Source organism: Planococcus citri, chromosome 5 (genome assembly GCF_950023065.1).
Source record: "Planococcus citri chromosome 5, ihPlaCitr1.1, whole genome shotgun sequence".
NCBI lineage: Eukaryota > Metazoa > Arthropoda > Insecta > Hemiptera > Pseudococcidae > Planococcus > Planococcus citri.
The window spans coordinates 5843607-6104946 of NC_088681.1; the positions used below are offsets into that span (position 1 = coordinate 5843607).

The 261340-nt window shown below is 35.2% G+C and overlaps 8 protein-coding genes and 1 long non-coding RNA gene across 16 annotated transcripts in view; 2 read left to right on the plus strand and 7 right to left on the minus strand.

Annotated features, from left to right (window-relative positions):
• The window catches only part of LOC135846984 (tropomyosin-like), a 1544-nt gene extending 1028 nt beyond the window's left edge, over positions 1-516 (minus strand). Inside the window, exons 1-2 of the mRNA XM_065366362.1 lie at positions 174-516; positions 1-88 (exon numbers count right to left, since the gene is read on the minus strand). The exon at positions 1-88 is cut by the window's left edge and continues 6 nt beyond it. Coding sequence (XP_065222434.1) covers positions 1-74 — 74 coding nt within the window. The 5' untranslated portion in view covers positions 75-88; positions 174-516. The remainder of the gene's footprint in view (positions 89-173) is intronic.
• A 40155-nt stretch (positions 517-40671) lies between these two features.
• Positions 40672-63091, minus strand: LOC135848201 (uncharacterized). The gene is made up of 3 exons (XR_010559332.1): positions 62840-63091; positions 60327-60476; positions 40672-41870 (listed from the first exon to the last, which is right to left on the minus strand). It is a non-coding gene; the product is annotated as an uncharacterized LOC135848201 (long non-coding RNA).
• A 21736-nt stretch (positions 63092-84827) lies between these two features.
• On the minus strand, positions 84828-100235 carry LOC135849061 (uncharacterized). 3 transcript variants are annotated; one of them, XR_010559484.1, is made up of 8 exons: positions 100073-100235; positions 99900-100002; positions 99746-99825; positions 99523-99677; positions 99315-99447; positions 99014-99230; positions 85135-85214; positions 84828-84994 (listed from the first exon to the last, which is right to left on the minus strand). XR_010559484.1 is itself a non-coding variant. In XM_065369210.1 (7 exons), the coding sequence occupies exons 1-6, from the start codon at positions 100091-100093 to the stop codon at positions 99015-99017; spliced, it is 708 nt and encodes a 235-aa protein (XP_065225282.1). In that variant the 5' UTR covers positions 100094-100235; the 3' UTR covers positions 84828-85214; position 99014. The 3 variants fall into 3 exon arrangements, 1 of the variants encoding a protein (XP_065225282.1); XR_010559485.1 differs by having other exon boundaries at positions 85077-85214; XM_065369210.1 differs by having other exon boundaries at positions 84828-85214.
• A 670-nt stretch (positions 100236-100905) lies between these two features.
• Positions 100906-111593, minus strand: LOC135849059 (prolyl hydroxylase EGLN3-like). Its single transcript, XM_065369208.1, has 5 exons — positions 110478-111593; positions 110282-110401; positions 109657-109796; positions 101721-101800; positions 100906-101626 (listed from the first exon to the last, which is right to left on the minus strand). Exons 1-5 carry the CDS (start codon positions 110958-110960, stop codon positions 101574-101576), a joined length of 876 nt encoding a protein of 291 aa, XP_065225280.1. The 5' UTR covers positions 110961-111593; the 3' UTR covers positions 100906-101573.
• Positions 111594-117862: 6269 nt separating this feature from the next.
• Positions 117863-120937, plus strand: LOC135849060 (uncharacterized). Its single transcript, XM_065369209.1, has 4 exons — positions 117863-118223; positions 119905-119949; positions 120037-120216; positions 120333-120937. Exons 1-4 carry the CDS (start codon positions 118128-118130, stop codon positions 120846-120848), a joined length of 837 nt encoding a protein of 278 aa, XP_065225281.1. The 5' UTR covers positions 117863-118127; the 3' UTR covers positions 120849-120937.
• Positions 120938-122512: 1575 nt separating this feature from the next.
• Positions 122513-152624, minus strand: LOC135847867 (zinc finger protein 37-like). Its single transcript, XM_065367603.1, has 7 exons — positions 152338-152624; positions 151980-152234; positions 151725-151859; positions 151485-151622; positions 151149-151274; positions 150922-151043; positions 122513-123181 (listed from the first exon to the last, which is right to left on the minus strand). The coding sequence occupies exons 1-7, from the start codon at positions 152492-152494 to the stop codon at positions 122567-122569; spliced, it is 1548 nt and encodes a 515-aa protein (XP_065223675.1). The 5' UTR covers positions 152495-152624; the 3' UTR covers positions 122513-122566.
• Positions 152625-157378: 4754 nt separating this feature from the next.
• On the minus strand, positions 157379-203758 carry LOC135847865 (zinc finger protein 184-like). The gene is made up of 12 exons (XM_065367595.1): positions 203442-203758; positions 203262-203353; positions 202882-203022; positions 201748-201888; positions 201578-201637; positions 199568-199725; positions 175106-175690; positions 168713-169427; positions 159467-159518; positions 159146-159382; positions 158906-159060; positions 157379-158820 (listed from the first exon to the last, which is right to left on the minus strand). The coding sequence occupies exons 1-12, from the start codon at positions 203681-203683 to the stop codon at positions 158729-158731; spliced, it is 2670 nt and encodes an 889-aa protein (XP_065223667.1). The 5' UTR covers positions 203684-203758; the 3' UTR covers positions 157379-158728.
• Positions 203759-207103: 3345 nt separating this feature from the next.
• Positions 207104-231984, minus strand: LOC135847866 (zinc finger protein 567-like). 6 transcript variants are annotated; one of them, XM_065367601.1, is made up of 11 exons: positions 231500-231984; positions 231310-231411; positions 230946-231220; positions 230613-230867; positions 230352-230486; positions 229966-230097; positions 224441-224578; positions 224230-224355; positions 223767-223996; positions 218921-219050; positions 218656-218822 (listed from the first exon to the last, which is right to left on the minus strand). In XM_065367601.1, the coding sequence occupies exons 1-11, from the start codon at positions 231640-231642 to the stop codon at positions 218806-218808; spliced, it is 1683 nt and encodes a 560-aa protein (XP_065223673.1). In that variant the 5' UTR covers positions 231643-231984; the 3' UTR covers positions 218656-218805. The 6 variants fall into 6 exon arrangements, with proteins under 6 accessions (XP_065223670.1, XP_065223669.1, XP_065223668.1 ...); XM_065367598.1 differs by lacking the exons at positions 218656-218822; positions 218921-219050 and adding an exon at positions 207104-207730; XM_065367597.1 differs by lacking the exons at positions 218656-218822; positions 218921-219050 and adding an exon at positions 212187-212965 and having other exon boundaries at positions 224230-224352.
• A 19781-nt stretch (positions 231985-251765) lies between these two features.
• LOC135847625 (uncharacterized) lies at positions 251766-253809 on the plus strand. Its single transcript, XM_065367255.1, has one exon. The coding sequence runs from the start codon at positions 252028-252030 to the stop codon at positions 253660-253662; it is 1635 nt and encodes a 544-aa protein (XP_065223327.1). The 5' UTR covers positions 251766-252027; the 3' UTR covers positions 253663-253809.
• The last annotated feature ends 7531 nt before the right edge of the window (positions 253810-261340 follow it).

A 261340-nucleotide genomic window follows, 5' to 3' on the forward strand; every position in this document is an offset into this window, starting at 1 on the left:
GATGTGCTGCTGTTACTATCATCCCAAACAAACGCTCGTCTCGGTACGTCTTCTCTTTCGTTCGCGTCGTTCATCGTATCGTCAATAACTGTGAGAAAATCAACGAAAAAACCGGTAAGTTCAAATGCACTTTCGTGTTGCTACACTTAATCTACTCTATTTATCTTAATTACCTATGTCTAATTAGAAGATCACTTCTAGCTACTTGAATTTGCCAGTCACGATCCAATACGTCTTACTACTGTAAAACAACCGACAGGTAATTAATTTTCGAAACAATCTTGGTTTACTCGTAGGTACGTGCAAGCTACTCATAGGTGTTTCTAAATTCAGCTTACCTAATTTCAGCGTCGATATAATTCTCGTCAAACGAATATTTAACACACGAACGTCCAACTAATCAGCTGAAACAGGTAACAAACATCTCAATATGCTACTCGTAGTTCATTTTTTAATTACACGTACTTCCAATTAGCACTACGTTTAAATTTATGATAGTTTACTCTGTGCATTTCGCTTACCTTTTGTAATGAAACAAAATTTCGTCGGAAGATTTCATGCCACGACTTGACTACTATCGTTCTTCCAACTCGTTGAAATATGAGAAAAAACCACGTCGCTTCTCGTGTAGCCGGTATCTTCTTCGGCTGTGTGCAAAAAATACCACACTAAATTAATAATCTTTCACTAATCAAGCATGACGTATCGTGTAACACAATGAAATTAATTGCACACGAGGATAAACAAATTCAACTTACCCAGTCGAAATACACGAGGAGCTACTCTTTTACTGGAATTTTTCTTCTAATCAACACGTTTCGAATTTTTATTCACTTTTCTAACGGAAAAATACAACACGAGCGAATTAAAAACCATATTCAATAGACTTACGCCATTTTGATTTTAGGTTTCTTTGTTAGACCTTACCGAAACAAACATGCAGCAAACTGTTCACTTCTCAAATAAATTACCCGATTTTTTACTTTTTTACGCCAAATTATACGATTTCGCACATACACACGCGTACGTGAGCTTTTACGATCACCAATTAGCGCAAAATTTACCACAAAAGCATCAATATGCCGAACTCTACGAATACGCACTTCACTACCAACTTTCAACAAATATTCACGTTATTACATAACACGCATCAATAATACATCAAAACTGCAACGTCCTTGGCATTACTTTCCTCGTTCGTTGGTTCGTTTCAACCGATCTAGATTTATCAGCTGATGCGTGCGACTCTTTACCACCCCCCGCCTACTCGCTAACGTACAGACTACTCTCTGCTTCGTAACTACAGGTTGCGGGGAGCCGCTCGTTTTCGTTCTCGTTGCGTTCGTTCCATTCTACCCCCCGCCTACTCGCTAGTACTACTTCTCTTCATACAGCTCGTATGCTACTCGGATAGAACTTGCTTTTACTTTCGATGGCTTGCTCTTTTTGGTTTTTTAAAACTAGGTTAAAATATTGCTACGAGTAATTTGAATAAAATAAGATTTAAAACTAATAAAAAAAAATTATTTACAGATTAACATTCAGGCACCAACCAGTACCTCGAATTCCAGCTACTCTTTTTCTCTTTTTATTTCAGGACGTCCTCGTAATTCATGTACAACTCTACGAACATCACACGGTGATGAGATTCTAATTTTTCCAGAGCTATAAAATTTACTGTTTTCTTTTTTCTTCTTTTCGTGCTTGTAGGTGGTACATAATCCGGATCGTCTGACCCAGGTGCTTTTTCACCTGGCTTCAACTTTTTCGTTCTTTTTCTATCTCTATCTTTCTTTTCCGCGTTCGCAAGTATCTCTCCAGCCTTTGTTGTCAACCCAACGGCTTTTTTAATGCACGTAGCAATCTTCTCGTTTTCTTTATCATCTAACTTGCGTCTCGCATGCTTTTTGAGTTTCTGGAATTCTTGCAGTTTCTTTCCTCTCTTTTCCTCAGCTTGTTCTAGCTCTTTCTTTCGCAATTCTCTAGCCAATAGCCTAGCTGCTCTTTCTGCTGCTTGATCATGTATTTTAGAGTCAATGACCTCTTCTTCGACCTCCTCGTCAATTTCTGGCCTTTCTATCTCTTTCGGCGTTACTTTCTCTTTAATTTTTTCAATTAAGGGCCTTGAGTCTGTCTTTGACTTTAATTTCGGATCATTTTTGAGCTTCTCTTGTTGTTCTAAATTCAAATAAATTGTCATTTGCCTAGCATTGACAATTTGCTCATCAGACTCGTTAGCTATGCTTCTTACTCTGTATGCATTATCTCCGACATGCTTCATGACCATGTAAGGCCCAAAACGCTTAGGAAACAATTTTTTCGAGACTCCTTTATCATATGAGCTCTGTCTGTGTTCAGTAAGCATAACTAATTCCCCCTCTTCGTAACAGATAGGGTCTCCCTTAATTTTATAAAACGCTACTTCATCTCTTGATCTTTGTAGCTTTCTCTTTTCTCGAATAAATGAAATTAACGCCTGCTGCTCGGTCATCTCATCAACTCGCAGGTCTACCAACTCTTGTGTATACACCGCCTTACGCGTGAGCTTGTCAGCGGCATGGTTGTTGCGATCAAAGCTTCTCGCAGGTGTATGCTTTAACTCAAATTTCTCAAATTTTTCTTTCAATTCTAAAATTTCTTGAAAAATTTCTCGGTGCACAACTGGTTTTTTACTAGCATTCTTCCAGTTATTGATCTTCCATTTCTCTACATTATAATTTATTGCTGTCGTTAAATAGCATGAATCCGAAAATATTTTTCCTCTTTTTGCACCTAGTTTGAGCATCACTTTCATAGCTTTGCACAGAGCTATCGCCTCGGCCAAATTATTGGTATTCCGGTACCTAGGGTGGTCTACTCTTTCGGATATATTAAATTCTCCAGTAGGAGTCCAAGCCACCCCTATACCTGCTATGGCATCACTGGAACCGTTGTTTGAGCAAGCTCCATCAACGGCTGCCCAGTAATAACCATCTTCGTCACGTATCAGGTTTGAGAGCTCCATAGGCTTTTCCATGAGCGTCTCGGTAGTCACAGATTTAGGATTTTTCTCGATTTGGTCCTGCTGCAGCTTCTTGAGCAGGTACTTAGAATTTAACTTAGCCAATTTGGTTGGCATGTTGGCAGAAAACTCATCTTCGATGCCCCATACCTCATTCGGTTTTATGCCAAATTCAGTAGGGGTATTGTTTATTTCAGACTCTATTTTCTTAACATGCACGTGCCAACCGTGGTGAGTATACTCGTCATTCTCGGGCTCATCGTTCAACTTTGCTCTCAGCCTATCTCCAATTATGCGCATCGTGCGCTCAACCAGAGAAGACTGAGGGTTGTAAGTTGTAGTATGGCCTATTTTTATACCATTCGCGGTGAGCATCTCGTTCCACGCCTCACTCCTAAATTGGCTGCCATTGTCTGTAATTACTTTGCGAACTTTGTGGCCCAGCTTCTCTATATCATTGAGCACAGTTTCCATCGCATGCACTACTGTCTCAGCTGGAATTGACTCCAGTGGAATAATCCACACTTTCGACGTAAATACGCACTTTGCGACAAACATATACTTAGGCTCTCCGTACTCGTTCGCTATTGGTCCACACAGGTCCGCAGAAATGACATCCGCTATGTTAAACGCTTCTATTTGTGAAAATTGCAAGCGCTTCTTCTCGCTATAACCTTTGGTCTTTCTACAAGTGATGCACTCGCTCGTAATAATTCGTGTAGTTTTCACAATATTTGGTGAATAATATAATCGTTTAAAGACCGCTTCTAGTTTATGCGCTCCAATATGGCCATACATCTCGTGCAAGTAAAAAATGGTATCCCTGAACAACTCGTCAGGCATCACTGGAATTCTTGAGCCATCTTTGAATTTTCTGAATAGCAATTCTTTGTCTTTCTCTTTGATCACTGCATATTTAGCTTGCATTCTTCTCTTTGATTCTAACTGTTTTGCAGTCATGTCAAGCTCTGAGGCGTTCAGTTTGCGCACTATTTTAGTACACATCCTATCACGACTCTGGAAGATGTCCAAGCGTCTCAGGTGATCCAAGACTTCATCTTTTACCAATTCTACGAATGACACATCTAATGGCACCATGTTTGTCCAATTTGTATCGTAAACTGTCAACTCAGGCGCCTGAATTCCGTACCATTGACCTCTTACTTTATGTTTCAAATCATACACGAGGTCGTAACAATTCAACTCTGTGATCCAGCCAGCCGCTTTTCTATGCACCTTAGCCAGAGTTGTAAACTTGTGCACGACTGACTGGAGGTCACCTCTCACGTGTATCCGCCTACCATGGAGCCAAAGCTGGAGCTTATTTATTACTCTTACTAAAGCGAACATTTCGCGCTCAATTAACGTATAATTTTGCTGATGTTGTTTAAACGCGCTACTCACGAACATTACTACTTTGTCTTCACCTTTGATGTTTTGGTATAAGACTCCATTGAGCGAATGCTCAGTAGACACTGTATCTAGGTATAAATCTTCTCCGTCAACTGGTGACATAAGCTCAAACTCTTTCGTAAATTCCACTGTGAGCTTCTCTACTGCTTCCTCTTGAGCGGTGCCCCATACAAATGGCACGCCTTTCCGAGTTAAATCATAGAGTGGCTTCACAATATCTTGATAATTAGGGATGAAGCGACTATATATACCAGTTAACCCTATTAAGGTTAAAACATCTCTTACGTTACCTAATTTAACTTTACCAGTTCTCTTTAACGTCTTCTTTTGTATATACTCTAAATAACCCTCAATTTTCTTACTCTGTTTTTTTATGCTTCTAGTTGAAATATTGAAGCCAAGATGGTCGGTGGAACTGGCAAAGAATTTACACTTGTTCGGGTTAAGTTTGAGCCCATGCTCACGCAACAACTCAAGTACTTTTTTCAACAGCCTCAGCATCTCTGAGAAGGTGAGTGACCTTAGCAACAAATCATCCACGTATTTCGTAACTCCAGGCATATCCGGTATTACTTCATTAATTACTTTTACAAATTCCGCAGATGAAATTTTCAAGCCATACGGGAGTCTTATCATTTGGTAGACTCTACCATCGACCTTGAAACCAGTATACTTGCGCGACTCTGGATCCAGTACCAACTGCCAAAAGGCTGTCGTGAAATCTAACGTTGTGAAGAAACGGGCTTCTCCATCTGAGGTAATTATTCTATCTAAGAGGCCCGCCTCGTTGTAATTAGTTTGTAATATCGGGTTCAACTCTACTGGATTTAAACACAGTCTTACGCTTCCGTCTTTTTTCTCGTTGGGTACTAATGGATTTATGTAAGTCGTATCAGACGGCTCTGCTACCTCTTGCTCAACCATGTCAGCCAAAGCACGTCTAATTTTGTCAAGTTGCTTGTTTGACGGATTGTATTTAGGCCCTACGAAGTTCGGAATTTTGTTAGGATCTACAAACTTCAATTTCACCATAGCTCCTTTGTATTTACCCGGAAATCTACTAAACACATCTCTGAATTTGAGCAGCTCCTCGAGTGCCTCCTCAGACTCCGCTTTCGTAATCCTTCCTTCACGAACTGCTTCACCTAGGTACCTTCTCAGGTTTCTTTCAAAGATTTCAGGCCCATCATCTCTAGGCCTTCCATCCTTTCTAAAAAAACTATGTAAATCAGCTCGTGAAACTATTTCTACTGTCTCTTTTTGGTACTCTTCTTCAAGTTGTATTTGGTTGGTATACATGTCTTCAACTCGATATTCGCTTCTCTTTGCAAATACAACCTCTTCAGCTCTGTGAGTGCCAGGTGGCCTACACGTAGCAGTACCTTTCTTTACGTCTGTTTTTATGTCTAGCTTCTCGATCGATTTCGTGCCAATCAGTAACAACTTGTTGTCACCAGGCATCACAAAAAATGGCACTTTGATCTTATGCTTGCCAAATTTCAATGGCACTACTATTGCCTTTTTCCACGTTCTTACCACTTGGTTGTTAGCCAATCTACACTGAAGTACTCGTTTTAAATAAATAAATTCAATTTTCTCTTTATAATTATTTATTAGATTATTCGCACAAGTTTCTGACATGATATTAGGTGTAGCACCAGAATCTAACTGAGTAAATAAGGTTAAATCCGCGAACCGCAGGGGTACCACACAGGTCTTAGCCTGATCGAAGTTTTCTATCTGGCTTCTCACTAACGGTTCAACAGTGTTTGGATCGGTCCGCTTCTCATCAATGACGTCACTCTCTGGTGTGCTACTCTGATCTGCAGCTGCCTGATTGACTGCGACTTCATGATGATTGGCTGGTGCCCCATCGCTCGATTTCGTTGTTTCTTCATCGCTTGAGGTTTCTTCCATAGGCTGACCTTGCTTATTCTTCCACGCTTTACAGACCATTTTGACTTTTTTCTGCCAATCCGGAGACAGCTTCACTTCCATCTTGGTTAGGTCTTCAATAATTTGAGCTATCGGCCTGCTACTCTCTGGCATTTTCGCTTTTGTTTTTTCAATTGACTCTTTGGTGGTGACTAAATAATCGCCATCCGACTCGGTGACAACTTCAGCAGACAGGTTCGTACTCGTTTCTACGCATAAGTTTTGCGAATTGAACACTGAATTTTTTGGTTTAAACTTATGGTTGTAACATTTTTTCATCTCGAAAAGCAACTCTTTTTCGCCTGCTTCGTTTGGCACGTAGCCACTCGCTTTCTTTTGCAGCCTATTGTCTCTTGGAATGACCTTGCCGGATTTGTCAGGTTGAAACCTCAACCTTCCATCTTCCAACCTGATCAACCTGATAAATACTGCTGCTGGCGACCACCACAGAGTAACGGACTCGTTGTCACAGACTTCTTCAAAAATTCTCCTCCAAGCATAATATCTTTTAGCTGTAACTCCTCGGTCGTTTTTTCCAGCTGGAAAAATCATTGGAAACAAAATTTTAATGTCTTCGACACCTTTCTCTTTTAATGTGCCAACTATTTCACGTAGGAGGCGTCTCATATGGCTATCTCGAATATTGCCATAGTTCAACTCGTATGTGCCAAGAGAGAGAATGACTTTCTTTTTTTCAAATTCTCTTTTTCTAACATGTTCCCTAATGGTTGCCATGGAGCACTTCTTTGCGATTTTTTCAACGTCTTTTTTGCCTTCTTTTTTGGCATCATCTCCGCTACCGTTCTCTTTAGCTTTTGACTCGATAATTCTACTTAAAATTTGAGCGAAAGCGTCGCCAACTAAGTCATATTGCTCGTAGGGGAGATCTGGCTCGGGCGTGGGGGCTGTGGCTTGTTTTGTTAAGCCTGCGTCTGGTCGTCGTTTAAAGACGACGTATCAGACCTTACCGACCCTTCTTCCTCTGATTCCAACGACTCCCCAGGATCTATATCTCTATAATCCCCTTCAGCTTCGTTGGCTGTACCGCCATCTCTAGCCCTACGATCACGATCGCGTCTCTGATCATTATCGCCTTTGTTAGCGCCGCTCTTATTCGCATCAGTGTCACGTTTGCGCGAATCTCCTCTTTTATCGCGATTGTCTCTCGAATCTCGCGCATCTCTATCGTCACGATTGCGCGTATCTCTGGTGTCACGATTGCGCGTGTCTCTATCATCACGATTGCGCGTATCTCGGTCGCGGTTGGTATTGCGATTGTCTCGATTGTCGCGTGTGTCGCGATTGTTGCGCGTATCACGAGTGTCTCGGGTGTCAGACCTATTTCTATCATCTCTTCGATCATTAGATCTATAATTATCACGCCTGTTATTCGAATTCGTGCGCCTATCATCGAACGTTACTCTTCCACCATTGTTGTTGTTGGTGTTTCTTTGCCAGTTGTCATTGGCTTGATTCCTACGTCTCGTTTGGTTCTGACCCTGACTCTGATTTTGCGCATTATCCAAAAACTCCTCGTTTTTGGTCATTTCCAGCAAGCGTCTCGCAAACAGCACAATATCGTTGCGCTCCTCAGTTGACACTCTCACTCTCAATAACCTATCAAGTCTCGGATATATCGCGTTTATCATCTGCCACTCGTTAATTTGCACGTTCGAGACCACTCTTAACCAGCGCAACGCTGTATTAGCCATGTCCGTTGATGACGTGTTCGGAAGTGTCAATGTTCTGACATGATTTAAGGCATTCTCTTGGCGCTGCTCGTTCCACATAGTCTGCAAAAACGACTGTCTCAGGGCTGTGTACGATGTCTGCGTGCTGGTGTTTGCATTCCAGGTTTGCGCCGCAGGATGTTCAACCAACTGTTTGAACATGCTTATGTAAATTTCTTCAGTTGCGAACATGCTTTTCATCGCACTTTCAAATTGACGTACAAAAAGGTGCGGCTCGTACTCGTTCTCGGTCGTATACGTTACTTTCAATATTTGCAACGTGTTCAGTTTAGCCACGCTATTTCCTGCACCATAATTGATATTATCGTTCAGAGGCTCGTACGCGATTCTCAAGCCCAATTCAGCACACTCAGCAGCTCTAAGCAATTCAGCTTCGCTCCTCTGATTTTGCACTTGCACTTGAGGTCTCTCTTGAATGTTATTCATGCGTCCGAGTGACGCGCCTCTGCTTGCAGGTCTATCAAATCGTACATCTTGACTTAAACCCTGAGGTGGTCTAAAAGCAGGTCCTTGCTGCCATCTTTCCGGTACGTCCTGCCACTGAAAATGGTTGTCGAATCCGAATCTACGACCATCCGGTGGCACTGGGTCACTTTGGGGTATATTTGAGCTTTCTTGAGCTTGTGAGCGTGGCCTCCCGCCTCGCGACGCCTCAGCCTGACGCTCGTTCTCAAGATCAACTACTCTTTGATTTAACATACGAATTAAACCAGCATCTCTTTGGCGAGCTTCTCTTTCGACACGTATCTCATTTGCTAATTCCGTGACCGCATCCATTGTCTGTGTTACACGTAGGCCTTCATTGTTAATTTGGTCGCCAATTCTATTTATCAAACCAGTGTGGCAAGTACCCCACATTTCAGCCATTCGGCGCATTCTAGCGGTACTTGCTTCATCTCTTTCGGTGATATTCGCTTGAACTTCTCGGTAAATGCGTTCCAAATCGCCTCGCGTGCGAGATAGGCCACTTTCGATACATTCGGCTCTATGGTTTAAAATATCGCAATTATCACGCAAATTGGACACCTGCGCGTCGACGTACACGTCCAAAGAGGCTTCCGGCTGCCTATTTTCAATTCGTATGAGTTGGTGCTCAACACCAAGCTCAACCGATCTAAAATCGTACCTTCGCGCGGCCACGTTCACGCTTGGACGTGGCATCGTAGCTGCGCCTGTTGTCATGTTGTTTATTTCTCTAATAAATTCCGAGCTTGGGTTTTGAGGTTGCCTAGCAGTGCCTACCGGTTGTTGAGCATTCGCACGCGGGTCTCTGACTGAATAGGGAGGAGGTGCGTTGGGGTCTCTGGGCCTACGATCGGATGGCAAAAAACCACCAAACAACACCTCTTGAGGTCTAGCTCGAGTATTGTCCATTCTCAACTCGCTAAACCTCTGCGCCATTTGCTCTTGAGCTTCAGTTTCGATATCAACACTGACATCTTCGATCGTCACGTTGGAACGTGGTTCACTATTAGCTCTACTCGTTCGAGGGGGGAGGGGGCTAACACGTCTCGACATAGGCCTCGATCCTGCCCCCTGGCTACCGCCAGACACACGTCTTAGCTCGATTTCCTCAACTGTTGTCTCAACGCGAACAGTTTCTCTAGAACTCAAGCTTCTCGGATCACTTGACACGTTCGGTATTGCGCCACTTTGCACATTTTGACCAGTGGCTAAGTTTTCATTACTCGGGATTCGTCTTAAAATATTCGGGTTTGCCGCAATAGCATCTAGTTCGTCCAACAATTGCTGCATAGGGTTAGCATCGATATTCGCATTCGGCACTGGAGGTTCAGACTCGTTTTGCAAACTTTGAGCATGTTCGTTCGTGTTCAAAGCTGCCAGATTCGAGATGGCCTGCTGCATGTTTAGGCTTGCTTGCTCGCCTATTTCTACTCTGTTTTGGCCTACTTCCTCGCCGTCATTTAGCCTAGCCTGTTTCCTAGGGACCTCGGAACTCGTGTTACTGTTCTCGTTCCTGCGCCTCGGAAAGGTATCATGAATCCTTTGAGTGCAGGCAACCGCAGCATCTCTTGGCTGTCTTTGAGGTATCTGAGACGCCCTAGGACTACTCTGTTGACCATTAGCAGAATTGGACCCTATATTTCGCCTGTAGTCTTCTAACGACTCTAAATTATTCCCAGACCCAGAATTGCTCCTGTTCAAAGAACTCGAAGAGCCGCGACCACCTCGGCTACCGCGATTAGAACTCATTTTAAAACAACTCTTGTATATAAATCTAATTTATACACGAAAAATCCGGCCTAGCTTACGTCTGCTCGTTTGTGTTTCAGGTTCAAACGTGAACAGAAATCAAGCAGGAAAAATCTTAGACAGGTATGTGATTTTTACACACAATTTTTACACTCGCGGATACGATTCAACGCGAATAACGAGATAAAAATAACGAGATTAAAAGCGAGATAAATACACATACACTAACCTGTCTGCACGCTGGTTCTTGTCCGACCGTTGGTTGAGAGTTGCACGTTTACACAGAACTACTCTTTTAACTACTCGGAAGAAGACCACGCATAAGGCGCCAATGTAATGGTAAATCCTACACTTACTCGTTGTTAGTCCTCAGACTACTTATACCATCTGGCTCTGAGGCCTACTAACGACTAAGTCTCACGGTATCAAATACCTAACTCCGTTCTACCATATACCAAATACTCTCATAAATATAACAACGCAATAAATGACCAAAGTGATTTACTCTGAATATTTATTCAAGCACATGAACAAGGTTTATAGTACATGTTGCTACAATGTACAATTGCTACCATTCATATAACAACGAAAGATTCTGCTTAAAGGCATGAACGTTCTCCAAGCTAGCGTAAAAGCTCTATCTTGCTCGTTAGAAGAAGATTGGAAAACTGCGAAGCAACTCTGTAACTTACTCTCGGCCGTCAGCTTCCCTGAACCAGTCCACCAGATGGCGTTGCACCTGGTTCAGTGCAGCCTCCGACCTGGGCATCAAATTACCACTGTAGAGTGGTAACATGGAGTCCCAAGTACCCTCTACAGAAAAAAATCCCCCTCCCCCCAATTTGTCAACGAATTGACGAAAAATGCTATTTTTTGTGCTATAATTTTATTTTAAGATTGAAATACGCATAAAAATTCAAAAATTTTCATTTTTCAGGTTTCTGATGGTACTTTATTGCAACAATCTCGAAAATGAAAAAAAAATGCCAGTCCAATTTTTTGATATGTTATTCTACATAAAAAGGACTACGTACAACCGGAGCAATTTGCAACTGAAATTTTCCATTTTCGGTCATTTTAGAGAACTTTGAAGCGCCACAGCTCCGTCGAAAAAAATCGAAAAAATGTCCGGTTTATTGCTTCATTCGTCATCGCTTGATGGCCTCTACACATGATCTGATTTTGAAAAAAATCGAAGACCCCTCGTGCAAAAATCCGCCGATTTGGCATGCAATGACCCTAACACGTTTAAATAACCTATTTTGTTGATTCCAGAGGTGTAGCCAGGGGAGAAGGTTGGGGGTCTCGACCCCCCCTCCCCAAAGGCGTGGGGTCATTGCTAAAATTTGTCGATTGAAATTTCTCCACTGCACATGCATAATATTATGACAAACCATATAGGTAGGTACAGTAACGAATAAATAGGTAACAATAAGTCAATAACTATGTATATGAACTACGATCAATTCGCATCACATTCATCCTACTTAAATTCTCAAATGTTACGTTTTATGTTTATTTTAGTTATTCTTGGGTAGGGGGGATGAAGCATGTATTTGGGGGAGCCCTGCAATTGCGCCGGGTGTTCAAAAAAGTATACTGGCAATTGCGCCGAGTTGAAGAAATGCGAAACGAACAAGATATGAATGAATCGTTCAGTCGCAAAAGTTATATCTATGATTTATTCACCCACTCCAGAATCTTCCCCCATCTAATGTCGCAAAAAAATAGGTTCAACGAACAGGAACAAAATTAGAGGTTGTTCGAGAGGGGGTGGGGAGGGTCACTGAGAATTTTCCGATTGGTATGAAGAAAAAAAAAGGGAAAACTTTAATTGAACGACAGAATAAATGAATTGCACGACAGAACAACCCCACGACAACATAATGGTTTTTGAACGACAGGCGACTTAACGACTATTTTGGTTGTTAGAACGACAACATTGAACGACAGACCTTGGTCAACAAACATGAAAAATTCACGTCACGAAAAAGGGAATGCCTGACAAATGTTCGTTTCAATTCGTCTCATCTCATATCTTATCATTTTCATTTCATTCATGTCTTTATTTGAATGATTTGCAAATAGATTTTGCCAGACTGTAAGAATTGTTATATATTTTATTTTATTTTTGAAATCGATGAAACCCAACAAAAAATTGCAACCAAATGATTTCAACCAGATGTAGAAAAATGTCAAATTTTTGGTCAATGACCAACCCTTTACATCCATATTCTCAACTTTTGTCACGCCCAAAATTGGGTGGGGAGATGCCCATGTGCCCAAAATAAGCTTTTTAATGAATTGTTGCATTTTCTACAGTTTTTTAAGGTTCACGTGCAAAATTCAAGTTTTTGAAGATGACCCCTCCTGGAGATAAAATTGAGAAAATTTCCAAAAATAGTAGATACATAGACATACTACATACGTGCTCATCTAAACATATTTTTAAAAGGAAAACATTCATGTAGATAGACTCACGCTTCCTGTACATATTTTCGGTGAAATCAAAATTTTAATTTCATAATTTGTCGTTTTGATCTCAATTTTGTCGTTTCTTTAGCAAATCAGTCTGTGTATTTTATTTAATTCGTCGGGCATACTCCGGCGTGCACTTTTAATTTTTCTGTCGTGCAATGGATGACAACACTTTCTGTCGTTCAATACCGGGTTTTCAGGCGTTCACATCTGTCGTGCAAAATCCCTTTTTCTCGTCGTGCCGATAAATGGCACCCAAAAAAAAATACCAATTTTTCCGAATAAAATGATGCATTTCTAAATAGGTACTCACTCATCCATTAAAGCTTATTTAAAAATTGTAACTTTCCCTTTTGAATTTATGGAAGTTCCAAATATGTATGCATGAAATTTTTTTAGTTTGGTAAAGAGATAGGAATTGGTTCGAGCAAAATGAGGTCAAAAGTATTCAAAAATTTGTATTTCAAGAAGTGAAAAACAATGTATTTTTTAAAAACTTATTTCTTTTTCTGCTCAAGAATTTTAGAATTTGAATGTTGAGTTTTTGAAAATTTCAATTTTGAAAATGAAAATCAAACAGACGTGAACGAAGCGAGGACAAAACTTGTTTCGAGAAGTAAGAAAACGATGTTTTTAGATTGCAAAAATTTATGTCTATAAAAAGTAAAAATATAACAGCAACCTCATGCCCCTATACGTCTACAGTGTCTACACCTAATTATAAGAACGAATTATTCAACTACACCAAAATTACGATTCTGACAGTCCGCGATGTGAGCAAAAGGTCGGGAAGATTCGTTCTTTTGATTGGCGCAATTCCCCATGAACACATTTCCCTATCTAGCGCAATTGCAGGTATGCTTATTTTTTTACTCGGCGCAATTCAGGGTATATATATGGCGCAATTGCAAGGCAGCCATATTTGGAGGGGAGAGAAAAATTCACGTGTGTGAGTTTGGAGCGATTTTCATCAAAATTATGTATTTTTGAAAACTAAAAATATCATAAAAAACCTAGGGGCACCTGGGGGCACCCAAAAATCATGCATTCCTATTCTGCACATACTACTGAACCTGTCCAAGTCAAAAAGTACGCAGAACTCGACGGTATTCGATAATTTTCATAGAAACACGAAAATCAACGTCATGTAAAAAACGGTCACTTTGAAAAATTAATTTTGGAAAAAGCAATTTTCATTTCTCTCCCCTCTAACGCTTCACTCCTCCACCCCACCAAAAAAATATTACCAAATTTGGATTCTACGACCTCAAAAACATACATATCGATGTATCGAACGTTGATATGCTCAAATTTTTCATTTCTCCCCCTCCAACGCCTCATCCCCCCCTAAACGAAAAAAATATCATCAGATTCGGATTCTGCGACCTCAAAAACATACATATCGATGTATCGCACGTTGATATGCACAAATTTTTCATTTCTCCCCCCTCTAACGCCTCACCTCCCCCCCACCCCACTATTTTTTTGCCAAATTCGATTCTACGACCTCAAAAACATAAGGATCAATGACTTTTTCTTATATATATCTATATTGGGATAAAATATTGAATTACGCGCGTTTTAGGGGGTCTCCTGGCCCATAGTGTGACGTCACATTTTTTGATTGGACCTCATCCACGGCCCCCAGCATCTCCCTGAATGCGGTAAAAGTTCAAAATAGTGTTTTGTTCATGCAACACTTGATATAGTATGTTTTTGATGCCGTTGAACACGAATATGACGTCAGATTTTCGATTGGACTCTATCCACGCCCCCCAGTCGGACTTTTACCCATTTGGGGAGGTTCTGGGGGTCATGGGGTGAGATCAATTTGAAAAACTAAATCTATACTAGTGTGCAGCGATATCGACAACATAGGTACTACATATTTCATGTGTCACACGAATGAAACCATTTTTTTTTCAGTTTACCCCCTTGGGGAGGTGCTGGGGGCTGTGAATAGGTCCAATCAAAAATCTGACGTCACATTCGTAATCAGCCTCTAAAAAACATACTATTTCATGTGTCGCAAGAACAAAACACTTTTTTTGAACTTTTACCTCCTTTGGGGAGGTTCTGGGGGCCGTGGGTGGAATGTAATCTAAAATCTGACGTCATATTCGTGTTCAGCGTCACCAAAAACATACAATTCGATATATCACATGCCCCAGATTTTCTTTCGAAAGTTTCGCCCAAAATTGAGGGTGGAAATACTCCCTCTCCATTAAGAGATTCCATCTCGAAACTTGAATATTTCAAAAAAGCATCAAAAGGTACATCGATGGAAACTTTTTCAGAATTTTAAATGGTAGTTCTCACTTACAGCACTATTTTAAAATCTGAACTTTCAATTTGAAAATTCAACTTTCAACTTTTGAAAATTTCAAAGTACCATTTAAAAAGGTCTAAATTTAATGCCCTTTCGAACTGTGGAATCGGTTTTGATCAAAATATCTTAGCTTTGGAGGTATGCACTGGTGAAGTTGAGTACCTACCTCGAGACAATGTGAAAATAATTGAAGCTCCTCCACTCGCCCCCTGAGCAAGCTGGGAGCAAACTGATTGCGGGCTAATTACTTATTGGATGGGTAGACACTGTAAAAAAAAATTGAACGAAATCGGAAGACATGACTTTCTATATCACATATGTTTTGTGGTCGAGTTGCCATGGAATAACCCTAATGGGTAGGTACATACCTATACCAAGAAAAGCAACCTTGCTTCTTCACTTTTTTAGTGGTTCTTCAGTTACCTACCTACTATTTTAATTTTCAATTTCATGATTATACAATACATGTAGGTAAAGCAGATGATTGAATAAAAACATTAAATCAAGTTTCAAAACAGAATATTTTCAAAAATAAAATAGATGTACCTACTCAAATAACTAGGTTAATTGAAATAAACATGTTTAAAAACTACAGCGTGTTAAAAATGACTGAAAATTACATGCAAAACGTGATGAAATGTTGCCAAGAACAATCGGTTTGTTGTCAGAATTATCAGAATAATTGGTTCATTATCATAATGTAGGTATTATTATATAAATTGCCAAAAAAATGTCGTTTTTTTTTGACAAAAATTGGAGATTAAAAGTAGTAGAATTATTACGCGTGACAAGGCGAAATATTGAAAAAAAATATAACACATGTCGATTTTATTCACGCTATATTTCGATATTATCAAATAACCGTACGTTTCGGCACTCTCGTTGCCTTCTTCAGCGGTAGAAACAAGACTGAAAGTATTACACAATTATGCGAGTACAGAACAGAGATGAAACGCAGTACATAGATAAAATAGATGAATGAGACTAGAAAAGACAGGAAAATTCCACACAACCTTAACCTATAACCAGACGATAAATTTCGTTAAAATTAGACAAATCAGTCCTAATTGTGTAATACTTTCAGTCTTGTTTCTACCGCTGAAGAAGGCAACGAGAGTGCCGAAACGTACGGTTATTTGATAATATCGAAATATAGCATGAATAAAATCGACATGTGTTATATTTTTTTTCAAAAATTGGAGAAAAAAAATTCCTTTTCGGTCAAATTTTGAAGAAAGTTTTTGTTTTCGTCAAAACTGCAGAAAAAAATTACGTTTTCTATGAAAATTATTTAAAAATCTGACTGTTTCGTGAGAATCACAAAATATAAATTTGGAATTTTGTCAACTTATCTGTATACCCATGTGTCAAAATTTCAAAAAATAGGTGTTTTTCATCAAAATGGCCCAGAAATTTCACTTCTTTTTGTCAAACTCAAAATTGCTAAAGTGCGTGTTTTTATCAAGATTGAGGTAAGTTTTTTCTTTTTTGCAAAATTGCAGGAAAACCTTGGTTTTAGTCAAAATTACTCGTCAGCCTTTCGTCAAAATTGCAAAAAGAAATCAGTTTTTACTACAACTAGGCGCCAAAAAATTTCACTTCTCACAAGAAATGCGAAAAATATTACTTTTTGGCGCAAACTGAAAATGCTCACGTCTGGTTAAACATTATACCGAATGCTATTTCCCCGCAAAAATCGCGTTCGATTCGCAGTCGAATAGAATGTGGAAATGGCTTGAAAAATCATGCAAAAAATCGCACTGAAAAAATAGAAAAAAATCACTGCTAAATTCGCGATACCTAACATAATTACCTTTATTTCAAATAATGTCCAGAAAGGCTTTTACGATTCCATTACAGCAATATCGTATCAACTTATTTTCTCATAGAAAACTCCAAAGTCAAATCTTATTTTTCCCCCGTTTTATTAAAAAAAAAAAAAAAAAAAAAAAAAACAGAGTTCTACACGGTACACGGTTTATTCACGACGAACTTGTTGCCTTCTTCAGTGGAGACATAAAACTAAATATACAGATGGGTACATAGACATATGTACAACATGAATCGAAATACTATACTTTTGTACAATCGCGAAAAAGGATTACCCTACGAATCGAAACATTACATTAGAACAAAAATTAATTACAGTAAAAGCTCTTTATAACGCTTTTTAAGGGAAAACATCGTTGGCTAACCCAAGCTTTATGACGAAAAATTGTCAAGGGTGGTCCCCTGAATAATTCTTGAGAGCTACCACCTTACAAACACTTAGCTAAATGGGGAGGAGTGGATTTGGCACGTTATATCTCCAGGGTTTGATTTTGTACTTTTAAGTTTTGCTTTAAATTATCTACAACTTTTGTCTGAAGATTTTTTCATAGGACCAGGTAGTAGGAGAGTTCTAATGAAAAGATTTTTGAAAAATATGTCGTTACACGCAATAATATTACGATTTATATGAATTCTGCGGATGGAAATGTTATTGTTGTAGGCATTATTGATACTAGGGGGTCATCTACCCGCCCCCACCCCCTCACGTACCACCCCTTCACTCCCACCCTTCTTGCGAGTATCGTGTCTCCAATATTTTTTCATCTTTCTCCTGCCTAAACTAACATTGTTAGTCAACTAGGTATTTGAAATAAATACTTACCTACTTATGTACTATTTTGAGAAGAAAATAAAATTCGCTAGACTAGATCGTTATATTGATGGAAAATTATGAACGTACCTACTATTGAATGCCCAATGAGAAAGTTTGGGGTTCAAAATTTCGAAAAAAGAATTATAGATATTAAAATGTAGATTTTCGATGTTACTGATTCGAATTAAAACCCTTTCTTCCTGCTCTCCCCCCCCCTAAAAAACACACAATTAAGCTTTCAAAAAAGAGCTTGGGCTCGAAATCTTGAAAAATACCACATGGTTATCGAATTGCAGGTTTCTGAAGGTCCTGATTCTGATATCAATTTGAGGGCTTTCGGTCCAATATTTTGAAAAATGAAATATGAGCATCGAAATCTAGGTTTTAGCGGATACTGCTTCCGACTCTAAAACTGCGGAGTACACCCCACAACCCAAATCAACCCCTTTAGAGAAGAGCTTCAGACAAAACTAGACAGCTGCGCTATGCTGTAACAGTGTGCGTAGCCTATGTTGTTAGGGAAGCACAACATGATTTCGAAAAAAAACACAACGCGATTTTGAAAAAACGCGATTTTGATTTTGAAAGCACAACGTGATTTTTAAAAAGAACACAACGCGATTTTGAATAAAAAGCACACTGCAATATCAAAAAAAAAGCACAACACAATTTCAAAAAAAAGGCTCAATGCGATTTTGAAAAGAAGCACAACACAATTTCAAAAAAAATAAGCACAACGTAATTTTGAAAAAAAAAACGCGATAAGCACAACACAATTTTGAATAAAAAGCACAACGCGATATCCAAAAAAAGCACGACGCAATTTCAAAAAAATAAGCACAATGTAATTCCAAAAAAAACAACGCGATTTTGAATAAAAAACACAACGCGATTTCAAAAAAAATCACAACATAATTTTGAAAAAACACGATTGGATTTCAAAAGCACAATGCGATTTTGAAGAAATAAGCACAACACAATTTTGAAAAAAGCACAACGCAATATCAAAAAAAAGCACAATGTGATTTCAAAAAAATATCATAGCAAGATTTTGAAAAAAAGCACAGCATGATTTTGAGGAAAAGCACAACGCGATTCCGAATTTACTATGCTATTCTGAAAGCTGCAAAGCACAACACAATATATCTTGAAAGCATAATGCAACTCCAAATGTCCAAAAGCACTGCATTTCTGAATGAACCTCTTGGAGGCACTGCAAAATCACAAATGACTGGTGGGATTTGATTCAGAAAGGGTAACCACCCTATTGACAAAAATTGTGAGTACAACATGCTGAAATGCATGCTTTTTTGCGTAATATCACACACATGCGTGAATTTGGACTTTTTCAAAAAATCGCATGCTATTCAGCCAGTGAATAGCATGCTTAAAAGTAAACCAAAAGTATGTACAAAAAGTGCTGAAATTTTAGCAGAAAAATTGCTCAAACTCACAGGCAATACTATCTACCGATTAATTGTAAATTTTAAGACATTCTAATAGATAATTTTTTCAAAAAAGTTAAAAAATTTTTTTTAAATTTCCGGTGCATGTGGGGATTGATTCCAAGTTCCCGCGATGTGCGGCCAGCCGCTTAACTCGCTCAGCCACCTTGCAGCTTAATAGATTAGACATTATTTTTGCATAAATGTTATCAATTTTTGGACTTGGAAAAATTTTTACTCACTGGTGCATTTTAGCAATAGGGTGCCCAGAAATATCGATTACCCCTAAGAAAGTTTTTCATTAAAAATATAGGTTGGCAACGTGAAATAGATGCATATGATTGGTGGAATGTTATCTCTCCAGTCCAAAAACCAATCATGTGCTATCATTATTATCATTCACTGTGACCAACCAAAGTATTTTAGTAGAAAACTTTTTTAGGGGTACTCGATATTTCTGGCCACTCTGTAGATTGCTTCTGTTTAGCATGAGAAAATGTACATTTTTATTGTCTAGGTACTGCATTGAGTAAATGAAACACCTGCAGAAGTTCTAAAAACCTTTCTCAAAATTAAACAATGGAGAAAATTTTATAACCCCTGTGGTGTTACATTTAGGTATAAGTGAGACAGATAAGTGAATACAATGGATCATTGAAAATCAATAAGCGGCAAATCACTTTGATTTATAACTTTTAGAAAGTAACCAAATTTGAAATTTTTGTAAAAGGTTTCTATGGCCTATTGTGTTTGTCGATTGGCATCTTTCATAAATATAACACCACAGGGGTCATAAAGATTTTACAACCCCTGTGGTGTTACATAAATTTTGAAATTTAACTGAAGTCAGCTTCGCTTTTGATAAAATCTTTTCCATTGTTCAATTTTGAAAAATAAATTCGAAAATTGAACAATAGAAAAGATTTTACGACCCCTGTGGTGTTACATAAATTTTAAAATTTAACTGACGTCGGCTTCGTTTTTGATATGGCCCTTTTTCCTTTTTTATTGTTTTTTTTTTAGTAGGTACAAATTTTCGTAAATAATTGCAATTACTCAAGAAGCTACTTGAGTAATTATATTATAATTACAATATTCCCTGCTTCAAGTTAAGCCTCACCTACGTATGAAAGATTCAAAAAAATCGGCCCATTCCTCTAAGAGAACATTCAAGCCAAAGAATTTTTCAACTTTCAGAACGAAAGTAATAGTGTGCTACGCACACTAAAAATATGAAACAGATTTAACTTGGTCGCCTAATAAAATGTAGTTACCTATGTCATATATTCGTGAAAAAATCAAGCAAAGAATCGAATAATTAGTGTTTTGCAACAATTTGAATTTGATGAAAATTGATTATTATGTATGATGACATAATGAAAAATTTTTGCATTCTTAAATAGTTAACGATGTTGAAGTTTTCTTCCTGTCACCTTACATTTGGTTTCGGCTCACTTCTTTCCCCTCCTCATTTTTTTAAAAACCATTTTAACAGCAAAAAATTGACTTTTTTTAGATTTTTAATGGACTTTATTTTTCTACTCCTCAGTGTGAATTTAATTCAACCCTAAACTCATTTTTGAAAAAAAGTGACTTACCTGGTTCTTTCCATGGACTCTTCATTTATGCTAATATAACAACATTTTATTGACCATTTCGGCATAAAACAGAATTTTTTGGATAACTTGTCAAAAAAGGTCTTGTGTCTTTTATTTATTTTGGCAAAAAGCAGGTTTTTTTCAAAAACTATGAAAAAAATAAATTTTTACAATACTTACTTATATTACCTAATTTGGCAAAAAACAGGAAATCTCAAAGAATTTTTGCCAATTTTAACAACTAACAGGATTTTTTGAACATTTTGGCCAAAAGCAGGAGTTTTTAGTGTGCGTAGCACACTATTAGTTTCGGTCTGAAAGTGGAAAAATTCTTTGGAACGAATGTTCTCTTAGATGGATGGGCCGATTTTTTTGAAATTTTCGTACGTAGATGTGGTCTAACGTGAGGCATGGAACGCCGTAATTATAATTGCAATTACTCAATTAGCTTCTTGAGTAATTGCAATTAATTACGAAAATTTGTACCAAAAAAAGAATAAAAAGGGGAAAAGGGCCATATCAAAAGCAAAGCCGACCAAAGCAAAGCCGACGTCAGATAAATTTCGAAATTCATGTAACACCATGGGGGTTCTAAAAAAGATTTTATCAAAAGCGAGGCCGACACCCTTTGTGTTCGCATCTGCCGGCTTTTATTGAATTGAGCGAACACAATGGGTGGTAAAACTTTAATTTTGAAGAGCATGTTGGGGCTCCACCTGGAGCTAAATTTTAAACTTTCAAAATTGAACAATGAGAAAGGGTATCAAAAGCGGCGCCGACAGTCAGTTAAATTTCCAAATTTATGTAACTCCACAGGGGTTATAAAAAAGATTTTATCAAAACCGGGTATCAAAAGCGGCGCCGACAGTCAGTTAAATTTCCAAATTTATGTAACTCCACAGGGGTTATAAAAAAGATTTTATTAAAAGCTAGGCCGACACCCTTTGTGTTCGCTTATCTGCCGGTTTTTATTGAATTGAGCGAACACAACGGGTGGAAAAAATTTAATTTTGAAGAGCATGTTGGGGCTCCACCTGGAGCTAAATTTTAAATTTTCAAAATTGAACAATGAGAAAGGGTATCAAAAGCGGTGCCGACAGTCGGTTGAATTTCCAAATTTATGTAACACCGCATGGGGTTGTAAGAACATTTCCCATTGTTTAAATTTTGATTTTAGGAAACTTAAACAATGGCCGAAATGTTTTAGAACCCCTGCGGTGTTACATTTACACAAGTTTGATACCTAAACCTATACAACAAAAGCAGGTGGCTACCCTTAGTAATCAAATCTCCACAGTCATTTGAGCTTTGGCTGTGCTCCAGAGAAGTTCTATCCGTGTCGCCTTATACTTTCCAGCTTTAGTATTCGCATAGTGCTTTCAATATCGCGTAGTGCTTTTTTAATCGTGTTGTGCTGTTGAGCTTTTGAACTTTCAATATTGCATTGTGCTTTTTTTCAAAATCGCGTTTTTTTAAATCACGTTGTTTTTATTTATCATAATCGCGTTGTGCTTTTTTTTTCAAAATCGCGGTGCTTTTTTTTTGAAATTGCATGGTGCTTTTTTTTTTTGAAATTGCGTTGTCCTTTTTTTCAGAAATCGTGTTGTGCTTTTTTTTCAAAGTTGCAGTGTGCTTTTTTTTCAAAATCGTGGTGTGTTTTTTTTTTCAAAATCGTGTTGTGCTTTTTTTTTCAAAATCCCGGTGTGCTTTTTTTTGAAATCACCTTGTGCTTTTTTTTTCAAAATTGCATGGTGCTTTTTTTTCCAAAATCACGTTGTGCTTTTTTTTCAAAATTGTGTTGTGCTTTATTTTGCTTTTTTACCAAAATCGTGTTGTGCTTTTTCCCCCCAAAATTGTGTTGTGCTTTATTTTGCTTTTTTTACCAAAATCGCGTTGTGCTTCCCCCCCAAAAATCGCGTTGTGCTTTATTTTGATTTTTGTAGAAATCGCGTTGTGCTTTTTTTTCAGAAATCGCGTGGTGCTTTTTTTTGAAGTTGTGTTGTGCTTTTTTCCGAAATCGCGTTGTGCTTTTTTCCAAATTCACATTGTGCTTTTTTTCCAAATTTGCGTTCTTTTTTTTCGAAATCGCGTTTTAATTTCGAATTTGCGTTGTGCTTTTTTTAAAACAGGATGTGTTTTTTTTCCAAAATCGTGTTGTGCTTATTTTTTTGAAATTACGTTTTTATTTTCGAAATTGCTGTTTTTTTTTTGAAATTGCGCTGTGTGTGCTTTTTTTAAGAATCGTGTTGTGCTTTGTTTGGAAGTTGTGTTTTTTTAAAAATCGCGTTGTGCTTTCAAAATCAAAATCGTGTTCTGCTTCTGAAATCCCAATTGCGTTTTTTCAAAACCGCGTTGTGCTTTCAAAATCAAAATTGCGTTCTGCTTTCGAAATCCAAAATTGCGTTGTTCTTTTTGAAATTGGGTTGTACTTTCGTAACAAAATAAGCTACGCACACTGCTTGTCTAGTTTTTTGATAATTTTCACAAAAGTTGAAAGTTTTTTATGATTTTAACGAAATAGGAACTTACTTACCTATTTACTATTTTGACATAAACGAGTTTTTTTTTGACAATTTAGGCAAAAATAAGACATTTTGATAATTATTCTGGCGATAAAATTTTTTGAACATTTTGGCAAAAACATATGCTTTTTTGCAATTTTTACAAACAGTTAAAATTTTTTAATAGTTTTGATAAAAATAGGAATTTTTGAAATTTTGGCCCACAGCAGAGGTTTTTTGTTCAATTTTCACAAAAAAACATTAGGACTTTTTTGATAACGTCAGAAAAAAATGTATTTTTCGACAACTAGTATGACCAAAAACAGTTTTCTTTTGTCAGTTTACCCCACCACTATGATGAAATTTTTTTTTAAAAATCGTGTCGAAAGGCCCAGGCTTCCCCTACCCATTCCGCGTGGTACCAGAATTTTCTCCCCACTACTCATGAATATAGAATTTTTCTCGCAAAAAAAAACGCGTTTTTTGGCTGTACTGTCTACGGAGGTTGTGGTAGGAGTGGCGGAAATTCTGCTAAAATTTTTTTTTGGAAGTACCCAACAATAATCCTTTATAATTTTCCAAATCTGGGAAGAAGGCCATTTCATCTATCTTACCTGGGAGTACGAGTACCTACCTATCTGATTAAACCTTATTCCATTTCCCATAAACTTTCGACAATATTCGTAATGTAAATTATGATGTTATGCGCCAGTTTTCGAACTCTGGTCATGACAAGATTAATATAACGCTAGAATTGGCGACTTCGTTCTTTATTCAAATTGTCGCGTAAGAGTAATTTATTCGATCTAATTAACGGGTATTTAAAGACAAGTGCCATAAACAACACTGAGCTATCGACTTGAGAATACAATCTGTAATATACCTGTTGATTGGTGGTTGGTAGGTTCGTATACCTGCAAAGGAATATAATAACCTGCGCATAAGTGCCTGTATTTTTCAATTTTCACCCGTCATAATGCACCTCGGGAGTAATAAGGTCACATCTCAAAAAAGGGAATTTTTACAGGAGAGTGATTTTCTTCTATTTTGAGGAATAAATAGCACCTCATTTTAAAGATCTGGTATCCTACCTTCATTTAGCATAAGAACACTTTGAAAAATAAAATCTTAAAGAGGAAATATTTCAATGTTTGGAAAACATTTTGAGTTAGAACCTTTCATTAAAGTTGATGTGGAGACGAAAGGAAGCGTCCAAAAGAAATTTCATGTGAACGAAGTTGTAGAGAATTAAATTTCCAATCGACATAATGTCGTTAGTTTTTTTCTAGAGTGCTTAGTTTTTGAGTTTTTCTCAAAAAACTAAAATTTCATTATATGTGCAAATTCATTTTTCTGAAAAGTGATCAATTTAAAAAAAAATTTCCATTTGGTACAATAACCAATAAAAAATGCACTCCTTGTGACTATTTCTAACTAACAAACATTCAAAACAATCAAAATTGTTTGTCAACACTTTGTATGTACAAAATTCGCTCAAAAAAGGTGGAGTTTTTTCAGATGTCACCTTATAACTCCAAACAACTTCCAATGTTGTTGGGATTTTGAGTTAGGCCATTTGCGTTTTTTACAAGATCTAGATAATGTACCCAACTCAAAGTGTAATTTTTGGTTGAGGGGGGTCATACAAACCCCAAAAATGCAAAAACATCAAAATCAATTTTTTTTTGAGATGTGACCTTATTACTCCCAAGGTGCGATAATCTTCCACTTATAGGTCAGGGCTAGACATTCTTCGAAAGTGCTCGATGTTTAAGAAATATTTTCGTGAGGATATTTGTTGCAAAAAATGAGTATTTTAACGATAATGTTTTTCGATCAAATTGCGTTAAAACTTCGGCAGAAAATCAGAAATTTTTATTATTGAGCTGGATGTACTGGGAACGATAATTTGACGTTTTTACTTTGTTCTGGTTAATTTGATGTCTTTCATGTAAATTTGTCTTTTCTGTTCTTTCGTGAATTTATTCGTCGTCGAGCGGTGTCTTGTAAATCTTATACTTATAGCTTATTTGTAAATTTGATCGTTTTCTTATGTAGGTATTTAAATTGATACTTGTTCGTATAACGTCAAACACGCGTTTATAACACATAGGTATTAGGTACGCCTATTATGAATTTAATCGAAACCTCTTTGTAAGGCAAATAAGAAAAAATAAACTTTTTTTTTTACCTACTCAAGCAATAACGAAAAATTGTCAAGGATATTATGGTGCCCTGAATAATTCCATGAGAACTACCACCCTACAGATCTTTAGCTAATTGGGAAGGGTGTGAACCTTCATGGGGTTTTACACGCGTTATCTTCCCAGGGATTGATTTTATCGAAAAAATTTAGGACCAACGGGAAAGTATAGGTAGGAGAGTCCAGAGGAAAAGATTTCTGAGAAATATATTTATACCATACGAATTAAGCGGATGGAAATGTTAACGTTGTAGGCATTATTGATATTGATATACCTAACGGATCATCCACCCCCCCCCCCCCCATCTTGCATACTTCCTCCACCCCTCCCTTTTCATGCGAGAAGTTTATTAAAAGCTTGAAAGTTGGATGCTATTTTTTTTTAGAAATTTTAATTTTAAAAAAGAGAAGGGGGCAAAAGCATTCGAAAATTTGTGTTTTAAGACGTAAAAAACAGTTTTTTCTTTACCACAGGCCCCTCTTTTGTCGGGCACTTCAGACAGCGCTGGCCCCAGGCAAATTGAAAACTGCCCCCTCTGCCCCCCTCGATGGTTCTGCATAAAAAAGTCGTAATGTCTTTGAATAATGTCCTGCTGATGTTCTGCATTTTCATTTTTACATTTTGTTAGACACTTTGTCATAGCCATGATGTATTTCCAGTCATTACTTCGATGAAATTCAAATTCACTACAACATTGGAGCATTCTGATACTTCAAAACGCCGTAACACAAAAGTTTAAAAAAATGACTTACCTGGTTCTTTCCGTGCACTCTTCAAATAGTCTGAAAGTACAGCTTTTGCGAAAATTGTCAAAAAGTCCTAACGTTTGTCAGAATTTGTCTAAAAAGTGCTGATTTTTCCATTTTTAAAATCAATCTTCGTAATTTTATATTTTTGTTCTCGATTTCCTTTTCTATTCATTTTTTGTACTTAGTTCTCTTTAAAAATAGAAAAGTTCTGACTCGAAAAAAATGTTCAGTAAATAAAATGATACCTATGTTTCGTGGGTAAAGAACAGTCAAAAATTCTAAAAAATTGATTTTTCAAACCATGTGTCTTTCTTGATGAGACATTGATGAGTCAATTTTGGTTGAAAACTTTTCCCCTTTCACTGTCAAGCCAAAGGATTAAGTTGGTCAGTTTTTTTTATGGTTTGTAATTTCCATTGAAAAATATAAATTGTATAATTTATCATCCGACTATTTTTGGAATCACTTTTTTTTCATTCACTTTCATGAGACCTTGACCTGATTTCCCTATAATTGCGTAAATTACCTCTTGATTTTGGAACAATAATCTAATTTTGAACCAATCCGTGATCTAGAACGAATTTCAGATGATTTTTTGGTGTAATTTTGGGATTTTTTTCAAAGTTTTTGAATTCTGGTATGATTTGTTGAACACGCGTGTGTATGGTAGGTATTTCTTGGATATTGAAAAGATTTTGTTGAAATCTTTTAAAATTGAAATTGAAATCGAAATTTTTTGTATTTTCTGCAGTGATAAACCCTTCAATCCGGAGCTGTGGTAGTTCAATGTTTTCTTTTGTCAATTTTACCCCCACCACTATAATAAATTTTTTTGAAAAAAATCGTGAAGAAAGGCCCACGCCATTTTCTCAGGTGTAGCTACTTAATCGAATTTTTTAGAGAACTTTTGAAAATGAAATTTGATCCAATAACCTAGAAAAAATTGAAATTTCATCAAACTGACTTGGAAGGTTGAAAAGTATGAACCCTATTTTCCATCCCCTGAGTAGCTGGCGGCATTTACGTATAGTTTCGAACCCTTTTGAACAGTTCTACTCGTAGAACCTCCAGCAGATTTTTAAGAGTTGAAATTTCCACGAAATTTTACTCGATGAGTTTGAACGGCCGATACTAAAACTTACTTATGGGCGCAATGTAACGTTGACGTTTATAATAATTAATAATTTTTAAACTTTTAATTTTGTGAATCGTATCTGAATTTCGTCGTTTATTTCATTCGATTCGTCGGGCATACGCTGGCGTGCACATGATTTTTTGGCGTGCACTTGAATTTTAGTTGTCGTGCCATAGTCAAAAACTATTTCCGTCGATGGACCTAATGTCGTTAGGTCCATTTCTACAGTGCTTAGTTTTCGAGTTTTTCTCAAAAAACTAAAATTTCATTGTACGTGCAAATTCATTTTTCTGAAAAGTGATCAATTTGAATTTTTTCTTCGGATTTGGTACAAACCAATAAAAAATACCTATGTACACTTCTAGACTATATTCTAACCGGGTCATTCCATGTCAACTCAACCAAAAAAAGGCAATTTTGAAAGTCATGCCTTTCGATTTCGCTCAAATTTTTTTTACAATATCTACCCACCCAGTAAGTAAGAAAGCCGCAATCAGTTTGGTCCCAGCCCCCTCAGGGGGCGGGTGGGGGGGCTTCCATTATTTTCACATTGTCTCGAGGTACTCAAATTCAGCAGCCCATTTCTCCAAAACTATGATACTTTGATCAAAACTGATTTCACAGTTCGAAAGGGCATTCAATTTTGAACTTTTTAAGCATTTTGAAATTTTCAAAAGTTGAAAGTTGAACTTTCAATTTGAGAGTTCAAATTTCAAAATGGCACTGTAAGTGGGAGCTACCATTTAAAATTTTGAAAAAATTTCCATAGATGTACATTTTGATACTTTTTTGAAATATTTAGGTTTCGAGTTGGGACTCGTAGACGGAGGGGGAGCACCCCCACCCCCAATTTTGGGTGAAACTTTCGAAAGAAAATCTGGGGCATGTGATGTATCGAATTGTATGTTTTCGGCAACGCTGAACACGAATATGACGTTAGATTTTTGATAGGACCCCATCCACGCCCCCCAGCACCTCCCCAAAGGGGGTAAAAGTTCAAAAAAGTGTTTTGTTCGTGCGACACATAGAATAATATGTTTTTGGTGACGCTGAACACGAATATGATGTCAGATTTTTGATTGGACCTCATCCACGGCCCCCAACAATTTTTTTGGAATTTTACCTATTGGGGGAGGTTCTGGGGGCCATGGGTGAGGTCGATTTAAAAAACTATGGCTATATTCGTGTTCAGCGATATCGAAAACATACTATTTCATGTGTCACACGAATGTTACTATTTTTTTTTGGGTTACCCCCTTTGGGAAGGTGCAGGGGGGCGTGGATGAGGTCCAATCAAAAATCTGACGTCATATTCGTGTTCAGCGTCACCGAAAACATATTATTCCATGTGTCGCACGAACAAAACACTTTTTTGAACTTTTACCCCCTTTGGGGAGGTGCTGGGGGTCGTGAATGGGGTCCTATCAAAAATCTAACGTCATATTCGTGTTCAGCGTTGCCGAAAACATACAATTCGATATATCACATGCCCCAGATTTTCTTTCGAAAGTTTCACCCAAAATTGGGGGTGGGGGTGCTTCCCCTCCGTCTACGAGTCCCAACTCGAAACCTAAATATTTCAAAAAAGTATCAAAATGTACATCTATAGAAATTTTTTCAAAATTTTAAATGGTAGCTCCCACTTACAGTGCCATTTTGAAATTTGAACTCTCAAATTGAAAGTTCAACTTTCAACTTTTGAAAATTTCAAAATGCTTAAAAAGTTCAAAATTGAATGCCCTTTCGAACTGTGAAATCAGTTTTGATCAAAGTATCATAGTTTTGGAGAAATGGGCTGCTGAACTTGAGTACCTCGAGACAATGTGAAAATAATGGAAGCCCCCCCCCACCCGCCCCCTGAGGGGGCTGGGACCAAACTAATTGCGGCTTTCTTACTTACTGGGTGGGTAGATATTGTAAAAAAAATTTGAGCGAAATCGAAGGACATGACCCAAAAACGTTGGTTGAGTTGACATGGAATGACCCAACCCTCAAAAAAGCGATTCTGTAAATCAAATCGGGAATGTGAAATATTTTGGGCGGAAAATGGGCTTACGGACGAGCTCTTGCTAAAAATGCAATTTCCCCAGCGCTGGACCCGCTTATTTTCGAGATTGGGGCCCAAATGGGGCCAATTTTGGGTCCGTAAATCATTCGAGGAATGTGTGGGGAAATTGCATTTTTGGGTAGTGTTGGTATCGTAGATGAGAAATGTGCAATTTCCCCAATCCCCCAGACGCTTATGTTGGGCTCACCCCCCTTTCAAAATTTCGACTTTCCAATAAAAGTTCATTGAAATACGAGAAATTTACACTTTCGGATGAAATTTTGTATACTAACTAATGAAGGCATGAAGAAATCAAATCTGGCGAGTTTTGATTTTTCCAGGCCCCAATTGGGGTTGCAGGAGCACCCGCAACCCCAATTTTGAAGTTGGGGTAAAATGTCGATATTGGTGTCGTTTTCGTATGAAACGACCACGCCGATGACGAATATGAAGTCAGATTTGAGACTGCACCTCTCAGTACCCGCAATGAGTGGATATAATACTTGTGAAAATGTAATCGAGTCATTCGTCATTCCACATCAATTTGACCAAGAAGTTGAAGGGGGGGTCGGCGATTTTCTTGTAATTTTTCCTGATAATCGATTGTTTTTTCAAAAAGCAAAATGTTCAAAATTTCTGAAAAAAGAAACGTAAAAATGTCAATTAATTGAAAATGACAGAAATGTGATTATTTCGGAGAAAATTTTGAAGTTACAGGATGAGTCAGTCAATATTTCATTTTTTATATTTTTAAAAATCATCCTAATATTGAATTGAAATCTACACAATTTGACCTATACATAATAATATGTAAAAATAATTGATTATTCAAAAAAAAAACAATAATCGCCAAACGATTATGTTTCAGGCCGATTAATAATCGCCCATCACTAATACCTATACCAAAATGGAACTTTTTCCAATAGTTTGGGGTTTTGAAAGGCTTTTTAGTGTTCAGGTGATATCATAAAAATCAGTGTTGCCACTTTTTTTCATACGAAAAATTAGCTCGAAAAGTTTCAAAACGTAGTTTTCATATCGTTCCGACTCTCAAAAATTAAGAAAAAAATATATTATGGACAACTTTTCATGGTAAACAACATATCAAAAAATGAGACGGCATCATTTGAAGTTGACCTATTTGACCCCTATTTTTACGTATCTGCAAAAAAAAATTGAAAAAATCCTTTCACTCAATGAAATGAACTCATCACAAAAAAATCAAAATTCGAAAAAATTCAGTTTTCAATTCCAAACATCAAATAAAGTTTTTAAGTTAAAATTCATTTAGTTGTCTTATTTTGACCTCTTTCTGACGTATTTCATGAAAAATTTGATAAAAAGTACACTCATAGCAAAAATAATGATTTTTTTAAATGGATGTGTAAATAAAGGTCAAATGGGTCCACTTCACCAATCAAATTTTTTTTCATGTTTCAAATCAAAAAATTGATCGCATTTTTCACAAACTTTCAATTTTTTAAAATCGGCTTTACGAAATAATGCCATCCCAATTTCTTAATATGTTGTTCAGCATGAAAAGTTGTCCATAATATATTTTTTTCTTAATTTTTGAGAGTCAGAAAAATAAGAAAACTACGTTTTGAAACTTTTCGAGCTAATCTTTCAGAATTAAAAAATTGGCAACACTGATTTTTATGATATCACCTAAACACCAAAAAACCTTTCAAAACCTCTAAATATTTGAAAAAGTTCCATTTTAGTAGGTATCGTGGTTACCTAGTAATCCACTGCTGAAATGGATGATACATATTTCAAGTTCACTGAAATTTTTTACACCCCCCAGCAGCCATTGAACAAGGGGTAGAGGGCTGCAATTTGCGCCATTGGTCATCCCTTCGAAAGGTGGTATTTCCACATGAAAATTTTCAAAGAAATCGCCGACCCCCCCCCCTTTCAACTTCTTGGTCGAATTGATGTGGAATGACGAATGACTCGATTACATTTTCACAAGTATTATATCCACTCATTGCGGGTACTGAGAGGTGTAGTCTCAAATCTGACTTCATATTCGTCATCGGCGTGGTCGTTTCATACGAAAACGACACCAATATCGACATTTTACCCCAACTTCAAAATTGGGGTTGCGGGTGCTCCTGCAACCCCAATTGGGGCCTGGAAAAATCAAAACTCGCCAGATTTGATTTCTTCATGCCTTCATTAGTTAGTATACAAAATTTCATCCGAAAGTGTAAATTTCTCGTATTTCAATGAACTTTTATTGGAAAGTCGAAATTTTGAAAGGGGGGTGAGCCCAACATAAGCGCCTGGGGGGTTGGGGAAATTGCACATTTCTCATCTACGATACCAACACTACCCAAAAATGCAATTTCCCCACACATTCCTCGAATGATTTACGGACCCAAAGTTGGCCCCATTTGGGCCCCAATCTCGAAAATAAGCGGGTCCAGCGCTGGGGAGATTGCATTTTTAGCAAGAGCTCGTCCATAAGCCCATTTTCCGCCCAAAATATTTCACATTCCCGATTTGATTTACAGAATCGCTTTTTTGAGGGTTAGAATGTAATTCTTGTGACTACTTCAATCTGACAAACATTCAAAACAATCAAAACTGTTTTTTAACTTTTTGTATGTATGAAACTTACTCAAAAAAAGTGGAGTTTTTTTAGATGTACCCTTATAACTCCAAACAGGCTCAAGTTGTAAATAATATTTATTAATAAAATACCCCAACTGCCCATGTGCGGATTGGAAAAATAAACGTTATGAGTTAGCTGGTAATTCAAGAAAAACATTGAGATTGCCCTTTAGAATATTATATATTTATTTAAACACACAAACACTTATATTAATCTACTTATTATATGTAAATGAGTAACTAATTTATAACCAATAATCCCCTAATTTTGGACACTTTTTTGATACCTATTTTTCATTCTCAAAAATTGCTTCAAAGTAATCAATTCAATGGGATGGTTGTCAATGTCATTATGTTCTCTTGGAATATTTTCAGGAGAACCGATTTTGAGTATTAAGCTATAAATTTTAGAAAAAAAAAGACAAACAATTTTGTCTATTCTATGCGAATCAGAAAATGTCAGAAATAAGCTCCATTAGGTGCCATAATGTTGGACGCTTTCTTTTGGTACATGAAAATAAAATGTAACGACTTAATCAATCAGCGATTAGTATTTTCAATTTATTAATTTTTATTATTAGTAATTATAATTTATATTATTGCTGTGTGTATGTAAAATGCTCAAATTTATAAGAAATTGATCCGATATTTTAATAAAACTGGTGTAGGTACCCTATAACCAAAAAACTCAATGTCCAAAAATTGTATATTGATTTTTCAATTTTCATTTCATTTCAGTGTAGTGTAAATCAGAACAGAGAAATAGCCAGCTTAACATTGCTACAAAAATAATCAAGTTGAACAAAACCTCCTCATTCTGTTTATTATGTACTTGCTGCTGCCCAAACATTTTCAATTCTGTCCCCTCTACATATATTATCTAATCAATTTATCCATTATTGTTCACCTAATTGGTTTTCATCAGTTCTTCTAAATTAATTTTAATCCAAAAAAATTAATCACTTATTATAAAAAAATTTTGAAAAAAAAGGATATTTTATATTAAATTTGGGGAACCCTCCTGCCAGGTCCCGCGGACCGCGCTTGTTTTATAGTTATCAGAAAAATTGAAAAAGCTAGTGTCCGAAATTAGGGGGATGAACCATCGATAATACACTAAATCGAAACACAGCATGTAGAATTGTAGAGAAGCGGGTGGGAAAATCCAGGGACGACGAAGTTCACAGGGAAAAGGTGAGGTTATTACTGAGCATGTGTTTGGCGCAAGTGATGTCCATCAAAGCGTTTTGCTAGGGGCCAAGAGGCGAAGGAATTTTCAAATTTTTAAGCACCTACGAGGCCACCAAATTTTAATTCAAAATCAAAATTCACCAATCAGACCCTCTTAGAAAATCACTACTAGTGACTTCAAAAAATTACTAGCGTTTCTGAAAAAGTTAGTAGTGATACCAAAAACGTTACTAGCGCTTGTACTGACGCTACTAGCGACTGACTCGACGTTACTAGCAAATGATTCAATGCCACTAACGACCAAACCGACACTAGTAACCACTGTTGAGGAGCGGAACAGAACCGGAACCAAACCGCCTGAAAATTTGCGGTTTTACGGGAACAGAACCGAAAACCGGAGCAAAAAAAGGTGCGCTCCGGACCGGAACGATATTGGAACAAATAAAATAAATCTGATGGAACGAAACCGCTAAGAACCGGAACGAAACCATAGAAAGTCCGGAGTGAAATTTTTTATTTTTTGCTCAGTAATAATGTGTTCTGCTTGGCTCCACATGCAATTTTTTTCTGTATGTTTTGGTGTTTTGAAAGTCTATTTCATTATTTTGAAAAAAATGTGCCGTTATTTTGGTTTTTAACGGCGGATTTCGCTCTACTCAGCACTTTTACTGTCAAAATACAAAAAACACAGTGGGAGCGAAACCTCAGAGCGGAACAAAACTTTTTAGCGTTCCAGGAGTGGAGCAGAATCTGAACCGTTATTTTTTTCATAAGCGGAGCAGAACTGGAGCGAGGAACGAATTAATTTCAGAAGCTGGAGCCGGAGCCTAAACCAGAACAAAAACAATTTTGCTCACCAACACCGCTAGTAACAACTGAACTGATGCTACTAACAGCTATGGCAGGTACTTGGGTAGTTCTACCAATTTTACACTTCTTGTGTCCATGTAAAATTTCACTTACAGTATGCACATGAAAAGTAATGGTGAATGGTTTTGTCAATAAAAGTTGTCACCATCTAACATTTCCACGCACTACAATGAATTCAACCCCCTCCCCCTGGGCCACAGACCCCCTTATATGATCAAAAGTTCCATCGTCATGGCTGTCTCACATCTCGTATTTAAATAGTTACATAGCTGGTTAGCAAAGAGTGGTGATGTTCTGCAATTTTGACATTCGTTTTTTTATTCCTGAAAACTACACGCAAATTACAGTATGAACACAATTCACTTCAGTGACACCTATATGCTGTGGAGTGACCTCAAACCTCTGTCTTCAAGTTTTTGTTCCCACGGCGTGGTTAATTTTCAATGCATTCCCAACGGCTCACTATTTACAAATTTTGGTGTTTGAAAATGGCAAAACTGTTCAGGCAGTTCACCAAATCATGTCCACTGATAAAATACTGAATCCAAACACCGCTATCCAATATAGAAACGCGATTCCATGAAAATATGGTTATTTATCTTTTACCGTTTCTTTCGTCATGGTTTATTAGCTCTGCTGTACACAAACAGAGAAAAACTGAGAAATGTTTAAAAATTATTATGTGGTGAGTACTGATACTAATTACACTAAAAAACACGAATTTAAACAATTTTACATTTATGTTATCCCTACTTAATAGAGTTTTATCCACCGTCATGGGGAATGGCATTTTTTCCTTCGTCATGGAATTTATACTTTTTTGACCAAGCCCGAGAAAATTTCACCTAGAAATCCTTAAAATTCGTGATATATTCTTAATTTTAAAATTATTTGAATTACTGAAACACTTTTCTTAATTTTGCAGGTGATCAGTTCGCTCAAAAAAGACCAGTTTTGGTTCGAAATTTGCAGAAAAGTCGCACATTTTCAAATGGCTCTCCCCCCCTCCCCTGAGAGATATGAATTGGGCACAACACTATCAATGAAGTCTCGAGTGTATAACCATTCCAACCAAAAAAAAATTCTCAAAACAATTTTTTTTTTTGGCGAGGAAACATACTGCAAAATTGTGTAAAATTGATAGAACTACCCACCTACAATCAGTGAGAATTAAAGAATTACCAAAAACCGTGTTTTTTTTTTAAATTATGAATTTCGAAAAGTTTCTGCTCGGGCGAGATCATTTTCCTTTTCCTATCTCCGACCAAACTTAGATACTTAGTACCAAAGTTGACTTCTCACATCACAAATAATGCTGTTTTTTTACTTGAATTTTTTTTTAAAGGGTCTTCCTTTTTTTTGCCACATTATCTGCAAACAATCATTTAACATTTCAATTTTTGCCAAAATTGGTTGCTTGTAAAAAAAAAAAAAATAGAAATTATAAGTATCCTGAAAAAATTTGAAGAATTGTCAATTGTCAAGGAGCTTTTGTCGTGGCTTGCTCGGGCCCCATTTATATTTTTTTAAATCTGTATTGCAATTTCTGGAATAATGAAAATGCTAAAGGCATGAAAACCAATTTTTTCATCATTTTTAATTTGGATGAATTTCAAAAAAAAAATCACAAGTAAGGAAAGTTCATTTATTTTTATGTAGATATGGTATTAAATCCATTTAATTTTCATCTAGAACCTAGAAGTACTAAGTAGCAGGCACCTACCTATTAACATACCAAAACCGCAGCTATGTATCCGCAGTTTTAATTTTGTATAATTATCAATTTTAAAATTTTTCCAAGTCCAGAATGTTGAAAAGCACATTATAAATGTTTTAAACACCTATCTTTCATCTTCCACAATGGCCTATTTGGTTAGGCAGGAGACTATAGGGTGAGCGATTGCAGGTTCAAATCCCACCCCAGGTGGGAAACTTTTTTCGATTTTCAAAATTTTTTGGGGGAGAATTCGTTGTTGTAGGAGAGTCTATGAGTAAATAGCTGCCATTAACATGTTTTTAACATGATTTTCAGTGCAAAATGCGCAAATATGCACGCGTCACTATTGTTGACAAAACTTATCAACAAGTATACATAGTTAATAACGTCTGTCAGTACTAATGACGCTACTTGCCAAAAAAGTTACCAGTGTTTTTTTTTTTAGTAATGACGCTAGTAGTGATTTTCTATGAAGGGATACCATGCCCAGAAAAAATTGCAGTAATAACTAGATGAACCAATAAGCTATCGTTGTTGTTCTTTGTCATGGGGTAAATGGACTTGCTGGGTATCCATTTAGTGTAATATCAATGGGGTCGACAGTACTTATCAATAAAAACAGAATGCTGTAAAAAAAAAAAAAGGGTAACATGTACGTACAATGATTTAATTTGTCATTGTAACCCAAATCAAAACATCATTGCGATTTCCGCCTTCGAATAGCATTCTGATATCCCTGCGATTTCCACCGGCTATTCGCATTCGGATTCCGCTGCGGAAAAAGTGGACATTTTCACCGGCGAATAGAACGCGATTTCCGCTGGCAATTCGCCTGCTGCCAATACCACTATCGCCTTCCATTTGTTGGCGTATCACATACTGGGTGCTTACCAGGTGGGTAATGTATATTTGAAAAACTGAATCCAAAACAAATCGATGGTGTTGTGGAAGAAGGGCCAAACTGTATTTTTCAAGGTGTAGGGCCAATCTGTTTTGGTGAAAAATGCGAAAATTATAAAAGGGCCAAAGTTTCGATTTTATTTTTTAGGGCCAAACTGACTCCAAATAGTGAAAAAGGGCCAAACTGCGATTGAATTTTGTTGATATTTTTACATTCTGCATATCTGAACCAGTTTTAGCTAGTCCCATAGATAAAATATTAGTTTACATTTGGCTATAAGAGCAACACTGACTGAACGACCGATCTGATCTGAAAACTAATATCACCGTTGGAAAGAGCGTTAAATTGTGAATCACAATACGTAGTCAACAGTCCTTAATTTTAAAATTTTTCCATATTTTTGTGCTTTTCCCCTTTTCCCAGCTACTTACCCACAAAAATTCTCAATTTGAGGGAGACGGGGTGGTCGGAATTGTTTTGCAGCATTCGATCGGACGTGAAATTTTACATCCGATAGCAAAATAAGATTCATGGGTCACTGCTGAAAATTTTTCAGGGCGAGTGTTCAAAGTACACTCGATGGGTTATCTGTTTTAGGTTATGTGGTTGTAGTCTCTGGATTCCACACCTCTTACTATTTTGTACTAATAAATTAAGTTTACAAATTTATTGTTCCAATTTTGTTGTTGATTTTTTACATTTTTTTAGCTGATAAGAATTAATTTTGAATATTTATTTTCATTTAGAAAATTTTTATACTTTCTGGAATTCCAAAGAGAAAGTATCACGAAACATTCAGCTATTTCTCTATAATTACCCTACTAGAAAAAAAAACAATGCCTGTCGATTAATTTAGATTAATTTTGTACGTTTGGGAAGGGGTGAGTAAAATAGCAACAAAATTGATCTTTGATATATTATTTTTTTTGGCGTTAAACATTTTAATTCTTCACTTTTGAACTATTCAAAATAGATGAAACAATGCAGTTTGGCCTTTTTGACATACTGTGAAAATATAGTAGTAAGTAAGTGAGTTAAAGGGAAAAACTTCACTAAACATTTCTATTCTATTTTTATTTTCATTACAAATCAATTTATCCGAATAAATTGTTTTGGTACAGGAAAGTAAGTACTCATATCCTTAGTGCAGGTCCTGAAACTTCATCCTCACTCTTAAATGCTTAAATGCTTTCCAAATTGTATAATGGTGATTCCAGTTTTATTTTGTTGTTTTGAAAATACAGTTTGGCCCTTCTTCCACAACACCATCGGAATGAATTTGTGTTAAAAACGTTTTTAAAACACGTTTAAAACACATGAGAATCCAGCACTTTAAAACTCGGTTTTAAACAAAAAAACTGTTAGTTTTGCTTTAAAAAAAAAAAGTTTTTTCCAACAATGACCACAGCACCACAAGGCAGGACTACATACCAATAAACATGAATGGTATTGATATTGATATTTGGTATTGGTAGGTACTTTATTATTTTGTGAATTTTTTTTTGGTATCTGGTACATATTATGTATTGGTATTGTACCAATGTAATACCAAATTAAAAATTGTGTTTTTAGGCCAAAATTAACGAAATTTTTTTTCCAATTTTTTTTTTTTGGAAGTTAAGTACACTTATTTCTATTCAAACACCTCATGATCACATACAAGTTTTTCAATATGAGTAATTTTTTAGTTATTTTATTTATAATTTTATAATCAATCAAAAAATTCAAAATATCATCATCATTGTCATCGTTGCACTCCTTTACAGAAGATAGCATAATATAGTCCAGTAGAATTAGCATCGAATAGAGAATCTGTAGGTGGCAAGCTGATTTTTGGTACACTGGTCCATTTTGATGCCCTGAAAACGAATCTGAGGAGTCCCCTACTGTCCCGGGTGTGCTTTACCCCAAATTGTGGATCTTAGCCCCCCAAAATCGGTTTTTGACCAATTCATTGAAAAATATTGACTCTAGCGCAAAAATTGTTGATGGATGTTGTTCTACGTCAAATTTCCCATCAGATAAGCCATATGTCGATTTTCCAGCCCCAAGGGGGGTGGGGGACCTACTGTGCTTCAAACAGAAGAGGATTTGGATTAGCGCCTGCATCCATAACGATGATGGTTAAATTGATCGTAATATTTTTAATCGTTCAAAAATGGTATGGGGGTAGTTCTTTTTGTTTTTTTTTTTAGGTACAGAGCGGACTACAGCGTCACCCCCTCCCGTCCCCTTCACCATTCAGTTATCTGTCGATACAACGTACGTGAGGTGAATTGAAATGTACCTGCTATAAAATTTTAAAATGTCGAATGGAAATGTTAATACGAGTTTCAAACGCCAATTTTAATGTAGCGCGACCAATTCTCCCCCTTTGTGGATCCCAAGCCCCCAAAAACTTTTTTCAATCCATCTTCTTCAATATTGGTCAAATTGGAAAAATTCTGCAATTGTTATGTTCCAATTCATAAAATTTTCCATAAAATGAACCTTCATTCATATTTCTCGCCCCTGAGAGGGGGGTTGAACCTAAATCATTCAATAGGTACCTATCCACCTTCTCGTTCTCACAATGTGCAAATCTGTAGGTACGAAATTTCCAATTCAATCGCAATAGGAAACGTAAAAATTTGAAATTGAGTAGGTAGATAGGTAATTATAAATTTTTAGATAAATTTGAGAGGGTGTGAGCCCGAAGGGAAGGAGGGAGTCTTCACCAAAGTCAGAAAATCACATTCAGCGAAAAAAATTGATGGAAAGGGATACAGAAGGATTGAAGAGTCGTCGAAACACTTGGAAGATACATCTCGTAGCAGAAGTCAAATAATTTGTCTGATAAAACATGATGATGAAGACTCCCTCCTTCCCTCCCACCACCTTAAATTTATCTAAGAGGCCCTAATCCGTAACATTGAACTAAAAATTCCCTCTACATACCTCTTTTTAAGGGTGTTTCCTTCAAGTCTGCTAAAAAAATAATTCTCATCCAAAACATCCAAAAGTTTGGAGGAGAGGAGAGGGAAGGGAATGCTTGTTATCTTCACATTTCATATTTTCGGTTTTTTACGAAACAACCAAACCTTGCGGACTCGTTTCTCAAGACTGAGTGAACTTGAAGCAAAACTGATTGAAAAATTTCAGAAGAATTACATAAGGGATTTCAAAACAGTGATTAAAATTTAAAAAACTTCTTGCAATTAGATTTTCAGGCAAACATCTTGAAGTTGAAATCTAAACTTTAAAAAAAAAAAACATTGTGAAAACCTTTTTTTAGCTTTTATACATTTAATTTATAATTATCTATTATCTAATCTAAAATTTCAACATTTCCTATTGCGATTGAATTGGAAATTTCGTACCTACAGATTTGCACATTGTGAGAACGAGAAGGTGGATAGGTACCTATTGAATGATTTAGGTTCAACCCCCCTCTCAGGGGCGAGAAATATGAATGAAGGTTTATTTTATGGAAAATTTTATGAATTGGAACATAACAATTGCAGAATTTTTCCAATTTGACCAATATTGAAGAAGATGGAGTGAAAAAAGTTTTGGGGGGCTTGGGATCCAAAAAGGGGGAGAATTGGTCGCGCTACATTAAAATTGGCGTTTGAAACTCGTATTAACATTTCCATTCGACATTTTAAAATTTTATAGCTGGTACATTTCAATTCACCTCACGTACGTTGTACCGACAGATAACTGAATGGTGAGGGGGAGGGGAGGGGGTGACGCTGTAGTCCGCTCTGTACCTAAAAAAAAAAAAAACAAAAAGAACTACCCCCATACCATTTTTGAACGATTAAAAATATTACGATCAATTTAACCATCATCGTTATGGATGCAGGCGCTAATCCAAATCCTCTTCTGTTCGAAGCACAGTAGGTCCTCCACCCCCCTTGGGGCTGGAAAATTGACATATGGCTTATCTGATGGGAAATTTGACGTAGAACAACATCCATCAACAATTTTTGCGCTAGAGTCAATATTTTTCGATGAATTGGTCAAAAACCGATTTTGGGGGGCTAAGATCCACAATTTGGGGTAAAGCACACCCGGGACAGTAGGGGACTCCTCAGATTCGTTTTCAGGGCATCAAAATGGACCAGTATACCAAAAATCAGCTTGCCACCTACAGATTCACTATAGAGCCTGTTTTTTTGCTAATTCTACTGGACTAATATACTTCCATCTATATGTATTAGCCAGTTTTTAGTGTAACCAAAATATACCATTGAAAATTATTTTGGTATTAATACAGTTTCAAAAACTTTCATCAGTATTTTATATCAGTAGGTAGGTACATATGTACTTCGTTTGTCTGCGAATCGGTATTGGTAAAATGGTAGGTAGGCATTTCTAATTTTTTTTTTCAAAATTTGTAGGTAATGCCGGTATTGGTATGTATTTTGGTATTGATATCAGTGTGCGGCCCTGCCTCAAGGTACAGTACTGGAATCGCGATACGTAGTTCAATACATAAATAAAATATTTATAAAACACATACTTAGTTCATATCTTAATTTAACCGGTATTACACAGTGGTATGGGAGTGGGACCTACCTACTGGTACATACATACAATACCGGTATCATAAAAGGGAAACTTTTATTTTATAATTAAAACACAACTATACCTAAACTATTTTTAATACAGAAAAAATTCACATTGTGTTTGGTAATATTAGTTTGGGTAAATTTTCATAATAAAGTGGTTAAGGAACTCTAATAAATAAAGTAGGTACTTTTGAGTTCATTTTAATTTTTCAAGGCAAGTTATTACAGAAGTTGAAAGTAATGATGTTTCATTTTTAAAAATTGTTTGGATGGGACTGTGGTTTTTTTTTTTCAAGTCGAATTCACATTTTTGGGCACATTATTAATGATAAAGTTACGGTAGAAATGACCTCTGGAGGATCTAATCGAATAATAAGTGTAAGTTGCCTACTCATTGTGTGAGTAGTAGCAACGATGTTTTGTGGAATTGTAGCTAGTATGCACGACGTTCGTACTTTACCGCTACTCCGTCGCTAAACAATACATTGATGTCCGTTTCCGTAGATTCGGGGTTTAAACCTTCCATGTAGCCGTCACAAACTGCTTGCTTGTCTCTATCCCAGATAGTAAATCTGTAAAATAACACGTACAAGCTTAAATCAGTAATCAGTTGTCCAGTAAGAATTGAAAGTGTTATCGATCAGTTACTAGAGACCTTGATTTTTAGTTGAAAGTCAACTCAGAAAAAAAATTGATTCCGGAGATACCCTTGCAAGGCGGAAATGGGTCCTCAAAAGAGGGATATTTTTGAATCCGCTCCAGATCTTACCTAACCTGCTTTTAGAAAAACAGTCTCGATGCAAAAGATGTAATTTGATAGGGTGTCTAATAGTCCTTCAAGTCAGCTGCGGCTGTCCTGCTTTTTAATAATTTTACCTTTCAAAAAGTTCTGTTTTTTTTTTCAATTAGACTTTGAATTTTTAAATTTATTTCCCTTTTTTATGTAAACCTACATAGAAGTGTACGAATTGATTCCCACCTCAAATTTTCATGTGTACGAATTGATTCCCCTGCCATTTATGGAAGTGTATGAATTGATTCCCCTGTCGTTATTTTTTATTGCGTACCTAGACCTACGTACCCATATGGAATTTTCGTGTACTTTTGTACTCGGCATGAATGAATCGATTCTAATTTCGGAGAAAAATTCAGAAACTGGGCCCCACCAAAACCTACTAAAGCACCAATGACTATAATGGGAAATACCTATTTAAAGTACTTCTTTTTGGTCTTCTTCTCCTCCTCCTTGAAGACGTGTGTCTGAAATGTTTCAAAAACCTAACTGAGCTTTGTAAGAAGAAAAAGAAGGATGATAAAAACGACTAATTCGTATGAAAGCTTCCATTCAAAATTGAATTCCGATTTCTACTCTGCGCATCCAAGCATTTATAATTTCATTGACGTTCTCCTCGGAATACAGGTAGAAACATACATTAAGGGAATTTTATGACACATTTCATTTAACAAAATCAAAAATTCATACTTTCTCTCATCTCATTTTGTTGTTGTTTTTTTTTAATTAATAAGAAAATCATCAAAAATATTCCAAAGTTGATGAGAGAAATCAGAAATGGAGAAGATGACAATCTAGATACTGGCAATTTCCGTAATTTTCTCATAATTTTCCCCCTCATCATTCGTCTGTTTTGTAATTTTCAGTCACCACCGTTTTGATATTTTACCACTGGATATTAGAGCAGGCAAATAGCGGTTTTAAAAAGAAAAAAATTGGTATAATAATTTTTTCTTCGAGAATGTGTTCAGACGAACCCCCTAAACTACCAAAAAAAAACCGACCCACCTATAACCCTGGAGGTAATTTTTTTAGGTTAGGTATGTACGAGAAAAACTACCATGACTAAAAATGTTCCGCTTCAAATTTTCGACAATTTGATACTACACTCGATAGTCGATACCCATAAAATAGGGGAGGAAAGAGTAAGTATGATAGAGTGAGATCTGGCATAACTTGGTAAGAGAGAAATTACCTGAATTCCTACCTACGTGATTAAGTTAAGAAATATTCACTTACGTAGTGAATATTTGCCTTGCCTGGATAGCTCAATACATCGGAGAGATTTCAGTCATACCATCTACCCTTCACAGCAATAATCTCCAATCACCAATAAAACCCATATTATTTACACGAAAGTGATAATATGTTTATTGTTAATCAGAAATAATATTAAAAATACACATTAAAAAGGCCAAAGAATATAGAATAACTATAGGGTTGTTCTATAATAAGTACAAGCTCTGGCTTATACTTTACGACACACGTTAATGAATTAGACTATAATAAATATACTTTAATGGAAAATAAGCGGTAATTACATACCCTGTGAAACTGTACACAATTTCGGAATAAATGGTGACTTACTCACCAGGTACATACACTGTCTATGTTTTCTGCCTCTTTCAGGGGGGCTCACTCATACTAGGCCCGTCGGCAGAAATGTATTACACTAGGTACCTTTTCTGACGAGAAGTATTCCCGATGGCCGGCAGGATCGGAGAAATACCCAGAGTAGACGCGACAAAATATGATCATTATTTTAATCACGAAAGAAACGGAATTATCCACTTAATAAAGTGGGCGACGATGGAGTAAATAGGGGATGAGTATCCCTATAATGGGAACTCATCCGCTTCTAACATTCATAAATACACTTTGTGACCAAGAACCAACCTTCACGACGATCTAATTCGAGGCCTACTAAATTCAATTTATTAAGAAATGCGCTTCATGGGGAATACAACTTAATTGGTAATTCAACCCATTTTAAATACAACTACTCTGTAGTCTCGCGACTACATCGTAGGTATTATAAAAGTGCAACTTAATTGGAAATACAACTTGTCCGAAAATACAACTAGTTTGGCTCGTGGCCGTGTTGCTCTATTTATAGTCGTAGGTGCATCATTCAATGCGCTTGCCGCGGATATTGATGACATTGAATTGTCATCAAAAGGTAGTAGTGGGAATAACGATGTAGTAGGAGTTATCACATTACCATACTTGCAGTTTAAGGGAGTTATTATTTTAATCATCACTAAGGCGATGAAGGCATATTTCCTCATATCAAGTGTTTCAAACAAAAGTCAGTCCAATAAATTGATCAAAGTTACCACTTAATATCATTCGTTTTTGCTCAAATTTTTTTTACAAAGTTTACTCACCCAACTACATAGAGGAGAAGGTACAAATATGGACCCCCTCCAGCTTTTTGGCATTAAAGGGTAGAAAAAATTATCAATTTTTTTTTTTCGAATATACCATTTGAAAGGCCAAAGACTCTAGTATTATTGTGTAAAAAAACATTTTTTTTTGTTGAAAACTCACGGAGAAATTTGAAATTTGAAATTTAGAAAAGTGACATAAAGTGGTACAAATATGGACCCCCTCAAAAAATGAATAAAAATTTCAGAAAATTGTACAAAAATTCATTTAAAGATGTTTTTTGATGCTTTGGACTTGTCTTCTTTTCTTGGTACCTATTCTAAAAACCATTGAATCAAAATTACTTAAATGGAAAAAAAATTTAGGGGTCCATATTTATACCCATGCAAAAAATTGGCTAGGTTGATGAAAAATGAAAAAACCATGGTCTCATTTTTGACACTTCGGACTTGTCTTCTTTGTTAATAACACTTTTCTCGATATTCTAAAAAATATTGAATCAAAATTAGGTAAAAAAATTTAGGGGTCCATATTTATACCCATGAAAAACATCGGCGCAGTTCAAGTATGAAAAATGAAAAAAATTATGAAAATCAGTTGAAGTAAAGACAAATATGAAAGTAGGTATATTTTGAAAGTACTCATTGTAAGCTACTTACTTCGCTAATAATTTTTTTTCCAAACTTTATTTGAAGTTGATGAATTACCGAATGAAAAACTTGTAAAAAAAAAAAAAAACAATTGCTGATGAGAGACACCCAAGTATGCAATATACATGGATCCGAAATAAGTACTTGGATCATCGATACAACACTACTAGTATAATTTTTAGTACTCAGCATCGTAGTGCTAGTATAATTGTACACTAAACCATGGGGGGGGTCCGTATTTGTACCTGGGTCCATAATTGTACCTTCTAAACTATTAATCACACCACCATTGATATGGTCTTCAACCCTCCCAAGAGGTTGGTGGGAGATGCTTGATTTTTCAAGTAACACACAACTGAATCATATATTTAAAAAACGAATCTGGACATCGGGATCGCTATTCAAAAAGTTTGAACGCTAGCTCATTTTGCAAAGAAAACATTTTATATCTCAAGATTTTTCTTTAAAACGCTTACTCGCCTACCAGTTTTTGATTATTTTTCAATAGAAAATAAAATGGAACTAGGACTTTCACTGTGTTGTCGAATTTCACCGAAATAAAAAATGTATAATCATCCAACTAATTTCTATTTTTAAATTTTTCCTAGGTACGTGCCACTCGAATTATTTTTTTATGGGAAATTTAAATGAAATTGATGATTTATAATGTTTTTTTTTTTTTTTTTTTTTTTTTGGCTGGAAAAACTCATGAATTGATGAAATATTTCAAAATAGAATCCCGAAAACATACTTAAGTACCATTTGATATATCATCACTCGACTTTTCATGATTTTTCGAAATTTGGCCCCTTTCCGGGACTAAGAGGGACATTGTGAGGTGGGACCCGAAAAGTAAGTTCATATTCGTATTCAGCGACCTCAAAAACATACCATTCGATATATCACTCGACATTTACGATTTTTCAAAATTTGGCCCTTTCTTTGGAGCACAGAGGGACATTGTAGGGTGGGAGCCAAAAAATAAGTTCATATTATGTGCTTGGCGACTTCGAAAACATTCCATTTGATATATCACTCGACTTTTTGATGATTTTTTGAAATTTTGGCCCCCTTGTTAGTGCACAGAGGGACATTGGGAGATGGGACAAAAAAAGTTCATATTCGTGCTCAGCGACCTCGAAAACATACCTACCATTCGATATATCACTCGACTTTTCACGTTTTTTCAAAATTTCAATTCCCTTTTTGGGGCACAGAGGGGCTTTGAGGAGTTGGACCCAGAAAATAAGTTGGTATTCGTATTCAGCGACCTCGATAACATACTAATCGATATATCGCATGTCTAGATTATTTTTCAAATAGGTATTATGATTCAGTTGTGTGTTACTTGAAAAATCAAGCATCCCCCACTAACCTCTTGGGAGGGTTGAAGACCAATCAATAGTGGTGTGATTATTATGTAGTTGGGTGAGTAGACTTTGTAAAAAAAATTTGAGCAAAAACGAATGATATCAAGTTGTAACTTTGATCAATTTATTGGACTGACTTTTTTTTTGAAACACTTACTCTTCCCATCCCTATTTTTAGACACCCCTCTTGAGGGATGGGTATCGAGCATAGCATCAAATTGTCGATAGTTTGAAGGGGAACATTTTTCTACATTCTAGCCTTGATTTTGTAATAATGAGAGTGGGAAAGACAGCGATATGAGGTAATTTAGATAATAACTGGTTGTAGAAATTATCATTTTCACTGGTAAGAGAAGAAATCTTAGAATTATTCCATAGGAAGGGAATAATTCCTCGATACCTAACTAGCTCGGAGAGAAGGCTCTTGTCTAACCTACCACCACTAAGATTATAAGATTTGAGTTAAATAGGGTCGTAAATAAAACTCAAAAATGAACATGTATAGACCTCCTATATTAGGTTTATATTCCATACACGTTATATTTACAAATAATACATAAAATAATCCTATTTGTAATTTGTAAGAAAGAAACATAGATGAACAAAGGTCTATGTCCCTGTAAAACACACAACATTTGATAATAGGCATAAGCGCATTTATCAATTAAGGTAATGGTTAAGTTTTACGAGGATAGATATGTTAAAATTAATATCTATTCGTTGTTAATTAACTCGGAATGAACGGAATTAATCCAGGTGGAGGAACGCACTCCACTAGTAAGCTTTTGTCATTAATTACCACACTGTACACGTAAATTGTCTCTAAGGGGCTTACGTTATTTTTGCCAACGTCAATTATGATTTTCTCCATTGATAACACATTGAAACTAGGCCATACTCCCAAGTCCGGGTAATGGGAGGTGATCCAAGATACCATAATTTCGCGATGAACGATTCGTAACACTTCGCGAAACATGTTTAAAATAGACACATATATTCAACCGAACAAGCGGGTAATTTTGAGAATAATTATGAAAAATGCAAGGATGGACTCAAAGTCCATATGGTACGACATAAGTCGTATATGACGAGACGATCTACCTGACCAGACGTAAAAATCAAGTGAGAATCGAGTATATTTCGCATAGAGACGAGCCCTATGCGAATCTGGAAAGAACCTTGAAACCTCTCAAAGTCTCACATTAACGTAGGAAAATATAGTAATAAGCGCGGTATATGGTTTTTATGTGAAAAACCAGTATACGTGAAAGATACATTAATAACCGCGATGTTTTTGAGAACCAAAAAAATTTGGAAAAATTCATGAAAAATTTGTTGGAATTCGGCTTATGCAAATGACACAATTCAGCTCAAGCTATGTTAGACGGACAATATAGTGGATATGATAATACCCACTATACGCGGTTAGGGCATTCCTGCTCATCACAATTTTCATCGAAATTCATTTCACAGGAAATTTGTATGGGTAAAATTTTGATTTCATTTTGAAGTTCTCGGAGATATAGTTTTTGAAAAATTCCTTCTTTCAGTAGTCAGGCCAAAAGTTTCGAGAAATGTTGGCCTATCCAAATTTTATTAGAAAATTTGGATAGAAGTTTTTCTCCTTCATATTTTATATTATCCTTTTCTACTTACAACTTTTATTAGACATATTCAAGATTTTCAAGGATAGATATACGTAGGTACCTAATTTATTGATTTGAACCCCCAACTTTCAGCTTGTAGATTCATCCCTTAGATCTAGGTGGGTACCGCCCTGTCTATTATGCAGCGTGTTTTGAAAACTTCAGTCTTTTTACCTTTTTTGATTTTTTTTTTTTAAATTGACTGAAATTTGAAATTTATAAACCAAAGAGTGCAGCTGCAGGTCCTATGAGAGAAATAGACAGAAAACTCATTTTAAAAAATAGCATCGATAGTACAACTTTTTAAATTTTTAATGAAACACGCTGTGCTTTAAATTTTTTTAATTTCTTTGAATTTTTGAATTTAAAAAAATATTTTAAATTTTATTTTGAAGTACTTTTTTGGTAATTTTTTATTTTATAAAAGATTTTTCTTTGTAATTTGTCCAAATGTTTTCAATTTCTTGAAATCCTCGAATTTTGAAACTAACCAGCGAAAATTGTTCCTAATGATCCAAATGCCCTTTAATAAAATGTTTAGATGGACAGATCACCTGTAGGTATATTCATTTTCTTGGGAAACGGGGTTCCATTTTTTTTTTTTTTTTTTTGGTCAAATTATAAAACGGAAAAAAATTGACAAAAATGGTCAAAATTCGGAATGATCGGGTGTCGTTGGGCGTCTTGCATGATATTTTGCGATAAAAAAAATTTTCAGCCAAAATTGGCCAATTTAGTGGTGAGAAAAATCGTGAAAAATCGATTTTTCGCGTTTTTAAAGGTCTTCCGCCTATTCAAAAAATTCTGAAAAAATGTACCTATGCTGTGCATTTCATAATGGATATCTTTCAAATTTTTTGAAAAAACATTTAAAAAATGAAAGTATACCTATATTAAAAGAATAATATACATTGAAAAAATAAAATAAACTTGGTCCATTAGCACTCTGGCGTAAGCGATAATCTTTTTTTTACACGACCAACGCGGGTTCTTACTTCAAAGATACCTAATATACGAGCGATGTTATCCGATTACATCCAACGCTTTTCTTTTTCATAACGTACGAGACCTTCACATGTTCGTGCTAACTAAGCACTTAGCAGTCGTTTTGATTTTTTTTCGCGTCAGTTGCGTTGTGAAAAACGGAAGCTTTAATCCGATGACATCACCGCAACCTCATTCTACTAATAGACTCTGTCGCCGATCATCACGAGGGAGCACAACTTTCAAAAAATCATTAGGTAGGTACGCGAGTTGTTTCGGATCAATTTTCAATTTTTTCTTCTCATTTTCATGCTTTACCTTGTAGGTACTTTTAGTTTTTAATGAAACATTTTCAAAAAAGAAAATGCGCAACTTGTCTATTCCATTGCAGGTTCTCAATAAGAGATAGGAACATTTTACCCCTTCCCCGGCTACAGCTCAAGGTTTCAAGCATTTTGGAAAATTTTACGTGTCGAACAAAATTATTATTATTTTTTTTACTTTAGGTGGTCTGTTTTGGCCATAATTTTTTACTAGCTTCCATCAAAAACGACCCATCGCAAGTTTGAAAAAAAAATCGCTAAAAACTACCTTTTGGTACAAAATTTCAACTTGAATAGTAAGTAGGTAATTTCACTGCTGTTGAAAAGTACCTATACAGGTGATCTGGTCATTTAAACATTTTATTACACGGGTTGTGGATCATAAAGAATAACTTTCGCTGGTTAGTTTCAAAATTCGAGGGTTTCAAAAAATTGAAAACATTTAGACAAATTACTAAAAAATATTTTATAAAATGAAAAATTACCAAAAAAGTTTTTTAAAATGAAGCTGAAAATATTTTTTTTAATTTAAAAATTTTTAAGGAAATTGAAAATATTCAAAGCACAGCGTGTTTAATTAAAAGTTTAAAAAGTTGTATCATCGATGCAATTTTTTAAAATCAAGTTTTCTGTCTATTTCTCTAATAGGATCTGCACCCTTCGGTTTAAAAATTTCAAAATTCAGTCAATTTTAAAAAAAAAATCAAAAAAAAGGTAAAAAGACTGAAAAGTTTTCAAAACACGCTGCATAATAGACTGGGCGCCGGTACCTACCTAGACCTAAGGGGTGAATCTACATGCCGGAAATTGAAGGTTCAAATCAAATTTGGTAGGTACCTATCTATCCTTGAAAATTTTGAATACGTCTAATAAAAGTTGTAAGTAGAAAAAGATAACATAAAATATGAAGGAGAGAAATAAGGAATTTTTCAAAAACTATATCTCCGAGAACTTCAAAATGAAATCAAAATTTTACCCTTACAAATTTCCTGCGAAATGAATTTCGATGAAACTCAAGGTTGGAATTTAGAAGTATACAAGTTATATTCGCAATATAGAAAAAAAATAAAGAATAGTTACCAATACCTCTGAATTTAATTAAAAACAAATAGAATAGCAACCAATAAGATCTTTCTCTCTTCTATTCACACAGGTTAATGGTGGTGTACTCGATGTTAGGTATGCCTTTTTCGTTGTTACAATAATAAATTTCTCAAAGTAAAGCGACATTCTTCTCTCGCTCTCGTATGCTTTCGTTCGTGTGTGATAAAGACCAGTATTTTGATAGATATCTCGCCGACCGTTTATCGGATCAAAAATTTAATGAAACAATATTAATTTAAAATGTTATTCTCTGCAACTCCGTGAAATGGCAGTAAGGTCACGGATGGTCAGTTCACAACCATTGTTAGTTGTCAAATGGCGTTTTTAAAGAACTATAGGTAGGGTCACGGGTGGTTAGTTGTCAAAAAAAAATGTTTTTTGAAGTTTCTGAAGCCATTTATGAATATTTCTTTGCGGTTTTGGGCTTATTTGAAAGCTTGATTCTTTGCGCGTGTTTTCTTTTTTTAAAATTGAATTTTGGTTCATGTGATGAATAGTTAATGGTGGATTTAGTGAGGTACTTTTTTGTGACAACTAACAACCACCCCTGTTGTAAGTTGTCAAACACGCATTCACTATTGATAAAAAAAAAACTTACAGTTCAATTTTCAAAAATTTTCCAACAAGAAAACACGTGAGAAGGACTAAACTTTCAGATAAGACCAAAAACTTGGAAAAATATCCATAAACTACTTCAAAATCTTCAAAAAACTTTTTTTTTTGACTGGTCATTCTTTGAATTTTTTCTTGCATAGCTATAAATCGATCAATTCAACTTTTTTATTCGTTTTATAGAATGAAAAGCAGAAACAAAATTATTCAATAATGCAATAGATAATTTTCTGAAAATATTTTCCTACTTTGATGCATATATTGGTAAACTGTCTCATTGACAACTAACAATATTCCCTTTTTTGACAACTAGCAACTTCTCGTTTTTTCACTTTGTACCAAAAAATTTTATTCATTTCGAAATTTTTTGTAATTGAACATGTGATTACTGAATCCATGATGAAATTTCCTTTAAATTGATGTATAATTTATTTACCTTTGACAAATTTTTGATGTTTAAAAACAAAAAGTTCCAATCTAACATGTGTAACTTCACACCCGTAAAATCACTTTTTTCAAAACTGTATCCCCAAATAAAAAGCTATGTTGCCAATTTTGTATGTTGGAACATTAGTAGGTATAGCATGAAGTTATTATGAAGGTTTCGTTTGGATAGGGTTTGTGTATCTTCTTAAAAACGCAATTTGACAACTAACAATTATGGACAACTAACCACCCGTGACCCTACATAGTACATTTATAAAGGTTACGGATGTGAACCTTATTGAGGCCAATTTTCATCATATAGGCACCTACCAACACTGAGAAAAAAGAATAGTACTTTCTACCACAATTTCTAGGTGTTTTATGCCACAGAATGTAGTGTAGCACATCAAGATACACAACATATCATAACGTAACATACTGTGTAGATCATTTGACTACAAAGTGCTGCACATTGTTCTACACAATGTTGTGAGGTGATTTTTCTCATGACGTCCGTACATACTTAATCATTTTATTCGATCGCAAGAATTTTTAGTTAAGTATATCTATGTAATAGCTACCTACTTAAATCCTTTTATATTGCAAGTTGGTGTAACATTTATTGAATGTTTTGGCTAATAGGTATTAATTTACCATTCACCAACAAGTGTGACACTAATAATATTCACCTACATACAATAACAGGTACCTACCTACATTTCTGTCAAGTTTGTCATCGAAATACTTATCAACAAGTTTGTTTTTTGGTTAAGTGATTGTGAAATTAAAATTTTTAAAAGTAGATATTAGTTCCTGATTTTATTTTTGACATTGACAACATTATTTAATGCGATGTGACAGTGACATTGTATGCTTACACGTATTTTTTCTCGTTAGCTGGTGGTAAGTGTTTGAATACATGAATACAAGTAGAAAACTAACGAATATGTAGGTATGGTTAAATAACAGCTTCCTTTAGTCCAGGAAAAATAGCATTCCATTGGGAAAAGTGAGGGAGAAAGCTGAATTTTGGTATACTGGTCCATTTTTTTTTTTTTTGTGCTGAACACTAATCCGATGAGTCCCCGGTCGTCCCTGGTGAGCGTTCTCCCCTATTGTGGATCTATAAGCCCCCAAAACCAGTTTTTTGCAATTTTCTCCCCCGCATTGCAGTTTAGCGAAAAATGAGGTTAGATACAAGAATCTACGTCAAATTTTCGATCTAATGATATATCAACTTCACTTCAACCTCAAGGAGGGTGGAGCAGGAATCATTCAAATCTGAGATGTGAGGGGTTTTCTAAAAAACACAAAAGGACTATCGGCGCATAGGAGGGGTGAAATGGGCCCCGAGAGCGTTCGGGTTGATATCAGCATTGAAAGTGGGTACCATCGAGAAACTACCGCGTGAAAAATTTCAGATCCACACCACCTCTCCTTTTTGCGGAACCTTCCTTTTTTTGAAATTCAGTAACGCTTTTCTCAGTCCCATTTCAACCGATTTTGAAAATTTTTCTGGGAGTTACGTATATTCTTAGTAGGTATTCCCACAAAAATTTTCAACCCCCTCCCCTCATATTTACCTCTCAAAATGGTGTTTTTTTCATTTTTTTATGCCTATTAACAATCAAGATTGCGAAGTACAATTTTGGAAACACGTTTTTTGGATGTATTTTTGGCCCCCAAACATCATATACTATATTAGAAATTTTTGCTTTGGTGCGCCGTTGTGAAAACTTGGATCAATGTATCGTAGGGGGGGGGGGTGGGGGTGAAATGGGAATTTTGAAAAAAATAACAATCAATGAGTAGGGTATCGTTTTCATATGATTCGATACCGCTGAGCACGAATATGACCTCAGATTTTCTTCTACACTCGCCTACCCTTCTCCAGACCCCCTCATCCCCCCTCAATTTTTACAAATTTTCGAAATGAAGTTATTTTGATGACATTGGTGTCGTTTTCATATGATTCGATACCGCTGAGCACGAATATGACCTCAGATTTTCTGCTACACTCACCTACCCCTCTCCAGACCCCCTCAGCCCCCCTCATTTTTCACGATTTTCGAAATAAAATGATGTTGGTTTCATTGCTATGGGAAAATTACATAAGTTCATTGTTATTGTATATACAATTTCTCGTAGAATAAGCTACAGTACATGTCTCCCCCTCAAGGGGGGTGGACCCATGATTTTTTCCACGCAGAAAATGTGTGTAAGTAGTCATTGAATTATAAAATACATAATCATACATATTCAACTTACAGTTATCATGAATAATTATTATGCCACATATGCTCCGCATACCTATACAGTGCAGTACACATACAATTTTGTTGCGTACTAGGTGATTGTAGCAGAAAATCTTAGGTCATATTCGTGCTCAGCGGTATCGAATCATATCGCACCTCGGGAGTAATAAGGTGACATCTCAAAAAAGTGAAATTTTACAGGAGAGTGATTTTCTTTTTTTTTTTAAAATTGATTCATTATTTTTATCAACTTATAATTAATTGTGAGGAATGAATAGCACCTCATTTTGAAGATCTGGTATCCTACCTTCATTTGGCATATGAACACTTTGAAAAATAAAATCTTAAAGAGGAAATATTTCATAGTTTGGAAAACATTTTGAGTTAGAACCTTTCATTAAAGTTGATGTGGAGGCGAAAGGAAGCGTCCAAAAAAAATTTCATACTAGCAAAGTTGTAGAGAATTAAATTTCCAATCGACCTAATGTCGTTAGTTTTTTTCTAGAGTGCTTAGTTTTTGAGTTTTTCTCAAAAAACTAAAATTTCATGATATGTGCAAATTCATTTTTCTGAAAAGTGATCAATTTAAAAAAAAAACTTTTCAGTTGGTACAAACCAATAAAAAATGCACTCCTTGTGACTATTTCTAACTGACAAACATTCAAAACAATCAAAACTGTTTGTTAACACTTTGTATGTACGTATGAAATTTGCTCAAAAAAGGTGGAGTTTTTTGAGATGTCGCCCTATAACTCCAAACAACTTTCAATGTTGTTGGGATTTTGAGTTAGGCTATTTGGGTTTTTTACATGATCTAGATAATGTACCCAAAACTCAAAGTGTTATTTTTGGTTGAGGGGGGTCATACAAGCCCAAAAATGCAAAAACATCAAAATCAATTTTTTTTTGAGATGTCACCTTATTACTCCCGAGGTGCGATATGAAAACGACACCAATGTCATCAAAATAACTATATTTCGAAAATCGTGAAAATGGGGGGGGCTGAGGGGCTCTGGAGAGGGGTAGGTGGATGTAGCAGAAAATCTGAGGTCATATTCGTGCTCAGCGGTATCGAATCATATGAAAACGATACCCTACTCATTGATAGCTATTCTTTTCAAAATTCCCATTTCACACCCACCCCCCTACGATACATTAGGCCAAGTTTTCACAACAACGCACCAAAGCAAAAATTTCTAATATAGTATATGATGTTTGGGGGCCAAAAATACATCCAAAAAACGTGTTTACAAAATTGTACCTCGCAATCTTGATTGTTAATAGGCATACAAAAATGAAAAAAACGCCATTTTGAGAGGTAAATATGAGGGGAGGGGGTTGAAAGTTTTTGTGGGAATACCTACTAAGAATATACGTAACTCCCAGAAAAATTTTCAAAATCGGTTGAAATGGGACTGAGAAAAGCGTTACTGAATTTCAAAAAAAGGAAGGTTCCGCAAAAAGGAGAGGTGGTGTGGATCTGAAATTTTTCACGCGGTAGTTTCTCGATGGTACCCACTTTCAATGCTGATATCAACCCGAACGCTCTCGGGGCCCATTTCACCCCTCCTATGCGCCGATAGCTCTTTTTGTGTTTTTTAGAAAACCCCTCAGATTTGAATGATTCCTGCTCCACCCTCCTTGGGGTTGAAGTGAAGTTGATATATCACTAGATCGGAAATTTGACGTCGATTTTTGTATCTAACCTCATTTTTCGCTAAAATGCAATGCGGGGGAGAAAATTGCAAAAAAATGGTTTTTTCGGGGGCTTATAGATCCACAATAGGGGAGAACGCTCACCATGGACGACCGGGGACTCATCGGATTAGTTTTCATCACAAAAAAATGGACCAGTATACCAAAATTCAGCTTTCTACCTCACTTTTCCCAATGACCCTTTTTTTTCATCTAATTTTCCTGGACTGTAGGTAACGAAGATATAATAAGGTACCTACATATTGTTAAAAAACACTCACGCAACTAGCGTGAGATAACCGGCTTTTCATAAACATGATCGATTATTTTTTTTAAATAATCGATTAATCGAAAGAGAAAATAATAATCGTTAAACGATTATTTTTCAGGCCCGATTAATCGATTAATAATCAGCCCATCATTACCCATCGAGTTCCTAACAACAGGCATCGAAATAGAATTTTGAAAATAAAAAAGGACTTTAAGGACCTTTTTTCACCAAAAAAATGACTAAAAAATGACCTTTAAATTACCGATTTCTAGGCGTTTAGACCCAATATCAACCAACACAATTCATTTTATTTGCTATGAACTGATAAAATTTCAATCTAAAAATGTATGCGGCAAAAAACTTTGAAATTATTTTTATTTGAAATATTTTCATGAAACTAACAACTAATAGTAACATCCAGGCCTTTTTTTGTGGTTCTTTTCTGAGGGGAACGCTAAATTGAAGTTGCAAGTCCCTAATTTTCATCCCCCCCCTGTACATAATTTGAATTTTTGAAAAATAGAATCGAAGTATCTACCCACACCAAATTATTTTCGAAAACCCTTCTTAATAATTTATTATTTGATCGAAACAAAGGCAAAATTACTGCTCGAGCGGAGCAAAAGCTTTAGAAAATTTGTAATTTGAAATGTAGAACAACATCAATTTTAATGAAAGGATTCGATTTTTCTGATCTCAACACTTTTCAAAATTGGTGGGATAACTTCAATTTTTCAGTGATTTTTTGGATTCTTTGGAAATTTTTGTTTTTCAAAGGATGGAATTCCTATACTATTTTTTTGCTTTCTTTCTTGCCACTCATGTCAATTTCTCGCCTTTTTCTTGGTTTCTTGCTATTTTCTTGCCAGTAGACACTCACACTGAGGTAAAAACTTGAATGCTACATTTTAGATTTAGAGCAATTTCCTTTCATCATAATTCTGATCTCGGTTTCGCTTTTTACTATTCTGATAATTCACAATTTTTTGAAAAAGTTACCAAAATCTATTCATTTTATCATTTTTTAAAATTCGTTCATTTGTTTAATTGTTATGAAAATTTTTCGATATTTTCGAACTTTTCTTTGGGGGGACGGCGTCCCCCTGCGTCCCCCCACAAAAAAGCCCTGGTAACATCAATTCCCATTAAAGTATAAAAATAGAAAAAAAAATGATGAATCGAATATCTGACGTCATATTCGTATTCAGCGTTACAAGAAACATACTATTTCATGTGTCGCACGAACAAAACACTTTTTTAATTTTTACCCCCTTTGGGGAGGTTCCGGGGGCCGTGGATGGGGTCCAATCAAAAATCTGACGTCATATTCGTGTTCAGCGTCACCGAAAACATACAATTCGATATATCACATGCCCCAGATTTTCTTTTGAAAGTTTCACCCAAAATTGGGGGTGGGGGTGCTCCCCCTCCGTCAAAGAGTCCCATCTCGAAACCTGAATATTTCGAAACAAGAAATAAACTGAGAAATCGTTTGGGTATTAAGACAAACATTGGTGATTGCTAAGCAAAACATTTATGCTTTAAAAAAAATAGGTGTACCAAAAACAAAACTGATGAGGAAGTCTGCAGAAGTCTGCAAAAATGCCACCAAAAATCAATTAGGCCTACCTCAGCTGAACTGTCAGAGGAACACGTGAACCGACTTTCCATCGAGTTCCTAACAAGAAATAAACTGAGAAATCGTTTGGGTATATTAAGACAGACGTTACTGATTATTGCTAAGCAAAATATTTATTCTTAGAAAAAAAATAGGTATACCAAAAACAAAACTGATGAGGAAGTCTGCAAAAGGACGCAAAAATGACAAAAAATATCACTTAATCTGAAATATCGAGGGAACGCCTGAACTGATTTTAATAAAACTCGAAATCTCAAAATTTCGGCAATACACCAGTCGGGATGGATAAAGCACTTTGTTCAAAATTTCATAGGTTTCGAGTTTATTCTGCCACAAAATTGGTACATAAACACATATATATATAGATTTAAACTTAGTCATTGTGGTGCCCGTTTTAAGTATACGTAGTCATTGTGGTGCCCGGTTTTGGTCTTGAGGTGCCCAAATCGGGCACCACAAGGTCTTTCTATATAAAACGATGTAGAATCTCATGAAATGCACTCTAAGGTGAAAAAAAAATTTTTGAGGCAGGCACCGCAAGTACCAAGTTTATATAACGGGCACCACTATGACTAAAAATACCAAAAAAACTAAACTGCTCCGAAACACCTTTATCATACATATATATGTGATCCTCTATGTACGCGGGCACCACAATTACCATAAAAGACCCGGGCACCACAAGGTACTAGGTACGTGTATTCATATATATATATACATGTAAAACCCATACATTACGAGATCCGTTTTATATAAAATCGGGCATTGCGAGATCCTGAGATCCTTTTGCCGGATCTCGCAAGTTCTCTCATATGCCATGGTACTCGTGAGATCCGGGGGACCCTGTACACACATTTTCAGCCGGATCTCGTTTTGCCTACTATTCATATACTTATATACAATTTTTGAAAATAGATAAACGACGCATCTTGCGAGATCCACCCTCAAATCAGGTTTAGGCCGTTGGTTGATCTCGGTTTATGCGGATCGCGAAATTGATGGCGGCAATGCATAGAAAGGCACTGTTTACACACTGCAACGTTCGTTCGAACGAAGTTGTAGGGTTATTATTTGAGTTTTTAGCATTTTTCGAAATTTTTCGGGTCGGATCTCGCAATGCCTGTGTATATGTCGGATCTCGCAATGTACTATAAGACAGTATATATACACATATATATAAACTTTAAGGAAACCTGAAAAAAAACTAATGGTCCCACAATGATCCCAACACCCCAAAACGCAAAGAAAATTTACTCCGGACCGAAACTGTCACAGTTGAGACAAATACAGTACCTGACTTTTCTACGAAAAGCCGGTAAAACGTGCAAGTTTTAAAGAAGTCCCCGTATTCTAGTGGTTAAGTATATAAATACACAGGCCTTTTTTTGTATTTCTTTTCTGAGGGGGGACGCTAAATTCAAGTCGCAAGTCCCTAATTTTCATACACACCCCCTCACTGCACTGTACATGCATAATTTGAATTTTTGAGAAAAAAATCGATGTACCCACACCAAATTATTTTTTTACTTACTGTTTAAACAAATATTTTCGGAATTATAAAAAGTACCCAATTTTTGTGTCAATTCGAGTACAAGGTAAGTACATATACCTACTCAAAGTGTCTACTGAAATCAAAAAAGCAAATTTCTTGACCTCTTCGTTCTGTTTTCTTGCTTCCGAACATGAAATTTCGTACCTCTCCTCATATCTACGCGTAGATAATTTTCGCTACCATCCCCCACCCACAAAAAAAGTTTTTTCTCAAAAATTTATGGATCGACGTCGTGTTATTTGTGGAGGGGGATGTATCATGTTATTTTGCTGACAAAAATCAAAATTATGTAAAACATGCTGTGAACATTTTTTTTTTTTTTTTTTTTTTTTTGTTATGGGTGTTTATAATTACACGATTATTACACCCGTGGCTAGAAGGGTTTAGATTTGGTTTATTAGGTTGGTGCTTTTAAGTAATCAGTGGTGTTTACAGAATGAAATCATAGAGGGAGTTTATATTTTTATTTTTGATTGGGGGGAAGAGATTAAAACCAAATTCTTAGAAGCAAAAAATTGACATTTTAGATAAATTTTCGAAAACCCGTCTTAATGAATTATTATTTGATTGAAACGAAGGTAAAATTACTGCTCGAGCGAAGCGAGAGCAATTTGGTGAGAAAATTGGTCCAAAAAACGAAATAACGACCATTTTGTAATTCACCAGAGCATAATAGTATCAAAAATTTTGAACAGTTAGTGGTTCTGTTCAGAAAAAATGAAAAATTTGCACTGTTCAAACAGTTTTGGTATTACGAGTATTTTTGGAATTTAATACGTCTTACTTAATTTTTGAATTCTTAAAATGTTTGAAAGTAGCATTTTGAATAGCCCGAGCGAAGCGAGGTCAAAAGCTTTAGAAAATTTGTAATTCGAAAAGTAGAACAACATCAATTTTAATGAAAGGATTCGATTTTTCTGATCCCAACATTTTTCAAAATTGATGGAATAACTTCAATTTTTCAGAGGTTTTTGGATTCTTTGGAAATTTTCTTGCTTCTCGAATGAATTCTTGCCAGTAGACACTCTGATACTGAGGTACAAACTTGAATGCTAAATAGATTTAGAGCGATTTCCAAATTTTCATCGTAAAGTAATTCTGATCTCGGTTTCGCTTTTTACTATTCTGATAATTCAAAATTCGTTGAAAAAGTTACCAGCATTTATTCATTTTTTCTTTTTTTTTTTCAAATTCGTTCACTTTTTTAATTTTTATGAAAATTTTTCGATATTTTCGAACTGTCCTTTGGGGAGACTGCGTCCCCCTGCGTCCCCTCGCGAAAAAAGTCCTGTAAATACATATTATGTTAGATTAACTTACCTATTTTCAATATATACGTTTTGTTGATAGCTTGAGCGCTGTGAATTCGTTCGGTGATGAAATGCTTGGTTTCTCCTTTGGGTAAAAAATCGATCGCTGTTTTTTAATCGAGTCTGGGTAAAGCAAGATACCCGAAAAATGTACATATACCTAAAACAAAAAATGTTGAGCGTCAAATTTCACCATAGAAAACGTGTTCTAAAGGTTGTCAAAACGCTCATCTACTGAATTTAGCAAGGATTGTAATGCATGAGCTCTGTGAATAAAAAAATACCAAAAAAATTCGAATTGAGGTCAGAGCAATTCAGTTACAATTCTCACATTCTCACATTCTTTTCAATATAAACACATTTCCACAACGCTTGCGGTGAAAAAAAAATCCTTCAAAATAAAAATATGGCAAGTCAAAAAGGGCAAATTGCCCAAAAATTGTTCAGAAATCTAACTGAAATCAGTAATTTCAGAAAATACAAATTTCAATTTCTATTTCTATTTTCAAAAATTTTAACAAAACCTGCAATGTTTAAAAATTTTACCAAAATTCAAAAACTTTGAAAAAAAAAACTCCGTTGTAGTAAAAATTCATATAAAATTCGTTCTAGATCATGGATTGGTTCAAAATCAGATTATTATCGCAACATTAAGAGGTAATTTACCTACGCAATTATAGAAAAACCAAGTCAACGTCTCGTGAAAGTGAATGAAAAAAAATGATTCCAAAAATACTCAAATGATGAATTATAAAATTTATATTATTCAATGGAAATTACAAACTGTGAAAAAATTGACTGATTTAATTCAAATTTGGCTTGACAATGAGAGGAAAAAATTTTTTGACTAAAATTGACCCATCAAGAGGGACCCGAGTGAAGTGGAGCGATGACAGAGTTCTTACTCAATCCCCCCCCCCACCCAAAAACAGTAATTTTGTAAATGAAAAAGCTCGAAAAATTGACCAAAAAGGACCTAAGTATATAGGTAGGTAATTGAAAAGTAACCAAAAAAGTGACAAAATATGCGACCAAAACATTTTGATAAAGAAAAAATTCGCAAAAAATAGAATAAGTATTACGAATTGAAAATATGTATTTAATTTTGAACAAATTACCTATTTCGAAACTTTTTAATGAAAAATCGTGACTTTTTGACAATTTTTTGGTAGCAAAATAGGTAAGTACCTACTACAGATTTTGGCAATTTCGAGCGAAAAAGGCAATTCTGGGAAAAATGAAACGAAACTAAGTAACAATTTTAACAAAAGGAATGGTTTCCTGGCAGTTTCAGGCGAAAAAGCGAGACATTTGCACAATTTTTTTTCAAAAAAGGTAAAAATTCAACATTTTTAGAAAAAAATATCTACTATTTTTTTTAGAAATTTTGTTGAACAGTAGGATTTTGAAAATTCTAGCAAAAAGAAGAACTTTAAGAGAATTTTGGCAAAAAGAGATACTTTGGAAACTTCAGGCAAATACCCTAAAAAACGGACTTTTAAATCATTTCGAAGAAAAAAATTTTTAAAGCAAAAATTTAATAATTACTTAGTAAAAATGAGCAATTTTTGAGAATAAGAAATTATATCTACCTATAACATCTTTCCGCATTTTTTTTTTTTTTTGCGAAAAGTGAGATTTTTCACTTTGCAACTTACGGCAATTTTACGTAAAAAATCGAGACTTTTCAATTGCGAAAAAGCTAGAATTTTCAACAATAGGGAAGACTTTTGGACAATTTTTGGGAAAAAATAAATAATTTTTGAGGGTTTTTTTTGCGAAAAACTGAGAATTTTAAGCAAATAGCAAGATTTACTATTTTTGGGGTAAAGCACGAATTTTTGGCAATTATATTGGTCAAAAATATGTAGTATCTAATTTTTCGCAATATTCGTTCAAAATGGGGGAAATTTTCAGCTCGTTGGTATTTTTTTTAGGCAAAAAAACGGGATTTTTAGGTAATTTTTAGCAAGGGGAACGGATACTTCTTGGATTTATTTTGCGAAAAAGTGACAATTTCTTACGAGAAACAAGGCTATTTGGAAATTTTGACAAAAGGTGAAATTTCTAGCTACTTTTGGCAAAAAGGAAGACTTTGACTATTTTGCATTGTAATTCGTACTTTGAGAAATGAAAAATTATGTTTTTTTACGACGAGTCTACCTATTTTTTTGACTCCGCAATTTTAAAATTTGAATATTTGGTAACTGAAAATCATAAAGCAGAAACAAAATAATCAAATCAAATCGAAAACCAAATGCAAAAAAAATGCTAAAAAAGACAGATTGAAAAAATTTTTAAGAGATGAGATATATTTTTTCAATCTGCTTTTTTAGAATTTTTTTTTGGCATTTGGTTTTCAATTTGATTTGATTATTTTGTTTCTGCTTTATGAATTTCTATTCGGGTTTTTCAGAATTGTTTTCGTTTAAAATTTTTTTTGTATGTTACATTTGATTTCGTTTTCGGAATTTTTTGGCAAGAATAAAAAAAAAAAAAAGTTATCAAAAAGTTGGTACTCACCGTTTTTAATTGCCATAAGCCACAAACAAGTACAATGCGACGAAAAAATGAGAAAAAAGCACGAATACCATAAACGATATATAAAATATTTCGAACGCAAAGTACATACAAGTATTATCGCCTTCGTCCGTGTTATTGCTTTCCGGCATTTCCGGCATTTCCGGGATTTCCGGCATTCGATTTTTTCGCTTAAAAAAACACATGCGATAGTTGTATCTCTAGTTAGGTAGTAGGTACATTACAAACGATACTGAGTTGAACTGCAGTATCAGGTAATAATATGATACGTAAGTTTCCCCACTACCTGTTGACAAAATTCAACAACCCTTTTTCCACAGGTGGATTTTTAAGAGAAATGTAGACATGCGCTTTCACAAGCACATCGAGAATCTTTCAGCGAGATTCGCAATTAGTTACAGGGAGCATTGAAGAGCAACATTTTTTTGATCGAGTAGGACTTGAACCCACGGCTCCTCGACTCCTTGTCTACAATAGTGATTTTCATACCCCGCAGACCAGTCGGTCACACCGGGTCTAATGGAGATGTGGCAAGGTCAAGCCTCACTGTAAGAAGCAACCCAAAAAACGTAGACAATTTCAAAGTGTTTTTTTTATGGAAAAGTAGGTACCTACGACAGAAAAACTTACAGAAAAGTGAAATTTATTAGTTAGCCATGGTACTTTTCCGTAAAAAAGACAATTTAAAATTGACCATGTGAAAAAAAAAATGAAGTTAAGTTTTGTTTACTTTTTTTGTAAGTAGGTAGCTTTTTACGAATATTAAATGAGGCTTTAAAAGGATATAAAGAGTGATATTCCAAAACTCGCTTTGTCCATTTTCACAACTTTTCAGGAGAGAGGAAAAACAGTTTCCCTTTAAACGGGTAAATTGGCTTTTTAGGCGAGTTTAGCACTTTATTTGGGTGGATTTATGATGTAGGAGTGTAGGTATACGTTTCATCCACTAAATACTGCTGAAAAAAATTTCAATAAAAATTGACAAAACGCGTTTTGGAACGTTATTTTTTTTTTAATTTTTAGTGAATTGGCTATTTAGGTGAGTTTAACACCTCATTTTGGTAGGTTGATGATGTAGGAATGTGAGTTGATACTTCATCTACCAGGTACCACTGAAAACCCAACTTTGATAAAAATGGACAAAGCGAGTTTTGGAATATCACTCTTCAATAAGTATTTCTCTGGTAGGTACCTATTTAACCTGGTTTTCAAGAAGGTCGAAAATTTCGCAAGAAAATCAAACTTTTGCACGGAAATGTTTTCGAGCATTTTTGAAGAATTTTCGCCCCTAACATGGGGTCATGATTTTTGGGATTTTTGAAAAAGTGTAATGCGACCTGTAAAAATAGGTAGGTACCTAGATAGGTTAAAACTTTACAAGAAAACAGGAGACGGGGGCGTGCTCAAAGCTTACCTATGGTCAGGGAGCCCAGGTCCGGATCCCCATTTGGCTGGGGATCCCACCTAGGTGAAAAGGGGCCCGGCTAGAAACAGTTTCTAGGAGTAAAAAATAATTATTAGCTGAATAAAATAAAAAAAAAATAAATAAGTGAAACGCAGGACTTCCCTTACTACTACTTTCAAGGGTCAAATTCAAATACGAAATGACCAAATTTCAGATTGTCAAATACCGACATCGACAAGGCGCGGCGGTGCATACAATTTTTTATATTTTGTACCTGCATAACACATAGTTGAACCTAAAGTGAGGAGTTCAATAATAGACATTAGAAATGAAAAATTTTCTTTTCAAATACAATTTTTTACGTTTGTAGATTATAAAGCATAGAAAATTTAAAAAAGGTGCCTCTTTATGGATCATATACTTACATACCATGCCAAATCGGCGGAATTCGGCACGAGGGGGTTTTGATTTTTATCAAAATCAGATCGTGTTTAAAGGTCATCGCACGATGAGGAATGACGCAAACCAAACATTTTTTCGATTTCTTTTTTGGCGTTCAGTTGGAGAGGCTAGAGGCTGCAGCCTTAACAACGGAAATTTCAGCATGAAAATTCATCGTCAATTTGTTGAAAAATTGTGACAGAGGGAAATTTTTTTCAAATGTTCGTCTACACATTAGTAAAATATCTCAAAAATGCAAAAATTTCCATTTTTTAGGTTTCTGATGGTATTTTTGCAATAAGTGTAAAACTTTTAATTTTTTTCTCGAAAATGAAAAAAAAATGCCAGTCCAATTTTTTGATATGTTATTCTACATGAAAACAACTAAAACTGAAAATTTTTTCAGAATTTTTACTCGCGGACATCGATGGTTATATTTAAATTATAAGTTTTTAAATCATTTTTTTTAGGTTTTTGAAAGTAGCAACACTGATTTCGACATCATTCGTCAATTACGCTCTCAAAGTACTACAATTTGGAAAAAAGTTTAAAATTGTATACTGCGTAAAACCGGAAAAATTTGCAACTGAAACTTTCCATGTTCGTCCGTTCCAGAGAACTTTGAAACCCCACATAGTCCGGCTATGACAATAGGAGTAATTGCACCCCCCCCCCCCCGGCGATCATCCGGGACAACTTTTTTCTTAAAGGGGACATCCTAAGGAACGTTTTAAAGCAAACTTGCCAAAAAAAAAAGTTGGCCTTACTTACAAAATGGCGGCCATTTTGATTGACAGGTCAGCCGAAATCGCAGATTTTGCGTTCTAACATAGAACTTGCACAAACTTTTTCAAACTTTACAAAGGTAGATCGAAAGATCATGCAAAAATTTATCACCTGTCAGAATTTCAAGTGCTAAAGTGCGTTTTTCGATTTTTGGTGAATTTTTGAAAATCGAATTCAGGCCAAAAATGAGGGGAAAAAACCAAAATTTTACCAAATTGACCAAGAAAGCTGAAATTTGGGATATATCCTATTTTCGACATGCCAAATCGATTGGACACGGTTTCAACCCGTTTTAAGCAGTTCTGGAGCCTCCAGCAGATTTTTGAAACCCGAAATTCTCACAAAATTCCATCAAATTGGAGCTGTAAAGCTAAAATTTATTCTAAAAACTAATTTCAATACGCTACGAAGTACTGTAGGTGAATTTCAAGTTGTTTTGGGGCCTCCAGCGACTTTTTGAAAATTCCTGAAACCTCCAGCAGATTTTTGGAACTTTAAATTATTTCATCAAAAGGAGATTGAAAGCTGAAATTTAGTCTACACTCCAATTTTAACACCCTCTGAAGACGACTTCAGGTGGGTTCAAGTAATTTTAGGGCCTCCAGCGACTTTTTTTGAAAATTACTGCCGCAGGGACGAAACTAGGGGGGGTGTAACACCCTCCCCCCAGTCATTATGGATAGTCGGCAAATTCGGCAAATTTGAGAAAAATTGACTTAGTCGGCAATTGCCCACTTTGCCGAGACTGGACAAAGTTGTTATAGGCAGGAATATGGCCACACTGCTAGTGTACCTAGTTGTGTTCCTCTCTCCTTTCCCTTCGGGGGGTGAAGAACGATGTACTTGTACTTCGTTCTGATAATGTACCTTTAGTATTCAATCGTCTTGCTTCGCGTTTACAACGTAATTCGCGACAAGTGTGATTATCGGAAAATTTGTTAATCTTCGGCCAAATTGTCTACTTTTGTCTAATTAAATTGATTTAGCACGAACGCGTAGTGTTTCAATTATTACTTTGGTGAGTCAGGGAATGACGATTCTTGGTAGGTATAAATTACTTGGACCCTAGGTAAAACAACATGCAAGGTCTTTTGATCTTCTAACTTGGTATAATTCGGTAACATATCATCTATTCGCCTCCAGTCATTACCACTATTCCCTCCTCTCACAAAGTCGATAACTTTTGAAAATTGCTAGTTTTAATAAAGAGACTAATTTGCCGACTTTTATGGAGCTTGAATAGCACATTTTAAAAAAATGTTGCCCTCGCTTCGCTCCGGTTGAATACAGTTCTTCTATTTCTACATTTTTGCACCTGAGACATATCTGTTCTAGGTAGAGGTACCCTCCTAAATTTTTCAAGAAATTGACTTTTTGAAAGACAGTAATAATTTACATAAGGTGCACCGGGGCAAGTCAGAATGATTTTTCGCAATTTCAACTTTGACCAGCTGTTACTCCCCTTCTAATGAACCAAAATGGATCAAATTTATTATGTAGGTTCCCATAAGGGTTCTTAAACTATGGTAAAAATTTGAGCGCGATTGACACAGTAGCTTTCGCTCAGTGGAATAAAATATAAACTGTCCTGACTTACCCCAATTGGGGGAAGTCAGAACAGGCTAAACTTTGCAGAGGCATAGATCACAAACCGAGCGTCCTAGAAAAATTGCACATTAACAAAATTGTAGAGAATTTAATTCTCTTTGAGATCACTCTCATCAGATTTTCACTAGGACGCACGGTTCGTCCGCTATATGCGAAAAACTAAGAAATAGAAAGTCTGTATTTTAGACCAAATTCAAAATAAGTTCAAAACAACAACAAAATACAATTGAACCAAAGACATCTAAAATGAAACTGAATCGTGAAAATTTTTATGCCGTGATGAAGTAGGGGTAGTACCCTCAAGTCACCTTTAGTGGCACTTTTTATATACTTTCATTTTTATGAAACGCAAAACTTCTGCTTGAGGCTTCTAAAAATTGAAAAATGAACATGTAAATTTTTATATGCAAATACCTATGTGTTGAGTATATCAATTGGCAAAATTGTCTTCTTCTCATTTTTTTTCACAATAAAAAACTCACTGTTTTAATCGGCAAAATAGGTATTTTTTTGTCATATCAGTCGGCAAATCGTTGATTGACACCCCCCCCCCCCCCCAATGAAAAATGTCTAGTTTCGTCCCTGATTACTGGAGCCTCCAGCAGATTTTTGAAACTTTAAATTTTCACAAAATTTCATAAAATGGAGATGGAAAGCAGAAATTTACTCTACACTCCAATTTTAACACCCTCTGAAGACGACTTCAGGTGGGTTCAAGTAATTTTAGGGCCTCCAGCGACTTTTTTGAAAATTACTGGAGCCTCCAGTAGATTTTTGAAACTTGAAATTTCCCCAACATTAATTCATCAAATGGAGTTGGCAAGCTGAAATTTACTTCGCAGACTACATGGTGGTTTAAAATGGTTTTGAAGCTTCCAGCTACTTTTAGGAAATTTCCTATTTTCCAAAAAAACGTCATACAACCTTTCAAAAAGTTGCTGGAGGCTCCAAAACGACTTGAAATTCCCATGCAGTCAACTTTGTAGCGTATTGAAATTAGTTTGCAGAATGAATTTCGACACCCATCTTGGTTTGATAACATTTTGAGGAAATTTCAAGTTTCAAAAATCTACTGGAGGCTCCAGTAGGTAGGTTTTAAAAAAGTCGTTGGAGGCTCTAAAATGACTTGAAATTCACCAGAAGTGGTTTTCAGAGGGTGTTAAAATTGGAGTGTAGAGTAAATTTCAGCTTTCCATCTCCATTTGATGAAATATTGTGAAAATTTAAAGTTTCAAAAAATCTGTTGGAGGCTTCAGGAATTTTCAAAAAGTCGCTGGAGGTTCCAAAACGACTTGAAATTCACCTGCATTACTTCGTAGCGTATTGGAATTAGTTTTTAGAATAAATTTATAGCTTTACAACTCCAATTTGATGGAATTTTGTTGGAATTTCGAGTTTCAAAAATCTGCCGGAGGCTCCAGAACTGCTCAAAATGGGTTGAAATCGTGTCCAATCGATTTGGCATGTCGAAAATAGGGTATATCCCAAATTTCAGCTTTCTTGGTCAATTTGGTAAAATTTTGATTTTTTTCCCTCATTTTTGGCCTAAATTAGATTTTCAAAAATTCACCAAAAATCGAAAAACGCACTTTAGCACTTGAAATTCTGACAGGTGATAAATTTTTGCATGATCTTTCGATCTACCTTTGTAAAGTTTGAAAAAGTTTGTGCAAGTTCTATGTTAAAACGCAAAATCTGCGATTTCGGCTGACCTGTCAATCAAAATGGCCGCCATTTTTTAAGTAAGGCCAACTTTTTAGTGTGCGTAGCACACTATTGGTTTCGCTTTGAGAAATTGAAATTTCAATTACAATGAATGTTCTCTTAAGCTATCCAACCGTTTTTTGTACCTATTGGACACCATTTGAGAATCATTAAGGCGGAGGGAATAGATTAATTTTCATTCAATTCGGATGGGTAATTGCTGAGTAATTGCAATTTTAGTTCATTATTTTAATGCATTAAATCCTAAAAAAGGGAAAAGGGGACTTGTAGAACACCTGCCGCTCATTGTACCCTGCTATACCCCCAGTCTATTCCATCTCCGCTTTTCAAATCAGCTGTCTCATTGTACCCTGTTACACCCCTCATCTGTTAGCTGTATATACCAAGTGGGAGTGGTTTGGTGGGGCGTTTACCCAAGAAATATATTCTTTTAATGCCCATATCCACCATATGAACTCGTAGTCGAATGGTTAGGGCATGTAGGTAGGAATAGGAAATTTAGGGACCCAGGTTCGAATCCCCGTGAGGTAAGTAGGTAGGTGACAGATTTTTCCTAGGAAAATAGGATAGGTAAATGCTTTGGAGTTACCTATGTAGTAGGTACATGATAATGGGGTAAAAATAATGCTGAAATTGAGTTATGAATTATGATATATTTGCTAACTAAAAATTCATTTCATTAATTTTTTGTCTACCTATAGCCATAAGTATAGTAAGAATTACCTTGACATGAATAATTTTTAACTTTTTACTAATAATTTAAAAATTACTTCAAAATGAGTAATTAAACTAATTTTTGTACAATTGAAACATGTAATTTTTATTATCATGATTTAGTAAAAATTATTAAAACAAAATGATTTTTACTATTGGTACTTATAGCAAAATTTATTAAAATGATAATTTTTACTATACAATTACAGTAAAAATTATTGAATGGGATCTGGTACTTAATTGTGCTAAATACCAGTATTTAGTTGAATTTTTTTGTAAAAATTACCCATATTTTTTTCGTGTAATTTAGAGGCAATTCAAATTCTTAATATATTTTATAAGATTTAATTCTTAATTTAGAATAAAAAGCAAGTTCTGAAAATTGGTTTGAAAATTTATAAATTTGAAGACAATGGAAATTATAAAAAAAATAATATGAAAATTTGTATTTAGAGACGCTGAGAATTCCAAAAATTGATTAAAAGTTCTGTAAGTTACAGATAATGTGAACTTGAAAATTATATGAAATAAGTATTGTAATATTTATGAAGAAGATGAGAATTCTGAAAAATTGGAGGCAATGTGAATTCCAAAAATTGTGTAAACGTTTTACAATTTGTGGACAATATGAACTTGAAAATTGAATTTGAAATTTTTTAATTTAAAGACAATAAGAATTCTGAAAAATTATTCAAAATTTGACTATTTAGATGCAATGTGAATTCTAAAAATTGATTGCAAACCTAACTCAGCAGCAATGCAAAATTCTGAAAATTTATTGAAAACTTTATGAAATTGTAGCGATGGGGAATTCGGGAAATTGATTTGAAATTTTGTAAATTTTAAAACAATGCAAACTATGAAAAACAACTAGAAATTTCTTAATTTAGAAGCAATACAAGCTTATAAATTATTCTGAAATACCTATTGTAATTAGGAAAATATGAAAACACTGAAAAACAATTATTATTTTGAAGCAGTGAGAGTTTCAAAAATTCTCATTACTGTGACATGGTTGATTCAATTATGCACTACCTAGATGTAATAACGCCAATAATGGTTATAGCTGTAGAAAAGGCAGCTAGCTACGCACACTTTGCAGCTAAGCTTTGCTTAGCTGTCTAGTTTTTTGACAAGTTTGCTTTAAAACGTTCCTTAGGATGTCCCCTTTAAGAAAAAAGTTGCCCCGGATGATCGGCGGGGGGGGGGGTGCAATTACTCCTATTGTCATAGCCGTACTATGTGGGGTTTCAAAGTTCCCTGGAACGGACGAACATGGAAAGTTTCAGTTGCAAATTTTTCCGGTTTTACGCAGTATACAATTTTAAACTTTTTTCCAAATTGTAGTACTTTGAGAGCGTAATTGACGAATGATGTCGAAATCAGTGTTGCTACTTTCAAAAACCTAAAAAAAATGATTTAAAAACTTATAATTTAAATATAACCATAGATGTCCACGAGTAAAAATTCTGAAAAAATTTTCAGTTTTAGTTCTTTTCATGTAGAATAACATATCAAAAAATTGGACTGGCATTTTTTTTTTCATTTTCAAGAAAAAAATTAAAAGTTTTACATTTAAGTATTGCAAAAATACCATCAGAAACCTAAAAAATGGAAATTTTTGCATTTTTGAGATATTTTACTAATGTGTAGACGAACATTTGAAAAAAATTTCCCTCCCTCACAATTTTTCAACAAATTGACGATGGATTTTCATGCTGAAATTTCCGTTGTTAAGGCTGCAGCCTCTAGCCTCTCCAACTGAACCGATTTGCTTGAAATCTTGCACAGTAATAGCAATTATGATGTAGGTATGTAAAGACCCTTTTCTATGGTACAACGAAACATTTTCATTTGGTTGGAGGGGTTTAAAGGGGAAAGAAATTTTCAAATAAGAAAAAGGAGGTCAAAAATGTATTTTTTTTTTCAATGGCATTATGCTTTGAAATAACACACTAAATTACATCACTGCACAAAATTGGACTCATATCGGTTGAATTGTTTTCTCTTGACACAAACATTTGTGATTTAAAAATTGCCTCAAAATAATAATTTCGGATCTTCTTGTCTACATTATTTTTCACCACAGAAAGCTTGTAAAAATATCAAATTAGAGCTCTCGTTGAGGCGAAGAACTCAGAATCATACGTCAATTTTCTATTGTTTTCTTAGCGAAACTCTTCGTTCCACTTGAACACATCATCGGGTCAAGTGGAACGAAAAAAGTTTGTTCAGAAAAAAAAAATTCTGGAGCCCAAGTTTTTGGATAAAATTTGAAAAATGAGGAGTCATTTTGTAGTCAACGGATTTTCAGTCGAGTAAAAATCGTTCCACTTGACCGGGTCCCGCCCCTAGTAAAAAGTTTTATGAGAATGGTGTTTTTTTTATTTGTTTAAAACAACGGCAAAATTTTTCCAATATGTTTCACTACTTGCAAAATCATAGCCAGAAAAATGGTATTTCTCGTAAATTCTCTGAAAGGAGGGTGGGGGGGGGTATTTTTCACATGTCCGTCTACATATTGGTGAAAGTGAAATATTTCAAAAATGCAAGAATATTCATTTTTTAGGTTTCTGTTTTTGTTTAAAACAGCGGTGAAATTTGTTTTCAATAAATGTTTCACTCTTAAAATAAAATTACAGCACGAAAAATGGTATTTTCGTTATTTAAAGGGAGAAAAAGTGCTACTTTTGCTCCCGCTTATAATTTTTGGAAGTAAATACTGGCGTTTTTCTCCCTCATAACGAAAAATATATTATTCAACCAGGGAGTGTAAGAGTGATTTTCGACAAATTTCACTTTTACTCCATAGTTGAACAACCTACTATTCTCGTCAATTCGTTGACAAATGCAGGGGAGGGAATTTTTTTTCAAATTTTCGTCTACACATTGGTAAAATATCTAAAAAATGCAAAAATTTTAATTTTTTAGGTTTCTGATTTGTATTTTCGCAATAAGTGCCAAACTCGTAATTTTTTTTCTCGAAAATGAAAAAAAAATCCCATTCCAATTTTTTGATATAATTATTCTACGTGAAGAGGACTAAAACTGAGAATTTTTTCAGAATTTTTACTCGCCAAGATCACGCGGTTATATTTAAATTATAGATTTTTAAATCAATTTTTATAGGTTTTTGAAAGTGGCAACGCAACACTGGTTTTGACATCATTCGTCGATTACGCTCTCAAAGTACTACAATTTGAAAAAAGTTGAAAATTCTATACTTACCACGTAAAACCGAAGAAATTTGCAATTGAAATTTTCCATTTTCGTCCATTCTAGAAAACTTTAAAACTCCACAGTTCCGCAAAAAAAAAAAAAAAAATCGAAAAAATGTTCGGTTTGCGTCATTCGTTATCGTTCAATGACCTCTAAAAGACATGATCTGCAAAAATCCACCGATTTGGCATAAAATGACCGTATGTATTTTTACTCGTTTTTGCAACACTCAACAAGGAATGACAAAACTACAATTCGGTAAAACTTGAAAAAACTGAAACTGAAAAATGAACATTAAAATTTGAAGATTGAAACTTTTATTATTTCGTTTTTCTAGTTTCCAGTCGTGACGTGAAGTGATATCACACCATCATCAAAATCTTACCATTTCGCTTTTTTAGGCTAATACCTAAGTAATTTATTTATTTTTATTCCTTTTGAAGATGATTTTTTGTCTATTTTTTTTTTTTTTTTTTTGCAATTAAGACGTGATGAAATTGAAGATTCTGACAAGTAGTACCCAGGGAGGGGGTGGTGGCGGTGGTGTAATTTCAGTTTCTCTCCACATGCACTTTTCTTACACGTGGGTACATACATAAGTCGAATTACGCAGAAGCGAAAGCGTAGGGTAGGTGCGTAATTTTATAGGTTGTACCTAGTTTAACGTGCATTGCATGCAAACGGGAAATTCACACCATCCAGCAATACTGAGCATAGCAATATTAACCTAACCCTTAAAATGATGGTAATTAAGTGCTGTTAGACACTGAATTCGATTTTCACGTCCTTTATGATTTTAGGAGCCCTATAGTATAGAATAGAACCTTCAAAAAGGAGGAGAGGCTACAAAGAAATGTCTATGTACATCTTTAAGGATGATAAGGAAGCACAACAATTTATAAGATTTATCGATTTATTTTGGTGATTATAACAAGCCATCAGATTTGAAGCGAATATCTCACAAATTCGCTTTTTAGAGACGCGTTTTTTATTCAAGGCTTTCTTCGTTAGGAGCAAAATGCGATTGATACTATTTTTGTGATCAAATCATGGAACATCGGGTTATCAATTTGAAAATTCACCTTCAAGACACCATGTTTCAACATCAAGGGGTTCTGCGCCAGGAGCATAGACACGATTGATTTTTTTCGTGAACAAAACAGATCATTTGCGATCAGAGTATCAGATTTTTATGACATCAATATGGAAATTCACTTACCTATGTACCTACTACGAGTAGAAACGAATCCTTTAATTTGAAATGTCCTGCCACAGAAGCGATAGTCGATCAATAGGTATCATTTTTTGCAATCAGATCACTAGATTTTCAACGATTATTCTGAAAATTCACTTCTCATGAACCTATTTTCAACTCAAAAAGTCTCGGTTTCGCAATCGTAACATTTTAAAGATTTTTTTTCGTCAATCTTCCTACTTTTTTCTGGCAATTTTCGAAAAAAGTACATACGTACTTTTCTTGACATTTACAATTTCTTGGCATCTGGGTATAGGATGTCATAAGTCATAATCACTAAAATTCGAATATTCGTAATTTTGTGGTACTGCTTTTTGCCATTTTCAAGAAATTTTGTATCACACATAGTCCCCCACCCAAAAAAAAACAGGGGGCCAACAGGTTTTTGAAATTATTCCAAGTATTTAGGCAAATTTTTCGGAGATACTTTTCTCCTTGTAGAAGTACATAGAATTATGCCCCCTCCTTTCCTTCCTTCCCAAAAGTAGAGCAACAGCTTTTTAGAAGTTTTTTTCATTTTTTCTAACAGAAAAAAAAACAACAGATCGAAAGTTTTCAGATCTGAATAGGTAGTAAGTAACTATAATATAGTTTTTTTTTTTAGTAAATTCAAATCTTGAAAAGACAAAGCAGTGACCCTCGCTTCGCTCGGGCCAACACATAGAAAGCTTTGCTTTCAAAAACATTATTTTTTGTGTAAAAATGTGATTTTTTTACCCTAAAAAATGTTCATATTCCAGCAATAGTTTTCTACAAAATTCGCTTTTAAAAAAGCAAAGCGATGTGGCTCGAGCGAAGCGAGGGCAAAAGCTTTCGAAAATTCATAATTCAAGAAATACAGAACAAAGGAAATACAACTTTTTCAAAAATGTTATAATAACTCCAAAAAATTTGGAAAAATTTCGCAACTTTGATGAATTTTTGGTCGATTTTGCGACTTTTTCGCAGCTTTTCACGACCGATAGACATCTAATTTAATGCCTTTTCAAATGTTTTTTTTTTCAAAATTGAAATTTCTAAAACAAAATTTTTCGAATTCTGAATTTTTTAAGCTAAAAAAATCTAGTATTGTTGAAGAAATTTCCTCCAAAAATGATATTCGAGAAAAATGAAACAGAAATCTGCTAAATGCAGAAATTGGACTTGAATATGAATCCCCAAAAAAATCTTTTAAAAAAATTCTTACCCCCCCCCCCACCCACTTGAAGGATATTCATGAGCTTAAAAATTAACATAGAACATTTAACTATATGCCTTTCTTTAAAAATTTAAATATAAAATTTACTGATATAAAGAGAGTGTGACCCCGCCATTTAAAGCATTACAAAATCATTTAATTATGAATATTTATTTTGATAATGTAATTCAGTAAAATAATGACTGCATAAATGATGAATTCAGTGTCAAAAAAAATAAAACAATTTTCCTAATTTGATTGATAAAAATATACGATTCAAAATTGTTATGTGTAGAAAAATATACACTAATATTTTCTAATTTAAAAAAATAAAATTAAAAAAAGGTTGTACAAAAGCCCTTTTCCTTTCTTTTGTACCTGTATATTAGATAGAATTTTTTTTCCATGAATTAAGTTATAATAAAGTGTTAAGGCTTTAAGTTCAACAAACTTGTAGGTAAAAATATTGTGAGCGTATGTATGCTCGGATACGTTTTTATAACTTTACTTGATGAAAGCTAAACAGACAATAACATTACAATCGTAGGTACGTAATGTTCTAAACTTAAATACCTATAACGTCAAAAATATAGCTAGGTAACCAGTGAATTTTGGTATTTGTGCAGGTACGCTGAAAGCTTCTGGTGCAACCAGTTATTTGTTATAGACAAATGGGAGGAAGATACTGTCTCTTGTGAACTTGCCCTCATCCTCATTAATGATGGGCGCTGGAGACTTTGCCGAACATGGCGGAGTCAACAGCCTCAAATCTCAACTCCAAACTTCAGGAGTTGAGAGAAGAGAATATTTTTGCAGAAAACACATCTTATTATTTTATTACATCACTCTCAATTTGCTGAACTAAAAGGTACCCTATCATTTTATGATTTTAATTTTTTTTTCAAATACTTCAGTGTAATATTTATGTGACATTGCAAAAAATCACAAAAATGTCCCTACGATGGTGTGAGTGATGTCTTGGTGACCATTTTGCTAGGTACATTTTATATCACCAGTAAGTCACAGAGACACACAATGCAATATTACATATCTCCTCGGTGATATTGCATGATCTTATAGTGACATTGCAATGCTTACTGGGTACTGTACTAATATAATGCTGTAAAAAACAAACAATTCATCCAAATGCAAAATTAATTTTGTCAAATCTGGTTAAATGTTTGAACTACATTTCCCCCAATTTTGGTAGATAAATGTACCCCGTTCAAAATCTACAGCCATATGTGTAACTTACTTTTTGAGATCTTCCCTCGTATTTATAAGTTTCAGCAGGAGGCGATGGTGATTTTTTTTCATGACATGGAACCTGTTCTAATTAATCAAAAATGAAGTTGAACTTGGGGAATAGGGTTCTTTTGAGAGCTAGAGTTGACCTCTCGAGTGGGGAGGTTCAAAGTTGAAAATTACAGAAAGGTCATTTTTTGGAGGGGCATAATATGACCCCGAACAGATGAAAACAGTCCAAAATCATACCATTGGTCAGTACCTCCATTGTGATCAACATATCTAAATTTCAGCTTCCTAGGTCATCCCCACCCCATTTATGGTGGGAAAAACCACATTTCACTCCAACTTTTGACCCCCTCACCCTTAAAATTGATCTAGAAGGTTCAAATTTTCAGCATGCAATGGGAGGGTGCCCCGCGAGTAATTATTGCAGGTTTCAACCTTCCAACCCTATTTGACCTCTCTCCAGGGTCAAAAAAGTGGATTTTTGGTCTATTTTACATGTTTTTCAATTTTTCAATTTTCAGACAGCCTACAGCCCCTCCAAATTGACCTAGAGGCTCAAAACGTTCACAGTACAATGGGAGGATGTACCCGAAGTGCCTTCTGCATGTTTCAACCTTCCAACCCCATTTGACCCCTCATTGGGATCAAAAAAGTAAAATTTTGGGCTATTTTCCATGTTTTTTGATTTTCTAACAATGTTTATGGAAAGCCCACAGCCTCTCCAAATTGACCTAGAGGGTTCAAATTTTCACAGTACAATGGGAGGATGTACCCGAAATTTTAAGCTCAACTGGAAAAATTAGCACCAAAAATTGTAACCTTAACCTTAACCATTAACCAAAAAAAAAAAATGTTCACCAATAACCGTAACCTGAAACTTAACCGTAACTTTAGAAAATTAATAACCTTAACCTTTAACCTAAATTTTGAAATTCATAATAAAGAACGAAAAAACATTGAATTAATTTAATGTATCACTCGACTTTTTCATGATTTTTCAAAATGTTTACTCCCTTTTTAGGGCACAGGGGTGCTTTGAGGGGTTGAATCCAGGAAAAAAGTTCATGTACGATGTAGGTACGTATTCACTTATTCAGCGACCTCAAAAACATACCATCCGATATATCACTTGACTTTTCACGATTTTTCAAAAAGGTTTACCTTCTTTTTGGGGCACAGGAGGGCTTTGAGGGGGTGTACTCAAGAAATGAGTTCATATTCGTATTCAGCGACCTCGAATTCGATACATCTCACGTCCAGATTTGTTTTTCAAATACTTGATTCAGTTGAAGGTAACTTGAAAAATCAAGCACCCCTCACCAACCCCTTAGGATGGTTTAAATACCAATCAACGGTGGTTCGATTAGTAGTTGGGTGAGTAGATAGAGTTTGCAAAAAAATGTGAGCGAAAACGAATGATACATATTAAGTATACATAGCTACTTTGATTAGGTAATTTATTGGACTGGTCTTTTTTGAAACACCTACTCTTTCCTCCCCTTTTTATAGACACCCCCTTTGAGGGATGGGTATCGAGCGTAGTATCAAATTATCGAGAATTTGAAGGGGAGCATTTTCAGTTACAGTAGCTTTTCTCGCTCCGCGTGGGCACAGGTTGTTGTCGCTAGAGGTAGTCTCTAGGTAGTAGCTCGGATCATCAAGAGGAGCCAGTCCCCCAGGACAGATGAGAAGGCGAAGACAACACCAGGGGTATTCTGCGCGTCCACGTCGTGCGGGGTGGTAACATGTTGCTGTTCGATGGACTCGGAATCGATAAACATGGCTAAAGCAGAATTCTCCAGTTGGTGGAACGACGGGGAGGAGTGGCAAGTCGAAGGCCAAGCCTCTACATAAATCCGGATTACAAACAAGACTGCATAAGAGCTGCAGAACACCAACAACTCACTCGTTCCAGCCCCAGGGAAGCGCAAGAGCTTCAGAGTGAGTAGGCGAATACCAGAGCCTAAAAACTGGCAAATTCGGCTAAGGGAGTAAACCCCAACAGAAAATCATGGTGGAAGGCAACGGGAAACCAACACCATTATATTTCCCTAGAATTATATGGACATCAATTTAGCAATGGCCCTAAGTCTCTGTCAGGCTGATCCTCATCCGCCAAGGCAGCCGGATAGGGTGCTAAGAATACGCGGAGTTAAAACAAGGCGGAACAACATCAACGTCGCAACCTGGAATGTACGAACTTTGTATAAAATTGGACAACTTGCTAGTGTAATTAAAGAAGCCAGGAGATTGCAAATTGACGTGTTAGGAGTAAGTGAGACCCGATGGACTGGAAACGGTAGATACCTGGTAGATGAAAATTATGAAATGATCTTCGCTGGGAAAGACACACACGAACAAGGTGTGGGTATATTAATACATACCAGAATAAGCGATAAAATCAGTGCCATAATTCCAAAATCAGAGAGGATACTACTCGTGAGATTGGAGGTCAAGCCAAAACCAATGGTGATAATTCAAGTTTATGCGCCAACAGCGGAAAGCAGTACAGCAGAAATCAACAACTTCTACAACGACCTAGAAGAAGTGATGAGATGCTCGAAAAACAATGATGTTGTGTTTTTGATGGGAGACTTCAATGCCAAAGTTGGGAAGGATCATGGCAGCCAAGTCGCAGGGAGATACACGCTTGGAGAGCAGAATGAAAGAGGTGAAATGCTCGTAGAGTTTGCTGAAAGACACGATCTAGTAATATGCAATACCTGGTTCAAGCAGCATGAAAGAAGATTATACACATGGGTCAGTCCTGGAGATTGAGTCAGAAACCAGATAGACTATATACTTGTAAAAAGAAGATTCAGGAACACAGTGAAGAACTGTCACACATATCCTGGTGCTGACTGCAACTCTGCCCACAAACTACTGGCTGCAAAATGCCAGCTAGTCTTGAAGAGCCAGAAGAAGAGCAAAGAACGATACCAACAACTTGACATTGCAAAAATCAAATCAAAAGAAGTTCAAAAGAAATTCCAAGAAGAACTGGAAAAGCAAAAGGAAGACAGGTTGGAAGAAGAACAAGGTATTGAGGAAAAGTGGTAAACATGGAAGCGAAAGGTTAAAACAGCAGCAGAAAAGTCTATTCCATTCAAAGGAAGAAGAAAACACAAACCATGGATGACTCAAGAGATACTGGATCTGATGGAAGAACGAAGACAAACAAACAGACCAAGTAATGAATACACAGTGATAAATAATCAGATCATGGGAATGTGCAGAATGGCCAAAAACAAGTGGTATGAGGAGAAGTGTCAAGAAATAGAAGAGCTGGAGAAAAGGCACAACTCTAGAGAAATGCATACCAAAGTGAAGCAGATGATGGCCACCCACAAGAAAAGGAGAAGTGGAATAGCATATCGCACCTTGGGAGTAATAAGGTCACATCTCAAAAAAAGTCAATTTTGATGTTTTTGCATTTTTGGGGTTTGCATGACCCCCTGCAACCAAAAATAACACTTTGAGTCTGGTATGCTGCTTAGAACATGTAAAAAATGCAAAGGGCCTAACTCAAAATTTTTACAACATTGCAAGTTGTTTGGAGTTATAAGGTCACATCTCAAAAAACTCCTCTTTCTTTGAGTAAAATTTGCACATACAAAGTGTCAGAAAACAGTTTCGATAGTTTTGAACGTTTTTAAGATGTAAAATAATCACAAGGAGTGCATTTTCTATTGGTTTGTACCAAATGGAAAAAATTTTTTAAATTGATCACTTTTCAGAAAAGTGAATTTGCATGTATATTGAAATTTTAGTTTTTTGAGAAAAACTCAAAAACTAAGCACTGTAGAAAAAAACTAACGACATTATGTCGATTGGAAATTTAATTCTCTACAATTTTGTTATCTTGAAACTTTTTTTGGACGCTTTTTTTCGCCTCCAGATCACTTTTTATGAAAGGTTATAACTCAAAATGTTTTCCAAACATTGAAATATTTCCTTTTTAAGAGTTTATTTTTCAAAATATTCTTATGCTAAATGAAGGTAGGATACCCAATCTTCAAAATGACATGCTATTCATTCCTCACAATTGATTATAAGTTGATGAAAATAATGAATCAAATTTTAAAAAAAAAGAAAATCACTCTCCTGTAAAATTTCACTTTTTTGAGATGTGACCTTATAACTCCCGAGGTGCGATATATGCGAGGAAAAGACGGAAAGTACTGTGTTACTAATCAAGAAACTGAAGAGGTCTGGATCAGCTACATACAAGAACTGTATGGAGATGATACACATCCGGCTCAAATTGCAGTTTCATTCACAGAAGAGGCACCACGAATTGAAATGTGGGAGCTGAGGAATGCTGTGAAGCGAGCCAGAAACCACAAAGCAGTGGGAGAAGATCTCATACCAGCAGACTTGATCAAACATTTAACACCAGAGTATGAAAAGGAGCTGCTGAAGATAATAAACAAAATATACGATGAAGGCACTCTGCCTAAGGACTTCAAAGCAGTAAATTTTGTACCAATACCAAAAAAGAACAACTCGCAAAAATGCTCTGAATATAGAACCATCGCACTGATGAGCCACGCACTGAAGCTACTACTCTCCATCATAAATGCCAGAATTGAAAAGAAGATAGATGAAAATCTAAGCGAAACACAATATGGCTTTGTAGCAAAAAATGGGACGAGAGATGCAATTGCCCTGCTGAAAGTGATCATTCAAAGAGCACTGAATGCAAATAGGGAAATCATTGCTTGCTTCGTCGATTATGAAAAAGCATTTGATCGTGTCAACCATGAGAAGATGTTGGAGATCCTGGAAAAATACAATATCGATAACAAAGACCTGCAAATAATCAAGAACCTGTACTGGGAGCAAAGCGCTAACATCAAGATTGGAACTGAGTACTCGGAGAACGGATGTGGAATAAAGAGAGGTGTGAGGCAAGGATGCCCCCTCTCACACAGGTTGTTCAACATGTATGCAGAAGAAATAATGAGAGAAGCGCGAATCGAACGAATGGGATTCAAGATCAATGGCAAGAGAATAAATGAAATAAGTTATGCAGACGACAAAGTGATCCTTGCTGAGACAGAGGCGCAGATGCAGAAAATGATCAACCAAATCGTTACCTTAATGCCAAATCCGAGTATGTCCATACAAAAAAAGGACGATTTTACGCATCACTGATAAGGCTCGGATATGCTCGGAAGGGTTCGTTGAGTTCTGATTGAACATCGGTCAGCTTCATGTATCTTCGGTAGTGCATTTTAGCTGTACTCCGATGCAAATTTTTCAATTCAGGGCTTCCCAGAGCCTTATCAGTGACGCAAAATGACGATGTTTTTTTGGATGGACATACTCGGATTTGGCATTAAGGTAACGAAATCAACAGTGCTGGATTAAAATATGGAATGAAAATAAATGCAGGCAAGACCAAGGTGATGAGATTTACGAAAGGAGATGATAAAGAGGTCAAAATCAACATCGGATCACAAGAAATTGAAAATGTAAAGCAATTCAGGTACCTTGGAGCACTGATAAACAAGGATGGTAGAGATCATAAAGAAATTAAATCACGGATTGGAATGGCAAAGACTGCTTTCAACAACCTTGCCAATGTGCTGGGAAATCGAACGATGAGTATTGATCTGAGGAAGAGAATTATGCGATGCTACGTATGGACCGTTCTGAAGTATTCCTGCGAAACATGGACCATGAGTGCAGAATGCGAGAAGAAAGTATCCGCTTTTGAGATGTGGTGCTATCGAAGGCTACTACGGATCTCATGGAAGGACTTCATTACCAACAAGGAAGTACTAGCAAGAATAGGAGAGGAGCGGAAAGTCGTAGTTGAAGACATCAAAAACAGAAAGCTAAAGTATTTAGCTCATAAGATACGAGAAAATGGTATTTTCATGCTAGCTGTACAGGGGAAAATCCAAGGAAGATCGACGAGAGGGAGGAAACGATCGGAACTGTTAACAACAAACTCACCGGCCAACTCCCCCTGCAAGACCCTGAAAGAAACAATTAGATACGCTAGATACCGGCTAATATAGATGGACATAAAATACGCTATCTCCTGTAAAGGAGCGCGACTACGACGACGACGAGCTTTTCTCGTAAATATAATACCTATTTGCGGAGTAAATCGCAAAAATCGTGAATAGGAACTGGTTTTAGCTCCCTAACAAAATTAGCTCCAGTGGTAGAAGGGTCGGTTTTTTTCTGGTAGTTCATAGGGTCCATCTGAACACATTCCCGAAGAAAAAATTCATGTGCCAATTTTTTCCTTTTCGCCCTTGCTTTTTTACGTTATTTTCCCGCTCTACTGGTGAAAATCGAACAAAAAAACAACACGTGCAATCATAGGTAGGTAGAATTAGGTACATAACTCTACCTACGTACATCATATCTATACTTATAGATATCTCTTCGCGATGAATTAAAAAAAAAAAAAAAAAAAGTTGAAAAAACCTAGAATTATACGTACTTACAGTGCGCCGTTATCGGGTCTTTACGTTGAATGTTTTTTTTTTTTTTTTTTTTTTTGCGTTCTGATACATACCTATGATGAAAGAAAATGTCGTAATACCCGAGTGGAAATGTACTTTCTTGTTTAAAATATGAACAATAAGTGGGTTATTCATAAAATAATTTCAGACTCAATTAGTAGGCATGCTTTCAGTAAACTCCCTCACTAAATAAATAAAAACACAGGAAAAAACAATTTGCTTAGGTAAATGACAACAATTTTAAATACAATTATTTTTATTTTTTACGAAGAAACGTGTATTTTAAACGAGTCAAAAGAGAAAATAGAGAACAAAAAAACGCCAACGTACCTATCGAAGCGTCGTTCTCAAATGAAATAATTCTTAATAAAATACATCGTCGTTGCAAAGATGGCTAAAATAGCAACCTGAAAATCTTCGTGCAAATGCTAAATTCTTCGATAAAAGAAAAGAAAAATAAAATACAAGCTTGGTTGCCCCGCGTTTCCCCTTTATACGGATTACATTCCATCATGAAAACTGAACGGAATTTACTCCGGTTTCTTATATCGGTTTTATTCGAAGCAAGTAAAACATTTTTATTTTATATTAATTTTTGAACAACAAAATATTTCAAATAATTAGATAGGTACCCATAAGTACACGTAGCTACATTTGCACCGTTTTATCTCGATTTTATTTGAAGTACATACATTTTATGTAGATGTACTACGGAGTTATGTAAGCACAAAAATAAATACCGTACTTACAATTGGCTTTATAATACATACGAAACGGTTTTTCATTTCAGTCTCGATAGCTTACAGCTCAAATTCAATAAATATCTACCAGATTTCCTTCCAGTTATGGCCAAAAAGCAGGACTTCGTGAAAAAAAAAAAATAATACCTAGGTAAAAATTTGTTTATTAATTATTCTAACAAGAAACAGAATTCTTGGACAGTTCTGTAAAAAGAAAGGCATTTGATTTAAAAAATTTCCTTTCGAGTAGTTTGGCGAGTAAAAAAGCAGATTTTTATTTGATAATGTACGTAGGTAGGGTGGGTTGGAACGACGATATTTCTCCCTCTTATTTCTATTCATCGCTATATCGGGAAAGAATATCTAGTAGATAGGTACCTACCTTGAGTAATACTGTATTTCTTTCAATTTTCGCTAATTAAATGAGTTGGGTACCTACTTATACTTACCACTTAACACGTCTTACCAGAGATGTAGAAATAAGTACCGGTAGCGTGTTTTATTTTTCCCTATGAAACGCGTAATGCCATTTAATCCCGTAAAATACCATTGGTTGGTATTTTACTCTCGAAATTAAAATTTGTTACCTACTTACTTTATTTTCTAATTTTCTTTCCCACGAACCAAAAAAACCATCGCAAGAAACACAGTAAAATATCATATTTTATTTTTTGTTACTTATAAGTACCTACATAGGTACGTTATTATACGCGCAAGTTCTTGTACAATAAGTAATTGCAATATGGTCGTATTATGCTCAAAGTGTAAGCTCTTTGTTAACTGTTTTTGTTTCTCACAGATCTTAGAAATGAACGCTGAGTCGCTGAGACAAAGTAGGTAGGTAAGTACCTAAATAATGGTTTCGAAAGCTCGATTCTTCCTCTTTTCAATTTCTTAGTTAGTCTATTTTTATCACGATGAAAAGTTCATTCTCAGTAATAAAGGTAAAAGGGATTTTCTGGTCGACACAATAGGGAGCTGGAGCATCAAAACCGCCATTTTTCGAAGTTAGGTGGGGACAAACATTTTTTAGAAAATTTGGTAGAGGACATTCTCCAAGATGGGGCACGTTATCCGAGCGATAAAATGTGATCATCAACTGGGACAGGAATAAAGTAATAAACGTTAACATCATTAAAAAATAAAAGAAAAAAAGAAAAATACACTGGTAAAATTTCATTGTTTGGTACCTATATTAAACAACAACGACAACATCAACAACAATAAAAACGACTAGATGATTAATGAAAAAATGAAAAATTAACCAATATGATACTACGATCCGTCAGTAGTTTTTTTCTTTTGATTTTCGTTCGTTTCTTCAGTTCCTGAAAGAAAATTATGTAATAATCTAATGAAAATATTGCAATCGATTACAAATATGTACGGTACTTTCCAATTTTTAGTTACAAAAATTAGCTGAATTTCCATAGATTACATAATAGGAGGTACGTTCGATTCTATTTACTTTGCGGTGTTTGCTTTTGTCGAAATTTTACTGATTCGATTTTCTGCCTCAAGTCGTAATACCAAATGGTGATTGCGTATCTGAAATATTAATCAAGGTGTCGAATTACAATTTTTTTTTTTCAAATAGGTACCTAATAGAAACATGCATGAAGTAAATTAAAAATTTTCAATTTCAATTCAACTGAAATTAATTACAGTTCCTCATTACGTTTTATCAAATTATGTACCCAACCAAATTGCGAACTTTGAACTATAAGGTATAGATAGAAATATTCAGGTGCGCTGATTGATTAACAAAATCAATCATCTATTATATAAAGCGAAGTTCGAAATTCTTTGTCACAGCATCACGGCTAAACGGCTGGATAAAAACGGCTGAAATTTTGACCATAGACTCCCGTTATGGTGTAGATTATCCACTGGACATTCGATTTTCAAAATTTTGCCGCAAAACGCTACAATTGAGCTTCAAAGTTTTTATGACGTCACGACGATGACGTCATCAAGAGCTTTCATTTCGACACCGAATATTTCCGATTTGCTAAGCATTTTACAAAATCATCAAATTAGAAAATAGGAGATCGAAGGTGGATCTATTCCTGAAGAAACTCGAAAAGTATGGGTAAACTCATTGGCCAATCATATCTCTTGAACTTTAATTTTTTTTTCACTTAGTCACAAATTGAGCCAGACATAGTGAGGGCAAAAGCTTTCGTAAATTTCCATTTTGATAATTGAAAGAACAATGTTTTTTTGATGGGAAGAATTCAATTTTTTTGGTTGAAAAATTTCAAAATTTGAGTGATTTTTGGTAGAAATTTAAGTTTTAAAAACAAAATCAGAAAAACCCAAACGAAATGAGAACAAAAGCTCGAAGACCCAAACGAAGTAAGAGTAAATGCTCTCAAAATTCCATTTTCATTTTGTAAAACAATAAAATATTATGTAATCAAACAAATTGAGCCAGACATAGCGAGAGCAAAAGCTTTCGTAAATTTTCATTTTTGATGATTGAAAGAACAATGTTTTTTTTTTATATGGGAAGAATTCGATTTTTTTGGTTGAAAAATTTCAAAATTTGAGTGATTTTGGGTAGAAATTTGAGTTTTAAAAACAAAATCAGAAAACCCCAAAGAACTAAGAACAAAAGCTCTCAAAATTTTGTATCTTGAGAAGTAAAAAAACATTTTTTTTCCATGTGAGGAGTTTATTTTTGAATTTAAACATTTTTTTAAATTTTAATAAATAGGTAATAGATTTTCAGAAAGTTTGATTTTGAAAAAAAAAAACAGACAAACGAACAGGCTTGAGCCAAAAATGTGTTTCAAGTTCCAAAAAATTTGGCAAATAAGTTTCTTTATTAAGACTGAAAACTCACAAAATTTATCGACTTCGTCGAGTCAGTTAAAACGTTTCCAAGATTTGACAACTAGGGGGGGGGGGGTGATTTACTTAACCAATATCCCCTACAGTTTTGTATCAGTTTAAAAACGATAACTTCGATAAATACATACATCCAGAATGGTTAATTTTTTTTGAATCTCCAGTGTAAAATAAGTTTAAATCCAGGGAATTTTGAATCAAAAATTGCTAAGTTGTATGTAAGTAAAATGGTAATCTTGCACTCATCTTATGTATAGGTGCACTGCTTTAGGTGGCAGAAAAGATGTAAGATGTAATGTAATGGTAAAACCTTAACTTTCTCTTTTAGTGTCCTCGTGACTCAAACACCATCTGGCTCAGAGGCCACTAAAGTTGATAAGGCCGTTTAGACCAAAAGTCCCAAGGTATTAAAATACCTATCTCAGTTTTACCCAACACAGATGTACTCTTATAAATACTAACGCAATAAATGGCCAAGGCAATTTACTCTGAATATTTATTCAAGCACATGAAAAGACATACAGTACACGTTACTACGATGTACAATCATTACCATTCAACAATGCGAAAGATTCTGCTTAAAGGCATGAGCGTTCTCCAAGCTAGCGTAAAAGCTCTATCTTACTCGGTTAAAGAAGATTGGAAAACTGCGAAGCTACTCTGTATCTTACTCTCAGCCATCAGCTTCCCTGAACCAGCTCACCAGATGGCGTTGCGCCTGGTTCAGTGCAGCCTCCGTCCTGGGCATCAAATTACCACTGTAGAGTGGTAACATGGAGTCCCAAGTACCCTCTACAGTAGTGTGAAATTTTTAATTTTGATAATTTTAAAGAACAATGTTTTTGTTAAGGGAATAATTTGATTTTTTTGGCTTGAAAATTTCAAAATGTAAGTGATTTATTGTAGAAATTTTAGTTCTAAAAAACAAAAAAAAAAGACTCAAACGCAATTTTTTGGCTTGAAAATTTCAAAATGTAGAAATTCCAGTTTTAAAATACCTACATAAGCAAAAACACCCAATCAAATTTAGGGGAAAAAAAGCTCTCGAAATTTTGTATTCCAAGAAGTGAAAAAAACATTTTTTTTCTGGTAAGTAAATAAATTCCTTTAGGTATTAACACTAAAAATTTACAAAACTCAACGAGTTAGTTGAGTCTGGCAAAACGTTTCCAAGATTTATTAACAACTTAGGGGGGAGGAAGCTCAGGAATGTAATATGAGAAACGGAGAAGGGTGTGGTGATAATGATGTGTTGTAGTACACCTCAAGACAGACTTACGATAACATTTTTTAAGCATATGAGAGGAGGGGGGCGTTAAAAGTGGAAATATAGCACTTTTGAGTGAATTTTTTTTGTGGAAAACGGAGAGGGACGCAGTTACGGTAACGATAACACATTCTTTGTATGTATAGACACTCCAGGGTGGACTCACTATAAAATTTTCAGCCTATGTATTGTATAGGAAGAAAAGGGAAGCGTTCAAAGTGGAAATATAACAATTTTGAGCAAAAAAAATTGTTTATGAGTGAACTAACATTTCAGTTCAAAAGGCTATAGTTTCCTAAAATTAAAAGAGCCTTCAAAGGGGGGGGGGTTGGATACAAATTCAACATGGGTATGAATGTATTGGTTTTTTAGGATGTTGAATTTAATTTTCTGGATGGTTGGAACCCTAGCCTTTCATAAATATATGAAAATGGGAATTTTAGTAAAAGAGGAAAGCGAGGGAAATTTTTTTAAATGTTTTTACTTTCAAGCCAAGGTACTAATGACACGTGGTATTTTCCTATTCTCGCGCATTCTTCATGCTAATAGTAATTTTCACGTTGAAAATACCAAAAACAAAAAAAAAATAGCACTTAGGCATGAAACTTTGCATTGCAATTTTTCATTATTTTTTTATTTAAAATGAAGCGTTATGGGTGACCCGTCCGTAGGACGGGTAATATTTGCTTGTAATCAATAATACAGGATGTTCAAAAAACACTCCTCAATAGCACTATTCGTTGGACCGAACAAAAACTATCAGAACTTCGGAAAACGAGTTATTGACATTTTAGGAAGTATTTTTCCAATTCTGATGCATAGCAAAAGGATGATTTTGATTGAGAGGGTTAAAAAATTTCAGTTTTGGAGCTCAAAATAAAAATCACCGCCAACTTCGAGTTCTGTACAAAATTGTATCCTATCTTGATATTACCACTAACAAGGGTAGGTACTTTTTAGGAGATTCGATTTGCATTACTTTGAATCTTCAAACCAAAAATCGATTAGGTAATCGGATCACAAAAACCGATCAATTTGGAATTTCTGATTCCATTTATGATTGTCAGAAAATAAAAATCGACCGAAATTATTATTATTTTTTTCTCCAGGAAATGATCTTCTAAAACTCTATTTATGATTTTCGATTTCGATCATGAGACGTGATAAGATGTTTTCACAATATTTTTGGTCGGAAGAATCATTTTTTGAGATTACATAATTAATGTTCCATTTCGAACATGTGCAATCAAATGAGATCAAAAATCTCAAATAAACCAATTTCTTGAATTTGATTAATCAATTTTTGATCACGTTTGATTTTTAATTTTTAATATGCCGAAATTTAGGCTATCTATGTATCTATGTACTTTTCACTTTGTACATTTTTGATCGATCAAGTGAGATCAAAAATCGTGAATGAATCAATTTTTGACGTTCGATTAATCAATTGCTGATCATGATCGATTTTTGATACGAAATTCTTGATTTTGAATACGCTGAAATTTATTTTTCATTTCGTACATTGTTGGTCATAATTATGAGATCAAAATTAATTGATTTTTGATCTTAGACTCCTGAAGTCAATTTTTGAGACCAAGATCGATTTTTTCGTTTAAGATGCGATTCATCGCCATCAAATGAGATCAAAAATCACAAATGAATAAATTTCTGGAATTCGATATTTCGATTTTCGATCATGATCGAATTTTGATCAAGAATTTTCTGAATCAACTGTAATCGATTTTCATTTCGAATTCGAACATTTTCGATCAGAAGCACGAGATCAAAAATCACAAAGGAATCGATTTTTTTTTGAATTCGATTAAGCAATCGATTTTCGATTCGGAAGTCAATGTTTGAAGTTGATAACGTTGGAATACTTTTTTCATTCAGAATTTATGATGGACCATGCGAGATCGAAAATCTCAATTGAGTCGATTTCGCTATTCGATTGATCGATTTTCAATCATAGTCGATTTTGATCAATCAATTATTGATCCTAAAGTAATGTTTCAAAGATTTGAAAAAATATGCATAATCGCCTTTTTTCAGGGGTGCCCAAAGTGGGGGGGGGCTCTAAAAAAAGGGTTCAAAATTACGAATATACAGGGGGCTTAATTAAATTTTTTCACCTAGGTTATTGAATAGGTATATGCCTCAAAACGTTACGTTTGGCGCAAATCGCAGGTTTCCAGCTATCCGGGGGTTCCCAAAAAATCCAAATTACAAAAAATTGAAAATTTGGATTTTTGAGTACCAGCGCAAAATTTTATTGAGCTCAAAATTTGGTAGGGTGGAGGTCTTTCAGATACTAATAAACTGTAAAAAGCTTTTCAGCGGGGTTCAAAGGGGTAGGTTCAAAATGGTGGTTCCAAAATTTTTCAAAAATTAAAACCCCCCCAATTTCTGCCCCCGAGGGTCGAAAATGGAAAAATTGCCTCGTATAATGTGTAACGGGTTCAAACAGATATTTTACGTTGAAAAAGTTTTTGAAAGTAATACTCGGTGGTTCCAAAAATTATTTTTTTATTCGCAACTTTGGGGACTCCTGGAGCCCAAAAATGGTCATTTTGGGTTAACTAACCACGGATTCGTATTTGGGGCATTCATTACAACATTTTAAGAGTGGTTCAGCCGATAACTGTCTGGTGCCAAAAAATGGCCTTGTCGATACTCCTCCTTTATAAGGATTGGTAACTTTCAAATCATGAATTTCCATGGAAATTTGGAAATTTATGAAGGAAAGTTGGAGCAATTTTGCTTTTTGGTAACTTACGGTAATAAACTTTCGGTAAAATACCGTAAAATACGGTAAGGTAATTTACCGACATAAATTACCTTACAGCCCTGGTCCTAGCTCAAAAATGAAGTCTACAAAAGTTGTTCTACATAAAATTTTCCATCAGATGACCTATGAACCAAAATTTAGAATCAACAATATTCTTAGATTTTGATCACCCCACTCAAAGATTTTCAAAATTCCTGGTTTACCCCCTCCCCCCCCCTTGGGACCTCTTTTCATCTGAGAGCAGAAAGTCATCAGAATTGAATTTTAGGAGGCCAAAAAACATATAATTTCGATACACCACTCAAGAATTTTCAAAATTTTCGGTTAACCCCGCCCCCCTGGGACCCCATTTTATCTGAGAGCAAAAATATCATCAGAATTGAATTCAGGGGGGGTCAAAAAACATATATTTTGATACCTCACTTAAAATTATTCAAAATTGTGAGTTTAGCTCCCCCCCTCTGGAACTCCATTTCATCTGAGGGCAAAAATATCATCAAAATTGGATTCATGCAGCGCCTTCGAAAACCCCCTTTCTGCCTTTCTGACAGGCATCATAATTTTGGCCAGCTTTAGCTCAGCGGTCCCACTGTGCGGCGTTGAGTAGGGAAAAATAAGTGCTTTCAAAAGCGACCTTGAAAATGTCAGGCCCATGCACAGGGTGTCCACAAATTGAAAAACTGGTTTGGTCAAAAAATTCAAACTCGTTTTCATTTGGCCAATGTATTCTACACACTAAGGTGACAAAAACGTGATATGAATTTTATGAAACCGGTTCATTAATTTGCAACCAGTTAACAGAAAACACCCAAAAATAGCAGATAGAGAAAAAAGCTTGAAACAGTTGTAGAGCGTGAAAAATTGAACTATTTACTCTGATCAGATTTTGATACCGGTTCATTAATTTGCATTTTGCAACCAGTTCATAAAAATTACCTAAAAATTGGAGATCGAGAAAATAGTTTGAAACAAAAGTTGTAGGGCACGGGGCGTGAAAAATTACACAATTCTGTTCAATTACATTTTGAAACCGGTTCATTGGTTCGCATTTAGCAACCAGTTCTTGACAATTACCTAAAAATTGGAGATCGAGAAAAAAGCTGGGAACAAAAGTTGTAGAGCGTAAAAAATTGAACTACCAGTGTTGTCACTTATCAGATTTTGTAAATGGCTAAATAATTTGCAACCAGGTAACTTTCGATGGCTTGCTGCGAATTAATGAACTGATTTTAAGCTGATCAGCAAAAATAGTTCAATTTTTCACACTCTACAACTTCATATATCGCACCTCGGGAGTAATAAGGTCACATCTCAAAAAAGTGAAATTTTACAGGAGAGTGATTTTCTTTTTTTTTTAAAACTTGATTCATTATTTTCATCAACTTATAATTAATTGTGAGGAATGAATAGCAACTCATTTTAAAGATCTGGTATCCTACCTTCATTTAGCATAAGAACAGTTTGAAAAATAAAATCTTAAAGAGGAAATATTTCAATGTTTGGAAAACATTTTGAGTTATAACCTTTCATTAAAGTTGATGTGGAGGCGAAAGGAAGCGTCCAAAAAAATTTCATGTTAACAAAGTTGTAGAGAATTAAATTTCCAATCGACATAATGTCGTTAGTTTTTTTCTAGAGTGCTTAGTTTTTGAGTTTTTCTCAAAAAACTAAAATGTCATGATATGTGCAAATTCATTTTTCTGAAAAGTGATCAATTTAAAAATTTTTTTCCATTTGGTACAAACCAATAAAAAATGCACTCCTTGCGACTATTTCTCTTATAAATGACGTGAAAATAACTTCAATCGTCATTCCAGAGGCGGATAAATAACGTGGATCGCCTTTTACTTCGATAAATTAAAATTTATTCAAATGAAAAATTTCTAAAACATTAAATAAAAAATTGACAAGAAATTGTCATCGGAGAAAATTCAATAACAATAACAAAAATACGTTGTTAACGCATCAAATATTTTCGGAGTAATGAACTTATTTCAAAACAAAAATAAGTTCAACATTTTAACTTTATAAAATTGCTGCTAACCAGCGATATTTACATTTCCGCAAAATTACGTAAAGCCTGGCGCAGCCACATATTACCGAACGAACAATACGAAAACTTCGACGAATTTAAATTTAAACTATTTTTTAGAAAACAGAATTTAAAACGTAATTTACGTACGACCAACGTACATTTGTACGATGCGTACTTAATGTACCATAACGAAAATCTTTACAATTTCTAACTGACAAACATTCAAAACAATCAAAACTATTTGTTAACACTTTGTATGTATGAAATTCGCTCAAAAAAGGTGGAGTTTTTTGAGATGTGCCCTTATGACTCCAAACAACTTGCAATGTTGTTGAGATTTTGAGTTAGGCCATTTGCATTTTTTACAAGATCTAGATAATGTACCCAACTCAAAGTGTAATTTTTGGTTGAGGGGGGTCATACAAACCCCAAAAATGCAAAAACATCAAAATCAATTTTTTTTGAGATGTGACCTTATTACTCCCGAGGTGCGATATGTTTCAAACTTTTTTCTCTATCTTCAATTTTTTGATAATTTTTGATAACTAATTGCAAATTAATGAATCGGTTTCAAAATCTGATCAGCGAAAATAGTGCAATTTTTCACGCTCTACAACTCATGTTTCAAACTTTTTTCTCCATCTCCAATTTTTAGGTGATTGTCAAAAACCGGTTGCTAAATGCGAACCAATGAACCGGTTTCAAAATAAGATTAGACAGAATTGTGTAATTTTTCACGCTCTACAACTTTTGTATCAAGCTTTTTTTCTCTATATCTACAATTTTTGGGCGTTTTTTGTTAACAGATCGCAAATTGGTGAACCGGTTTCAAAAAATTCAAATCACGTTTTTGTCGCCTCAATGTGTAGAATACATTGGCCAAATAAAAACCAGTTTGAATTTTTTGACCAAACTGGTTTTTCATTTGTGGACACCCCATGCATGGGCCTGAAATTTTCAAGGTCGCTATAGAAAGCACTTAATTTTTCCTACTCAACGCCGCTTCATTCATTTCACTAGCTCTTTCCACATGGAAAGAAAAGGCACCGAGCACTACTTTTGTGTCATACTGAATACCTGATCACGTTTTTCATAAATTTTCAAAAGTCTGATGATGAAATTTCTAAAAAAAAAAAAAAATTAAAAGTCAAAACTTAATTATGAAGATGTAAAGCTTAACTTTTTCCACAGTTTTTTCAAGACAGCGTCACGCAGATCAGTGTTGATAAAATTTTGAACATCCCCCCCCCCCACACATACATGTCTTTAGCTGTTTTTTAAATTAATAGTAACGATTGAAAAATCGGTGGCAATTCAAGTATTCCAGAATATTTGTCCAGTTTCAGAAATTATGTACTTACATTTTTCGATATGTTTGCATTCACAATCAGAACGATTGAGTAATTTTGAAATGAAAATAATTTCAAAACACGAATTAAATCAAAAATGAGCAATTTGCAAATTCTCAAGTAAAATCATAGGAAAAACGCATGCTGTCCGCTCTGGCTAATCTAACCCCTTATTACTATTCTTCAATACCCCCCCGAACCGAGTGTTCCACTGAAACATCGAATAATTCACCTCGTAAAACAGCAACCTAAACTACACACATGCGAACCGGATTGTCAATCCTAAACTATCAAGGGGTATCTTCCTGGCGTATTTTTAGAGTTGATTTATTCGTCATTGTTGCGTATGGTGTAAGTGTAATTTTTGAAATATAATGCCCTAATTTATATTCGATTGTACAAAACCCCGTGCTGATGAGTTATTTTCAACTATACGTATTAAAAAGTTTATAGGTAGAAATGTACTCTATGCAATGCATACATAAGTAGTTAAGTACCGACCTATGTGTCGTCGAAATCTCCGCAGATTTTGTTTCAATCTGAAACGAACAAGTAGTTCTGATGTTTATTATAAATTTCAAAACTATACCTACACACACGTATCCACATATTAAACCAACGTCATATTATTCCCCAACGCTTAAATTCTCGCCATTTGGAAGAATATATATTACTGGAATACGAGTACCTACTTTCGTATAGTTGTTCACTGATCATTCTAGTCTGACGTGTGTCATCGTGTTCTAATCGTTATTGCTTTTCGCGTGATAGTGCCAAAGTGTCACCCTTTTTATATGTACTATGCAGAAAAGTAACAATACACTCATCGAGTCTTTGAACTCTCAACAACTGACAGACATGAAGAAGAAATCTGATGATATAGATATAGCACAATTAATCGCTTTTAAGACCGCCCAGTTGGAAGCACTGAAATCCAAGTTCGAGATTGACAATGCGGCAGATGCAGAACAAGTAAAAATATTGAGAGCTGACCTAAAGAAAATGGAATCAGGTAGGAAACATCGAAATACTGACGATGAATTAACTGCAAACAGGTCGAAAAGATGCATTATATTATAATTTTAAAAAATATACCCTACCGACACGAATAATAATTGACTACATTTATTTATTTATGGTGAAATACTCGTTTTCGATCAAGATGTAATGTTAAAAAATAGCATGTCAACTGAATTTTATCTTTCTACCTACGTCAAACGGAGGCGAAAGCGTTATATTTTTTAATTTTTCAAATGAGTATGAAATCGATGCACGAAAATAAGTTTCAAACTGGAGTACACAGATTTAAAAAAAAAATAACGGATACTTTATCGGTCATGAAGGTCATTAACAAGCACCAATCTCAAGCACTCGTGCTTAAGATTGTTTTAAATAGGAGGAGCTCATTGCAAAAGTAGCCCTTGTCACACGAACTTTTAGACCCTTTTCACTCGATTGCACCTATTGCCAAATGCGGAGATCATGTTGTAATGATGAAATGACTGTCAAGTTGGTCTACCCTGAGTAGCCCTGAGAGGAATTGATTTATAGAATTTACATTCATGATACTGGGTACGCTCAAGGGAGAGGTTTGGAGATTGCATAGGTTCATGTGACAAGGGCTACTTTTGCAATGAGCTCCTCATAGGTTTTATGGCGTTTTTTTGGAAAATTGAAATTTTCAAAAAGTAGCTCGAAGTTTCAAAATCACTTGAAACAAACTGCGGTCGATTTCATACCACATTAAAACCAGTTTGTGGAGTAAATTTCGGCTTTTTAACTCCATTTGATGAAATTTTGGGGAAATTTCAAATTTCAAAAATCTACTGGAGGCTCCAGTATTTTTCAAAAAATTGCTGGAGGCTCCAAAACGACTTGAAAATCACCTGCAGTCGACTTCATAGCGTATTGAAATTAGTTTGCAGAATGAATTTCGGCTTTCCAACTCCATTTGATGAAATTTTGTGAGAATTCCGAGTTTCAAAAATCTGCCAGAGGCTCCAGAACTACTCAAAACGGTTTGAAACAGTTTCCAATCGATTTGACAGGTCAGAAATAGGGTATTATCCCAATTTTGTTAAAAATTTAAAGTTTTAAAAATCTGCTGGAGGCTCCAGGGTTTTTTCAAAAAGTCACTGGAAGCTCCAAAACGACTTGAAATCCACCTACAATACTTCGTAGCGTATTGAAATTGGTTTGCAGAGTAAATTTCTGGTCACGAACTCCATTTTGATAAAATTTTGTGGAAATTTCAAGTTTTAAAAATCTGCTGGAGGCTCCAGGAATTTTCAAAAAGTCGCTGGAAGCTCCAAAACGACTTGAAATTCACGTGCAGTTGACTTTGTAGCATATTGAAATTAGTTTGCAGAGTAAATTTCGGATCACAAACTCCATTTTGATGAAATTTTGTGGGAATTTCAAGTTTCAAAAATCAGCTGGAGGCTCCAGAATTACTCGAAACGGTTTGAAACAGTTTCCAAACGATTTGGCAGGTCAAAAATAGGGTATATCCCAATTTTGTGGGAATTTCAAGTTTTAAAAATTTGCTGGAGACTCCAGGAATTTTCAAAAGTAGCATATTGAAATTAGTTTGCAGAGTAAATTTCGGATCACAAACTCCATTTTGATGAAATTTTGTGGGAATTTCAAGATTCAAAAATCCGCTGGAGGCTCCAGAACTACTCAAAACGGTTTGAAACAGTTTCCAATCGATTTGGCAGGTCAGAAATAGGGCATATCCCAATTTTGTGAAAATTTAAAGTTTTAAAAATCTGCTGGAAGCTCCAGGAATTTTCAAAAAGTCGCTGGAAGCTCCAAAATGACTTGAAAGCCACCTGCAGTACTTCTTAGCGTATTGAAATTAGTTTTCGGAACAAATTTCGGATCACAAACTCCATTTTGATGAAATTTTGTGAGATTTTCAAGTTTCAAAAATCCGCTGGAGGCTCCAGAACTGCTCAAAACGGTTTGAAACAGTTTCCAATCGATTTAGCAGGTCAGAAATAGGGTTTATCCCAAATTTCAGCTTTCTAGGTCAATTTGGTAAAATGTTGTTTTTTCCTCATTTTTGGACTACATTTGATTTTCAAAAATTCACCAAAAACCGAAAAAGGCACTTTAGCACTTGAAATTTTGACAAGTGGTGAATTTTTGTCTGCTCTTTCCAACTACCTTTTGTACGGTTTAGAAAATTTCGTGCTAGTCCAATGTTGGAACGCAAAAAGGGCCACTTTTTTTTAGGACAACAGCTGGGAATGTTCTGCAGGACTCTCCCTTTAAGAAAAAAAGTTGTCCCAGAGGATCTGCGGGGGGGGGGGGTGCAATAGATGTTTATGTACCTCCCCCCCCCCCCGACTAATTGGCAGTAAGCTATGATTTCTACAGAAAAAACGTGGCATTTTTTCAAGCTCAATTTTACAGACTTTTGAACCTCTAAACTTGTAAAATAATAATATATTATTTTCTTATAAATTCTGATGAATATAATAATTATTATAATGTCCTAAATTTTATATTTTGTTCATCAGTCCAGGTAAAAGTTGAAATATTTCAACTTTTACCTGCTTGGAAAAATTTCGTGGACAGTATAAATACCTCCATTTGAATCTATGCATTTGACTTTTCTGTAGAAATAGCCCATCACCAGCTTACTGCCGTACTATAAGGTTAGCTAAAGAGTTACAGAGACAGACAAACATAAGCTCAACTTATTATGTACATTCGTCTCTTCGTCGGATTAATTTTCACTCTTACGTTGTAGAATTCGAACGAAGATTTCCTCAAGGTAGTAAAGTTATTCTTTATCGTAAAACGAAGTACGAAAGGTTCAATAAATCGTTCACTTCTGATGGTATAATCTGTTCCATTATAAAATACGATGATTACGCTCGTAAAAATCCCATTGCAGAGGTAAAATTATTTTTACGATCGATCTGATAAACTGGAAAAACTGAAAATTAACTTGCAAAGTGGACGAATCATCGAGGAATTCGATTACGAGCGAGAAGATACAATGATAAGTTAGGATCGGTTATCATCTTACCGGTGGTATGAAAATATCTGTCGTATTTATTCCAGTGTACGTATTTTTTTCAGGAATGGAATATTATAAGAATGAGAAACTGTTCTGGAATAATTTAAAAATGCAATTTTATCATATCAACAGGCTAGATAATTTGGTATCGTTGGAAGCTGACGATACTAAAATTCAAATCAATTTTATCAACAGGTGAATTTGAAAAGGGCTAACTTTTGTAATACATTAGTCCAAGTTGACGCAAAAAAATGCTATTTCAATATTAATATAAATAATTGTTCTCCAGACTCGATCACTTGCTAAGCTACACAGTCTATTTCAATTCGAAAACAGTCTCAGAGAATTTAAAACATATCAAAGATTCAGTTACGGTAAGATCATTTAACGTTCATCGAAAATAGCATCTACCTTACGTTCATCTGATCAAATAATAAAATACTCGTTAATTTTTCCCATCTACGAAGGAACTAAAAGAAAAATTCAGTAAAACGAATACTCCTGACGATATCGACACTCGTCAATACTCAGCAGATGAAATTTTCATCACCTATCATTTCAAACCAATCGAAATTTTTCAACGCCAAAGACGTTACCGAAAACCTCGATGTTTATCTTGCGAAACGAAACCGGTACTTCAATGCGAATGCGAACCGAACGCGAAATTCAGAATAAAATCGCATCAAGTAGAATACCAACGATTACTTGAAGCTGAGAAAACCTGCGCGAATTCTGTTTGGAGTATTTTGACCGAGGTAATCTTACAAACTATACTCGCGATTCGTCTAATTACTATCTTGATCGAGTTCACGTACCTAGAATCATAAGTAATAACGAGATCAGAATAATTTATTCGAAAAAATACAACGTAATAATAATTCCGCATCTAAAACTATACGAATGCAAAATGAAAAATAAATAAATAAAATCCTAAACTAAAAAATAAATTCATCTAGGTACAGGACATACAAGAAATCAGGCAAACAGAACGAGTATTCAAATAACCCTCTGTTCAAAATTACCTTATTGAGACACTTTCTTGGAGAACTCGTTGGACACTTCGCGGAATTTCTTCTTTAAATCGTTGAGTTTCTTTTCAGCTTCGGGAAGATTCGATGGTAAATGACGAATGGTAGATAGTTCGTTCTTCATTTTATCTAATTCTGTTTGACACAGAGTGATTTCCTTGTGTAAACCGAAACACTGCGATAGCTTCGTTGTTACGATGGTTTTTGGCTCCTGTAATAATCGTAATAATTATAATAAATTACTCGCAACAAACTGGACTTATTTGATCAGTAGTTATTGGAAATGGATTCGAACCTGTTTCTCGTTAGCTTGATAAATATCAGCTTGCAGTTTATGAATAGTTGTTTGTAAATTGGTGAAATCTAATCCGTCTTGGTTACAGCTGTGGCATTGCTTGATGAATTCGTCGTCGTATTTTTCAATTTCTCTGTTAAATATGAATCACTTCGATTAGTAAACAAACTAAATACACGTAATTCGACTATTTCGAGGTTCAATTTACTTCTGTATATAGGTGTAATATTCTTCTAAGGATTTGGCCATCGTGCGAAGAGAATTCAAATACGTATCCAACTGCGCGACGGTCAACTCGTTGCTGAGCTTTTGCAGTTTCTGGTTTTGAGCATTCAATACGACGTTCACATCGCTGATATCGTTCTGTACATCGAATATTCTCCATTAATGTACGGTTTCTTCTAAAGTAATATGAAACTCGATCAACTTACCACGCCGCATACATCATCTGGAATCGAGTTATAATAATCCCATAGACCGAACTCTTTGATTATACGTTCATTATGATCGACTGCAACAGACAACGATGAAATTGACCGCGAAAAGTTGAGAATAACTGAATAGACGATATGAAAGTATTATTACCTTGCTTCGAATAACAACTGAGTTTCTTTTTCATTTCAGCGATACCGTTATCGATCAGCTTTTCCAGTTTTTCTTCCATTTCTGTACGAGTTTCGGTTTCAGCCTGACGAATGAGTAGTATATTAGTTTCATAGTTTGTGTTGGAAATGGAGATTCAGGATGAATATGCTTACCAGTGTAATATCGGCGGACATCTTGTATCGAGAATTTACTCTTGATGGAACTCTGGAGCTTGGATTTATCGAAATAATTCGCGAATAAAAGCTAAAATCACTAGAAACACTCGTAAAATCACTTTTGTGAGCAACTTCGCGCTTTTCAGCTACCAAAAGCGTTCATTTTGTTTTGCAGGAGTAATTTGGCATTCGACCAATCAGAAGAGAGGAAATGTCGTTCGGTAACTGAATCAGTTAATTAGATTCTAGTATTAGTTTCTTTTTTTCACCACTAGAGGGCGCAAAACATCGCAAAATGTCTGTGAAAGATGACGTCACCAGTTCGATTGAGAATCAAGAGGAATCGTTCGTGCCATTCTTATCGCTAATGACTCATCGCGTCCGCAAACTGAAAAAGAAATTCTTTGGACATCTCTAATCAGCTGTTTCAAAAGATAATCGAATAATGATATCGTTTTATTCAAAAATTTCAAATTTTCATGACTCATCACTAATATCTCTTGAACTCTTGATTATATTTCCATTAAGAGACATTCGAAATGACTCATTGACTCGGAATTTGCACACAGCAAAATTTTTTTCAAACACAAAACGTATCTAGACCTGAGACCTGCTACTTGAGTACATAAAACAAAACTAATCAGTCAAATTAGGTAGTAGGTACTCGAAAATTATTCAATAATTAATTATTTGGTTCAAAACTCGATTACGTTAGCTCTGAAGTCCTTATCGACGGTCAATTCATCGAAACAGAAACGCAATACGTAAAATTTCCACTCATAACAGGAAATTGGTACCTAAAATACATTATCTTATTAACATAATGTACATTATACCGTTCGATAACAACATTTTATTCGCAAAATATTACAGAAAAAAACCTTATATACAATATTGCATATTAATTAGTATAAGAGAGAAAAGGAGGAGAAAACAAACAGACACAATGATCGAAAACACAATATGAACACGACGTACACGATAACACGAGTAATATTTACAGAGTCTGAGAGAAGAAAAAAATCGGTAAAGGCTACACGAATTAGTCAAAAAAAAAAAAAAAAAATTAAATAAATCGATAACATATCGTCTGTATAAGTCGACGACGTGATTCTATAATATTCAACACAGGCTCTATTAATTTAAAAAAAATACAGGTACTAAAGTGAGGTAAATCGATACACAGTTGAATCACAACATTTTTCATTATCCATGATCGTAACATTAAAAATAATGAATAATAATGAAAATACAGTTATAATATCATGAGGGAAGATGAAGAAAGATGGGGCACGTTATCCGAGCAATAAAATGTGATTATCAACTGGGATAGGAATAAAGTAATAAACGTTAACATCATAAAAAAAAAAAAAAAAAGAGAAAAAGAAATACACTGGCAAAATTTCATTGTTTGGTATATTAAACAACAACGACAACAATAACAACAACAATAAAATGACTCGATGATTAATGAAATGAAAAATTAACCAATATGATACTACGATCCGTCAGTAGTTCTTTTATTTTGATTTTCGTTCGTTTCTTCAGTTCCTGAAAGCAAATTATGTAATGAAAATATTGCTATCGATTACAAATTTATGTACTATTCAATTTTTATTTACGAATAAGCTGAATTCCGACTTACTTTGCGATGCTTGCTTTTGTCGAAATTTTACTGATTCACTTTTCTGCCTTACGTCGTAATACCAAATTGTGATTGCATATCTGAAATATTAATCAAGGTGTTGAATTACTTTTTCTTTTTTTTTTAATAATACAAACATGCATAAAATAAATTAAAAATTCGCAATTTCAATTCAACTGAAATTGATTACAGTTCCTCATTATGTTAATTAAAGGTAGATAGAAATATTCACGTTTCAGGTACACTGATTGATTAACAAAATTAATCATAAGCAACATACAGGATGTTCCAAAAACACTCCTTAATAGCACAATTCGTTGAACCGAACGAAGACTATCAGAAGTCCTTACTCATTAATTTTAATCAGCATCGAGTTATTGACGCTTTAAAAAGTCTTTTTTCAATTTCGATACGTAGCAAAAGGATGACTTTGATTGAGATCGTGAAAATCCACCAAAAAATCAACATTTCTGATTTTCTGAAGCTAAAAATGGGATAAAAAATTCCAGTTTTCAAGAAATGATCTTAACTGGATTTCTTGAATTTATCTACTACATATCTGATTTCAATCATGAGACGTGATCGATGTTTTCAGAATTCGTCTCTGTTTTTGTTTGGAAAACATTTACGAAGTTACTCCCTCTCCCCTTTCCCTTTAAAAAAATATTTACAAATAAAAAATTGTAATAATTTTTGTCAATTTTTTTTTTTGAATAAAAACAAAGATCAATTTGGGAAATTGATCGCTCATGAGTCATTATCAAAATCAATAATCCAACATCTAAGTGCATATTTCCAACAAAATATCGCTTTCAAAATAGATTTTTGTCGAACGAAGATGTATGATTAATAGATTTTCGACCATGACCGATTTTTGGTCGGATTAATAATTTTTAAGGTAAAAATTAATGTTTTATTTTGAACACGTGAAATCAAATGAGATGAAAAAATATCAAATAAGTAAACCAATTTTTGAGGTTTGATTCGATTAATCAATTTTTGATCACGATTGATTTTTTAAATTTTTGAGTACGGCGAAATTTAATTACTTTTCACTTTATTACATTTTTTGATCGATCAGGTGAGATCAAAAATCGTAAATGAATTAATTTTTGAGGTTCGATTAATCAATTTCCAATCATGATCGATTTTTGAACCGAAATTTTCGATTTTGAATAAGCTGAAATTGATTTTTTATTTCGTACATTTTCCATCTTAATTATGAGATCAAAATGAATTTAGTTTTGATATTGGACTTCTGAAGTCAATTTTAGAGACTGAGATCGATTTTTTTGTTCGGAACGTGATTCTTCATGATCAAATGGGATAAAAAAAATACAAATGAATAGATTTTTTGAATTCGATAAATCGATTTTCGATCTCGATTAATTTTGGGTCCGGGTCCAGAATTTTTGAATAAGCTGCAATCGATTTTTATTTCGAACATTTTCGACCAGAAGTCGAGATCAAAAATCACAAGTGAATCGATTTTTTGAATTCGATAAATCGATTTTCGATCATGATCGATTTTTGATCCAGTATTTCTGAATCAGCTGCAATCGATTTTCATATCGAACATTTTCGACCAGAAATATGAGATGAAAAAATTACAAATGAATCGATTTTTTGAATTCGATGAATCGATTTTTGATCCAGTATTTCTGAATCAATTGCAATCGATTTTTATATCGAACATTTTCAACCAGAAATATGAGATAAAAAATCAAAAATGAATCGATTTTTGGAATTGAAGGGTTCCTTTCCAAGTCGGCCTAAGTCCATTTTTTTCGTTTCGAGAAAAACGCAAATAAGTGTTTTTCTCGCCCTTCCGCTTCAATAATAAATGATGTGATTATATGGTTGTGAAGCTTGATCTTTCTGCTTTAAAGTACCGTATTGGTATTTTTTTAATTTTGCGTATTTTCAGCTCCAGAGCGCGTCAAACAGTCAGAAAAAGTGGACTTAGGCCCATTTGGAATTATCTGATGTTAAAAATTTTGAAAAAGAGCTGAAAAACGCGTTTTTTCAAAAAAAAAATTCACGAATCATTAATTTAATACATTTTTGAAACAATTTCATTCGAAGCACCTTCAAATTTCGTCTCTCGAAAATCGTTGAAAAACTTGAAAAAAACCCGGCACAACCGCACTTGTATACAAATTCTTAAAAAATGTATGATTTAGGCCACTTTGGAATAATCAGCTGTTTTTTCGAGCCGGCAAAACAGCGCTCCTGAGCGAAAAAAGTAACGCCAGGTGTTGGGACAAGGTGATAAAGGTGTTAACCGACCTGTACCAGCAGATGGCGCTGCTAACTCAAAAATGATAAAAATGGACTTAGGCCGACTTGGAAAGGAACCCTTCAATTCGATTAATCGATTTTCGATTCGGAAGTCAATTTTTGAGGTTAATAACGTTGGAATACTTAATATCATGTTGGATCGAAAATCTCAATTGAATTGAATCGATTTCAGCATTCAATTGATCGATTTTCAATTACAGTCGATTTTGATCAATCAATTATTGATCCTAAAGTAAAGTTTAAAAGAAAACATGTTTGTAAAAAATTGTTCAAAATCTCACCTCCCCAAAAAAGGGGCCTAAATTCGGGGGAAAAAATTAAAATTAGGAAAAAATGCTCAACATTGGAAAAAGTAAATCAATATTTGGAGAAATTGTTGGAAATTATATAAAACTGTTCAAAGGGAAATATGTTGTCGAAAATCGTTCAAAATTTTCTCTCCCCCCCCTTCTTTCCCAAAAAAAGTTTGAAATTGAGAGGAAATATATGAAAATTTGAAGAAAAAAGTAATCAAAATTTGTTAATGTTGTTCAAATAAGTTTGAAAAAAGTGTTCAAAGAAAAACATGTTGATAGTAATTGTTCAAAATCCCCCCTCCAAAAAAAAGTTCAAAATTCGGAAAAAATTAATCAAAATTCTAAAAAAAAAGTGCTCAACTTTAAAAGTTGTTCAAAATTTGGAGAAATTGTTGGAAATTTTATAAAACTGTTCAAAAAGGGAAACATGTTGACGAATACCCTTCAAAATTTTCTCTCCCTCTTCACCCCTCCCAAAAAAAAAAAAAAAAAATAGATGAAAATTTGTAAAAAGAAGTGCTCAAAATTAGTTAAAGTGGTTCAAAATTTGAAAATCCCCCCCTCAAGTTCAAATTTTATAAAAAATTATTCAAAATTTAAAAGTAAAGTGCTCAACATTGGAAAAAGTTGTTCAAAATTTGGAGAAATTGTTAGAAATTTTAAAAAACTGTTCAAAGGGAAACATGTTGACGAAAACCCTTCAAAATTTTCTCTCCCTCCCCACCCCTCCGAAAAAATAAAATATATGAAAATTTGAAAAAAATCCCCCCCCCCCAGTTCAAAATTGTTCAAAATTTCAAAAAAAAAGTGCTCAACATTGGAAAAAGCTGTTCAAAATTTGGAGAAATTGTTAGAAATTTTAAAAAAATGTTCAAAGGAAAACAAGTTGACGGATATCGTTCAAAATTTTCTCTCTCTCCCCTCCCCCTCCAAAAAAAAGGAAAAAGATGAAAATTTGAAAAAAGAAGTGCTCAAAATTTGTTAGTGGTTCAAAATTTGAAACTCCCCTCCCAGTTCAAAATTGAGAAAAAATTCTTCAAAATTAAAAAAAAAAGTGCTCAACATTAGAAAAAGTTGCTCAAAATTTGGAGAAATTGTTGGAAAAAAAATTGTTCAAAGAGAAACAAAATATTATGTTGACGAAAATTGTTCAAATTTTTTCTCTTTCTCCATCCCGACTCCCCCTTCCAAAAAGTTCAAAATTGAGAGAAAATTGAAAAAAATTTGAAAAAATCGTTTAGAGGAAAGAAAACAAGCCAATACAAAAATTGTTCGAAATTCCCCGGATCAAAATTCGAAAAAAGTGCTCAATTTGAAAAAATTGTTCAAAATTTTGAGTGCACAAAGAAAAACATGCTCATAAAAATTGTTCAAAATCCTCCCCCCCTTCACCCTAATGCCCATAATTTGCAGAATTTGTCCAGTTTTTTGAAAAATTGTTCAAAGGGAAACGTGATAATGAAAATAGTTCAAAATCTTCTCTCTGAAATAAAAATATTCTATGTTTGAAAAGGTTGGCTTCACATTGAGAATTTTAAAAAAAGTGCTCAAAGTTTGAAAAAAATGTTCAAAATTTGGAGAATTTGTTCAAAATTTTGAAGTATTGTTCAATAGAAAACATGTTAATACGGATTTTTCAAAATGTCTCCCCTCCCTTCTCCTCAAAAAAATATTCAAAAGGACAAATTCACGAAAATTTGAGACAGTTGTTCAAACTTTTTATTAAAAAACGTTCAAAATCTGAAAATATTGTTCAAATTTATAAATTTTTAAAAATTTGAAAGAAAAAAATTCAAAATTTTGAATCGATTATTGTTCATTAAGTAAAGCTTACGAACTTTTGAGCACCCTGTAGGAACTGGCAATGGCCCACGTAGATGCAAAAGCTCAATACTATCCTTTTCAGGATTGTTTTAAAAATTTTATCTCGTGTTTAGGAGGTTTTCATGTCAAGAAACATCGTTTTTTTTTTCGAAAATAAGCCAACATATTATTCTACTACAAGCAGAAAATACCCGTCCTTCGGACGGGTGGAGTGGAAAGATGGAGCTGCGTTTTTTTAAATTCATTTATGAGCAAATAAAAAATTGTTTGGTAATTGTCGTCGTATTTCACCTAATGTGGTTAATGACATTAATGCCTCTCCAAAAAAAGACCTTTCTGTAATTTGAACCTTTGACCCTCTCCACTTCAGGGGTCAGCTATAGTTCCTGAAAGTACTCCATTCCTCAAGTTTTATTTCTGAACGTCTGAACTATTAGAACAGTTTCCAGGCTGAAAAATTTAAAATTCACTGTAACCTACCTACAAAATTTGACACATTGTGAATCATCTAGTTAGTTTGAGCTCAAAAACTTGCGAAATATCAAAAATTTTACTCCCCTGGCCTTTTTCCAAAGTCGGTACTCATCCCGGAATAGACATAATTTTTGAAAAAAAAAATTGCTAAAAATGATAAAATTGGTCAATTATCCGCTTTTAATTCTTTTTTTCATTTTCATTCTTCAAAGTTTGAAATTTTTATTGGAGAGATCTAGAGCTGTTTTTGTTTATTTACATATGAATGAATAAAAAATTGTTTGGTAATCATCTCATTTCACATTCCACTTGATGTAGGTAGTGCCTGTAATGCCCCTCCAAAAAAATGGCCTCTCTGTAATTTTCAACTTACCTATTGATGAATTAGGTACTCTTTTTCTTTATTTTTTTCATTTTCATTATCAGTGATTTTTGGATAGTGGCATTTTTCAGACACAGGCCAAATTATTGTTCTTTGAAGTCTGCTCTTTTTGAATTTTTTTTTTAAAAATCGAATTCAAAATTTAGTGGACTTACTTATGTAAAATTTTATACCTGAGGAATAAAATATACCACTCCAAAAAAATGACCTTTCTGTTATTTCAACAGTTGACCATCCCCACTTCAGTAGTTCATAAAAATACTCCATTCCTCAAGTTTCATCTCTGAACGTGTGAACTATTAGAACAGTTTCCAGACTAAAAAATTGAAAATTCAAGTATGTACAGTCGACCTCGCTTATTATGGATCCGCTTACAGGATCCGCTTAATAAAATCACACGTTTAATGCAATCAAATGGCTTGGTCCCGATTTTTTGTACCTAATTACACAGAAAATCACTCGTTTAATGTAATCAAACTCCCGGCTTAGCAGAATCATTTTGTGAAAATATTGAGGTATTTTTGGGGAAATGGCTTGTTTTTTCATACTTTAAAACAAAATTTTTGGAATTTTTCACTTATTATTCTCTTATTTTTAAATTTTGATTTCTAACAACTTTCTCTCAAGTGATGATAAAGGGAAAAAGGTCTAAACATTTGAAAATTTAAAAAAAATAGATATGTTATGTACCTAAATCGCAAATTTGGGAGTACCTATCGTAATTTTAATCCATCTTTTTAGTAGCAAGTACATTGTGAAGTTGTAGTAAATTTTTTAATGTGAAAATTGTGTTTTTTCAAAAGTTCGCTTTATAAGATCACCCGCTTAATAAAATCAATTTGCCTCGGACAAATGCGACCATAATAAGCGGGGCCGACTGTATCTTTAACCTATACCTACATAAAATTTGACACGTCGTGAATCATTTAGGTAGTTTGAGCCCAATAAGGAATAAAATTAAAGGTTATAAAATTTCCTATCGAAGTATTCAGCTGTTTTTTGAAGTAACGCTTATGAATTTTGTATGAATCAGTTTAGAATTGAGTTTATTAAAAATTTCCACTTTTCAGTGAGTCAGACGTGAGTGACATGAGTGTTGAAAAAGTGATTTACTGAGGGTTGCTTTGCAGCTTTTTTCGTTCAAGTTATTCAAGTTCAAAGTTGTATCCCCAAGTGGAGAGGATAAAATGCAATGTAAAATTTTATAATAAAGAATAAAAGTAAAGGTGATAAAAAGTTGCCCAATTGCATATTCACGGCTTCTGGAGCAAATTCAAAATTCTGGAGAAATATGAAAATCGCGCTGGAGCCTCCAGATCGGTGGGAAATGGTGGAATTCGGTCTCGGGAGGTTAGTTGTGGACAAAATACAGCGATTCGCGCAAATTTCAAAAATTTCCTCGCAAACTTTTGATTTTTTTAGATTTTCTATACCTATTTGAAAAAAGCTGGTAAAAAAAACCACTCTGGTGTCCGCCCCAAAACCAACTCAAAAATGTGGATAAAGTCGTTAAACAGATCCAGTATAACACACAACTCGATTTTTAACTGTCCAATTTCATATTCACGATTTCTGGAGCAAATTCAAAATTCTGGAGAAATTGAAAAATATCGCTGGAGGCTCCAGAATGGCTGCAAATGGTGAAATTTGGATTTGGGGAATTAATATTAGTTTTGGGACTTATTTTGACCATTTTTATTGGTCAAGTACGTACTTTTTTAAAAAAAGCATAAATTGCCAAAAACAATCAATTTTGAATTTTCAAAAAATTGCCAAAATTCGAAAAATGAACTTGGACAGCTGAAAATTTGGATTTGGGGGTTTTAGAACATGCTCTTTCCAAAAATCGCGGTCCCGTCGCATAAATTGGGGTTTTAACACCTCAAAAACCTGGCAACACTGTTCCGAACTGCTGATTTCACAAACCTGATAGACTCCTACTACACTTAGAACTACCCCACTTCCAGCACCTACCCTCAATGCAACGTAATACACTCGCTTTGCAACGAAATTTTACCTCGTCTCTCCGCAAACTGGTTTCACCTCCGCAAAGTCCAAAAAAGTCGTCATTTTTTTCAACTTTGAAGCTTTATAACAATTGTCCTTTTAAACTTTTTAAAATTTTTTTTTGCCATAAACACTCTCCAGCTTACAGGCGTTCGTATGCATGAAAATTCAGAATTTTTGGTTCGGCAAGTTTCGAGTTTACCGGCAACAAAAAAAGGGGACTTTCCTTTATAGTATTATAGATACCTCAGCCCCCCTTTTGATCTTGGGATCCCCGATTTTTTTCTGGTGGGTTTTCACCTCAAAAAAGTCACCACATCCCTGTGAATTTGATCCAAATCAGCGATACTTTTTTTCTCACAATTTATCCAAATGTTTAAATTGCGACATCTGAAGCAATACATAGATTCAATAGCACTTTTACACGTTGAAATCTCGATCCCATCACAGAAGAGTGATCGAATACACTATATCCGCGTACAAACCCATCAATAATCTCATACGATGGCAAATTACACTTATTTAGGCAAGATTTTAACTTTGAGCCGTCATTGGCGATTTTTTTTCATCTCCTAATCACGCAATTTATTACAACTCTAGCAACCAGTTAGCAGGCAATTCACCTCTGCAACCAGTTTATAGGTAATCGTACCTCGTTCTATAGGATGGCTGGACCTCATGTGGATTACTTTTATCGGACCAAAAGAACAACATTCTATCAAACATCGGATCGATATCAGCTGCGTGATTACGTTCGTCAGTGGGGAAAATCCTCAACACACCTCCGTCCGTCTAGATGAACAGAAAAAAAAAAGAGAAATCTTTAGTCATAAAGAAAGGTTACAGATGTTGTATGTTGTACATATAAAATAAACGTATGAATATACATCATAATCCGTCTACCGTCCTCCTTCATCATTCGTGGGCCAATAACGTAGGAGGACGTAGCGTCCCAAAATGGTCTACGTGACTACAATAGCGTAAGATATGAAAACCTTATCTAAATACGAAGGTCAGTAGCGGTAAAATTTTAAATTTTTCATCGACAAAAGTGTCTCATGTGGAAATTTACTTCAACTGGGCGAAAATCCACCATCTTGGAGCTAAATTCGTGATTCAGCCCTTCGGCTAAAAATAATCCAGTATAGTCATGCGATGATAACGTGTTCCCAGTGTAAATATAGACGATAGATAAGTACTTTGTTTATATGTTCCTAAAAGTGTAGGTACGAGAATACCTACCGAAGCGAATTAAAAATCGATTTCCGAGTAATTACCTTTCTGTTCCAATCTTTATTCAAGTAATAAATAGCGGTAATTACGCGTCCATCTCCGTGAGGATTATCCACATGTTTAACGTAATGTGCTCCTTTGCCCGGATAACAAGCCACCATAACCTGAAAAAAACACCAAACGAACATAAGACCTCCGATAACGAGTAAAAATTGCCAAAAAAAACCAACGTCTACTCACTTTAGTTCGTTCTTTAATTTCGTATTTTCCTAGTTTACCATTATTCGGTACTTTACTAGCAGTCATAACGATTCTATCGATATCTGTGATCAATTTACGTATATTAGGATACCTTTCTTCGTTGCCCGTTAGCCAAGCTGTCAAGTCACCTCTAATGCTGTTATTTTTTTCATTATTCTTTACCAATTGTCCTTCTTGAAATAGTCCAGAATTTTGCAACTGTAGCACCTCTTGGTAAACTAATTCTCCTAGATCTTGTCCTAGAAAGCTATCGATGACACATATACCGAAGTTATTCAAGTCTCGAATGAATATATCTCTGAAATCCTTGAGGAAAACAGCTCTGCTGCGAGTCTCCTCTTTGACTTTACGGTTCTCTTGATCGGTGTTCTTTTCGCGTTGAATGACTTTGTTATCTTTAATAACCAGTCCGGACATTCTAAGGCTAAGTTCTGACTGCTGTTGGTTCTCTTTCGAAGACATTTTTTGAACGACGACGACGTTATCACTCAAAGGCCCAACATTTATCGCGTAGTAGGGTTACCAGATCCGACGAGAGATACGTTCGACAGTGTAATAACCAAGGCTGATTAGCTGCTTATCAACTCTACTAGCTGAAGTGATGATTATAACAACGCGAATCCATTATCAGTGTATTGCTGGTGATTGATATCGAGGATTCTGCGAGAATCGGTACACACTCATAGCCGTAACGCCATCGTATTCTTCGATTGTAATAGCTCGGTGCAAACACGTTCGAAAACTGTCAACGAATCGATTGCTAAAATCGCGTTTAGGTACAGCTCGGCTGAGTAAATTGCACTGGACACTTTCATGAGTGAGAAATAAGAATGAATTGAGGTGGAAATTTTGCAATCCGAAAGCGTTCTGTGTTCTGTTTGATACGAGAGTTTGGTCGCGAAATTCACCTTGTACATACGAAGAATTACGAAGGTAATAAACGAACCTGATGAAGACGATTCTGCGAGAAAATATAAAAGTCGGACGCGAGAAATATATTATTAAATAACCTAACGAACGAAAGTACGAGCTTGAATGGTGTCAACGGTGATATAATTAAAATTAAAAAACTTTGATAAAATTTTTCCTTGTGTGTGTGTGTTTTTATTCGAGTGCAATGTTGCCAGAATTGTGTTTTTAACGTGACGTAGTTGGCAACATTGCAATCGATTATCATTTTTTGGATCTTGCTAGATTGACAACGTGCAATTACGAGTCGTACGGTTTACGGTATGGTTACGGTTACGGCTTTCTTATTTAATTTTTATTTTTATTTTAAATTTAAAATAATTATCTTAAAACAATTTTTGAATTTTATTTTTTGAAAGGTAACGGATGGTACCACCTCTTGTGTTAGAATGGCCAAGTATTAGAATGGTCAAGTTGTAGAAAAAGAGGGAAAAAAAGGGGAAAATATTTTTGTTGCCAACCCACTTTGTTTGGAGAAGAAAATTTCGTAAAATAATTAAAATTAAAATGAAAAGTAAAGCCCAAGTATTAGAATGGTCAAGTTGTAGAATAGTCAAGTAATAGAATAGTCAAGTATTAGAATGGTCAAGTATTTGAAAAACAGGGGGAAAAGAGTAATCTGTTATAAGAGGATGAGGAAGTGGTACTTAGACTTACTACTTTTTTGGATAATAGGGTACAAGGGTAGCCATTTTCAGGGTTGGGGGGCGTTGTGTCCGCTCACCTCGGCTTCGCCTCGGTTGCGCGGGTCGCTTTGTTGTTCATACTATGTCTGTTAACTTCCCTCGGCCTTCGGCCTCAGTGAGTACAGTTTTTTAGAAACTACCGCAGGTACTGTCTACATACACGGTAATGTCCAGCCTCCGTCTGAACTCACCAAGGGGAGTAATGCTCATCGAATGAAATATAAATTTTAAACGGCTCGGCTTCGCCTCGCCTAATTCTCACATTCTCCGAGTCCATCCTGATATTTGTATTTTCTAACACTTGTCCATTCTAATACTTGATTATTCTACAACTTGACCATTCTAATACTTGGGCTTTACTTTTCATTTTAATTTACAAAATTTTCTTCTCCAAACAAAGTGGGTTGGCAACAAAAATATTTTTCCCTTTTTTCCCCTCTTTTTCTACAACTTGACCATTCTAATACTTGTCCATTCTAACACATGAGGTGGTCTCGTAACGGATGAACCAAAACTAAGGAGTCCAATAATTGGAAAAGAAAAGTTGTACTTTTTGAAAAGATCTTTGCAATAAAAAGCATTAAAAATAAGGAGAGTTTTTTCTTTTCCAATTTTTTTTGAAAACAATGAAAATGAAAAGTTGAAAACTTGAAGACAATTATGAATTATATTACATATACATGGTAATAAAGCAATTTTGTTGGAAATGTGCAACACTGCCATCGAAATTTAACTAGATTTAAGCTCTATCGGTGTGTGTGTGGTAACATTGTTTTAATCCACCATGCCTTTATCATCTCGTTTTTGTACTTTTATAATTTGATGAATTCGTTTTATGTATTAAATAATGAACAAGACTCTGCTTTTCGTGACTTTATTTAATTTGAATAATAACAGGTTATGGGCCCAGTCCCTTGCCTAACTGTGCGCGAACAGAAATCGAACTCGAACTATGGTATTCTTCAAGTAATGTACTCTGTACTATTGGCATTTTTGGCCTCGGCAATTTTGGCCTCGCACTCCTTGAACTCGGCATCTATGGCCTCGCACTCTTTGAACTCGGCATCTATGGCCTCACACTCGGCATATTTGGCCTCGCACTCTCTGAACTCGGCATATTTGGCCTCGAACTCCTTGGACTTTGAACAAGAACTAGAACTCGATCATTGGATCTCAAACAGAACAACCAGACCTCAATCTCCGAACATTGTCACTATGGACTCCCACAACCAGAATCAGAACTCAATCTTAATCAATCTCAAACAGCATCTCAACTGGAATGGCATCTCCAAACAACTACAAGGTACCCAGAATTATTCAGAATGGCGTTTCCGGTTAAATTTAGCTATCAGGCAAATGACAACGAACTTACAGAACTTAAAAGTATCAACCTCGAAAAAATTGTAAGGTAAAAGGAAGAAAAGAAAACATGTGTTTGTTAAAGTTGTCAATTTTTGTGTTCTTTGTATTTTTAAACATATTATCTACTCCTTTTAGAATTAAGTGTTTCATGACATGTGTTTGTCTATCCAAATTTGGCTCACTTTGTGATTTTGTTCTAGTTTTTATTACTAGGTGCTATTTTTTGATTTTATTTTTTAGAATTACGTATAGGGCAAAACGCGAATTTCAGGTTGCATACTTGAACCCTTGGTTTTGTAGGCTAAACCTTACAAGTCTAGCTGTAAACAATGCCGTTTACTTCTACATTTCAGCTCGTCAAGTCACTTTTCTCGAGGAAGGCCTTTGCGGATTTCAAAAAATGTAGTACCGTTGGAAAGAGGACAAAATCCTCTACAATTTAGAGCCATAAAATAATGGGGTCCTCGAGATGGTTTAAAAGTTCTGTCGCCTCAAAGTTCAAAGTGTACAGAAAAATATGTTGAATTGGCTACATTTTTCAGCTCGTTAAGTCAATTTTCTCAAGGAAGACCTTTGAGGATTTCAAAAAATTTATTACCGTTGGAAAGGGGACAAATTTCTCTACAATTTAGAGCCATAAAATAATGGAGTCCTCGAGATGGTTTAAAAGTTCTGTCGCCTCAAAGTTCAAAGTGTACAGAAAAATATGTTGAATCGGCTTCATTTTTCGGCTCGTTAAGTCAATTTTCTCAAGGAAGACCTTTGAGGATTTCAAAAAATTTATTACCGTTGGAAAGGGGACAAATTTCTCTACAATTTAGAGCCATAAAATAATGGGGTCCTCGAGATGGTTTAAAAGTTCTGTCGCCTCAAAGTTCAAAGTGTACAGAAAAATATGTTGAATTGGCTTCATTTTTCGGCTCGTTAAGTCAATTTTCTCAAGGAAGACCTTTGAGGATTTCAAAAAATTTATTACCGTTGGAAAGGGGACAAATTTCTCTACAATTTAGAGCCATAAAATAATGGGGTCCTCGAGATGGTTTAAAAGTTCTGCCACCGCAAAGTGCAAAGCTGAAAGAACAATGAGTTGAATTTTGCCGCATTTTTCTGCTCCTTAAGTCAATTTCCTCAAGGAAGACTTTTGCGGATTTCAAAAAATATAGTACCTTTGGAAAGAGGACAAAATCCTCTACAATTTAGAGCCATAATATAATGGGATCCTCGAGATGGTTTGAAAGTTTTGGCATATCAAAATGCAAAGTGGACAAACAATCAGTACAATCACTAGCATGTAGCCTACAATATGTAAGGGGAATCAAGAGATACCACCATTTATACACCTTGTGACGTCAGGGCGTTTTGCCCTATTCCTGAACTTTCGATTGTTGTGTTGTAAGGGAGTGTTGGAAATGTGCAACACTGCCATCGAAATTTAACTAGATTTAAGCTCTATCGGTGTGTGTGGTAACATTGTTTTAATCCACCATGCCTTTATCATCTCGTTTTTGTACTTTTATAATTTGATGAATTCGTTTTATGTATTAAATAATGAACAAGACTCTGCTTTTCGTGACTTTATTTAATTTGAATAATAACAAATTTTGGCAATTTTGGAGAAAGCCAATTCTAATTCTGATTTCAATTTCTTAATTATTCCATCAAAATTTTGAAATTTTCAGAGCTGTGAGACTGACGAAACGGATCGCGTCATACTGGTCATACATCGTTTAAAAAGTCAAAAAATAGAGACAAATTCGTTTTTTGTCAACATTTTTTATAAATGTTGGTGAAAAAAAATCTGCCAAAATGCAGACCCAAATAATTTGGAAAACAATTAGAAGAATTCGACGGATCTGATTATTCGAAAAATTTTCAAAAATCCCAAGTAAATAACGCAATTTTCTTTCTTTTTTTTCCTTTTTCATCTTGGAAAAGAAAAGAAAACCAAAACACTTAGGTACATATCGCACCTTGGGAGTAATAAGGTTACATCTCAAAAAAGTGAAATTTTACAGGAGAGTGAGTTTCTTTTTTTTAAACTTGATACATTATTTTCATCAACTTATAATTAATTGTGAGGAGAGGAATCAGTGGCGGACTGGCCTATGATGTTACCTGGCGATCGCCAGGGGCCCCGAGACACCAAGGGGCCCCCAGGGCCATGTATAAACAAAACAAATATGATATTTTCACTTTCTCTAAAAAAAATTTTGAAAAGCTTTCGCCCTCGCTTCGCTCGGGCCAGTTTTCTTTCTTTTTTTTTTAAATCTAAATCTTCAATTATTAGTATAATTCTAAAATTATGTGGTCAAAAAAATGAACTCATCAGTCACCACAAAAAACATTGTTTTTTACCTCTCAATAAAATACAAATTTTTGAAATTTTCGGCCCTCACTTCACTTGGGCTTCTGTGGTTTTCTTTCAAACTGAGATCGAGCTTTAATAAAAATCTACATAGGTACCTATTCAAATTTCAAGAAATATGTTTTAACAAAAAAAAAAAACACTTTTCCCCTCAAAAAACGTTGTTTTTCTACTTCTCGAAACTAGCTTTTGCTCTCATTTCACCTTGGACCTGTTTGCTTTTAATTTTCAAATTTGAAATTTTAAAAAAAGGTCATTCAAACTATAAAATTTTGAGCTGAAAAAGTGAAGAAATTTTTTAAAACATTGTTTTTTTACTTCTCGAAATACAAATTTTTAAAAGCTTTTGCCTTCACTTTGCTCGGATCAATTTCTATCTCTTCTCTAAACCAAAAAAAAATCCATTTTTGAAACTTCCATAAAATTTCAAAAGGGAAAATAAGAATTTTTCAGAAGACCAAAAATTTTTCGTCCGCTCTCCCTCAAAAAATCTCCTCTTTTTTGCTATAATATTGAATAAAAAGACAAAAGCAAAAATCAATCGCATAACTTGCATTCAAATAGGTATCTAAACCTTGAAGAAAAAAAAACAGAACAAGAAAGATTCTGAAAGGGCAGTGGCGTAGCCAGGGGGGAAGGGGCCATTTCTCCCCCTTGCGAGCGAAAATTTGAAATAAAACATGCAAAAAGACGTTTTTTTGTTGTTTGGACCCATTTTTTCTAAAAATTTTCGCTCTCGCTTCGCTCGAGCAGTAATTTTGCCTTCGTTTTTATAAAATCAGTAAATCACCATACATTACAACAGGTTTCCAGAAAATTACACTTAATTTCGATTTTGCATGCCTAAAAATCTGGTTTTGCCCCCTCCTTGAGAAAATCCTGGCTACGCCACTGTTAAGGGGGAAGGGAACAAATTTTGGGGGCCTCAATCGGTGTATCCGCCAGGGGCCCCGAACCGACCCAGTCCGCCACTGTGAGGAATGAATAGCACCTCATCAAACATTTTGAGTTATAACCTTACATTAAAATGGATCGGGAGGCGAAAGGAAGTGGCCAAAAAATATTTCACATTAACAAAGTTGTAGAGAATTAAATTTCGAATCGACATAATGTCGTTAGTTTTTTTTCCAGAGTGCTTAGTTTTTGAGTTTTTCTCAAAAAACTAAAATTTCATTATACATATGTGCAAATTCATTCTTCTGAAAAGTGATCAATTTAAAAAATAGATGGAAAACACCGAAAATAGGGGGAGGGGCAAAATAAGGGGATTTTTAGCTTAATTCCGCTTTAAATGGGGTGGGTATGACCTAGGAAGCTGAAATTTGGATATGTTGATCACAGATAGGGTACTGTCCGATGGTATGATTTTGGACCCTTTTCATCCATTTGGGGTCATGTTATGCCCCCACAAAAAAATGACCTTTCTGTAATTTTCAACTTTGACCCTCCCCACTCCAAAGGTCAACTCTAGTTCTCAAAAGAATCCCATTCCCCAAGTTTGACTTCATTTTATCAATTAGAACAGGTTACAAGTCCCAAATCATAAAATGTAAAATTATTGAAATCAGATGAGGCTAGGGAGTTGGTCGATAGCTCATTTGATTGGTATTGGGGAGGAGATGAAATGATCACTGGGCTCATTTTACTCAAAACTCAATATTTCAGGAGTATTTGGCGAAAAACTGATTTTGGGGGGCTTTGATCCACTGTGGGGGGGGGTTAGCTCGTGGGGTAGGGGCGTGGACTTTTAGTATGTTATTCAGCACACCGCCCTAAACAATATTCACCAAAAAAACCTTTGTTGTGAATTATGTTTGGGTCAAATTGCATATTGACTGGGCTAGAAAGGCAAGGCGCTTTTATAATTTTTTTTTATGTTATCATGTTATGGGGAACTCGTTGCCAGGTCACCTGTGATAATTAGATTCTTTTATCTGAGGGATTTTTCAGTTTTAGAAAGTCCAAGTAATTTTCTGTTTCTGGAGCTATACTAGAGTGTCTATCTCTATATAATTATATTCTGAGCGATTATTCGTATTTCGTAATTAATCATTAAGTTATTGTCGGTGCTAGTAACAAAAACTGAAATTCATCACCATAGCCCATAGGTAGGTACACTTTCGGAGCATATCTTCATGAAAAGTGAGTAGATTCTTACCGAATTAGACCCTATGTTCTAAGTTTGGTTCATCTTATCAGATACCTAATTCGTTCTTTCATTTCAGCAGAGAACAGTTTTGCGAAAAAATGTTACGTCCTGGCCTAATAACTGTGCTTCCTGGTGTTAAAAATGTTGCTCAATGTCGCTATATTATTGTCAATGTTGACCATGCTGGAAAAAAAGTGAGTCTGTGCGATGTTGATTTCCCCACAAGCATTATTTTTGAAATATACGTGCAGTTTAGCCAGAGTCATTTTACAATTTCCCACCGCTAGATGGACTCTGAAAATCCGCTAAATTTTCGAGGTAATCAAAATCCGCTAGATCTCCCGCCAAAATTTTGAGAAATCTAAAAATAGAATTAATAATATCCGGGTCATTCCATCATCCGTGTCCACTCAACCAAAAAAAGGCGATTTTGAATGTCATGTCTTTCGATTTTGCTCAATTTTTTTTTACAATATATGCCCATCCAGTAAGTAAGAACCCCGCAATTAGTTTGGCCCCAGCCCCCTCAGGGGGCGGGTGGGGACCTGGGGAGGCTTCCATTATTTTCACATTGTATCGAGGTACTCAACTTCGGCAGCCCATTCTTCCAAAACTATGATATTTTGATCAAAACTGATTTCACAGTTCGAAAGGGCATTGCATTTAGAACTTTTTAAGCATTTTGAAATTTTCAAAAGTTGAAGGTTGAATTTCAAAACGGCGCTGTAAGTGGGAGCTACCATTTAAAATTTTGAAAAAATTTCCATAGACTTAACAGCTAATTATAATATAGGTCATAGAGCTATTAATTTAAAACTTTATTTTGTGTATAGTCTAAAAGGAAAAGGACTGATCCAAGTAATGAATCATCATCTCACCTTTTGATGCTTTTTTGAAATATTCAAGTTTCAAGATGGGATCTCTTAATGTAGGGGGAGCACCCCCACCCCAATTTTGGGCGAAACTATTGAAAGAAAATCTAGGGCGTGTGATATATCGAATTCTATGTTTTTGGCGAAGCTGAACACGAATATGACGTTAGATTTTTGATTGGACCCGTCCACAGGCCCCAGCACCTCCCCAAAGGGCATAACCCCCAAAAAAAGGATTACATTGGTGTGACACATGATTCATGAAATAGTATGTTTTTGATATCGCTGAACACGAATATAGCCATAGTTTTTCAAATCGACTTCACCCATGGCCTCCACAACCTCCCCCAATAGGTAAAAGTCCAAAAAAATGGTTGGGGGCCGTGGATGGGGTTCAATCAAGAATCTGACGTCATATTCGTGTTCAGCATCACCAAAAACATACTATTCTGTGTGTTGCACAAACAAAAGCTGAAAAGCAAAACAATTTTTTGAACTTGGGAGACATGTTGATGTTGGGGCCATGGATGGGGCCCTATCAAAAATCTGACGTCATATTCGTGTTCAGCGTCACCAAAAACATAGAATTTGATATATCACATGCCCCAGATTTTCTTTCGAAAGTTTCACCCAAAATTGGGGGTGGGGGGTGCTCCACCTACCTACATTGAGAGATCCCATCTCGAAACTTCACTTGAATAGTTGAATATTTCGAAAATGCATCAAAAGGTACATCTATGGACATTTTTCACAATTTAAAATGGTAGCTCCCATGCACTTGCAGCGCTGTTTTGAGATTTGAACTTTCGACTTTTGAAAATTTCAAAATGCTTAAAAAGTTCTAAATGCAATGCCCTTTAGAACTGTGAAATCAGTTTTGATCAAAGTATCATAGTTTTGGAGTATAGTGAAGATCTATATTACTGATGAATTTTCTATTCTCTCTTCCTATTTAATAGTTGATAACATGAATGTTGCATGTATGTATTTGTTGTGTTATCAGCAATTGGCCTTCAAACTTATGGACGGTTTGGAAGAACCATACAGAGTAAGTTTTATGTGCTAATGAAATCCTTTGTGTTTGTATATCTTGGAATACGATTATTCAAACTGATCTAAATTATAAAATTTTCAGAAACTTGGATCCTTCAACCTCTTACTAGATAAAATTACCGACCTAGCTGTCAAAGCTGAACTAAGAGGACGGATTTTGGGTACATTTGAAGAGTTGGAAAAATCGGAGAAGCGTTTTGAAAAACTGGAAACGCGTCTTCTTGAAGAAAGAATGAAAACTGCTCGTACTGAAGGGAGATTAGTATGTATGAAGTTCAATATAATTATGTGGTGTTGACTGTTTGCTCACATACATTTATAACTATAGCCTGATTACATTTCATTTATTTTTCCTTACCCTTGTTTTAATGTTTTCAGAAAATAGTTCAAGACAAATTCAACAAAATAATTATTCCCCTCACCGTTCGGCATTATGCAGTTTTGATAGAAGATAGGTGTCCCGTAAAATCTGTTATTCCTGCTGAATCGAGCGCCAAGAAGTTTAATGAAATATATATTCAAAGAGCTTACATGTGGAAAGCAATACTGCGTGAACATCCGAATGATATTTACGTTGCTTTTGTGATCCAAGAATTAAGAAGTCATTTTGTATGTAAGCATAGCTTGGTTGAATATGATGGGTGTAATCAGGAGCTAAATACAGAATATGAAGAATATCTGCTAGACGCGTGTTACTCTATTGTAAAATGCATCGATTATGCTAATAGGTTAGTAGCACATTTCGAACATGGAGGAGATCCTGCAGATTTTTTGAATGTATTTGCCAGACCTGTCGATCAATTCATTACATTATTTTATAACGCTATGGTCAGTCATGATGTTAAACCTAAAGATAAAGTTGATGATGATTCAAAAGGTAATCAATGGGTGTAATTCTTTGTAGATATTCATCTCTGTGTCACTTTTTGAAAATTGTTTATGTACTTTTATGACAAAAAGAAGAGAATAAAACTTGATATCGATTTGTCATCTCATTACACTATTGAACGATATGTTTGTACTTTTGGAGGAATGAGCTGCCAAAGTTGAGTACCTCGAGACAATGTGAAAATAATGGAAGCCCCTCCCACCCGCCCCTGAGAGTGCTGGGACCAAACTAATTGCGGTGGGGGCTGAGGGCTTCGAAGGGGCTGTGTGAGTGTGGCAGAAAATCTGACGTCATATTCACACTCAGCGGTATCGAATCGTAAGAAAACGACACCAAAATCATCAAAGTAAGTTTATTTTAAAAATATCAAAAATTGAGGTAGGGGCTGAGGGCTCCAGAGGGGCGGTGTGAGTGTAAAACAAAATCAGACGTCATATTCGTGCTCAGCGGTATCGAATCATAAGAAAACGACACCCTACACATTGATATTCATGTTTCCCAAAATTCTCATTTCACCCCCCCCCCACCCCTTAAGACACATTTTTCTAACTTTTTTAGCGCGGCGCACCGAAGCAAAAGTTTCTAAAAAAAGTACATGATCTTTGGGGGTCAAAAATACATCCAAAAAACGTTTTTCTAAAATTGTACCTCGCTATCTGGATTCTTAATAGGCATAAAAAATGAAAAAAACACCATTTTGAGGGGTGAATATGAGGGGAGGGGGTTGAAAATGTTTGTGGGGATACCTAATAAGGATATACATAACATACTGAAAAATTTTCAGAATCGGTCAAAATGGCGCTGAGAAAACTGTTATTGAAGTGGCAAAAAAAGGGGGTCCCCAAGAAGGGGAGGGGGTGTGGATCTGAAATTTTTCACGCGGAAGTTTCTCAATGGTATCCACCTTCCATGCTAATATCAACTCGAACGCTTTCGGGGACCATTTCACCCCACTTAGGCAGTAGGCACCTATAGCCTTGATGTATTTTTCAGAAAACCCCCTTCATTTGAATGGTTGTAATTCCGCCCCCCTTTCACATACAAGGAAAGTTGATACATCATTAGATCGGAAATTTGACGCAGATTTTTTTATCTATGACACATTTTTCGCTAAAATGCAATGCGGAGGATAAAACGGGGAAAAACTGAAATGGGGGAGGTCCCACCTCCCCCCTTTAAGGGGGTTCCGGACCCCGTAGGGGCGGGGACTTTTAGTATGTTGTTGAGGGGACCACTGTGAACAATATCTGCGAAAGATCTGTTTGATATTCATTTTTCCTGTAAAAATTTCTTTAATGACTGGACTATTGGGATTTGGCCGGTACCAAATTCAAACAGTCATTTTTGAGGTGCCTCGGAAGAAAATTCCAAAAAGCCAAAAAGAATTGTTCTATAACCCCAAAATTTTAATACGAGTTGGGGGAAGGTTCAATCTATCTTTTAAGCCATTTACTGTATTTTCATGTGAAATAGTATTTTATTGGTTGCTGCGGTTTCAAAAGTGGTCGGAATTAGGGTACCTAACTTTTTGGAGGTGGTTGAGATTAGGATACCAAAAATTCAAAAAACATAATTATTAAGGATTATCCACGTTTTGAAGTGAAATAGTCTTCAATTGGTGGTGGTTTTACAAAAAGTGGTTGGTTTTGGAAAAAAAAAACAAAACAAATGAAAACAAATTTGAATCTTTACACAATTTAGAAAGGTAGGTATAAGTTCTCAGTTATTGATATTTATAATGTACATTTATATGATTGGCTAAGTTGAGCTTGCTGGTGAATTTTTTGCCGCAATGGGCACACTCAAAACGAGGGCCCTCCACATGGATATTTTCGTGTGTTGTGCAACTGCTTTTATCCTTAAATTGTTGGTTGCATATGCGGCATTTGAACGGGTTATCTTCACTATGCGTCTGTTGGTGCCGAGTGAGATTGCCTTTTTGAGCAAAACTTTCGCTACACGTTTGACAAGAAAACGGTTTCACACCGGAATGTAGTTTCAGGTGTGTAATGAGATTATGTTTATAGGAAAACTTTTTTCCGCAATCAGGGCACTCGAAACAAGCTCTATCCACATGCATGCTTTCGTGCCTCAATTTACTGTAATTGTGCTTGAATCGTGTGTCACAAAGGCGGCATTTGTAGCATTTTTTTTCATCATGTGAAAATCCATGTTCAATTAAGGAGCTTTTATAAGCAAACTGTTTGTCACAGACTTGGCAGTGAAACGGCTTCGTATGTTCTCGCTGCTGATGTCTTGTCCAATCACGTTTGTAGGAAAACATTGCACCACAGATATCGCAGCGATAGGGAAATGAATTCCGCATTCGTACCACTACCTACAAAAAAACAAGATCGTATTGCAAAATGACACGTCCTTTTCTATTGAATAATTGTGTTCCTATTTCTGTATATCTATCTACCTATATTAGAATTGGGTACATAAGTTGAGTGATAATTTTGTAATACTTCCTAGGAGCCGCGCCGTTCACAACAACGTTAGTTCACTGTTTATGAAACGTGCTTCCTTTAAGGAGCTAAACCCAATAATACACATCATAATACTATCATCTATCTATGCAATAAGTACGTACATAGGGTGCAATGCAAAAAAAAAACAATTTCAGAGGATTTTATAAAGGTATTGACTTCTGAGTTAAGTACTTATCTAAGTTGAAAAGTTACTCAGAAAGTTGTTTTGCTCCAAAAGTACCCTAGGTAAAAGAGATGCTCAAAAAAGCACAACTTTAAAAAAAATCTTGGTTTTTCGCCATAACCCCTATACTCACTTTGTTTTGAGAAAAATGGTCCAGTTCAAAAATATAGCATTCGATTTTGGATCCTCTAGCCACTTTTTGAAAATCATTAAAGGTGAAATAGAAATTAGTTTGCAGAGTGAATTTCGGCATTGTAACTCCATTTGATAAAATTTTGTGCCAATTTAGGTTTTAAAAATATGCTGAAGGCTCCAAGAATTTTCAAGAAGTTGCAGTAAACTGCAAAACGACTTGAATCCACCTGCAGTCGACTTCATAGCGTATTGAAACTGATTTGGGTACAGAACGAATTTCGGCTTTCCAACCGCATTTGATGAATTTTGTCGACATTTCAAGTTTCAAAAATCTGAAGTGCGGCGTAAAGTTCGGATTTCCAACTTCATTAATGTTGAGAAAATTTCAAGCGTCAAAAATCTGCTCGAAGCTCCAGAACTGCTCGAAACGGTTTGAAACCATTTCCAATCGGTTTGGTAGAACTAGAATAGAATATATTCCAAATTTCAGCTCTCTACATCAATTTGGTAACATTTCGATTTTTCTCACTTTTGGCTTAAAATTTTTTAAAAATTCATCAAAAATCAAAAAATGCGCTCCAACATTTGAAATTTTGGCGCCAAAAGTTTCAGTCAAGTCCTATCCATGTTGGGAAGCAAAATCTGCAGCTTCCGCTGATTTGTTAACCCTTAAACACCCAAGCAAATCCTGAGATGTTATGAGAAAATGCTTTCAATTTCCTGGATAAGATCATCACAAGTATCACTTTTACTCACAGTTCACCCTCCAGCCCCTTGAAGCCACCTCGATAATGATGGACTTATTTATTTGATTATTGTCAAAAATCGAGGAAGCAAAAAACCCGATTGGGTCAATCTTGGAACTGAATGATATAGTTTCATTAGATGTAATGAATGAGTGAAAGCATAATTCCAAAGAACACCTCACCCCTTTTTGGGGGACAAACATTGATAAAAGTTGGTATAAAATACTTGGACCCATGCTCCATTTTTGTATGATCACATTGATGGTTGAGCTTTCACAAAATGAAATTAAGAAAGGTGTGTAAATGGTGGACCAGAGCGATTTTTAAAAAATTTGGTATGCTTGTCTCGATAAAAACCTGAAAAAACAGAGCATGAATACGCAGAGTACATAATATGGGAAATATTATCAAGTAGGCTTGAAATGACAGAAACAAGAATTGAAAGGAACACAGATGCTTTTAACAGCACATAAGTTCAGATAATCTACAATCCACCCATCAAATCTGTTTATCACTCTGTGGATATTCTTTCTCGATATTTGTCACCAAATAGTTACATCCTACAAAGGTTAGTGGTACGATTGTTTTTCTGCAGAAATATCGAAATAGGTTTATCTACCACTTTGAAAAGCTTTACACAGTCAAATTGCAGCACTCCCTGGCATTTCATAATGTTGAAGCATTCATGAAGAGGTCACTATCCTTCCTCAATCATAGATAGTGAAGTTCTACATCATGAAAATTGCTTGAGCAGAATTCGTTGTTTCCAATCATGATATTTCATGATGTAGAACTTCACTATCTACGGTCGAGGAGGGATAGTGACCTCTTCATGAATGCTTCAACATTACAAAATGCCAGAGACAACTGCAATTTGACAGTGTAAAGTTTTTCAAAGTGGTAGATAAGCCTATTTCGATAATTCTGCAGAAAAACAATCGTACCACTAACCTTTTGCGGGATATTGTTAAATAAGTACAACTGGTCTCGTCTGAGACTACAAAACGATTGAATATATTCGGTATCAAGTGTAGTACACTGGTACATAGTCATATCTCACAGAGATAAGTAATTGTGCACATACGTGCATGATATCGCTACACAGTACATAGCTAACACGCCACCCTGAATTTTTAAGGGAAATTCAACCATTTAAAACACGTACAATACTATTCGAGAATTAATTCAATTTATCGATCATATCGATTCATATATACGATTACAAATTACCATTTCGATTACAATTAAATATTTTCCAACTACATCGTGACTACACCAAATATAAGCCAATATAGCACATGATACATCGTTTCAATAAAATAACACACGATTAAATATGATTAAAATATCTGATAAAATACATAGATAAAATAGACGTTAAAATACGGTACAATATATTTCTAAACAGGTATGAGACTAGATTTCTGTATAAAATACACATATTACATAAACGAAATTTTCCATTACAAAACAAGTACACATTAGTAGGTACCTATTCATCGATAATTACGTACCTAATATTTCCTGCCTAAATTTTTCAAACAGGCTAGGACCTAACGCCTTCGTAAACGTATCAGCAATATTCTTATTAGACTTTACTTCGCAAATCTGAATCTCTCCCTTATCGACAAGATCTGTCACAAACCGTTTAGAGATATCAATGTGTTTACTCTTGCCTGTAAAATTTCCATTCTTACCCAAAAATCTAGCCCCTGAATTATCTTCGAATACCTTGACCTTTCCAACACTACATCCGAATTCGGATATCAGCCATTTTACCCAAACAGTCTCTTGAGCACAATCAGCAAGAGCATAGTATTCAGCATGGGTAGATGCTCTTGTCACCGCACCCTGCTTCAAAGACTTCCATACAATCGGATTTCCATACAAACGAATTACGTAGCCTGTTGTTGATTTCCTATCATACGTATCACTAGCGAAATCAGAATCAACATAGGCATCTAAAATAGTCTCATGTCTTTTAAAATAATTCAAATTCAGAGAACGAGTGGAATACAGATACGAAAGAATACGTAGGGCATACTCAAAATGCTCCTTTGTGTATCCAGCCTGAAGTCTACTCAAGTATGATACACTAAACGAAATATCCGGCCTTGTAGCCGCAGAAATATACAATAGAGCTCCAATTAGACTTCGAAAAGGCAAATCACAATCTGACTCTTTATCTGGCATTAACTTCAAGCCAATCTCCATTGGTGTATCAAAACGATCTCGAGCATTAGTTACACAATACTTTTCAGCCAATTCTTCAATGTATTTACATTGATTCAACGACATGACACCATTTTTAATCGAAATATCTATACCAAGATAATTTTTCACCTTACCTAGGACTTTCATTGAGAATCTGGCACATAATTTTCTCTTTATTTTTTCGATGAGCTCAATACTATTACCACAAAGCAACAAATCGTCTACGAATACCAAAATATACACCACAAGATTCTTCTCTATCAATACATAAATACACTTTTCTATTTCGAAACAGACGAAACCTAATAATACCAGATAATCATGTAGGCAATCATACCAACACCTAGAACTTTTCCGCAATCCGTACAGAGCTTTTTTCAATTTACAAACACGATTCGGACGTTTTTCAAACCCTTTAGGCTGCTTTACATAAACTTCATCCTTGATTTCACCATTCAAGAATGCGGCATCAACGTCAAGTTGTTCAATCTCCCAGCCATTAATAATAGATAAGACCAGGAAAATTTTCACAGCAGTCATACTCACAACAGGTGAATAATAACTCTGTTCCGCATCCTCCTCCTGTTGATACCCTAAAACAACCAATCTAGCCTTGTAAGCGCCTAAACTTTTCCTACAATAGACCCATCTTACTCCAAGAGCTTTTTTTCCATCAGGTAAATCCACTAAACTCCAAGTATCATTTTTCTCAATATTACTCATTTCAACTTCCATAGCCTTTTGCCACTCATTCGAATCAGGTTTATTAATCGCATCCTCGTAACTCTGAGGAGCTCCAACTTGCACAAAATAAGCAACAGGATCGCCATAACGCTCAGGAACCTTCTTTTCACGAGCTGACCTTCTCGGAATCGCTCTCTCACTCTCTTTTGACAAATTCTCACCACTGTTTCTCTCGCTCTTATCATCCTCATCATCACTCTCAAGGTAAACTATCCTACTCTTCGAATTATCAATGATATCAACATGCCTACTTACAGTGACTTCGCCTGAGATCAAAACCCTATAGCCTGTATCTTCAAAACCAACAATAACACCCTGAACTCCTTTTTTCGAAAACTTTCCAGGCCTTTTCTGATCAGGAATTCTCACAAAACATGACGAACCGTAAGGCACTAACTCCGAGACATCAGGTTTCTTACCATGGATTATTTCAAATGGAGTTTTCTCTTCAATTGATTTATTCAACAAACGATTCCCTATAAACACAGCAGTTTTTACAACCTCAGGCCAATATCTCTTACTTATCCTTGCCTCGTCAAATAGGCAATTGGCCCTATCCATGATAGTTTGGTTATATCTCTCCGCAACACCATTCAGCTGTTGAGTATAGGTTGGTACATTTTGAATTCGAAAACCCTTCTCTGCCTCAAAATCGTAAAAATTTCTATTTATATACTCGGACCCATTATCACACCTTAGGAGTTTGATCTTTTTACCAGTTAACGTACACATATAATTATAATAATGTTTGAAGCAATCAAGGACCTCAGCCTTAGACTTCACAGTGTACACTTTTACAAACTTACTATAATCGTCTATGAATGTCACAAAGAAACGCTGACCAAGATAACCAACAGTATTGTGAGGACCACTAACATCAGAATGAACAATTTCGAGAATCTCTCTAGCTCTAGACCTACCATCTCCAAATGGCACATATCTCATTTTGTTCCTTTTACAGATATCACATTCAACATATTGACTAGAAATTTCACTGGGTAGACCATCAACGAGCTGTTTTTGACATAAAGACTTCAAGTCATAGAAATTGACATGACCCAACACCCTGTGCCAATATTTACGATCATTATTCACCTTAGAGACAGAAAACACATTCGAATCTTCCTTAAAATATTCGCATTCTATCTTATATAACTTACCCTGCCTCACACCCTCGGCTATAATATTCCAATCACGATTAAAAATCTGTACTTTACCATCTCCAGCTAGACTCCTGTAACCAGCATCATCGATAGTACTAGCACTCAGTAAGTTGTGAGGCAACTCTTCGACTAATAGGACGTTTTTAATGGTACAAGGAGTAATTACATTATCTACCTTAAATTTAACACAAACAGTACCAATATACTTGGCTACACAGGGGAATTCATCAGCCATTTTAACATTAATAGGACTTTTTAGCTCAATACATTTCGAAAAATATTCTTTTTTATTTACAATATGGTCTGTACAGCCACTGTCCAAAAGCCAGACCATATTGGATCCTCTCATACACGAATTTGTTTGTTTTTCACCTAACTCAATTTTTTTATCAACCTCAACTAAGAACGATTCAGCAGACCTATCATTATTACGACTATCATTATGGTTATCATTTCTATTATTACGATAATTACCACGACCTCTGCCATTAAATCGCCGATTTTGACCACCTCTACCACGATTACGATTATTTTTCCAACAATATTTCTTGATATGGCCAGTCTTTCCACAGGTAAAACATCCTCCTTTTGACCCATTTCTTCTTCGAACATTAAAAACCTCTTTGTCCTTGGTTGTTTCACTCGATTCTTCGGTAACAGGTGATGCTGTCGATGTTGAGGGTTTTGGCTCAGTTTCGGATTCCTCAGACTCAAATTTGTTCCCTAGGGCTAAAAACTTGGCCTTGACGTAGGCGAATTTATTTTTTCCAGCGGGTAACACATCCACAATATCGGCCAAATGAGACAGTTTTTCTGGCAATTTCATCAGAAAATATTGCAGCTTGGAATCGTCATCCAGAATTTTCCCAGAAGATCGAACCATATTTAGAGCAGCTTGAAATCTGCTAACGAACACCTTCGGCTCAATTTCCGGACTATACTTGAGATCGGATAAACGAGTTACAGCAGCTACTTGTGCAGCTTGAGTGGTCACTGCATAAATTTCATCGAGAGCCGTTATCATTCCATAGGCTGTAGTTTCATTTCTAATCAGCTCCAGCTGATCATTTGTCATAAAACGTACGATGAAATTTCGAGCCTTTGCATCTTCTTGTTTCTTGGCCTTTAGGATAGCATCCGTTGCTCCGGCTGGTGCTGCACTCAGAGCATCTATACAATCTTTTGCCTCTAAAAATGTGTCCAAACGAAATCGCCATGACATATAATCAGTGCCATCGAACTTGGGAACTGCAGTAAATTCAGCCATCTCGAAAACAGGAACTTGAAACGACTCAAATACAACGACAAACGACGAAAAATTGACCAAAAAATCGATCAACGAGAGCAAAAATCAAATTCGTTTCAAAAATCGCGACTAAAACGCGCCAAAAATATCGCAAGTACAATTCAAATAGCGAAAACACCGCAAAAATCAGTCAAATTGCGAAAAAACAGTGCGAGAAAATACCATTTCACTAAACACTACGAGAAAAATCAGGCTCACTGAAAGCTCCGAGCTCAACGCTCGCTACCATGTTAAATAAGTACAACTGGTCTCGTCTGAGACTACAAAACGATTGAATATATTCGGTATCAAGTGTAGTACACTGGTACATAGTCATATCTCACAGAGATAAGTAATTGTGCACATACGTGCATGATATCGCTACACAGTACATAGCTAACAGATATGTAACTATTTGTTGACAAATATCGAGAAAGAATATCAACTTCAGCAGGAATTTCTCAAAACATTCAAAAGTTCAGAGTTGTGGTTGAACAACAGTTGAAAGCTTTTTACTGAATCTCAAATCCCCTGAATCCTGTAGTCATAAGCTAGACACAATCTCATGATTATAAACGACAACTTCTGCTCATGCAATTTTCATGATGTAGAACTACATTATCTATGATCGAGGAGGGATAGTGACTTCTTCATGATTGCTTGAACATTATGAAATGCCAGGTAGTGCTGCAATTTGACTGTGTAAAGCTTTTCAAAGTGGTAGATAAACCTATTTCGATATTTCTGCAGAAAAACAATCGTACCACTAACCTTTGTAGGATGTAACTATTTGGTGACAAATATCGAGAAAGAATATCCACAGAGTGATAAACAGATTTGATGGGTGGATTGTAGATTATCTGAACTTATGTGCTGTTAAAAGCATCTGTGTTCCTTTCAATTCTTGTTTCTGCCATTTCAAGCCTACTTGATAATATTTCCCATATTATGTACTCTGGGTATTCATGCTCTGTTTTTTCAGGTTTTTATCGAGACAAGCATATCAAATTTTTAAAAAGTCGCTCTGGTCCACCATTTACACACCTTTCTTAATTTCATTTTGTGAAAGCTCAACCATCAATATGTTCATCCAAAAATGGGACATAGGTCCAAGTATTTTATACCAACTTTTATCAATGTTTGCCCCCCAAAAAGGGGTGAGGTGTTCTTTGGAATTATGCTTTCACTCATTCATTACATCTAATGAAACTATATCATTCAGTTCCAAGATTGACCCAAACGGGTTTTTTGCTTCCTTGATTTTTGACAATAATCAAATAAATAAGTCCATCATTATCGAGGTGACTTCAAGGGGCTGGGGGGGTGAACTGTGAGTAAAAGTGATACTTGTGATGATCTTATTCAGGAAATTGAAAGCATTTTTTCATAACATCTCAGGATTTGCTTGGGTGTTTAAGGGTTAATCAAAATGGCCGCAGTTTTGTTAGTAGAGCCAATTTTTTGGGAGGAATTTTGCTTTACATTGTTCCTTAGAATGTCCCCTTCAAAAAAAAAGTTGTTGCAGAGGATGGATGGGAGGGATGTGTAAAGTAATTATTGCAACTGTCATATCCTGTGTATATCCTTCATCTGGGTATTTATGGGGCATAACTATGTAGTTGGCAACACAATTATTCAAAAGAAAATCAGGTGCCATTTGCGGCATGATCTTTTTTTCTTGTAAGTATGTAAAGTACGGATGCAGGATCAATCAAAATGGACGCCATTTACTAAGTAAGTAATAATGCGTAAGGCCAACTTTTGTTTGTGCAAGTTTATGCTTTAAAATGTTCCTTAGGATGCCCCCTATGAGAAAAAAGTTGTTCCGGACGAAATTATTCCTATTGCCATATACCAGACTAAGAAAAAGCATTTTACAATCCCCTAAAATTTGTTGCTGCTCGCTAAAAGTTGAACAAATGATGAAATCTTATACCTTTTAAGGAAGAGGAGGGTTGGAAAGGGGAGATTTTCACCTTAATTACATCGATTGAAATTGTCTTTAAAAACAGTTTCCGCTTTATTTGCGAAGATAGGCTGAAAGGAGAACAAAAATTGTCCAAAAAATAATGCGTCAACTCACAAAAATTTGGGTAAGATTGGCATTTTGCACGAGGTCATTTTTGAAAACTCTGCTTGGTAATTTGCCCAGAAAAATCGTGAAAATTAAAAAAAAAATGAATAGAATATTGAGTTTAGAGATTCTGTAATTCACGTTGATTTGATTCTGATGACTTCACTAATCGATAGAATTTGAAGAAGAAAAAAAATACCAAACATAAATACCGTCAGTCATTTTCCAAGTATAAATTGTAGCACAAATGGGGGGGGGGGGTTGCGCCAAGAAGGTATTTATGCGCCGATCTCTAAAAATAAACATTCGTGAAGTTTTAAATAAAGTTTTTTTCACATAGACAAAAAAACAACAAAACAAAGAAAAAACAAATTTGAATCTGTACAGGTACAGGGTACACATTTAGATAGGTAGGTATTTAATTATTGAAATTCAAGTACATTTAGATGATATGTGATTGGCAAGTACGTCCTTACGAGAGAATTTGTTGCCACAATGGGCGCACTCAAAACGAGGGCCCTCCACATGGAAACGTTCGTGCTGTGCCTTATGCCCTTTCTGACTGAATCGTTGGTTGCATATGCGGCATTGGAAGGGTTTCTCTTTGCTATGCGTTCGTTGGTGCTGAGTAAGATGATGTTTTCGAGCAAAACGTTTGCTACACCTTCGGCAAGAAAACGGTTTTACACCGGAATGTAGTCTCAGGTGTACAATGAGATTACGTTTACGGGAAACCCTTTTTCCGCAAACAGCGCACTCAAAACGAGCTCCTTCCTTATGCACGCGTTCGTGACTCCATTTACTGTGATAGTGCTTGAATCGTGCGTCACAAGTGCTACATTTGTAGAGTTTCTTTTCACTATGTGTGAACCCATGGCTAATAAAATATCTTTTTTTAGTGAACTGTTTGTCACAGGCTTGGCAGTGAAATCGCTTCGAATGTTCTCGCTGATGTCTTGTCCAATCACGTTTATAGGAAAACTTGGTACCGCAAATATCGCAGCAGTAAGGGAATAAATCCTGCATCTGTACCTTTGCCTACAGGAAAAAAAGATCATATCGCAAATGACTCATGTCTTTGTGTTGAATAATTATGTGGTCAACTAGTCATAAAAGTGAAGCATATAATGTAGGCGATGGAATACGAGTAGGTATACTTTTCTTACGAGAAAAAAACATTTCTTACACACTCAAAAAAAAGTTCATTTTATCAAAAAATGGATTTAAGGGTATGGTGGCCCAATATTGACCCTTTTGTACCTATTTCTGTACATCTGTCTATACTATATATTGCAATAATTAGGTACAGAACAGCAGGTACCTATGTATGTAATATGTATTAGGGTGCAACGCAAAAAAAAACAAATTCAGTGGATTTTATAAAGGTAGGTATTGACTTCTAAGTTACCTATCTAATTGTGAGTTGAAAAGTTACTCAGAAAATTTTTTGACTCCAAAAGTACCCCTGGTGAGAGAAGGCTTTTCGAAAAAATCGCGGTTCTTCCACTATATTCCCTATTCCACTTGATTTGAGAAAAATGGTCAAGTTCAAGAATACAACATTTGATTTTGTTGGCTCCAGCGACTTTTTGAAAATTTTCAAAGGTTGAAATTTCAACAGAATTTTATCAATTGAGTTAGAAAGACGAAATATGATAGAGTGAGATCTGGCATAACCTGATAAGAGGGAAATTATCTGAATTCCTACCTACATGATTAAGTTGAGAAATATTCCCTTAGGTAGGGAATATTTACCTTGCCCAGGATAGCTCAATACATCGGAGAGGTTTCAGTCATACCACCTACTCTTCACAGCAATAATCTCTAATCACCAATAAAAGTCATATCATGTACACGAGAGTGCTAATATGTTTATTGTTAGTCAGAAATAATAATATAAAATACACATTAAAATGGTTATAGAGTATAAAATAACTATAGGGTTATTTTATAATAAGTAAAAGCTCTGGCTTCTATGTACTTTACGACTCGCGTTACTGAATTAGACTATAATTAATATACTTTAATGGATATAGAAGGTGGGTAATTAAATACCCTAGAAATTGTATGCAATTTTGGAATAATGGTGAATCTTACTCACCAGGCTCGCATAATGTCCAAGTTTTCTACCTCTTTCAGGGGAGGTCACTAATACTAGGCTCGGCGGCAGAAATGTCGTACTTGAGGTGCCTTTTCTGACGAGAAGTATCACCGATGGCCAGCATAATCGGATGATACCCAGTGTGAATGCGATTAAATTCGATCGATAATTTAATTCACGAGAGAGAGACATTTTAACCACTAATGAAGTGGGCGATTCCTGAATAAAAGGGGCTGAGTGTCCCACTAGGGGGACCTCGTATGCCTATTCGCATCTACATAAATACATTTTTTGACCAAGAACCAGCTTACGCGTCGCCGAATCCAAGATCAAGGTAAAATACAATTTGATTGATAATTCAACCCATTTTAAATACAACTGGTTTGTCTCGAGTTCGCGTTGCTCTATTTATACTCGTAGGTGCATCGTTTGATGCGTTTTCCGGGGATAGCTATGACATTGAAACATCATAGAAACGTAGTAGTAGGAGTTAACACATTACCGAACTTGCAGTTTAAGGGGGTTATTCTATTAATCCTCGCTAGGGTGATGATTAATTTAATCATCACTTTGGCGATGAAGGCATATTTCCTCATATCAAATACATAATAAAATTTCAATTTTTCGTATTTTCGGTGTAAATTTATAATTCTCAAAAATTCACCAAAAATCTGAAAAATGCTCTTTTGTAACTACTTGAGTTTTGGCTGGTGATGAATTGTTGCATGCTCTTTCGATCTAGGGTCATTCCACGTCAATTCCGCCAAGAAGAGGTGAGGGGAGGCCGGTGATTTTTTTTGAAATATTTTGCCAGAAAGAGGTCAAAACTTTTTTTGATGTTTGGAACATTGAAAATTGAATTTTTTTCAAATTTTGATTTTTTTGTGACGAGTTTAATTCATCGAGTAAAAGGGGGGTTTCAACTTTTTCAACGGATACGTAAAAACAGGGGTCGAATGGCTCAACTTCACCAATCAAAACTTTTTTTCATGTTTTAAATCAAAAAAATCGCTTTTTTTCGCATACTTTCAATTTTTTTAAATCGACTTTACGAAATAACGCTATCCCAATTTTTTAATAAGTTGTTCAGCATGAAAAGTTGTCCATAATATATTTTTTTCAGAATTTTTGAGAGTCGGAACGATATGAAAACTACGTTTGGAAACTTTTCGAGCTAATTTTTCGTACCAAGAAAAGTGGCAACACTGATTTATATGATATCAGCAAAAAGCCTTTCAAAACCCCTAAATATTGGTAAAAATTCCATTTTGGTAGATATCGCGGTTATCGAGTAATCCACAGCTGAACTGAAATAAATGATGTTTTAGGTTCACTGAAAACTATTGACACCCCCTGGCAGCCTTTTAAAAAAGGCTAGAGGGCTGCGATTTGCGCCAATGGTCATCCCTTCGGAAGATCTCTCCACAGGACATTTGTTTTAAAAATCTCCATCCCCCCTTTCCACTACTTGGTCGAATTGGCGTGGAATGACCCCAAAAAATGTCGTGTTAGTCCTATGTTGAAAAGCAAACTCTGCGATTCTGGACGAACTGTCAATCCAAATGGCCGCCATTTTGTTAGTACGGCCAACTTTTTTTGACAAGTTTGCTTGAAAATGTTTCTTGGATGTGCCCTTTTAGAAAGTAACTATCCCAGAGGAATGACCGTGGGGGAAAAAATAGAAAAACAACTTTGAATCTCAACGCATTTAGAAAGGTAGGAAGGTACTCAATTATTGATATTTAAGTACATTTAGATGATATGTGACTTGCTAGGACGGGCTTAGTGTTGAATTTGTTGCCACAATGGGCACACTCAAAACGAAGGCCCTTCACATGGAAACGTTCGTGCATTGCCTTACTCCCTTGCTGACTGATTGTTGCTACTTATACGGTCCAATTTGGAGTTATATAAACTTACGTGACGCTCTCGCATGGCCTTTTACCATCATAGGAAAAGTGCGCAGTCAACCCATCAAAATTATATATGACTCTCGTTTGCCACACTCGTTGGTGTCTTTGAAGGCTGTGGATTATTTGAACTGGTCCAACCCCGGATTAGTGACGAAGAAAAAGCTGGAAGCAGAAACTGTGGTATATGTGCCATGGAGGGACGAATTTCGATTGAAGAGCTGTTTCTCAGTTTTTTCCCCCGTTGCTCTGAATCCAGGCATGCCAGGGTACGAGAACGATGAACACATCGTAAACTGCTTGGTGGTTAATCTCCAACCTTATCGAATTTCCGGCGAGGTGCGCGGTACTATAATCCTTGGTCGAAACTTTACATCGAATGTCATCAACTACGATGATGAAAAAGTCGAGCTTAATCTTAAAGGTACTCGAATGAATACGAACACTCGATCGGTCCGATGCAAGAAAATGTTGCCATTAGTACGAGTCGATGGTATTTTGAATACTTTGCGTATGATGTCACCGGACCAGCTTAGAGCCGAATTCGAGCACATCATACTGTACATTCGAGCGCGTAAATCGAAGGATGGAGTGGACGATGGTCGCTACGACGGTTATTAGGTAACCATTCTTATTCGAGTATTTTGTACTTTGTTATTGTTACCTTTTCGAGTATTTTTGTGTTTTTTCTTTGTAATTTTTTTTATTTTATTACCCGATTATGACTATGTACCCGATTGTGACTTTTTTGTATTCCTGATCATGACTTTATTTTTCTCGATTGTGACCTTTTTTGTATTTGTAAGTTTGTTTAAATCAGCAGCTGTGATTTATGATTTTATCTCTTTTTATTTCTTTTCGAGTTTTTTATCGAATGTTTTTTATCGAATGTTTTGTATTTGTTATCGAAGATTTTTTTATTTTTTGTAATTTTTCCAAAGTACAACTTTTTCCCAATCTCCTCACTTCAGTTTGCCAGGGGAGAATTTTATGTAGCATAGGTCAAGTTAATTGCCTGAATTTATTTAGGTAGACTAACCTATCTACATATTTTTCTATGATCTTGGGCTCAAGTGATGAGAGTGGGGAAAAGTTGAACTTACGGACGTTAGGTAAGTCCTACCTAACGTAGTAGGTATCAATAGTAATTTGATGGTTATAAAAGAACGTTCGAATTGTCGTGTTACGCGATCGCGTTATAATTAATCATTTTCTTTTTCAACTTTGACCAGCTGTTACTCCCCTTCTAATAAACCAATATGGATCAAATTTATTATGTAGGTTCCCATAAGGGTTCTTAACCTATGGTGAAAATTTGAGCGCGATTGACACAGTAGCTTTCGCTCAGTGGAATAAAATATAAACTGTTCTGACTTCGCCCAAATTGGGGGAAGTCAGAACAGGCTAAACTTTGCAGACGCGTAGATCACAAACGGAGCATCCTAGAAAATTTGTATAGAACCAAAATTGTAGAGAATTTAATTCTCTTTGAGATCACACTCATCAGATTTTCACTAGGACGCATGGTTCATCCGCTATAATGCGAAAAACTAAGAAATAGAAAGTCTGTATTTTAGAACAAATTCAAAACAAGTTCAAAACAACAACAAAATACAATTGAACCAAAGACATCTAAAATGAAACTGAATCGCAAAAATGTTTATGCCGTGATGAAGCAGGGGTAGTACCCTCAAGTCACCTTTAGTGGCACTTCGCCAGATATGAACCTCTAGGCGCTAGAGCAAGTTTTCTAACTTACCCCAAATTCTGACTTCCCTCGGTGCACCTTACTGAATTTAAGTAAAACAACTTTTTTGTCATTTGGGAGAATACCTCAATCTATTAGTGAAAATTACAGGATAGCTGACTCAACAAAATTTTTGGGCATTATAATAGACTCGGACTTGAAATGGAATAGCCAAGTGGACCATTTAATCAAAAAACTCTCCACCTATACTTACTTAATACGGCAATTACGTGATATCACAAACCTAAATACTCCAAAACTTGCATACTACGGCCTTTTTCATTCAAATATGAGCTATGGAATATCACTTTGGGGTGGAAATCACAATCTGCTTCAACAAGTATTGCTAGCACAAAAAAGACTTATTAGAATAATGTTTAAAAAAAACCTAGAGAATCCTGCAAACCAGTCTTCATTGAAAGTAAGATACTAACAGTCCCATGTCAGTACATACTGCAAATGTGTATTATGGTAAGAAATAGAACAATAGATCTCAAGATACCTTCTCATACCTATGATACAAGACATCGAAATTTGGCAATAAGTGAAAATGTAAGGTCAATAGTTATGCAGAATAATGTTGATTTTATGGCTTCTAAAATATATAATAAAATCCTCCAGGAATTTAAGTCTCTGACATCTGCTAAACTGTTCAAAAATAAACTCAAAAAATGGTAGCAAGGATATGCGTTCTACAGCATTGATGAGATGGTACAACTGGAGTAGGTTATGGTAAATTGCTCCAACATGTATCATTACCTTTTACATACGTACCGTCCCCATATATATTTATTTTATTTAAATTTAAATGTTAGAATATTGTTTGAAATGCTGTACATTCACTTAATTATAAGCTGACTTTGTAAATGCAGCATAGCTGCCCCTTGCAACAATAAACGATTTGATTTGATTATTGCGACATTTTTTGCCACGATGAGCACACTCAAAACGAGGGCCCTCCACATGGATACTTTTGTGCGTTGTCCTACTGTGATATATGTACTTGAATTGTCGGTTGCACATGCGGCATTTGAAGTGTTTCTCTTCAGTACCTATGCGTCCGTTGTTGGTGCAGAATAAGATGGATTTTTTGAGTAAAACTTCGGCTACACGTTTGACAAGAAAACGGTTTCACACCAGAATGTACTCTCAAGTGTTTATTGAGATTTTGTCTATAGGAAAACTTTTTTCCGCAATCAGCGCACTCAAAGCAAGCTCCTTCCACATGTATGCGTTCATGCGCCAATTTACTGTTGTTGTACTTGAATCGTGCATCACAAATGCTGCATTTGTACCGTTTCTTTTCACTATGTTTCAATCGATGTCTACTTAAACAGCGTTCATTAGGAAACTGTTTGTCACAAACTTGACAGTGAAACTGCTTCGTATGTTCTCGCTGATGTCTTGTCCAATCACGTTTATAGGAAAACTTGGTACCACAAATATCGCAGCAGTAGTAAGGGAATAAATCCCGCATCTGTACCTTTGCCTACAGGAAAAAAAGATCATATCGCAAATGACTCATATCTTTCTTTTTGAATAATTGTATTGTCAACTAGGCATGCCCCATAAATATCAAAAGTGAAGCATAATATAATCTAGGCGATGGAATAAACTATTCTTACGAGAAAAAAACATTTCTTACACACAATCAAAAAAAAAGTTCATTTAATCAAAAAATGAATTTTAGGGTATGGTGGCCTAATATTGACCATTTTGTACCTATTTCTGTATATCCGTCTACATTTATACATATTACAATAATTAGGTACAGAACAGCAGATACCTATGTATGTAATATGTATTAGGGTGCAATGCAAAAAAAAAACAAAAAAAAAAACAAGGTATTGACTTCTAAGTTACCTATCTAATTGTGTGTTGAAAAGTTCCTCAGAAAATTTTTTGACTCCAAAAGTACCCCTGGTGAAAGAAGTCTCTTCGAAAAAATCGCGGTTCTTCCACTATATTCCCTATTCCACTTGATTTGAGAAAAATGGTCAAGTTCAAAAATACAGCATTTGATTTTGTTGGCTCCAGCGACTTTTTGAAAATTTTCAAAGGTTGAAATTTCAACAGAATTTTATCAATTGAGTTGGAAAAAGACGAAATACATTCTGTAAATAATCTCAATACGCTGTGAAGTCGATTTCAGGTTAATTTCAAGTAGTTTTGGAGCCTTCGGCGACGTTTGGGAAAAACTTTTAAAACGTGAACTTTCTACAACATTTCATCAAATGCTGTTGGGAAGCCAAAATTTACTTTGCACACAACGCGCTGATGTTGATTCGGACAAATTTTGTGGCATTTTTTCGAAAAACAGAATAATAAAATTTCGATTTTTTTCATATTTTTGGTGTGAATTTACCTATAATTCTCAAAAAGTCACCAAAAATCTGAAAAATGCTCTTTTGTAACTACTTGAGATTTGGCTGGTGATGAATTGTTGCATGCTATTTCGATCTAGGGTCATTCCACGTCAATTCCGCCAAGAAGGGGTGAGGGGAGGCCGGTGATTTTTTTGAAATATTTTGCCAGAAAGAGGTCAAAACTTTTTTTGATGTTTGGAACATTGAAAATTGAATTTTTTTCAAATTTTGATTTTTTTGTGACGAGTTTAATTTATCGAGTAAAAGGGGGGTTTCAACTTTTTCAACGGATACGTAAAAACAGGGGTCAAATGGCTCAACTTCACCAATCAAAACTTTTTTTCATGTTTTAAATTTAAAAAATCGCTTTTTTTCGCAAACTTTTAATTTTTTTAAATCGACTTTACGAAATAACGCTATCCCAATTTTTTAATAAGTTGTTCAGCATGAAAAGTTGCCCATAATTGTATTTTTTTCAGAATTTTTGAGAGTCGGAACGATATGAAAACTACGTTTTGAAACTTTTCGAGGTAATTTTTCGTACCAAGAAAAGTGGCAACACTGATTTTTATATCACCAAAAAGCCTTTCAAAATTCCTAAATATTGGTAAAAGTTCCATTTTGATAGATATCGCGGTTATCGAGTAATCCACTGCTGAAATGTAAGTGATATTTTTTAGGTTCACTGAAAACGTTGACACCTCATAACAGCCATTAAAAAAGGGCTAAAGGGCTGCGATTTGCGCCATTGGTCATCTCTTCGGAAGATCTTTCCACAGGATTTTTTTTAAAATCTCCAACCCCTACCCTTTTCCACTTCTTGGTCGAATTGGCGTGAAATGGCCCTCTAGCTTCATCCAGTTCAAAAAAATTCGTGCTAGTCCTATGTTGAAAAGCAAATAACTCTGCGATTCCGGACGAACTGTCAATCCGAATGGCGGCCATTTTGCTAGTAGGCCCAACTTTTTCTGACAAGTTTGCATCAAAATGTTTCTTGGATGTCCCCTTTTAGAAAGTACATAATTATCGCAGAGGAATGACCGTGGGGAAAAAAAAAGAAAAAAGCTTTGAATCTTAACACATTTAGAAAGGTGGGTAGGTACTCAATTATTGATATTTAAGTAGGTACATTTAGATGATATGTGATTTGCTAGGACGGGCTTATAGTGTTGAATTTGTTGCCACAATGGGCGCACTCAAAACGAGGGCCCGCCACATGGAAACGTTCGTGCATTGCCTTACTCCCTTGCTGACTGAAGTGTTGCTTGCATATGCGGCATTAGAAGGGTTTCTTTTTACTATGCGTCAGTTGGTGCTGAGTGAGATAATCTTTTCGAGCAAAACTTCTACTACACATTTGACAAGAATACGGTTTCACATCAGAATGTAGTCTCTGGTGTACAGTGAGAGAGAGTTTGTGGGAAAACTTTTTCCCGCATTCAGCGCACTCCAAAGCTCTTTCCACATGCAAGCGTTCGTGCCTCAATTTACTGCTATACTGTTTGAATCGTGCGTCACAAATGCAGCATTTGTAAGGTTTCTTGTCGCTATGTGTCAATCCATGTGTAATTAAAGTTCTTTTACGAGCGAACTTTTTGTCACAGACTTGGCAGTGAAACGGCTTTGAATGTTTTCGCCAGTGATGTCTTGTCCAATCATGTTTGTAGGAAAACGTTTTACTACAAATATCGCAGCGGTAAGGAAATGAATCGCGCTCCAGTACCTTTACCTACAGGAAAACAAGATCATATCGTAAATGACTCGTGTTTTTCTTTTGAATAATTGTGTTGTCAAGTAGTCGTGCCCCATAAATACCAAAAATGAAGCATATATGTGGGCGATGAAATATACTATTCTTACGAGAAAAAAAATATCCCACTCACACACTCCAGCAAAAAGTTCGTTTCATCAAAAAATGAATTGTGTGATGGCGCAATATTCACCATTTTGTATTTTTTCTGTATGTCTGTATACAGTATGACACAAATTAGTGAAAAGAGCTAGCGAGATGAATGAAGCGGCGTTGAGTAGGGAAAAATAAGAGCTTTCAAAAGCGACCTTGAAAATTTCTGGCCCATGCACAGGGTGTCACAAAATTGAAAAACCGGTTTGGTCAAAAAATTCAAACTGGTTTTGTATTTGCGCAATGAATTCTACGCACCAAGGCGACAAAAACGTGATATGAATTTTTTCAAACCGGTTCATTAATTTGCAACCAGTTGACAAAAAATACCCAAACATTGTAGATAGAGAAAAAAGCTTGAAACAAAAGTTGTAGAGCATGAAAAAGTAAACAATTTTGTCTAATCACATTTTGAACCAGTTCATTGGTTCGCATTTAGCAAGCAGTTTTTTCAAGTACAATCACCTAAAAATTAGAGATGAAGAAAAAAGCTTGAAACAAAAGTTGTAGGGCTTGAAAAATTACACAACTCTGTTCAATCACATTTTGAAACCGGTTCATTTGTTCGCATTTAAGTAGCAACCATGTTGTTTACAATCACCTAAATGCTGGAGATGAAAAAAAAGTTTGAAACAAAAGTTTTATAGTGTGAAAAATTGAACTACTTTCGCTAATCAGATTTCGAAACCAGTTCATTAAGTCGCAGTAAGCTATCGAAAGTTACCTGGTTGCAAATTAATTAGCCATTCAGACCTGGCACTCACAAAGAGAGCGCTAATGAGCAGACGGGGATTTTCTTATCAGCGTTTAAAAAAGTAATCATTTCAAGGGTTAAAACTGAAAAAATAATTCGATTTACATTATTTTTACGATTATTATTGCATATTAATAATGACCGAATCATATTTTTATATTTAACTCGTAAAACCATCGTTTTCGTAAAATACGATTGATAAGAAGAGCCCCCTCTGAAGAAGCTGGAACAATGGGCACACTAGCGCCCTCTTCGTGAGTGCCCGGTTCGAATTTTCAAAATATGATCAGCAATAATGGTTCAATTTTTCACGCTCTACAACTTTTGTTTCAAGTTTTTTTCTTCATCTCCAATTTTTAGACGATGGTAAAAAACTGCTTGCTAAACACGAACCAATGAACTGGGTTATTGTGTAATTTTTCATGCTCTACTTTTGTTTCAAGCTTTTTTCTCTACCTACAATTTTTGGGTGATTTTTGATAACTGATTGCAAATCAATGAACCAGTTTTAAAATCCGATCTGCGAATATAGTTCAATTTTTCATGCTGTATTATTTTGTTTCAGGGTTTTTTCTCTATCTACAATTTTTGGGTAATTTATGATGACTGGTTGCAAATCAATGAACCAGTTTTAAAATCCGATCTGTGAAAATAGTTCAATGTTTCACGCTCTACAACTTTCGTTTCAAGTTTTTTTCTCTATCTCCAATTTTTGGGTGTTTTTTGTTAACTGGTTGCAAATCAATGAACCAGTTTCAAAATCTGATCAGCGAAAATAGTTCAATTTTTCTCGCTCTACAACTTTTGTTCCAAGCTTTTTTCTCTCTATATTATGTATATACTGTAGAGGAGAGGGTAGATTAAAGCTCTTTAATACAAGTATGGAAATAGATTATACTCTTAAGAAAGTCATAGGATTTTACGTAAGTTTTACGTACTGCGCAGTGCGCGAGCAAGCATCAAATCAGCTGTTCACGTACAACGTTGCACCCCATTGGTTGCTCCACCCACCTCCACCGCGTGACGACACCAACCTGCCATGCGCAGTAAGTAATACATATGTAAAATGCTAAGACTTTCTTGAGAGCATAATCTATTTCCATACTTGTATTAAAGAGCTTTAGGGTAGATGAGGACCCAAAGTATTCGTTATAGCAGGGAATATATGCCCTCGGTCGTCGGTAACACTGCTGGTGCAGAGCCATCTAGCGGATTACAGTGGAACCTCGATAACTCGAAGCTGAAGGGAAAGGAGTTGACTTCGAGTTATCGGGGTTTTCGAGATAACGAAGTGAATTTTGCATTGAGTCTTATGGGGAGTTGAAGGCACAGACCTTCGAGTTACAGAGGTTTTCGAGTTAACGGAGTTCGAGTTATCGCGATTCCACTGTAGTTCCGTGAGATGCCGACGACTGAAACAGCCTGCCCTGTCCACTTTGCAGTTGTCTCAGGTAGCTTAGAGTAATCGCTCCTCTGGACTTAGGACAACCAGCCTTTTAAGCAGAACTGCACGGACGCGTGTGTAATTATAGCTCTAGGTATTACCTATTAGTCCTGTGTAAATGTATGTTCATTAAGTGATACAGTAAAAGCTCGTTATAACGCTCTTCAAGGGACCGGAGAAAAAGAGCGTTATAAGCCGAAGCGCGTTATAACCAAAAGTCTCATTTTAACACTGATTAGCGTTATACTGCGAACTTTCGTTTTAAAGTGAAAAAAGCGTTATAAAGGAAGTGGAAACGAGAACTTTATTTTGAATTTGAACAACTGTTCCAGGTGGAAATAAAAAAATCTGAAATTTTACTTTGATTTTGAGGTCTGCTATGTATTATAATATAAATGATTTTTTGGCAAAATTTTGCCATAAAAGTTTTTTTTTTGCTTTTTTAAAAATCAAAACTAAGTACAAAAATTGCAAAAAAAAAACTGTTGTTGCGGCCAAAATTTTCAGAAAGTGATAATTTTTTACACATGAGTAAGCTTTTTTTTCGCGAAAAATTGGGTTTTTGTTGCTAAAATTATGAAAAAAATAAATGGGGATGTCAAGAGACCAGAAGGAATCAGCGTTATAACGAAATCAGCGTTATATCCGAAAGCGTTATAACGAGCTTTTACTGTATATCATCTTTTATCTTATTGGTTGGACGAATAGTGACATACACACAACCTGCATGAGGGAAGGTGTAGGGAGCATACCCCGGACAGGTATTCAGGGAACCAAATCCTCCCCCGGAGGACCAAGTTCCCACCTATCTTCTCTCTACAATACAATTTTTGGGTATTTTTTTTTTGTCAAATGGTTGCGAATTAATAAACCAGTTTCAAAAAATTCATGTATGGTTTTTGTCACCTTAGTGTGTAGAATACATTGCACCAATAAAAACAGGTTTTGAATTTTTGACCAAACCGGTTCTTCAATTTGTGGACATTCTGTACATGGGCTGGAAATTTTCAAAGTCTCTTTTGAAAGCCCTTATTTTTCCCTACTTAACGCTGCTTTATTCATCTCGCTAGCTCTTTCCCCCTCAGAAATAAAAGCTACCAAGCACTCCGTTTGTGTCATACTGTATAAGTAGGTATTACAATTAGGTAGGTACAGAAAACCAGAAGTTGAATGATACTTCTGTAAAAATTCTGAGTAGCTGTTCATAGCAGTGTTAGTTGACTATCTATGAAATTCGCTTCCTTTGAGGAGTTATTACGCAAAAAAAAAAACAATTTCAGAGGATTTGATAAAGGTATTGACTTCTGAGTTATTATCCATCTTAATTGAAAAGTTTGCTCAGAAAATTTTTAGGCTCCAAAAGTACGTTAAGTACACCTGGTAAAATAATGCTCAAAAAAGCGCCATTTTCGAAAAAATCGTGGGTTTTTCGCCATAATTCCTACTCAACTAGTTTGAGAAAAATGGCCTGAGAAAAATGGCCTGGTTTAAAAATATATCTAGCATTTAATGTTGGAGCCTCGAATGAGTTTTTGAAAATTTTTAAAGATTGAAACGACAACATTTTATTAAATTGAGTTAGAAAGCTAGAATTCATTCTGTAAAATAATTTCAATATGCTACGAGCCGATTGCAGGAATATTTCAAGTAGTTTCGGACCCTTCAGCAAACTTTTTGAAATTCTCTCCTGTAGTTGGCTTCTAGCTGTTGGAGAGGCCTAAATTGTTAAAATAAATAAAATAATGGAATTTCTACAAAATTTCATCAATGCTGTTGGAAAGCCGAAATTCACCTTGCACATCACGTGCTGAACTTGAGATTTTGCTGCGTTTTTTTTTTTTTTTTTTGAAAAACAGAAGTTTACACATACAAATCCGCTGAAGAGTACAAAACGGAATGAAACTACCTGCAATCCATCTCAGAATTCAAATTCTCAAAGGAGTAAGTATGAAATCAATGGACAAAAATTACTTTTAGACTGGAATACACCGATTTTTTTTTAAAATAATGGGTTCCTTATCGGCCATTGAAGGTCTAAAAATGTAGCTAGAGGCTTCAAATCGATTTGGAAACTACCTGCAGTCGACTTCATAACGTATTGAAACTGGTTTGCAGAGTGGATTTCGGCATTGTAACTTCATTTGATAAAATTTTGTGGAAATTTTCAAATTTAAAAAATTTGCTATAGTGGCTGCAGAACAGCTTAAAACGGTTTGATACTGTTTCCAATCGATTTGGCAGGTCGAAAATAGAGTATATTCCCAATTTCAGTTTTTTATATACCTAAATTTACTGAAAAATGGACTTTCAACACGTGAAATTTTGGCTGGTGATGAATTTATGCATGCTCTTTCGATCTAGCTTCGTCCAGTTCAAAAAATTTCGTGCGAGTCCTATGTTGGAAAGCAAACTGTAAATGGCTGCCATTTTGTTAGTAGGGGCAGCTTTTTTTGACAAGTTTGCTTCAAAATGTTCCTTGGACGTCCCCTTTTAGAAAGTAAGTAATTATCCCAGAGAAATGACCATGGGGAAAAAAGAAAAAAAAAACAAATTTGAATCTTAACACATTTAGAAAAGTAGGTAGGTAGGTACTCAATTATAGAAATTTATGTAAGTACACATTCACGGAGAAAAATTTACGTAGTATAAAGTGCTATAGTTGTAGTAAATCACCTTCATTTTTGGCATCATAGTTAAAAGAACTATACTTGTAGTTCCTGAAGTACTATACATGTAGTACTCACAAATCATTTATATGTAGTATTATTTACTATAAGTATATCATTTTTTACTACAAGTATAGTATTTTCAATCGCTACACTTATAGTAAGTTTGACTATAGTGTCACAAATGAAGGTAAATTGCTACAATCTGTGGTGCTTTGTACTACTTATTTTTCTCAGTGATTAGATGCGATGTGATTGGCTAAGGTGGGCTTAGTGCGGAATTTGTTGCCGCAATGGGCACACTCGAAACGAGGGCCCTCCACATGGAAACGTTCGTGTCTTGCTTTATCCCCTTGCTGGCTGAATTGTTGGTTGCATATGCGGCATTTGAAGGGTTTCTCTTTAGTATGCGTCCGTTGGTGCTGAGTTAGATAATCTTTTCGAGTAAAACGTTTGCTACACATTTTGCAAGAAAACGGTTTCACGTCGGAATGTACTCTCATGTGCCTAATGAGATGATGTTTATAGGTTATCATTTTTCCACAAACGGCGCACTCAAAACCAGCTCCTTCCATGTGGACGCGTTCGTGACTCAATTTATAGCGGTAGTGCTTGAATCGTGCGTCACAAATGCGGCATTTGTGACGTTTCTTTCTAATATGCGTGAGTTCGTGACTATTATATTCGCTGTAATTAGAAAACTGTTTGTCACAGAATTCGCAGTGATACGGTTTCGAATGTTCTCGCTGATGTCTTGTGCAATCACGTTTATCGGAAAACTTTTTACCACAAATATTGCAGCAGTAAGGGAATGAATCCCGCATCTGTACCTTCACCTACAAGAAAAAAAGATCATATCGCAATTGACATGTCTTTTTCTTTTAAATGATTGTGTTGCCAACCAGTTATGTCCCATACCACCAAAATGAAGCATTATAGTTTGCCATGCCATATCCTATTTTTACGAGGAAAAAACATGTCCTACACACTCAAAAAAAAAGTTCTTTTCACCAAATAATAAATTATAGGTTAGCGCATTTTTGGCCTTTTTGTACCTATTTTTGTAAGGTATCTACATCGAAATTACATACAGAAGCTTACTGATAGCTTACAAGGGAACCTCTTGCGATCTGTCCGCCTCCGATTTAAACGGGACCGCGATTTTTGGAAAGAACATGTTCTAAAACCTCCAAATCCAAATTTTCAGCTGCCCAAGTTCATTTTTCGATTTTTGGCGAATTTTTGAAAATCCAAAATTGACTATTTAGGTGATTTATGCTTTTTTTAAAAAAAAATACGTACATGATCAGTAAAAATGTTCAAAATAAGTCCTAAAACTGATATTAACCCCCCCAAATCCAAATCTCGCCATTTCCAGCTATTCTGGAGCCTCCAGTGCGATTTTTCAACTTCTCCAGAGTTTTCAATTTGCTCCAGAAGGCGTGAATATGAAGTTGGGCAGCTAAAAATCGAGTTGTGTGTTATACTCGAACTGTTTAACGAATTTATTCACATTTGAGCCGATTCTGGAGCGGACACCTCAAGAGTGGTTTTTTGACCAGCTTTTTTTCAAAATAAAAATATCCAAATACCAAAAATTCCTCGTTTGTGAGAAAATTTTTGAAATTCCCGCGAATCGCTGTATTTTGTCATCAATTAACCACACGAGAGCGAATTTCGCCATTTCCAGCCTTTCTTGGGCCTCCCTTTAATTTTTGGATATTTTTATTATGAAAAAAGCTAGCAAAAACCCACTCTTGAGGTGTCCGCTCCAGAATCGGCTCAAATGTGAATAAATTCGTTAAACAGTTCGAGTATAACACACAACTCGATTTTTAGCTGCCCAACTTCTAATTTACGCCTTCTGGAGCAAATTGAAAACTCTGGAGAAATTGAAAAATCGCACTGGAGGCTCCAGAATGGCTGGAAATGGCGGAACTCGGCCTCAGGGGGTTTGTTGTGTTCGAAATACAGCGATTCGCGCAAATTTCGAAAATTTCCGCGCAAACGGTAAAATTTTGATTTTTTTTGGATTTCTTATTATGAAAAAAGCTGGTCAAAAAACCACTCTTGAGGTGTCCGCTCCAGAATCGACTCAAGTGTGGATAAAATCGTTAAACAGGTCGAGTATAACACACAACTCGATTTTTAGCTGCCCAACTTCGTATTCACGCGTTCTGGAGCTAATTGAAAATTCTGGAGAAATTGAAAAATAGCGCTGGAGGCTCCAGAATGGCTGGAAATGGCGAGATTTGGATTTGGGGGGGTTAATATCAGTTTTAGGACTTATTTTGAACATTTTTACTGATCATGTACGTACTTTTTTTTAAAAAAAGCATAAATCACCTAAATAGTCAATTTTGGATTTTCAAAAATTCGCCAAAAATCGAAAAATGAACTTGGGCAGCTGAAAATTTGTATTTGGGGGTTTTAGAACATGTTCTTTCCAAAAATCGCGGTCCTGTTCAAATCGGAGGCGGACACCTCAAGAGGTTCCCTTGTTAGTAAAAATTCCGAGGATGCGTTCACAGCAGTTCAACTGCCTGGCTTTAGCCCAGTCAAATAGCAGAAAAAAATAGGTGAACCCAAACATTATTGCAAACAAAGGTCTTTTTGGTGAATATTGTCTAGGGCGGTATGCTGAACAACATACTAAAAGTCCCCGCCCCTACCCCACGAGCTAACCCACCCCCCCCCCCCCCGCCACAGATGATCAAAGCCTCCCAAAATCAGTTTTTTGTGCAAAACTCCTGAAATATTGAATTTTGAGTAAAATTGTGCTCAGTGATCATTTCATCTCCTCTCCAATGCCTATCAAATGAGCTATCGACCAACTTCCTAGCTTCAAGGGGGGTGGCGCTACGACCCATAAAGGTGACGTGATTTTAATAATTCTACATTTTATCACTTGGGACTTGTAACCTGTTCTAATAGATAAAATGAAGTCAAACTTGGGGAATGGGATTCTTTTGGGAGCTAGAGTTGACCTCTGGAGTCTGGAGGGTCAAAGTTGAAAATTACAGAAAGGTCATTTTTTTGGAGGGGCATAACATGACCTCAATTGGATAAAAAGGGTCCGAAATCATACCATCGGACAGCACCCCCATTGTGATCAACATAACCAAATTTCAGCTTCCTAGGTCATCCCCACTCCTTTTAAGATGAAAAAAACCGAAAATATGGGCAAAATAAGGGGATTTTCACCTTGATTCCGCTTTAAATGGGGTGGGGATGACCCAGGAAGCCGAAATTTGGATATGTTGATCACAATGGGGGTGCTGTCCGATGGTATGATTTCGGACCCTTTTTATCCAATTGAGGTCATGTTATGCCCATCCAAAAAAATGACCTTTCTGTAATTTTCAACTTTGACCCTCCAGACTCCAGGGGTCAACTCTAGCTCCCAAAAGAATCCCATTCTCCAAGTTTGAATTCATTTTATCAATTAGAACAGGTTACAAGTCCCAAGTCCTAAAATGTAAAATTATTAAAGTCACGTCACTTTTAGGGGTCGTAGCGCCACCCCCCCTTGAGGCTAGGGAGTTGGTCGATAGCTCATTTGATAGGTATTGCAGAGGAGATGAAATGATCACTGAGCACATTTTACACCAAATTCAATATTTCAGGAGTTTTGGACGAAAAACTGATTTTGGGGGGCTTTGATCCACAGTGGGGGGGGGGGTTAACTCGTGGGGTAGGGGCGCGGACTTATAGTATGTTGTTCAGCATACCACCCTAGACAATATTCACCAAAAAAAACCTTTGTTTGCAATAATGTTTGGGTCAAATAGCATTTTGACTGGGCTACTTGTAACTATGTGAAATATTTCAAAAGAAAAAAATTTCAAAACAAAGTGGACTGGAATATTTGACGGAAGCGACTTACTATCTTTTAAATTTGGGCCATTTCCTCCAAAAAAAAATTGGTAGGAGCTAGAGCGAAAAAGTCACACAATTTGAAAAAAAAAAAAAGGATATTCCCACTTTTCAAGGATCCATATCTAACTTCCTGGAGCATTTCCAGAGCAAAACATTATTCTGAGTAACTTTCAACCTCAAATAAAGTATAAACGTCTTCATTCTTTTCATCAAGATCCTCCGACATTTTTTCTTTTCACGATCCACCCTAATGTGGTAAGTAATTAAGTATAAGCATTGATGTACCACCAACCTTGTTTGAAACATTACTGGAGTTTTTCGTTGACTTTTTTACGCTTGAAAGATTTTTACTTTTTTTTGCAGAGCGAGTAATCGGACCTCGGCTAACATTTTCTTCATGTTTTGAGTATCCTGCTGAAAAAGAATCTGTACCTTTAGTAAAATTTAAAACTCGAAGCAAAATTTTAAAATATTTTCTACAATAAATTAACTTTTAGCACGAATTTATTAGTTACTAACCTTTTTCAGAAGAACGTTTTCGAGTTTGCACCTCATCTGCGTTACGAGTCTCATTCCTTTTTTCTGAGGGAGGAATAGTCGAATTTGGAGAATGATTATCTTCATCAGTATGTTTCGCATGTGTTACTGAAAAATAAAAATTGAAATTAAAAAGGAGGTACCTATACCTAAGTAGGTACATCTTATTTTGAGAAATGAAAAAATCTTTTATTTGTAGAATTTTATTTTCCCCTCAATTTAAAAATATTTGTAACTGTTATATTCACTAGGTGAGTATTCGAGTATTCGAACTCAAAAAAAAAAAAAAAAAATCGAAAGGTACTCGAAAATCCAAACCTTCTTTGGAAAATTGTTCAGGGTTTTCTTCTATATTATGATCCGGGTCATCGTCACTCGATATTTGTAAGGAAGGCATGCTCGAATCCGTAGTGTAACCATCTTCGAGAACTTGTTCGGCAGATTCTACGAGTGCATCTTAAAAACAAAGAAAGCTCAATGAGTTTCACATTTTTTCAATAAGAAAGTATTTACTAAACTTTATCCCAGTCAGATGGAAATTATTGAATCAAAACTGACCTTCTTCAGAACGTTGATCAGTTCGTGCCTCCGAATTACAAAGATTGTGCCTCGAATTTTCTGAAGAAGCGTTAATCGATGAAGTCGAGTTTTGAATACCTCTCGCAACATTTCCGGCAGTATTTGCTCGTGTAACTGAAAAATAAACGAAGGAACAGAAAATTAAAGTAAAAATAATCGAATATATTTTTTCCCTGAAAATAACGAGACATTTTAAAGAAAAATATATATACTAAGAACTACGATGATACTAACCGAAGCACTCTTCAACCTGTTGCTTGATTTCTTCTCTCAAGTTGGCTAAAGCATCTTCGAGACGAAAACATCGTATTTTCAATCTGAAAATTTCGGATCGAAAATTTTTCCTGAACAGTTGACACTTTCCCAGTTTCAAGTTTTTCTTCGATGTCAATTTCGCTGTCTTTGGAGGGATGGTTTTCTGATTATTCGTAATATCTTTAAAATTCCTGCCGAGTCGTTTACCAGGAGCATTGGCGGTGGTAGTGTTTCCTAAACCAAAACCAAAATAAATTATCAAATTACATCCTGGTTTTCGAAAATGATAAGCGTGAGAATAATTATTAAATTATTAAGTAGGTAAGTATTATTTTACTTTGAAAGTCTGAGCTGCATTTCGTATTTTGCAATGTACTGCGCTTCTCGGATTTCTCTTCGGAAAAACGGTCAAATAAACTTATATTGTTGACACATGCGTCAATATAATCATCCAAAGATTTTTCTATACAAATTTCTTTCCTTTTTCGCGACATTTTCTTCTAAAATTACAATACAAAATTTATCGAATTCCTTGTTTAAAAAAGTAATCTGTTCATCTGTTGCAAGAATTGACGAAGTTACATTTTTATCATCATTATTGATAATACACAATACGGCAATCGTAGGAGCGCTAGTGTACTGCGAATAACAGAGTGCACAACCTGCTTCTCTCTTTGCGAACGAGAAGGCTTGAAAAGTTGAAAAGTTACGGTTACGTTACGGCTTTCTATAAGAAATTAAGCCCATTATTTCAACAGATGGTTACTCACTTCATTTACTAAAGGATGGTTTAACCATGGTTTGACCTGTAATGCTTCGTTAAGGGAAATTTATTATTACAAAACTCCAATTGGAATCTGCTATCAAGTTGACTGAAGTCCGACAAATGCATCTCCAGACCTAGAGCATTTACTTTGGATTCATAACTCATCAAAAATCGTATACTGTTAGGAAGGTACCTAACAAGGGAACCTCTTGAGGTGTCCGCCTCCGATTTGAACGGGACCACGATTTTTGGAAAGAGCATGTCCTAAAACCCCCCAAGGCCCAATCGAAATTTTCAGCTGCCCAAATTCATTTTCCGATTTTTGGCGAATTTTTGGAAATCCAAAATTGACTTTTTTGGTGATTTATGCTTTTTTTTAAAAAGTACGTACTTGATCAGTAAAAATGTTCAAAATAAGTCCTAAAACTGATATTACCCCCCAAATCCAAATTTCGCCGTTTCCAGCCATTCTGGAGCCTCCAGCGCTATTTTTCAATTTCTCCAGAATTTTGAATTTGCTCCAGAAGACGTGAATATGAAGTTGGGCAGCTAAAAATCGAGTTGTGTGTTATACTCGATCTGTTTAACGAGTTTATCCACATTTGAGTCGATTTTTGGAGAGACACCTCAGAGTGGTTTTTTGACACCAGCTTTATTTCAAAATCAAAATATTCAAAAATCAAAAATTTTCCGTTTGCGAGGAAATTTTTGAAATTTGCGCGAATCGCAGTATTTTGTCATCAATTAACCTCAAGAGGGTGAATTTCGCCATTTCCAGCTATTCTGGAGGCTCCAGCAAGATTTTTCAATTTCTCCAGAATTTTCAATTTGCTCCAGAAGGCGTGAATATGAAGTTGGGAAGCTAAAAATCGAGTTGTGTGTTATACTCGTCCAGTTTAACGAATTTATCCACATTTGAGCCGATTCTAGAGCGGACACCTCATGAGTGGTTTTTTGATAAGCTTTTTTATAATAAGAAATTCAAAAAAATCAAAATTTTACCATTTGCGAGGAAATTTTTGAAATTTGCGCGAATCGCAGTATTTTGTCATGAATTAACCCCATGAGGGCAAATTTCGCCATTTCCAGGTATTCTGGAGGCTCCAGCGAGATTTTTCAATTTCTCCAGAATTTTCAATTTGCTCCAGAAGGCGTGAATATGAAGTTGGGAAGCTAAAAATCGAGTTGTGTGTTAAACTCGACCTGTTTAACGAATTTATCCACATTTGAGTCGATTCAGGAGTGGACACCTCAAGACTGGTTTTTTGACCAGCTTTTTTTCAAAATAAAAATATTCAAAAACCAAAAATTTCTCGTTTGTGAGACAATTTTTGAAATTTGCGCGAATCGCAGTATTTTGTCATGAATTAACCCCACGAGGGCGAATTTTGCCATTTCCAGCCTTTCTTGGGCGTCCCTTTAATTTTTGCATACTTTTATTATGAAAAAAGCTGGTCAAAAAACCACTCTTGAGGTGTCCGCTCCAGAATCGACTCAAATGTGGATAAATTCGTTAAACGGGTCGAGTTGTGTGTTATACTCGACCTGTTTAACGAATTTATCCACATTTGAGTCGATTCTGGAGCGGACACCTCAAGAGTGGTTTTTTGACCAGCTTTTTTCATAATAAGAAATTCAAAAAAATCAAAATTTTACCGTTTGCGAGGAAATTTTCGAAATTTGCGCGAATCGCTGTATTTCGAACACAACAAACCCCCTGAGGCCGAGTTCCGCCATTTCCAGCCATTCTGGAGCCTGCAGTGGGATTTTTCAATTTCTCCAGAGTTTTCAATTTGCTCCAGAAGGCGTGAAAACTTCATATTTACGTCTTCTGGAGTAAATTGAAAATTCTGGAGAAATTGAAAAATCGCGCTGGAGCCTCCAGAATAGCTGGAAATGGCCAAATTCACCCTCTTGAGTTTAATTGATGACAAAATACTGCGATTCGCGCAAATTTCAAAAATTTCCTCGCAAACGGAGAAATTTTGATTTTTGAATATTTTTATTTTAAAATAAAGCTGGTCAGAAAACCACTCTAGAGGTGTCTCTCCCAAAATCAACTCAAATGTGGATAAACTCGTTAAACGGATCGAGTATAACACACAACTCGATTTTTAGCTGCCCAACTTCATATTCACGCCTTCTGGAGCAAATTCAAAATTCTGGAGAAATTAAAAAATAGCGCTGGAGGCTCCAAAATGGCTGGAAATGGCGAAATTTGGATTTGGGGGGTTAATATCAGTTTTAGGACTTATTTTGAACATTTTTACTGATCAAGTACGTACTTTTTAAAAAAAAGCATAAATCACCAAAATTGTCAATTTTGGATTTCCAAAAATTCGCCAAAAATCGTAAAATGAATTTGGGCAGCTGAAAATTTGAATTTGGGAAGTTTTAGGACATGCTCCTCCAAAAATCGCGGTCCCGTTTAAATCGGAGGCAAACACCTCAAGAGGTTCCCTTGTAAGTTGTAGTTGAATTCAAAAATAAATAAATAAATAAATAAATAAATAAATAAACAGGTACCAACATTTTTTCGTAACAACATTTCATTCATCAGGTACAACGGACCGTAACAATCTTACATTTAAAATAACAGATAGCACTTGAACCAATGCAAAAAAGGTGCTTTAGTCAATCATCAAGTATTTTTTTAACCGATAGTTAAGTACAAGTTCAAATAGGTGTTTTTCTTCATATTACTGATTATGGTGGAATTAATGAAGCAAATAATTTTAAATTGTATCCACCTAAACATAAAAATAATAAAAAAATTGACCAAGGCCCCTTTTCCACGGAACTCTTGAAATGTACTTACATTTTAAACAGTTTAAGTTGAAATTTCAATATTGAAAAATCAAAAAAAAATGAACAGGAAAGTTTTTAGCGCAACACTTATCCCTGCAAAAGACTAATCCAGAGAATTGCTAACGTCAGGGATTGTACTCAAATTTTTATCAAAAAAAGTAACTTTAGTAACCCTAAAAGCCAGAAAAAGTAACCAGAAAAAATGTTGATGTAAAGAAAAACTAAAAAAGTGGCAACCAAAAATCTTCAATGCATACAAAACACTACATTTTATTTCAGATTACAAAAGAAAACAAATCGTAACAAAAATTTCGACAGCAGTTTCTTCAAAAAAAAAAAAAAAAAAAACAGAAAAAACACCAAAATTTGAATAAAAATCATTTTTGAAAAAAAAACTAGCACCAGCTTAAAACAGAATGATAATTATCAACATTTCGAAAATATTGCAAAAAGAAAACATGAAAAAACTATTGGATTCCGGTAACATAATCGAAAAATGTGTCAAACTACTGAAAAAATTGCAAAATTGAAAGAAGAGAGAGGAAGTCTACCCAAACAGGGAGGAACAAAATTCAATCTTTTATTCAAAATCACTTCAAAAAATCAAAAACAAAAATACCAATTGTAAAATAGCAGAAATGTTGACATGAGCGAGGATTCGATGAAAAAAAATTATTCGACTGTTGAGAAAAAATGTTATACAATAATTTGAAAAAAAAATCCATAAATAAGAAGAATTATTTTAGAACGGGAAACTTATTAAAAATAACTGGAAAGGGCGCACGACGGGGGGGGGGAGAGATTGCAATCCAAATTTAGACAAAAAGTGATTTTTAATAATTCGAATACAAAAAAATATACCTACCTCGCTTCAAAAAGAAAAAAAATGTACCTTGTTTCAAAAAAAAACAAAAAAATCTCCCATCAAAACTGTCAAAAATTGACACGATTCAAAAAAAAAAGGCGACAAAATTATTTAAATTGAGACAAAATGACCAAAATAGGAAGAGCAAAGAACGAGATCTGGAGAGAAAGAAAAATAATCAAAAAATAATGTTGAAAAACCGCTTCGTGATCTTCTTCTAATAAATCAAAATCATAAGTCCCCTGCGAATAAAACTCGAGAGTGAAATTCAAAACGAACCAAAAAATAGAGTTTTGTAGAAATTTAAAAAGTTGAAAAAAATCACAAGGATTCCAGAATGAAAATTGGATTAAGTATAAGTAGAAAAACTCCACTGAAAAAATTAGGGTAAAAAACACAAAATTTATCGATAAAATTGCAAAAACGTCATAAAAATTGAGACATGAAAAAAAAAACACGGAAATTGGGGGGAACTTGTAGAAAAGTGGGAAAATAAAATCTATAAGAATTCAAAAGAATAAAACTTGAAAAAAAAATCAAGAAATTCTCAAAAAAATTCAAAATAAAACCATCAAGTCTAAAAGTTAAAAAAAAACTCTCAAAAAAATCTGCAAGCGAGGGAATTCAGAAAAAATTACAGCAGAAAAAATTACTAAAATTTCGGGCTAAATTGGGAGAAAATTGTATGAAAAATCTCGAAAATTCATGAAAAAAGGTTACGCCGAAATTAAGAACAAAAATGTAGGCAGAAAAACGAACCAATAAAATTCAAAATGGAAATATTATGAAAATAAAAAACTCAAAAATTCAGTTCAGCAAAAATCATTAAGAATTCAGAACAGAGAACTCACAAGAATTAAAATTAGGTATAAATTCGGAAATAAATCGATAAATTGTTGAGAAAAATCATCGAAAAATTTCTAGCAAAACTGAAGAGGATTCAACAAAAAAACATAATTCGAACTTGAACAAAAAAATTGTTTAAAGAGAGAAGAAATCCAGAGGAACTTTCCTCATAACTGGAAGGGAAGAGGAAAAGAGAGAGAAGGATCAACGAATGAAAGATATCAAGATGTTGAAAAAGCCACCACAAAAGATAAAAAAAAAATAGTCATGAAATCTTGAAGAAGCTCCTCTCCCTTCTTGAAAAAAAAGATCAAAATTTAAAGGAAATCGTGATTTTTGAAAGAAGAAAAATCACATATGTAATTCCACAAAAATGTGAGCAAAAAAATCACTTGTTTTCTCAAAGCACAAAACTCAAAAAAAACTGTTACAATAAAAAAAATGCAGTCAAAATTTAGGCAAAAAATGACCATAATTCAGAACAAAACTATACCTATAGAAACGTGAAAATTCAAAGTTAAAAAAAAACTATCAAAACTGGAGAAACTTCGCCAAAATTTTAAGAGAGAAGAAAAATGAAAATTCCGAGAAAATCATCGAAAAACTTGAAAAAAGAGAAACAGCAAAAATTCAAAAAAATCATACCTGTCAGAATAGGTAAAAATCTACAAAAATTCGAAAGAAAACTCACCAAATCGGCGAAGAAAAAAATTCACAAAATTCAAAAAAAGCCATCGAACCGAAATACGGAGAAATCCCGACCACTATTTGAGCAATAAAATCACAAAGCTCGAGGGAAAAATTATTATGAAAAAATAACGAGAATTCAAGATGATAAGTAAAATTCGGCAAAAATTCAGGCCAAAAAAATCATCAAAATTCAGAGCAAAAAAATCATTAAAATTCAGAGAAAAAAAATCACCACCAAAATTCAAGAAGTAAAAATCAATTAAAACAGAAGAAAATCCACTAAAACCCATCGAAAAATTCAAAAATAATAATACCTGTCAAAATTAGAAAACCCCTCAATACCTACATGTCAAAAGAAAAATCATCAAAACCAAAAAAATAAAATTCGTAACGCTGAAAAACCAGTGATGCCAATTAAATAAAAGCTATGTTTTTTTTTTTGACGAATTTTGGATAAAATTTTGAAAAGATAGGAAATTTCAAATTTGTGAAAAAAAACTCGGAAAAGTAACTTTTAGTAACCAACATTTTTAAAAAGTAATCAATAGTTACTATTAGTAGTAACTTTAGTAACTTCGTTACCTACTTAAAAAGTAACCGAGTACAATCCCTGTAACGTCGAATTTGGAAAGAACTTGTTTCTTGCGAAAAAAGCTCGGAATTGAGACAAAAAAACAATGCAAAAAAACATTCATAAGGTAAATCAACGATCGAATACTCGTGTTACAAATTTACTCTTGCGACTCATCCGTTCTAAATCCGAAGCGGTTGCTCGCTTTTCTCTTTTGTATTCAACTCTTCTCTAGTCTCTAGTGCTTCAAGTTCGGCCTTATTCCTATGTATTGCTAAAAAAAAAAACGTACATACACATATAATACATATTAAATGAAGTCCATCACTTATGGAACCACATACGCCACAACTACTTACTCCTTTCGTGGTGCCCCAGCGAGCCTCTATTGTCGTACCTCGCATTACAAAAGCAACAATTGTGTGTCTCTAGGAGGGTATGAGCGGTTCGCAGATGGGTTTGTTTTTTGCGGCTGGTATCGAAAACTTGTTTACAAATATGGCACACTTTCCAGCTGTAATATGAAAGAAAAAAACATATATAAACGTCTTGTTTGTGACACAGTGAGACATATTTTATTTTACGTTTTCTACACTTACTCTTTTTCTAGGGCTGGACGCCACAATCCGACCAAAGGGGTAGCGTCGTTGGGATGTTTATTGATAAAATGAAAATGATACGCCCTCATTGAAGCGGCCAATTGTGAACACAAGTAACACTGCTTATATAAGTTCCCCTCCGCTGTAGTTTTACTCACATTTGTGGCATGCTCTTGGTAAACATGCGAGTCGAGATCGAGCTTTGTCCGGAATCGCTGCGGGCAAATTTTGCAATCCCTGAAATAAAAAACAAAATATTGGTACCTCCTAATACAAACGAATACACTTCTAAAATACGTAAATTGCAGTGCACGAACTCACATTTTCTCCTGTGGCTGTACCGGCTGTACCAGGCCCTGCTTAGGTCCACAACCTAACACAGACAAAAAAATCAGGCAAGGCAAATGAGAATAGAAAAAATATTATCCTAATTTATCGTAATTTTTAAAAAATTCACATCTATATGCAGATATCTTTTTGAAAGGAAAAAAATGTTGTGAGCTCGTTGAAGCATGATTTTCTTCTCAAAAAAGGTGTTTTTTTGCCATAGGCCATGTAATGGAAGAGATTTTATGGCTCCAGCTTTTTTTTAAGAGGTACACAACAACAACAACAACACTGTTTCAACAAAATTTCAAAAATTCAAGGACAGAGGCATTTCACACATTTTACATGGAGATACCCTTTCATCAACTGGAGTTGGAATTGATGACAAAAATATAGAGTGTAAACTGAATTTCATTATTTTACCTCAGCTCAAATCGAAGTTACATCTACTGAGGAGACACCACTAATAGAAGTGTGGGAGCTGAGGAATGCAAAGAAGAGAGCCAGAAACCACAAGGCAGTGGGAGAAGACCTCATACCAGCAGACTTGATCAAGCACATAACACCACATTACAAAAAGGAGCTTTTGAAGATGATATATGAAATATATATACATATGTATGATGAATGTGTGCTACCCAAGGACTTCAAAGCAGTGAACTTTGTACTAATACCAAAAACAAGTAACTCTCCAAATGCTCAGAGTACAGGACCATCTCATTAATGAGCCACGCATTAAAGCTGCTACTTTCCACCATAAATGCCAGAATAGAAAAGAAGAGTGATGAGAACCACAGTGAAACTCAATATGGCTCTGTGGCGAAGAAAGGGATCACAGATGCAATAGAGAGCTTGGTTTTCCCCTGGTAATTATTGATCTGTTCCATAGTTATTGTCAAGATAGGGTAGTCAAAGCTGGCTTAGAGGGAGTTTTGGAGGAGCTAATGGTAATGTTAGGATGTCCTCAGGGCTCTATCTCGGGGCCAACTATTTGGTTACTTTTTTACAAACGGATACTTACTATAGCGAGGGAGTATCTCTACATACAAGCATTTGCTGATGATACAGTCTATATTGTGGGTGCTAACTCCCAGGTAGAGTTGGATAGCAGAGTGAGTGATGTAATGGAAGAGATAGCGAGGATGCTTGAAGAGGGCTTTGTTAAGCTGAATGCTGCCAAGACACAGATTATGGTTTTCTACAAAAAAGCAGACCCAAGTACTGACCACTTCTTTAAACACCGAGGGACTCACTTGGTAGTCTCCAAGCAGATTAAATATTTAGGTGTAATTATAGACAATAATTTGAGTTGGGATTCCCATATCGACAACATGGTGTCAAAAGCAAAAGCAGTGTCTAATTCTCTTGAGGTTATTATGAGAAATGTCTACGGTTATTCAAATACACTGAGGCGCATAATGTATAGGGGACTGGTTGTGGCCTTCTTCAGTTATTGTGCTTCTGTTTGTCTGAAAAAAAATTGCTCAGAAAGGTACCCAAAAGAAATTACTTTCGGCTCAAAGGGGTTTTGCACTCAGGATAGCTAGGGCCTATCGCACTGCTGCTACTGATAAAGTCTTGGTTGTCGCAGGTATTCCTCCTCTCTACTTGGAAGTCATTGAAAATGGTGTAACGTATTTTGCTAAGAAAGGTATCCAGACTCGGAAGTATCCATTCAACTATCCGGAGTTATATAAGGTAGAGCCAAAGAAGTTTACATATGTCATGTCACCAATGGTGAGGCTTACATATAGGGAGGTTAAGGATAGGCTGAGAAAGCATACAATCAGGCTGTGGCAGAAGGACTGGGACAAATATGACGCTTTTATGAAGACTATGTTTCCTAATATCTCAGATAGGCTACAAGCACCAGACGTTGTATGCAACTATTGGTCCTCCCAAATCCTGACAGGGCATGGTGAGTTTAGGTATTATCTACACACCATTAATCGCACATTCAGTCGAGAATGCCCGTGTGGGGATCTAGAACAGAAAAATGAACACATTGTGTATGACTGCCCAGAATCCTTGTTCATCACTTCTAAGTACGATTTCATTGACCGTACAAATAGGAAGATAGCCATCAGCAAAGAATTTGACACTTTTGCCAAGGAGCTGATTGAATGGCTAAAAAGATTCAACATGGAGTACGAAGCTCGCCGCCGCCGCATTGCTGGTAATGATGGGTAAACCCCCTTTGTAGGGTTTGCCGGAATCCTTTCTTCACTTCAGGCCACGTGTGTCGCCTATGGTTTCTCCTGAGTTCCTTCCCTTTTCCCCCAGTGTGATCTATCATCCAGTTGTCTTGTGGGCTGGTGCCTTGGATCATTGCGCGAAAGAACAAGCATTCTTTTTATCCTGAGGGGGAGACTGGGCAAGAGATCTCTGTAGTGGAGTCACTCTTGGTTGGTGGTCCTTGGCTAGGCACGTGACGGTCCATTTACTCCAGTTGGCAGGACTTCCCTTTCATTTCTCTCGTTATTGGTCCGGTCAGTGACCCACAGTGATGGAGCCCTTGGCTGTTCGGGGTCACGTCTGTCAAGTCTTCGCGGCAGTTAGTGGGCCTTTGGGTCCACTCTCGGGTTTCGCGGTGCTTTTCCTGCGTTCCTGTTCCGGCATGCTGATCTGCAACAGGGGTCATCTGTGTGGTGGGAGTAGTCACTGTCCAAGGCACAGTCCGGTGCCCTAGGGAAGCTTTACCATGTACAAAGTCTCTTGTTGTTTTTATATATGCTTATGCCTTATGCTTTATGTGATATGTACGAGGGTCGGTCCAGAAGTGGCGCCTGTTTTGCCATCAGTTGGCAACACTGCGTCCAAACGGCTCAAAATTTGGAGGGATTGTAGATTTTGAGTGTGGGAACACACTGGAACAAACAGAAACGCGATATCTCTTCACGTTCGCGATCTGTGAGTCTTTAAAGATGGTGCTGCCCATTGAGACGGGAGGTGGTATTTTTCTTAGCAAAATAATAAGTTTTTCATGAGTGAAAGGGTTAAAATCATTAAAAATTTATCGAGAATTGTGTCCTGAACACAGTAAGAAGTGTATCAATGAGTCTACCACACGAATACACAACTTGTTCAATGTGTACAGCGCCAATCTGCTTCGATTTGTTGTTTGACTCGTTCAACATGTTCGTCAGTAACGCTCTTGCGCGTTCGGCCACTACGCGGTTTGTCAGCAACATTCGCTCGACCTTCTTTGAAACTTTTCGCCCAACAACGAACCCTAGACTCATCGATACACTTCTTGCTGTGTTCAGGACACAATTCTCGATAAATTTTTAATGATTTTAACCCTTTTGTTCATAAAAAACGTATTATTTTGCTAAGAAAAATACCACCTCCTGCCTCAATGGGCAGCACCATCTTTACAGACTCACAGATCGTGAACGGAAAGAGATATCCTGTTTCTGTTTGTTCCAGTGTGTTCCCACACTCAAAATCTACAATCCCTCCAAATTTTGAGCCGTTTGGACGCAGTGTTGCCAACTGATGGCAAAACAGGCGCCACTTCTGGACCGACCCTCGTACTTAATGATATGTGACCTGCTGCTTAACTGTTTCAGGTAGAACCACACTCCGCTGCAAACCTGCTGTCTGGAGGCAAGACACCGTTCGTCGGTAGCCACCGAGTTTGGCCCGCTGCTGGGTGCCTCTACCAAGGGGCAGAATTGAATAAACAAATAATAATAAATGCAAATTCTCAGCACCTTCTCCCGGGGGCTGTGGATCCCTTGTGTGAGTTGTCCCGAGTGAGTTGTGGGTTTCAGGTTTTTGGGCTTGGGACTTTTCGGCCATGTTGGGTGGAGTGAGTGCGAGGTGGTCTGAGCGGTAGGTGAGGTTGGTGTTTAGGAGAAATGAGCAGTTTCAAAGTGCAGTATGATAGGAATACCAAAAAAAAAAAAAAAGATGCAATAGCCCTACTGAAAGTGATCACTCAGAGATCACTGAATGCTTTGTTAGTTTTATTGATAATGAAAAGGCATTTGATCGTGTTAACCATGAGAGGAAATTGAAAATCCTAAAGAAGTACTACAAAGACCTGCAATATTGAGGAACATGTAGGTACTGGGAACAGAGTGCAAACATCAAAATTGGAAATATATAAGGTGCACTGGGGGAAGTTGGAATTCGGGGTAAGTTAAAAAACTTGCTCTAGCGCCTAGAGGTTTATATCTGGCGAAGTGCCACTAAAGGTGACTTGAGGGTAGTACCCCTACTTCATCACGGCATAAAAATTTTCTCGATTCAGTTTCATTTTAGATGTCTTTGGTTCAATTGTATTTTGTTGTTGTTTTGAATTTGTTCTAAAATACAGACTTTCTATTCATGCAATTTTTCTAGGATGCTCCGTTTGTGATCTACGCCTCTTCAAAGTTTAGCCTGTTCTGACTTCCCCCAATGTGGGGTTAAGTCAGAACAGTTTATATTTTATTCTACTGAGCGAAAGCTACTGTGTCAATCGCGCTCAAATTTTCACCATAGGTTAAGAACCCTTATGGGAACCTACATAATAAATTTGATCCATATTGGTTCATTAGAAGAGGAGTAACAGCTGGTCAAAGTTGAAATTGCGAAAAATCATTCTGACTTGCCCCGGTGCACCTTATAAGTTTATGTAGAAGATGTATTTGCAAAATCTCTTCAGAATGTTTTCAAACTTGATACATACACTTCACTTCTAACAGTTATATTTTCATTCCTTATTTATTTTATCAAACAAATTGGTCCTTTGGGCCGGATATCTTTACCGCCACCTGTCCAAAAATGGAGATCACCTCCAATCAAACGACATCAGCGATGATAGCGACAATGATACAAATACCTACCAGTTCAACGAAGAGTTCAGATGACAATCAATACCACTGTAAAATAATATTTGATGGATTAAAAAAGGGTACTAATATTTTGCACGACCAAAAAAACAAGTATCACGACGAGCATACGTAACGACCAAAAAGGCTGAATGAACGACAATCAAATATCAACTTTCACGCCAGGATAAAGCCCAACAGTAAAGTAGGTAGGAACGATGGAGGATGTAGTATGAGATAACAATAAACACGACTGCATAACATTATTCACGACGAACAAAAAATAATAAAATTTCACCCAAATTATCATGATTTCAAGAGATGAAAACCCAATTCACTGCTATTTTTAAAATATTTTCCCTCCCGCAAATTTTAATGTTCCAATTTTAGTCTTTGTTTTACTCATCTGGCGAGAAAATGTACTAGTTTCAGTCTTTTTCTTCAACTTGTTCATCATTTTTGAAAGAGTACTGGAAAAAATATGATTTTTCACATAATTATTTCCAGCTGTTTTGACCAAAATTACGCAAAAAAAAAAGTCACTGCAAAAAGGTCTTATAATTTTGTTTTTTCAAATGCATATGGATAAAAAAGGGAATGACTTAAAATTAAAAATATGATAAAAATGTTTTCCGAGACCCTGATGTGGACCTTCAATACACATTTTCAAAATTTCGAAAAAATAATTTCAAGTACCTTAAATCTGGATCGAAACTTTCAAATGCCAATTTGAAAAAAAATAATAGGCGTTCCATTGGGGCAGAAAAGGAAGAGGGGCCGACCCACAAAGACTACAAAAGCCCTTCTACTTCAATGAATATTTATTCGTACTTGGTTTTTTAACCTTTTTTTTGTATTTCCAATCAAATTTTAGCATTTTTTAAATTTTTAATTTCGTCGGTAATATGTATTTTTCTGACTTTGAAATGTCGTCGTTGTTCGCCTTAAATGACAGGTGAAAGTAATAAAATGTCGTGAATTTATTTATTTGTTGTTGAATTACTTATCTCGTCGTGCGAAACCATTTTTGGTCGGGTAAACCTTTTTTGGTCGGGAATGCATTTTTCAGCCGTGAAACTTTGAAACGCTTGTCGTGATACTTGTTTTTTTGGTCGTGCGATTAAATGGCACCCATTAAAAAATATAAGAACTGACAACGAGCCCCTCTCTGAACTACCTGAAACTTTCAATGAAAAATTAAAAGAAATACAGAACTTAAAAGAAAAGTATCAAGCAAAATCAATCGACTGCGAAAGAATGAAACTAATTTCTGCAAATATACAAATACCTTCATAATTCATTAATTGCCCATCAAACTTCGTTAAAAAAGAATCAAAATCAACAGACTTTGTCGATTAAACTTGCACAATCTGATCTGCCAAAATTCAATGGTGTACAAGGCACATGGTTGAACTTCAGAAACATTTTCTGGACAATGGTTTATAAAAGAGAAAATAGGACCAACCTTAAGAAGAATATTTCTCTACACAATTGCCTTGAAGGTGACTCAAAAGATCTTATATCTATCTAAAGCACATTGATATTGACAAAAACAACTATCTCAGTACTTGGCGCATCATCAATAAACATTACAATGATACATTTCAACAATTGGATTGGCTTCTCACTTGTTGATACTACGTAATCAACCATCAATGGAACATAAAGCTAGCCTTTGCCAATTAATCTCAGTCTTCCAACAGAACTTCTCAGCATTCCAAAGTGTCATACAAGAAAATGAACTTGATCCAGTTTCTCAAGTTATCATATCATTATTCCTTACAAAAATGTCAAGAGAAGTAAGAACTGACTGGGAAAAAGAGCTATCTTCAAAAAACAAATTCTATACATATGTTCAACAAGTTTTTGGAGTACATATGAAAGCTCAAGCAAATGCCATTGGACGAGCAAATCTGCAATCATGTGGACAGTTTCCAAAAAGAGGCGTCAGTATGCCAGTCATCCACTACAATGTTCTGCCAATATTGCAAACATACTTACCACTGATCATTTCATGTATACCTAAATGTCCAGATTTCCTGAAGTTAGAACCAATTGCCAAAACATATTTGTGAGAAAGCAGCGACTCTGTTTCCAATGTATGTGACAAAAATGTAATGAGTTGTGCAAGAAGTTCACATGCAGAATCTGCCGTCACCATCACAACACATTGATTCATTGCAATAAGAATGCGTTGAAAACCATTACACCAGGTGTACCAAACTCTGAAGAATCCGAAAAAACAAAAAGATATCGCTGAACCTATTTGCAAGTCTGGCAGAAATATAAATCATTCTAACCCTTACTCTTGTGTTAAAACTACATAATGATCAACCAAATAAACACGGATTAAAATAGGGTATGATTTATCGTTACGACAGAATAGGTGAATCGCATGACAGAAAAGGTGGTCTAAACGACAGGCCCGACAAATAAAAGAATTGCCCGACCAAAAAAGAAATTGAACGACAGAAAAAAATTGAACGACAATCATATATTTGCACGACAGATAAAAAATGTCCACGACAAATAAAAAAATGAACGACAGTTAAATAAATTGAACGACAATAGTAAAAAAAAAATCATGACAGAAATATCTGTTTTCACGTCTGCTTTTATTTTTATTTTAATCCATCAACACGCCTATTTTTACCAAAAAAATTACAAATCAAATGAAATGAAAAAAAAAAAAAATAGAAATTTTGACAACAGATAGGTGGGTAATTCTCAAAAAGTGGTAAATTTTGTGTAGGTACACAGCTAATTTCCCAACGGTTTTAGCATGATTTTTTTTGGTCCATGCAGGCATCACCTCCCTTACATTTTACATTTCGTATTTTTTGTACCTACTCCTTTCATTGGTGTACTGGTATACATTCAATTTAAATACCCCAAATATCCTTCTACTTATGTCACATGCCATGTTTTTGAAAATGAATGTCATAAAGTGTAATGGAAAAATTGACTCATTCTCATTATCATAGGACACAAAGGTATATACTATTGTGCAAATTGCAATCTCAATAAGTCCATAGGAAGCTCACATTTCACATTTGAAAATTGTCACACAGTTTTCGCAGTAATTTTAGAGCAATTTTTAATTATTTTTGCTAGCTTCTCAAACCAATTTTTTATTTATCACTTTTTCAAGTATTTTCTGATATGAAATTAGTCGTACATTGTTCTGTCGTTTAAAATTTTATTCTGTCGCTTAGACATGCTTTTTTGGCGGGAGGAGTTGTCGTGATTCATAATTAAAAATAGTTGTGCTGACTTATTATTTTGTCGTTGAAAACCTGTCGTTGTAAAGACCTAAGTTGTCGCTACCACAGTATTTATTGTCGTTTGCTGTTGCCATTCAAACACCCTTTTCTGATGTGTGATTATATATTTCCCATTAAAATATGGAATGAAGATAAACCCAGGCAAGACCTAGATTATGAAATTCGCCAAGAAAGAAGATAAATAAGGGTGAAAATCAACATCAGAACACAAGAAATTGAAATCGTAAATCAGTTTAGATACCTTGGAGCAGAGTGCTGATGAATAATGATGGTAGAGATTAGAGAACAAAATGAGATCAAATCAAGGAGAGGAATGGCAAAAAGCACATTCAACAAGCCCATCAATGTGCTTGGAAATCAAAAGATGAATTTAAGTCTGAGGAAGGGAATTACCTACCCGCTGAACATTTTGTGTTATTTTGCTGTCAACTAATGCATCAAAACATTATGAATTCTGTGTCAAGGGATTTTGACCAATCAGAATAGAGATGGCTCTACCTACTTTCCAGTTTCAGGTTTGACAAAGATTTGACGCTGTCGGTACTTGATCAAATTTATGTCAAATTTGTGTCATGAAATCTATGACATAAAGTTGGCACAAATACATATAACATATTACTGACAATTTTCCAAGGACACTGAATTCATTCAATAAATGTAGTGAAACTATACAACGGGTCTTTGACAAGGTTTTGACACTTATGTGACACTTTGATGGCATATCCTAAAATTGCAGTTTGTTGAGCAATTTTTTGATTTGTGATAATTTTAGAGTTCTAATGCCAATCAAATTTTTTCAAAAATAACTTCTAGTCTAAAAAATGTTATACCTTATCAATATTTTTGAAAAATTATTTCAAAAACTGCATAAGAATTTGAAATTTTTGATTACTAGGTATTTTTAAAAAAATAAATAAAAAATAAGTAGTAATGGGTCATTCCATGCCAAATCTGCGGATTTTTGCATGATGGGTCTTCAATTTTTTTAAAAGTCAGATCATGTGTAAAAGTCGTCAAACGATGAAAATTTAAGATATCAGTCGGGTTTTTTTCACATCAAAACAAATTTGAATCTGTACAGTAGATATACACATTCAGATAGATACTCAATTATTGAAATACAAGTACATACATACCATTAGATGATAGTATGTGCTTGGCTAGGTTGTTCTTACGGCGGTATGTGTTGCCACAATGGGCACACTCAAAACAAGGGCCCTCCACATGGAAACGTTCATGTCTTGCTTTATCCCCTTGGTGACTGAATTGTTGGTTGCACATGCGGCATTTGAAGGATTTCTCTTTACTATGCGTCCGTTGGTGCCGAGTGAGATATCCTTTTTGAGCAAAACTTTTGCCGCACGTTTGGCAAGAAAACGATTTTACATTGGAATGTAGTCTGAGGTGTTTAATGAGATTTTCTTTATAGGAAAACTTTTTTCCGCAATCAGCGCACTCAAAACAAGCTCCTTCCATATGCACGCGTTCGTGCTTCAATTTATTTCTATTGGACTTGAATCCTGCGTCACAAATGCGGCATTTGTAGTCTTTATTTTCACTGTGTGCTAATCTATGAGCAGTAAAATCGCTTCTATATGCGAATTGCTCGTCACAAGCTTGGCAGTGAAACGGCTTCGGAAGTTCTGATTGCAGATGCATTGCCCAATAACGTTTCCTTTTACTGTGTGTTAATCTATGTGTAACTGACTCGCTTTTATAAGCAAACTGTTTGTCACAGAGTTGGCAGTGATACGGCTTTGTATGTTCTTGTCGCTGATGTTTTGTCCAATCATGTTTGTAGTAAAACTCAGTACCACAAATATCGCAGCTGTAAGGAAGTGACTCCCGCATCTGTACCAACATACAAGAAAAAAAGATCATATCGCAATAGACATACGCTTTTCTTTTGAATAATTATGCGGCCAACTTAGTTATTCTCAATGAATGTACCCCTCACAGGTCAGCCAAAATCACAGATTTTGATGTCCATAATAGGACTCACAAAACTTTTTGAACATGAACAGAGCTAGATCGATATAGAGCATGCAAAAAATTTCAAGAGCTAAAGTGCATCTTGCGATTTTTGGTGAATTTTTGAAAATCATAATATTTCAATCAACATGAGAAAAAAAATCAAAATTTTACTAAATTCATCGATAGAGCTGAAATTTGGGATATATCTTATTTTCAACCTGTCTAATCAAGTGGAAACGGTTCCAAACCGTTTTGAGCAGTTCTGGAGCCTCCAGCAGATTTTGGAAACTCGAAATCTCCACAAAATTTTATCAAATGGAATTGGAATTGATGTCAAAAAATAGGGTGTGACCTGAATTTCATTTTCCTATCTCAAACGGAGACCGAGGGGTAATTTTTCAATATTTCAAAAAAGTATGAAATCGGTCATCACCTGTCAAAATTTCAAGAGCTAAAGTGCTTTTTTCGATTTTTGGAGAATTTTTGAAAATCAAATTTAGACCAAAAGTGAGAGAAAAAAATCAAAATTTTACCAAATTGACCTAGAAAGCTGAAATTTGGGTCATACCCTATTTTCCACCTGCCAAATAGATTGGAAACTGTTTCAAACCGTTTTGAGAAGTTCTGGAGCCTCCAGCAGATTTTGGAAACTCGAAATTCCCATAAAATTTCATGAAATGGAGTTGGAAAGCCGAAATTCATTCTGAAAACCAATTTTAATGCCCTGTGAAGTCGACTGCAGATGGATTTCAAGTCGTTTTGGAGCCTTCAAGGTCATTCCACGTCAATTAGACCAAGAAGTGGTGAGGGGGTCCGGCGATTTTTTTGAAATTTTTCCTGCGGAGAGATCTTCCGAAGGGATGACCAATGGCGCGAATCGCAGCAATCTAGCCCATTTTTAAAGGCAGCCATGGGGTGCCAACGTTTTCAGTGAATCTAAAATATCATCCATTTCAGCAGTGGATTACTCGATAACCGCGATACCTTCCAAAATGGAACTTTTTTCCATAGTTAGGGGGTTTGAAAGGCTTTTTGGTGATATCATAAAAATCAGTGTTGCCACTTTTTTTCGTACAAAAAATTAGCTCAAAAAGTTTCAAAACGTAGTTTTCGTATCGTTCCGACTCTCAAAAATTCTGAAAAAAATATATTATGGACAACTTTTCATGCTGAACAACATATTAAAAAATTGAGATGGTAACATGCTGCAAAGTCGATTTGAAAAAATTTAAAGCTTGCGAAAAAATGCGATTTTTTGATTTAAAACATGAAAAAAAGTTTTGATAGGTGAAGTTGACCCATTTGACCCCTAATTTTACGTATCTGTTGAAAAAGTTGAAAAACCCCTTTCACTCGATGAAATAAACTCCTCACAAAAAATCAAAATTCGAAAAAATTCAATTTTTGATTTCAAACATTAAAAAAAGTTCAAATTTATTCAGTTGTCTTATTTTGACATCTTTCTGACGTATTTCATGAAAAAAGTTGTTAAAAATTACACTCACAACAAAAAAATAAAAATTCGTTCATTTTTTGAATATTTTCGAATTTTGATTTTTTTGTGAGGAGTTCATTTCATCGAGTAAAAGGGTTTTCTCAACTTTTTCAACAGATACGTACAAATAGGGGTCAAATGGGTCAACTTCACCTATCAAAACTTTTTTTCATGATTTAAATTAAAAAATCACATTTTTTCGCAAGCTTAACATTTTTTAAAATCAACTTTGCAACATGTTACCATTCCAATTTTTTAATATGTTGTTCAGCATGAAAAGTTGTCCATAATATATTTTTTTCAGAATTTTTGAGAGTCGGAACGATACGAAAACTACGTTTTGAAACTTTTTGAGCTAATTTTTTGTACGAAAAAAAGTGGTAACACTGATTTTTATGATATCACCAAAAAACCTTTTAAAATCGCTAAGTATAGGAAAAAGTTCCATTTTGGTAGGTATCGCGGTTATCGAGTAATCCACTGCTGAAATGGATGATATTTTAGGTTCACTGAAAACTTTGACACCCCATGGCTGCATTTAAAAATGGGCTAGACGACTGCGATTTGTGCCATTGGTCATCCCTTCGGAAGGTCTTACCACAGGAAAAATTTCAAAAAAATCGCCAAACCCCCCTACCACTTCTTGGTCTAATTGCCGTGAAATGACCCTTCGGCGACTTTTTGAAAATTACCGGAGTCTATACCAAATTTTTGAAACTTGAAATTTTCACAACATTTCATCAAAAATGCAGTTAGCCTATAGCAAGCCGAAATTTACTCTGCGACTGCAAACTAATTTCAATTCATATTCAGTCGATTGCATGGTGGTTCCAAGTGGTTTTGAAGCTTCCTGCTATTTTTCAAAAAGTCGCTGGAGGCACCAAAACGACTTGAAATCCACCTGCAGTCGACTTCATAGCGTATTGAAATTAGTTTGCAGAATACATAAATTTCGGATTTTCAACTTCATTTGAGGAAATGTGAAAATTTCAACAACAGGCTCCAGAACTGCTCAAAATGGTTGGAAACCGTTTTCTATCGATTTGGCAGTTCGGAGATTGGACGTATCCCAAATTTCAGCTTTCCAGGTCAATTAGGTAAAACTTTGATTTTTTTCTAATTCTTGGCTTGATTTTCAAAAATCACTAAAAAACAAAAAATACACTTTATCATTTAAAATTTCAGCTGGTTATAAATTTTTGCATGCTCCTTCGATGTTGTGGGGTTTGCAAAAATTCAAAAAAATATATCGACTATTCATTTGAGCGATTCTTTCTCTGATTGGATTTTGATAACTTCATTAAACTGAAGTCAAGAAGTCAATAAGTTTGAGGTCAAGTTTTTCACATTGAAAAAATAACAAAACAAATGATGTGAAGGCGCATACGAAAAGGTACCTTATGGCCAAAAAAATTTTCACCTATGGAGGATTCCACTCAATTTTTGAAGAGTCCCAACGAAAATTATGCGAAGAAAAAAAATTATTTTTTTTGGCCATAAGGTGCCTTTCCGTATGCGCCCTTGTAGCATAGGTATAGTTGATTGCCTGAATTTATTTGGGTAGACTAACCTATCTACATATTTTTCAATGATTCTGGGCTTAAGTGATGAGAGTGGGGAAAAGTTGAACTTACGGACGTTAGGTAAGTCCTACCTAACGTAGTAGGTACCAATAGTAATTTTATGGTTGTATGAGAACGTTCGATTTGTGGTGTTACGCGATCGCGTTTTAATTAATCCTTTTTTCCTTTTCCCTTTTTATTTTTTCTAATTATGTTTCGAGTACGAATAAAATGACTTAATTTCGAGTGTTAATTAATTTGAATTTTCGATAATGATTTCGCGTATTAATTCGGATGAATCGAGATTAATTATGGAAGAGTAAACCTGTGTCACGTAAGCCAGTAATGGCGGTGCTTAGGCACACGCCTAGATAATGGTGTGAATTTAGGGCAAATTCTTCTTAGATAGGGCTACTATATAGTCATGGAAATTGACTGAGTCTTAGTTTAACAAATCGAAATTGTCAAGGTAATGTCAGGTTTTTGAAACTAATAATTAGATATATCAGGTATGATATTTTATTAGCTCTTAGAAATTTAGATAATCGAGTAAACGATTCAATTTCATAATGTGTCTAACATAGTAATTATTCCATTCGAATAATATTTAATGATCGAATAAATATCTATCACCTAAAAGAGGTTACGATCTCAACTTACAATTTTGGAACTTTGATAGGTATTTACCTATTTGTAAATAGTCCCTTTAACTAACCCTTTTCGATGATAGGAAATAAATTACTCTCATGTTTAGACATTTTATTTATCTGGAGTATAGGCAGGTTCCTCTGTGTTACTTTCCTGTAAAATTACCCACTTATCCTATTTAGTTATACCAGTCTAACTCCTTACCTACCTATTTGGACACGCCAAGCTTTCCCCAAAAAATGATTCATTCTAAAATAGTTTAATCCTATACCACACCCTCACATATAAAACTTTCGAATCTGTACACATTTACTCATAGATAGGTAACTAGTTGTAGTGGAAGAAAACGAACACACAAAATGTTTTGAAGTTTTTATTCATGTTTTTTAAAACACGAAATACGTGGTTTATGCACAGATTATACTTAACCGAACTTTACACGGCATACTTACCTAGTCTTGAATAGTTCTAAGGGAACAGGTCCCAGATTTAGGTAAGGTTAGATTAGGTTAACTTAACCTTTACACGTTCAGACTAACCAAAGATCTCAAATAGGTACTAAGTAGCCATAGTGAGAATCAATGAGATGGAGACTTACACAAAGGTGGAAATCAACACCAGTGCTTAAGTAGGTCTCCCTATCAGGCTAACCAAAGATCTCAAATAGGTACCGAAGCAGCCACAATGAGAATCAATGAAGTGCGGTCTACCCATAAGCGAAATTCTACACCTATGTTAAGGTAGACCTCCCTAACTCTTTTAGCTAAAGAAGATTAGACTTCGATAGCCAGAAGAGAACTGACCCTACCAGTGAGTTTGCTGAGTTTATATACTATGAAAAAGGTGGGTGCACTAGCTTCTCAGCTGATGAGGAATCTATATCAGCTGATTGAGTTCATCTGTATAACAGGGTTGCGGAACGATAAAACAAAACGGTATTGGTATGTGGTATTGGTATTTCAAATGTGGTGGCTAAAACGGTATTGGTTTTTCGGTTTTCATCAATTTCTACCTCAAAATTTCGGTTTTTGGTATCGGTTTTTCCAATTTTTGTGAATTTTATTTCGGTTTTCGGTTTCGGTATTGGTATTTTATCACCCAAAAATCAAGCTAATTTCAGAACACTTTGGCTTAAAATTCAGAAATTGAGAGAGTAGTAGTATAAAAGTTGAAATGAGAATGAAATGAGAGGAAAATCAACAAAGAAAAGCGATCATTGAAATAAATAAACTCATTTTGTTTGATGTTGGAATTGTTTCATTTGCAGAAAATATGCAAAAATGAGTACCAAAATACAGATTTTAAAATAATTTTGGTATTGGTTTTCAGTATTTTGTACCGATTTTGAAATTATATTGGTTTTTTCTAAATCGGTTTTTCATTTGTCAACTTATTGGTATCGGTTTTCGGTTTTTTCAATTTTTTTCAAAAATTAGGCGGTTTTGCCGGTATTGGTTTTTTGGTATCGGTATCGTTCCGCAACCCTGCTGTATAATGCCAATAAAATGTATGGTTAATTAAGACCTATCAGCTGACTGAGTATACTCCTCAAGAGTAAGATTAAACAGCTGACTAATATATTGCAATTAATTCAGGTAGACTTCCTATATGATCGCTAAGTAGATAAAATAGTTGACAGTTTGTTTATGTTGATAAATCAGCTGATTGTTATGATGAATAGTTTCATTAGATGTCCTATAGGATCGCTAATGGTATATAAAGTGGAACAGCTGACTGTTTGAATTTGAAAAATAGATTACATAGGTAGAATTTATACCTATAGGATCGCTAAAGTATTTATTTGGTTTTCTTCCACTACGCTAGTCAATTATTGAAATTTGAGTACTTACGCATTTAGAAAATATGTGTTTGGCTAAAGAGGTCTTCTGGCGATATTTCTTCCCGCAATGGGCACACTCATAACGAGGGCCCTCCACATGGATACGTTCGTGCAATGCCACATGGCGATAATGCTTGAATTGATGGTTGCATATACGGCATTTGAAGGGTCTCTCTTCACTATGCGTAAGTTGGTGCTGATTGAGAAGATATTTTTTAACAAAACGTTTGCTACATGTTTGGCAAGAAAATGGTTTCATTGGTTTGACACCAGAATGTACTCTCAGGTGTGCAGCGAGAGAATTTTTATAAGAAAACATTTTTCCGCAATCAGGGCACTCGAAACAAGGTCTTTGCACATGTGCCCGTTCGTGCGCCCTTTTATAATACATGTGCTTGAATCGTGCGCCACAAATTCGGCATTTGTAGGGTCCTTTTTTTCTACGGCGTTTAGAAGCAAACTGTTTGTCATAGGCTTGACAGTGAAACGGCTTCGAATGTTCTTGCTGGTGTCTTGTCCACTCACTTTGGCAGGAAAACATTGCACCACAAATATCGCAGCAGTAGGGGAAGGAATTCCGTAACAGTACCTTTACCTACAGGATAAAAGATGATATCGCAAATGATACGTCGTCTTATTTTGAATAATTGTGTTGGCAAGTACATAGTTATGCGCCATAAATACCAAAATGAAACATAATATGCAAGTTTCGCAAAAATACAGAGTATAAAAATTCTCAAGTTTAATAGCCGGGCAAATGACAATAAGAATAATTGCACCTCCGCCCCCTCCGCTCCAATGGAACAAATATTTTTTCAAAAGGGACATTCCAAGGAAAAATTTAATGCAAAATTGCCACGATAGCATATTGGAATTAGAGCGCAGAGTGAATTTTCCATAGCTCCGTAAAACCCTAAAAGCGGTCTGGAATATTCAATGGGAATGACTTGGAACATAACGAAGAATCCTAAATAATACATCCCTACTCCTGTCATTCGAAAACCGATTTTTTTATGAAACGTCTCATTTTCGTAGATCCATATCTTTCCTCCAGGAGCACCTTCAGGGCTTAAAAATTTTTAGAGCACCTTTCAACTTCAAATACACATCTTCACTATAATAATTTTGATCTAAATTCTCCTCCATATATTTTTTTTCACGATCCACCTTAATATGGTATACGGTATGACACAGAAGAAGTGTCCGTCCCATGGCTTTTATTTCTAAGTGGAAAAGAGCTGGCAAGATGAATGAAGCGGCGTTGAGCCGAGAAAAATGGGGGCTTTCAAAAGCGACGTTGAAGATTTCAGGCCCATGCACAGGATGTCCACAAATTGAAAAACCGGTTTGGTCCAAGAATTCAAACTGGTTTTTATTGGCGCAATGTATTCTACACACTAAGGCGACAAAAACGAGATATGAATTTTTTGAAACCAGTTCATTAATTTGCAACCAGTTGACAAAAATTGCAGATGGAGAAATTGTAGAGTATGAAAATTAACACAATTCTGTGTGAGTAATTACATTTTGAAACTGGTTCATTGGTTGGCATTTAGCGATCTCGTTTTTGACACTCATCTAAAAATGGGAGATAAAGAAGAAAGTTTGAACCATAGGTTGTAGAGTGTGAAAAATTGAATCGTTTTTGCTAATCAGATTTTGAAACCAGTTCATTAATTTACTGCAAGCCATCAAAACTTACCTGGCTGCATTAATTAGCTGTTTTCAAAATCCGATCAGCAAAAATGGTTCAATTATTCACACTCTACAACTTTTGTTTCAAGCTTTTTAGTGTGCGTAGCACACTATTGGTTTCGCTTTGAGAAACGAAATTTCATGGAGGGTATAGATTTATTTTCATTCAATTCGGATGGGTAATTGCTGAGTAATTGCAATTTTAGTTCATTATTTTAATGCGTAAATTCCTAAAAAATGGTAAAGGGGACTTGTAAACTTCCTGCGGTTCATTGTACCCTGCTATACCCCCAGCCATCATCACTTTATAAACACCTTGTGTTGCATTGTACCCTGTCACACCCCCAGTCTGCCAGCTATGTATTTCAAGTAGGAGTGGCTTGATGGCGTGTTTCCCTCCAATGTATTTGGTTACCTCTGGCAGTAAAACAAATTGGCAGTTCATTTTATGTGAAACCTTTGTGAAGTATACACCATTCTAGTTGGCATCCTATATGGCTTGCTTCTGTTAAGAATAGTGTTACCTATGTATATTGTTCCTGTGTTGATTTAATGGTTGCAGCTTTGCAGTTCAAATAAACAGGTAATTATTACATCATCATTATTGTTTTTATTATTATCATTTTTTGTTTAGTTAAAAATTATAAATGCATTTTTTGTTATCTATTATTTTTTTTTGAAATTTTTGTTTTTGTTTTTTTTATACTAGTTCAAATTGAGTTTCTAATCTGGTGCTTTTTAAATCCAAATCTATTATTTTTTTTTTAATTTTTGTTTTTGTTTTTTTTTAGACTAGTTTAAATTGAGTTTCTAATGTGGTGCTTTTTTAATTCAAATCTTATTTTTTTTTAAATTTTTATTTTTGTTTTTTTCAGGCTAGTTCAAATTGAGTTTCTAATCTAGTGCATACCTAATAGGTTGGAAACTTATTATTTTATCTATTATTTATTTATTTTTTTGAAATTTTTGTTTTTATTTTTTTTAGACTAGTTTAAATTGAGTTTCTAATCTGGTGCTTTTTTAATTCAAATCTTATTTTTTTTTTAAATTTTTATTTTTGTTTTTTTCAGGCTAGTTCAAATTGAGTTTCTAATCTAGTGCATACCTAATAGGTTGGAAACTTATTATTTTATCTATTATTTATTTATTTTTTTGAAATTTTTGTTTTTATTTTTTTTAGACTAGTTTAAATTGAGTTTGAGATGTTTTTTTTTTTAACTCTCAAGTTAGACCCCTCCAGTTTAAGCAGCAATATTGTGCATAACAGGTAAGAATTCATTCAATATTGTATGTTTCTACTTGTTTTTTGTTTATTAGGAATGAGGCTTAAACATGTTAACAATGTGTACTTTAATTTAAATTTTTTGTTCACATTTAAATTATTTTTTCTTTGCAGGTTAGTGAGTAGGTATTAATATTCCAAGAGTCTCGGGTATTCTTCAATTAGCAGTGTTTTTTTTTTCAATTCTCGAGTTGGACCATTGAAAAACTTGCATATAATTCCATTTGATTTTTGGGTAATATATAAAATGATTGCATCATATATTTTCCAAGTTTATTTTTTTTTTCAATTTGTGTTTCTATCTATTAATTGTTATTTGTTCAATTTTAATTTTTTTTTTCAGGCTAGTAAGTGTTGTTATTCCAAGCATTTCTGGTATTCTTTAATTAGAAGTGTTCACTACTAAAGAATTTGCACATTTCCATGTTGTTTTCTGGTAAGTTTTTTTTGTTTTTGTTTTTGATTTATTGTTATTCTATTGAGTAATTTTAAATTCCAGGTTTTTTTATCAATTTTGTTATTATTCTTCATTTAAGTAATTCAATTTTGGTTTGTTATTTTTTGTTTTTATAATAAAAAGCCAACAAATAGTGGTAAGTTAAGCCTATATGTAGAGGCATAATTGTTAAAGCCGAACACTGCTCTGAAGAAGCTAGATGTAATTTATGCGAAATATTAGCAAATTTATTGTTGTAATCCGGCTTAATACCCGTTAATGAAGTTTTAAACAAAACAACGAGTGGCCGAATTAGTTTCAAATTGAAAAATCGCGCTGGAGGCTCCAGAATGGTTGGAAATTGTGAAATTTGGATTTGGTTAGTTATTATTAGTTTTGGGACTTATTTGTAACCATTTTTATTGATCAAGTACATACTTTTTTTTAAAAAAGCATAAATCGCAAAAAACAGTCAATTTTGAATTTTCAAAAATTCGCCAAAAATCGAAAAATCAACTTGGGCAGCTGAAAATTTGGTTTTGGGGGTTTTAGACTATGCTCTTTCCAAAAATCGCGGTCCTGTTCAAATCGGAGTGTGATACCTAAAGAGGTTCCCTTGTCAAATGATTTCATAAAGGTAGGTATTGACTTTTTTGAGTTATCTAAATTGAAAAGTTATTTGGAAAATTTTTGGCTTCAAAAGTGCCCCTGGAAAGGAAGACTAAAAAAAGAACATTTTTTCTAAAAATCGTGATGTTTTCGCTATAGTCCCCTATTCAAGTTGTTTTGAGAGAAATTGTCCGGTTCCATAATGTAGCATTTGGGATTATGCTTCGATCTAACCCAACCTCACTAAAATCAATCAATCAATCAATCAACATTTATTAGACCACTTATGTATAGTTAGTCATATATCTACCAATAGGAATAGATGCATCCTCCCTTACTCTCCTATCCTCTGGTAGAACTTTTTTCTTGAAGGGGACATCTTAAGCAACATTTTAAAGAAAACTTGCCAAAATTTAAGTTGGCCTCACCAACAAAATGACGGCCACTTTGATGACAGGTCAGCCGAAGTCGCAGATTTTGCTTTCCAACATAGGACTCGCATGAAATTTTCCGAACAGGACAAAAGAGCATGCAAAAATTTATCACCAGCCAACATTTCAAGTGCAAAGTTGCGTATATTTTGTTTTCTGGTGAATTTTTGAAAATCAAATTTAGACTAAAAATGAGGGAAAAATCAATATTTTACTAAATTGACATGCCTAGTAAGCTGAGGTTGGATATGCTCCATTTTCGACCAGCCAAATCGATTGGAAAATGCATCAAACAATTTTCGGCACATTTAAAGCCTCCAGCAGATTTTTGAGATTTGTAATTTCCACAAAATCGCACCAAATGAAGTAGTAAATCCGAAATTCTTTGATGTCCTGAAAACGAATCCGATGAGTTCTCCACTGTCCCGGGTGTGCTTTCCCCCAAATGGTGGATATTAGCCCTCCAAAATCGGTTTTTGGCCAATGTATCGAAAAATATTGACTATAGCCCAAAATGGTTGAACGAATGTTATTCTACGTCAAATTTCCGATCTAGTGATATATCAACTGTCTTTCTACTCCCAAGGGGGGTGGGGCTAGAACTATTCAAATGAAAGGAGTTTTCTAAAAAACACAAAAAAGCTATCGGCCCATAAGAGGGGCGAAATGGCCCCCAAGAGCGTTCGGGTTGATACTAGCATAGAAGGTGGGTACCATCGAGAAACTTCCGCGTGAAAAATTTCAGATCAACACCACCTCCCCTTTTTGGGAAACCCCCCTTTTCTGAAATTTCAATGCCATTTTTCTCAGCTCCATTTCAACCGATTTTGAAAATTTTTCAGTAAGTATGTTATGTATATTCATAGTAGGTATCCCCACAAAAATTTTCACCCCCCCCCCCTTGGGGGTAGAAAGACAGTTAATATATCACTAGATCGGAAATTTGACGTACAGAACAACATTCGTTCAACCATTTTGGGCTATAGTCAGTATTTTTCAATACATTGGCCAAAAACAGATTTTGGGGGGCCAAGATCCACAATTTGGGGGAAAGCACACCCGGGACCAGAGATGGAACGATTACCGATCATAATCGATTATGACCGATTATTCGGGTCCGATTAAAATAATCGGACAGCATCGATTAATCGAATCTTGGTGCTACCTATATTGTACTAATATTTCAGGCTTTTTCATTGGTCAATGGTTAAGTTGCAACGGGTCAAGGTACCGATCGTTCCGCATGACGTCATGCTTTGCTGTGTTTATTTTGCCCGTCGATTTAATCGGCCGATTAATCGATTATTCCCGATTATTTTGAAGTAAATAATCGATGTAGCATCGATTATAATCGATTCCATCTCCACCTGGGACAGTAGGAGACTCATCGGATTCGTTTTCAGGACATCAAAATGAACCAGTATACCAAAAATCAGCTTGCCGCCTCGAGTTTCACTATAGACCCTATTTTTATGCTAATTTTACTGAACTATAATCGATAGACTTTTAAAAATGAAGAAAAAACGTCAATCATAAAATACCATTATGTATTTTTTCCCATATAAATTTAAGTACAAGACTGAATTTAAGAAATCAGTAAAGTTATAACTCAAGTCAAGCTTTTTTCACATTGAAAAAAAAAACAAAACAAAGAAAAAACGTTGAATCTGTACACATTTAGATAGGTACCTATTTAATTATTGAAATTCAAGTACATTTAGATGGTATGTGTTTGGCTAGGTCGCGCTTCCGGCGGTATTTGTTGCCGCAATGGGCACACTCAAATTGAGGGCCCTCCACATGGGAACGTTCGTGTCTTGCCTTACTATATTGCTGACGGAATTGTTTGTTGCATATGCGGCATTCAAAGGATTTCTCTCTACTATGCGTCCGTTGATGCCGAGTAAGAGCGCTTTCTTGAGCAAAACTCTTGCCACACGTTTGACAAGAAAATGGTTTCGCACCGGAATGTATTCTGAGGTGAGCAATGAGATTTGCTTTAGAGGATAACACTTTTCCGCAATCAGCGCATTTGAAACCAGCTCCTTCCACATGCATGCTTTCGTGCCTCAATTTATGGTGATTGTGCTTGAATCGTGAGTCACAAATGCGGCATTTGTAGCGTTTCTTTTCACTATGTGTCAATCCATGTCTAATATAATCGCTTTTATAGGCGAACTGTTTGTCACAGACTTGGCAGTGAAACGGCAATGAATCCTGTATCTGTACCGCTACCTACAGGAAAACAATATCGTATTACAAACGACGTGTCCTTTCTTTTTGAATAATTGTGTTACCAACTAGTTATGCCCCATAAATACCAAAATCCAACATATACAGGGAGTTCCCCCTCCCCGCCAAAATGTTTTATGTTTAATATTTCGGTTGATCACATAACTGGTTCCAAAATGCGATTGAACAGAATTGTGTAATTTTTCACTCCCTACAACAATGTTACAAGCTTTTTTCTCGATGTCCAATTTTTAAGTAATTTTCGATAACTGGTTGCAAATTAATGGACTGGTTTTAAGATTCGATCAGCGAAAATGATTCAATTTTTCACGCTCTACAATTTCTGTTTCAAGCTTTTTTCTCTATCTCCAATTTTTAGGCGATTGTCAAACACTGGTTGCTAAATGCTAACCAATGAACCAGTTTCAAAATATGATTACACTATAGACACTGGATCTGCCTATAAGACAACCAACTGGCAGCCATCTTGGCAAAATATCCTGTGTAACGCCAATTTCTCCCGCTGGATGCTCTTGGCTGCGCTAGGGCTGCGCTGTATTTCGCATGGTACTTCGTTCAAGAATTCGACATCAGCGCTGCAAAGAGCACCCAGTGGGATAAATTGGCGTTACACAACTTTTTGTTACAGTTTCCATTCCCCTCGGCCTGCAGTTGGTTGTCTTATTCCGCAGGTCCAGTGTCTATAGATTACACAGAATTGGGTAATTTTTCATGCTCTACAACTTTGGTTTCAAGCTTTTGTAGCGGGAGAAAATGCAACCGTTTCTGCCACTGGGATGAAATAAAATGTAATTTTACGTAACTTATTTGTATATTTACTCGTAATGTGTCGTCATCATAACAAATACTCGCGACTCTTGACCCGTATGCGATATAACGACACATAGGTGTGCCATCATCCTATCATGACCTAAACGCGACGCGCACCGTTTGTCCCTACTTTACGCTGAAATCCGTCATCCCTGCCGCTTTTACATTCTAGCATCGTCTATAAATACTACTGCATGAGCAATTTTTCTTCAGTTTATTTGTACCTGTGCCTTCCACCAATTCAACCTACTAACTACCCAATGAAAGACCTGGGTAGGCCAGGAGTTACGAATTCGAAGTTGTGATGTGATACCTATTCAATGGACGCATTATACCAAGTCACGTTTACATTTATATAGATATCTTTTCACCAAATCGTGAGATATAAATTACGAAAGATCACAACAACTGGAAATCGCGGAATTTACAAATGCTCGGGTGTCGGGGTTATAAGCTTGTCAGTAGACAATAGACATGCAATCCAGAGAACGCAATGTCTTTAACCCTTAAACACCCAAGCAAGTCCTGAGATGTTATGAAAAAATGCCTTCAATTTCCTGGATAAGATCATCGCAAGTATCACTTTTACTCACAGTTCACCCCCAGCTCTTTGAAGCCACCTCGATAATGATAGACTTATTCATTTGATTATTGTCGAAAATCGAGGAAGCAAAAAACCCGATTGGGTCAATCTTGGAACTGAATGATATATGAAGAGTCCAGGGAAAGAACCAGGTAAGTCACTTTTTCAAACTTCTGAGTTACGGCGTTTTGAAGTATCAGAAGGCTCCAATTTTGTAGCGAATTTGAATTTCATCAAGGTAAGGACTGGAAATACATCACACAACATCCCACAAACACAACTTGAGGCATTGTAGGAAAAAAATGAAGAGATGAGCCAGTCATGACTTGAAAAGTCACTGTTTTCGTGAAAAAATCAAGCAAAAAATCGAAAAATCAGTGTTTCGCAACAACTTGAATTCGATGAAAATCGATTATTATGATGACATAATGAAAAATTTTTGTATTCTAAATAGTTGACGATGTTGAAATTTTCTTCCTGTCACCTCACATTTCGTCTCCGCTCATTTTTCTCTTCTCCTCTTTTTTTTAAAGGTCATTTTAACCACGAAAAATCGATTTTTTTCAAAATGTAAATGGACTACATTTTTCTACTCCTCAGTGTGAATTTAATTCAACCCTAAACTCATTTTTGAAAAAAAGTGACTTACCTGGTTCTTTCCCTGGACTCTTCATATGTGGTTTCAATAGATGCAATGAATGAATGTGTGGTGTCCGGGGGTTGCTTCTACTTTGAGAAAGTGAAGTCTTCGACCTAGCCCACATAAATGAATTCAGGAAACCCAAATTCTAGCTCTGACATACGAGTTCAGAAAGAAATATGTATCGCGATGCGACTCGAAATAAATAATTAAATCACCGGAGGTGCGCACTTGCATTAAATTGTATTTAACAAGTAAAGTACAATTTAACACTAAAACAAAGAGACAAATAAATGTACATGGCACAAGGCCTAAAACGATTTCCCTAGCACAATGATAATAATAACTATACGCAAGTACGGCTATACTAAAACTGTTGGCTCTGCCTAAGTTACAATGTCGGAAGTGGTCCTTGGACCAAGCCCAATAGATGTCTCTGCCTTATGGAACTTTCCACGGAACTTTCCATTGGCAGTGATACCACTTCCTCCGGAGCACAACTTCCCTTTAGGTGGAAGCTGCGGGCGCATCCCCTCCCAGTACAAATGAAAGCATAATTCCAAAGAACACCTCGCCCCTTTTTGGTGGGCAAACATTGAGAAAAGTTGGTATAAAATACAGGGACCCATGGTCCATTTTTGGATGATCATATTGATGGTTCAGCTTTCACAAAATGAAATCAAGGTAGGTGTGTGCAGGATGGACCAGAGCATTTTTTTTACAAATTTGATACGCTTGTCTCCATAAAAACCCGAAAAAACAGAGCATGAATACGCAGAGTACATAATACGGAAATATTCTCAAGTAGGCTTGAAATGACAGAAACAAGAATTGAAAGGAACACAAATGCTCTTAATGGCACATAAGTTCAGAAAACCTACGATCTACCCATCAAATCTGTTTTTCACACCGTGGCTCGATATTTGTCACCAAATAGTTACATCCCCAAAAAGGTTAGCAGTACGATTGTTTTTCTGCAGAAGTATTGAAATAGGTTTATCTACCACTTTGAAAAGCTTTACACAGTCAAATTGCAGCACTCCCTGGCATTTCATAATGTTCAAGCATTCATAAAGACGTCACTATCCCTACTCGATCATAGATAATGTAGTTCTACATCATGAAAATTGCACGTGCAGAAGCCATTGTTTACAATCATGAGATTGCATCTAGCTTATGACTACTGGATTCAGGGGATTTGAGATTCAGTAAAAAGCTTTCAACTGCTGTTCAACCACAATTCTGAACTTTTGAATGTTTTGAGAAATTCCTGCTGAAGTTGATATTCTTTCTCGATATTTGTCAACAAATAGTTACATCCCGCAAAGGTTAGTGGTACAATTGTTTTTCTGCAGAAGTATCGAAATAGGCTTATCTACCACATTGATAAGCTTTACTTACACTGTCAAATTGCAGCTGTCTCTGGCATTTCATAATGTTCAAGCATTCATGAAGAGGTCACTATCCCTTCTCGATCATAGATAATGTAGTTCTACATCATGAAAATTGCACGTGCAGAAGCCGTTGTTTACAGTCATGAGATTGCATCTAGCTTATGACTACTGGATTCAGGGGATTTGAGATTCAGTAAAAAGCTTTCAACTGCTGTTCAACCACAATTCTGAACTTTTGAATGTTTTGAGAAATTCCTGCTGAAGTTGATATTGTTTCTCGATATTTGTCAACAAATAGTTACATCCCGCAAAGGTTAGTGGTACAATTCGCACCTCCGGAGTAATAAGGTCACATCTCAAAAAAGTGAAATTTTACAGGAGAGTGATTTTCTTTTTTTCAAACACTTGATTCATTATTTTTATCAACTTATAATTAATTGCGAGGAATGAATAGTACCTCATTTTAAAGATCTGGTATCCTACCTTCATTTAGCATAAGAACACTTTGAAAAATAAAATCTTAAAGAGGAAATATTTCAATGTTTGGAAAACATTTTGAGTTAGAACCTTTCATTATAGTTGATGTGGAGGCGAAAGGAAGCGTCCAAAAAAAATTTCGCGTCAATGAAGTTGTAGAGAATTAAATTTCCAATCGACATAATGTCCTTCGTTTTTTTCTAGAATGCTCAGTTTTTGAGTTTTTCTCAAAAAACTAAAATTTCATGATATGTGCAAATTCATTTTTCTGAAAAGTGATCAATTCAAACAAATTTGCCCATGTGGTACAAACCAATAAAAAATGCACTCCTTGTGACTATTTCTAACTGACAAACATTCAAAACAATCAAAACTATTTGTTGACACTTTGTATGTACGAAATTTGCACAAAAAAGGTGGAGTTTTTCGAGATGTACCCTTATAACTCCAAACAACTTGCAATGTTGTTGAGATTTTGAGTTAGGCAATTTGCGTTTTTTACAAGATCTAGATAATGTACTCAACTCAAAGTGTAATTTTTGGTTAAGGGGGTCATACAAACCCCAAAAATGCAAAAACATCAAAATCATTTTTTTTTGAGATGTGACCTTATTACTCCCAAGGTGCGAATTGTTTTTCTGCAGAAGTATCAAAGTAGGTTTATCTACCACTTCGAAAAGCTTTACACAGTCAAATTGCAGCATCCCCTGGCATTTCATAATGTCCAAGCATTCATAAAGACGTCACTATCCCTACTCGATCATGGATAGTGTAGTTCAACATCATGAAATATCACGATTAGAAACAACAACTTCTGCTCATGCAATGTTCATGATGTTGAACTACACTATGTATGGTCAAGAAGGGATAGTGACATCTTCATGAATGCTTCAACATTATGAAATGCCAGAGACAGCTGCAATTTGACAGTGTAAGTAAAGCTTATCAATGTGGTAGATAAGCCTATTTCGATACTTCTGCAGAAAAACAATTGTACCACTAACCTTTGCGGGATGTAACTATTTGTTGACAAATATCGAGAAAGAATATCAACTTCAGCAGGAATTTCTCAAAACATTCAAAAGTTCAGAATTGTGGTTGAACAGCAGTTGAAAGCTTTTTACTGAATCTCAAATCCCCTGAATCCAGTAGTCATAAGCTAGATGCAATCTCATGACTGTAAACAACGGCTTCTGCAGTGCAATTTTCATGATGTAGAACTACATTATCTATGATCGAGAAGGGAAAGTGACCTCTTCATGAATGCTTGAACATTATGAAATGCCAGGGAGTGCTGCAATTTGACTGTGTAAAGCTTTTCAAAGTGGTAGATAAACCTATTTCAATACTTCTGCAGAAAAACAGTCGTACTGCTAACCTTTTTGGGGATGTAACTATTTGGTGACAAATATTGAGCCAGGGTGTGAAAAACAGATTTGACGGGTAGATTGTAGATTTTCTGAACTTATGTGCCATTAAGAGCATTTGTGTTCCTTTCAATTCTTGTTTCTGTCATTTCAAGCCTACTTGAGAATATTTCCATATTATGTACTCTGCGTATTCATGCTCTGTTTTTTTCGGGTTTTTATCGAGACAAGCGTATCAAATTTGTAAAAAAACGCTCTGGTTCACCCTGCACACACCTTTCTTGATTTCATTTTGTGAAAGCTGAACCATCAATATGATCATCCAAAAATGGACCATGGGTCCCTGTATTTTATACCAACTTTTCTCAGTGTTTGCCCCCCAAAAAGGGGCGAGGTGTTGTTTGGAATTATGCTTTCATTCATTCATTGCAACTATTGAAACTACATATATTATTCAGTTCCAAGATTGACTCAATCAGGTTTTTTGCTTCCTCGATTTTTGACAATAATCAAATAAATAAGTCTGTCATTATCGAGGTGGCTTCAAAGAGCTGGGGGGTGAACTGTGAGTAAAAGTGATACTTGTGATGATCTTATTCAGGAAATTGAAAGCATTTTTTCATAACATCTCAGGATTTGCTTGGGTGTTTAAGGGTTAACCATGGCCCCAAATGGGGGTTGTGAATAATCTTTCAGCTCTGATTATTTGCAACTGAAACTGTTGGAAGCCTGCCATCAACCAAATCTAATAAAATTAATTTGAAACATATTCCGTAAGTTCTTAGAATTAGAAGTCTCATTTACATAAGTACTAATTTGAGCATTGTTATTATTTTCGTGTTTTTAAACAATACAGAAGTTATTTTATTTAGGATAATTGGTGTTTGTTTATTCCTGAGTTAAGATCTACTATTTAACTTATTATTCATTTTTGCTTAGCGCCTCAAATTTAAGATCTCCGTTAAATCATGAATTACACTATCAGGTTCATGAGGCTCCTTAAGTAAGAGTCAGATCATAATGTAGTTGGGGATAATTATGCGAAGAAATATAATTATTTTGAGAACCGATTAAAAGTGTATAAGTCCTAACTTCAAGGGCGTATTCAGGGGGGGTGATTTGGGGTATAATCACCCCCCCCCCCCGGGTCAAAAAATCCTTTGTTTAATATAATTTCCTACGATTTCTTGCATTGAATCACACGAAAATAATAATGTTGTTTATGTTTCTAGGGAGATAATCCGCTACAAACTTCAAAATTCATTGAAAATCACATTATCTCCCTAGTTGCATAATCTATGTATCTACCTGCTAATTATTTTTGTTTCTTGAATTATGAATTTCCAATGCTTTTGTTTGCTTTCCTTTTTTGAAATTGAAATTTCTGGAAGCTTATTTTTCGTTATTATAAGGGAGAAAAAGTGCTCCTTTTGCTTCAGCTTACTGATCAGTGATCAGGATCACTGAGATTTTTCTCCCTCATAACAAAAAATATGTTATCCAACTGAGGAGTAGAAATGATTTTCGACAATTTTGAATTATTTTCCTCGCGTCGCTAAGGCAATAAACCTCGAAAATCGTCAAAAATCATTTTCGCTCCCTAGTTGAATAAACTACTAATTCAAGTCTGAGGACGGACGTGAGGAGTGTCAAGTTAAATCCAGAAAAATCAATTCTACAATTTCAAGTGTAGTATTTTTTACTCTTTGGATTGACTAATTTCCAAAATTTTGCACTCGCTTCGTTCGTGCTTATCTGATTTTATTATAAATATAAACAATTTAGGTACTGGATAAATTTCAAAAACCTCACTCAAATCAACATGTTTTTCAAGCTGAAATTCAGCATGAAAATGTCTGAAATGTGCCTACTATTGAAATTTTTATACATATATGAGCCAGTTGGGAATTTTGTGGTTTTTGTCCCTTACTTATGAGTCATTCATCACCCCCCAGGAGGAAATCCTGGATACGGGCTTGCCTAACTTATTCAATATAATTCATACCAACTCCCCCCTCCCCCCCCCCCCAACATCATAAGACAGGACAGGACTTGAGTTTACACTTTCTCCCCCTACACTTTTTTCTCCATCTACAATATTGTTGGGTATTTTTTGTCAACTGGTTGCAAATTAATGAATCGGTTTCAAAAAATTCATATCACGTTTTTGTTGTCTTAGTGTGTAGAATACATCGAGGTAATAAAAACCAATTTGAATTTTTTGACCAAACCGGTTGTTCAATTTGTGGACATCCTGTGCATGGGCTTGAAATTTTCAAGGTCGCTTTTGAAAGCCCCCATTTTTCTCTGCTCAAAGCAGCCGCTTCATTCATTTCGCTAGCGCTTTCCACTAAGAAATAAAATCCACCAGGCACTACATACTTTTGTGTCATACTGTATAAATGTACCAGCCTTGTTCGAAACATTGCTGGAATTCCGAGTTGACCTTTTTGCGCTTGAGAGATGTATTCCCTTTTTTGCAGATCCAGTAATCGGACCTTGGTCAGAATTTTCTTGATGTTTTGAGCATGTTGCTCGCACCTCTGCGTTATAAGGACCCTCATATGACTTTTCTGAAGAAGCAATGGTCAAATTTGGAGATCGGCTACCATTGTCAGAACTTGGGCAGTTCTGGAGCCTCCAGCAGATTTTGGATGAGCGGTTTATCAACTCTGATTAGATTTCGATAACTTCATAAATTGATATTTACCTATACATTAAAAAAAAAAAAAAAAAAAAAAAAACGCCAAACATAAAATACCATTCTGTATTTTTTTCTCATATGTAAGTTGTAACACAAGTCTGGTGTCAATAAGGCATTTACGTGCCAATCACTAAGAATAAACTGCAGTTGTGAAATCGGAAGTTCCAAGACAAGTTTTTTTTCACATTCAAAGAAAGAACAAACCACATTTGAATCTGAACACAATATCTATTTACGTACACAATTATTGATATTTAAGTAGGTACATTTAGATGTTATGTGATTGACTAGCACGCTCTTATAGCGGAATTTGTCGCCGCAATGGGCACACTCTAAACGAGGGCCCTCCACATGGGAACGTTCGTGCTCTGCCCAATTATTATCATACTTGAATTGTTGGTTGCATATGCGGCATTTGAAGGGTCTCTCTTCACTATGCATCCGTTGGTGCCTAGTAAGATGAGTTTTTCGGGTAAAACTTTTGCTACATTTTTGGCAAGAAAACGGTTTCACATTGGAATGTACTCTCAGGTGTGCAGCGAGATTTTCTTTATAGGAAAACTTTTTTCCGCAAATGGTGCACTCAAAACAAGCTCCTTTCATATGGACGCGTTCGTGCACCGATTTATGCGCACTGTGCTTGAATCCTGCATCACAAAAGCGGCATTTGTAGGGTTTCTCTTCACCATGCGTCCGTTGGTGCTTAGTAAGATAGACTTTTAGAGCAAAACTTTTGCTACATGTTTGGCAAGAAAATGGTTTCACACCGGAATGTAGCCTCAAGTGTTGAATGAGATGGAATTTTTGGGATACCTTTTTTCCGCATTCAGCGCACTCAAAACAAGCTCCATCCTCATGCCTGCGTTCGTGCGCCACTTTACTGTCATTGTGCTTGAATCGTGCGTCACAAATGCCGCATTTGAAGCGTTTCTTTTCACTATGTGTCAATCCATGTCTAATGAATTGGCTGTTATAAGTAAACCGTTTGTTACAGACTTCGCAGCAAAATGGCTTCGAATGATCTTGTTGATGTCTTGCCCAATCATGTTCGTTGGAAAACTTCATATCACAAATATCGCAGCAGTAAGGGAATGAATCCCGCATCTGTACCTTTACCTACAGGAAAAAAAGATCATATCGCAAATGACACGTCGTTTTCTTTTGAATAATTGTGTTTTCAGCTCGTTATGCCCCATAAATATATCAAAAATAATGAAGTATACAGTGTGACACAAATGTAGTGCCCGATGCCCTTAATTTCTGTGGAAAGAGCTAGCGAGATGAATGAAGCGGAGTTGATTAGCGAAAAATGAAAGTCTCAACATTAGAATAATTGCACCTTCGCCCCCCCCCCACTCCAATGGAACAAATATTTTTTCAAAAGGGACATTCTAAGGAACAATTCAATGCAAAATTAGGTACCACGATAGCATGTTAAAATTAAAGCGCAGAGTGAATTTTCCGCAGCTCTGTAAAACCCTAAAAGTGGTCTGGAATATTCAATGGAAATGACTTGGAACTTTAAGAAGAATCTTAAATAATACATTCCTACTCATGTCATTCGAAACTGGGCCATTCACCCCCCTCCAGATGTAACAAAAAATTTAGGGGTCCATATTTATACCCATGCAAGAAATTGTCTAAGTTGATGAAAAATGAAAAAAAAATCATGGTCTCATTTTTGACACTTCAGACTTGTCTTCTCTGTTAATAACACTTTTCTCGACATTCTAAAAAAAATTGAATCAAAATTAGGTAAAAAAATTTAGGGGTCCATATTTATACTTACCCATGCAAAAAAGTGGCTCAGTTTATGAAAAATGAAAAAAATTATGAAAATCAGTTGTAGTAAAGACAAATATGAAAGTATATTTTGAAAGTAGTCATTGTAAGCTACTTACTTCACTAATAATTTTTTTTCCAAACTTTATATGAAGTTGACGAATTACCGAATGAAAAACTTGTAAAATTTTCCATTGGGAAGAAAATAATGCGCAAAAAAAACAATTGCTGATGAGAGACACCCAAGTATGCATGGATCCAAAATAAGTACTTGGATCATTGATACTACACTACTAGTATATATTTTTAGTACTCAGCATGACCTTAGCGCTAGTAGTTGTACACCAAACCAAGGGGGGGGCATATTTGTATCTGGGTCCATAATTGTACCTTCTCCTCTAACATTTTGAAACCAGGTTCATATATTTAGCAATCACGTTTTTGACAGTCACCTAAAAATTGGAGATAGAGAAGAAAGTTTGAACCATAGGTTGTAGAGTGTGAAAAATTGAACTGTTTTTGCTAATCAGATTTTGAAACCAGTTCATTAATTTACTGCAAGCCATCAAAAGTTACCTGGCTGCATTAATTAGCTATTTTCAAAATCCGTTGAGCAAAAATGGTTCAATTGTTCACGCTCTACAACTTTTGAATTTGATTCAAGCTTTTTTCTCTATCTTCAATTTTTATGTGATTGTCAAAAACTAGTTGCTAAATGCGAACATAATAAACTGGTTCCAAAATGTGATTGAACACAATTGTGTAATTTTTCACACCCAACAACTTTTGTTTCAAGCTTTTTTCTCAATGCCAAATTTTTAGGTAATTTTCGATAATGGGTTGCAAATTAACCCTTAAAGACCCCTGCTAATCCTGAGATGTTGTGTGAAAATGCTTTCAATTTCCTGAATTAGATCATCACAAGCATCACTCTAACCCACAGTTCACCCCCCCCTCTCAGCCCCTTAAAGCCATCTTGTAAAAGAGGTACCGATTTTTTCAATTATCCTCAAAAACTGAGGAAGCAAAACCCCCAATGAGGTCAATCATTGAACTGAATGATGAAGTATCATTAGATGTACTGAATGAGTGAAAGCATAATCCCAAAGAACACCCCGCGCCTTTTTGGGGGACAGATTTTGAAAAAAGTTGGGATAAAATACAGGGACCCATGTTCCATTTTTGTATGAACATATTGATGGTAGAGCTTTCATAAAATGAAATCATGAACGGTGTGTGCAGGGTGAACTAAAACAATTTTTTGAAAATTTGGTACGCTTGTCTCAATAAAAACCTGAAAGAACAGAGCAAGCATACGCAGAGTAGGTACATAATATGGAAATATTATCAAGTACGCTTAAAATGGTAGAAAAAAAAGTTGAAAGGAACACAAATGCCTTAAACAGACCAACACTTAGCAAATCTACAATCCACCAAGCAAATCCGTTTATCAATCCATGGATATTCTTTCTCGATATTTTTCACCAAATAGTTACATCTTGCAAAGGTTAGCAGTAGGATTGTTTTTCTACAGATAGAATTAAGTATCTACTGCTGTGAAAAGCTTTACACAGTCAAATTGCAGCAGTCTGTTTAGCATTCATGAAGAGGTCACAACCTCTCCTCAATAATAGATGGTGAAGTTCTACACTATGAAAATTGCATGAGCAGAAGTTGTTGTTTCCAATCATGAGAATGGATCTAGTTGATGACTACTAGATTCAGCCCTAGTGACAAAATATGAGAGCGTTTTCGCTAGCAACTTTTTAGGACCACTTCGCTATAGCGTTTTCGCTGGCGAATAGCGAATCCGCTCTACAAGGTATGCTATTCACTGTAGGGGGTAATGTGTAGCTGGAATAAGTAACCAAACAAAAGAAAAAGATTCCTTTTGTGACAAAACTACACCCACAATAACCAGAAATATGAATGTATAGGGTAGGCGCCTGGGTACTAGGTAGTATGTTGTGGTTGCACAGCAAAGTCATCATCTCCAACTAAAGAGTGATGGAACCAGTTTTCTTCTCTACTTTCTCTGGGATGTTTAGTTTGGTTCTTGCTGATCTCCTCCTACCCCGCGTATCTGGTACTGATGTAAGGGATACTTGTCAACTTCATTTACAGGAGTACACCACTGGTCCAGGTTTAGAAATTGGTATTAAATTAAGCATTATGGCAATCGATCCTCGTTCAGGGAGGTAATTTTTTTTTGATCAATTTCGAGAAATTTATCCACCCGAATATATGTATCTGTAGCCAATAATTTTTCTAATTTTTTGAGATGTGTTTGAACAGTATGTGATATGTTTATGACAGTGAAATATTTTTTTAAAAAAGAAATTGGTCATTTGTGAAACATTTCCAGAAAAAAGAAAAACATGCTGCGTTTCATGGGTTTCTGAAACTGAAAGTGCTTCACACTAAAAAAAAGATATGTACTTAATTGCATACCTAAGCACATATATCCACACAATTATTAAGAGGAAAAGACAAGCAATTTGGGGTACATAGTAGTCAAATTTTCAGGGGTTTTTGAGTCAAAAACAATCTTCAAATTTTAGTCCCAAAAAAGTGTAATAAATGGGCAACAGTTTCACTTGAAAATTAAAGGCACACACAATCCTCACAAAAAAAGGACAGAGCTTTGAAATTCGCATTATCAGCTAATTCCTTGGATTTTTTGAGTCAGAAAACTGTATTTTAACCTTATTTTTATCCCAAATAGTGTTGTATCAAATGTGATTATTTAAAATAATCGCAAAAAAATTAATCGACAAAAAAATAATTGCTGTCTGAATTAATCGTTCAAAAATAATCGATTATAATCGAATTTGGAATAAATCATGCAAAAATACAACGTTTTTTCATATTTTGGACCCATTGACCTTTTTGCGCTTGAGAGATGTATTCCCTTTTTTTTGCAGATCCAGTGATCGGACCATGGTCAGAATTTTCTTGATGTTTTGAGCATGGTGCTCGCACCTCTGCGTTATAACTACCCCCATATGACTTTCCTGAGGAAGAAATGGGGTCGAATTTGGAGATCGGCTACATATCTTCGTCAGAACTTGGGCAGTTCTGGAGCCTCCAGCAGATTTTGGGTGAACGGTTTCTTAATTAACTCTGATTAGATTTTGATAACTTCATTAATCGATATTTATACATTTTGAAAAAGAAAAAAAACGCCAAACATAAAATACCATCGTGTATTTTTTCCCATATGTATTTTGTAACACAAGTATGGTGTCAATAAGGTATTTACGTGCCAATCACTAAGAATAAACTGAACTTAGGAAATCGGTCAAGTTCCAAGTCAAGTTTTTTTTCACAAACACATTTGAATCTGAACATAATATTTAGTTATATTCTCGATTATTGATATTTAAGTATAGGTACATTTAGATGATATGTGATGGGCTAGGTTGCGCTTATCGCGGAATTTGTTGCCGCAATGGGCACACTCTAAACGATTGCCCTCCACATGGAAATGTTCGTGCACGGTCCTACTATTACTATACTTGAATTGTTTGTTGCATATGCGACATTTGAAGGGTCTCTCTTCACTGTGCATCCGTTGGTGCCTAGTAAGATTAGTTTTTCAGGTAAAACTTTTGCTACACATTTGACAAGAAAACGGTTTCACATTGGAATGTATTCTCAAATGATCACTGAGAGAATGTTTATAGGCAAACTTTTTTCCGCAAATGGTGCACTCAAAACAAGCTCCTTTCACATGGACGCGTTCGTGCACCGATTTATGCGCACTGTGCTTGAATCCTGCATCACAAAAGCGGCATTTGTAGGGTTTCTCTTCACCATGCGTCCGTTGGTGCTTAGTAAGATAGACTTTTAGAGCAAAACTTTTGCTACACGTTTGGCACGAAAATGGTTTCACACCGGAATGTAGCCTGAGGTGTTGAATGAGATGGAATTTTTGGGATACCTTTTTTCCGCATTCAGTGCACTCAAAACAAGCTCCATCCTCATGCCTGCGTTCGTGCGCCACTTTACTGTCATTGTACTTGAATCGTGCGTCACAAATGCCGCATTTGAAGCCTTTCTTTTCACTATGTGTCAATCCATGTTTAATCAATTTACTGTTAGTAGGAAACCGTTTGTCACAGATTCCGCAGCAAAACGGCTTCGAATGATCTTGTCGCATCTGTACCTTTACCTACAGGGAAAAAAGATCATATTGCATATGACATGTCGTTTTCGGTTGAATAATTGTGTTGCCAATTAGTTATGTCTCATATACACGTATACCAAAAATAATGAAGTATACAGTGTGGCACAAAAGTTGTCCCCGATGCCTAATTTCTGTGGAGAAGAGTTCGCGAGATGAATGCAGCGGCGTTAATTAGCAAAAAATGAGGGCTTTCAAAAGTAAATTTGAAAATTTCAGGCTCATTGCTCAAGAAAAACCAGTTTGGTCGAAAAATTCAAACTGGTTTTTAATTGGTGCAATGTATTCTATACAGCAAGGCGACAAAAACCTGTTATGAATTTTTGAAACTGGTTCGTTAATTTGCAACCAGTTATCAAAAAGTACCCGAAAATGGTATGTAGATAGAGAAAAAAGTCTGAAACAATAGTTATAGAGCACAAAGACTGTCTAATCACATCGTGAAACTGGTTCATTGGTTCGCATTGAGCAACCAGTTTTTGACAATCACCTAAAAATTTGTGATGGAGAAAAAAGCTCGAAACAAAAGTTGTGTAGTGTGAAAAATTGAATTGTTTTCGCTGATCAGATTTTGAAACTGGTTCATCAATTTGCAACCAGTTTGTCAAAAGGCTTGGAACAAAATTTGCATGCAGTTATTGAAAATCACCCAAAAATTGAGGATGGAGAAAAAAGCTTGAAACAAAAGTTGTAGAGTGTGAAAAATTGAATTGTTTTCGCTGATCAGATTTTGAAACTGGTTCATCAATTTGCAACCAGTGATCAATAATCACCCAAACATTGGAGATGAGGAAATAGGCTTGGAACAAAAGTTGTAGATCGTGAAAAATCGAATTGTTTTTGCTGATCAGATTTTGAAACTGGTTCATCAATTCGCAACCAGTTATCAAAAATCACTCAATAATTGGAGATGGAGAAAAATGCTTGAAACAGAAGTTGTAGACCATGAAAAATTGAACTGTTTTTGCTGATCATATTTTGAAACCAGTTCATCAATTTGCAAACTGTTATTATTAATCACCCACAAAATGGAGATGGAGAAATAAGCTTGCAACAAAAGTTGTAAAGCGTGAAAAATTCAACTGTTTTTGCTGATCAGATTTTGAAACCGGTTCATCAATTTGCATCCAGTTATCGAAAATCACCCAAAAATTAGGGATGGAGAAAAATGCTTGAAACGAAAGTTTTAGACTATGAAAAATTGAACTGTTTTTGCTGATCAGATTTTGAAACTGGTTGATCAATTTGCAACCAGTTCATCAATTTGCAACCTGTTATCGAAAATCTCCCAAAAATTCAGGATGGAGAAAAATGCTTGAAACAAAAGTTGTAGACTATGAAAATTAAACTGTTTTTGCTGATCATATTTTGAAACTGGTTGATCAATTTGCATCCAGTTATCAAAAATCACTCAAAAATTGGAGATGGAGAAATAAGCTTGGAACAAAAGTTGTATAGAGTGAAAAATTGAACTGTTTCTGTTGATCAGATTTTGAAACCAGTTCATTAATTTGCATTCAGTTATTGAAAATCACCGAAAAATTGAGAATGGAGAAAAAAGCTTGGAACAAAAGTTTAGAGTGTGAAAAATTGAACTGTTTTTGCTGATCAGATTTTGAAACTGGTTCATCAATTTGCAACGTGTTATCAAAAATCTCCCAAAAATTTGGGATGGAGAAAAATGCTTGAAACAAAAGTTGTAGACCATGAACATTGAACTGTTTTTGCTGATCAGATTTTAAAACCGGTTCATCAATTTGCATCCAGTTATCAAAAATCACCCAAAAATTGGAGATGGAGAAATAAGCTTAGAACAAAAGTTGTATAGCTTGAAAAATTGAACTGTTTTTGCTGATCAGATTTTGAAACCGGTGAAAAATTGAACTGTTTTTGCTGATCAGATTTTGAAACCGGTTCATCAATTTGCAACCAGTTATCAAAAATCACCCAAAAATTGGGGATGGAGCAAAATGCTTGAAACTAAAGTTGTAGACTATGAAATATTGAACTGTTTTTGATGATCAGATTTTGAAACTGGTTGATCAATTTGCAACCAGTTCATCAATTTGCAACCTGTTATCGAAAATCTCCCAAAAATTCAGGATGGAGAAAAATGCTTGAAACAAAAGTTGTAGACCATGAACATTGAACTGTTTTTGCTGATTAGATTTTAAAACCGGTTCATCAATTTGCATCCAGTTATCAAAAATCACCCAAAAATTGAGGATGGAGAAAAAAGCTTGGGACAAAAGTTGTAGTGCGTGAACAATTACATATAATCAGATTAGTACCTATACATTGCGCTAATAAAAACCAGTTTGAATTTTTTGACTGAACCGGTTTATCAATTTGTGGAAACCGTGAGCATGATGGGCCTGGAATTCACAAGGTCGCTTTTGAAAGCCTTCATTTACTCAACGCCGCCTCATTCATTTCGCTAGCTCTTTCCACTTGAAAATTAAAGCCACCGGGCACTACTTTTGTGTCATACTGTATACAGTGTGTGCAAAAATACTGAGTGTAATTACCCCCTTAAAAAGTTTCATGTTTAATACTTATTTAGGTTGGTCACAGTGAATAACAATGAAGATAGCACATGATTAATAGTTGGATTGGGGTAAAAACATACCACCAATCATACGCATTCAAGTTATTTCATATTGTTCGGTTTAAAAAATTTCGTGGAAGTCCTGTGCTGGAAAGCGAAATCTGCGATTTCGGCATCTTTTTTCTTTGCAATTTTGCACTAAATTGTTCCTCAGTATGATCCCCTTCGAGAAAAAAGTTGTTTCAATGGATCAGGGGGAGGGGGGAGGTGCAATTATTCGTAATGTCATATGCCGGACTACAGGGTGCCCAGAAATATCGAGCACCCCTAAAAAAGTTTTCTACTAAAATACTTCGGTTGGTCACAGTGAATGATAATAATGATAGCACACGATTGGTTGTTGAACTGGAAAGATAACATTAAACATTCCACCAATCATATGCATCTATTTCACGTTCCCAGCCCATTTTTTTAATGAAAAACTTTCTTAGGGGTGCTCGATATTTCTGGGCACCCTGTACCAGATGTAGGGTTCTGCTGAGCAGCTGAAAATTTGAAAAAGGTCTATTCTCCGATAAATTTGCGTTTTGAAATGTTTTCTGTCACAAATTTTTTCCCTAGAATAAGTACCTCAGCTAAAACATCGAAAGATACCTACCTAACGTCCTAATTATCGTTTCTAAAACTGAGAAAATATTTCGAAATACAACAGTGCCAATTTTTTTGGTAAATATTACCTATTTCAAAAAATTGAGATAAGCAGCTACATAAAAACTTATCAAATTCAAAAAATTTTCGGTTTTTACAAATTGTATAAGTAGGTAGCAATAATGGCCAAAAATTGGCATCACTGCGTTCTGAAATATTGACCTAAGTTGAAAAGTGATATTCGGTGTTTTCGCTCAACAAAATGTAAACACTATTTCAAAAGAAAAAGATTTGTAAAGTTCCATTATTCCAATTCCTCAGTAGAACCCTAAAAGTGGTCTGGAGACTATTCAATGGAAATGGCTTGTATTATAGATTTATGGGGAATCTTAAATCTTAAAATAAGTACATAACTAACGTAACAAGCTATCTTTACACTTTTTTAACTCGACCATTTTTCTTTTAAAAAAAAGGTTGGTAGGAGCTAGAGCGAAAAAAATCGTGGAAACGTCCCCTTTTCAAGGATCCATATTATACTAAAATTTTTTCCGATCAACTTTCGACCGAAATCCTCTTACATTTTTTTTTTTCACCATCTACCCTAATGTAGTACATTGACATACTAACCTCCTTTGAAATATTGCCGGTGTTTTGCGTTGATTTTTTTACGCTTGGGAGATGTTTTGCCTTTTTTGCAGAGGGAGTAATCGCACCTTGGCTGGAATTTTCTTGATGTTTTGAGTATCCTGGATCTTCGTCAGAATATTCCAGTTTCGGAAGTGTTACTGAAAAATAAAAATTGGAATTAAAAAGGAGGTAGGTGACTAATGGTAGGTAGTACATCTTCTTTGGAGAAATGAGAGAATCATTTATTTTTTATATAGTCGGGGAGCCCACTTGAGGATAAATTGCACCCCCCCCCCCCGTCGATCCTCCTAGCGGGACAACTTTTTTCTTGAAGGGAGAGTCCTAAGGAACATTTCTAGCTCTTGTACTCAAAAAAAAGTGGCCCTACTTACAAAATGGCGGCCATTTTGATTGACAGGTCAATCGAAATCGCAGATTTTGCGTTCAAACATAGGACTTGCACAAAATTTTTCAAACTGTACAAAGGTAGATCGAAAGATCAAGCACAAATTTATCACATGTCAAAATTTCAAGTGCTAAAGTGCGTTTTTCGATCTTTGGTGAATTTTTGAAAATGAAATTTAGGCCAGAAATGAGGGAAAAAATCAAAATTTTACCAACTTGACCAAGAAAGCTGAAATTTGGGATACACCCTATTTTCGACATGCCAAATCGATTGGAAACGGTTTCAACCCGTTTTGAGCAGTTCTGGAGCCTCCAGCAGATTTTTGAAACTCGTAATTCCCACAACATTTCACCAAAATAGAGTTGGAAAGCTGAAATGTATTCTGCAAACTAATTTCAATACGCTACGAAGTCAACTGCAGGGGGATTTCAAGTCGTTTTGGAGCCTCCGGCGACATTTTGAAAATTCCTGGAGCCTCCATCAGATTTTTGAAATTTTAAATTTTCACAAAATTTCATCAAATGAAGATGGAAAGCTGAAATTTACTCTACCCTCCAATTTTAACACCCTCTGAAGATGACTTCAGGTGGGTTCAAATCATTTTGGAGCCTTCAGCGCCTTTTTGAAAGTTCCTGGATCCTCCAGTAGATTTTTGAAATTTGAAATTCCCGCAACATTTTACCAAATGGAGTTGGCAATCTGAAATTTACTTTGCAAACTAATTTCAATACGATATGAAGTCGACTACATGGTGGTTTTAAATGGTTTTGAAGCTTCCAGCTACTTCTTGGAAATTTCAATTTTCCAAAAAACACCTTAAGACCTCTCAAAAAGTGGCCAGAGGCTCCAAAACGACTTGAAATCCACCAGCAGACGACTTCGTAGCGTATTGAAATTAGTTTGCAGAATACATTTCAGCTTTTCAACTCTATTTGGGTGAAATGTTGTGGGAATTTCGAGTTTCAAAAATCTGCTGGAGGCTTCAGAACTGCTCAAAACGGTTTGAAACAGTTTCCAATCGATTTGGCATGTCGAAAATAGGGTGTATCCCAAATTTCAGCTTTCTTGGTCAATTTGGTAAAATTTTGATTTTTTCCCTCATTTTTGGCTTAAATTTGATTTTCAAAAATTCACCAAAAATCGAAAAACGCACTTTAGCACTTGAAATTTTGACATGTGATAAATTTGTGCTTGATCTTTCGATCTACCTTTGGACAGTTTGAAAAATTTCGTGCAAGTCCTATGTTTGAACGCAAAATCTGCGATTTCGACTGACCTGTCAATCAAAATGGCCAAGTAGGGCCACTTTTTTTTTGAGTACAAGAGCTAGAAATGTTCCTTAGGACTCCCCCTTTAAGAAAAAAATTGTCCCGGAGGATCGCCGGGGGGGGGGTGCAATTTATTCTTAAGTGGGCTCCCCGACTAATAGAATTTTGTTTACTCCTCAATTAAAAAATATTCGTACTTTTATACTCAGCATGTGAGTAGTCAAATTCAAAAAATAAAAAAGATACCGAAAAATTAAATTAAAAACAAAACCGAATCACGCGATGTACTCTTACTTTACACTCAAGTTCACTATGTATCTCTATCTACCAACTAACCTTCTTCGAAATGTTGTTCAGGAGGTTCCTCTGCACTGCAAGGATCGCTATTCGAATTTTCTGAAAAAGACGTAGTCAAAGGGTTAAAAAAAAAAAAATACATGTAAAAGCCCAAAAGTGTGTTTCTTGTCATGAGATCATGATAATTCTGAATAAAATTTCTTACTCACCTTCTTCAGAAAATTGTTCAAGTTTTACCTCCACATTATGAAGGCCATCCGTAGATACAAATGTTATTTCTTGAGGAGAATTTGTCGAATGTATGGAGTGATTATATTCGGCAACCTTTTTGTCAGGTTCATCGAGCACAACTAAAAGTACAAAAATACTGACATTTATCAACGCAGAATTGTTCATTCTTCTCTTATAGTATGGTATATGACAATAGGAATAATTGCCCCCCCCCCTTAGGACCACAGGGCAGGGGTGTTAACCATTATTATTTTAATCAAGGTTACGGTTTACTCCAATTTTTTTGTTGACATTTTTTGGGGTTTGTTTCGGTTTTTGGTTACGGTTTTGGCTTTACTCACAAAAGTTTGGGTTTCGTTTTCAGTTACGGTTTTTAACGGTTTCACAAATTTAACAAACACAAAATACAATATGAATCATTAAGAATCATAAATGACTAAAGAGAGTGGTTGATCTTACAGTTGAATCTTAGTAATAAAATATCAGAAATTATTTTACAATGATCAAAATTAAAAAATAAAATTGTAGATTTTCCTCGATTTCGAGTCTTGAAAGTCTAAAAAATGGCAAAAATATTAATGATCAAACAATGTTATTGAAAAATTGAAAACCCATAACCAAAATAAATGATACCTATCGATTTTCGGTTTCGGTTTCACTCTCACTGCATTCATTATGCTCTGTTTTGGTTTATTTAAAAAACCTATGAATTTCAGTTTCCGTTACTGTTACAGTTTTATAATGGCTAAAATTACAGTTTTTGTTCAGGTTTCAATTACGTTTTTCAGTTATTTGCGGTTAAGGTCAACACCCCTGCCTGTGGGACAATTTCTTCCTTAAAGGGGATGTCCTAAGGAACATTTTAAAGTAAACTTGTCAAAAAAAATTAGTCTTATTAACAAAATCGAAGCTATTTAGATTGACAGGACAAAGCTACCTCGAAAGAGCATGCAAAAAATGAAAGTTAACACCAGCCAAAATATCACGTGTTAGGTTAGAGTGTATTTTTCGATTTCTGATCTTTGAAAATTTTGCAATTTCTCACTGCACCTAAAGCACCTTTTTTTTGAAACAAAAAGTCATATTTTCCACATATTAACGTAATTACTAACCATCTTCAGTAAATAGTTCAACTTTTGCTTCCACTTTATAAGGGTCGTTGCTCGATATTTCTAGGGAAGGTATACTTGAATCCGTAGTGTAAACATCTTCGACCTTAACCTGGTCCTGTTCGGCAGATTGTACGAGCGGATCTGAAAAACAGAGTTCAAAGCTGTTCATGTCTCCACTAAGAAAGTATATATTCACTGAACCTTATCCCAATCAGTTGAAAACAACTGAGTCAAAGAACAATAAGTGAGCTATCTCTCTCCTCTTTTCATTTTACAACAATTAAAAAAATTTTAAAAAATTAGAAGGATTAGATTATGTTGAACACACTACAAAAGTTGAATAAAATAAAGGAGAACTTCTATAAGGCTTAGTTGCTTACCCCATAAATTGCTAGTTTTTGGAACAAAATTTATTCCAAGTACAGGATACTTCTCATCAGTTTCACTTTGAATTTCGTCAAGCTCGCCGTTACTAAAACAAAATAATGAAGTAAATTTTATCAATAATAGATTAGAAAAACATGTAATAGAGCAATGGTTTTTTAAACAAGTTCGCTTACTTTGTTTGTTCAGACGGATAAGCATCATTTTCGATCTTACAGGAGATATTATTTTGGAATTGGTTCGAGGTATCATGATCATCACTGGAAGTTTCAAGCATGCCCTGCTCGGATTTCTTTTTAGAAAAACTGTCAAATAAATGCATGTTGTTAACGCACGTGTCTATGTAACTATTTAAAGGGGTTTCATCACAACTGCCTTTTCTTTGTGGCGACATTTCTTTCAAATTACAATACACCATCTATCAAATCCCGGCGAATTCCTGGTTTAAAAGTATAAAAGTAACTGTTGAAATTTGAAGTTATGTTATCAATAAATTATGTAGGTTATCATCGCAGTAGGTCGAATACAATGTTGTGTTTTTAGCGTGACATAGTTGGCAACATTGCAATCGATGTGGTATAGGTACGATGTATGGTTATGTTATGGTTACAGTTACGGTTGCAATGAAATGAAAAGTAAACCAAAAAAACGTGAGAACTGAAAATATTTGGAAACATTTTTTTAAATTAAAATTAAAAACCTATTGAAAATTGAAATATTGAAAAGTAAGGACTAAAGAGAGGTTTTTATGTTTATTATGTACAGGGTGCGCAGTACCAGTAATATCGAGCAGTGAACATCCCCAAGAAATTTTTGTTGTTAAAAATATTAAATAGCTTGGTCGAAGGTTTTGGTTTTCGCTTTGGCTACGAGAAATAGATGCATTTAATTGATGGAACTGGAGTCCAACAACCTATCATTCATTATTAATTTATTATCATTCACTTTGATCAAGCAAAACATTAGTAGAAAACTGTTTTGGGGGTAGGTACTCGATATTTTTGCGCACCCTGTGTGGAGATGTTGGGATTGGGAAATTTCCTGGAAATGTATAAAAAAAATTGTGGCAACTTTCAAATCTATTAAAATAATTTCCATTAAAAATTGAAATTCATGAAGGAAAATTGTAGCCTATAGCCTGTATACGTGTAAAATGACAAAAAAATCCACATTTTTGACCCTGGAGAGAAGTCAAATAGGGTTGGAAAGTTGAAACCTGCAAAAGGCACTTCGGATACACCCTTCCAATGTACTGTGAAAAATTGGACCCTCTAGGTCAAATTGGAGGGGCTACAGGCGGTCTGAAAAATTGAAAAACACTTAAAATAGCAAAAAAATCTACTTTTTTGACCCTGGAGAGAGATCAAATAGGGTTGGAAGGTTGAAACCTGCAATAATCACTCATGAGGCACCCTCCCATTGTATGCTGAAAATTTGGACCTTCTAGATCAATTTTAGGGGCGAGGGGGTCAAAAACTGGGGTCAAATGTAGTTTTTCCCACCTTAGTCAGAGTGGGGATGACCTAGGAAACTGAAATTTGGATATGTTGATCACAATAGGGGTACTGACCAATAGAATGATTTTGGACCCTTTTCATCAGTTTGGGGTCATATTATGCCCCTCCTAAAAAATGACATTTCTGTAAAAATGGGGTTGGAAGGTCGAAACATGCAAAAGGCACTTCGGGTACATCCTCTCATTGTACTGTGAGAATTTGGACTCGCTAGGTCAATTTGAAGGGGCTGTAGGCTGTTTGAAAAATTGAAAAACATGTAAAATAGACCAAAAATCCACTTTTTGACCTTGGAGAGAGGTCTAAATAGGGTTGGAAGGTTGAAACATGTAATAATCACTCATGGGGCACCCTTCCATTGTATTCTGAAAATTTGTACCTTCTAGATCAATTTTAGGGGTGAGGGGGTCAAAGAATGGGGTCAAATGTGGTTTTTCCCACCTTAAACGGGGTGGGGATGACCTAGGAAGCTGAAATTTGGATATGTTGATCACAATGAGGATACTGAGCAATGGTATGATTTTGGACCCTTATCATCAATTTGGGCTCATATATTATGCTCCTCCAAAAAAATGACCTTTCTTTAATTTTCAACTTTGACCCTCTCCACTCCGGAGGTGGCTCCAATACTTTTTGCAAAAAATATTGATACAATTATTCAAAATGAAGGAAAGTTTTAAAAATTTGTAAATATGCACTTACTTGAAAGTTTATTAGTTGTAACGTCTTGTGAGTTGATAAATAAAATAAAATATTTTCAAAATACGCATGGACTAAGCTCATTTTGGGGAGATATGAATATCTAGTAACTTTCTGCAAAGTTTTCGAAATTAAAAATTAATGGAAAGTTACCATCTCTAGAAATAAATTGACGACAATAAATGTTGCCATACAATCGAATTCGTTTTTTTATTTCATCAATGATACGCTTTTTCATCGATGATCTATTACTCACCTACTTGGAATTTGAGGAATAAAATTTGGAAAAATTTGCAAAAAATAAATGTTAGATACCTTATCTTGAATTCACTACTTTGAGGTTTGAAAAATTATAAAATAAAAATTATAAATGAACAGCAAATTTCTCTTCTTGGACCCAGACAACGTTTTCAATACGTGAAAGTTCCATTAAATTTTCCCAAACAGAGCTGGAAATCCAAAATTAAAATGTTATGGACATTTCAAGCTTTAAAATTTACTTAAATAGGTATCTGCTAGAGGCTTTGAGAATTGTCAAAAAGTCGCTGGAAGTTCCAAAATGACTTGAACCCACCTGCAGTAGACTAGATAGGTGTTGAAATTGAAGTGAAGAGTAAATTTTAGATTTTCAGCTCTGTTTGGTAAAATTTTATAGAAATTTCGAGCACTGAAAAATCGGCTGGAGGCTCCCGTAATTGCCAAAAAGTTGCTGGTGGCTCCAAAACGACTTGAAATCTACCTGCAGTCAACTTTTTCATAGCGTATTTAAATTTGCTCACAGAATGAATTTCGACGTTCCAACTCCATTTTTGATAAAATTTTGTGGGAATTTCTAGTTTCAAAAATATGCTGGAGGCTCCAGAACTGCTCAAAACGGTTTGAAACCATTTCCAATCGATTTGGCAGGTTGAAAACAGGGCATATCCTAAATTTCAGCGTCTAAGGCCAGTTTGATAAAATTTTGATTTTTTCCCCTCATTTTTGACCTAAATTTGATTTTTGAAAATTCACCAAAAATCAAAAAATACTTTTCAGCTCTTGAAATTTTGGCTGGTGATAAATTTTTGCGTGCTCTTTCAATCTAGCTTTGTCGAGTTCAAAAAATTTCGAGCGAGTCCTACGTGTTGGAAAGCAAAATCTGCGATTTTGGTTAAGCTGTCCATCCAAATGGCCGTCATTTTGTTAATAGGGCATACCTTTTTTTTTTTTTTTTTTTACAAGTTTGCTTTAAAATGTTCCTTTGAATGTCACCTTTGAGAAAAAAGTTGTTCCAGAAGATTGGAGGAGGTGTAGGTGCAATCATTCCAGTTGTCATTTAGAAAGTTGAAACATTTTACAATCACTTATGGCTATAATTAAATTTTAGTATGTAACTACCTAGTATCTAGGTACCTATATTTTCCTCATTTTTTGTTGAGATAGGTTGACAGATAGACAAAGATTATCCAAAAACAACGCGTTAAGTTCAGAAAATTTGGTTAAAATTGGTATTTTGTCCAGAAGACAGCAAAAATTCAAAGAAACGAGTTGACTATCAAGTTGGGAGATTCTGTGATTCACTCTGACTTGAATGTGATAACTTCATTAAATTGATAATTAAAAAAAAAATAATTAAACACCAAACATAAACTACTATTGTGTATTTTTTCCCATAGTATTAGTTTAAGCACAAGCCGAGTACATATCAATACTTAAGTAAGGCATTTACACGCTAATCTCTAAGAATAAATTGAATTTAAGAGATCACATTTGGATAGGAACTCAATAATTGAAATTCAACTACATTTAAAAATGACCATTGACCACACTCACAACGAGGGTCCTTTACATGTAAAGCGTTCGTGCATCAATTTATTTTGTTCAAGATTGAATCTTGCGCCACAAGTGCAGCATTTGTAGCGTTTTATTGCTTTATGCGTCTGTTGGTGTCTAATGAGAGAATGCTTATAGAAAAACTTTTTTCCGCAATCAGCGCACTGGAAATGAGCTCCTTCCACATGCAGGCGCTCGTGCTTCAATTTATTTACATTTAACGCGAATCGTCTGTCACAAATGCTGCATTTGTACTGTTTCTTTTCTCTAAGTGTCAGATGGGCTGTTAAATCGCTTTCATTAGAAAACTGCTTGTCACAGAATTGACAGTGAAACGGCTTCGTATGTTGATGCTGGTGTCTTTTCCACACACGTTTATAGGAAAACTTCGTACCACAAATATTGCAGCAGTAAGACCTCGGCCGCATCGGTACCTTCACCTACAGGAAAAAAGAAAAAAAAGATCATACATATTACAAATGACACGTCTTTTTCTTTTGAATAATTGTGTTGTCATGTCAACTAATTACGCCCCATAAACACCAAAATGGAACGTATTACGACGGTGTGCAAAAATACAAAGTTCCCTCTCAAAAAAGTTTCATGTTCAATATTTTGGTTTATCACAGTGAATAACAATAATGAAAGCACTTGATTGGTCGGTGAATTGAGACAATAACATTTCGCCAATCGTAAGCATCTATTTCACATTTCCAACCTGTATTTTTATCAAAAAAATTTATTTGGGGTATACTCGATATTTCTGCGCACCTTGTAGACCATGGAATATCGGTGGGTCGCTGAAAAAAAAATCAAGAGGATTTTACATTGCTTACGTATCAAGGGAACAGGCACCAAATATGGGATACTTTTTTTTGTAGGATGGCCACTAGAAAACTATAGGGGTAGAAACCTCCACAAAGGCTTAAAATGAAGTTCCATCCTTTCACTAACACTGTACAAAACTTCAGGGATGAAGGTCAACTTTAAGTATGGTTTTTTTTATTGTTGAGTGGCGAGTGTCAAAATGACAGTTCGAAATTGTGGATGCCTAATATGGACCACCTACAAAATTTTGAAATAAATAATATACTTTCACATTTTTCAAAACGTCATAGGTATTTATTTTGTAGAAATGAACAAAAAAAAACGTATTGTACATAAGCAGTGCCGGTTAATTTTGAATTATTTTTAAAATTTTTGAATGATGAGTGTCAAAATGACAGTTCAAAATTTTGGACGCCCAATATGGACCACCTAAAGAATTTCAAATAAACATATTTTTACGTTTCAAAACATCATATTCATCGGCTTTCCTAAACGTCAAAAAAACACATTTGACCCTGGAAAGGGGTCAAATAGGATTGGAAGGTTGAAACCTATAAAAGGCACTTCGGGTACCTCTTCCCACTGTACTGTGAAAATTCGGACCCTCTAGGTCAATTTGGTGGGGCTGTAGGTTTGGCTAAACGTCAAAATGTTCAAAAAACATGTAAAATGGATGAAAAAATCCACTTTTTTGGCACTGGAGAGGGATCAAATGGGGTTGGAATGTTGAAACCCGCAAAATGCACTTCGGGTACATCCTCCCAATGCACTGTGAAAATTTGGACCCTCTAGGTCAATTTGGAGGGGCTGTAGGTTTGGCTAAACCTCAAAAAACACACAAAAACCCACTTTTTTGACCCTGGAGAGGGGTCAAATGGGTTTGGAAGGTTGAATCCTGCAAAAAGCACTCAAGAGGCACCCTCTCATTGTATGCTGCAAATTTGGAACACCCAGGTCAATTTTAGGGGCGAGGGGGTCAAAAATAGGGGTAAAATGTGGTTTTTCCCAACTAAAACGGGGTGGGGATGACTTAGGAAGCTGAAATTTGGATATGTTGATCACAATAGAAGTACTGACCAATGGTGTGATTTTGGACCCTTTTCGTTCATTTGGGGCCATATTATGCCCCTCCAAAAAAATGACCTTTCTGTAATTTTCAACTTTGACCCTTGAAACTTCGGGGGTCAATTTTAGGTCCTGAAAGAACCCGATTCCTCAAGTTTGATCTTATTTGATCAGTTAGAACAAGTTCCAGGTCATGAAATGTAAAAATCACCATTGCGTCAAAATGTGGTGAAACTTATTTATCCTACTAGTAGAATAAAACGCTACTTTATTCACTCTCGCTGTTCGCTCGAGTGATCAAATGCGCGTTTTCTTCCCACGTTTAGATAAAATATGTTATTCAACTAGTGAAATAAAGTGATTTTCGACGATTTTTAATTACTTACTTCCCTCGCTTTGCTTGGGAAATAAACCTCAAAAATCGTCAAAAATCACTTTATTTTACTAGTAGGATAAAATACCATTATATACTTAATCGCATTCCACACACCTGATTATTGAAAGCAAATCCTTGCTGAGTCCTGTTCCATTTCTAGTGGGCCATAAATATGAAAAAGTTGAGGTAAAATACGGGCCAATGTCCTCCATTATTAATTTTATGAATTTGTTAATATGCTTTCACAAAATATAATCACAAGGGGTATATGCAGTGGGGTACAGAGTGATTTTTTCAATTTTTGATTAATTTGGTTTTGTAAAAGTGGCTAAAACATGAGACATGAGCACATCAAGTACCGCATAATGGGAATACACTTTACTTGAAGTAAAAAGTACGACAATTATAAAATGTATATATAAGCATGCCTCGGCTTTTTCAGGACTTTTTACTTTTAGTTGCACAAATATCTAAAGCTCATCAGAATAAATCTCACACATCATTCGTAATTAATTTGAATAGTGAAATTTTTATATGAGAATGTTGTGCCCAATCTTGTAGAAGAAGAAGCTGCATCATCATACAAAAATTTCACTATCCAAATTAATTACCAATGATGTGTGAAATTTATACAGATGTGCTTTAGAGGTGAGAGTAGCTGGCAGCTCAAAGTTCTGAAAAAGCTGAAGCATTCTTGTATTTATAAGTAGTTTATAATATTATCGTAACTAATCATGATTCCTTTATGTTGTGCCAAATCTTGTAGTGGAGGAAGCTGCATCATTATACAGAAATTTCACTATCCAAATTAATTGCGAATGAAATGTGAAATTTATACAGATGTGCTTTAGAGGTATGAGTAGCTGACAGCTCAAAGTTCTGAAAAAACTCAGGCATTCTTGTATATACAGTTATTATTTTTTCGTAACAAATCATGATTCCCTTACAATTTACAATTGGCCCGATGTCTTCATCGAGTAATTGGCATCATTATACCAAAATTACACGCTATCCAAATTAATTACGAATGAAGTGTGAAATTTAATCATTTGTGCTTTAGAGATATGAGAAGCTGACAGCTGAAAGTTCTGAAAAAGCTCAGGCATTTTTGTATATATAGTCATTATTTTTCGTAACCAATCGTGATTCCAGTCGAGTAACCTGTGTCATCGTACAAAAATTTCACTTCACCCAAATTACAAATGATGTGTGAGATTTATTCTGATGAGCTTTAGATATGTATTTATGCAACTAAAAGTAAAAAGTCCTGAAAAAGCTGAGGCATGCTTATATATACATTTTATAATTGTCGTACTTTTTACTTCAAGTAAAGTGTATTCCCATATGCGGTACTTGATGTGCTCATGTCTCATGTTTTAGCCACTTTTACGAAACCACTTAATCAAAAATTGAAAAAATCACTCTGTACCCCACTGCATATACTTCTTGTGATTATATTTTGTGAAACATATTAACAAATTCATAAAATTAAAAATGGAGGACATTGGCCCATATGTTACCTTAACTTTTTCATATTTGTGGCCCACTAGAAATGGAACAGGACTCAGCAAGGATTTGCTTTCAATAATCAGGTGTGTGGAATGCGATTATATATGATTACCTCAAATTCGGGCCAATTGAGTATTTTACTTTTTCATAATTTACAAAAAAATGAAAAAATCGACTCCTCATTTATGAAATGGTTTTGAGGGGGAGGGGGGCATACAACACATTAAAGTGATATTCATGTCAGTCCTATTAATAAATTGAAAGTATTTTTTTGAATAACTCACAGTTTTGTCCAGGCCTTTAAGGGTTAAGAAAAATTGCCCAGTTCCCAAATGTATGTAGTATGTAGCATTTGAGATTTTGCATCGATCTAACCTAGCCTCACTATAATCCAGATCACTTATGTATAGTTCGTCATATGGCAATAGGAATAGATGCATCCTCCTCCCTTACTCTCTTATCCTCTGGTACATACAACTTTTTTCTTAAAGGGGACATCTTAAGCAACATTTTAAAGCAAACTTGCCAAAAATTAAGTTGGCCTCACCAACAAAATGACGGCCACTTTGATTGACAGGTCAGCCGAAGTCGCAAATTTAGCTTTCCAACATAGGACTCGCATGAAATTTTCTGAACTGGACCAAAGGTTATGCAAAAATTCATCACCAGCCGAAATTTCAAGCGCAAAATAGCGTATTTTTTGTTTTCTGGTGAATTTGTGAAAATCAAATTTGGGCTAAAAATGAGAAAAAAATCAATATAAACTGACAAACCTAGTAAGCTGAAATTTAGGTAGGATATGCTCCATTTTCGACCTGCCAAATCGATTTGAAATTGTATCAAACAATTTTCGGCACATTTAAAGTCTCCAGCAGATTTTTGAGACTCGTAATTATTTTCACAACCTCGCACCAAATGAAGTTGTAAATCCGAAATTCATACAAAATTGGGTAAAATTGGCATTTTGCACGAAGTCATTTGTCCAGCAAATCGCAAACATTAAAAAAAAATAGATCGACTATCGAATTGATCGAGAGTTTCGGTAATCCACTGTGATCATAGATTTTCAAAACTTCGTTAATCGATAGACTTTTAAAAATGAAGAAAAAAACACCAAATATAAAAAATACCATTATGTATTTTTTCACATATAAATTTAAGTACAAGACTGAATTTAAGAAATCAGTAAAGTTATAACTCAAGTCAAGCTTTTTTCACGTTGAAAAAAAAACAAAACAAAGAAAAAACAAATTTGAGTCTGTACACATTTAGATAGGTATTTAATTATTGAAATTCAAGTACATTTAGATGATATGTGCTTGGCTAGGTCGCGCTTCCGGCGGTATTTCTTGCCGCACTGGGCACACTCAAAACGAGCGCCCTCCACATGGACGCGTTCGTGCAATGCCCTATATCGTTTTTGCTTGAATTCTTGGTTGCATATGCGGCATTTAAAGGATTTCTCTCTACTATGCGTCTGTTGATGCCGAGTAAGAGCGCTTTCATGAGCAAAACTTTTGCTACACAAATGGCAAGAAAAAGGTTTCTCACCGGAATGTACTCTCAGGTGTTCAATGAGCGAGTGTTTATGTGATAACTTTTTCCCGCATTCAGTGCACTCAAAACCAGCTCCCACATGCGAACTTTCGTGCCTCAATTTATGGTGATTGTGCTTGAATCGTGCGTCACAAAAGCGGCATTTGTAGCGTTTCTTTTCACTATGTGTCAATCCATGTCTAATACAATCGCTTTTATAGGCGAACTGTTTATCACAGACTTGGCAGTGAAACGGCATCAAATGTTCTTGCTGATGTCTTGCCCAATCACGTTTACAGGAAAATTTTGTATCACAAATATAGCAGCAGTAAGTGAATGAATCCTGCATCTGTTCCTCTACCTACAGGAAAACAATATCATATTACAAACGACGTTTCCTTTTTTTTTTTTTTTTCGAATAATTATGTTACCAACTATAGTTATGCCCTATAAATACCAAAATCCAGCATATACAGGGAGTTCCCCTTACCCGCCAAAATGTTTTATGTTTAAAGTAAACTGCCCTATTATGAGACCCTTCAATATCTCAGCTGTTTATTAGCGCACTGTACCGTTGATTGCATGATTGGCTGATATTTGTCAATAACTAAGCTGCACCTTTCAACTGGCGAGTTTCTGTGAAGTGTTTTCATTGCATTGCCAATAACATGTTTTTTAACTTGTGAAATATTTTTAGAGGTGTATTTGGGACGCATTATATTCTGAACTAGGCAAGGTAATTTTAATATCTTTACATAAATGTGCAGTCAAGATGTTATATTTTATGATTCTGGCATGTTTGGTGATTTATTTTATAATTTTATGGATTTAGAGGAAATCAAAAAAAAAAACACCGATTTCCTAATATGAGACCCCACAAGTTGGACAATATGAGACCCCTGTTAAAAATAATGTAAAATTGTGTCATTATCAGTTATTATTTATTATGGCGTTTTTACTGGTAATTCTTCATATTATCCTGATACATTGTATTTGTAAAGTCAACAAACATCAATCGTGACTTTTAGATTTTTCTATTCGAATATCCGAAATTCTACTCAATTAATATTACCGTTTTCACGCTAACGTTCGCATTATGGCGATTTTCTATCCCATTTATTTTTCTGTACATATTTGTTTGTTTGTAAATAGGTATGTTAAATACCCATATCCGTTTTTATTTTGAATTGTGCATTGTATTATAATGGTATTTCATCAGGTTATGTTCAAATTTCATTGGGTTAAGGGTACCAGACACGTTACACTATTGCCTATTTGAGATAAAAATGCTAATCGAGATGTATTTCATTCATAACTTTATCTGAATTCCTTTTCAAAGGTTCACGTGCGGTTATATAATTCAAAAATTAGATCGCAGTAGCTAGCTATTGATATCTAATCACCTTTATCATTCGACATACTGATTGTGGATCACAGTTGTGAGCTGTTGATATACATATTCACCTAATTGTTATCATGGATTATATCAAGGGTATCAAGCCTTTCTCGGTTCCAGTAATTGGCTATCATGGAAAGATAAAGTGCTTGATGCACTCGCCTTGTTTAATGCCATGGCCATTGTCAAGGGTAAATCAACCTGCCCGGAAGAACCAAAATCGACAGATAAAGCATAAGACAGCACCAAAAAACGTAAGTTGATTGCAACATGGCAAAAATCTTCACACTAAGTGAAGATAATTATTTCACAAACCATTTCTCAAGAGCTACACAGTCGCATCGTTGGTAGGCTCTCCACGCATGAAGCATGGGCAGTGCTCACAAAGGAATTCGATGATAAGGCAGAAGATCAAATATTCCGCAAATGCCTGAATTTCTTCAGTATGGAGTGGAATGATTACAAAGACACACCCTCTGTTGTTGCGCGAATCAAAAATCAACATCGTGACTTTCGAGCTAGTCTGGAAAATTGCAAAATTGAGACAGTCCATAAGCTGTTGGAAATACTATTCATTTCAAAAGTTTTATACATTCTTCCGAGTTGTTTTGAATCATTTAAATCGAGCTACCTTCTTCTCAAAGCTCAAGCTGATAAGTCACCAAGTGATCTGTCAGATTTGCTTATCATGCACGAGCGCAACGTCTCACCAGTACATAGTTCAACGTCATCATCATCAGAAGCTATGTTTGCTAAAACTGGTCAGAAGAGTGGTTCAAAATTTGTTGCGAAAACATCTGGTGATCAATCCGTTCAAAATCATCAAATAAATGACCAAGTGTATAAATACTGTTCCTGGAAAGGGCACCGGCTCAAAAAGTGCTCACAGTGGATCAACAACGGTAAACCACCCTTTTCTGCTCGCGCTAATGATACTTCTGGTTGTTTGCCAAAACTCAACCTCAATCTTGGTGGATTGATAATGGTGCAACAAAGCATATTATGTCGAATCGAGAATGGTTTCAAACATATGAGCCACTTCCAAAGAACCAATACATCAAATCTGCTGGCAGTTGTGTCACAGCAGTTGGTCATGGATGGATGGAAGTAGCTAGCTTTGTAAATGGCCAACTTGTTATGTTTGATTTGACTGTGGTATGGCACATTCCGAGTATTCAGAAGAATTTGTTCTCAGTCGTCGTGGCTCATGATAAAAAGCCAGAGAGCAAATTTCATTCAAATCCAATGTTCTGCAAATTGGAGGCAGATAATTGTGTTATGTTCACCAGTTTGAGACCGAAAAGTGGTTCTCTTTTTAAAGCATCGTTCGAGACCATTTTGCCAGAACTGCAGGTGAATGCTGTTGAAAACAGCAAAATTGTACAGCTTTATCACAAACGATGGGGCCACATGGACAAGAACCACATACGCGCAAAAGTTGAAGAATAGGGCCTGAAGAAATGATCTCAGGAAACTAAAACCAATTCCAGTCGACCCTGTCAGTTTGAGAAAATTCATCGCGAAATGTTTGAAATACGTTTATCGACCAGAGCAGTTGGTGAGCTGCTATCTGGTGATATTTGAGGGGCCATTTGATTGCTTCTTCGGTGGTCGCAAATAAGTTATGTTTGAATTTCATTAACCATGTCTCATATAGTACAAATTACATTGAGCTTTTCTGGAACAGGTTGAAAATGGCCATAAAACACTTCAAAACGCAATAAAATCATTTCAAAATATTAAAATTGGATGAAATTTGAATAATAGGCCTGTGAACTATGTACCTAAACTACCTACAGCTGAAGATTTAGACTTTATGTGCTCAATGCGCACCAAAACTGATAAAAATGGCATATACATATATACTATAAAAACGATTTGTATTGTTTATTAACCAAAATATAATGTTTTCCCATCCTATTTCCATTTTTTTCCTAAATTAAAAAAAAAAAACATAGGGTCTCATTATAGGACCGCTTTTTTTATTGTCAAAATTGCAATTTTTTTTATTGAAAAAAATCGTATAATTTTTTTTTTTAAATCAACACAAGGGGGTTGTAGATTGGAGTATTGAGTACGTTTTAGTGGAAACAGAATTAAAAAATATGCAATAGGTTCGGACTTCGGAGTAATACAGGTTCTACAAAAAGGTTCCCATATTAGGGCTGGTTATACCTTAATAGTTCAGTTGATCACATTTAATAAAAATATAAATAACGAAAGCACATGGGGTTGTTTGGTAGATTGGGATGATAACAATTCACCAATCGTATGCATCTTTTTTACATTTCCAACATGTATTTTCAAGCAAAAAAAAAAAAAAAATGTAATTGGTATACTCGATATTTCGGTGCTCCCTGTAGACCATGAAATATCGCATTTTTACGAGGAAAAAACAATTCCCACACACTCGAAAAAATATTTACTACATCAAAAAATAAATTGTACGATGGCGCAATTGGCCCTTTCGTAGCTACATAACATTCTAATGGTATTTTTGCAATAGGTAAATGCCAAATTTGTAATTTTTTTTCTCGAAAATGAAAAAAAAATGCCAGTCCAACTTTTTTATGTGATATTCTACATAAAAAGGACTAGATAAAACTGAGAATTTTTTCAGAATTTTTACTCGCGAACATCGTGGTTATATTTAAATTAAAAAGTTTTAAAATAAATTTTTCGAGGATTTTGAAAATGGCATCACTGATTTTGACATCACTCGTCGATTACCCCTCTCAAAGTACTACAATTTGAAGAAAAAAAAAATCAAAATTCTATACGACGTACAACCGGAGCAATTTGCAACTGAAATTTTCCATTTCTGGCCATTTTGAAGAACTTTGAAGGCTGCTGCAGGCTCAAGAACTGCTTGAAACGATTCGAACTTATTTCTAATCGTTTTGACAGCTCGAAAATTGGAAATATCCCAGATTTCAGCTTTCAAGAGTAATTTGGTAGGATTTTGATTTTTTTCTCGTGTTTAGCCCAAATGTGATTTTCAAAAATTCACCAAAAATCAAAAAATGCGCTTCAGCTCTTGAAATTTTGGCCGGTGTTGAATTTTAGCACCGTAAACTGGGGTAACATTGAAATCGCGGGGTAACATTGAAGGGTGCGGTTTTTCATCACGTTTTGCTCCATGGCGGTGGAACTATGAAGAATGGAGCAATTCTGACACCGGGAATGGATAGAGTACACTTTGGCAGTTATTTTTCCTATTTTATCATTTTCAACTACTGGTTCCAACACCAATAAAAAAGCAAATGAAAAAAAGTGGTGTTTTAATTACTTTTAATTGATGTGAAAAGCTTGGTGTCTGGAATTTTGAATTTTCAAATAATGAGTCAAGTGACATTATAGATGTGTTGGTACACCTCCTGACTACAAATTAGCGCATTTGTTCAAGTGCCAAAGTTCTTCCCTGAGGAGTAAAAAAATAATATTCAAACTGGGGTAACTTTGAAGGCTATAAAAAAATCATGAAATTTCAGTAAAATTGGCCAAAAATGCATGAAAATGCTTGAAAACTTCTTAAAAATGATGTGAAAACTTGAAAAACAGCTCTAAAATCATTGAAAAATCATGAAATTCGGTAAAATTGGCAAAAATGCGTGAAAAACGCCTGAAAACTAGAAAAATTTCAAATTATCTTTTTGGAGCACTCTTTCATAAATTCAATTGTGAATACGGATCATTTTGTAGGTGCTTGACGCGTATAAAGTGACCAAGACATTTCAAGGGGCCTTCAAAGTTACCCCAAACACTGGGTAACTTTGAAGGGCACTTCTTTTGGCTTTTGCGCCTGACAGGAAAAAGGTAGACAACTTCTGTAAACGCCAAAACGTAGTGCTGACATAGCTTTATCAAAAGCACCACACACATTTCCCCTACCTCCGCCATTCATGCCTCTAAACATGAAAAATTCTGAAAAATCCTTCAATGTTACCCCAGTTTACGGCGGCATGTTCTTTCTTGTCCAGTTCAAAAAATTTCGTGAGAGTACAATATTGGAAAGAAATTCATTAATCGACATACTTTGAAAAAGGAAAAAACGCCAAACATTAAAACACCATCGTATATTTTTTTCCCCATAATATAAAAGCATCAACTCCAGAAAATTTGAGCAAAATTGGCATTTTGGGCGAATCATTTTTGAGAACTAGACTGATCCGTCCAGAAAATTGCAATAATTCAAAAAAATAAATCGACTATCGAATTGAGAGATTCTGTAATTCACTCTGATTTGTTTTTGATAATTTCATTAATCGATACACTTTGAAAAAGAAAAAAAAGCAAACATAAACTACCATCGTGTATTTTTTCCCATAAGTAAGTTGAATTACATACAAACACGTTGGGTGACAATAAGGCATTTATGCGCCAATCTCTAGGAATAAACAGAATTCAAGAAATCGCTCAAGTATCTAGTCAAGTTTTTTTCCCGTTGATAAAAAAAAAACAAAGAAAAACCAATTTCAATCTTTACACAATTAGAAAAGTAAGTAGTCAATAATTGACTGAATTATTAAGAAATCAATAAAGCTTGAAATCAAGTAACAAAGTAAAACACTGAATCTGTACACATTTAGATAGGCAGTAGGTACCTACCTAGTCAATAATTGAAATTTAAATAGGTACATCTAGATGATATGTGATTGCCTAGGTCGTCCTTACGGCGGAATTTCTTTCCGCAATGGGCACACTCAAAACGAGAGCCTTCCACATGGATACTTTCATGTCTTGTCCTACTGCGATCATGCTTGAATTGTTGGTTGCATGTGCGACATTTGAAGGATTTCGCTTCACTATGCGTCCGTTGATGCTGAGTGAGATAATCTTTTCGAGTAAAACTTTTGCTACACGTTTGACAAGAAAACGGTTTCACACCAGAATGTACTCTCAGGTGTGTAAAGAGATTACCTTTACAGGAAAACTTTTTTCCGCAATTAGGACACTCAAAAACAGCTCCTTCCACATGCATGCGTTCGTGCTCCAATTTACTTTTATTCTGCTTGAATCGTGCGTCACAAGGGCTGCATTCGTTGTCCTTCTTTTCATTATGTGTCAATCCATGTGAAAATAATATAAATCATAAAAAACAGTCAATTTTGAATTTTTAAACGTTTGCCAAATATCGAGATATCGCACCTCGGGAGTAATAAGGTTACATCTCAAAAAAGTGAAATTGATTCATTATTTTCATCAACTTTTGATTAATTGTGAGGAATGAATAGCACCTCATTTTAAAGATCTGGTATCCTACCTTCATTTAGCACGAGAACACTTTGAAAAATAAAACCATAAAGAGGAAATATTTCAATGTTTGGAAAACATTTTAAGTTATAACCTTCTATTAAAATTGATGTGGAGGCGAAAGGAAGCGTCCAAAAGAAATTTCATGATAGCAAAGTTGTAGAGAATTAAATTTCCAATCGATATAATGTCGTTAGCTTTTATCTAGAGTGCTTAGTTTTTGAGTTTTTTTCAAAAACTAAAATTTCATTATTTGTGCAAATTTATTTTTCTGAGAAGTGATCAATTCAAAAAAAAATTTCCATTTGGTACAAACCAATAAAAAATGCACTCCTTGTGACTATTTCTAACTGACAAACATTCAAAACAATCAAAACGGTTTGTTAACACTTTGTATGTACGAAAGGGTATTCCCGGTTAAGATAGGTGAAATGGCCCTGTTCCCAGATCTGGAAAATCATGACGGATTATTGTTGGGTACCTCCAATAAAAATTTTCGAGCGGAATTTCCACCCCCCAAGATCAGTATAGCCAAAAAACGTGTTTTTTGCGTGAAAAATTCGGTATCCGTGAGTAATGGGGATAAAATTCTGGTACTACGTGGAATGTGTAGGGGAAGCCTGGGCCTTTCAACACGATTTTTTTCAAAAAATTTTATCATAGTGGTGGGGGTAAAATTGACAAAAGAAAACTTTGAACCGCCACAGCTCCGAATTGAAGGGTTGGGCACCATAACTGTTTTCGCCGAAATATGTCTTTTTGCATGTACTTTCTTCCTGCCAATCCATAAAATTGAAATTTTGTCTGCAAAATGCTCATATTTGCAAAAAACACTAAAAAAATACACGTTTTTCGCGTTTTTTTGCAAAATTATGCGAAATATGCGAAAAATGCATAGAACAAAAAATGTTGAGCGTCAAATTTTACTCTAGAAAACGTGTTCTAAAGGTTGTCAAAACACTCATCTACTGAAATTAGCAAGGATTGTAATCATGAGTTCTGTGAATAAAAAAATACAAACAAAATTCAAATTGAGGTCAGAGCGATTCAGTTGCAATTCTCAAAGTCTTTTTAATAATTTAAACACGTCTCCGCTAAGTTTGGTGAAAAAAATCCTTCAAAATGAAAATATCACAAGTCAAACTTACAAAAATTTACCCAGAATGGGCGAATTACCCAAAAATTGTTCATTAATCTAACTCAAAATCAGTAATTGCAGATGATACAAATTTAGATTTCAATTTCAATTTTCAAAAATTTAAACCAAATCTTTTTCAAATCCAAAAGGTACCATACACATATGTTCAACAAATCTTACCAAAATTCAAAAACTTTGAAAAAAATCCCAAAATTGTACTAAAAAACTCATCTAAAATTCATTCTAGATCATAGATAGATTCAAAATCAGATTATTGTCCCAAAATCAAGAGGTAATTTACGCGATTATAGAAAAATCAGATTAATGTCTCAAGAAAGTGAATGAAGAAAAGTGATTCCAAAAATAACCAAATGATGAATTATGCAATTTATATTTTCCAATGGAAATTATAAATCATAAAAAATTGACTAACTTGATCCAAATTTGGTTTGACAATGAGAGGGAAGAAATTGTCGACCAAAATTGACCCATAAAGAGAGGCAAATCGTTTGAAAAATTAATTTTTTAGCATATTTGAAGGTCCTATACCCATACTAACTAAATTTTCTGAAAAAATAGATGTTGTGTAATTGTGTATGTATCTCATCTTTAGATGTGAGGTAGGTATCATTTTATTTACAAGTATAATTGCACATTTTTTTCGAGTCAGTATTTTTCTATTTTTAAGAAAACTAGAAAAAATGAATAGAAAAGGAAATCGAGAGGAAAAAATATAAAATTACAAAGATTGATTTTAAAAGTGGAAAAATCAGCACTTTTTAGACAAATTTTGACAAATGTTAGGACTTTTTGACAATTTTTGAAAAAGCTGTACTTCCAGACTATTTTGGCTAACAACAAGATTTTATTGGCCATTTTGGCACAAAACAGAATTTTTTGCATAACCTGTGAATAAAAGGCTTTTGCCCACAATATTCTGTCAAAAAAGTAAAACTTGCTGACAATTTTGACAAAAAGCAGGAGTTTTGAAAATTTTGGCTAAAAGCAAGTTTTTTGTTCATTTTTCAAAAAATATTAGAACTTTTTTGATAATGTCAGAAGAAAATGTATTTTTCAACAATATGACCAAAAACAGTAAAATTTGACAAAAACAAGAATTTTATGAAAATTTTGGCAAAAGCAGGAATTTTTGACAAGTTTGCAGTAGCTATTTTTCGCCTCTGACACGACCAACGTGACAATTATCAGAAAGCGCATGTTGTATAAATACCTCATCTCAAGACTTTGCTGCAAAGACGTGGTGCGTGTGCCTGCTTAGCTCAGTAGATGAGTGTTTTGACAACCTTTAGAACCACATTTTCTAGAGTAAAATTTGACGCTCAACATTTTTTGTTCTATGCATTTTTCGCATATTTCGCAAAATTTTGCAAAAAAACGCGAAAAACGTGTATTTTTTTAGTGTTTTTTGCAAATATGAGCATTTTGCAGACAAAATTTCAATTTTATGGATTGGCAGGAAGAAAGTACATGCAAAAAGACATATTTCGGCGAAAACAGTTATGGTGCCCAACCCTTCAATTCGGAGCTGTGGCGGTTCAAAGTTTTCTTTTGTCAATTTTACCCCCACCACTATGATAAAATTTTTTGAAAAAAATCGTGTTGAAAGGCCCAGGCTTCCCCTACACATTCCACGTGGTACCAGAATTTTATCCCCATTACTCACGGATACAGAATTTTTCACGCAAAAAACACGTTTTTTGGCTATACTGATCAAGGGGGGTGTGTTGGGGGGGGGGGGGTGGAAATTCCGCTCGAAAATTTTTATTGGAGGTACCCAACAATAATCCATCATGATTTTCCAAATCTGGGAACAGGGCCATTTCACCTATCTTAACCGGGAATACCCTTTGCTCAAAAAAGTCGGAGTTTTTTGAGATGTACCCTTATAACTCCAAACAACTTGCAATGTTGTTGGGATTTTGAGTCAGGCCATTTGCGTTTTTTACAAGATCTAGATAATGTACCCAGCTCAAAGTGTTATTTTTGGTTGAGGGGGGTCATACAAACCTCAAAAATGCAAAAACGTCAAAATCATTTTTTGTTTGAGATGTAACCTTATTACTCCCGAAGTACGATATCTCGATATTTGGCAAACGTTTAAAAATTCAAAATTGACTGTTTTTTATGATTTATATTATTTTCAAAAAAGTACGTACTTACATGATCATCAAAATAAATCCTAAAACTGATATTAATTCCCCAAATCCAAATTTCGCCATTTCCAGCCATTCTGGAGCCTCCAGCGCGATTTTTCAATTCATCCAGAATTTTTAATTTGCTCCAGAAGACGTTAATATGAAGTTGTGCAGCTGAAAATCGAGTTGAATTTATCCACATTTGAGCCGATTCTGGAGGGGACACCTCAAGAGTGGTTTTTCGACCAGGTTTTTCATAATAAAAATATCCAAAAATTAAAACTCTTGAGGTGTCCCCTTCAGAATCGTCTCAAATGTGGATAAACTCGTTAAACAGGTAGAGTATAACACACAACTCGATTTTTAGCTGCCCAACTGCATATTCACGCCTTCTGGAGCAAATTAAAAATTCTGAAGAAATTGAAAAATCGTGCTGGAGGCACCAGAATGGCTGAAAATGGCGAAATTTGGATTTGGGGAATTAATATCAGTTTTAAGATTTATTTTGATCATTTTTACTGATTATGTACGTACTTTTTTGAAAATAATATAAATCATCAAAAACAGTCAATTTTGAATTTTCAAACGTTCGCCAAATATCGAGATATGAAGTTGGGCAGCTGAAAATTTGGTTTTGGGGGTCTTAGACTATGTTTTTTCGAAAAATCGCGGTCCCATTCAAATCGGAGGCGGACACCTCAAGAGGTTCCCTTGTTAGCAACAATGACTAAAAATTTGCATCACTGCGTTCTGAAATATTGACTTAGCTTGAAAAGTGAGATATTCGGTGTTCTAGTTCAACAAATGTGAAATATTTAAAAAGAAAAAATTTTCAAAACACGAATTCACTCGAAAATACGAAATTTGTTTTTCCATTATTCCAATCCTTCAGTAGAACCCTAAAAGTGATCTGGAGAATATTCTATGGAAATGGTTTATAGATTTACGCGAGATCTTGAATAATACATAACTAAGCTATCTTTACACTTCTGTAAGTGGGCCATTTTTCTCAAAAAAAGAAGTTGGTAGGAGCTAGAGCGAAAAAAACTGGGGAAATGTCCCTAGGATCCAGATCTTTCCTCCAGGAGCACCTCCGGAACTAAATTTTTATCCGAGCAACTTTCAACTTCGAATACACGTCTTCACTAGTTTTTATCGAAATCCTCTTACATTTTTTTTTCACCATCTATACCCTAATGTAGTATATTGACATACTAACCTTGGTTGAAACATTGCTGGAGTTTTTCGTTGGCTTTTTCACGCTTGGGAGATGTTTTTTCTGTTTTGCAGATCGAGCAATCCCACCTTGGCCGGAGTTTTCTTGATTTTTTGAGCATCCTGCTCGTGCCTCTACGTTATAACGACTCTCATGCGACTTTTCTGAGGAAGGAATGGGGGAATTTGGAGATTGACTATCTTCGTCAAAATATTCCAGTTTCGGAAGTGTTACTGAAAAATAAAAATTGGAATTAAAAAGGAGGTAGGTAACTAATGGTAGTACATCTTCTTTGGAGAAATGAAAAAATCATTTATTTTTTATAGAATTTTGTTTACCTTTCAATTTAAAAATATTCGTACTCTTATACTCAGCAGGTGAGTAGTCAAATTCCAAAAATAAAAAACGTACCGAAAAATTAAATTGAAAAAAAAAATCACGCGATGTACTCTTATTTTACACTCACCTTCTTCGAAATGTTGCGCAGGTGGATCCTCTGTACTGCAACGTCTGCTATTCGAATTTTCTAAAGAAAACGTAGTCAAAGGGCAGCGATTACTTTCAGTTACATTCCAAGTTTCTGCGTTCGCTACTGAAAAAAAAATACTCGTATAAGCCCAAAAGTGTGTTTCTTCTCGTGAGATGATAATAATTCTAAATGAAATTTTTTTACTCACGTTCGTTTGAAAATTGTTCAAGATTTGCCACCGCAATATGAAGACCGTCGGTAGATATTTCTGGGGGAGAAATTGTCGAATTTACAGAGTGATTATCTTCGGCAACCCATTCGACAGGTTCATCGAATTCGAGCTTAACTGAAAATCCACAAGTACTGACATTTATAAACACAGCATTGTTTTATAATTATGTATTCTCTTATAGTACGGTATTTGCTCTTCCCGCCTTCCGGTCCCCTGGGACAACTTTTCTCTCATCCTAAGGAACATTTTAAAGCATACCTACTTGTCAAAAAAAGGAGTTGGCCTTATCAACAGAACTACGACCAATTTGATTGAAAAGTATACTAAAATCACGGATTTTGCTTTCCAATATGCAGGACTCGGCAGAAACCACCAGCCAAAATAATTTCAATAACTGAAGCGCATTTTTCGATTTTTGATGAATTTTTGAAAATCAAATTCAAACCAAACATGAGGCAAAAAAAATCAAAATTTTGCCAAATTGACCTAGAGAGCTGTAATTTGGGATTAGCTCTATTTTCGAGGTTCCAAATCGATTGTAAACGGTTTCAAACCGTTTTGAGCAGTTTTGCAGCCAACAGCAAATTTCTGAAATTTGAAATTTCAACAAAATGCCATTAAATGAAATTTGAAATCTAAAATTCACGATGAATTCCAACTTAAACACGCTATTAAGTCAACTGCTAGTGAGTTTAAGTCATTTTAGTGACTCCGGCGATTTTTTAAAAATTCTTGGAGCTACCAGCAGTTTTTTAAAGTTTTGAATTTCCACAAAATTTCTTCAAATGCAGTTGAAAGCCGGAACTCATTATGTAAACTAATTTTAATACGCTATGAAGTCGGTTTCTGGTAGATTTCGAGCCGTGTTGTACTAGTATCCAGTGACCTTTTGGAAACTACTAAAGCCTCCAACAGGTTTTTAAATTTTCGAAATTTCCAAAAAATTTGCAGTTTTAATCCGTTTTGGAGGCTCCAACGGCTCTTTAAAGGCTTTTAGTTCTTCAAAAAATGAGCAGAGTTAATTCTGGATTTCTAACTCCATTATTGATGAAATTTTATGGAAATTTCAAGTTTCAAAAATCTACTGGAGGCTCCAGTAGTTCCCGAAAAGTCGCTGGAAGCTCCAAAACAACTCAAACTCACCAGCAGTCGACTGAATAACGTGTTGAAATTGAAGTGCAGAGTGAATTTTGGGTATCCAATTTCATTTGATGAGATTTTGTGGAAATTCCAAGTATCAAAGATCATGCTGGAAGCTTCAAGAATTTTCAAAAAGTCACTGGAAGCTCCAAAATGACTTGAACCCACCTGCAGTTGACTCAATAGCATGTTGAAATTGAAGTGCAGAGTGAATTTTGGATTTTCAGCTATGTTCAATAATATTTTATGTAAATTCCTAGCATTGAAAAATTTCACGAAGGCTCCAGTAATTTCCAAAAAATCGATGGAGGCTCCAAAACTATGCGAAATCCACTTTTCCAACCGCTTGTGATGAAATTTTGTAGAAATTTCAAGTTTCAAAAATCCGCTGGAGGCTCCAGAACTGCTCAAAATGGTTTGAAGTCGTTTTCAATCGAATTCGGTAGATCGAAAATAGTAGTCCAGTCATTTTAGCAAAATTTTTAGTCGAACCTCAAAAAAATTAGGGGCACGCTGAATTTCACATTATTTGTTCAGATTGGTCTCTAAAACAACTCATCAAAAGTTGCACCCCCCAACTTCACCGCTAACCCCGCAAGAAGTCATTAACCTTTGCCGATACAGGTTTTTCAGCTGTATCGCCAAAATGAAGGGTCCGAGAGGAAAAATGTTCGAAGAAAATTGTTCTACGCCAAATTTTCTATCAGCATGACAAGTCCAGCTTTTCCCAAAATGGCGATTTCACCTTTACTGAGGAGGGGGTAAAGTTGTCAATTTTATGAAAATCGTTTTAAAAAATGAAAATCGGTAATTTAAAACGTGAACTCGATTCACGGTAGACTCAAAAATATTTTGACCAAAGTTGCACACTGCAACTTGTCTGCTACCCCCCGCAAAAGGTCATTGACCTTTGCCAATCTACGTTTTTCGGCTATATCGCCGAAATGAAGGGTCGGAGGGAAAAAAGTGATTGAACTAAAATTATTCTACGTCAAATTTCCTATAAGCATGACCAGTTCAGTTGAAAATATATATTTTTCGATTTTTGGTGAATTTTTGAAAATCAAGTTTAGGCCAAAAATGAGAAAAAAAATCAAAATTTTACCAAATTGAGCAGTAAAGCTGAAATTTGGTACAAACCTTATTTTCGACTAACCAAATCGATTGGAAACAATTTCAAACCGTTTTGAGCAGTTCTGGAGCCTCCAGAACATTTTTGAAACTTGAAATTTCCACAAAATTTCATCAAATGAAGTTAGAATGCGGAAATTCACGCTGCAATCCAATTTAAACACGCTATTAAGTCAACTGCTGGTGGGTTTGAGTCATTTTGTGGCCACCAGCGACTTTTTGAAAATTATTGGAGCCTCCAGTAGATTTTTGAAACTTGAAATTTCCATAAAATTTTATTAAAACCAGTTAGAAAACTAAAATGTATTCTGTAAACTAATTTCAATACGTTAGGGAGTCGACTGTAAGTACATTTCAAGTCGTTTCGGAGCCCCCAGCAGATATTTCAGTGCTCGAAATTTCCATAAAAATTTACTGAACAGAGTTGGAAATCCAAAATTGACTGTGTACTCCAATTTCAATATGCTATCAAGTCGACTGCAAGTTGGTTCAAGTCATTTTGGAGCCTCAAGCGACCATTTGAAAATTAATAGAGCCTCCAACAGATTTTAGAAACTTAAAATTTCATTAAAGGCGGTTGGAAAGCAAAAATTCACTCTATAAATGTTTCAAAAATTTACTGGAGCAGGGTGTCTACTAAATCCAAAAAACAAAATTTCGTACCTTTTTCGTATTTTTTTCGTACAATATATTTTTAATAATCATACTTTGAATTTACATGGAGGGGAGGGGGTGTACCATGTCATTTCGGCCACAAAAATCAAAATTTGAACGTGCTGAGCAGTGTGGTCTGGGCCATCAAGAGCCAATGCGAGACCGGAACGAATATAATTCGCCCATAGAGGTCTTTTGAGAGGGGGGAGGGTTTGATTGAAAATTGGTCAACAGAAATAGGAAAAAAATACCCATTTTGCTGATTGATGTCATAATCATAAGACTTACAAAAATTTTCACTTTCTGTTTTCAATTTTTGGGGGCTCAAATGTGATTTTTTTCCAATTTTAAAAGAAGAAAAAAATTTGCCCGAACGAAGCAAGGGCGAATGTTTTTGAAAATTTGATTTCAAAAAACTTGAAAACGAGACTTTGAAAAAAAAAGTAAAGGCCCAAGCGAAGCGAGGGCAAAAACTTTGGAAAATTCGTATTTTGAAAGAGCTATAAAAAAACAATGCTTTTTAAAATTTTCGAATTGGAAAGATTTTTCTAGGATGTGAATTTTGATTTTTTTTTAAATTCAGAGAACAGGCGCCAGTGAAAGTGAAAACTATTGAAAAAATGTATTTCGAGAAGTATGCGAGAATTTTATTTTTTCACTTTGAAACTAGGTATAAAAATTAAATACTAAGTTGATATATTTTTTTCAAGAATTTCAATTTTTAAAAAGAAAAGAATCCCAAGCGAAGCGAGGGCAAAAGCTTTAGAAAATTGTAGTTCGAAAAGTACTATAACAATATCAATTTTAATGTAAGAAATTCTTTTTTCATCTCAATTTTTTAAAATTTTATCAATGGTTTTTTGTAATTGGTTGCGGGGAAAAGGCACCAAATTGGCCCGAGCGAAGCGAGGGGAAAAGCTTTTCTAAATTTGTAGTTTCAAGAAGCAAAACAGTAGTAATTTTGATGTGAAAAAGCCAGTTTTTCCACCAATGACATTTTAAAAAGTTTGTTAAAAACTAACTATGTACCTAGACCTACCTACTTTCCAAACATAATTATGAATAATTTGAGAAATAGAAAACAATAATTTAGCCCGAGCGAAGCGAGGGAAAATTTTTTTGAAAAAATAAGAATTTTGAGGATATATTGGTGATTTTGTCGGCAAATTAACAATGGAATCCTTTCAAAATTTCGTACAAATTTCGTAAATTTCGTACATTTTTGACGTTTTTTCGTACTTTTTTGGGTCATTTTCAGATTTCGTGCTTTTTTCGTGCTGTAGACACCCTGTGGAGGTTCCAGTAATTTCTAAAAAGTCGCTGGATGCTCCGAAACGACTTGAAATGTACTTACAGTCGACTCCCTAGCGTATTGAAATTAGTTTACAGAATACATTTTAGTTTTCTAACTGGTTTAAAATCTACTGGAGGCTCCAATCATTTTCAAAAAGTCGCTGGTGGCCACAAAATAACTCAAACCCACCAGCAGTTGACTTAATAGCGTGTTTAAATTGGATTGCAGCGTGAATTTCCGCATTCTAACTTCATTTGTGGAAATTTTGTGGAAATTTCAATTTTCAAAAATGTTCTGGAGGCTCCAGGACTGCTCAAAACGGTTTGAAATTGTTTCCAATCGATTTGGCTAGTCGAAAATAAGGTTTGTACCAAATTTCAGCTTTACAGCTCAATTTGGTAAAATTTTGATTTTTTTTCTCATTTTTGGTCTAAACTTGATTTTCAAAAATTCACCAAAAATCGAAAAATATATTTCAACTGAACTGGTCATGCTTATAGGAAATTTGACGTAGAATAATTTTAGTTCCATCACTTTTTTCCCTCCGACCCTTCATTTCGGCGATATAGCCGAAAAACGTAGATTGACAAAGGTCAATGACCTTTTGCGGGGGGGGGGGTAGCAGACAAGTTGCAATGTGCAACTTTGGTCAAAATATTTTTGAGTCTACCGTGAATCGAGTTCACGTTTTAAATTGCCGATTTTCATTTTTTAAAACAATTTTCATAAAATTGACAACTTTACCCCCTCCTCAGTAAGGGTGAAATCGCCATTTTGGGAAAAGCTGGACTTGTCATGCTGATAGGAAATTTGGCGTAGAACAATTTTCTTCGAACATTTTTCCTCTCGGACCCTTCATCTTGGCGATACATCCGAAAAACCTGTAGCGGCAAAGGTTAATGACCTCTTGCGGGGGTAGCGGTCAAGTTGGGAGGGGGGTGCAACTTTTGATGAGTTGTTTTAGAGACCAATCTGAACAAATAATGTGAAATTCAGCTTGCCCCTAATTTTTTTGAGGTTCGACTAAAAATTTTGCTAAAATGACTGGACTATAGCGGTATAAGCCATATTTTTCAGCTATCCAGGTCAATTTGGTGAAATTTTAATTTTATTCCTCTGTTATGGCTTTTTGATTTTTTTAAATTCACCAAACACTTGGAATTTTGGCTGGCGATAAATTTTTGCATACTCTTTCAATGAATTTTTTCTTTTTCAGGAATTTTGCTTTAAAATGTCCCTTAGGATGACCCCCACATTTTCCTCAAACAACGTAATTACTAACCTTCTTCGGTAAATGGTTCTGATTTTACTTCTACATTCTGAGCATCGTCTATCCATATAGCTAAGGAAGCCATATTCGTATCTGTAGAGTAACTATATTCGGTAACATGTTCGGCAGATCCTACGAGCGCATCTGAAAAACATAGTTCAAAGTTGTTCATTTCTCCAATTAGAAAATATTCACTGAACCTTATTTTGCCAGTCAGTTGAAAATGATTGAATCAAATAGCAAATGAGCTATCTCTTTCCTCTCTTCATTATCCAAAAAAAAAAAAAAAAAAAAGAATGCTTGCCCCATAAGTTGCTAGTTTTTGGAACAAAACTTATTCTAAGTACATACATGATGTTATATTGTTCTGAACTAATACTGAATTATCACCTACTGACCTTTTACAGAACGCTGATCAGTTCGTGCCTCCGTATTACAAAGATTGTTCCTCGAATTTTCTGAGGAAGCGTTAATCGATGAAGTCGAGTTTTGATTACCTTTCACAACATTTCCGGTAGTATTTGCTCGGGTAACTGAAAAATAAGCAAAGGAACAGGAAATTAAAACAGAAATAAGCGAATAAGTATATTTTTTTTTACTGAAAATAACGAAACATTTTAAAGAAAAATATAAGTAATAAGAACTACGATGGTACTAACCGAAGCATTCATCAACCTGAAGCTTGATTTCATTTTTAAAGTTGGCAAAAGCATCTTCGAGACTAGAACATCGTATTTTCAATCTGAAAATTTCGGATCGAAAATGTTTCGTTAACAGTTGACACTTTCCAAGTTTCAAGTTTTTCTTCGATGTGAATTTCGCTGCCTTAGGAGGGATGGTTTTCTGATTATTCGTAATATCTTTAAAATTCCTGCGCAATCGTTTATCAGGAGCATTGGCGGTGGTAGTATTTCCTAAACCAAAACCAAAATTATCAAATTATATCCTGGTTATCGAACATGATGAGTATGATAATAAATAATGTATTTTACTTTCAAAGTCCGAGCTGCAGATTGTATTTTGCGATGTGTTTTTATTTGATAATGCCGTTGAAAAACTGTTCACAATCGAAGGCGTGAAGTTGTGTTTCACTTTTGGTGGTAACGTTGGAACACTTGTCGGCATCAATACTCCACGTTGCATCGAGATTTGGTAGTCTTCGGGTTTAAAATGTCCGTCACAAAGGCGAAAATATGGTTTTATTTTATCTAAATTTATATCACAAAACTTCGCCCACTGCTGTCGAATATCAACTTCAATCGGGAAACTGGAATTTAAAAATTGAAGCTAATTAGAATGACGAATCAATAGTTACATGTGCACTGTACATGGGAACCCAAATTACTGTTAACTTACCTAAAAAATTTGTACGCTGAGACATGTCCACATGCGACGCATAGGTCTTCATGTTTTGTAAATTGCTCTCCAGTATTGCTTTGAATTTCGTTAGGTTCGTTGCTATTAAAATAAAAGATATATTATTGTTTCAACAACAAATTAGAAAAAGATGTTGAAAGGCGATGGTTTTTCAAACGAGTTTACTCACTTTTCTTGATCAGACGGATACGCATAATTTTTAATCTTACAGGAGATATTACTTTTGAACTGGTTTGAGGTGACTTGATCACTTGAAGTTCCAAGCACGCCCTGCTCGGATTTCTCTTCAGAAAAACTATCAGATAAATCCATTTTGTTGACACATGCGTCAATAAAATTGTTTAAGGGGTTTTCAATGTTTTCATCACAAACGTCTACACCATTAATTATCGAATTGCTGGTTTAAAAAGTACTTGTTACGTTGTTACATGAAAAATACTGAACTGAACAGTGAACTTTGAAGTTCATTATCAATATTATCAATAAATTATTGTTTGTTTGTTGTTTTCTTACTGGGTTTTTACGGAAAAGCAGGAATGTCGAGGTGAGAGTATACCAAGTAAAAGATTCAGAATACTGAACGATTGCTATGTATGATATCTACACCGCGCGTGAATCAATGAACGTCTACTCTATAACCAGGGTGCCGCGCATACGTTAAGAAACTTTAATACTCAACCATTGTAGGAAACATATTAACGCACGTCAACAACAAATAACAACGTTTATTATAAAAATTAACAAGGAACATTGAAATTACATCTTAACGCTTCGAGAACATAAACGCTAGTCAGGGAATCGAATACACGAGATCGAGAAGGCGCGTGTACGTAAATACCGCGTAATTACGATGACTATTTCCCACAATCGGCCATCCTTTCCGGTGTGTCGTCCTCGACACACGATTTTCCTCGTTGAAATGGACCGCTTTCAGAAACGTTAGAAAGGCAGCCACTCGATTTCTCCTCGGAATTCGAATCGTTGTCAGATGACGAATCACTGGGCGATGAAGGACGATTTAACGATGGTTTGCTTGACTGGAACTCACGAAGACGTCTGGTCCAATCCGCCGCTTTCGAATAATCGTATACACGTAGGAAGTTGGCCATTTCCTCGTTTTTAAAACCAGAACATACCGCATTTTTCGAATCTGTCACTGATGCGCCGACATCTTTAGCTAACCGCAGCTTATCGAAGATGTATTCGATCGGTGACTCGTTTTCGTTTTGGGCTCGGAGGGAAAAACGCTCCCACTTGTCGACTACGTTGGTTTCGCTTCCGATAAACGTCTCGGAAAATTGCTGTCGAAAGTCATACCACGTTTTGATATCGTCTGCGGACAGGAGATACCAGGTTTTGGCCGCTTTTAGCAATAAACGCTTCGCTGCTTCTAATTTCTGTATATTGTTCCACCCGGCAATGGTTGCTTGGTTTTCGATGCTGTTCAGCCACTGTTTCGCTTCCGTCGATGATACTTCGCCGGTAAAGTGTGGAATGTTGGGCAATAGCACAGCGCTGCTAGCCGCTCGAACAATTTCACTCACCGTATCAATTGGAATCGTATTTTTCGATGCCGCCATGCTTTCGAGGGTGATCGAGAACAACACAAGAACTTTCAACACTTCAAAAACGAATGTAACGATAGCGATGTCATACGAGACACAGGTCCGACCACTTCTGAATATGTAGGAAACATATTAACGCACGTCAACAACAAATAACAACGTTTATTATAAAAATTAACAAGGAACATTGAAATTACATCTTAACGCTTCGAGAACATAAACGCTAGTCAGGGAATCGAATACACGAGATCGAGAAGGCGCGTGTACGTAAATACCGCGTAATTACGATGACTATTTCCCACAACCATTGCATTTCGATTGGTTTCTTATTTTTTATTTTATGTTTTGACAAACTTGCTATGGTACGAATTGTTAATGCAAGAAGAGTTGCCTAAATGTTTCAACATAGGTAAAATAATGCGTGGCGCTACGTGAAATATAATGTTACAACGTTAGTGTGCAATATGGGTTTTACTTACATTGAAGTAATATCAATATCATTATGTAGAAACAAGGGATGTCTCGAGTGAGATATAAGTTCCAGTTCCTCTTCGGCTATTCATAAAGATACGGATTCAATTACTTGTTGTACTGCTATTAATTTGATGCTCTTGAATTTGAAAATTTAGTGAACACCTTTTTTGACTTTTAAAATTGATTTTTTAAACGGTAGTTATCCCTTGAGAGCTGACATCACTGAGGAAACCTCCGGGTCCATGTCAGCACCCGGAGGTTTCCTCAGTGATGTCAGCATGTAAAATTAAGTCATCGCTTAAGGGGTATTCCGGGGTAAAATATGTGAAATGTCCCTGTCCTCAGATTTCTGAAATTTTAATGAAACATTGTTGGGTACCTACCTTTAAAAAAAATATTGGAGCCAAAAAATGTCCTCCGCACCACCCTCCTTGCCCACAATAGCGAAATACTTTTTTTTCGGGAAAAAAGTCATACTTACTTCAAGGAGTTTTGAACTTTTGAATAACAAATTTTGAATTCACCCAAAATATACCTACTTATAGAGAAGACAAGAGTCTAGCAACGTGAATTTTTTCAATTTTTTTTAGCCGCCCCAGGGGGAGATATTGAGAAGAGAAAAAATTGAAATCGCCCCCCTATCTCCGAGGCTAAATTCTGGTTCACAAAACATTTTTCTTTCAAAAATATTGGTAATTGGTTTTTTTTTTTGAAATTTTTCCTCCGGATAGGTCATCGTCAACAACTCTAAAAAACTCTCAAAAATGTGTTACAATCATATGAATAGAACTCGCTGAACGCGAAAATGAATCTAGATTTGCATTTGAACCCTCCTAAGGGTTATGTTGCAGGAGGGGAGATAACCAAAAATTAGATTTTTTGTGAAAAATGCGCTATTCTTAATCAAGGTTTTCTCGAATTACTTTACAATGAGTAATTCAAGGGGAGAATCGTTTTTTTATGTGAGTTCAGCAGGTACATCGAAAAAATTATAATAGTATGTATGTACTATGTACTTACCTATGTATATGTAAATGAGGGTGGGTCGACGGAAAAAAGCTGTGAATTTTATTATTTTGAGTTGAAAGTTATACAAAAAAAACGCTAGCTCCAGAAGTGTCCATAAAAGGAACACATGTACCCTCAAAGATGAGGCATTTTCGAAAAAATCGTGTTTTTTTCGCTGTCGATGTCGCCTCTACCCAACTAATTTTGAGAAAAATAGCCCAGTCCCAAATGATAGTATTTGATCTTCTGCGTCAATCTATGCTCTCGCCGTCAGAATCCAATGCCACTTTCATAGGGTTCTACTGAACGATTGAAAATTTGTGAATCAGTTATTTTTGGTTTAGTTGGTGTTTTGAAAATTGTTTCTTCGCAAATGTTTCGGATTAATGACGACAAAGCATTGAAAGCTATCATTCCTGAAACTGAGGAAATATTTTGGAACGCAGTGGTGCCAATATTTCAAAATTCGAAAAATCGAGAAAGAAAGTTAAAAATTCAGGAATTTTTTTTGATTGGCCGAAGTTGGCAGTAATGACCAAAAAATTGGCACCACGTACGTCCCTCTATATGTATTTCCTCAGTTTCAGGAATGGTTATCTTTCAATAGGTATATCGAATAGGTACTTTCATTTGGGACTACAGGCTATTTTTTTCAAAACAAATTTGGTAAGGGGCTGCACACGATTTCTTGGAAAATGTATTATCTTTGAGGGCCCATGTTTTCCTTTTAGGACACTTTTCAACTCAGAATGACGATTTCTGCAAAATTTAATGAAAATCCACTTTTTTTTCAAAGCATACATATTTCACGAAAAATCTAATTTTTGGGCAACCCCTTCCCCGAATGTGACCCTTAGGTGGATTCAACTGCAAATATAACTTCATATTCGTCTTCAACCGGTTCGAATCATATGATAACGATACCCGTATTGTCGATCTTCTTTCGCCTAAAAATTGGGGGAGGGGTTGCCTATGGCCCCAAAATTGGGGGTTCAAGAAGTTGGCTGGTTTTCTATTGTTTTTAGAGGTCCGCATGCAGAATTTCAGAATCATATCACTGGCAGTATCGCTTTTTTGGGTGGAGCCGTGACACAAAAAACACATTTTTGAGTGTTTTTTGAGTTGTAAGGGAAAATTTGAAAACAAATACCAATTGCCAATTGTTGGTATAGTATGTACTTATGCAGATATACTTACTTTTGGAAAAAAAATTATGAACCAGAATTGGGCTCGGAGATAGGTCGGTTTCAATTTTTCTTCTGTCATTATCTCTCTCCTGTGGGCTAAAAAATTTTGAAAAAATTCGTCATGTTGCTAGACTCATGTCTTCTCCATATATTTTGGGTGAATTCAAAATTTGTTATTCAAAACTCGTTGGAGTATGACTTTTTTCCTTGAATTTTTTTTGCTATTGTTGGCGAGGAGGAGGGCGGTGCGGGGGACATTTGTTTGGCTCCAACATTTTTTTTAAAGGTACCAAACGATGTTTCATCAAAATTTAAAAAATCTGGGGACATGGGCAGGGACATTTTACCTATTTTATCCAGGAATAGGTACCAATTTTCAAAATAACGATCACTTCGCGCCACCGTTGCTGAAAAGTGAACAAAGTCAATTTTTTCTCATCTTTTGTCTACATATCAATTTTTAAATTTTTCGAGCCACGGCATATGTAAGTACATTACTTTGTACCTATGTAAATAATTTAAAAAAGTACTTTTTCGATAGTGGTTTTAGATGATCAGCTACCTAAGTTAATTTCAAATATGTATATTAATTTTTTTCACTTAAAAAAGCAACTTTTCACTAGATAGTTTGGGGGAAAATTGAATTTTGAAAATTCAAGCAAAATAATAGCGAAAACATTATTTTAGGAACAATTCAACTCACAAATACGAATTACGAATCCAGAATTTCTGTATGCGTCGATTTCATATGAAGGAAATAAAAAACTTGAAAATTGAAGAGTACCTATATACAGGTACACGGAAAGAACCAGACAAGTCACATTTTTAAACTTTTGTATTACGGATAAGCGTTTTCATGCATTTATACCGAAAATATGCATTATAAAATTATACCATTCGTCTTAAAATTGCATGAAACCTAAAGAAAATTGTGATATGCGGTATCTGGCGCTGTAGGAAAAAATATGCAGCGAATATCATTATCATTAAAATAGTTACCTTTGCTGGTTACCTATTAAAACTTCTTCAAATTTTCGAAATTAACAACTTCAGTTCAATTACATACCTATGTATAATCAATTTATGTTGGAAGAGAACTTCTCGATAGGTCTTCCTTCGATTGTAACAGAATTCCGAATTTTTTAAACGGCATTGTCTGAAAGAAACTCCTATAGCCAACATATTGCTTGCCCAACTTCATATTTTGATCTCTATAAAAATTTTTAAAATTCAAAATTCACAATTTTCGACGGTGCATAGGTAAGTACGTACTGTTTTTTTTAAATATGCCGCTATTCGCAAAGTTGAATGAAATTTGGCTCACTTAAAGGGCATATCACCGACATAAGAAACAAATTTTGAGTTTCTGTTGAAGTTGATTTTATAATTTTATGCAAACTTTTGACAGTGGTAACTAGAAATTGTCAATTAGTAAGTAGTTAAGTACCTACCTACCTACCTACCTACCTATATTAATTTTCTAAGAGTAAAAATTTGAATACAAAAATGTGGAACTCCGTTCGTGAACTCAAATCGACCCTCCAAATTGATTTCAATAATTTTCAAGCCAACCTGCAGCCTCCATCAAAAGTTAATTTTTCTCCAGCAATTTTAAATCGCTTAATGAAGGTGTTGTGATCAACTTTGGCAGCTGAAATTTTAATCCTGTCATAAGTTTGATTCTCCAAATCAATCAAGGAGCGTGAATTGTAAATCCGAAGTGACGTACCTACCCCCTGAAGTACATCCCCCAAATCGATGATTTCCACAATTTTCAGGCTGATCTGAAGCCTCCAGCAAAAGTTGTTTTTTTTCTTCGAAATTTCAAATCGTCCACAACATTTCCCCAAAAATATCACGGTAACTCCACTTTCACTCGACGACGTTGATACCGTTGGGGGTGGGTCGATAGAAAATGAACTGAGTTTTGAGATTTCAATCTCCATGTTCACTCTTATTGTGGAAAACCCCATATAGGACAAGAGATGTCGTTTTTGATACATATCATATTTCCACAAAATACATAAAATGATATTTTTTAAAACTCATTTTCTGACATTAAGTAATACATTCCAATGAACTATTTCTCTCATTTTCAAAAATTCGTCGAGAATAAATCAACTTTGACAGCTGAAAATTTGGTCCTAAGATCTGCAGGGTACCTTGCTCTTTCAAAGAGCCAAAATTCAGCTCGGCTATATTACCCCAAAATTCCAAGGATGCGAGTTACCTATAAAGAGAATATTTGATCAACTATTTTAAGTTCCCTACAATTTAAAAAATAAAAAATAAAACTTCGTAAAACTCACTGGATTATGTACATACAGATTATTTTTGAGATGGGTGATCGAGACGAGATTTTGCCAAAAAAAATAACGAAATAAAAAAAACTGCTTGTTAATCAATTCACCTACCTTATTGTACAAATTAGTCGAGAATTCGGTTTTGAACTCGTAATTTTAATTTACAATTTCAGGGGTACCTCTACCTACTTATTGTCATCATGAAAACAGTGAATTCTATTGCCAGCTAATAACGACTCGTAAGAAATAATTTGTTATATATCTGTCTTTAAAGTACCATCATCAAATGTCAAACCTATACCTATTGTTTGAGGTTAAAGGCCAGACATGACGGTACCTGCAGGGATTATATAGGTCTCGTTGTGCATTTTAGTCGGTGCTGTGAGTGAATAGAGTTCGGAATTATTTCTTTGATGATGAAAAAAAACACCCTTGGAAGATAAGTGACCATTTCAATTCGAACAAAAAATGGACAACGCTCATTTTGACAACATAGAGAAATTCTCAGAATCGGTAAAATTACTATGAAAGTAAGAAAGCAGTAAAACTGTTTTCTATTCGAATGTATAGAAAAAAATCGGGTATTGTGTGTTTTTGTAAACAATTGTTGACAGTGCTATATCCTGGTAGATGGCTGGAAGGGACAAGGAGCAGGTAGTGCGGGTTCTAGACCTAAAATGTAACAATTAAGATGTAACATGTTTTGGCATTAATGACTTTTAGACCCTGGTGTGTAAATTTCACCCACAATACATGTCTCATGTCTTGTTTGAGAAATATAAGAAGGGGCTTGGGTGAGGCAAGGGCAAGAGATTAAATGTATCTATCTAAATTTTAATAAGGCACAATAACTTACGTGTTGAAAAAAATTATTATTCATATTATAGTCCGGCATATGACAATAGGAGTAATTGCACCCCCCCCCGCCGATCCTCCGGGACAACTTTTTTCTTAAAGGGGACATCCTAAGGAACAATTTAAAGCAAACTTGCCAAAAAAAAAGTTGGCCTTAGTCACAAAATGGCGGCCTTTTTGATTGACAGGTCAGCCGAAATCGCAGATTTTGCGTTTTAACATAGGACTTGCACGAACTTTTTCAAGCTTTACAAAGGTAGATCGAAAGATCGTGCAAAAATTTATCACCTGTCAAAATTTCAAGTGCTAAAGTGCGTTTTTCGATTTTTGGTGAATTTTTGAAAATCGAATTTAGGCCAAAAATGAGGGAAAAAATCAAAATTTTACCAAATTGACCGAGAAAGCTGAAATTTGGGATATACCCTATTTTCGACATGCCAAATCGATTGGAAACGGTTTCAACCCGTTTTGAGCAGTTCTGGAGCCTCCAGCAAATTTTTGAAACTCGAAATTTCCACAAAATTCCATCAAATTGGAGTTGTAAAGCTAAAATTTATTCTAAAAACTAATTTCAATATGCTACGAAGTACTGCAGGTGAATTTCAAGTCGTTTTGGAGCCTCCAGCGACTTTTTGAAAATTCCTGAAACCTCCAGCAGATTTTTGAAACTTTGAATTTTCACAAAATTTCATCAAATGGAGATGGAAAGCTGAAATTTACTCTACACTCCATTTTTAACACCCTCTGAAGACGACTTCAGGTTGGTTCAAGTCATTTAGGGGCCTCCAGCGATTTTTTTGAAAATTACTGGAGCCTCCAGTAGATTTTTTAAATTTGAAATTTCCCCAACATTAATTTATCAAATGGAGTTGGCAAGCTGAAATTTACTTCGTAGACTACATGGTGGTTTCAAATGGTTTTGAAGCTTCCAGCTACTTTTAGGAAATTTCATAATATCAGTTTTAGGACTTATTTTGAACATTTTTACTGATCAAGTACGCACTTTTTTAAAAAAAGCATAAATCACCAAAATAGTCAATTTTGGATTTTCAAAAATTCGCCAAAAATCGAAAAATGAACTTGGGCAGCTAAAAATTTGGATTTAGGGGTTTTAGAACATGCTCTTTCCAAAAATCGGAGGCTCCAAAATGACATGAAATTCACCAGCAGTCAACTTCGTAGCATATTGAAATTAGTTTGCAGAATGAATTTCGACTCTCCATCTTGGTTTGATAAAATTTTGGGGAAATTTCAAGTTTCAAAAATCTACTGGAGGCTCCAGAACTGCTCAAAACGGGTTGAAACCGTTTCCAATCGATTTGGCATGTCGAAAATAGGGTATATCCCAAATTTCAGCTTTCTCGGTCAATTTGGTAAAATTTTGATTTTTTCCCTCATTTTTGGCCTAAATTCGATTTTCAAAAATTCACCAAAAATCGAAAAACGCACTTTAGCACTTGAAATTTTGACAGGTGATAAATTTTTGCACGATCTTTCGATCTACCTTTGTAAAGCTTGAAAAAGTTCGTGCAAGTCCTATGTTAAAACGCAAAATCTGCGATTTCGGCTGACCTGTCAATCAAAAAGGCCGCCATTTTGTGACTAAGGCCAACTTTTTTTTTGCCAAGTTTGCTTTAAATTGTTCCTTAGGATGTCCCCTTTAAGAAAAAAGTTGTCCCGGAGGATCGGCGGGGGGGGGGGGGTGCAATTACTCCTATTGTCATATGCAGGACTATTAGGGGAAAAAAAGAAAAGAATAACCTGGCCTAGGAACCACATGTAAGTAGTAAGTACCCAATGAAGAAATACGGTAACAAAATTACGCGAATCATGCAGTTGACTTTTAAATGCGTTTTTCTCGATAGTTACCTAACTTACTTTCACAGGTAGACCTACATACTTTTTCATTGCTGTCCAATCGTGAATTGTTTAAAATATGTAGGTACCTTACCTACCTACAGCTAATAATTAATTAGTATTTGCCTTGAAAATGTGTAGGTATTTGCGACTGTTGAACTGGTGAGCGAAGAAAAAGACAACTAGTCGCCACACTATTCATTCGTTCTTCGAAAAAAAAAGAGACTGAAGGTACCTAACCTTTTTTTCGCGGAAACTTGAACAAAGCGAAAAATGCTGATGACCTGACAACAAAAAATCCTCTTTTTCCAACACTCCGGCAATAAAAGCGTCACTTGTAAGATGAATTTACAATAGGTTGGGTTTCCAAAAAAAATCAAATGGGGAAAGAAGCTAAAAATTACACATATTATACGATCACTTCTTCAGAGAACGTGTTGAAATGTTGAAGTAACGTTTCTCCTTCATTAGTGCCTAATATATATACCTGTGAATTGTGATTTTTCTGTTTAAAATTTTTGTGTTCGAGACGAATAAAATGAACGCCATCATTCAGAAAAATGAAGGTATGTAATCAATTATTCATTCCCATACCATAGTTTTATTGCAATTTGCAGTGGCAGACTGGCCTATAATGTTACCTGGCGATCATCGCTCAGGGCTCCATGTTTAAACCAAAAAAATATGCTACTTTCACTTTCTCGAAACATGAATTTTCGCAAGCTTTTGCGCTCGCTTTGCTCAGGCTAGTTTGCTTTTCTTTTATTAAAATTGAAATTTTTTATGAAGTACATACAAATTCTAAAATTGTGTTGTCAAAATGTAAACGCTTCGCAAAAAACATTGTTTTTTACCTCTTAAAAAAGGACAATACGAATATTTGAAATTTGTTGCCCTGATCTGGCTTCGCTTGGGTCTTTGTGGTTTTTTTTTCAAATTGAGATCGAACTTTTATAAAAAATCTATTAGGTTTTAGATAAATTAAGAAATGTTCAAACCAAAAAAAAGACATTGTTTTTCGACTTCTCGAAACTAGCTTTTGCTCTCACTCCGCTTGGGCCTGTTTGCATTTCGTTTTCAAACTTGAAATTTTAAAAAACCCATCATTCAAATTATGAATTTTTGAGCTAAAAAAGTAAACAAATTTTTCCTCTCCAAACACAAATTTTTGAAAGCTTTTGCCTTCGTTTAGCTCGGTTCTATTAGCGTTGTACCCGTTTATCCACAATTTACCCCCATCTTCAAAGGGGGGGGGGGGTTGCTCCTGCAGCCCCTACTAGGACTCGAAAAAACCAAAACTCGTCGAATATGATTTCTTTGTCCCACCCTTAGTTGGCATTCAAAATTTTATCCGAAAGTGTGAATTTTTCGTATGTATGTGTACCTACCTACATATTTTAATGAATTTCCATTGTTAATTCAAAATTCTGAAAGGGGAAAATTGCATGTATTCTATACCAACACCACCCAAAAATGCGATTTCCCCTCACTTCCCTCGGATGATTCACGGACCAAAATTGGCACCATTTTAGCCCCAATCTCGAAAATAAACGGGTCAAAGTCTGAGAAAATTGCATTTTTAGCAAGAGCTCGTCCGTGAGCTTATTTTTTGTGCAGAACATTCAACTTCCCCGATTTGAGTAACAGAATCGTTTTTTCAAGCGTTACAATCTAGTATAATCTCGCAAAATTGTCCATTTCATCTTTTATTTCGCTTTAATTCGTCATTTTATTCGGAAAAGTGGTAGGTATTTTTTTCGCATGACAAATTTTTCATCGTTCTTCCTCTCTCTCCTCAATATAAAAATACAAAATCATTGCATTCATGAATCCAAACCTGAGAAAAACAGGACGAGAAAGACTCTTAAGGAGGAGGGAGGGGATAGAATTTTGAGGCCCCCCTTCGGCACATCTGTCAGGGGCTCTCAACTGACCCAGTCGGCCACCACTCGCAATTTGCATGATTGTTTTAAAGTGACCATTTTTTTCAATCACTTGTTCTTTTCGAACTTGGAAAAATGGTGGTTTTTTTCAAACATTATATAATTGCAATTTTTTTCTTTATAGAATATGACACGATTGTTGTTGGAGACTCTCAGGCAAAGTATTTAGAATTCAACTCAGGGATAAAATTAGACGCAGAATCGGGCAGAAAGGTAGAAGATATTGGAAAAGCATTTTGCGAAAGTTTGAAAGCTTACAAAAATATCGTTTTTCATCTGGGAACAAACGATATTCCGAAGAAAAATGCGGATACTGTGTTGCAGAGATTTACTGTACTGTCCTCAGTAGTTCGAGATCACAATCCGGAAGCGTTTATATTTTTTTCCAGCATCTTGCCCAGGTGCGAAAGCCAATACCACCCTTCGCGTCATTATTGGAAAAAAAATAATGAAACTGCTACAAAAGTAAACGAACGTTTAGAACGATGTTGTAAAGGGTACGTATGACACACTGAAATAATAAAACTGTAGATACGCACGATATGTATAAATTCAAGATTTTTATACGAATTTTTCGTAGTAATTCCAACTACTCGTATATTTTTTGAAATCCGGATTAAAATACCTATTCAATATTTCAAACATTTCCCATAAAAGAGGAATCGTAACTCGCACAATTTTAGAGTAGACAAAACTAGATCGAAAGAGCGTGCAAAAATATATCGTCAATCTCAATTATTTCAGGTGTGAAAGTGCATTTTTTGATTTTTGGTGAATTTTTGAAAATCAAATTTGGCTTAAAAATATGAAAAAAATCAACGTTTTAACAAATTCACTAGAAACCTAGAACTTGGAATATAGTTAGGTACCCTATTTTCAATATGTGACGCGGCATACGAAAAGGTTACCCCGACCAAAAAATGGATTTTTTTTCATTTGCTATTTTTATGTAAAATTGACAGTAGAACACTTTAAACGCATTTTTATCGAAAACTATTTTTTTGATTTTTTTGCTTGGGGTAACCTTTTCGTATGCCGCGTCACATATGCCAAATCTAGTGGAAACAATTTCGAACTGTTTTGAAGAGTTCTACTGAGTCCAACGAGATTTTTGAAGCATGAAGTTTCCGCAAAATTTCACTAATAAAATAAAATTGGAAAGTCGAATTTAAATTTCGCATCTTTATTTCAATGCTTAGTCGACTGAAGGTGGTTTCAAGTAGTTTTGGAGCCTTAAGCGACTTTTTGAAAATACATGGAGACTCCGCCTGATTTTTGAAATTTGAAATTTCTATTCAATATTACTAAACGGAGTAGGGAAGCGAAAATTTACTCAGCACTTTAATTTTAACACATCTGCGCTTGTAGTGACGCACTGCATCACCACCAAAGTAATTGTAATTTTTTCAAAGTCTGTGTACACCTAGTTCGGAATCATATTTTTGTCTAGCGATTTTATAATAATTGAAAATTTTAAAAATTCACCTTTCCTCTGTCATTTGACGTGAAAGCTGAAATTCAGTTTACACCTTATTTCTGACATCTCGAGTCCATTACTTATCAATCATTTTGAAGCCTCCAGCAATTTTTTTAGAAATTCCAGTTTTCCATGAAATGCTACGAGTATAAAATCTTTCTCAATCAACTTTAGCAAGCATCTTCTGATTGGTGCTTGTTATTAACGCGCTTGACCAATCACACGTCAAAATAATGGTTCTGAACTAGAACACACCAATTCTATCTGGAAAAAATGACATGTACCGACTTACGTATTCCATCAAGCGGGTCACTAATAAGTACGAATCTCGGCATACTTACGCACCTAAGGTCTTAATTTGAACAGATTTCATGGTCTTTTTTTGGAAAACTGAAATTTCTAAAAAGTTGCTGGAGGGTACAAAACGACTTGAAACCACCTGCAGTCGACAGTATGTATGAGAATATACTGATTAAATTTCGTCTTTTCAACTTCATTTAGTTACATTTTTTCAAGAGCGCAGATCGATTCATGTTTCTCAAATAATGAGATCCTGAAAATTTCAGCTCAAAATTTAGCTTCAACTAGTGCCCCGAGGCCCCAGTTTTTCTTATGGGAATTATAATCGAAAACACAGTAAACGTTTTTTTTTTCTTTATCAGCATTTAATTATAATTTGAAAGAACCGTGTTTTACTTCAAAATCCCAAAATATATGAGTGTTTGTGTAACTTGCTTGCTTCATTAAAATGAGTTTTCGACCCGGAAGAGTTATTAGGGGGGCTGGGATATCCCAAATTAATGCCAAAATGGGGGCAAAAATAAATTATGAATGAATTTTGGTCTTGCCTTTTCTGATCATTAAAGTGGATCAACATCCCTCTAGGGTGAACATCGCAAAGTAATTGTGACTCTGTGAGCCCTATGAGGGGTTCGTTCAGTTTTCAAAAAAAATGCTGTAAACTCGGATTTAACATCTTTGCGAGCGTTATGAATTTAGGCACGTATTATCAGAAGATTTTAGTGTCGGTTCAAATCCAAAATTTCTCCGGTGATTATTTTTGAAGAAATGAAGAAGTCAAAATACGCCGGAGGCCTCTGATTAGTTTGAAACCATCAACAATTGACTGTGGACGTCAAAAACAGGGTGCAAACCAAATGTAAGCTTTTTTTGTTCAATGTTCACACGTTCGCTAACGACGATTTTTGCTTCTTTATTTTTCAAAAACAATGAAAATTTTAAATTCAAAAATTTTTGATAATAGATTCCTACCTAAATTGATCTTAAGAGTCTCAAAGATGTAAAATCCGAGTTTACATAAATGTATTAGTACTTAGGAGCTGAATTTAATTTTCACTCTATACTCAAGTACCTACTTACAGGATTTCTTTGAAAACTGGAGAAACCCAAAATCCGTTGGAGGCTTCAGTTGGCTCGAAAGGTGGAAAATAGGGTATAAACCAAATTTCAGCTGCCCAAATTAATTTGTTAAAATTTGATTTTTTTCTAATTTTGGACCAAATTTGAATTTTTAAAAATTTGCCAAAAATCGTAAAATGAATTTCGGCGCTGAAATTTTGGTTGGTAGTATGTTTTGGGGTCCTCTTTCAATTCTCTTTTGTTCAGTTGAAAAACATTTGTGCCGGTTAAGATACCTACTTCCATTGTCAGAGTTTTTTTGTCATGTTGAAATTCTCAAGAAACAATTCGCATTCTCTTCGAGTTGCATTAATTTTGTGTGAAATTGGAGGAGGACCTCCAGTACAAAACTGGCTGAGCTAATATGGAATCATCTGGGGAACACATTATGAAAATTTTCCCAGACAGCCACGTTGTATGTTACCTTTTCTGATCCCTAATTTTTTTTTCAACATTTTTCTGAATGCCAGAGTTATAGGTATGAGTTGAAAAAAAGTCATATTTGATGAATATTTCTCGTCTACTTTTACTGCATGTTTTGCGATTTTTGGATGAAGTCTGGTCTAAACTCCATAACCAACATTTTAGCCACCCAAATTAATTTTTTGATTTTTGGTGAATTAGGTACACTAGGCTACTTTTTGACTTTTTTTTGTTTGGGTTGGAAATGAGCTTACTCGATAGTTTATACCCTAAAACAAAAAACGGGGTTGATTTTTTAAATTTTAGTTGGTTTTGTGGTCAGCAGAGACTGTCAAAGTTGCGAAAATGGCAGTTTTTGTCCTACTTTACGAGACTTTTTTTGAAAAATGTGTGCCTATTTTTATTTAGTAAAATTATGGAAAATAGTACTGAAATTTGATATCACCTCTCTGGGGTCAAATTTCATTCCTAGCCATTCTGGAGCCTCTGATGCAATTTTTTTTCTCCGTAATTTTAAAATTTCCTCAGAATACTGTGGTCTAAACTTCAGGATCTGATGTATTTTTATTGATATTGATGCACTTAAATACGTAAATCTATGTAGAATTAACCTGTTTTCCTCGATTAAGTCATTTACCTCGTCATACCTAACTTTGAATTTTTAAATTTTTTTTAGGAAGAAAAATGTATTTTTCATTGACCACCACCAGTTCAGGGATGAGAACATACAAAAATCACTTCTTTCAAATGATGGCTTACACCTATCTCCACTGGGAGTACCCATCCTACAAGGAAATATTGAAACAGCCATTAAAATTGGTAATAGTAATAAGAGTAAAAATAATTCTAAAATAGTTTCTAATGAGAGTTCTTCCAAAGAGAGAGCTACCAATACGAAGAATTATTCTCCATTGGTTTCGAATGAGAAATGTCAAGAGCCAACATCTCATAAAACTGTTACTGCTCATAAAAATAAATCAATTTATCCGAGAAAATGTGAAAATGTCAGTTGTGGTCTGATTTTAAAAAATAAAGAATCGTTCTATTATCATAAAAAACACTGCAAGCATCGCTCAGACCATAAAAATACGTCTCACATTCTTCCTAAAGTACCTAATTTCGAAGCTCCTCAAAATTTACAAGAGCAAGTATCTCGTAAAACTGCAACAGTACTTCATAAAAATGCAATTTATCCACGAAAATGTAAAAATTTTGGCTGTAATCAAATTTCGAAGAATAAACAATTATTTTATTACCACAAGAAGCACTGCATGCATACTAAAAAATCTGAAAAGCAAGCATCTCTTAAAAATGCAACTGGGCATAATATGAGTAGGAAGTCAATTTATCCGCGAGAATGTAAAAGTTGTCATAAATTTTTAAAAAACAAAAGTACATACTTTAAACATTTAAAATTGAAAAATTGCAGTAAAGTTGATCGTAATGATACTTGCAGTTATGATCAAGAGAAATTGACATCAATTTTTAATGAACATAACTATGCATATCGTGAAAAGAACAAATATTTCTCTCATACTTGTGTAAAGTGCAATATGACCTATATGAATAAAAAATCATATCTTAGGCATAGGAGATCTTGTCATATTTACTCAAAAAAACATAAAATCAAATGTGCTGACTTAAAATGTACCTCAAAATTTTATCGTTTCTCAGATATGATTCTGCATTTGAGTAGGTACCATTTGCGTACTATAAAAACTCAAACTTTTAATTTCAACTCCCCAGAAGAATTTCAAATTTGGAAAGATGAAAATCAGTTGGACAATTATATGTATTCTATAAATGCAGGCTCGAAAAAGTGTAAATCAGTATCATATTGTAACCAACATGACGATACAAAAAGTAAAAATCATCATTAGATAAATTCATTTATAAAGAAAACATGAAAAGTACATGAAACAAATAGACATTATATAAATTTCGCGAATTCGCGTACATAAAAAAATTATAAGAAAAAGTACATTGACAAACCAACGAATTGAAAAGGAATGGAAAAAAAAGACAAACTTTTAGCGAGTACATAAACAAAAATCAAAAAACCGAGCGCGGCCAAATATTATTGAGAAAATTCGCGAATGCCTCGAAAAATTGGAAAATTTATCGGATAAGTTTGGAATCACAATTTTGGCCGTTGCATATGCCCCCTGGCTAATTCAAATTTCTCAAAGCAAGCTTGGAGAAAATTGAATTGACCATAGATGAAAATAACAAAATTGTGAAATAATAATAAACAATCAAAAATTACCTAAATTAATTTTATCGCGTTGTAAATTAAACAAAACAATAAATTAAAAAAAAAAAACAAAAAATATATAGGACAATAATTAAGTATGAGGAAAAAGAGACAAAAATTGGGAGACATCATGGAAAAATAAAAAAATAGGAGAAGAGAGTGACACCAACGTGAGACTTGCGTAGGTGGAAAACAACAAGCCTGCACCATGGTCTGTCACCTTCTCTGGAATGTAAGGCTTGGACAAAAGTCCCTCACCCCATTCCAGAGAGTAGGAAAGGAAAACAAAGGAAAACAAAAAGATAAGTAGGAAAAAATAGGAAGAAAAACTGGAAAGTTGGAAAATTGGATCACAAAGATGTGCATAGAAATGCCACTAAATCAGAAAAAATTTATCATTTTCATTTCGAGAATAAAAATTAATTGATCAGAAAAATCAATATCTTCGAGCAGTTTGAGCGAATAAATTTACAGAGGAAAGCGAACCATAAAGATCTAAAAAACGTTTTTTCCTTTTGCGTTTCAGGGAAATCAAAATAAATTTCAAAATCAATTGATCATCGAACATTTTATTATATCCACAAAAATTATGATCCTGCAAAGGTTTTACAAAAGATACAGACTTGCCCCCTGCATGAGAAAATGCAGTAAAATAAGAGAGATAGGTTTTATCAAAAATCATTTTTAAATAACGTTTTGTTATACTGATGATTATAAATTTTGTATCAAAATTATTGACAAGTTTGAAAAAAGGATTTATAAGTTTGATTTCAACTTCAAGATCTTCAGACACGTTGGATTTGTGAGAGTTCTCACTTATAGTTACATCTAAAACTAGTTTATCATGAACTTTTGGAATTTGTGATCCTAAATTTATCAAGTTTGAAGTTTGTGGTCTAGTAACACTATTTGAAGACGACTCAAACATGATTGGCTCAAAAAATATTTCATTTTCTAGTTTTAACAAATCAAACTCAGAAAAACTTGAACTGAAAACATAGTTTTCTGAATCACAACAAACTTGAGATAAAATTGGGGGTTCAGATACCTCAACTATGTTAATATTTTCAATCTCCGAAAAATTCTCAACTGAATGAGCCTTTTCAGATATTTTGATCTCACGAGTTTCAAACTTTGGTGAAAAATCAGGACAAAAATTATTTGAGTTTTCTGCTTTGGGAAAATCATCAATGATTTTAAATTCCATTTTCAAAGAATTATGAGTGAAATCACATGCGTGATTTTTGTCTGAGTTCAAAATTTCAAGTTGGAAATTATTTGTATTTTCATTCACAAGTTCCAAAGATTTGCTCGAAACTTTTGCCTCACAAAAATCATCCATAAAAGACATATCGATAATTACGTGATCTGGTTTTTTGTGAAAATTAGAAAATCTCGTACCTACATGGCTTAAATCAAGATAATTTCCATAAGTTTGTTCGTAAACTTGAGAAACAGGTACAATTTTTGGTTCAATAAAATCATTAATTTCCTTATTTTCAGAAAGACATCTTTTTGTATCACTGAAATTGAGATAATTTCCATAACTCTGTTCATAAATTTGAATTGAGCTTGTAGAATCATAATTATTGGTTGCATTATTCGAAGACAAATTAACATTACCTTTAAATGTTTCTATAAAATTTGACACAGGTATTTGAGGTAATTGATGAGGAAAAGGCTGACAAAAACCTTTTTCATTGTTTTGGGCTAACAAACCAGAGTAATAAAACCTTTTCAAGAAATTTAACTGATTTGCATTTTGGATATTGTTACCTTCTGATAAATCTAGATGATTATGAAGTCTTATCAGAGTTTTAGTTAATGTAAGGAGACAATTGAACAATTTTGGATTATTTGAAAATTCCTCCATTTCTTACCTTGATCAATCAATTTTTAAAAAAAAAATAGCATAAGATAGGTAATTAATTACAAAATATTGTGGGTTTTAAATATGCGAAAATAAATTGGTGATTTATCGAATAAATCATCACGAATACATAAAAATTACAAAAACGCATTTTTTTTTCAAAACATAAATACCATGTATACTTGAATACCAAATGAAAACAATGATGTGATGACCTGAGTGGTGATGAGCTGAACGAAATAAACGAAAACAGCGAAGTATTATTACCAATCAATTGACACAAGTTGCTGGCAGTTCAGGTTGAGAAAAAACGACATCGATAATTGCAGAAAATTGAACGAATTTGGCAAATTATGCAGACTCATTTGACAGAAATCGGAGGTAGTGACGTAATATCAAGGTCGACGCATTCGGCATATTCAAACTCCGCGGAGAAAACGTACCTAGTTGTAGATAGTAGTCGTAGATACGTACAGACGATACAGATGTTTATATTTTGGTATAAAATTTCAACCAAATCACTTCTTGGATCAAACATTTTTTTTAAACAGTTAAAAACAAAATAATATGTAAAACGAAATTACAAACCGTTTCGTTTCTATCCCGGACGGGCCCCCATTTATGTAACCAACATGACGATATGAAAAGTAAAAATCGTCATTAAACAAAATCATTTATAAAGAAAACATGAAAAGTACATGAAACAAATAGATATTATATGAATTTCGCGAATTCGCGTACATAAAAAAATTATTAGAAAAAGTACATTGACAAACCAGACGAATTGAAAAGGAATGGAAAAAAAAGACAAACTTTTAGCGAGTACATAAACAAAAATCAAAAAACCGAGCGCGGCCAAATATTATTGAGAAAATTCGCGAATGCCTCGAAAAATTGGAAAATTTATCGGATAAGTTTGGAATCACAATTTTGGCCGTTGCAATATTTCTATTATGTGTGCCAGTATGACCGTGCTCGTTCTTACAAAACCCGATTTTTGCGCCCAAAATTGAAAAAAATTCCAAAAAAGTACTGTCCGAGCAGATTATTGGTGAAAATAAATGAAAGTGGCCACCATAAAGTGAAATATATAATGGAGCACTCACATCGTTTGGATTTTTCTGATGTAAAAAATCATAGATTTCCAAAAACAATCACCAAAGACATAAAAAAGGCTTTATCTTTGGGTATTTCATCTGATAAAATATTAAAGCACTACCAAGAAGGTCAGGGTATTGCAGAGGCATATGAAGGCAAAGAAAAACATACTCATTTCCTATCTCAACGTAGAATTAGAGATTTAAATTATGAGGTAAATAAATCGACATTATTGCATCCTAAAGACGAAAAATCTGTACTTTTGTGGGTTAAAAATAATAAGGAACACATTTTAGTATACAAACCCCAAGGACTGTCAACTGAAATTGGCAATAATTTGTTGGATAAATTGTCCAATAGTAATGAATTGTTTGCATTGGGCATCCAAAGAAAGCGTCAGTTAGATAGATTCAAAGAAGGAGCATCTCGTATGGTTTATGTTGATGACACTTTTGATACAAATAGGTATGGATTTTATTTATACAACTTCATTGTGGCTGATGAATATGGGAAGGGTTATCCTGTAGCACATTTCCTTACAAATTTTAAGGACCAAAAAACATTGACGGCCTTATTTTCTAATTTTGAAGCGGAGTTGGTGCCTTTTGTAAAATCTGTAATGACAGATGATGATCGTGCTCTTTCAAACTCATTATTAGAAATTTTCAACCAAGCAAAGCACTACTTGTGTAAGTGGCATATTGTTAGAGCATGGGAAAACAATTTAAAGACCAAAATCAAAGATTCTGAACTGAGAAATGAAATTTCTGATTTTCTTAATGAAATTTTAAATGTTAGAAATATCACAGATTTCCGAGAATTAGAAACTGCATTCATTTACAAGTATAAAAAAAACGAAGAGTCTGCTGAATTTGTGAATTACTATGAAACAAATTACAAAGACAGATCAGAAGAATGGGCTCTCTGTTTTCGTAAAAAGTGGTATTATACATCTGATACAAACATGTATGTTGAATCATATCATAATCGTTTGAAAACATTCACTTTTAAAAGACGTCCAAATCAAAGACTTGATATACTTTTAGAAAAGCTTTTGGGAATTGAAATAACACTATTTCTTGAACGTGAAGGCAAAATTAGAATGAAAGAGCCCAATATCTATGAGATCGGACATTTGATGCAGAAAAAACATGAACTTGGCATGAAAATTAAAGACGAAGATGTAAAAAAAATTGGTACAAGTTGGGAAATTCAATCACAAACGGAGAAGTCTATTACTTACACAATTGTGCAATATCGTGCTCACTGCCTGAATCGTGATCATTGTTTCGCACAATGCTCAGAACAGCCTTGTAATCACCTTTGTGCTCATATGTTTTCTTGTAGTTGCCCAGACCCTTTCCCCCTCTGCAAACATATCCATAAAGTGCATTTTCTCTGTTTAAGTCCTCATAAAAGTTTGGCAAAATTTTCTTCAGAATCTAATACAGATGCAAAATCGTCTCAAAGCAGTGTTAAATTATTCAGTCCAATTTCTAAAGGAAACAAGGCAGTTTCTTTATATGATCGCATTAAGCAACATTACACAAGTATGGCTGATTTATTCCAAGATGACCAAAATGTTGACATGAATGACTCCTGTCTAAAACTACTTTATCAAAATATGAAACAAGCGAGCGAAATTTATTCTTCAATCAAATCGCCGCTTAACATTAGTGCTAGTGTGTCTTTACCTGTAAAACATATTTCACCAAACACCAAAATTACACCTCAAGCGCAGCTATATAGGACCAATAAGCGTCGAAAAACGAAACGTGATACTTCGTCAAGAAAAAAAATCAACTTTTCTTTACAGAACAGTCACCCTTCTCCATATGCTTCATTCACAGTTCCCCTGGAGGATGGGGTAACCCTACGCGATCTTCAAAAAACAGAAATTACAATAGGACAATATGAAAAATCTATAACAGAAAAAAATGATAGATATCCAATTTCTACATTATATTTCAAGTCTTTAGATTATTATATCCCTGCAAAGGATTTCCAACTTATTCACAAATTTGTGCCAACTTTCACTAGAGGTTGGCTGTATGATTTTGTAATTGATGCGTATTTGTACATATTAACTACTAATAATGAGGAACTGTTTGCAATAGAAACAATGGCAGTCCAAATGATTAATCGCGAACCCACTTCTTTGGAAAATGTTAGATTTTTGATGCTTGGTACTGAGGACAATTTAAAATTTTTAGGAGCACAGACCTTCTTTATTCCTCTCAATCTCAATCAAGCCCGCAACCACTGGTTTTTAATGGTCATTGAAATGAAAAATAAAAAAGTTTACATATACGATTCCAACCACCAAAGCACATTTGCACAACATCCACACCAAAATTCCTTAATAAAATTTGCATGTACTATCGTAAATTTTCATGGAAGTTGTGTGGATGCAGGTTGGAAAATAATAATCCCAAAGCATGCGATGCAACAAGATGCTCATAGTTGTGGGGTATTTGTATGTTGGTTCGTAAAACAAATAATAGAAAATGAGTCTGTGGAAGGACCATTTGATGCACATAATTTCCGAAAAGAAATTTATGAAACTTTAACAGCAGATCCTATCCCATTGGATGAATGAAAGGCGAGTAGGATCTGTGATTTTTAAAAATTTTGGCTTTCTTTTTAGGGCACAGCGAGACATTGAGGGATTTGATTTAAAAAATAAGTTCATATTCGTACTCAGCGACCTCAAAAACATACCATTCAATACATCACTCGATTTTTTTCTTGGTTTTTCAAAATTTTGGCCTTCTTTTAGGGTACAGCGGGAAATTAAGGGGTTGGATTCAAAAAATAAGTTAATTTTCATATTCAGCGACATCGAAAATGTACTATTCAATGTATCGCACGTCCATGATTTGTTTTTCAAATACATGATTCAGTTTTGTGTTAGGTACTTGGAAAATCAAGCATTCCCCCCATCCCTGCGGAGGGTTGAAGACCAATCAACGATGGTTTGAATTTTTCCTTCTGAATGTAGTATGGAAGTTTCAAAAAACGAATTTTTTGGTTTAGAAAAGAGATAGAAATTGACCCAAGCAAAGCGAGGGCCACAGCTTTTAAAAATTTGATTTGGATAGATAAAAAACGTTTTTTAAAAATTTGTTCGCTTTTTTAGCTCAAAATTTTAGATTTTGAATGATGGGTTTTTAAAATTTTCTAGTTTGAAAATAAAATGCAAACAGGCCCTAGCGGAGTGAGAGTAAAGAATACCTACCTAATAGATTTTTATAAAAGTTTGATCTCAATTTGGAAAAACATAGAGTCCAAACGAAAGAGGGCAAAAAATGTCAAAACTTTGTATTTTGACAGGTAATAAACAATGTTTTTTATGATAAATTTCTTTTTTTGACAACACAACTTTAGAATTTGAATGTGAGTTGAAAATTTCGATTTTGAAATGAAATAAAATCAAACTGGCCTGAGGGAAGCGAGGCAAAAAATTGTGAAAATTCATGTTTAGAGATAGTAAGAAAAAATAGTACATTTTTAAAATTTAAACAGACTCCGGAGGCTCCGAACAACTAGCGATTGTCAGCTTACATCATAGGTCAGTCCGCCTTTGATTAGAGAAAAAGTTTACCTATTGACATTGATTTATTTCAATTTTTTGATTTTTCCCACTTGAAGGCGTCGGTTGAAGTGAACTAACATTGTTCCAGGAACGGAGGGAGATATTTTTAGGGAGGCGCGAGGGTGGTTAGGTAGATTTTGTCCAAGACAAGATATTGTCAAAAAAATCACAGCTTCATTTTTTGATTTTTTATACATTTTTCCAACATTGGCCATGGGATGGGAGCACGAAAAAATTAAATTTTAAAGCATTGATTTTATACGTAAAAAATCAATGTTTTAAAAGTACGCGTCTCTCTGCGGGGATTACACCATCCTCGATCGTGGATAGGTTCTAGCGCGTAACGCCGTAACGGTCATTCGTATTTGCGAAATAAATTAACGCCGAAGCTACTTTAAAATATAGGTATGTACATACCTACTTATGAGTTATGTTCGTAGCTGTACAGGTAACGACTTAAAATAATGTCTTATAATAGTAAGGAACAGGAGAAAGGAGGAAGGACAGTGTAGGCGATAGAAGAAGATAGAGAGGGACAAGGAGAAAAAAAGCAGGACAGTGAAAAAACTGGTTCAAGGAGAGGAGAGAAGGAAAGATGACAGGAGGTTGCAGAGATCATTATAGATCCCCGCGCCGCATGCCGCATCTTTAACGCCTGTAATATTTGTAGATAAATACCTATTACCTATCTATGTACCTATATTTATGATTGTTTCCATGTAACTGGCTCACAATTGTATGAAATGTACATATTATGTATTATATGTACATAAGTATACGAGTTTTGGTTTTCTAAATAAACTAATGACAGCGTAAAATTTTTGTTTGTGTTTTAATATTCCATAGTTATGTTTTAGAAAAATTCTGATAGCTGAACTGTTTTTGAATAGGTCAAGGTCTTCTTATAGCTTAATTTTTAATTTGAATCTCCCCAAAACATTGTATCTCACGCCTTTACATGGTATTTGAAAATTCATCATTATGCTGGGATTTGTATAGATTACCTATTCACTGTCAATGTCAACGCATCTATGTTGTATTCAAATTCCACCCCTATGCAACGAGAATCTGGCACGTCGTGTTCTTTTTTCTAATCAAATTCAAGTTCATTACAATTGTCCAACAAACAGCCTTTTGTCACAAGATACTTACCTACACATTATTTATAAGCGAAACTCCTTTCATTGAAAAAATTTGCTATTTGCTATTTTGAATTTTGAAGTTCTCCGACGAAGTTCAAATTAAAAGACATGTGAATACCTAGAATAATGCTTCAAATACAATGTTTTTATAACAATCATTCACCCGGGGGGGGGGGGATACGTAAATGTGAAAAACATCTGGTTAACAATTTTTATTATGCACGCAAAATCACATAGGTAGGTGGTTTATACTTTATAGTCTATCAAGTTGAAGTTACAATAAATCAGGGATGGAAGAGCCGGGAGCGAGCCGGAGCCTGAGTCTGAAAGAGCCGGATTTTTTGAGGAGCTAGAGCCAGAGCCAAGAGCCAAATAAATGAAAGTGCAGAAAAACATCAAGAGCTCTCTTGCAAAAGAGCTCCTTATTTTACTCAAGAGAGCCATCATCATAAGGAGTCTTTAACCTGGAAAGAGCCAGAGCCGAGTGGGAGCCCACAAAATTTTTCAGGCTCTTTGGCTCCTTAAAAGTAGAGAAAAAAGTAAAAAAATGCGCACAATTTTATTAAAAATTTCTACTTTCAACTCACATTTGTGATGAAAATGAAGAATTTCTAAGTTTGTTTCCTCATTCAGAAATGAAATGAAAATAACTGCAGTGTATTTTAATTTTTTTCATCGTTTTTCTTTTTCTTTTTCACGAATTTTGAACTCTAATTTAAAGAGCCAAGAGCCAGAGCTGGAGCTGGAGTGGGAGCCGAGAAATTGGAAAAGGGAGCCGAGAGTCAAAGAGCGGAGTCGGAAAGAATTGAGGAGCGAGCAAGGAGCCAAAGAGCTCATGTAAAGAAAAAGAGCCAAGAGCCAAGAGCGAGCCAGAGCTGAAACTTGCGGGGAGCTGAGCCAGAGCCAAGAGCGGGAGCCCTGAATTCAAGGCTCTTCCATCCCTGCAATAAATAAATAAATAAAATTAATGAAGTAGAATACCTACCACTTTACGCCTTTATTAAGAATCGGTAGGCAACTCATAAGTACAGAGAGTGAGAAGTTATGCGTCCGAGCAGCCTACTGGTGTACCGGCACTACTCGTAGAGTGGATGAAAAAGTAATAGGGCAAAAAAAGGTTTGGTTGAAAAAGTAATAAAAGAGAAAAAGGTATCAGGGTTGGGTACATGTAAATAAAAACAGGTATAGCATAACAATGGTAGGAGATACAAGGTACAACTAACGCAACCATACGCGAGAAACGCCAACAATACACCATTCTTTTTACTTGAAACGAAAGAACGATATTTGTCCATGCGTTCGGTATCACTAATTTTTACTTAGTAGACTATCACCTCGACATTCTTGATTCTCCGACGCGCATTTTCATACTGTCTATTTTTAGCGTGATAGTTGGCACCATTGCAATCGATGTGGTATGGTTACGGTTACAGTTACGGCTTTCTACAAGAAATTATTTTATTTTTATTTCGGTATCTTGTATTCTTTTAGGGTATGGTATTGGTATTGTATAGTATTGTATGGTACCGAATAAAAATTGTGTTTTTAGGTTAGGCCAACAACATTTTTCCAGAGCTGGCGCGACTCCAAAATTTTAAATTTTAAGCGTCCGCGACTCTAAAAAGCGACTCTCTAAATGAAGGAGTCTGAGAGGAGTCGGACTCTTTTAGCTGCGACTCGTTTCGCGACTCTTGCGACTCTTTTCGTGGTTCGATAAATTTATTTAGTTTATCTGTAACATTCCCATAGTGCTAGAGTGACTTTTTCAATTTTTGGTGAATTTTCAAAAATCAAATTTTGACCAAAGTGTGGCCAGTGTGGGAAAAAAATCAAAATGTTACCAAATGAACCTAGAAAGCTGAAATCTGGGATATACCCTATTTTTGACCTGCCAAATCGATTGAAAATTGTTTCAAACCGTTTTGAGCAGTTCTGGAGCCTCCGGCAGATTTTTAAAACTCGAAATTCCCACAACATTTCATGAAATGGAGTTGGAAAGCCGAAATTCATTCTGCAAACTAATTTCAATTCTCTACGAAGTCGACTGCTGGTAAATTTGAAGTCGTTTTGGAGTCTCCAGCGACTTTTTGAAAATTACTGGAGCCTCCAGTAGATTTTTGAAACTCGAAATTTCCTCAAATTTTCGTCAAATGGAGATGAAAAGCTAAAATTAACTCTGCACTTCAATTTTAACACCCTCTGAAGACGATTTCCGCTGGGTTCAACTTCCAAGTCATTCTTGTGCCTGCAGCGATTTTTTGAAAATCACTGGAGCCTCCACCAGATTTTTGAAACTTAAAATTTTCACAACATTTCATCAAATGGGGTTAGCAAGCTGAAATTTACTCTGCAAACTAATTTCAAAAGTGGTTTTGATTTTTGATGCTTCCAGCTACTTCTTGGAAATTTGAATTTTTCCAAAAATGCCCTGAAACCTTTCAAAAAGTCACTGGAGGCTCCAGAATGACTTGAACCCACCTGAAGTCGTCTTCAGAGGGTGATTAATTAGCTTTCCATCTCAATTTGATGAAATTTTGAGGAAATTTCGAGTTTCAAAAATCTACTGGAGGCTCCAGTAATTTTCAAAAAATCCCTGGAGACTCCAAAACGACTTCAAATTTACCTGCAGTTGACTTCCTAATGAATTGAAATTAGTTTGCAGAATGAATTTCGGCTTTCCAACTCCATTTCATGAAATATTGTGGGAATTTCGAGTTTTAAAAATCGATTTGGCAGGTCAAAAATAGGGTATACGTATACCCCAAATTGCAGCTTTCTAGGTTAATTTGGTAACATTTTAATTTTTCCCACACTTTTGGTCAAAATTTGATTTTTGAAAATTCACCAAAAATCGAAAAAGTCGCTTTAGCACTTGAAATTTAGACAGGTGATGAATTTTTGCCTGCTCTTTCGATTCACCTTTGTATAGTTTAAAAAATTTCGTGCAAGTCCTATATGTTAGAACGCAAAATCTGCGATTTCGGCTGACCTGTCAATCAAAATGGCGGCCATTTTGTAATTAGGGCTACTTTTTCTTGAGGACAAGGGCTACAAATGTTCCTTACTTTAGGACTAATCGTTGTCCCGGAGGATCGGCAGGGGGGTGCAAAATAAATGTGCAATTGATCCTCATGCGCCCCCTCCCCCCGACTAAAATCTCACATATCACAGTAATAATTTTTGTGATTATTTTGGGAGTCGCAAAAAAACTAAAAAGAGTCAGACTCCTTGAAATTGCGACTCCTTCAATTAAAGAGTTTCAAAAGAGTCTGACTCTGAGTCGCCACGTTGCGACTCCCCGCGACTCTTCCACGCGACTCAGAGTCGCCCCAGCTCTGCAATAAACAGATGGGGTGGTTAGGGTGTGTAGGTTGCAGATCGGTGCGCCGGAGGTCGGGAGATCGAATCCAGCGCGAGGCAGAATGCAAAATTTTTTTGTCGACTTTTTTGTCAATTTTTTTGTCAATTTTTTTTTAATATTACCTGAATAATTTTTTTGCAATCAAAAATCAAAAATCAAAATTGTTTCAAAATTTCTAGTATTAGAATCGCAAATTGCAAATCAATAGTTATTTTTGGTGAATAATAGTAATTTTTTTTCAAAAAAAAACGTAGAATTTTTGGCAAATTGCCGGTAATTTCTGATCATTTTTTTTTTGGTAAATTAATATTAATTTTTGTAATACCTCGTAATTTTTGGTAAGAAAACATACAACTTGGTAAATTACTGGGAACTTTTGATAATTTTTTAAAAATAAATTACCAGTAGTTTTTGGTAATTTTTTTGGTGAATTAGGTACTAGTAATTTTTGGTAAATAAAATTTGTAATTGGTAAATTATTTGTTATTTTTGGTGAATTACTGGTAATTTTTGGTAAAAAACGTATAACTTTAGCTTAGAAAATTACGGGTAACTTTTGATAATTTTCTTGATATAAATTACTGGTATGTTTTGGTAAAGTACCAGTAGTTATTGGTAAATTACCGATAGTTTTTGGTGAATTACCAATAAGTTTTGGTAAATTACAAAAAGTAAATTACCGGTAATTTTCGGTAAATTACAAAAGGTAAATTACCGGTAATTTTTGGTAAATTACAAAAGGTAAATTACCGGTAATTTTTGGTAAATTATTAAAAGTAAATTACCAGTAATTTTTGGTAATGGTAAATTACCAGTAATTTTTGGTAAATTGATGGTGATTTAGGGAAAAGTTGGTTGATCTTGCATGCTGCGCAAGATTTTTTTCCAATACTTTATTCCTCCTTATAAAAACAAGCTGCTTAAAAAATACATTTCTGTAAAAATAAAGAGCTGCTTGTTATAAATACACATCCGTTGATTTACCTAAAAAAAAAAAGGGAGCTGCTTCTTAAATCCATATCCATAAGACCCTATACTAGAAAACAAGTGACATGTTAAATTCCCTGTACATTCCTATACTTAAAAACCAGTGACCACTAAAGTTCTCCTTTGGAATTCAATTCATAAAAAGTGAAGCGCTCTTTTACTGTAAAATTCCACAATCTTACAATGCAACCTTTTCCTAATAAATACTGAGCTTTGAGTAAGCTAAATCATCAGTTCAACTTCAGCTCTGTTTGCTTACTTTGCTGACTTACTTACTTGTACCTAATGGGTAAGTAATAAAAACAATATTGTAAAAAGCGAATGTTTGGAGTTCACAATTTCCAACACAAATCCGGTCTTCTGACCTTCTGTCATCACACTACCCACCTATTATCTATATTTTTTGATTTTAGTAACATGTCACCCCTCACTGAAAGTCAGACAAATCATGAAATTTGATACTTTTATTTATTTATTCTATTTCATTTTAAGAGCCAATTACAGCAACTTAGGCTAGGGGCTCTATGTTATGACAAACTTAAGATTAAGGTAACATACACATTTTGAAATAAGGCGCAATCAATACAGCGAGATGGGCTGCCCACCTAGGTTCTAATTGTTCTATCTAATTTTGTGGAGTGTACAAATTTAATGACATTGTCTGCAGAACGGAGGACCTGACATTGGTTGGAATTTAGGAGGAGTCTGAAGCGTTCGTTTTGGTAAGAGGGAAAGTCTATAAGTAGATTTGAACTTGGGATTAGAGACCACAAAGATTGAAACACTTCATGCATTAGCGTTTTGGAAATTGGAATGGAGCTTTAGGTCAGATAGAGGGATCCAAGTGTTGGCAAGTGGGAGATGGAGGTGAGCTTGTTTAGCTATTCTATCTGCAACTCATTAGTCATTACCATGAATCTGGGTGTGTGAAGGTATCCAGCATAGTATGGATGTGCTGTTTTGGAAAAGTTGGAGGAGTTCAATAATTTCAAGTGATAGGTATAGGATGTGAATACTTTGACCTATACTTTTTTATTGATAAAACAGCTGATAGTGAGTCAGTGAAAACTATAACTTTATTTGAAGAAAAATCAAGGGAATATGTCATTGCAGATTTAATTATTGCATTTATTATTCAGCAGTGAGAATGGTGCAAAGGGATAGGAGAGCAATGGGATTAGAGATATTGCCA

Coding starts and splice junctions, on each gene's coding strand:
- LOC135847865 (XM_065367595.1), bottom strand. CDS start 203,683: ATGGTGTATTGTAATTTGAAAGAAATGTCGCCACAAAGAAAAGGCAGT. Junction 175,691..199,567: donor CCGGCAATATTTCAAAGGAG/GTTAGTATGTCA, acceptor TTTATCCTGTAG/GTAAAGGTACTGTTACGGAA. Junction 169,428..175,105: donor AACACATATTTTCTAAATGC/GTAAGTACTCAA, acceptor ATGTTGGTACAG/ATGCGGGAGTCACTTCCTTA.
- LOC135847866 (XM_065367596.1), bottom strand. CDS start 231,642: ATGGATTTATCTGATAGTTTTTCTGAAGAGAAATCCGAGCAGGGCGTG. Junction 230,868..230,945: donor CTGCAGCTCGGACTTTGAAA/GTAAAATACATT, acceptor GTTTTGGTTTAG/GAAATACTACCACCGCCAAT. Junction 230,487..230,612: donor TCAGGTTGATGAATGCTTCG/GTTAGTACCATC, acceptor CTTATTTTTCAG/TTACCCGAGCAAATACTACC.
- LOC135849059 (XM_065369208.1), bottom strand. CDS start 110,960: ATGTCTTCGAAAGAGAACCAACAGCAGTCAGAACTTAGCCTTAGAATG. Junction 110,402..110,477: donor AAATTAAAGAACGAACTAAA/GTGAGTAGACGT, acceptor TGTTTTTTTCAG/GTTATGGTGGCTTGTTATCC. Junction 109,797..110,281: donor ATAAAGATTGGAACAGAAAG/GTAATTACTCGG, acceptor CTGTTCATCTAG/ACGGACGGAGGTGTGTTGAG.
- LOC135847867 (XM_065367603.1), bottom strand. CDS start 152,494: ATGTCGCGAAAAAGGAAAGAAATTTGTATAGAAAAATCTTTGGATGAT. Junction 152,235..152,337: donor ATGCAGCTCAGACTTTCAAA/GTAAAATAATAC, acceptor GTTTTGGTTTAG/GAAACACTACCACCGCCAAT. Junction 151,275..151,484: donor TGAACAATTTTCCAAAGAAG/GTTTGGATTTTC, acceptor TTTATTTTTCAG/TAACACATGCGAAACATACT.
- LOC135849060 (XM_065369209.1), top strand. CDS start 118,128: ATGTTACGTCCTGGCCTAATAACTGTGCTTCCTGGTGTTAAAAATGTT. Junction 118,224..119,904: donor TTGACCATGCTGGAAAAAAA/GTGAGTCTGTGC, acceptor TTGTGTTATCAG/CAATTGGCCTTCAAACTTAT. Junction 119,950..120,036: donor GTTTGGAAGAACCATACAGA/GTAAGTTTTATG, acceptor TAAAATTTTCAG/AAACTTGGATCCTTCAACCT.
- LOC135847625 (XM_065367255.1), top strand. CDS start 252,028: ATGTATGTTGAATCATATCATAATCGTTTGAAAACATTCACTTTTAAA.
- LOC135849061 (XM_065369210.1), bottom strand. CDS start 100,093: ATGTCCGCCGATATTACACTG. Junction 100,003..100,072: donor TGTCCGCCGATATTACACTG/GTAAGCATATTC, acceptor CTCATTCGTCAG/GCTGAAACCGAAACTCGTAC. Junction 99,678..99,745: donor CAGATGATGTATGCGGCGTG/GTAAGTTGATCG, acceptor TTCGATGTACAG/AACGATATCAGCGATGTGAA.